Genomic DNA, 288,358 nt, shown 5'->3' with positions numbered 1-288,358 from the left:
GGATCCTTTAAATACCAAGCAAGGATAGGCAATACAGGGAGCTGGGAGTGAATTGCCTGGGACTTTAAATGTGAAAAGATTTACTGAAGGTAGCTTAATGGTGACCCAAAATAGAACATTTCAAACATGAAAATGGACCCTCCATCCTTCACAGAAACACTTCAGACACACCAGAGTGAAGTTCTGCAGCATGAGTCGGCTTCATGCTAAAGGGTAGGGGTCATTCTGTCTGTTAAATGCCCCCCTCTTCCCTGGGCACCCGTAGGTCAGAGCACAGACTTCGCTAAGCCTATCGTCGGACACCTGGATGCCAGAGGCATCCTGGAGAGCAGAAAAAAGGAGGTGAGGACCGTGCTCAGCAGTGGTCTGAGCAGGGGGGAGCTTCATGGAGGTGACATGGTGGCCCCTGAGAGGTGACTGTGGCATTTTCTGACCTTGGGACCTCCAGTACCCTGCCTATTACAATGCCTAAAGCAGAAGGCTTTTGTTTGGCTGGCTGGCTGGGCTGGCTGGCAGCGAGACATTCCTCACTGATCCTTTCCCCACAAGACTTTGATCCTGGGGCCTGGGGGCACTGCTGCTTTAGCAAAAATCATTCAAGCACGCCTGAGGGCGTCCATGCCCGGAGAAGGGAAGCTGAGCTTACACATCTTCCCTGCAGCAGCTGCAGCCACTGAGAAGCTGAGCTTTTAGACTTTTCGAAGAGTGCCTGAACTCACTGACTTGGAAGTTTTAATGCAGCGTCTTTCTCTTTTAATTCCATTTGGTAAATGTACTTAATTCTGTGATATAAATGGGTAGCATGGATCTGAGCTCCAGAGTGCCTCTGGCATCCGGGTGGCTGCTTTTGGAGGTTAGGAAAGAGAGAAGAGTTAAAGGAAAATGGAGGTGTTCAGCCAGGCACCTGTGCAAAGAGAGGGAGCTGGGGCGCCACCTGGTGGTTCACCCAGATATAGTGCTACTACCACACTGGACCCTGAGGCTCACTTGTCTATGCTAAAGTTTCATTCTGCCCCAGTTCCATAAAGTTGTTGTTCAGTTATTTCTGGGTTTTCTTGGCAGAGGTACTGGAGTGGTTTGCCATTTCCTTCTCCGTCTCGCTTTACAGATGAGGAAACTGAGGCAAACAGGGTTAAGTGGCTTGCCCAGGGTCATGCAGCTAGTAAGTGTCTGAGGCTGGATTTGAACTCAGTTCTTTCTGATTCCAGGCCCGGAGCTCTATTCACTGAGCCATCTAGCTGCCCTTTTCATGAAATATGGAGGTCTTATTTTCTTGTTTAAAATGTCCTACTGCAGTTCAGCATTAAACCATCTTAGACAGCTGTTTCAGGCCCCTCTAGTGCAAAGGTAAGCAGGGGTAGTCCTGTGGAGAGGAGAAACTCCTCCTGCAAAAATAAAGACACATATTCACACGTACATACATGCATTATATGTGTGCATACATTTCCACATATGAGTCTATACATTATATACTTGTACATCATATGTGTCTTATCTGTGTGCACATGTATAATACACGCATGCATATACATGCATATATACACACAGCATACAAATGTGTACATGTGTGTGAATAATCAAAGCCACACAAACTTGTGAAAGACTCTAAGATCTTAGGCAGGCAGCTAGATTGCCCAGCGGATAGAACACTGGGCCTGGAGTCAGGAAGACCTGAATTCAAATGTTGCCTCAGACATTTACTATCTGTGTGACTCTGGGCAAGTCACTTAACCTTGGTTTCCTCATTGGTAAAATGAGGATGATAATAGCACCTACATCCCAGGGTTGTTGGGAGGATCACATGTGAATAATTGTAAAACACTTAGTGCAGTGTCTGGCACAGAGTAAACACTATGTAAATGGAGATATTGTTATTATTATTGTGGTAGTGGTGGCTGGGTTCTATAGTGGATAGCACACTGGGCCTGGAGTTAGGAAGATTCACCTTCCTGAGTTCAAGTCACTTCACCCTGTTTGCCTCAGTTTCCTCATCTGTAAAAATGAGCTGGAAAAAATGGCAAAGCGCTCCAGCATCTTTGCCAAGAAAACCCCAAATGGGATCAAGAAGAGTCAGACACGGACACGACTGAAACGACTCAATAACGTTATTATTATTATTGGTACAAACCAAGTGGATTATAAATTGTGATGAGATTAAATCATGCCCCTGTATTAGACAAGAGGCCAGAGAGGGTTTGTAAGGGGGAAAAGATATTTTATTCATGCATGCTCAGAGGGATCTTCAAGGGCTCACATTCAGCTTGTATCTGCAGGGTTAGTTAAGCTAATAGCACGGGGTTTGAAAGGCCATCTGTTGGCACACTCAGATGGAGCACCTTGAATAGCTAGCCATCTACCCTCTTAGAGTCAATAAAAGCAAGTGCTTTTATAATCCGCGCACATACCCATTATGTATTGGCTTTTCCAGATGCTAGCAAGCCCTTTGTTTTATGTACTGATACCAGCTAAGAAGGCTTTGGGAGAGATTTTATGCCAGAAGAATAATGGCCATCAGGAGTCTGTGGCATTTGCCAGTAGAAAGCTCAGTAATAGTGAGACTTGCTATCCGTAACAAATTAGATTTTTTGGCTTTGGAATGAGCCGTAACTGACAAGTTCTGACACCATGTATATGACTTATCCTTCCAAGGATGGCTGGATGACAACTTACCAGCTTATAGTCTGACATATCATGACAAGTTAGATGCTATCAACCAGGAAAGGGTAGCAAAGCTAGCCAACTCTTGAGTGTCATAGGCTTTACCAGCCAGAGAAGACCAGTGTGGATGCTGCAGAATTCCTATTCCAAGGATCCACGGTGATACCCAAGGAGAGGAGAGGTGATCTGTGGGACAAAAGGGGCAGGTCATTTGCATAAGAAAGTGCAACAGAGAGCATGGGGCTTCTTCCAAAGTATCCCCTCTCTAGAAGCAAATTCGGCATCATGGGGCCAGTCTTCTCTGTTCCAGTGGTTTTTGTTTAATTGGTGGCAGGAGTAGCTTCAGGACAAGGATTTGTGAGAAGAGACATGACCCTCCAGAGCTTGAGAGATGGGAGATGGAATGTTGTATGCAGAGTCACTCGAGGCAGAATATGGGAGTGCATGAAAAGGAATAGAATAAATAAACCTGGAAACAGGCTAGGGGTGGATTGTGAATGCTAACCAGAGGAGTTTGTATTTTATCCTAAGTAGAAATTAGAGCTTTCTGGGGGGGAGTGAAATGGTCAGACCTGTACTTTAGTAATATTACTCTACTTTGACCGTTGTGTTCAGAAGGGGAGGGATGAGGGAGGGAACAAGCAGTTATTAAGCACTTACTATGTGTCAGCAATGTGGCAAATACAAATATTATCTCATTTGATCCTCATTGATTATTTCACTGGAATAGAGAGGGGAGATTGTTGTTTGTCCTTCATTCTCGAAGAAGACCGTGACATCAGGGAGGTGAAGCCACGACATGCAAGTGAATTGGATTTAAGTGAGGGAGGGCTGTGCAAAGTCACCAGCCTCACTTTCTCCTCTGGAGCCATCAGGGTCCAGTGACCAGATACACATCAGGATGACTGGAGATGGCCCCGAGAGAGGGGAGATACTTGAGAAAGGGAGACCAATCAGGGAGTGATTGCAATAATCTAATTCATCTGGAAGAGCAAAAGGTCAAGGATATCAAGGGAGTCAATGAAAAAAAAACAACAGGAAATGAAGGAACATAGTCTAGTCGTACCAGATCTCAATCTGTGTTATAAAGCAGTAATTGTCAAAACAATCTGTTACTGGCTAAGAAACAGAGTGGTGGATCAGTGGCATAGATTAGGTACAAATTACATAATATTAAAGGGCAATAGTAATCTAGAATATGATAAACCCCCAATCCAAGCTTTTGGAACAAACACTCATTATTTGACAAAAACTGCTAGGAAAACTAGAAAACAGTATGGCAGAAACTAGGTATAGACCAACATCTCACACCATATACCAAGAAAAGGTCAAAATGGGTACATGATTTATACACAAAGGGTGATACCATAAGCAAATTAGGAGAGCATAGAACGGTTTATTTGTCAGATCTATGGTTAAGGTAAGAATTTAGGACCAAAGAAAATATAGAGAGCACTACAAAATGTAATGTAGATAATTCCGATTATATAAAAAATTGCAATAGTCTAAGTGGTATTAGATGGAAGAAATACTGTGGTGGTAGAATCAATAATACTTGGTTACTCATTAAATATGTTTGGTTAGGGATGAATTTAAGGTTGTGAACCCGTGTAACTAGATGGATGCTGATACCTTTAATAGAAACAGAGAAATCAGGGGAAAAGAGTAAATTTGGGGAAAAGATAATGAGTTCTGTTTTGGATATATTGTGTTTGAGATGCCTACAGGGCATTCAGTTGGAAATGTCTGATAGGAGTTGGTGGTATGGGACTGGAGCTCAGGAAAGAGACTACAACTAGACAAATGGATCTGGGAATTGTCTGTATAGAGATGATTGTTGAATTCATGGCAGCTGATGAAGTTACCCTGGGAGAGTGTGTAGAGAAGAAAGAGAGCTCAGGACAGAGCTTTGGGGTACATACACAGTTAGAGACAGGACGGGACATAGATGGTCCGGCGAAGAAAAATGAGAAAGAGCAGCCAGAAGGGTAGGAAGAGAACCGGAAGAGTGGTGTCATGGAAATCCATGGAGTATAGGTTTGTCAACAGCGTCAAATGCTTCAAAAAATCAAGAAGGATGGGGATTGGGAAAAAGTCCTTAAATTGGGCAACTAAACAGTCATGGTCACCTGGGAGAGAGCAGCTTAGTTTGGAGTGATGAGGTTGGAAGCCTCGTCCATAGTATCATTCCCTTCCTACCTTGCCCTAGCACTTCTATTTGCTGTATTCTTGCTTCCTAACCAAGTAGCCAAAGCCCTAATGCTCCACATGGCAAGGGGAGAGAGAGGCAAGGAAGAAGACGAGAAGAAGCATGTATTGAGTACCTACTACACGCTAAGTACTGTGCTGGGTGCTTTTATAAAGCATCTCATTTGATCCTCAGAACAACCCTGAGAAGTGGGTGTTGATATGATCCTATTTTATAGTTGAGGCAACTGGGGCAGACAGTGGTTAGGTGAATTGTCCAGAGCTCCATGACTAGTAAGTGAATGAGGGTGGATTTGAATTCAGCTCTTCCTGACTGCAGGCCCAGACTGGCTTCCTCTAGAAAGAGAGATACTATACTTGAAGACAACTGTCATGATCTCTTCCCAAGCTAAATATCTCCAATTCCTCCAGCCAGTCCTCACATGGCACGATCTCTAAGGCATGCCGCCATCTTGGTTGTCTTCTTGTCAATACTCTCCAGTTTATCAATGTTTTTCCTAAATTGTTGCATACAGAACTGAGCGCAGTACTGCCAGTCATCTGACCAGAGCACAGAACAGCATGATTATCCGTTCCCTAGCTATGGTTCCCATGTTTCTCTTAGTGGAGCCTGAAATTGGCAGGCAGATCCCACTAGTGATCCATATTGAGTCTGTATTCCCTTAAAACCTTCACATCACTTTCAAATAAATGACTTCTGAGTCAAGTTAAGTCATGTCAATAAGTGTTTATTAAGTACTTATTATGTGCCAGGCACATTGCTGATATACTTTCTATCTTGAATTTGTGATTTTTTTTAACCCAACTGTAAGACTTAACATTGCTGTTACATTTTGTCATAGATTCAGCTCAACACTCATAGCTTCTGGGAGTATTTGGGGATCCTAGCTAGCAAACCTTCCTAGTTTTGGACCATCCTCAAATTTGGCATATCTTTAGTCAACTCATTGATAAAAATATTAAGCACCACAGGGCAATCACAGATCCCTAGATTGAGGATATGATCAAAGAGGGAATGGTCTAAGGGGAAAGCTATCAGGGGAGATGAGAATGGGGTCAAGGGTACAAGTAGAAGGGTTGACCTTGGCAAGGATAAAGACTACCAATGACACAGTCCTCCTTGCACAAGATACTCTATCTCTCAACTCTTTTTTTTTTTTTACTGGCTTTTCCCTATGCTTGGAATATTCTTCTTCCTCATCTCTGCCTCCTAACTTCCCTGGCTTCCTTCCAGTCCCAGCTAACACTCCACCTTCTATAAGAAGCCTTTCCTGATTTCCCTTAATGCTAGTGCCTTCCCTTTGTTGACTGTCTTCAACTTATCCTCTCATAGCTTGTTTGTACATATGTACATGTTTTCATGTTGTCTCTCCCATTAGATTGGAAGTTCTTTGAGAACAGGGATTGCTTTGCCTTTCCTGGTATCCCCAGCACTTAGCACTATGCCCAATATATCGTAGGTACTTAAAAATGCTTATCAACTGAATCACTGACTCTCTTAGAGAATGGAAGATGGGTGGAGATACTGGGGAATGGAATTGCAGGATGTGAAGGTGAAGAGTCAAGAAGAAGGAGCTCATGGTGGATGGCCTCAATTTTCTCAGTGAAACAGGAGGCTAGGTCTCTCACTGAGGAGGAACTGGTAGAATGGAGCATAGAGAGACAGAGGTAAGAGAAGAAGGAACAATTATTGCAGAGAGAGTGATAGAGGGCCCTTAGAGAAGAATAAGAGAAGTGTCATGCAATGATTACATATAATTGACCTTATGTGTAACAGGACATTTTAGGGGACCTGGTCAACAGTTGCATGATTTCATCCAATAGATTGAATGAGAGTAGGAATAGAGAAGTCTTATGGCTTGGAGGGGAATGCCCAAGCAGAGGTTTCAAAAGACATGAATGGTGATGGAGCAAGGGATTCAAGAACAGAGGATAGTATATAGTTGAACTGGTCAAGGGGTGAATGAAGTTGGACAACCACTTGCTGGTTGTTGGTGTACGTGGATTCATGCTTTGGGTAGGAGTTGCACTACTAGGTCATGGGATATTAGGATTGGAAGAGATCTTCAAGGTCCTCATTTTACAGCTGGGAAAACTAAGGCTCAAAGAGAGTTTCAGGAACTTGTGAAAGTCACAGAGTTGGCCAGGAGCCATGGGGCCAAGACTCCAACCTCAATCTTCAGTCAATACTCTTAGCTCTTATTCAATACTCCTTCCACTTGACCATCCTGGGTTCTCTCGCAGCTCTGAGATTCTAGAATTCCACGAATCCACAATGAGGGGAGACCCAAGTGACAGCAAACACAACCATTCCACTGTCTTTGCTCCTCAGGCTATAAGATCCCAAAGCCCAGATCTCTGCTTAGTATTTCGAAATGTTTTTGTTGATGTCTTGTTACTTATATCACCATAGTTTTCCCCAGCATCCTTCCCCCTCCCTCTCTCTCCTAGAGAGCCATCCTCTATAATAAATAGTATTTTCTAAAGACAAAGAAAGAAAAACAAGGTGGGGGGAAATCAATCTAATGGATATTTTTTAAAAATCAGCATAAAAAAGTTTAAATACATGAGCGATGGACAACACTGGAGGGCCTCCCACCTCTGGGAAGGATGAGAGCACCTTATTTTTGAATTGTTATTTGTGTGCATTTCTTACCTCCTACACTATGCTGTGAGGTTCTTGAAGGCAGAACCCTTGTTTATCTGTCTCCACCCTCCAACTTCATAGAGCTTGGTAAAGAGTAGGCATTTAGGAAATTTTTGTCAAATGAATTCTTTTTATCCCCCCTTAGGTGGGAAATAAAGTCCCTGCTCAAGGATCACTAGTGGTTCCCTGCATCTGCAGGAGAAAACACAACCTTCTCAGTTTGGTACCTAAAGATCCCCTGTAACTGGTACCATCTACATTTCTTTTTTTTTTAATTATTTTTTTATTTTTAGTTTACAACGCTCAGTTCCACAAGTTTTGGAGTTCCAAATTTTCTCCCCCTCCCTCTCTCCTCCCCTCCCCTGCCCCAGCTGGCATGTAATCTGATGTTGGTTCTACATATACCTTTGCATATGCATATACACAATAGTCAAGTTGTAGATCAGAATTATAGCAGCTATCTATATTTCCAGGCTTGTTTCACGTTTCGATCTTTTACACAGGCTGTATTCTGGCCAAACTGTTTCCCTGACATGCCATCTCTCCCCTCTGTGCATTTGCACAAGCTGTGCCCCAAGTCTGCAATTTGCACAGGCTGTGTCAAAAGCATGCAATTGTGGTTCGGTTGTTTTTCTGTTGTGAGCAACTCTTCTTGACTCCAACCAGAGGCGCACAGAACCTCAAGCATTGGCGCAGGGTCTATAGGGAACCTGCAAACCCAGCGTCCTCTGTAGAGGATGCACACAGCACCCCAAGCATTGGTGCAGTGTCTATGGGGAACCTGCAGACCCAGTGTCCTCTGTAGGGGATGCACACAGTACCCCAAGCATTGGTGCAGGGTCTACAGGGAACCTGGAGGGCAGGGTCGTTTGTGAGGGGTGTGCACAGCATCCCAAACATTGGTGCAGGGTCTATAGGGAAACTGCAGACCCATGGTTGTTTGTGGGGGGTATGCACTGCACCCCAACCAGAGGCACACAGCACCCCAAGCATTGGAGCAGGGTCTATAGGGAACCTCAAGATTCAGGGTCATGTATGGGGGTTGCACACAGCACCCCAAGCATTGGGGGCCTCTTCCCCTTCTCTTGGTATCCCTTCCCCCCATTTGCCAGTAAAAGTTGGCATTGAGCTAATTCACATGGTTTTACATGGTATTCTCAGCATTGGAACTCATGAGAGTTATTTGAAGTCTCTTGCTGCCCAGGGGCCTCTCCTTAGACATCAGCTGGGTACCTGGAAAAGACTTAGCTCATTGACAGCCACCTCTCCACTGGGGAGCAGCACTGTGACTTCACTCATAGAAAGCAAGGGTCAATAGGGGAATTCTTCCTCCTCCCAGGAAGGACTCCTTCATGCCCGAGGACTTTCCCAAAACAGAGATGCAGGGACCTAGTAAGAATATAGAGCTGGATCATATCTCTATCTTATCATGAAGTCTCTACCTTGACATGTAGAGAGGAATGTGCTCATTTTGGAGGGGGTGCGGAGGAAGAGCTCTGACCTGCTTCAGGATCAAGAAGTCTAGATTTTAGTTCCACATGGACATTAACATGGGCACAGACAAGCTAAGCTATGTCCCAAAGGGGGTGACCAGAATGGTGATAGGATCAGAAACCAGGCTCAGGAGAGGTGATCTTTAAGATGAAGAAGAGACCTGTGGAGACTGTGGTGGGGCAGGGTGACAGTGGTTGTGGTTTTCCAGTATTTTAAGGGGCTCTTATGGGAAAGGGGGGATTTCATATCCACAGCGGCTCCTGTCACTACTTAAAATGTGAGAACTTCAGAGCTGGAAGGGCCCTTAGAGATGAAACCAACTCTGTCATGCCTTAATGGGTAAACCAAGGCTCAAAGAAACAGCAAGATGATCCAGGAGTCAGAGACGTACATGGAATGATCAAGTCCCAGATGTTCCAGCTGGGAGGGCTGCAGAGATGTACACAGAATGATGGAGTCCCAGATGTTCCAGCTGGGAGGGCTGCAGAGATGTACACAGAATGATGGAGTCCCAGATGTTCCAGCTGGGAGGGCTGCAGAGAAGTACACGGAATGATGGAGTCCCAGATGTTCCAGCTGGGAGGGCTGCAGAGAAGTACACGGAATGATGGAGTCTCAAATGTTCCAGCTGGAAAGGGCTACATGCCACAAAAGCTATTAAATTGTGCACATTCTTTGATCCAGAGATACTATTACTGCTAGGTTTATGCCCTTTATGCAAAGAAAGAGGAAAAGAATGTACAAAATATTTATAGCTGTTCTTTTTGTGATGGTAAAGTATTAGAAACTAAGCATATGTGCTCATCAATTGGAGAATGAGTGAAAAAATTATGGTATATGAATGCAACAGGATATCGTTGTGTTGTAAGAAATGATGAAGGGGATGATATCAGAAAAACCTGAAAAGACCTGTATGAACTGATGTAGCATGAAATGAGCAGAACCAGCTGAACAATTTATATACTAGCAATATTGTAAAGATAACCAATTTTAAAGGACTTAGTAACTCTGATCAACACAATGACTAACCAGAATTCCAAGGGACTCATGATGAAACATTCTGTCTACCTCCAGAGGAGATCAAAGGATCTTTTCTTCTCTTTCTATTAGTTTTTTTTTGGCTATAGCTAATGAAGAAATTTGTTTTCCAGGACTATACATATTTGTAATGGATTTTGTTTTTCTCAGTGTGTAGGGAAAGGGGACAATGTGTGTGTGTGTGTGTGTGTGTGTGTGTGTGTGTGTGAGAGAGAGAGAGAGAGAGAGAGAGAGAGAGAGAGAGAGGAGAGATAATATTTAGAACTGAACTGAAATAAAAATTTAATTTTAAAAAGTTACTAGCTATCTCTTAGTTGCCAAATCTAATGGTATTTTCACAATCCTCATCCTTCTTGACTTCTTTGCAACCTTTGGCACTGTCAATCACCCTCACCCTCTTGATAATCCCTTCTCTTTATGTTTTCATGACATCACTGTCTCATTTCTGTGCCGACCTGTCTGACTGCTCCTTCTCAGTCTCCTTTGCTGAGTTTTCACCTAGGTCAGGCCTGCTAACTGTGAGTTTCCTCCAGGGGTCTGTCCTGGGCCTTCTTCTCTTCTCCCTCTATATTATTTCACTTGGTGATCTCATCAGCTCCCATGGATTCAATTCTCTTCTCTGTGCTGATGATTCTCCAATCTATTTGTCCAGCACTAACCTCTCTTCTGACCTACAGTCTCCCATCTCCAATTGCCTGTTGAACATCTGATGTCTTATAGACACCTTAAACTCCATGTGGCCAAAATGGAATTTGTTAGCTTTATCCCCAAACCCTTACCACTTCTGTAGCTCCCTGTCTAAGGCACCACCATTCTTGGTCCTCTAGCCTCCAAACCTAGATATCAAGGCTGGACTTTTTCTTCTTTCTCACCTCCTATATCCAATCTATTCCCAAGGTCTGTTGACTCTTCCTTTGTAAAATCTCTCACACATTTCCTCTTTCTCTCCTCTGATACTCTAGGCCATGTCACCACTCCTAAGAGATTACATTAGTCCGTGGTTGGTCAGCTGCCACAAGTTTCTTCTCATTTTGGTCCATCCTTCCCCTAGCTGTCTCTTAAGCATGTCCCTCCTCTATCCCATAAATTCCAGTGGCTATCTATCCCCTCCAGGATCAAATAGAAAAACATGTGGCTTCCAACCCTTCAGAACCCATCCTCAGCCCCCATTCTCCCATTCCTGCATTTTATTATACCCCACCACCCTGACCTTGCCACCTTGGATCCAGTGACATTGACCTGCTTGCTGTTCCTCCAAAGAAACCCTCCACCTCCCCTTTCCCTCAAGAATAGAATGCTCTGCCTCCTCATCTACATCTCCTGGTTTCCAGGAGAACAACCAAGGGAACTGAGAAACCATGTCAATAGCTCAAAACCTAGTTGCCTGGACGAACCAAAACTTAGGGACAATTTTCCTACCTTTTTTGGGGGGAAACCAGCCCATTCCACATGAAAGGGAACCCAAAAGACATTGCTCTGACCACGCTTGTGCACTTTGACCACCCATGTAGCTTGTGCGCAGGCTAGACTACAAATATCAGTCTCTTCCCCAGTACTGGGGCCTGACCCTTGGCAGGTGGAGCAAAAGGCCAGGATTCTCTGCTGTGTAGCAGCTGAGGTGGGATGGGGAGCTCATCTTCCAAAGGATCTTTCTTCCCATAATGAGTGTGGGTAGAGGGCTACTAGGAAGGAGAGGCATTGTCACGGGCTGTTTTCCTTCAGTGTCCCTATAAGCCTGGGCAATGATTTCAGGCAGTCAATAAACACTTCTTAAGCACCTACTACGTCCAGGTACTATGTTAAATGCTGGGGATAGAAATACAATTAAAAACAAAGACAGTTCCTCCCCTCACACAGTTTACGATCTAATGGGAGCAGAGAAAACAGAAAAGGAAGCCTAATGGGGAGAATGGTATGGAAGGAAGGGGCAGAGGAGGAGGTACCCAGTGAGGGGGTGGGATGGAGAGGTCCAAAGTGGGGTAGCTGGTGATAAACGGGGAGAAGACTGGACTGAGCCCCTGTCCTTTAACAGAGGCCCTGGAGCCTATAACCCTGCTCTCTAGTCAGAGGGTCCAATCAGAGGGACAGAGGGTACTGAGAAGATGTCAGCACTGATCAGACTTGCAGGATAATGAGATTTCCCAATGATGTGTCGTGGGGAAGGAAGGCCTGATGGAGAGGTCCAGAGAAGTCCAATAGCCATGTAGTTGGTGAGGAAATGTGAGAAGACTCTGCTGAGGCCTCTCCTGAAACAGAGGCCCTGCAGACTATGACCCTGTCTTCCAATCACAGCCCTTTTCCTCCAGCTTTTTTAGAGGTCCAGCCAGGAGAGGGAAAAGGCCCAGATCCTTCAGCTCAGGAGTTTGTAACCAAGGGTCTGTGGACTTGTTTTTTAAAAACTATTTTGATTAACTCCATATTTAATAGACTAAAATTGGTTCTAGAGGAGTTGACATTTCAGATATAACTGATGAGTCTAGACCACCAGAGCCACAGCTTCCACCTTCCTTTTGATTTTAACAGCTTCTCTAGGCAAGCTCCCTCTGCCAGATTCCAGATATGAATCAAATTGGTTAATGAGTCTGAGGCCCAGCCCATTTATAAGCAGTGAAGGCATTTTCCTCAGCTCTCTCTGAAAAATGGTTGGAATAAGGTGGTAACTGCATGGCATTGCACATTCTCCATCGTCACCATCGTCTCTGTGTGTGGTCCTAGCAGTCCATGTTGGATGTTAAGGGAGTCCCTGCCTTTGAGGGGGTCACAAACTGATGGGGGAGACAATACGTAAGCACACACACACACTCTTGCCTGTGGGTGCCCAGGTTTAGAGCATTTGAATTAAGCATCCTCATAGCTCCTTTTCTTGGTTGGGAAAAGCCTGAGGGATGATGAGATCCTTGAATTTGGTTTCCCCAGATCCTGATACACAAATGGGTTTCAGAATAGGAGCCCGCAGAATTAACCTGGTCACCCTCTCACCCCGAGGCCTGCATCTGCTCACCACCATCCTCTGGCACCAACATGACACCCTGTACATGTGGTTACTCTTAGGACAAAGCCCTATTGATCCTACCCTGGTTATGCCTCTGGTTGAGCATCTTCCAGGAAAAATGCCATCCCTTGGCGTCAAGGATGAGGAAAGTGGCTTACCACTTACCACAGAGATCAGTGGAGAAAGAAGAGTTCCAGGAGACCCCAGTAAGTGAGCCTAAGGTCCCCCAGTTTAGTGACTCTGCAGTTCATGGGTTAGAACCTGCATCAGAAATTAAGGTCCCTACTCACCTGGCCTGTTCACCAAACTGCTTGGCAATGCTCTGGAGAAAAACCAGTTCTGATCAAAGGAATGTGGCACCTGCTGCTTCAGTCTCCTCCTGTACAGGGGAGCATTTGGTGACCTCTACACTTTGACATTTCCAGGTTCTGAGGAAGACAGAAATCGGAGGTAAAAGACCCAGGAGTGTGATACAAGGCTTTCCCAGAAGTCAAACAGATTCCACTTGTCAACCTGGGGACACTTTTTAAAAAAAGGCAGAAGGCATTCTGTGTGTTTCAGCTTGGAATGGAGCTTGCCCCAAGTGCCTTTCAGGCCTTCTTCCTTCTCTTGGTGTGGGGAAGGAGGCAGGGGAAGGTGCTGCTGCCAGGAGAAAATGCCCAGAAGCCACCTGACCACATGGGGTAGGGCTGGAGGGGGAAGTCTGCAGGGACAGCATGTGATGTCAGGACTCACAAGGGGCTTCCCAGGAGTTTCACATAGTGATTTAAACATTAAAATGTAAGGTCCTTGAGAGCAGGAACAGTTTTGGTTATTCTTCATATCCCCAGGGCTTAGGACAGTTCCTGGCACATAGTAAGCAGTTTGTTGATCGACTGACAGCTAGGGAGCTGAAGATAATGTCAGTGAGATGATTACTCAATTCCCCAAGAGAATTTGAAACTCATCCTGAAGGACTAGACCAGGGCTGAGGAACTTGCAGTCTCAAGGCCACATGTGGTCCTCAAGGTCCTCAAGATTGGCCCTTTGACTGAATCCAAACTTCACAGAACAAATCCCCTTAATAAAAGGATTTGTTCTGTGAAGTGTGAAGTTTGAACTCCACCCTTCTTACTTGTACAGGTGAGGAACCCAAGGAACTCCCATGTAAAACAGATTACTAACCACGACTTAGTGGCTAAAAGGGAACTTTTTCCTTGAGGCTTGTCCATCTTTCAATGAATGTGCCATGGCCCTCCTTCTGGTTCCCTTAAACGTCTTGCTAATGTCCACCCATCTGTTGATGCTCCTAACCACAGGTCTGGCCATGTCCTTCTGGTCTATATATACACCTAATAATGGATTTCATGCCACTTCTCCTGGGCAAGTTGTTGGTAACCCACTGCAGGCTCTTGATGCCTAATTGTGCTGTTTTCTGTTGCTTTAATTGTAATTTTAGTTTTTGACTCATAGGCGTGCATGTTGTCAGTAGAAATAGACATTAATGGCATGCGCAGTTTGCAATTCCTGAGAACACCACACAATTTCTCCAATGAAATACAGTTTATTCTTCTTCTATTCAATTCTGGATCTAGCTCGTTGTCCATTTGGTGTTCCTATCCAAGACACTGACAGACAGCCTGAATGCACATACTGCCCATTGAGGCCCATGTCATTGAGAGTCCAGGCAATGTTGGGGCTTTCTCCACCTCGCTTTTTCATTGTATGTATGGATAGAGCAATCCTTTTCATGTTGCCATAGACACCTCTCCAAAGGCTCTGTAGTGTTCATCCAATTTGTGTGAACTCATATGGGAATGGGAGGAATTGGAGAATCCTGCCATCCTGGGAGGATTATTCTTTTGTTTGGATTCAAGGCACAACATGCTCCATGCTACTGACAGATTGGTGCAGTGGAACACAAATAACATGGGAAACCCAATGTTCTGGGTTCTGATCCTGGCATTCTTATTTACTACCTTACTGAGAGTCAATTTCCTTTCCTATAATAGGGTTGGTATAAATGATGTTTGAAACCTCCTTTATGTCTCCTTCATATGACTGTAGGTGAATAAATCTTTCTGTTTTAGATTTCATTTCATAGCATTAGTCTGCACTTCATAGAAAATTTCTTCATGGTGTCTACCAAAGAATTTTCTCTCTCTTTAACATATGGTGAAGGTTAACCTGTTTGATGAGAGCCTTCAAGGGCACATTTAGTTCTACTGAGTCAAATGCTTTAAAAAAAATATTCACAGTAGATATCATGGGATCTCATATGCCTCTACTTTTCAGTTAGTTAGTTACCTGATCCAAGATATGTGCTTTCAAACTATTTCACAATGTTCTACCCTTTCTCCATTTTTAATAGAATCTGTCCTCTAGGTGTGCAGAGACTATTTTCATAATGATTTTGCAAAGAGGAGACAACAGGCCAATGCGCGGCTGACGGTGACTTTTGTCTTCTTCATTTATTTATTTGGCATGGTGGTGGTAAAATACTATAGCAGAAAGGCAGGATTCATGACCCTGAAGATGACCATGAACATGCCTGAATGGTTTAGAATCCCAAAGTATAAGAAATTCTTCAGATAGAAGGCAGAGAAAGTAGAACATTTATTTAGACATGAGAGAATCCAATCCCAGGACCAGTAATTCCAATTCCACATAATAGCAATTATATTCCAAAACCAGTAAGCCCACCTCAGTGTAGCAACAAGGAAATTATAACAAAGTATTATAGCAAGGAGCCAAGCCACAGTGTAACCTCCCCCTCTCTCTCCTGCTGGGGCCTTCCTGTAAACAGTCACTCATGAATCCTAACTCCCTGCTCAGTACTCTTTCCTGCAGCTCTGCAGGAAACTCAGCAACTCTGTCTTGTTCCACATACTCTGCTCTGCAGTGTCTCTTGATGCTGGCTCTCTCTCAATGTCTTCTCGATGTCTGCTTCTGAATCTTGCCACTCTCCATTCTGCTGCTCCTGGTTCTGTGGCTCCCAGATCTGGGCTCTTTTTTTATACAATCCTAGCTGGCATCTGATTGGCTAGAACTCAGGACTCTGATTGGCTGAATTCATGATTGACTAGAACTCAGTGCCCATATCATTGGCTCTGGTCTTAGCAACTCCCCTAGGGCCCCGAGGGCTTCATGCCCACATCAGCTTAGCACCTAGTAAGTAGGGGATTTAGGTCTACTCACAAGCAAAGATATGATCAGGCTTTCCCACCTGTGTCTACCTGAGGCCTACTGAATGGGTGGGGAAGATCTTCGATCACATTAATACTACAAATACTCAGAACTTTCCAATTCTTTTGGAATCTTCCTCAATTTGAAGGAGCTTAATAATTGAGGCTTTCAGGAAAATGGCACAAGAGAGTCCATCCAATGCCACAACATGGTCATCAAAATAGCAATAAAAATGATACGAGAAGCAAAATCATCAGAAATTCTCAAGAGAGAAGTGTGAACCGAAAGAAGAGGTCTATCATAATGGGAAATCATTATTCTGGATTCAAAGGAGTTGGGATGCAAGGCTTGCTGGCCCAAGGCTGGAGTAGCAGCTACTAGAAGGCTAAAGCTGGCAGGAGTTCAGACAGGAGGAGGAGAAGAAGGAGGAGGAAGAGGAGGAGGAGGAGGAGGAGGAGCTGAGGCTCCCAGAGCAATGAGAAAAAAAAAGAAGTGGAAAAGCAGTGACAAAAGCTAGATATTTCCCAAGACACAATAACTTTATGAGAGAAATAAAATTTGGTAAAAAAAAAAAAAGAAGAAGAAGAAGAGAATCATTACAAGGCTATGGTGGGGGGTCAGGTTGGACTAAATTTTGGTGACTATCCAGGTGACTTCCAACTCTGATTCTGTGATGGATTCTTTGAATAAGGTAGTAATCGAGTCCTAGTAATAGCTGAGAAATCTGTGGAAATGAGGAAACTAAGTCATTTAGAAACTAAGGAGGAGGAATGAGTTGAAAATAGAAACACAGGTGTGACTGATGCCAAGTAGAGTGATGTTGCTGGAGGGCATCCTGGCAGGGGGAATGAGGAAAGCAGAACAAAATCATCATGAAATGGATAAAGATCCAGAGAAATACAAGGAAGACAAAGTGACAGATTATGAGAACAGATCAAGGCATCTAAGAATTAGTGTGGGTCCTTCAAGCTCACTTAAAAGTGAGCTGTTTGGGGCAAGTAGGTAGCACAGAGGATAGAGCACCAGCCCTGGAGTCAGGAGGACTCGACTTCAAATGCAGCCTCAGACACTTGACACTTGTTAGCTGTGTGACCCTAAGCAAGTCAAACAGTTAAGCCTAATTGCTTCCCACCCCCACCAAAGTAAGCTGTTTACAAGTCTGCATTGTTTCTACAGGATAATGTCCTCCCATTTTTTTCTACTGGGAAAGACTAGAGAGCTTCCCAGGTAAAGAAAATGCCACCAGGTAGCATTTGGCCCCCACATGCAGAGGAGTTAGTAAAATGCTCATTGGTGGTCCAGGGTGAAGAACCAGGGGTAGAGGTGCCCAGGCAATGCAACCATCCTTCCTATCTTATTGGTTCGCCATGTCCTTGTCTGCAGGGCTTGGGAAGATATGTGCTTCTCTCTCAAGGTGGAGAAGGTCTTCAGGGCTCTTGAGCTCTATGTATCTCTTTTTCTTAGAAAGCTCTGCCAATAGGTCCTAGTCAGCCACATAAAGCCTCCCAGGGTCTTTCTCTTCACATTCTGGAATTCTTGTGCCTCACAAGACCATGGTGTACCAGTCCTTGCAACCCCTTTCTTAATTAGTGATAGACTTTGTCTTTTAAAATTAAATTGTAAAAAAAATAAATAAAATTAAATTATATTTCAATTATTTTTAATTAAAAATTTAAAATAAAAATAAAACTTATTTTAATGATCAAGAATTTTTTTTTCTTCCTTCTACCTCCCTTCACTTACCACCCCCCAAATAAAAAAAGAAAACCAAAGGTCTTATAATAGACACAAGTCAAGCAAAAAAATTTCCCAAATTGGAGATGTCCAAAGATGTGTCTCATTCTGAATATTTAGTCCATCATCTGAAGTGGGTAGCATTCTCCATTGTTGGTCCTCTGGAATCAGAGGACCATTGTGTTGGACCATAGTCAGTCATTGTGTTTATCAGAATTAGGAAGGTTTTCAAAATTGTTTATTTTTTACAATGTTGTTCTTATACAAACTGTTCTCCTGGTTCTGCTTATTTCACTCTGTATCGATTCATACAAGGCTCCCCCCCCACCCATATCTCTCTATATCTCTCTCCCCTTCATATCTCTCCCTCTGTCTCTCCCCATCTCCTCAATCATAATTCACACCAAAATATATTTAGCCAGTCTGAAACGTGTGCACACTGCTTTAGTTTCCAATTCTTTGCCAATAAAAAGGAGTTATAATTAAAATGTATATATATGTGTGTATATATGTGTATGTGTGTATCTTTTCCTTTTTCTTTTCTCTCTTAGGGGTAAAGACCTAAAAGTGGTCCTGCTGGGTAAAAGGGCATCAGACACAACACAGTCTCAAACTGCTTTCCTGAATGACTGGGCCAATTCACAGCTCCACCCAAAGGGCACCAATGGGCCTGTCTCCCTGCAGCCCCTCAACATTGGTCATTTTCTTTTCTGGACAGTCTAGAATTCTTAACACATTAGCCTGGTCCTTCCCTCCCCTAAACCCTGTAGATGATACCAGAGAGCAGCCTTTCCTGCTAATGATCCTCATCTGGTAGAAGTCGGCAGAGTGATTTCTCTAGTCTCAGATGCCACTTTTAGGTGAGATTTTGACTCTTGTCCCTGCTCTCCTTTTCCTTAGAGTCAAAGGAATGATTAGCCCAGGCTTCCTTCCTTAGGCAGCTGCTTTCCAGCTGTTTCACTCTACGTAGGAAGGCTTTGGCTCTCCCTCTCTCCATATCTCTCCATATCTCTCTCCCTCTGTCTGTCTCTCCCCATCTCCATATCTCTCTCTCACTCATCTCTCTGTGTCCTCTCCCTCTCTGTCCCTCCCTCTGCCTCTCTCTGGCTCTCTCCTCCCCCCTCCTCTGACTGTCTCTTTCTCTGTCTGTCTCCCTCCTTCCCTCCCTCTATCCCCCGCCCCGGGTCTGTCTGTCTGTTTCTCCTTCCATCTCTCTCTCTTCTCTCTGTCTCTTTCCCTCCATCTCTCTCCCTCTCCCTCCCTCCCTGCCCCCCAGCGCTTGCTGGACTCTGCTTCTTAGTACTTTCTTTTGGGCAGGACCATCTCTAGCGTCTAGGGCCTATAATGCATAGGAGCCACTGCTCCCTGCAGCCCTGCGGTTAACATAGCTAAAGCCACTGAATTCCATACCCCCTGTACCCCGAAACTGGCAGCCTTAACACTATATTAAAACTCATATTAAGCAAGCGGAATACATATATTTTGGGTCCTAGACTATTTTCTCCTCTTTCCCTCTCCTATTTGAATGGCTGGGGAGAGAAAATGGCCTTTTCACTTGTAGGCACGGATGCTGATGGTTGGGGCTGATAACTCAGAATCAGAGACTAAGAGCTCCCAGGTACCTTAGGGGTCTACTCCAGTTCTTATCCGAACAGCAATCCCTTCTATATCTTAATCATGTGGTCACTGAGTCTCTGCCTGAGGACCTCCAAGGAGGAAGCTATGACTTCCAGAGGCGCCCCATTGCATTTATAGACAGACTGAATCCTTAGGTGAAATCAGTCTCATGGCAATGTTCCCTCAGGTCCTAGTTGTGCCCACTTGGACCCCTCTGAGTCTGTTTCCAAACAACGTCTCAAATACTTGAAGACAACCATCTTCTCCGCTCAGTATCTTCTCTTCTCCTAGGCAAACATCCCCAATTCTTTCTCCCAATCCTCCACAGCAGGTTCTCTGGTGCCCTCTCCATTCTGGTCCTTGTCTTCTGGACACATTCCTCTGGACGCACTGTCCACACCTTTTCTAAACTGTGGTGCCCCAAATCCAACATAATCCTCCAGATGGGGCCTGACCAAGGCAGGGTCTTGCAGAACTACTGTTTAGAGGAGTGGGGGGTGGGGAGGGGAAAGAGAACATGGAAGAATCTGAGAGAGGACAGTGTTAGCAGCTGAGGGAGAGAAGGGCTGAGGAGGCTGCATGCTAATCTTTTGCAGAAGAGATGTCACTGAAAGAACGGAAAAATCTCAGGACTTGTCGACATTTTTTCCCTAGAAAACTAATGCACCAGACAGCTGTACTGTGGCGAAAGGTAAGGTGAAAATTTTTTTTTTTAAGTTCCATTGAGATCACAAGAAGAAAGATGGGAGAGGACTTAGTCTGAACGGTCTGGTAGCTGGAAACGATAAGGAACGGAATCATCTAGCCCTTTCCTAGCCTTTCCCGGTAGCGCTGACCCCAACATGCTCTGAAGGGTCCTGGTCTCCTTCCCCAGAGGAGGCTCATTCAGGACTGTCTGGAGCCCAGCCTGGGCTTGGGGAAAGAGGATTGAATTTGCAATGAGAGGATGGACGCGCAAATCTCAGTTTTCCTATTTCCTGTTTTTATGACCTTGGAAAAATCTCTCGACATCGTTGGGCTTCAGTTTCCTACGCTGTAAAAGGGAGATTATCTCTGGATCCTTTCCAGGGGTAACTTTATGCTGATCTCAAAGGGCCATCGTCTGGAGAATTATCACTTCCCTGCGCAGTGCACAAGCAGTGTCGGGGGCGGAGTAGCTGGGAGGCCGGGGGAGAGGAGGCATCTCGGGATCCATTGGGTTGGGAGCCTGGGGTCACAACTCCGTCGGCATGGGGTCAAGGGTCACACCCCGGGTTTGGCCGCAGTCTACACGGTCCCTTCCCTAATTCCTGGCCCGGGTCCCCAAGTCTCAAGCTCTCGCTCCCTGAGGCATTACGAGGCCGCCGTGTCCGGATCCGAGCTCGAGGAGCCGCAGTTCATGTCCGTGGGCTACGTGGACGATCGGCAGTTTGTGCGCTTCCACAGCGACAGCCCGAGTGCCAGGCAGGAGCCGCGGACGCCGTGGACGGAGCAGGTGAGCCAGGAGGATCGGACTGCTGGGAGGGGTAGACGCGGATCTCCGGGGAGTACGCACAGGGTTACCGAGTGGACCTGCAGCCCCCGTGGGCTACTTTAACCAGAGCGTGGATGGTGCTTGACTTGGGCAGAGGGGAGGAGGGGAGGCCGGGTCGGAGCCGTCCCACGATCACCCGCGGTTCCCACTGAGGACACGGGGGCGGGAGCTCCTGAGGCTAAAGGAGCCACCTCGGGGCCATCCCGGGTGGGTGAGTCACAGAATCAGAGCCGGGTGGGGAAAGTCTGGCCGGGTTGACCCCAGGGCTGGGGGCGGCCGAGTTGGGGACGAGTCCCGGAATCAGCGTCCGGTGGGGAAAGTCTGGCCGGGCTGACCCTGGGGCTGGGGGCTGGACGCGGGTCCGCACCTTCCAGCGCCTGTTTGACTGCGAGATGGGTTTGACCAATATGCCTACGACATCTCCCTGGACATAAGGATCCTCACATGGGCTGCATTGGAGCCCCAGGCTCTGAACGCGAAGCGCAAGTTGGAGATGGAGAGGAGCTACGTAGAGGGGCATAAAGCCCATGTGGAGGAGATATGCCTGCCGAGGCTGAAGAAGTGCCTGGAGATGGGGAAGGAGACGCTGAAGAGGACAGGTACCGCACGGCCACCAGAGTGCTCGAGGCACTCCAGCCCCTCCTCCTCCCCCCCCACCCCCCGCCTCCCTGCAACCTCAGCCTCGGGCTCGGACCCCCAGGGACCCCTTGTACCTCAGGGCCTGCATTTAAGGTTCTTCCCCCTGGTCCCACCTGTCCTTGTGCCCCTGGAGGGGATGGGGGAAGGGGAGCCTGGAAATGCCTCTGACCTTTGCCTCCAGACCCGCCCTCTGCCCGAGTGACCCACCACACTGCCCCCGATGGGGAGGTGACCCTAAGGTGTCGGGCCCAGGACTTTTACCCTTCGGAAATCTCTCTGACTCGGCAGAGGGATGGGGAGGAACAGCTCCAAGACACGGAGTTCATTGAAACCAGGCCTGCTGCAGACCGGACCTTCCCAGAAGTGGGCAGCTGTGCAGATGACCTCGGACCAGGAAGGGAAATATACCTGCCGAGTTCAGCACGAAGGACTGTCTGAGCCCCGCACCCTGAAGTGGGGTAAAGCCAGTGAGGAGGGGCTGGGAAAAGGCCATCCCCCACACCCCCAAAAGACCAGAGGGATGTGGAGTTACTGAGGGGAGGTGAAGGAGGGTTTAGTGAATCTCAGGCCAGAGAGGGATCAGGGCCTCTTACTTCCCTTTTCCATTTTAGAGCCACAGTCCTCATCCACCTGGCTCACTGTGGGGGGAATTGCTGTTGGTCTCCTCATCACTGTAGTCATTGCTAGAGTTGGGATCTGGAGCAAGAAGAATTCAGGTAGGCAGGACTGGGAGGGGGTCATTAGGGAGCAGGCACCATGGAGATCCAGGCTTCCCCTGACCCAGCAGCTTGTCTTTCTCCTCTGTTTCACATCTAAAGGACTGTCAGATGGGCCCTAAGACTAGATGAACAAATCCACCTTCCCCTATTACACGGTAGAAGTTATATCTTTGAAAATACATGAACAAACTAGAAAAGGAGAGTAACTAAAAATATTGAGATCCTTCAAATGAATCTTTAATGAACATAAAATGTGAAATCTTGAAAATTAGTGTAGATACAATGGGAAACAAAAGGGTCTTCTCCCACTCCTCTTCTCTCTACTAAAATGACAAAGTCAATCAAGTGAAAAAGAGAGAGGAAAATGAAATGACCAGGATAAAAAGGTACACCAGTTGAACCAAATTCACGGTACCTGCTGTACACAATTATGTTCTAGAAAACCATGAATTTCAGGGAAATGGATGATTATCTACCAAAAATTAAAATATCCAAATTAACATACTATTGATTGGGTCATATATTGCTCTCTCCTACAACCTCTGGGAGTGGTGGTGGTTACTAACTTGTACATGTGTGTGTGGTGGGGAAGCAGGTGCCAAAGCTACTTCTGTGCCCACCTGAGGGCTATGACTAACCTCCACTCCTCCTACTCTGCCAATCAGAGATACCAGAACTCAGCCAAATATCCGAGCTGGGATTTCTTTTAACTCCTATCTCACCCTAGATTGCCAGTTTGCATACTCTCTGGACATTTCAGTCTCTCCATTCAACAAAACCATGAAGGGGATGGTGGTGGAAGGAAAGACACATTTAAAAACATTTTAATGGCATTTTATTTTTCCTAATTACATGTAAAGACAATTTTCAACATTTATTTTTTTGGAAGATTTTGAGTTCCAAATTTTATGCTCTTTCTCCTTCCCCTCCCCCTTTCCCTCCTGCCTCCCCAAGAAGGCAAACAATCCGATATACATTATTCATGTGCAGTTATATAAAGGATTTTCCACATCAGTCATGTTGTGAAAGAAGAAACAGAACAAAAGGAAGAAACCTGAAAAAAGTGACAAGAATATGCTCCAATCTGCATTCAGACTTCATCAATTCTTTCTCTGAATGTGGATAGCATTTTCCATCCTGAGACTTTTGGAATTGTCTTCCATCATTGCATTGCTGAGAAGAGCTAAGTCTATCAAAGTGGGTCATTGCGCAATGTTGAAGATTCTGTGTTCAATGTTCTCCTGGTTCTCCTCACTTCACTTAGCATCAGTTCGTATAAATCTTTGCAGGTTTTTCTGAAATCACCTGCTCATCATTTCTTATAGCACAGTAGCATTCCATTCCATTCATATACCACAGCATGTCCAGCCATTCCTCATTTGATGGGCATCCCCTCAATTTCCAATTCTTTGCCACCACAAAAAAGGCTGCTATAAATATTGTTGTACGTGTACATCCTTTCCCCTTTTTTATGATCACGTTGGGATACAGACCTAGTAATGATATTGCTGGGTCAAAGGGTAAGCACAATTTGATTTCCCTTTGGGTATAGTTCCAAATTACTCTCCAGAAAGGTAGGATCAGTTCACAATGCCACCAACAATGTATTACTGTCCCAGTTTTCCCACATCTTCTCCAACATTTATCGTTTTCCTTTTTTGTAATATTAGCCAATCTGACAGGTGTGAGGTAGGACCTCGGAGTTGTTTTAATAGGCATTTCTCTAATCAATAGGAAAGACACATTTATTAAGCTCCTACTGTGTGCCAGGCACTGTGCTAAGTGCTTTACAAATATTATCTCGTTTGATCTTCACATCAACACTGGGAGCTAATTGTTATTATTATCCACATTTTGCAGATAGGGAAACTTAGGCAGGCAGGTCAAGGTCATACAGCTAGTGACCTCTGTCTCCTAGGCAGCCTAGTGTCTGGGGCCACATTCATAATCTGGTCTTCCTGACTCCAGACCAAACATTCTATCCACTGAGTTCTAGGCTGGTTGGGGGTGGAGCTGCGACAGCTGGCCTCCCTTGTGCCCTCTGGATGCTTCAGGCCACCATGCAGATAAACAAAAGGCAGATCATAAATGGGTGGGAGAGGGGTGGCCCCTGGGTCGTTCTTTTACCTTTGCTTTGAATTCCTGTCTTTATTTGACAGGTGTGCTAGTGACCAGCTTCCAGGCTGGGGAAGGGAGGAGTTTGGCCACCTCTGGTATCTCTTTATTCAATAAGTGCATTTTTAATGGAATAAATTAAAATTATAATAATGGTAATGGGACCTCAGATCATAATGACAGTTAGCATCAACAATAGCAACAGCAATCCTGGGAGGTAGATACTATTTTTTTTTCCTAATTTACAGGTGAGGAAACTGAGACTGAGAGAAGGAAAAAGACTTGCCCAAGGTCACAAAGCTAGTAAGGTTGGGTTTGAACCATCAGAGTCTGGCTCCAATTCCAGCCAGGGCCCATCTCCAGCTGTCCTGGTCTATATCTATATCTTGACACTGAACCTAGATAGCTCCAGAGGAGAAACTGAGGCTGGTGACTTTGCACAGCCCTTCCTCACTTAAATCCAATTCATTTGTATGTCTCACCTCCTTGATGTCATGGTCCTGTTTGAGAATGAAGGACAACCAACAACCTCTGTGAGTAGTAGTAAGAGCTACCCCACTGGGGACCCAACTAGAAATGGCCAGTTGGGCAACACACAGCCTTTCTTTCTTTCTTTTTCTTTCTTTCTTTCTTTCTTTCTTTCTTTCTTTCTTTCTTTCTTTCTTTCTTTCTTTCTTTCTTTCTTTCTTTCTTTCTTCCTTCCTTCCTTCCTTCCTTCCTTCCTTTCTCTCTCTCTCTCTCTCTCTCTCTCTCTCTCTCTCTCCCCCCCCATCCCCTCCCTCCCTCCTTCCTTCCTTCCTTCCTTCTTGTTATCTCATAGGGTCATTGGCTTCTATTTGGTCCATTCTAATTTTTAGGAAGTGTTATTGCTTCTGTAAGATTTTACACCTTTTGTGCCAAGCTATTAATTCCCTTTTCAATTCTTTCTTCCATAGATCTCATTTCCTTTCCAATTTCCTCCTCAGGCACTCTCATTTTATGCATAAAAAAATTTAGACTTTAAAAAAAGTCTTGTTTCATCTCTTCTAAGAATTCTAGTTGAATTTTTACCCAGGCTGCATTTTTTTTTCCCTGAGGTATTACTTGTAGATGTTTAGTCATTCTACCCTTATGGCTTTGTATCTTCAGTATTCCTGCCACCATAAGAGCTCTTTATGGTGGGACTGTTTTCTAATGTTTGTTCATTTTTCCAACCTGCTTCTTCACATCAGACTTGATGTAGGCTGACTAAATATCTACAAGTAATATATCAAGGGGAAAAAAAATGTGGTGTCCTTGACTTCTCTGTCTCTGAGCCAATCTGATAGGTGTGACACACTATCTCAAAGTTGTTTTAATTTGCATTTCTTTAATCAATAATGATTCAGAACATTTTTTCATATGATTACATATATAGTTTTGATTTCTTCATCGATAACCTCTCTGCTCATAACCTTTGACCATTTATGTATCTTATAAATTTGACAAAGTTCTCAATACATTTGAGATACGAGACCTTCATCTGAGAGACTGCCTATAAAATTCCCCCCCTCAATTTTCTGCTTTCTTTCTTTAATTTTGGATACATTGATTTTATTTGTACAAAACCTTTTTTAATTTATTGGAGTCAAAATTATTCATTTTACATCTCACAATGATCTCTTGTTTATTCATAAAATTTTCTCGTAACCGTAAGTCTGATAGGTACTATATTCCAAGTTCTTCTAATTTTATTATGATATCTCCCTCTATATCTAGGGCATGTATCCATTTTGACCTTATTTTGGTAAATGGTGTAAGATACTGGTCTATACCCAATTTCTGCCAGATTGTTTTCCAGTTTTCCAACAGTGTTTTTACCAAACAGTAAAGTCTTACCTCAGAAGCTTAAATATTTACATTTGTCAAACACAAGGTGACTATAATCATTTACTACTGCATATTGTATGTCTACTCTGTTCTCCTGACCTACTTTTCTATTTCTTAGTGCCAGATAGTTTTCATAACAACTCCCTTATAATACAGTTTAAGATCTAATACTGCTAGGCCTCCTTCCTTTACATTTAAAAAAATTAATTCCTTTGATATTCTGGATCTTTGATTCTTCTAAATGAATTTTATTTTTTCCAGTTCAATAACATAATTTTTTGGTAATTTAATTGAGATGGCATTGAATAAGTAGATTAGTTTAGGTAGAATTGTCATTTTTATTATATTGGCTCTGCACACTGATGAGCAATTAATATTTTTTTAGTTATTTAAATGTGACTTCAGCTATATAAAAGTGTTTTATAAAATTATTTTCATGTAGTTCCTAGATTTGTCTTAGCAAATATACTCCCAGGTATTTTATACTGTCTTCAGCTATTTTAAGTGGGGTATTTCTTACTATCTCTTCTTGTAGGATTTTGTTGGTGATATATAGAAATACTGATCATTTATGTGGGTTTATTTTAAATCTTGCTACTTTGCTAAAATTAATAATTGTTTCAACTAACTCTTTAGTTGAATCTCTAGGATTTTCCAAATATGTCATCATACTGTCTGCAAAAAGAGATAGGTTTATTATCTCATTGTCCATTCTGATTCCTTCTTTTTCTTTTTCTTTTCTTACTGCTATTGCTATCATTTCTAGTGCAATATTGAATAATATTACTAACAATGGGCATCTGTGTTTCATTCCTGATCTTATTGGGAATGTTTCTAGACTATCCCCATTACAAGTAATGCTTCCTGATGGTTTTAGGTAGATACTTTTTATCATTTTAAGGAAAAATCCATCTATACCTGTGTTTGCAAGTGTTTTTTAATAGGAATGAGTGTTGTATTTTGTCAAAAGCCTTTTCTGTATCCATTGATATATAGTCATATGATTTTTGTTGCTTTTGTTATCGACATAATCAATTGTTATGAGTTTTGCTAATATTAAACCATCCTTGGTATAAATCCCACTTGGTCATAGTGTATACGCTTTTTCATATATTGTTGTGGTCTTCTGGCTAGTTTATTATTTAAGATTTTTGCATCCAAATTCATTAATGAAATTGGTCTATAATTTTCTTTCTCTGCTTTTATTCTTCATGGTTTAGGTACCAGTACCATATTTGTTTCCTGAAAGGAGTTTGCTAGAACTCCTTCTTTGACTGTTATTCCAAATAATTTATTTAATACTGGAATTAGTTGATCTTTAAATGTTTGGTAGAGTTCCTTGTAATTCTTTCTGGTCCTGATGCTTTTTTCTTGGAGAGCTCATTTATGGTCTGTTCAATTTATTTTTCTAAAGTAGGCTTATTTAGATATTCTATTTCCTCCTCTGTTAATTTGGACAGTTTACATTTTTGTAAGTATTCTTCCATTTTACTTAAATTGTTGAATATATTAGTATATAATTGGGCAAAAAAAGCCCACCTCCTAGTAATTTCTTTGAGTTCCTCTTCATTGGTGGTGTAGTCACCCTTTTCATTTTTTTACTAGTGATTTGATACTAATGATTCTTTTTTCAAAAATCATATTAACCAATGATTTATTTATTTTATTGGGGGTTTTTCCATAAAAACTAGGTCCTAGTATTATTTGTTAATTCAATAGTTTTCTTATATTTAATTTTATTCATTTCATCTTTAATTTTTTGAAATCCCTTTGATGTTTAATTGGGGATTTTAAACTTTTTTTTCTATTTTTTAATTTTAAAATTTTATTTATTTTTAGTTTTCAACATTCATTTTTTTTGGAGGGGGGAAGGCAGGGCAATTGGGGTTAGGTGACTTGCCCAAGGTCACACAGCTAGCAATCAACATTCACTTTTATAAGATTTTTATTTCTAAATTTCTCCCTTTCTTCCACTTCCCCCTCCCCAAAACAGCACGTAATCTGATATAGATTATATAAATACAATCATATGAAGCATATCTCCACGTTAGTCATGTTGTGAAAGAAAAATCAGAACAAAAGGGAAAACCCATGAGACAGGGGAGAGAGAGAGAGAGAGACAGAGAGACAGAGAGACAGAGAGAGAGACAGAGAGAGAAAATAGGCTGCTTCGATCTGTACCCAGACTCTATAGTTCTTTCTCTGGATGCAGATAGCATTTTCCATCATAAGTCACTTGGAATTGACTTAGATCATTGCACTGCTGAGAAGAGATAAGTCTATCAAAGTTGATCATCGCGCAATGCTGCTGCTACTGTGTACAGTGTTCTGCTGGTTCTGCTCACTTCACTCAGCATCAGTTCATGTAAGTCTTTCCAGGTTTTTTTTTTCTGAAATCAACCAACTCATCATTTCTTATAGCAGAGTAATATTCCATCACGAACATATACCACAACTTATACAGCCATTTCCCAATTGATAGGCATCCCCTCAGTTTCCAGTTCTTCACTGCCACAAAGAGAGCTGCTACAAATATTTTAGAACGTATAAATTCTTTCCCTTTTATCTTGATCACCTTGGGAAACAGACCTGGTAGTGGTATTGCTGGGTGAAAGAGTATACACTATTTTATAACTCTGGGCATAATTCCAGATTGCTCTCCAAAATGGGTGGATCAGTTCACAATTCCACCAATCGTATGTTAGAGTCTCAATTTTTTCCATATATGGAAGGCACTAGAATGAAGAGGGATTGGGAAAGACTTCCAGTAAAAGATGTGATTTTAGTTGGGACTTAAAGGAAACCAGGGAGGTCTGTAGTAGGAAGAGAAAGAACATTTCAGGCGTGGCGGACAGCCAGAGAGACCGCCTGGAGCCAAGAGGGCAGTGTCTTGTTTGAGGAACAGCCCGAAGGCCAGTATCCCCGTCTTAGAAGTGCTCTGAAGTTAGAGATGGCGGTAGAGTTGGGGTGGAGGAGCTCCATTCCACAACATTTACCAACACTTCCAGAAACAGGCTTATCAGAAATTCAGGGGGATCTTCTGGTCCTGTTCATAGGCCTGCGCTCTCATTTGTTGGTCTACTGCTACATTTGAATTCACTTCTTCATCTGTCCTTGGATGTATTTATGATTCTGCCTGGTGGACATATGGGGTGTTCAGGGAGGCCCAGCGCCTCTGGTGCGAGGGCTTGCCAAGCCATTTTCAGGGCTGCTCAACCACCTTTGTTGTCCACTTTTCACCCAATTCTCACGTTTGGCTCCAAGAAGCCGTAGCACGTGCAGTAGCCACGCACCAGGAAAAGCATCTTGCAGGTTGAGGCCTGACACCAATGGGTGACTCAGGGAGATGTCTACCCCAAACATGTGAAGAATTCCTTCTTCCATCAGCCATGAAGGCCGCTGAAGCACTTAGAGCATGGTCAGGCATTGAAGATTCCAAGGTCATACGCTGCATCCTCGACCATCAATAGTCATGCTGATTTTTGCCTTGCCACTGGACTTTGATGACAATGAAAGAGAGAGTGAGGCTGATGACTTTGTGCAACTCTGCCTCACTTAAATCCAATTTAGACAGGTCAGGATATCACCCCATGATGTCATTGGTCCTCTTTGATGATGAACGATTTTTCCTGTAAAATGTCTCCACCTTGTGGACAAAACGAACATTGCAACCTGTTTACCTTTGAAAATACTAGTATTTGAAAATTAAATTTTTATTGAATTTTCTGGCAGTCTCTGAGAATGTGCTGTATAATTGCCACATTTGGGGTATTGAGTCTCGCCCTGCATGAGCATTTTATATATGTTTTAAATCAAACGTTTTAGGGTTTTATGAGATTGTATCGATCCCAATTTTCCTCACTGCCTGGTATGGGGGTGGAGGACAGATAGAATTCAGGGGGATTCTGGACTCTCAACTCTTGACTGCTCTCTGCACTGGCCAAAAATTCTGCCACTCTGTGAAATAAATCTATGATGCGTCCCATCCTGTTTAAACAACATCAGAAAATTTTTAAAACAGCAATAAAATTCAAAATGTAAGAGCAACATTTGAGTCCTTCTGCCAAGAAACACAGATGACCTATATGAAGACAACTACTAAACATGATAAAGACAGATCTAAGTAATTGGAGAAATACTCATTGTTCATGGTAGGTTGGGCCACTATAATGAAGATGACAATATTAGCAATTTACTCGTTCAGTTTTATACCGTACTACCAATGGATTACTTTTACATGCTAAGTAAATAAATAAAATTTACCTGTTAGAACAAAAAGTCAAGAATCTCAAGGGAACTTTTTTTTTTCGAAAGAGGAAGAAAGGAGATCTATCAACTCTAGTTCTCAAACTATACTGCCATGTATTAAGCAAAATAATTCAGTACTGGTTTTAAGAAAATAGAGAAGTCTACTCATAACACAGATTGGGTACCCAACGTATAGAACTAAATGAACCCAGTAACCTGGTATTTGATAAAAGTCAAAGATCCCAACCCCTGGGCTCAGGGTGTTTCATTTGACAAAAAGTGTTCACAAAACTGGAAAGTAGTCTGGTAGAAGTTAGAGCTAGACCAGCATTTCACATTATATGCTAAGATAAGCTCCCAATGGACACACTTAGATATAAAAGATTATAACATAAGCAAATTAGAGGAGCAAACTAAAAACCATCTTTCTTGCCTATAGATAGGCTAGTCTGTCAATAAACATTTCCAAAGGGCCTACTATATTCCAGGCACTGCACCTCGCACTGAGGATTAAAAAAAAAAGTAAGAGACAGCCCTTGGCATCAAGGAGCTCACAAACTGGATGAATAGGAAGTAATCAGAATTAAGAAGGGTTGGGAAAAGTTTCCTCCTGTTGGAGGTAGTATTTGAAAGAAGCCAGGGAAGCCCGTAGTTGGAGATTGAGGAGAGAGAGTGTGTGGGACAACCAGAGAAAATGCCCAAAGGCAAGAAATGGAGCATCTTGTTAGTGGAAGAGCCAGGAAGAGGCCAGTATCCTTGGATGGAAGAGTATGTGGCAGGGGGTAAGGTGTGAGAAGACTAGAACAGTAGGAGGGGTCTGGGTTACGGAAGGCTTGGAATGCCAAATATAGGATTTTGTATTTGATCCTGGAGTTCATTGAGAATGGAGGTGACATGGTAGGACCTGTGCTTTAGGAAAATCACTCTAGTGGCTGAATGAAGGCTGGACTGGAGAGGGTAAAGAGCTGAGGCAGGCAAACCCCCTGGGAGACTATTGCAATGATGGAGGCAGAGATGACGAGGTTCTGTACCAGCATGTGAATAATGTCAGATGGGTAAAGGTTCAAGAGATGAGACAAAGGTGAAATCAACAGACTTTGGCAATACTGAGAGACAGTGAGGAGTCAAAGACAACATCTAGGGTGAGAGCCTGAGAGAATGGGAAGATGTTGTTACTCTCTACAGGAATAAGGAATGTAAAACTGGAGAGAATGTTGGGGGAGGGGAGATAAGGAATTTTGCTTTGGACATGTTGAGCTAAAGATCTGGTTTGAAATGTCTAAAAGAGAACTGGAGATATGAGATTAGAGGTCAGCAGGGAGGTGGGGGTGGGATAGTTTGATCTGGCTTTTTTAATCATTTAATCCATCGGAACTGATCAGATCACCAAGAGAAGTGGTATAGAAGGAGAAGACCAGAGGATCCAGGAGAGAACTTAGTGGAACACCTACAGTTAGAAGGCATGGTCTGGATGAGGATCCAGTGAAGGAGAATGAGAATGAGGGTCAAGAGAGGATGGTATCCCAAAGGCCTTGTGGGGAAGAGAGTATCAATGAGGATAGGGTAAGATCAAGGGCTGCAGAGTGGTTGAGGAGAATGAGCACTGAGAAAAAGCCATTGGATTTGTAAACTAAGAACTCATTAGTGACTTGGGAGAGAGTAGTTTTAATGGAACAATGAGGTCACAAGGCAAATTATAAGGGACCAAGAAGAGAGTGAGAGGAGAGAAAGTGGAGGCAGCTAGTGTATAAGGCTTTTTCAAGGCGTTTAGACACAAAGTGCAGAAAAGACATGGGATGATAACTTATCAGGGATAAGAAGATCAAATCAGCATTTTTTTAAGGATGGGGGAGACATGGGCTTGTTTGTAGGTAGAAGAGGCAAAGAAAGATTGAAGATAAGTGATAGAGTGGGGTTGACGAGGGGGCCAATCTATTGGAGGCGATGGGATGGAATGGGATCACTTGAGTTGGTAAGGGATTTGCCTTGGCAAAGAGTAAGGCCACCTCATCATGTGAGACAGGAGTGAAGAAGATAGTGGCAGAAGGTGTCCGAGTAATAGGATATGAGGGAAGAGGAGAGGAGAGGGAGCTCATGGTGAATAGCCACATTTTCCACCCTGTAAAATATGAGGCAAAGTTCTCAGCTGAGAGTCATGGAAGTCTTGAAGAGGGATGAAAAGTTTTGAAGAGAAGCTGTGGAAATTGGATAGTGAATTGATAGAGAAGTATAGAAGAATTGCCTTGCAGCAGTGTGAGCCTAGTTGACACTGCGTAACATTAATTTGTAGTGGATCCAGTCATAATGCTTGAGTGACTTTCTCTACCTTTATTCACCATCAGATGTGTAGGATCGAAGGTGCTCAATGGTTGGAGTGTCTTGGCAGGGCATAATCAATGAAATAAGGGGGCTACAGACTCAAGAGAAGAGGACAGTGTAGAGTTGGATTGTGATCACCAAAGGGTCAAGATGGGGGAAAAAGGAAAGTGGCTAGTGCAGGGGAGGTAGCCTGGAAAAGAATTGAGGGGTCAATGGATTGGAAGTCACAGTGTGGATGAGGACTAGGGTTTTGTAAGGGAGGGCAGAGAGAGAGAGAGGAGAAAAGCCAATAGATAATAGTCAGATAAAGGGATTTTAGAATGGAGGTGGTACATTTGTGGGTGATGGTAAGATCAAGAGTATGACCATCTTTGGGTGTGATTGAGGTGGGATGGAGAAGTAGGTTGAGGAACTAAGTGATTGGGGTGTTTGAGAGAGAGTCAATATGTATGTTGAAGTCCCCTAGTAGGAGAGCAGGCATTGGGGAGGAGAAGAAAATTGGGAGCCAAGTATTGAACTTATAAGAGGAAAGAAGGTGAGTGACTTAGAGAGGTCTCTAGACAACAGCTACCAGGATTTTGATAAGGTAGAGATGAATAGGGTGAGAAGAAAGGAAGAAGGAAGAGAGATTGCTGAGTGATCGAGGTAGAAGGAAGTGATAACAAGGATCGAGCAGTGAACCAAGAAGAACCAAGAAGAGTGAGTGAAGGGGAAGCTAGCAGTGGAAAGGGTGGCTAGGGAGGCTGAGTCATGTGGGGAGCCACATTTTAGTCACAGGAGATAGGAGCAGATGAGGGAAAGACTTAAGTATGAGGGCACAGTGGAAGGGGAGGGTGGTGTCTGGAAAATCAGACAGAACCCGGAGGCGAATGAAGGATGACCAATTTGAGCCCTTCCTTAAGATGGTGTTTCTAGGAGAAACTCACCAGTGGGAGAAGGGGGCCATCAAGGAAGCAGGAAGTTTTCTTTTCAGTAGTTTTTTGTTTTAATTTGCCATCTTTTGCACTTCTTCAAAAAGCATTTCTCTTTTTCCATTACCCATCTTCTCCTTCTGTTTACTCTAGACCTTCATTCTCTGAGTCATGACCCCTAAAATTAGCTGGCTTCTCTCTCTTTTCTCTGCATTTTTCATAACTTTCCAAGGTATTCATTTTAGGCTCTTCCATCTAGGCACTTTCTGCCCTTACCTTGTAGGGCTCACTTCACGGACTCCCCTTTCCCACTGTGCCTCATTCCCAGAAAAATGGCAGTTATTACAAGTGTCAGAAAGGACACTGCCCCATAGTAGCATCCTTCCCTGCAACACTGATCTGTACTCTTTCTCTTGTTGACCTTTATTCCTTATATTTTCCTGGAAATTTCCTCCCCATGTCCATGTTCTCCTGCTCTTGCAGGTACCAGTTGCCCCCAGAGGTTCCAACTCCCCCTTGCTCCCAGGACAAGTATTCAAACACCAAATCCTCCAGGCTATAGCCAATATAAGTTCCTTATCTCCCTTCATCCATAGGCACATTCATCAGTGGAATGCCCTCCCACCACCAAAATAAGGCATCCTTCCCTTCCTGACCCCTTTTCGTTCTTTTCTTCCCTCCTCCTCACTCTCTCCTTTATAGACTCTTCTTTTTCCAAGGCCACAGAGGTCACCTTCCCCTCATTGTTAGCCTTTGATTTGACCTTGATGCATCACACAATCCTATCTATCCCCCTGCTCCCCTCATTCCCTTTTTATGTACCCTCCCATGTTGTAAAGTAGTCCCACAAAAGACCTATTGATTCACCTGTAGAGAGGGGGTTGCCTGTTCTGTCCATAATGACCCCTGTCCACCTTTTCACTGTTACAGCTATCAGATTTCTGTCCTCACCCATCTATCTCGGTGTGAACATTCAGACATGTACTAGTCTTTCTGTTGTCACTCTGTTGCTCTCCTTGCCTGCTATATTTCTGTTGTTCGGAGTGTTTAAGAAGCAAATCTCTTCAGTTCTGATTTTCTTTTTGAACATGTTTCAAACTTTTCATTTTTGAACCTACTTTGCTCCATTGTTCTTCAGGGCACATTGTTCCATTCCCTCTTCTTTTTTTCTAGCAGGTTTGAAATAGTCTTGCATTATTAAAATGTTTTTTTCCTTTGTGTTTGACTATCTTTCTCCTCATGGCTTTAGAAACTAGCTGTTTCTAAATTCAATTGTTAAATTTAACCATTTTGTGTCTTAAAGTTTCCCTCAGGGCTGCATAGCCCCACACATACATGGTGTCCTGTCCAGCTGACCCATCTCGCTCTCTGTGTTCCTCAGTTCTCTGCCCTGGTACCAGCAATTCAGAATCTACTTTCTCTGGCACTAGCAGTTCAGAAGTCTGCAGCACTGAGGCTTAGTGATTGCATGGGCCTTGACAGTCAATTTGGCCATAGGTCTTCAGAAGTAAAAGCCTGATAGGAGCTGACAACTTCTGCATCCTGGAGGCAGGGTTTCTAGGACACTAGAAAGAAGGAAGGGGAATGGTGTGTAAGGGTTATTTTTAAAGGTACAAGTATATATTTATTTTTTTTTAATTTAAGATTTTTTATTTTTAGTTTACAACACTCAGTTCCACATGATTTTGAGTTCCAGATTTTCTTCCCTTCCCACTCCTTCCCAAGATGGCATGGCATCCGATATATCTTCTATATATAACCACATTAAACTTATTTTCACAATAGTCAAGTTGTAAAGAAGAATTATGACCAATGGAATGAATCATGAGAGAGAAGAAACAAAACAACAAAAAAAAGAGAGGAAAAAAAAGACAAAAAAAAGGAGAGCAAACAGTGTGCCTCAATCTGCATTCAGACTCCATGATTAGATATCTGGATGTAGATAGCTCTCTCCATCATGAGTCCTTTGGAATTGTCTTTGAACTTTGTACTGCTGAGAAGAGCCAAGTCTATCAGGGTTAGTCACCACAGAATCAATACATCCGTAGTTGTGTACAATGTTCTCCTGGTTCTGCTCCGCTCACTCAGCATTATATTGTGTAGGTTATTATGAAGTCTGTATCTTCCCCATTTCTTATAGCATAGTAGTATTCCATTACATTCATATACCACAGCTTGTTCAGCCATTCCCCAATTGATGGGCATGGGGGGGGGGTTAATGTAAGACTTTGTTGTATCCTTGGATCTGCTGGTGCAACCTTGTGCTAGTAGTATTGGAGGTGGAGTAGGGGTATTGAGTGAGCTCAGGGTCAGCGAGCATCAATGCCTGAGTTTGGGGTTTTTATCTTCTTCCGTACTCCGGGCACCCTAGACCACTGGAGACAACGAAATTGTTTTCTTTGGCACATAATTTCTATTTTGGAGAGGTTTGAGAACCTATGGGAAATCAGAGAAAATGTCTAGTCTGCCATCTTGTTGCTCATGTTCCCCCAAAGAAGGGAGTTTCAGGGCAAGAAATCAGATGAGACACAGTGACTAAGGGAGGAAGAGTCACAAAAGCAAATGATACAAAGCCATGTGTAATGAGGGCTTAGGAGAGCGCCTAATTGGGAAGACCTTGTAATGGCTTCCTCATTGGTCTCCCTTCCTTTTATCCATACAACTGTCAAGAGGATTTTCCTTGGACTGAATTTATGATTTAGCAATATTCAAATTACCAGAGAATCTGTTTTTCTAACAATGTTGATACTATGAAGTTTCACAATATACACGTCTTTAATTTTAAATAAAAAAAAACATATAAACTTTAGCAGTTTGAATTCACACCTGTGATTATTAGGTTAGATTAAATACTATTGGATTCTAGTTGGAGGACTGGTTTTTGGCCCAGGCAAAAAAGACCTAAGGAATTTGATCTGATGCTGGCAGGGTGTGGTCTATTTTCCCCAGGCAGAAACTTTTGAATGTTTTCTCAGAAGGAGTTAATTAAATAATTCTCAGTTTGAATGAACCAAAGAAACGTTTAAGGTCCTATATAATAAAATTTGGCGAACCAAAAGCATCTTACTAGGAGAGACACATTTTGCCTAAAATGTGACCAGATTGCACCTGGACCTATTTTCCAAATGGTATCATATGGATCTCAATTTAAAATTTCAATTGTTTAATATTATATTTTACACAAGGGCTATTTATTCCAAACATTTCACATTATGGGATTCACTATTGCCAGCTAATATACTGCCAAAGATTTTAAAAGTGACAGTAATTTACCCCAATTATCATACTCAGCAACACCTTGCTTATCAAATTTCTCTTTAACCCTCTATAACTTTTTCTATTGGCTTTCTTTCAATTTGTCTACGTACACAAGATTCTCTGAACATGCTTAAAAACTCTTCTCTTCTTAAAAAATACATCTTTCTTATGGTTTGAAAACCCAAACCTTCCTATATCTCCCATATTTACCCTGAAGCCCTTATATTTCTTTCCAAATCTCCCAAACCCATTACTCAGACTGCCCAACTTTCCTTTACATTTCAAACATATCCCAGACTCTATTTATTCTACTGAACATTTCCTGCATGACTTTAGCACATCCTGTTCTCAAACTTCCCACAGTGTATAGTTGATTTCCCCCTAGGTGATTTTCTTCATTAATCTATCACAATCATAACCTGTTGCTTGATTAGTTACAATTCAGTTGTTCTCTAGGAAATCAAAAAGCTGAAGTCTCTCTCATTCTCCCAAAAGGAGGTAGAAACCTGCACTGCCTATTCCTAGTCCCAACATAGAAAGAAATTTGTGGGACAAATACTTTTTAAAAAATCCATTAAGGGTTGTTTTTTTTTCCTAATTACAAAAACTTTTAGGAGGCATGCAGTGGCTCATGTCCTGTTAATACAGTAAAAAGAGTGAGGCGTTTGGCTTCTCCCAACTCAGTTAACAGCTTGTTCTTGCTGCTGTTTGTCCTTCCTTCTCAAAGAGGACCATGACATCAGGGATGTGATACTCGATGTTGTTGTTGGTCCTTCTTTCTCCAAGAGGACCATGACTTCAGGGAGGTGATGCCATGACACACAAGTGACTTGGATTTAAGTGAGGGAAGGCTGTGAAAAGTCATCAGCCTCACTTTCTCCTTCGGAGCCATCTGGGTCCAGTGGTCAGATAGAGATCACAAAAAGCTTGGCTGCCCAATTAACAATAGAGATCTGTTATGTTGCCTACAGAGATCAACTGAAAGCAGTTTTCCAAATTAAGAATACTTGCTTACTTTTCTGCCTACTTATTCTTCACTTTTCAGAATGTGGAGAGAGTTAATACTTTGTAATTTATAAATCAAGAGAGTGGTATTTTTCCATTCTTACCAAAATTCATATACAAACAGCTTTCACAACGGTAATATATATTTTAAACACTGATTGCTGAAATTCTAAGTGATTACAATTAAGGCCGTTATAGAGAAACCTTGATCAAAGTGTGTCTTAAAGAGCAAAAATTTATTTTTGCCATTTCAAACACATTTCCCTGATGTCAGTCATTGGGTGGGCAAAGACAGCTCCCTTGGATTTAAATTGAACATAAACATACAAACTTTAGCAATTGAACCTAGACTAATTATTCACTACTAAAATTGGTGAAAGGATCACCTGGAGAAAGGCTGGGGCTGGAATCTTGGATTCTGATCTTTCTCCAAGTCCTGCCCCTCCCTTCCTTTCTCTTCTCTCAATAGACGTACTGTACCACACAAGGAATCCATTATAGAAGTTGTTTTTTTAATAAACAGTAGGCTGAAGGGGTCTAGCCTTACATGTAGTTCAGTATTTTTGCCTGGCCCATAGTAAAAATGATGAAACTTCTCACCTCCTCTTGTATTATTTCTTACAACTTCCTTAATTCTCCAGGGGGAGAGATCAGAAGATGAGAAAGGTTTGTATCATCCAATCAAAATCACATTAGCCTTGTTAGACAAAGGGAAAAAGTTTCTTAGTAAATATTTCAGATTAATTTCAATTTAGCTGAAATTCCCTCTAGAGCAAGGGGAGGCTGTCAATTAATCTCAATTAAGACTAAACATTGAAAGAACGTGGCACAAGAGTAGGGGGCCTTCTTCTAGAGGTCTTTCTTCTTAGCTACAAAACATTAAAGCTGAAGATTATAAAAATGAGTATGAGTCTCATATAATTTACAGCAAAATTTCTAAGTTCAAAATACACACCAATTCAAAAGTTATTCTTAAATTGATTCCTACCTCACGTTAATTTACAAAACTCCCAAGTATAATTTTTAACACTTCCTTACAAGTTTATTTTTCTCTTGTCAATCCAATCCTTACATTTCCAAACTCGATCAGTTCAGGGAAGAAAAATGAAAGGAAAGATTTTTTGAAAGTTCCAAGCTTCCCAGAGTGGTTAACAGGGGTGTGTGCAATGACATTTATACAGGTTTGAAGAGCCAGACAGAGGATGGCTGAGCAGAATTAAGGGCCTTATTTTCTTGGACCTGGGGTGGATCAAGTCAGCCTGGACTTTGCAATTTCCTCCAACAGTCCTCAAAGATTTAGTAATTGCAAATCTAGTTGCAAATACAGTATTACCTCTCTCTCAAATTGAGACTCTGTGGATTTAACCCACTGTTTAAAACCTTTCATAAAGAAACTACTGGCAGTGAGAATTGCCCCTCTGCCCTTCATCCCGACATTCAACAATCTCCTTTCCTTCCTGTCCCTAGGACTTCTGCATCACTCCTCACCATGTCCCAGCCAGGCCTGCCAAGGAGTTTAGTGGGTGTCTGGCTGGATGGCTACATGTGCTGGGGCCATCCCTGCATAGATAGATTTTGGAAGCTGGGGAACAGCCAAGGCCCATCCCTGGCTTTTGGGGCTCCTTCTTCTCCTTCTGGTTTGATTCCCATCCAAAGGTCAGCAGCAGCAGCAACAGCAAGGCAGCTCTCTGTTGCCTGCCCTGGCCCTCTATCTTTCAGGCCTGTGTGTGTGTCTGTGTGTGTGTCTGTGTAGTTGTGTAGGTATCAGTGTGTCTGGTGGGTGGGAAAGACTTTTTTTCTTCTACTCTTTCTTTCCCTCCTTCTTGCTCCTCTCCTTCTGGAATCTCTTTCTCCTTTCCTTTCTCTTTCCTCCTCTCCTTTCCTGCCGGCCTGCCTATCAAAGGAAGGCCCTGGTTAGGTGGGGGCCATGAATTCATTAAATCCCCCAGGGATTTTCTTTACTTTCTGTTCTCCTGTGAATCGCAATTCTATTCCTTAAGCCCAGGCTAGGCCTGGGAATGTTGGGCTAAGCCACAGGGAGGGCAACGGAATGAATGGATAGAAGAGGGCTGGGTGAGTGATTTTCAGCTTGGAGAGATGGTGGCTGGCAGACCTCAGCTTTGCTTCTCTTGTGAGCTCTGCCTCAGCCCTCCGAAGAAAGGGAGCAGCAGGCTGGCTGGCTGAGGTGGGGGGGACTTTCTGCTGTTCCCCTGGCAGAACATGCTCAGGTGCTGGGAACTGCATGTTTCAGAGTGAAGGGCATCAGGCCGTCCTCCATAATCAAGCCTCACCCAAGTGTCCCTGAAGGAAAGGGGTATCCATACTTAGATCTGGTATGAGGTCCCCTTGCATAGCCCAGGGGAGTGGCCATAGTGGCTTTGCCGCCAGGGGACGGGATGGAGAGAAGGAATTTGGGAGCTAGGGAAATAATCAATTAAAAATAAAGAGGTGTGAGAATAAAGGAATTGTCTTTCGTGGGGTGGGGCTTGTCTGGAATGGGGCTCTCTTTGAAGGAAAGGATGCATTCCTCATGGAGTCCCTCTTCTCAATCAGAACAATCACTAGGATTCTGACCAAATGGGGGAGGGAACTGTATTGGCCTAGGGAGGGGAGGCCATAGTGGAAAGGAGGACTAGCTTCGAGGGGCATTAAAGCCTTTGGGGGTTTCCCTGAGGCTGGTGGTACTGGAGAGCTTCCAAGTGGGGGCCTCCATCCTCTTTTCTTCCCCCCTATAGCAGGAGTGACGAAATCATGAGCAATCTAGACACCAAGGTGGTGTCAATACCTGGTGAAGAGATGGTTATGCCTCTGCTTCCTCCCCCTTTTCTTTTTCCTCTCCCCCTCCAGTCTCGCAAATTGAAGATGGGATGTCTCTGCCTTGTGGACAAACTTGAGATCGAAGACCATCCACAGCCAAGTTCAACCTAATCCTGGAAATCCAGTTGGACGTTGAACGTCAAGGATCCCATGCCATCCCCAGACATGGGAAAGCTAAAAGAAAGGGACAGAAAAAAATGACCAAAGGACAAAGAAGACATGAATACATACAAGAAAAAGGAGTAGGGGAGGAGGGTATTCTTAGAACTCTTACCATTACTAAGGTAGTTGGAAAGAAAGGTTGAGGTTGAGTTGTGTAGCATGAGGTGATTCTAAAAAACAAAATTGGTTAAGAAAAACATGAAAGGGGAAACTATCTCAGGAACACAGGGCATGAAAGGAAGAACTAATACAGAGGAATCAGGTGGGGGTGGAGGGCTGCTAATATTGGAACCTCACTCTCCCCTGGGTTGAAGAGGAAACCACGCATACATCTAAAGAGGTTGAGAAAACTTTTGAACTTGTAGAGAGATGAGCAAACTGGGGGATAGGGCGAGGGAGCGACTTTTAGAAGTGTGTAGAGATTAAGATTGGGGGTGTGTGAATAGATAAGGGATGGACTTTTAGAGGCTTGGCTAAAATTAGAAATAAGAGGGTAAGGGGACAAGAGAAGATAACCCCAGAAGGTAAGATGAGAAGGAAAGTAGTGAGTCAAAATAAGATGGAGCACAATTCACAAATAGTAATTATAACTTTGAATGTAAATGAGAAAAACAATACAATTCATTTAAAAATGAAGAGTCAAGCATATGAAAGGAAGTAATGAACAAACATGTAGGGGAAGGAGGTTTAGCAGATCTTAAACTGTATAATGAGGCAGTTATTATGACATCTATCTGGTACTGGCTAACAGATAGAAAGGTGACTAATGGAGAATAAAGAAGACATACAATTGACATCAGCAAATCAGCATCATAAGCTGGTATTTGACAAGTGTTAAGACCTAAGATTTGGGGAGAAGAATTCACTATTTGGTTAAAAAAAGCTGTTGGGAAAACTGGAAAGCGATATGGCAGAGACTGGGCATAGACCTATATCTTACACCCTGTACCAAGATCAGGTCAAAATGGATACATGACCTAGATATAAAAGAGATTTTAGAAGAAAATTAGGAGAACATAGAACATATTACCTATCAGAATTACGGATAGGTGAACTATTTCTGAAGAAACAAGAGATAGAGACCAAAGTTAGGTGTAAAGAGGATAATTTTCATTGCATTAAATGAGAAAGATTTTGTTAAAAAAAAGTATAGCCAAGGTAAGGAGGAAAACAGAAAATGGAGAAAAAATTTTATAGACAGTTTATCAGATAAAGGTCTCGTATCTAAAATGTATACGGAACTTTGTGAAATCTCTAAGAATAGGAGGCATTCCCCTCTTGATGACGGCCAAAGGATATGAATGGGCGGTTTTATGATGAAGGTGTTTTCTTTTCTTTGACGCAATGTGGCTAAGGTGGAAATGTGTTTTGTGTGACCTCATGTGGAGAATGGGTATCCTATTCTTTGCATTCTGGAAAGGGAGAGAGAGGATGGCAAAAAAGAGAGCATTTGACCATTCTAAATTTCCTTTTTCCTCCTCTGATTTTATTTTTTCCTTAACCCCATGTAATATTTATTTCACATTTTGTTTTTCTAGGTGTGTGTAAAAGAAATTTTAACAGTCATTTGTTGGAAGTTCTAGCTTCATTCTCTCCCTCCCTCCCACCAAACCTTCCTTTCTTCTCCCTTCTCCGTGAAAGCCATAAGCAAGTTAGACGAGTGCATCAGAGACATGCCCCCCCACCCCCCACCCCCCAAAGCACAATATAAGAAACAGGAACAACAACCCAAAAACCCATGGGGGCCGGGCGGAGGGGAGAGAAGATTTAAGGAAATAATATGCTCCCATCTGCATTGGGCTCCTGTAAGGTCTTCCTCTGGAGGTGCGTGGCGCTTTTCATCATTTGCCCAGCATTTCTTCCTTAGTTAGTTTGTGTTCAGTTCCAGATTCTCTGCTTTCATGGCTCCGTCCTCCTCAGCCTTCAAGAATTGGGATGCTAGGCCATCGGTCGTGACTGCTATGCTGGTCTTTTTTGACTGCAGCTGAAGCAGAAGAGAATCTGCTCCAGCATCTTAGGCAATTGCTCCCAGAAGTCTAAGTCTCTGAACCAACACATCCTTGCCTTCTGCATTCCGTTTTCTTTCCGGTGCAGTGTTTCTCATTCACACATTGTCATATTCTCCCTCTGTCTCTTTCTGTCTCCTTGTTGGTTGCCTCCTCCAATTCTCCCTTGTAAAGTCTGTTTTGCTCATGACCACTGCCTGTCCTCAAGAGACCTTCACTCTTTTTTTTAATCTTTTTTTGGGGGGAGGGGGGAAAGCAGGGTAATTGGGTTAAGTGACTTGCCCAAAGTCATACAGCTAGTGAGTCAAGTGTCTGAGGGCAATTTGAACTCAGGTCCTCCTGACTCCAGGGCAAATGTTCCACTCACTGTGCCACCTAGCTGCCCCTGACCTTCACTCTTTCTCACAAGTTCTCTGTGCCCAGCTGCAATCGCCCCCGCCCCCCCCCCCCAACTCTTTTTCTCTTTGTCCATTCATCTCTACTTCACGCACACTGGGAGAAGTTCGAGTCTGTCCTTCTCTCCGGAGTCCCTCTTGTCCCCGCCCCCCTCCAGCCCCTTGGCATTCTCCGGCTTTGGTTTCCCCATTGCCTAGAGTGGCCAGAGCACTGCCCCCCACTATTCTTCAGGCAAAAAATGCCCTTTTTGACCAAAAAGATACGTGTGGCATCACCGGGCCAAACTGGGAAACTGTGCCGAGCTCAGGGTACTTGAGCTCTCGTGACCCCAGCAAGCTGAAAGCCACCCGACTTTCCCACTGCCAGCAGCTGAACGAAGAAGACACAGAGCCACCGGCTCAAGAGCAAGGGGGAAGCCAGAGACTGCCCCAACAAGCCCCTCTGAGAGAGGGCAAGCTGCTGGGAGCCCCACAAGGCGGCGTTGCTGGGTCGCTTTTTGCGAGTCTCTGCCGGAGACTAAATCCCACCTTTCGCCTCCCCTTCCAGAAGTCAGGGTCTTCCTGTTCCCAGGCACAGGGAATATCCCGTGCGGACTTCACGAGCCGCCAATTCACCCTAATCTGACGTCCTCTGATTTCCCCCTGGACGCTCATTGCTTTGGCTCGGGTAGAGCCCTCATCCCTGGCCCGCCCAGGCCCTCTGGGGTCCGCATACCTCCATCCCATCCCACTGATTGATTTCTTGATGAATTCTTTCAGAGGGATTAGGACAGGAAGGTGCAGAGTATTCACAAAGGATCCTTTTGCCATGGATACATTGTACTCGCCGGGCTGGAACCCGGGACCCCCCGGACCCGGGCCAGCCTGGGAGGCGTGCTAGCCAGAGAGGTAGAGCGGGTCTTGGTGTGGTTTGTCCTACGTTCTCGGTGTGAACCAGGACAGCAGGGACATGATGAAGTGACTCACAAGTGAAGGGGGTTTGAGTGAGGGAAGGCTGAGCAAAGCTAGACTCACTTTTTTCCCCTCAGAGCCACCTGGGTCAGGCGGCCAGATATCCATCAGGAGGACCGGAGATGGCCCAGGATGCTGTGGGAGACCATGACCTTTTTTAAGCCAAGGTCTTTTCAAGTTCTCCGTTTGAGTGAGGCAACACCCACGCACTGCATAGGCCTCTTTAAGAAGTGAGTCCAGGGATGGCCCCTTTCATTAAAAAAAAAAAAATTAAAAATCAAACTGGGAGGGGAAGACCCTTGAGTTTACTGGCCACCAAAGGAACAGTTACTGTTTCCTTTCACTCCTAGCCAGGAGAGGTCTTTTAAGGGCCGTCTAAGGGAATTTGGAAAAAGGCGCCTGTCAGACCTATGAATAAGGAAAGTGTTGATGACCAAACAACAGAAAGAGAGAATCAGGGGAGGTGATTCTTCCTCTTCCCTCCTGCCCCACCTGTCTGAAGTCCAGAAGGGACCCCTTGCTTTGGAGGTGGTTGACCCTGCCCAACAGCTGACTACCAAATTCCACCCCCTCCTCCTGCCCCCCTCCTCTCCTTTTCCTGAGCCATGTTGAGGCTCCCCACTTCTGTGGACCTCTCCGGTTTTTCTCCCCAAGATGCTTCCTCCTGGCACTCTCAGGTACAAGCATGCTGTAATGAACAAAGTCCCAACACAAACAAAAAAATCAAAATAAAAATCCTCTTGGGGGTGTGTCCTCCCCACACCGCTCCAACTCTGGCTTCCAAGTCCTGAGGGGCACTGGGCAACAAAGCCGACCGGGTGAGGTCCTCAGGGGTCCACTTCCTCCTATCCACCATAGACAACTCCATCCTCCCCCGGGGTCCCAAACCATTCCAGCAGAAAAGCCTTGCTGCAAAGCTTTTATCTTGCTCTGGGGCTGAATTCTGAGCTCCGAGGTCCTCCCCCACCCCCACCAAGGGGTCCCCAAAGGAACTCTTGGCTTCTGCCCCAGTCCCGATACAGGCATCACTCCCTTCTGCTCTCACTTTTCCAAAGGTTGAACACAGGCATCTCCACTCCTGCTCCAGGGCTCCATTCCAAGCTCTGCTGCTCAGGTCTGATTCTGAATACAAGACCCTTTCAGGGCATTTCCCTCTCTCCAGCACAGTCTGGAGCTGAGCTAATCCACTCAAGCCCTAGCTCTGGCCATCCCCACATCACATAGGTTAGTTTTATTCCCACAGCTGCTGCTCCCACCTCTCTCCTCCACAGTGCTAGTGGGATAGGGAGTGGGAAGCAGAGGTTATCTCCCAGGGGCCCTGCTCTGGGCACCTGGGAAACCACCCCCTCAGGCTGCTGCTGCTCCTAGGGCCCCATAGAACCATAGTCACCACAACTGGAAAACAATTATCCTGGTCCCCATGCTTTCCTTTTAGTTTGCAGATCCTGCCCACTACTTCATATGTAATGGTAACCAGACTGCCACACCTAGGATGGCTGCTAGCAGAGGTTCTGTTTTAGTAGGAAAGATAGCTGTGTAAGGGGTCAACAATCTTTTTAAATTACATTTACTAGTTTAGAGGAAAAGTCAAAGTCATCACCCTGAACTTCAGAGAGAATACAAACGAAAAATACAGAGAAAATATAAGCAGAGAAATAAGGACCAACAGACAAGGCTCTACTGCCTGAATCAAAGCAATATTGCTATATACTTCACATACATCCCTGGATGGAGAGAGCCTTTACCTCTGAGCAGTCCGGGAACTCTGAACATATAGCCACTCAGAATCTCCACCAGGAAATCACAAGGTTCTTCTCACAAGCAAGCCCCCAAAGTTAAACCTCACCTCAGAGTATTTATACCCTTCTCAGAGCCAGAAGGAATCACAAGCCTATTGACTCAGTGCCTAATTAGCAAAAGGTGTGCAAACTTTATGACAAGCAAGATTTCTTTAATGGGCTCTACCTGAGGCTTATTAATGGGCAGGGAAGATCTTATATCCCATTAACATTACAACACCCTCCCCCCCCAGAGGGCACTAGGTCAGCAGGGCCCCTGCAGCCCCTGGGCCTCTGGGTGGGGTTCTGGACACTGGGACCTGCAGCCTATGTCTCTGGTTAGGGTGCTGTGTGAGCCCCCCACTTAACCCTAACCCCAGCCAGTGGCACCAGAGGACTCTGTGTGTGTGTGCGTGCGTGTGTGTGTGTGTGTGTGTGTGTGTGTGTGTGTGCATGTATGGTCCCCTAACCAGATGGCCGGGGGTGCCCTGTACCCTGACTAGAGGCACAGGGGCTACAGGGAACCGGCAGACCCAGCGTCCTCTGTAGGGGGTGGGCAGTGTACCCCAACCAGAGGGTGGAGGGCCTGCAGAGCACCTGCAGACCCAGCATCCTCTGTGTGGGCTGGGCATTGCACCCCAAACCCAAGGGTGCCAGGGCTTGGAAGGTTAATGGGGAATAAGATCTTCCCTGCCCATCAATAGGCCTCACGTGTAGCCCATTAAGGGAAGCTTGCTTGCTTGTAGGAAGGCTTACACACCTTTTGTTAATTTCTAATTAGGCACTGAGTCAAGAGGGTTATGACTCTGAGTCTATCAGCTAAAAGAGTATTTATTCTGAGAGGTGAGCTTTTGCTTTGGAGGTTGGCTTACAAGAAGGATCTTTTGATTTCCTGGTTGAGACTCTGGGTGGCTGTATGTTCAGAGCTCCCTGACTGCTCAGAGGTAAAGGCTCTCTCCATCCAGTGGTGAATGTAAAGTATATATATAGAAGTTTTGCTTTGATTCAGGCAGTAGAGTCCTGTCTGTTGGTTTTTATTTCTCTTCTCTATATTTTTTTCTGTTTAATTAAAGATTGTTGACCCTTGAAACAGCTGTCTTTCCTAGTAAAGCAGATAAAAGAACCTGCACTAACAGCCATCCTGGGTATGCCACTGTGGTTACTATTACAGGGCTACAGGGCACCTGCAACCCCAGCATCCTCTGTCTGGAGTGTACACAGCACCCCAGCTATTGGTGCAGGGTCTTTAGGGAACCTGGAGACACAGGGTTGTTTGTGGGAGGTGTGCACAGCACCCCAACCATTGGGTACAGGGGCTGCAGGGAATCTGGAGACACAAGGTCCTGTGGGGGGTGCGCACTGCACTCCAACTGGAGGCGCAGGAGTTACAGGCAACTTACAGACCCAGCATGTGGGGGGTGTGCACAGCACTCCAACCAGAGGGGCAGAGGCTTCAGGGAACCTGCAGAGGCAGAGTCTTCTTTGGGGGGTATGCACAATACCCCAACCACAGATGTGAAGCCTGCAGGGAACCTGCAGACCCATCATCCTCTCTGGGAGGTATGCACAGCACCCCACCCAGAGGTGCACAACACCCCAACCATTGGTGCAGGGTCTGTATAGAACCTGCAGACCTAGAGTCCTTGGTGCAGGGGTGCGCTCAGCACACCACTCAGAGGCGCACAGCACCCCAGCCATTGGTACAGGTGTTGAGAGAGAAAAGAAACTCAGGGATGTAGGAATCCCAAACCAAAGTTCCCAGGGCAAGGTCGCCTGGAATGAATTCACGATCTCGAGCATTCTTTAAGTCAAGGTGGCAAAGATTTATTACGCTTTACAGCGGGCAAGAGTTCTTAGGGAACCTGCAACCTTAGAGGGGTGCAGGGAGAGCTTTTGTAAGAGATTTAGGGGTGAAACATGTCAATTAGGTGTTTTGGGGTGGGATTAGGGAGTGGTTAAGGGATGGTCAATTCTTAAAGGAACATGCACTTTTCGTATCTACTGTGTAGGCGTATTACCCAGAGTTCACTGGGAAATAGCCCAAGGTGGGGTAACGGGGGTATGGTTTTGACTGTGAAATGTCACTAAGTTAACTAGCGGTCATGGCTAACAAGCAATCTCTATGTAGCTTCTCATCTAATGTCTTGTTAGACAAAATACTATGTCTAGGATACAGATTAGAAAGGTCAGTAAGTAGCAAATATGGTCATGGCTCAGTATACAGTTAATTATCAGCATCCAGGAATCAATCTATAGATAGGCATAGCTGCTTACTGAGGAAGGAGCAGAGATAAGCTGGGGCATGCTGCCCTTTAGCTAGAGAGAAACTGCCTGGGACAGAATGTGTTTTAGAACTGGGGTTCAGGCACAGGCACCCAAGCAGAGGCTGTTAGAATTAGGGTTCAAGCACAAACACCCCATCACAGGGACTGTAGGGAACCTGCAGTTGCAACATCGTTTTGGGAGCTACACATATCACCTCAACCATTGGTGCAGGGTCTGTAGGGAACCTGCAGACCTAGCATCCTCTGTGTGGGGTGCACATAGCACCCCACCCATTGGCGCAGTGTCTGTGGGGAACTTGTGCCTGCTCCCCTCACCATGATGGGCCTTCAGGAGGTCCTGCATATCTGGCGGCCTGTGCCCTGAGTCTTTCAAGAGACACGGAGAGAGAGAGAGGAAGAGGGGAGAGAGAGAGAGAGAGAGAGAGAGAGAGAGAGAGAGAGAGGATAAGTATAGCAGCAAGCACCCTAGCATACCCAGGATGGCCTGCTTGCACAAGTTGTTTAATTTGCTTTTAAAGGAAAGCAACTTTAGAGGGGTGAACAATCTTCTAGTTCAGGGGAAAAGTCAGCCCCCTGAATGTTGGAGAAAATACAAGCAGAAAAATTAGCATAAAGACCAACAGACAGGGCTCTTAACTGCCTGAACCAAAGCAATATTGCTATACATTTTACATACACCACTGGATCAAGAGAGATCTTTTACATCTGCGAAGTCGGGGCGGGGTGCAGTGTGGTGGGGGGTGAATCTGAATATACGGCTACTCCCAGTCTTGACCAGGTAATCAAAAAGATCCTTCTCACAAGCAAACTCCCAAAGCGAAATACCAAATCAGAGTATATATACACTTCTCAGAGCCAGAAGGCATCACAACTCTCGTGACTCAGTGCCTTAGTACCAAAAGGTATGAAAGCCTCCCTACAAGCAAACCTCCCCTAAGCCAGCTTCCCTCCCCCAATGGGCTCTGTGACTAAGGATGTATCATAGCTGTGAGCTGTTCCAGAGCTCAAAGCAGGTCACATAGGCCTATTAATGGATGGGGAAGATCTTCCTATTCCATTAACATTACAGTGAGATAGAGAGGAAAGCAAGAGGCAGGAAAGGGGGTGGAAGGGAGAGAGACAAAGACAGAAAGAGAGGGGAGAGAGAGACAGAAAGACAGAGAGGAGAGGGAGAGATAGAAAGAGACAGAGTGGTATAGAGGAGAGAGAAATACAGAGAGAGACAAAGAGAGAGGGGAGAGATGGGGGGGGGAAGAGACAGAGACAGAGGAGAGAGAGAGGGGGGAGAGAGAGGGAGAGACACTGAGTCCTGATGTGGAAATACAGGGGGAAAAAGTTACAATGATTCCTTTTTTCTAGCCTAACTCAGTATAGGGAGGCAGACAGGGAGGTCTTCAGACACTGGGATGGGGCTTGGAGCACACCGTGCTGGGGAGCATTCCAGGGTTTAGGGAGAAGCTTTGAACGAGGGTCAGAGGAGGTCTCAACCACATCCCCAGGCATCTGTACCAGGGCACTGTGATGAGGACAGGTGCTGGTTGACAGCAAATGAAAGGATCACTTTTGCAGATGATATGATGAATAACTTAGAGAACTCCAAAGGGTGACCATTTAGGTCATTCAACAACTTTATTGAAAGTATTAGTTGTTTCAATTAAGAAACATCTAATAACTTCAGTCAAGTTGTAGAATATAAAATAACTCCACATAAATAACATAGCATTTCCATTTATTACCAAAAAAATTCCTTTAGATATTACTTTAGAATTAAATACAGAATACATTAAGTACCTGGGAGTCTACCAAGACATAAACTGGAACTGTATGAATATGACTTTTGAAACATTCTTTACAGAAATAGATACACTTTAAACATTGGATAAATAATTAATTGCTCATGGGTAGGTCAAGCCAATACAATAAAAATAAAATACTACCTAAATTAATTTACTTATTCTTAACCACACCAATCAAAATGCAAAAGCATTATTCTATAGAGCTAGATAAAAATAATAACAAAATTCATCTGGAGGAAGAAAATGTCAAGAATCTCATAGGAAATAATGAAAAATTGAGGATGGAAACTAGTAACGCCAGATCTCAAACTCTACTACAAAGCAGTAATCATCGCAGCTGTTTGGCACTGGTTAAAAATAGAGAAGTCTATCATTGGAAAAGATCAGGTACTCAACAAATAAAAGCAAACTATCTTAGTAGCTGAGAAAAACTCCAGTTACTGGAATAAGGTCTAATTTTTTCTCCAAAACTGTTGGGAAAACCAGACGTCAGTCTGACAGAAAGTGGGTTTATTATGGTAAGTTTCAAATGGACACATTATTTGTATAATAAAAAGGTCACATTTTGTAAAAGGTCACTTCATAAACAAATTAGAGGAGCAAGAAACAAACTAGCTTTAAAATCTATGACCAAACTAGGGATAAAGAGGAAAACAGAAGATAAAAGTGACAGCTTGGCTTATATAAAATTAAAAGTGTGTGCAGCGGGCATGTGGGGGGTGGCATTCAGGGGCTGAAGGAAGAATGAACTCTTTCCCAGGTGGGGCTAGGTATGGATTCAGAAGTCAGTTCTTCTATCGTGATACCTGTCTAACTGTCTCCTTCACCGGGTGGGGGAGAAGAGACAAAGAGAGAGAGAGAGAGAGAGAGAGAGAGAGAGAGAGAGAGAGAGAGAAAGGAAATAGATTTCCAGCAGTGAGCATACTTCTGTAATCATCACACATAAGATAAAAATACATCCTGCCAAAGATCTACTATATACTTACTGCTAGAAATCTATTCTCTCTCTCTTTCTCTTTCTCTCTCTCTCTCTCTCTGTCTCTGTCTCTCTCTCTCTCTCTCTCTCTCCCTCCCTCCTTCTTTCTTTTCTCTCCCTTTCTCCTCTCCCTCTCAAATTGTGGCTGGTCACTGCACTGATCAGAGTTTCCAAGCATTTCAAAATAGTTTGCCTTTCCATTATTGTTCTGATTGTAAATTGTTCTCCTATTTCCGATCACTTCACCGTACATCAGTTGATATGAGTCTTCTCAGATTTCTCTGAAAACATGAGAAGGAACTGGCTGCTGAGGTGGAAATCATGGCAACTTTGGAGAGAATTAGCAGTGCCTTAGAATTTATGAGAGAGAAGAAGGAGAAACTGAGGCAGATCTCTCCCAGATTCCTTGATGTGGCAGAGCAGATCTCCAAGCTGTTATTCATAGAAAGAGCAGGTAGAAATCCATGGCCTCCAATTCTACAGAAGCCATGTTCAATCTTTTCATTTGACAGAAGGGGAAAGACTGCCTAAATGTGCACAGCTAAGTAGTAGCTGAGCTGGGACTAGAACCCAGGTCTCCTGCCTCCTATTTCAGGTCTCCTTTTTCTAGAATTCTCTCAAGAACTTTTAATAAATAAGGCTATATTTTGTCATGTCTCTGCTTCTGAAACCAGGCCCTCAATGCTCAATGAATGGTTATTTTGAAATGAAAGTTAGCCACCATCTACTTGTCCTTCCCCCTCTCCAAAGGCCAAACCAAGCTAGTTTCAGTTGTTAAAAATTTCTCTGACATTTTAGTCCACATTAAGGAAGTGGGTGAGCCAAGTCACAAAGGAAACACTCATTTCTTTGAGGCATTTGGGGTTATATGACTTACCCAGGATCACACAGCTAGTAAGGGGTAAACTTCTGAGGTCAAATTTGAACTCGGTCCTCCTGACTTCCTGTTGGTGCTCTATCCACTTGGCCACCTAGCTGCCCCTAACTAGTTCCTTTCTTTACTGTGATTTTCACACTATGCTTCCACATGTAAAAGCTATTGGCCTGAGGCCTGACTTGCTCCAATTTCTTCCAGTCCTACTTACCTGCAGTAATCCTCCTTACTACTGATGTCTTCCCTCTACAGATTATTTGTAATTCATCCTGTCTAGAGCTTGTTCGTACATCACAGTTTCCATCTTGTTTCCCCCATTAGAACATGAGCTCCTTGAGAACAAGGACTGTCTTTTGCTTTTCTTTGTATCCCCAGCACTTAGCACGATGCCTGGCACATAGTAAGCACTTAATAAATGCTCACTGATTTGGAGTCGGGAGAACTGGGTGTGAATTCTGGCTAGGACATTTCCTAACTGTAGATACTTCAGTAAGTCACTTGACCTTTTCTGAGCTTCACTTTGCTCACCTCTGAAGTGGGGATGATATTTGTACCATCTCTCCCACGTGGGTACTGGAGGAAAGTGCTACTTTACATTATATGTAAGTGTGAGACATAGGAATTAGAGTCTCTAAAAAGCACATCCATGTCCCGCTTCAAAAAGGCTCTTGATCACAAATGACCACTTGCTGTAACATTAACTCCTCAGTATTGTTTTATATTTTTTTCACTTGGTTTTGCCCTATCATTTCAAAATAGCTGTTGGAAGCTGATGAGAAGTGGATGGTACTCTGCCTGCTCTGCCAACAGAAAATTCCCTGTATGTTTTTAGGAGTCCACCCTTGTCCCAAGGAAAAGAGGAAGCACCTGGTTTTCTCATGTCCACTTCATTGTGTGTTAAAAGTTTGTATTCTTCCCATACATACAAAAATATTTATAGCAGCTCTTTTTGTGGTAGCAAAGAATTGGAAATCAAGGGGATGCCCATCAATTGGGGAATGGCTAAACAAATTGTGATATATGAATGTAATGGAATACTATTGTGCTATAAGAAATGAGGAGCAGATGGACTTCATAAGAACCTGAAGGGTGTTATATGATCTGATGATGAGTGAAGGGAACAGAACCAGGAGAACATTGTACACAACCACAGATATATTCTGTGATGACTAACTTTGATAGACTTGGCTCTTCTCAGCAATACAAGATTCTAAGACAGCTCCAAAAGACTCATGATGGAAAAGGCTATCCACATCCTGAGAAAGAATTACGGAATCCGAATGCAGATTGAAGCAAACTATTTGCTCTCTCTCTCTCTTTTTTTTCCTTTTTTCTTTTCTTTTCTTTTTGGTTTTGTTACATTTTTCTCATGGTTCATTTCATTGGTTATAATTCTTTACAACTTGATTATTGGGAAAATAAGTTTAATGTGAAGGTATATGTAGAACTTATATCAGATTACATGCTGTCGTGGGGGGAGGGGGGAGGAGGCAGAGGGGGAGAAAATTTGGAACTCCAAAAGTTGTGGAACTGAGTGTTGTAAACTAAAAAATTAATTAATTAATTGATTTTTTTTTAAAAGTTTGTATTCTTGGGAACCAGGATGATTTCTTTCAGGAAGATTGTGTACTTTGACCATTTAGTTTCTTGTCTTGAGTGTCAAGCTCAGGCATTCCCTTTTTGTAGATGTCTTACTACACTCAGAAAGGATCCCTTAGGGAGGGCAGGCCATGGCAGAAGGCTCTGAGCCCAGAAGCAGCAGCTAGAAGAACACTGGGTGCTGAGGGGAAGGAGGATCAGGCTTCTATGCCTGGGCTGGTATGTGTTTGCAGAACTCAGTGATTTCTTCTTTCAGATTAGGTACATCCCGAAGACAATGGCATCTTACATTTTCATTCAGATGTTCTCTGCCACACTCCCAGGATCCCGGCATTTCCTTGTATGGCTGTATCTGCGTGCTAGACACTGTGTCCTTCCCCCCTTCCCCTCCCACTTCCTGCCACAAGCACATCTTCCCATGGACTTTTTAACCTATTTGGTTTTTTAAAAGAAGACCTATCCTTCCAGAGCCTTCCATATGCCAATTACAGGGTTCAATCCACTCAGTGATAACTGTGATATGAAGTAAAATTTACCTTTTTGTCTTAGGATCTCTGCTGTCTCTTTTTAAAAATGATTTTTATTAATTTAGTGTTTTTGTCACATCTAAAGCCTTGAGTCTTACTATCTGAATTCCATTACATTCCTGTACCACAATTTGTTTAGCCATTCCCCAGTCAATGGGCATCTACTTTGTTTCCAGTTCTTGTTATCACAAAAGGTGCTGCTACAAATATTTTGTGTATATGGAACTTTTCTTTTTCTCAGGGACATCTTTAGGCTATCCAGCCTTGGGCTGAAATTTCTGGGTCACATATTTTTCCTATACAAAGTACTTTGTAAGCCTTGACTTTTTTTTTTTGAAGGGGGAAGGCAGGGCAATTGGGATTAAGTGACTTGCCCAAGGTCACACAGCTAGGAAGTGTGTCAAGTGTCTGAGGCCGGATTTGAACTCAGGTCCTCCTGACTCCAGGGCTGGTACTCTACCCACTGCACCACCTAGCTGCCCCAAGCATTGATGTTCGACACAAATGCTAGCTATTATTATCACCCTCATTTTACAAATGTTGAAACTGAAACCCTAAAAGGTTAAGCAAGTGGTGAGGTCATACAAGTCATATCTGAACTGAGTTGCAAACCCCATACATCCTGACTCCAAGTCCCTCATTCTTTTCTTTGACCCCGGCTGACTCTCTGTGTGGAGGTCATAGACAGGATCATATAATTAGAGCCGGGACGGGCCTCAGAGGTTATCTGGTCTCAGTTTTTCATTTTGCAGATCAGGAAAGTATGGCTCAGGAAAGTCCCACGGTGGAGTGACCCGGGTCTGATCCCAACCCGGGTTCTCAGACTCCAAATGCAGCATTCTTTCTACTTGAAGCTTAATTCAGGGTAGCACAGATCTCAGTCCAGATAACTGATAGCAATCCCCACTTAGCCACTGTCAGTGGTGCTTGCCTTTTAGCAAGGTCACCGGGCCTTCGTGAAGAGAGAAAGTGGCAGGATAGAGAATCGTGTTATTTTTCTTGTTCAAATCATGTCCACCTCTTCACAACCCCAGTGATACTGTACTGGTTGCCATTTCCTTCGGCTCATTTTAGAGATGAGGAAACTGAGGCAAACGGGGTGAAGTAACTTGCCCAGGGTCACACAGTGAGTAAGTGTCTGAAGCTGGATTCGAACTCAGCGAGATGAGTCCTCTTGATTCCAAGCCCAGTGCTCTATCCGCTGTCCCGTGTAGCTGCCCTTGGGTTCAAATTCTACCTCTGACATTTGCTAGTTTGTGTGACCCCAGGGAAGTCACTGAATTGCCATGTGCCTCACTAAAATGTCAAACAAAGAAATGGATGTGAAATGGGTATGCCTTTTAAGGAGAACGGTCCCAGAGATGCTCTCGTTTACTGCCTCGACCAGCTCTTAGTACCTACCCTTGAAACATTATAGAAACATTCTCCAAGAGACTGATGCCATCTGGCCTCTAGCCAGGTGCAACTGCTGCTGTGTTGTTTTTTTTTTTTTTAACAGTTCACAGTGTTTACAGAATTAAGTCACCACTTTCCTTCAAGTTTATACAAATGTTCAGCAGGCGGCAGTAGTAGCATGTATATCGCAGTGCCCTGGCTTGGGGAGGCCTGGGGTTTCTATGGTGGAGTTGAGTTCAAACCACTAGGAAGGGCTGTTCTTGCCAAATAGACTCCAGGCTTAGTGCACTGCCTCAGCTCAGGGGAAGTGGCTTTAGCAGCTGAATAGAGGATGGGCTGGAGTGGGGAGAAAGGCAGGCAGACCCATCTGTAGGCGACTGTACTAGTCTAGGGTGAGGTGATGAGGGCCTTCAGCAGGGTGGTAGCAAAGTCAGATGAGAGAACGGGGTGGAGAGAAGAGATGCCACAAAAATCGACAGGGTGTGACGACAAATTCGATCTGGGCAGGTAGATGGAGTAAGGGATCTAGGAGGACTTGTAGGCTGGGGCTTGGGAGGATGACGGTGCTCTTGAGAGTAAGGGGAAAGTTAGGAAGGGGGCAGTATTTTCAGGGAAAGAGAGTTCGGTTTCTACACATTAAGATGCCTACGGGTCGTTGCTACGTCCAGTGGGCAGTTGCTGATTCAAGACTGGAGGTTAGGGCTGGATAAGTAAGCTGAGAATCATGGTGTAGAGATGATAGTTGAATCTGTGGTGGCTGTTTCCACTTTGGGATGGCCTTCACTGTTGAGGACTTTGTCTTTTCCTCAGTGTTAAATTTGCTCTCTCCCCACTTGCACCCATTGGTTGCTCCTAGTTCTGCCTTCTGGGGCCAAGCAGAACCAGACTGATCTGAGTGGCAGCCCTTCAGAAAGGCTAGCATGGGGGACTCTTATTTATTGAGATCTTTGAGGAAGTATGACAGATGTGGTTTGCTGAATGAGAAGAAGAGAAGATTAGGTCCAGAGAACATAGGGTGGGTCTAGGAGAGAGGATAGTCATCAACTGTGTGGAGAAGACGGCTGGGGATGAGGGGAGGGCAAGGGGCAGCATCAAAGATAAATCTTCTCACCTTGAGAATTTCCTCCCCTGTTTTAAAAAAAAATGATTACAAATTTAACATCAAGTTACCATTACAGTCAAAGAAGTTCTATATAGAACTTGTCAACCAATCCTGCTCATCTCCATCAGATTTCTTTGTCCGTTCATTGGGCTGAGTGTTCTGGTTCTGCCTTCACAGTGCCTGGCACATAGTAGGTGCTTAATAAATGCTTATTGATGGATTGATTTTGACTGGTATTGTTTCCCAAAGATCTCTTCCCAAAGTTCTTCCTCCAGGTGTATCTCAAGGACATCAAAGCATTCCATTAGCAGTTATGTTAAAGGAAATGGAAATGTACTGAAGAAAATGAAGATGGGAAAAACCAGTTCGATGAGACCAAGTCTACACAGAAGAGATCTGTGAGGACAGCAACACACTATTGAAGGTGGTGAGGCATAGCTGTTCAAGACATCTGGAGGCAGGGCAGATACCAAAGCGGGGGAGGGGGACTCTCAAACCCAATTAACCAAAAGAAAAAAATAAAAAAGGTGAAAGAGAAGACAGGTGACTGAATGAGAAGGAGACTACTTTCTTATCTAATTTCATTGGAATAATTTGTGCTCACATTGAGGGCATCTTTAATTAAGGTATTAACGAGGAACAGGCAGGTGCTGACAAGCCCTATTCCACAGAAGACTGAAATATGTATCTAGGTGGCACAGTGGGTAGAGCATGGGACTTGGTGTCAGGAAAATATGGATTCAAATCTTGCCTCTGACAGTAATAGCCGTATGACCCTTGGCAAGTCACTTAACTTGGTTGTATCTCAGTTTCCTCCTCTGTAAAATAGAGATAATAATAGTGCCTACCTCCAAGGGTTGTTGTGAGGATCCAATGAGTCAACATAGGGAAAGTGCTTTGCAACCTGAAGTGCTGTATAAATACCAGCTATTATCTTCATCATCGTCATCGTCATCGTCATTGTCGTCATCATCATCGTCATTGTCGTCATCATCTACATTAGCTCACACTGTGCTTATAAAAACACCTGCTTTGGTAGAGCAAAACACCAACAAGGTATGTCTTGCACATGTGAAAATGATATAAGGTAACCTTAACAACCCTGAAGTCATTAATATCAAGAGAGGGATAAAACAGAGACACATGCTCACTCCTCCCTGTCCTAGAATGCGCCTAGCCCAGGATTCAAGTCGAAAAGGAATTATCTAGAGACGGTTAGTGGTATCAAACTCAAATAAGAACTGAGGGGAGGTGTCACTAATTTGAACATAAGATCCCTTCAGGCCACAAATTCATTTTAAAAATGCAATATTACCTATGTTTCCTTATATTTTTATTTATTTTGTTAAATATTTCCTAATTAGATTTTAATTTGGTTTCAGTAGCTCTTGGGACTGTTGTGAGCTGTGCATTTGACACCTCAGCTCCAAGTGATCCTGTTTGCGGATGACATTAGACTTCTTACATGAAGTCCCAGAATATTGCAGAGTTTCCTAAATAAGAGCCATAACCAATTGATAGTAAAATGTTTGGGCTGCCCATCCATTTAGGAAACAAAAATTAGTGCTTGAAAAATGCTCAATGTCTAGATCATGCTATTTAGTTGAATCAGCAACCTAGAGAGCTATCTATCAGCACAATCATGTAGGGTCACTCCTCTCTGTCTCCAACCTTTGCTCTTACTCAGAGTGGGTTCCCAGAGAAACAACTGCTACCTTGGGTTCTAGGAGTAACTCTGTGGTAGGTTACTTATAATTGCAATTCCTGAGCCCCTACTGGTGATGCTCTTCATCAATAACCAGCCACTGGATGGTTTAGCTTTTAGCAAAAAACATTTTCTAAGGTGAAATAGCAGGAGCAGTCAGTATGGAACATTCCCCTCCAAGTCTGAGGCACACTCCCTCACAAATGCGTACAACATCCATGCGGATAGTGGGCTCAGATGGAAAGTATAGTGGTATTGAAGCACACATGGAAGGAAAACATCTGGCATACCTGCTGACATCAGAAGTTCTTTCCTTTCCTCATAAAGTCCCTATGGAGGTCTCTTGGGATCTTGTTCTCTCCTTGAATTCCCTGAATTCTGACTCACCAATCCATTACAAAATTCTTTGTCATTTCCCCCTGTCACCCCCAGCATCATTAATTCTTCCAGCTCTAACAACAAGCATTCATTAAGCTCTTACTATGTGTGTGCCAGGCACCATGCTAAGTGCTGAGAATACAAATACGTGCAAAAAAGGAAGATAGGATCTTATCTGGAGGAGCTTACATTCTAATGTGGAAGGGGAGCTGAAAAGGTTGAGGTGGGGGTGGGGAGAAGGTACCTGGCTTGGGGAGTGTGATGGAAAAGTCCAGGGGAGGAAATGAAGAGATGGCTGGTGCAGGAAGCCTTCTTCAATGGAGGTTCTGGGAGGAGCCATCCCAATGGGAGGGAGGGGCCCCAGAGCCAGAGGTACCACTGAGGTAAGAGTTCCAGAGCTGAAATAAACTTCCAGGGTGGAGTTTTCTGGAGCATGATGGGGTGGTCCGGAGTGGTGCAGCCAGGGGGCTGGAAACTCCTAAGATAATTAGAGGACTCTTTAGCAGGCATCTTTTCACCATTGAAATCCCTGAGTCATGAATGGCAGGAAGTGGCCTTCCACTTGCCACTTTCCATGTGGACAGACTCTGGCCTCCTTGCTTTTCCTCACAAGACACCCCATCTCCTGACTGTGTCACTTCATAGGCTGCTCCTATATCTCTATTTGTGTCTCTCCTCACCTCTGCATCTCGGCTTCTTCAAGCCTCAGACAGAAGCCTTTCCCAGCTCCCCTAAATGTGAGTGTCTTTCCACCGAGTTATCCCGGCTCCGTCTTGTCTCTTCACAGCCCTTGGCGCGTTGTCTCCTCCACTGGACTGGAAACTCCTTGTTGGCAAGTATGAGAGTGCTTTCTGGTTCTGGTAACCCCAGTGCTGGGCATAATGCCTGGCATAGAGTAAGCACCTTACAAACTTATCTCTCTCTCTCTCTCTCTCTCTCTCTCTCTCTCTCTCTCTCTTTTGACCTATCTATGTGTCTGTCTATCCATCCATCCATCCATCTGTCAATTCCTGTATTTCTGTTATTCAAGTCCTTTTGATCAAGGTATTCCTTCTCTAAAATGCCTGTGTACAATGCTCAATATCTAGCAGGGATGGACTTATATGGACTCCTATGTCAACAAATATTTATGAAGTGCCCACTATGTGCCAAGCTCCGGGGATACAAAGAAAAAGAAAAGATAGGTCTTGCCCTCAAGGAGCATATGTTCTAACAGGGGAATGGTATTCAACCACATAACCTTTCTGATGGTTTCAGGAGTTCTTCACCTTGTCTTTGTTGTTGACCCTTTCGGTGGTCAATCTGGGGAAGCCTATGGTACCCTGCTCTGAATGTTTTTAAACGTATAAAATAAACACTGTACGCAGTGTTGGGGCCTGGAGTCAGGAAGCTCTGAGTTCAAATCCAGCCTCGGACACTTACCAACTGTGTGACCCTGGGCAAGTCACTTAACCTCTGCTTACCTCAGTTTCCTCATCTGCAAAATGAAGATAATAATAGCACCTACCTTCCAGGGTTGTAGTGAGAATCAAATGAGTTAATAATTGCAAAGTACTTAGCACTTAGTAAGCTCTATATAAATGTCAGCTACTATTATTATCATTATAAAGGAAGCCAATTATGATTAAAATACAGCTAATGACATAGTTTTAAAAAAAAATTCATGTGGGGCAGCTAGGTGGCGAAGTGAATAGAGCACCAGCCTTGGAGTGAGGAGGACCTGAGTTAAAATCCTACCTCAGACACTTGACACATTTACTAGCTGTGTGACCTTGGGCAAGTCACTTAACCCCAATTGCCCTGCCTTCCCCCCTCCAAAAAAAAAAAAAAGAGAAAAAAATGCAGCGCAGCTGGCAGGTAATTTGGGTAGGATCAGAAAACTATCAGAAAATCCTCACTTTTAATCAGGGGTCTAAGGGCCAATAATAATTGCATGCCTCATAGCACTTCTCTACCTCAGTCCCTGAAACAGATGTTAGCATCTAAATTTCAAATATTCTCATCACGGTCTTTTTGCAGATAGTTACCACGAGCATTGCAATTTGAGATGACCAAACATCCTAAGAAATTATATTTCCGGTTGCCAACTAACTCCTTTATTTTATTTTCCAAGGAAAGTATGTGACCGTGCCTTTCATTTAGCTGTGAATTTCTTTAGTCTTCTGGTTTCATTTATAGCAAGAATGCCAACCATGGTTGACATGATTCAGTTTCCCCAGGACTATGTTCACTTGTTGGACATTGGAGAAGGAGCTCGCATTTAGAATGCCAATAGCTAAATCAATGTTTGTAGATGGGCTAAGAACCATGTACTTCTTAGATCCCTTTGCTTCCCTTTCTATCATTCTGTCAGCATAACCCTAGATGCACAAGGGGGCCCACACAGGACTGAGGGCAATTCTGTACTTTTTGGTGTTTTATGGGTTGCCAGGGCCAAAGAATTCATCATCAAATGGCCAGCCTACTGGGGATAAACCCCTCTGAAGCTAATGAGCTTGATCCTTGGGGAAATAGAAGTAAATGGTGGTTGGGACCACACTCAAAGTGTTTTCAGAGTGGTAGAAGCTGACAAATCTCGCTTTTGATGGGCATAACCCTTTGCAGCCCCTAGTTTAAACTTCTATTAAAATGCCCTCAGTTTAAAAATTCTCTGGTTTATTACTTGGAGTGCTTTAGTTTCTAACCCTTAAAACTTTAGTTTCTGGCTCATCTTGTTTCTCCAAAAGATCCCTCAGTCCCCCTGCAAGGCTAACAACACAGTAAATACGTGACAAGTTTGATTCATACAACAAAAAGATAGAAACTATTTATACCTGAGCCCGTAGTCTACCAATAAAACTCCCACTTTCACCAGAGGCTAACTTCGTACTTATAGTACTACCCTAAGTGGCTTCTTGAAAAAAAAAAACCAACAATCTGAAAAAAGTCTACACTCTTTACCTCTACAATTATCCCTTCCACATTGTGGAAGGTTTCTCGGTTTCAACATTTCATGGGTTGGCATAAGAAATTAAATGGGAATTTTGGGGGAGTTTTGTGGAAGCTGCAGACAAAATGCAAAGGATAGCAGATGACACAGAAAAGTTTAGAAACTCAGAAATGCATAAAATATATGTATAGTATTGTCTAACATCCATACCTCATAGAAGAAAAAGAAAAAATTCAGACTTTTTCTCTGCTATGAAGGAAGGGCCAAAAAATTTTACATGAATTTTTCAGATCATCAAGTGAGGAGTAGGGGATGGTACTGTGCCTCTAATCCACCACAACGTGGAAAGGATAACTGTACTTCCTTCCCTCTCACTTTCGTTTAAATTTTTTGCAAGCCAGCTTCCAACCTCATTGCTCAATCGGGATGTCTCTTTCCAAAGTTACAGATGCTCTCTTAATTCACCAAATCTCGGGATGTTGTATCAGTCTCCATCCTTCTTGACTGTCTTCTGCTTTTGACACTGTTACCCACCTTCTCTTCTTAGATACCCCCTTCTCTCTGGGTTTCTATAACACTGATATCGCTTGTTCTCTTCCTACCTGAATGACCTCTTATCAAAATCTCCTCCATTCTCATGCCCCCCCCAACCTAAGTCACTGTCCCAGGCTCTCTTCTAATTTCTCTCTATACTCTCTCACTTGGTGTCCTCATCAGTTCCCCTGAGCTCAGTTGTCATCTCTGAGCATGTGACTCTCAGATCTCTATATCCAGCTCTAATCTCTCTAACGAGCTACAGTCACAAATTGCATTTCGAACAGGATGTCCCACAGGCATCTCAAACTCAACATGTCCCAAACAGAATTCATTCTGCTACTGTTTCCCCAAACCCCTTTGTAGGGTTTGTAGGGCATTTGTAGGGTATTTTCATAATTCTTTGGAGGATGCCACCATCCTTCCAGTCACGTCCTTCCAGCGTCACCATTGATTCCTCATTCTCATTCTCAACCAGATCTTGTTATTTCTACCTCTCCAACATCTCTCATCCGTGTCTCCTTCTCTCCACTCACATGACCCCACCCCAGTTCAGGCCCTTCTCACCTCTTGCCTACTGCAAAAACTTCTTGTTGGTCTCTCAGTCTCAAATTTCTCTGTGTTCCAATCCATCCTCCACACACTCACTGAGGTGATTTTCCTAAGGCTCATTTTTTTTAAAAACCGTATCACTTTCCTACTTAATAAATTCCAGTGACTGTTTATCACCTGTAGGGTCATAAACAAATACTTCACAACCTGGCCCCTTCTGATTTCCATTTCCAGAATGATTATACCTTGGGCCCCTCTGTGATTCTAGGATTCAGTCTAACTGGACTTCTTGCTATTCCTCACAAATATCTTCATGTCCCATCTCCATCCGTGTCTTTGCCCTGGCAACCCACAGAACACCGTATCCAGAATTTCCTCCCTGCAGCTGAACTCTCTTTTATGTGGCATCCTCCTCCCATAGAGCATGAGTTCCTTGAGACCAGGAACTGATTTCTTCTTTAGTTTGTATCTTTAGTTAGTCAGCCAGTTAACAGTCAGGCAATAAACATTTATTAAGTGTCTGCTATGTGCCAGGCACTGTGTTAAGAGCTGGGGATATTAAAAAGAAAAAAAAGGAAAAGACAGTCCCTGAACTCACAATTTAATGGAGAAGAAAACAAACAAACAAGAATGAATACAAGCTATAAACAGGAGAAATAGGAAATTGTTAACAGAGGGAAAGCACTAGAATTAAGAAGCGTTGGAGAAAAGCTTTCAGTAGAAGATGGGATTTTAGTTGGGACTTAAAGGAAGCCAGGGAAGCCAGGAGGCAGAGATGAGGAGGGAGAGAAGTCCAGGCATGGGGGACAGCCAGAGAAAAGCCCTAGTCGGCTTTTTTTAAGCACAGTGCTTGGTACACAGTAAGTGCTTAATCAATCCTTTTCCATTTGTTCCTATTCCCCATCTTCACCTCTTAGAGGTCCTGGCTTCCTTTAAGACGTTGCTTCTGTAGCAGGCTTTTCTTTGCTCTCCCTGGGTCTACTGCCTTCCTCCAAGGATCACCCTGGTTTTGTTTGTGCTTTGCATATACATAGACATGTGAGGCTAGTTTTCCCTGTTGGAATGTAAGTTCCTTGGCAACGGGGTCTGTTTCACTTCTATCAGAATCCACAGCCCCCATGTTCCACAGTGTCTGGAACAAAGTAGGTATTGATAGACTGACTGGGTTCCCAGAGAGGCACCCTCCTCCCTTCCTCAGCAATATCCAGTCCATGTCATTCACCATTGAAGGGCAAAATCCAGGTATGACCCTCTACATTGACTCTATGCCTCCTGGCGTCTTGGTTCTGGGTCCTCAGCTTGAGGGTTCCTTGCTTTTCTCAGATCCTACTAGAGCATATTATTGTTATTATTATTATTAGTAATAGTAGTAGTAGGAATAGTAGAAGCAGTAGTAGTAGTAGTAGTAGTGGTAGTAGTAGTAGTAGTGGTAGTAGTAGTAGTAGTGGTAGTAGTAGTAGTGGTAGTAGCAGTAGTAGTAGTAGTAGTAGTGGTAGTAGTAGTAGTAGTAGTGGTAGTAGTAGTAGTGGTAGTAGCAGTAGTGGTAGTAGTAGCAGTAGTGGTAGTAGTAGTAGTAGTATTACATAAATGTTATTAATATACAAATTAATAACTTAATCACTTGAATATTAATACATAAATTAATATGCAGAATACATAATTAATACATAAATGCCATTATGATTCTAGAGACTTAACATTTTTATAAATGCCTTTCATATTACTAATAATAGCATTTATATAGCACTTTAAGGTTTGTAAAGTGCTTTATAAGTATTATCTCACTTTATTCTCATAACACCTTTGGAAGGTAGGTGCTATTCTTATCCCTATTTTACAGATGAGGAAACTGTGGCAGACAGCAATTAAGTGCCCAGGGTCTCAATATCTGAGACCAGATTCAAATCCAGGTCTTCTTGACTTTTAGGCCAGGACTCTTTCCTTCTTACCTGACAGTACCATATTCTGCACTGGAGTAGGGTAAGTGAATAAGGTGCTGTGAGATCCCACGAGGAAGAGGTCAAAGGGATCAAAGCTTTTATATAATTTTGTTTCAGGGTCCAGAAAGTTAGTTCCAAGCCATTCAATACTTACTTGAGAAAGCATGAATGTGTATGTGTATGTAAATATATGTATATATGCATACATATAATATGTTAAATATATACTGTATAATAAAATATATGTGAAAGAATGCTTTGCAAACTTTAAAGTGCTCTATAAATGTGATTAACAATAATATGATAATATATACATGTTATTAATAATGATGTAATAATAATAAACATATTGCTTCTCTCTTTGTAAAGTACTTTGGGGGAAAAAAGAACTCATTCTTTGCTGTTCAGCTTTCAGGTGGTGAGTCTTGATAGTTGAGTCTTCAAGTCAATTAAGCATCTACTATAGGCAAAGCACTGTGCTCAATGCTTGGGATGTGTAATAGCAATTTATATCTGAAGATCTTTCCCACCCATTAATAGACCATGTGATCTGCTTATGTCACAGGAAGCCTAAGTCACATATGGTGGGAGGAGCTTACTGAGAGGAAAAGAAAGTTGTGTCACAGGAAATGCTGAGAGAGAGCCTTTATGGCTGTTATGATAGAACTGAGGTAAAGACAGCCAACCTGTGATAGCTGTACTGTGAGTTTTTGGGAAGACCCCAGCAGGGGGTCAGAGAGCTTTTGGGACAGTGAGGCTCCATGCTGTGATATTGTGTTTTAAGTTCCTTGCTGTTATGATAAAGTGGGCTGACTGGTTGTGGGAGCAGATTGCCTGGTTATGGGATATGGTTATCTGGTGTCCGAATAAATGTTTTATTTCTTCTACCTTCTATATGGAGAGTCTTTCATACTTTGCAATACAGAACTACATAGGCATATTCACAACTATCATTGATGTTGTGTTTATTGCCTTGCTGTTACAGGATACAAGGAAAGGCCAAAACAACATCTCTCCTCAAGAAGCTCGTAACCCAAGCTACACTTGACTAGGCTGGTCCTTACCACACAAGCATGCCATCTGTCACTAAGGGAACAAGCATTTATTAAGTATCTAGTATGTGCCGAGCACTGTACTAAGTGCTTTACAAATATTATCTCATTTGATCCTCACAAATGGGATGTAGGTGTTATTACTATCCTCTTTTTACATTTGGGGAAACTGAAGCAGAAAAAGGTTAAATGAGTTGCCCAGGGTCACACAGCTAATGTCTGAAGCTGGATTTGAACTCAAGTCTTTCTGAGTCCAGGTCCAGCACTCTATCCACTTCACCCCCAAGCTGCCACCAGACCCATATGTACACTCTCCAGCTTGGTAAGAACTTGTGATCTGTTAGTGTAGCCACAGTTCTGTTGCAATGTTGCAGCAGAGGAAGATCTTAGTGCAGAAGGCTCAGGCAAATAAATAATCAGTACTGAAACATATTTTAAATCAGTAGTGGGGAGTCTCGTGGCCTTGAGGCCACAGGTTCCCCACCTCTGTTAAACAGATAAACTCCGTCTATAGTAGAAGGACTGGGAAAGATTTTACTAAGCACTTATTATGTGCCAAGTGCTGTGGATATAAAGAGAAAAGCAAGATGGAACAGTAGCAATGTAGATGGAAAGGCCTAGCAGTTGTTGCAATACACTCCCAGTGTGGATGACAAAACCCTGAGGAGTCCTAAGGGTGAAAGGGAAAGTCAGATGGCAATATCTGAGGCTCTGGAGGGTTTAGAGACAGGACATATGGGAAGGACCAGCGGTCCTCCATGTTATCAGATTATAGCTGGGTACTCCCTTGTTTGTCCAAGTGATATGAGTGCCCAATTCTGACCAATGACTGTTGGGAAGAGGTAGTGAGAATGGTGCTGGGTTACCTCCAGTGGGAGGTCAGCATCCAATAGGGAGGAGACATCTGGCACTTTGTGGGGACTGGGTAATGAGAGGGAGCAGGGGCAGAAGGAAGAGAAGGGTCCCCCCCATCCCAGGCCTATCTTTCTGAACCTGAAAAAGCCCATTGAGATTTGGGTAAATGCAGTAGTTAGGATAGGGCAGAGGAGGGCAAGGTCCTGAGGAGGTTGCCCATGGGGATCACATCAAAGAGAAGTCAGAGTAAGTCCAATAAGAGAGGAAACTTAGAATATAGAAGGCCAGCTCAGGTGTTCCTGTCTTCATTAAATCTTCCAAGATTCTACCAGTGGAAGTCACTGTCCCCCCTCAAATTTCCTTAGAGCATTTTGTCCCCACAGCTATACTGGTCTTATCCTTTTCATTTGCATCTTATCAGTGATGGACAAAGAACATGGCCTAGAGCTGAACAGGAGAAATAGCAATGGGCTAGCTTACCTCTGGGAAGTGACCCAGCACTCCAAGGCTGTCGGTTACCACAAGCCTCTCTCTCTCACAAAAGTTCATCTTTTAAAAACAAAATAAATAAACCAAAACATCAGGATCCTCCTGATGACACCAGAGGGCCGCGAGCTATGGAATCCCAGGACTTCTGAAGCATTGAAATTGTAGGTCACTGGAAATACCACCAGAAGGTGCATAGGGGTGCAGATGGGGAGTGGGGGTGGGGTGAATAGCCTGTTGTGTATTACCAACGAAGAACTGCACAGAAGGGACGAATAGCCATCATAAGAGGAAGGTACGGCTGGAAGAGGAGGTTGGCTAGTCACACATCAACCAACAAGTAAAATAACAATTACAAAGTGCCTACTATGTGCCAGGCACAGTACTAAGGGGTACAAAGACAAAAGTAAAATGAACTGAACCCTCAGCCTACATGTGTAACAGGGCACAGAACGTGCATAAGTATGTGCAAAATAAATACAAAGGCATATAATGTAGTTCTGAAGGCAGTTAGGTGGTGCAGTGGATGGAACCCTGGACTTGGAGTCAGGAAGACCTGAGTTCAAGAGTGGCTTTAGACACTTATTAGCTGTGTGACCTTGGGCAAATCCCATAACATCTATTTTCCTTAGTTTCCTCGTGTGTAAGATGGACGCAATAATAGCACCTATCTCCTGGGGTTGTAGTGAAGATTAAATGAAACAATTATTATTTTGGAAGGAAAGGGAATAGTCGCTTTGGGGGTGGGTAGGTGGGGGATGCAGTCAAGAAAGGCTTCCTGTAGAAGCTGAAGCTCAAGCCGAGTTTGGAAGGAAACTAGAGAGTAAGGTAAGAGGGGGGAACACTGAGGACAGTCAGTGCAAAACCCCAGGGAGAGGAGACCGATCATTGGTAGGCCAGTAAGGCTAGACCAGGAGCGTTAGTCCCTACAACGACTCCAGAGAATAATCCTGTATGGCCAGTACGAGAGTCAGATGGCCTGGAGAGTGACAGTGGATTACAGACAATTGAATACAGCGACTCCACCCTCGTATGCTGCTGCTCCAGATACGTACCTTAGTGGAAAGGATCCAGAAATAGGATGGGACTTGGTACGCACTTATTGATTTGGCCAATGCTATCTTTACGATCCCAATAGACTCCAAACAATGGAACCAGTTTGCTTTTACGTGGCAGGGCCGACAGTGTACTTTTACCCGATTGCCACAAGGATATTTGCACAGCCCAACTATTTGTCATAGGACTGTGGCTGAACATTTGGACGAATTGAAGTTACCTGGTGTACAGCTTACCCACCACATAGATGATATTTTGACACAGGGAGAAAAGGTAAAAGAAGTGGAGAAGAGTTTGACGCTTTTCAGTTGGGCATATGAAAAGCAAAGGATAGGAAATTCACCCTGCAAAGATTCAAGGGCCAGCTCAAACTGTAAAATTTTGGGGGATACAATGGAATAAAGGACTGCGAGAAATTCCCCCACAAGCCCGACAAAAGATTCAAGATTTTGCTATCCCCACTAATAAGAAAGAGGCTTGGGGTAGCTAGGTGGCACAGTGAGCAGAGCACTGGCCCTGGAGTTAGGAGGACCTGAGTTCAAATCTGACCTCAGACACCTGATACATGTACCAGCTGTGTGACCTTGGGCAAATCACTTAACCGCAATTGCTGTCTTCCCCCCTCCAAAAAAAAAAGAGGCCCAAAAGTTCATAGGACTGTTTGGATATTGGAGGCACCACATCCCACATTTAGGACAATTTTGAAACCCATATATAAAGTTACTAGGAAAAAATATGAATTTGACTGGGGACTTGAGCAGAGTAAAGCTTTTGAAGAAGCCAAGGCTGCTATACAATTGGCTCTGGACTTATGGCCTATGCAAAGTAGCCTGGTGGAATAAAAAGTGACTATGCAAGATGACCATGTGAACTGGAGTTTATGGCAGAAACAACAAAGCCGAAATGTACCCTTAGGATTTTGGTCTAGGAAACTTCCTTCATCTGGAATATAATATACAGCTTTTGAAAAGCAGTTGTTAGCTGCATATTGGGCTTTGGTAGAGACTGAACAACTGACTCTGGGCCATAAAGTGACATTAAGGCCTGGAATCCCAATTACGACCTGAGAAATGAGTACCCCAGCATCTCACAGAATTGGACATGCACAAAAGGCTAGCATAATTAAATGGAGATGGTATGTTAAAAATAGATTGAAAACAGGCAAAAGTGGAGTTTCTGCTCTACGTGAATCTATAGCAAATATAGACACTGATGGAAGTGACAAAACCCCTGAACCAAAGCAACAGTTGGTACAGTCCTTGGTAAAATGGAATGACGAATATGATGGATTAACTGAAGAACAGAAGAAATATGCATGGTTTACTGATGGAACAGCAAAATATTTGGTCCATAAAAGACACTGGAAAGCAGTAGCCTATAATCCATGTACTAAGAAAACTTTGGAAAGTACTGGGATATGTGGAAGTAGTCAATATGCTGAACTTATGGCAGTACATCAAGCTATTAAAGCAGAACAAGGAGGACAGTGTCATATATTCGCTGATTCATGGACAATAGCTAATGGGTTAGCTACACAGATGTCCATGTGGAAAAATCAAAATTGGGAAATTCATGGTAAACAAGTTTGGGGTAAAGAATTATGGGAAGATGATATATGCGACATATCTTTGGTTACTAATTTTTCAGTTTTTCATGCAGACACTCATGTGGCCCTCACTATGCCAGAATGTGAGTACAATGCACATGCTGACTGACTAGCAAAGATTGCTACTGAACATATTGTTCCTACTCTGACACCAACTGATGATCCAGCACTAGCAAAATGGGTCCACCAAACAGCCGGCCATTTAGGGGTCCAGGCCACACACTGGTGGGCACAAGATTGAGGTATGAGTGTATCTTATTCATTGTTAAAACAAGTATCAGAGGAATGTTATATATGTCAATTAGAAAAAGAACAAACTGTTCCTAGGGTAGTAACTGGAGAAAAAGCAAGGTGAAAAGTTCCAGCCCAGATCTGGCAGATAGATTATATTGGTCCCATACCCCAAGATAAAGGATGAAAACTTATATGTACCTGTGTTGACACCTATTCAGGTATACTAGTGGCTTGTCCTTATAAGACTGCAACTCAGAAAAACACCTGTAAAACTCTAGATATAATATCTATATTATGGAACCCCAATGCAGATTCAAACTGACAATGGGTCACATTTCAAAGGTAATAAAATGAAGAGATAATGTGTATCGAACAACATAGAGTGGACATATCATATTCTATATTATCCACAAGCAGCTGGGTTAATTGAAAGAATGAAAGAACAATTTAAAAAGTTAAGTTATAATAATTCGTATCAACATTGGAGGGATAATTTGTTCACTGCTTTATGTAATTTGAATAATAGGCCATTAGGAGGAAGTACACCTCTAGCCAGAATGATGACCCCAAATCTGAAAATTAGAAAACAACAAACACATAAGATCTCATATATTGAGTATTGGACTATGAGGGATGATGTCCCACCACTGTATCCAGGAATACCTGGTTTGGCAAGATATGATTTATACTGTTTAGAGGACTTTTGGTTGGATGGAAAAGAGATAAAAAAAATCTCTACTGGAATATGTATGGGAATCCCTGAGAATCATTTTAGACCGATATTAACTAAATCAGGATCAGCAGCTCAAGGAATACATGTATTGTCTGGAGTGATAGATTCTAATTATCAAGGAGAAATTATTGTGACATTCCAGAATTTGGGTAAAGAACTTACACAGTTTTGTAAAAATGATAGACTAGCTCAATTGATTATCATTCCTTGTGAAACCATATGCCTTGTGAAGACTGACCCTCCTTCCAAAATAACTAGTGGAGGAATGGAAGGGTTTGGTTCTACTGATAGAATAAAATTGTGAGCTAAAATATGGGTAAAATGGAAGCTGGAAGATGCTCTAAAGGCTGCAGAAATTATAGCACATGGGAAAGATAATACTGTAACTGTTGTTTATCCAGGAGAAAATGATTATCATGTTGTATCCTTGACTCACATGTTCTATCGTGAATGAGGCTATGATTGTTTCCTTGTTTCTTTTTGGCTTTTGTCTGTTAAATTTGCTTGTGAGATTTGTTTCCTGCAGGCTTAGTACCATCCACCTGCAGATGCCTGATCGCTTAAGCCACATGTCACCTTCTGATGTGTTCGGATGTCACCTCTGGAACTGTCCACAATCGTGATGTGTCATCCCTGGACCTGGCATCAGCCAAGCTCCAGACACCAACTAAAGAACTGACCTCTCTAATAAGACTCTTGACCTCTCGGGGCAGGCACAGCTCTACGTCCAATTTCAGCAGGAAGAAGCTGTGGAAGATGAGACCTTCATCTCTTACACCAAGATTTTGAGCCACATTCGTTTGACTTATTTTGTGTTATCTCTGTTATATTGTTGTAAAGTTCTGTTGATACCAGTCATCCCCAAACTCCTATTGATTGCCCCATTGACCTATGTAATGGATAAGAAAGATCTTGGGGCTGAATGTAATAACAATTTAGATTTGAAGATCTTTCCCACCCATTAATAGGCCATATGACCTGCTTAAGTCACATGTGGTGGGAGGAGCTAGCTGAGAGGAAAAGGAAAGTGTGTCATAGGAAATGCTCAGAGAGAGAGAAGTTAGAGATGAGGGAAAGAGCAGACCTGCTGGCTGTGAATTTGGTGGCAAAGCCCCAGCAGGAGGCTGGAAGGTTATGGAATGGAGTGGTTCTTTCTTGTGATATTGTGCATTGAGTTCTTTGCTGCTGTGATGGATTGGACTTATTGGTTATGGGACTCAGTCCTCTGGCATCTGAATAAATGGTTTACTTCTACCTTCTATGTGGAGAGTCTCTTATATTTTGCTATACAGAACCACATAGGCAGATTGACAATTATCATCTATATTGTGATTTTTGCCTTGCTAATGCAGGAACCTGTGGCCTCAAGGACACATGTGGTCCTCTAGGTCCTCAAGTGCAGCTCTTTGACGGAATCCAAACTTCACAGAACAAATCCCCTTAATAAAAAGATTTGTTCTGTAAAACTTGGACTCAGTCAAAAAGGCCACACCCGAGGACCTAGAAAGTCACATGTGGCCTGGAGGCCCCAGGTTCCCCACCCCTGGGCTAGACCATAGAGTAAGTGTAAGGGAGTGACATGTAATAAGGCTGGGAAGGTAGGGTGTGGCCAGCCTGTAAAGAGCTTTAAATGCCAAACTGGATACATAGTTTATTGTTGAATCATTTTTTCAGTCATGTCTGACTCTTCATGACCGCATTTGAAGTTTTCTTAGCAAAGATACTGGAATGGTTTGCCATTTCCTTCTCCAACTCATTTTACAGATGAGGAAAGTGAGGCATATGGGGTGAAGTGATTTGCCCACAAGGCTAGTAAGTGTCTGAGGCTAGATTTGAACTCAGGGGGATGAGTCTTCCGGACTCCAGGCATGGCACTCTATCGACTTTGCCACCTAGCTGCCCACATAATTTATATTTGACCCTTGAAATCATAACAAACTCTTGGAATTTATTGGTAGAGGGGATGTCATGATCAGAGCTACTACAACTTAGGAAAACCACCTCAGCAGCTGTGTGGAAGATGGATTCCAATTGGGGAGATTGGAGGCAGTGAGGCCAATTAGGAAGCAATTACGGTAGTGTAAGGCAGAATTGATGAGAAGGAACTGAATGAGGGTAGTGGCTATGTTAGCAGGGAGAAGGGACAGATGTAACAGATATGGGGGAAATGGGATGATTTGGCAACTGATCAGATACATGGAGTAAGGGGTGGGGGAGGAGTCCAGGAGGATACCAAGGTTGTGAATCTGAGTGATTGGAAGGATGGTGGTGGCCTTGATGGTAATAGGGAAGTATAAGAGAAAGGTGAGTTTTGGGGGAAGAAGAAGCAGAAGAAGCAGAAACAGAAGAAGGAGGAGGAGAAGAAGAAGGAGGAGGAGGAGGAGGAGGAGCTGGAGGAGGAGGAGGAGGAGAAGGAGAAGAAGGAGGAGAAGGAGAAGGAGGAGAAGAAGAAGGAGAAGGAGAAGGAGGAGAGGAGGAGAAGAGGAGGAGGAGGAGGGGGAGGAGGAGGAGGAGAAGGAGGAGGAGGAAGAAGAGATAATGACAGTAATGACAGGCAATATTTATATAGCTTTGTATATACTATCTCATTTTATCCTCATAACACCTCGTGAGGGAGGTGCTATTATCTCTTTTAAAGCTAAGGAAACTGAGACTGAGGGAAATTAAGTGATTTGCCCAGGATCATACAAGTATTGAGAAGCTCTGTTTTGTACATGCTGAGTTTGAGATGTTTATAGGACACCCAGTTTGAAAAGTCAAAAAGGCAATTTGTGATTTAGAATTGGAACTTGAGGGAGACTGTCAATGGATGTATAGATCAGGGAGTCATCTGTATGGAGGTGGTAATTGAACCCATGGATATTGATGAGGTCATGAGGTGAGAAGGTATAAAGAGAAAAGGGCTCTGGACAGAGCGTTGGGGGATACCCACAGTTAGTGGGTGTGACAAGGATGATGAATCAGCGAAAGGAACTAAGCAGTAGTCAAGCAAGTAGGAAGAGAAAGATAAACCGTGTCAATAAAACCCAGACAGGAGAGAGTATATGGAAGGAGAGGGCGGTCAACGGTGTCAAAAGTTGGTGCTCATCAACTGGGGAATGGCTAAAGAAATTGCGGTATGTGAATGTAATGGAATACTACTGTGTGATAAGAAATGAGGAGCAGACGGACTTCATTATAACCTGGAATGACTTATATGAACTGATGCTGGGTGAGGGGAGCAGAGCCAGGAGATCATTATACACGATTACAGACACACGGTATCTATAAGGACTAACTTTAACAGACTTGACTCCTCTCATCAATGCAAGGTTCAAAGACAGCTCCAAAAGACTCATGATGGAGAGAGCTATGCACATCCAGAGAAAGAATTGTGGAGTCTGAATGCAGATGGAGGCAAACTTTTTGCCCTTTTTTTTTTTTTTGGTTTGGTTTCTCCTTTGGCACAATTCATTTCATTGGTGATAATTCTTCATTACAACCGGACTATTATGTAAATAAGTTCAATGTGAAGGTATATGTAGAACCTACATTGGATTACATGTTGTCTTGGGGGGAAGGGGGGAGGAGGGGGAGGGACAGAAAATTTGGAACCCAAGAACTTGTGGAACTGAGTGTTATAAACTAGAAATAAAAAATAAAAACAAAACCTGGCAAGGGCTTTCAATGCCGGACAGAAGATTTTATATTTGATCCTGGAGGGCATAGGGAGCCACAGAAGCTTATTGAATGGGGGTGGCGGTGGTATGTGTATGTGACATGGTTAGATCTACACTTTAGAAAGATTAATTAGGGGGCAGCTAGGTGGCACAGTGAGTAGAGCACCAGCCCTGGAGTCAGGAGGACCTGAGTTCAAATTTGGCCTCAGACACCTGACAAATTTTCTAGCTGTGTGACCTTGGGCAAGTCACTTAACCTGAATTGCCTTTCCTTCCTCCCTCCAAAAAAAAAAAAAGATTAATTTGTTAGCTGAGAGGATTGCAATAGTCCAGAAGGGAGGGGATGAAGGCTCGAACAAGAGTAGCAGCAATGTCAGAAGAAAGGGCCATATATGAAAAATGTTACAGAAGTAAAACCAATAGTTTGTCACAGATTAGTTATGGGGCCGGGGGAGGGAGGGGGGTATGAGATATGAGAGTGAGGAGATAAGGATGCCAACTAACTTGTGAACCTGGGTACCTAGAGGGATGGTGGTGCCCTAGATAGTAAAAGGGAATTTTGGAAGTGGTGAGGAGGACTTTGGGGGAAAGATAATGAGTTCAGTTTTGGACATTTTGAGCCAAAGATGTCTAGGGGATATCCACTTTGAGATGTAAGTATGGCGGTTAGGGCCGGATAAGCAGATCTAAGAATCTTCAACATATAGATAATAATAGATAAAAACCATGGGAACTTATGAGAGCACCAAGGGACATAGTATAGAGGGGGAAGAGAAGACGGCCCTGGGAGACACCCATCTTTAATAGATGTGTCCCAGACTAAGATCCAGCAAAGGAGAGACCAGAGAGGTAGGAGGAGAGCCAGGATAGAACAGTGTCACAGAAACCCAGAGAGAAAAGGGTATGAAGGAGAAAAGAGTGATTGATAGTGTCAAAGGCGGCAGAGAGTTAAAGAAAGATGAGGAGTGAAAAAAGGCCATTTCAGAAATGGTTAGTAATTTTGGAGACAGCACTTGTGGTTGAATGATGTAAGCTGAAGCCAGATTGTAGAGACAAAAAGAGAGTGAGAAGAAAGAAAATGGAGTTGCCTACTGGAAATGGTGTGGGGTCTTTCCCCGAGGAGGTTAACCATAAGGGAGAGAAGAGATATGGGATAGCTGGCAGGGATGGATGGATCAAGTGAGTTTTTTGTTTTTGTTTTTTTGGATGGAGGAGACATTTGTAGGCAGTAGGGAAGGAGCCAGTAGCTAGGAAGAGATTGAAGTTAAGGGACAAGATGAAGATGGTGGAGAGGGCAATCTGTTGGAAAAGATAGAATGGAATGGTGCTTAGCACCATTAGCACCATTACTATGTGCCTGGCACATAGTAAGTGCTTAGTAAATGTTGATCGATTGAATGGGAATGCTTACACATGTGGAAAGGTTTGCCTTGGCATGAAGAAGGACCATCTCTTTATGCGACACAGGGCTGAAGGGGGAGATAGTGGCACAAGGCATCTGGGCAATAAGAGACAGGAGGGGAGAAGAGGGAGCTTTCAGCAAATCTCTCCATTTTTTTTTCAGGAAAATATGAGGCAAAGTTCTCAGCTGAGAGGGGCGGGGAAGGGGGGAGGGGGGAGCCAGGGGAGGTTTGAAGAGGAATGAAAAGGTTTGGATGAATGGGATGGTGAGTTAATTAGAGAATTGTGAAAGGATTGTCTAGCAGCAGTGAGATTGTGTAAAATACATTTGTAATGCAGTTTCATGATTTTCCCCACCTTCATTCAGCAGCATATGTGTAAGATCTAAAGCAGTGGATGGTGGGAGTGATCCAAGGCTGAGTCTTGGCAAGGCAAGATGGGCAGTAAGATATGGGAGACAGTGTGGAATTGAACTGGTGAACAGGGTTTACCAAGGGCTCAAGAGGAGGAAGGAGTGCATAGTTAGCACAGGTGTGATGCCTGGGAAAGCATGAGAGGATTGGAGGCTTGGAGGTCACAACGAGTGAAACCAAAGAACAGGGTTTGAGGCGGCTCCATTAGTATCAATAACAAGTCACGAAATATACAGAAAGGCATCCACCTAGATGGAGCCCCTGGTGAGGATTTATGAGATTTGGGGTGGCTGCCGAGCATGAGAAGATAAGAGATGCATTGTAATAGGCTTCACTAGAGGAAGTTCCCTCATCAATGAGATCAGACATCCCTTTACATATCCAAGTGTCTCTGTGCTCACAGCTTCTTTGTGGCATACAATATATAATGTAGCATACAATAATACAATGGTATTATAGAAGCTTCTTAGGGGCAAGAATTGTGTTTGTTTTTGGTTCAAACTGCCATCTCTGGGCACAGTATCTTATAAAGGGTAAGTGCTAATTAATGTTTCTTGAATTAAAGCAGAGCAGGGAGGGTTAAATTACAATGGCCCTTGAATAAAGGGCATAGAATACCAGAGAAGAGGTCATCTAGGCCAGCCTCCTCAAATTATAGGTGAGGAGACAAAGGCCCAGAGAAGGTTTGAAGACTCATACTCAGGACCGGAAGCTTGACAGGTCATGTTTACAGCTGGAAAGGATTTTAGTAAGTCATCTAATTCAATCGCTTCATTTTACAGATGGGGAAACTAGGGCTCAGTGAAGGTATGTGAGTTGCCCAAAGTCAAATGTTGTTGTTGTTTGTTCTTCTTTCTCGAAGAGGACCATGACCTCAGGAAGATGATGCCATGGCTTGCAAGTGAATTGGATTTAAGTGAGGCAGAGCTGTGCAAAGTCACCAGCCTCACTCACTCCTCCAGAGCCATCAAGACATAGATCAGGATGACTAGAGATGGCCCTGATGCAGCAGGAGGTCTTTTCCAGTTCTCACTTTGACTGTGGCAAGGCCCATTCGGTGGTTAAGGCTAGACAAGAAGGAGGCAAGGAATGGCCTCTATCAGGGGCCAAACAATGATGGCTAACTGGTGCTTGGGCTGGGATCTATTGTTGGCCAATCAATGAGAGCCAGAGTGAATTGGATTTAAGGCATGATCTTAAGAGAGGAATCTAGCCAGTAAACCCCAAGATATTTTGCTAGGTTTTAGTAATTAAAATTTATATTCCTTTGCACAGAGCACCCAAAAGTGAGGGTGTGATACCCTATGTGGACAGAGAGAAGGGAAGGGAAGGGAAGGGAAATGAGGAAGGAAGGAAGGAAGGAAGGAAGGAAGGAGGGAGGGAGGGAGGGAAGGAAGGAAGGAAGGAAGGAAGGAAAGAAGGAAGGAAGGAAGGAGGGAGGGAAGGAAGGAAGGAGGAAAGGAAGGAAAGGAAATGAGAGGAGAGGAAAAAAGAGGAGAGGAGAGGAGAGGAGAGGAGAGGAGAGGAGAGGAGAGGAGAGGACAGTATAGTATAGGGGAGGGGAGGAGCTGAGTTGCTCAATTGGAAATGGCCAGTTGAGTCCCCAGTGGGGCAGCTCGAACTACTCACAGGTTGTTTGTCCTTTGTTCTCAAAGAGGATCATGACATCTGGGGACTTCCACATGAATTGGATTTAAGTGAGGGAGGTACGTGCAGAGTTACCAGCCTCACTTTCTCCTCCAGAGTCATCTGGGTCCAGTGGCAAGATAGAGATCAGGATGACTGGAGGTCACATAGGCAGTAACAACACCAGCTAGCATTTACATAGCACCTACTGTATGCCAGACACTGTGCTTTACAAATATGATCTCAATTGATCCTCACAAAAACCCTGGGAGGCAGGTGCTGTTGTTATCTCCATTTTACAGATGAGGAAACTGAGGCAGGCCGAGATTAAGTGAATTGCCCAGGGCCACATGGCTAGTAAGAGTCAGAGGCCAAGTTTGAACTCAGGTTTTCCTAATTCCCAGCCCAGTGCTCTAACCATTGTACCACCTAGCTAAAATTTAAACTCAGTTTCTTTGACTGTAAATCTAGCTCTCTTTACACCAGAGAATACTGGGTACCCAAGATCACATGAGAGCCTAGTCTAAGCCCAGTCAGTCAGTCAAGAAACATTTTTTTATTTAAGCACCTACAATGTCCCAGGCACTGTGCTCTATGCATTGGGCATACAAGGAAAAGAAAAAAACAAAACAAAAACAAAACATCCCAACATTCTTTTTTTTTTTATTTATTTTTCCAATTACAAGTAAAATCAATTTTTAATATTAACTTAAAAGTTTTTTGAGTTCTAAATTCTCTCTCTCCCTCTCCTCCCCCTTCCTTGAGAAGGAAAACAATTTGATATAGACTATACATGTGCAGTCATGCAAAATGTATTTCCATATTAGCCATGTTGCAGAAGAGAACACAGACCAAAAACCACCCCCAAAATCAAGAAAAATTAAAAAAAAAAAGGATGCTTTGATCTGCATTCAGACCCAGTCAGTTCTTTCCATGGAGGTGTTGAGGGTTGAGGGAATTCAGGTCCAGGAACACCAAGACTGGAGTTCCCAGATGGGGTCATTGAGAGGGAGTGCCCCTCAAAGTACTGAATGCTGGAGAGGGTTGGGGCTGTCTGGAATGAATGCATGATCTCAAACATTCAAGTCAAGGTGGCAAAGATTTATTATGCTTTACAGAGGGCAAGAGTTCTTAGGGAACCTGCAACCTTACATGGCTACAGGGAAAGTTTAAATAAGAGATTTGGGGGTGAAACCTGTTAATTAGGTGTTTTGGGGTGGGATTAGGGAGTGGTTAAGGAGTGGTCAGTTTTTAAAGGAACATGCACTTTTTGTATCTACTGCACAGGTATCTTACCCAGATTTCACTGGGAAATAGCCCAAGGTGGGGGGGCTACCTGGGGGTGTGGTTTTGACTATTGGTTACCGCTGACTGGGAATATCCAGGTGGCTTCTATCAAATGTCTTGTTAGACAAGATGACTGTAAGGGAGTATACATTTGACTCCGTCTAGGATACATATCAGGAAGGTCAGTAAGTAGTAAATATCATGTCCCAGTGTACAGCCAATTAGCACGTACACAAGGAGTCAGACCAATAAATTCTATATGTGCATCTGGCCACAGTATCAGGAGGAGAGATAAGTGTTTTGCTAAGGAATGCTGGCCTTCAAATGGAGAGAAACTGCTAGGGCCAATGCTTTGAAGCTAGGGAGAGATGTGATTTTAGAACTGGGGTCCAGGCATAGGCACCCAAGCAGAGTCTAAGGAGAAATGTAATGTTAGAATTAGGGTCCAAGCACAAGCACCCCAGCATCCCATCAGAGGTAGATACCATTTTTCACTGTAACTCCTTTGGAACTGTCTTGCATCATTGTGTTGCTGAGAATAGCTAAGTCATTCACAGTTAATTATCATACAATATTGCTGCTTCTCTGTACAATGTTCTCCTCCTTCTGCTCACTTCACTCAGCATCAGTTTATGCAGGTCTTCCCAATTTTTTCTGAAATCCGCCTGCTCATCATTGCTTATACCACAATAGTATTCTGTCACAATCATATACCAGAACTCCGTTCAGCCATCCCCTCAATTTCCAATTCTTTGCCACCACCAAAAGAGCTACTATAAATATTTTTGTACATATAAGTCCTTTCCCTTTTTCTTTGATCTTTCTGGATTACAGACCTAGTAGTGGTATTTCTAGGTCAAACAGTCCAACATTTTTTCTGAACATTTCTGTATTGGCAGTTGTCACCTCCCTTTGACAAAGGTGGAGTGAAGGGTATCTGATGACCAAGAGCAGTGGTCTCCAGAGTGAGGTGTATGCCCTCGCCTCTACAGAGCCTGTTAAGCCAAACCATTGGGATGGAGGAAGAAAATCTTAGAATTAAGATGAGCAGCCTAGCTGCTTACAGCCCTGTCCTGCTGCTGTTCCCTGGGTCTTCCCCCAGGCTGTACTAGACACTCTATACAATAAACATTGTTCAGGTACCTGCTGTGGGGCCAGGCATTGTACTAAGCACCAGGAATCCAAATAAGATAGACAGTTTCTGCCCTCAACATGCGTACAATCTAATGGGAGAAGACAACACACAAAAGGAAGCAGAAAAGGAAGACAAGATAGCAGAGGGAACCCAGCTGGGCATGCAGATGGATGGTGGAGTCAAAACCTAGCGCTGGCTGGGCTTCTGGGCCCTCTTTAAATGGAGGTTCAGCTGGGCTCACTCCTCCCCAGCTTAACATGCGAGCAGGTGGTGAGCACTCCATCTCTGGGTCTCCCTGGCCCCCACTGCAATAGAAGTGCTAACTCCTTACAGCCCGCAGGAGCTCCCAACCCCGGTCAACAACAAAAGAGGCTTACACGGTCCTAGTAGGATTTGGCCAAGGCAAGCCCAGAGCAGCGAGCACAGGCTTGGGAGCAGCGGTGCTCAAGCAGGAGCAGAGAGCTCTCCTCCAGTTCAGTGTCATCCCCATTTCCACAAAAGAGGCTGGTATAATGGAAGAAAGCTGGATGAGTGTGGGGACCTGGGTTCAAATCCCTTCGAGGGATTATTAGCGATGTGACCTTGCGCATGTCATATTACCTTCTCTGGATTTCAGTTCCTCATCTGCATAATTCAGGGCTGTACTGGTCTGCCCCTAGGGTCTGTGATGTTTGCTGTTCATCTGATTATAGGCCAGTCGATTAGCCTTTCTGGATTTAAAAAGAGGTTTTTGAGAAGTAGCCTAGGAGTTGGTGGCTGTAAAGAACATACATTTGGAGTCGGAGGACTTGAGTTCATGCCCTATCTCTGATAATGACTTCTCTTCCCCTTTCTGGGCTTCAGTTTCCCCATCTATAAAATAAGTCTTAGACAAAATCGTCTCCAGGATTGTCCGCTCTCCAGCTGTAAATCCTATGAACTGGTTTTTAGCTACCTGCCCTCTGATCTGGGCTTTCTGGCCCCGCCCCCAATTCCACTTAACCTCACCCCTCCCCTTCCCCCTTTCGAGTGTCCATCCCGCATCCTCCCCCTCCGTGGGCCGCTGCCCGCCCTCTCCTCAGAATGGGTCCCTCCCCTGACCAATCAGAGATCGCGCTCCACCCTCCAGGGCGGTTCCCTTTGGGAACCAATCCCTGCTTCGGAGCCCGCTCTGGTCCAAACCGTCCAATCGCCCAGGGCAGCAGGGTGGGGGCCCCTCGGCGCCAGCCAACGGCCGTTCACGCCGGCGGCCGGGCGCGCGCGGGGGGCGGGGCCTACGGCGGCGGCGGCAGCAGCAGCGGCGGCGCCAAGGAGGGCCGGGGGGAGGGAGGTAAACAAGATGGCGGCGGCGTGTCGGGTGCGGAAGGGGGAGGCGGCCGTCCGGAGCTCTCTGAAGTGAGGCGGGGACGCCGGGGGAACCGAGCCCGGGCGCCGGCCGCTCCCCTCTGCCTCCTTCGTTGCCTGCGTGCGTAGCGGGCCCGGTGCCGACTGGGCCGCGTTGGATGGGCCCGGGGCCGCCCGGCCTCCTCAGAGCTGCCCCGCGCGGGGCCCGGCTGTGGGGGAGCGGCGGCGGCGGCGGCGGCCTGCGGTGCGGGACCCGCCTTCACCGAACCCGGTCCGGAGAGGCAGCCGAGCCCCGGCCCGACCCGGCCCGGTCCCGGGCTGCCCGGGACTCGGAGGGTTGGGGGGAGGGGGCAGGTCTCCCGGGGCCCCAGAGGCCCCAGCCCCTTCCCCCCAGCCCCCCGCCCGCTACCTTGGGAAGGAGCGAGGGAGCAGCGGCGACCCCCGCAGCCCCAGCCGCCGGGAGTCTTTCCGGGACGGGCGGAGGGGAGCTGGCAAGAGACAGCGCTTGGAGATCTCCTCGAGAGCAAAGGGAAGGGAGGGCGGGGGAGGGGGGGCGTGAGAACCCTCCTTTTAAGTTTACTTCTCTTCCCCTCCCCAGCCCCGCGCCCCCAACTTGTTCTTTGTTTTTGTTTTTAAAGGGGTTGTGGGGTCCGTAGGTCGCCTGTAGCACCGTGGGGGTTTAGTTTGCCCCTCTCCTTCCTCCTTACCCTTTTTTTTTCCTTTGGGAGGAGTGGGGTACTCATCTCTACCTGTCACTTTTTTGGGGAGGGGAACCGAGAAAATTGGGATTGGGTTAGTTTGTTCCCATCCCATTCCCCCCAGGTTTATTTATTGAAGGGAGGGATTTCCCCAGGGTCGGGGTGAGTGGGAAGGAAAACTTCTCTGATCTCTTTCCAGGAGCTCTTTGGTGGAGGCTCCCCAGGATCAGGGTCTTCACATTGACCTTTGGGGGCTGGCAGTAGGGGACCTTTGGGGAGGGAAGCAGCGGGAGGAATTGGAAGACTGAGTGAAGGGATGTCCCCTGTGAAACCTTGATAAGTGTTGAGGGCTTTGAACTTTTGGCAGATAGAGGGGAGGAGCCTGTGTGTGTGTGTGTGTGTGTGTGTGTGTGTGTGTTGGGGGGCACCGGAGTGGGACAAGAGATTGATATTCAATAGAGGAAATTCGTTCAAGCAATCAAATTTCCACTACCAGTTTATTTTCAAAGGGGGTCAAGTTTGGGATTCAAAGTGCAAAAAACCTGTGAGCACGTTCTGACTGCTGATCCCAGTTTGTATTTGGGAGCCATGACACAATGGTAATGGAAAGTCCTGAAAAGACTTCACTTTCCTTCTGTATTTGTCCAAGGGTCTAAAGTCCTAGAGAATGACCTAGCACTTAAGAACCCAACCTGGGCCTTTTTAGGGGCAACAGTGAGTGAGGAGACCTGGCTGAGCCAAAGCAGTGAGACCGGGTCAAAAACAAGCCAGGTGCCTGAGCAAAAGTTCTTGATGTTTTTTTTTTGTTTGTTTGTTTGTTTTTTGCTTGAGAGCCAGGCACTTGGGGTGCATTAGACCCTTTTCAGGGACTACTGAATTACGTTAGTACAATCTTTGGAAGAGTTGGGTTTTTTTTTTTCTCTTCTATTTTTGTTTTGTTTTGAGAAGAAAAGTTGGGAAAACCAAGAACTCAAGATTGGATTAAGGGATCCTAGTGTGTCTAAAGAAACCTGGTTAAGGAGTTTAATCCAGGATGGATTTGGCAGAACCACAGCAGTTGGGTATGTTTACAGAAAGTGAACTGATGTCTGTGGGTATGGACACATTTATCCACCGAATAGACTCCACCGAGGTCATCTACCAGCCAAGACGAAAAAGAGCCAAACTCATTGGCAAATACCTGATGGGGGATTTACTGGGAGAAGGATCTTATGGGAAAGTGAAGGAGATGCTGGACTCTGAAACCTTATGCCGGAGAGCTGTGAAAATCCTCAAAAAGAAAAAGTTGCGAAGGATCCCCAATGGGGAGGCTAATGTTAAAAAGTAAGTATAATCTTCTTGCTCATTGAAAACAATGTAACTAGATCTCAACTTTTAAAATCTTTGAACTGGCAAGCAAATGAATGCCACATTTTAAAGAAAATGTTAGAAACCTCTCAGATGGTGGTCATAACTCACTGAGTGTTAAACTGGTGAATGTAATATTAGCAAAATACTTAAGTAGCCTAACCTATAAATCGCTAACACCCTCTCCCATACTCATATCTGTTTGCTTTATCATAGAACTACTTGCTCTGTTGTCATGTGTCTGTCTACTCAATTTAAGTTTACATTTCCACAGAATGTCCTTCTAAGCCACTAGTAGATATTTTGCATGACATGCTGCCAATTACTGGGCCCAAACAAGATTTGATTTGTTTATCCTGTTCAGAGGGGTTCCTGCTGTTGCCAAAATGAATTATTTGCACCAGCTTATCAGTCAGCAGGAAGGAAAACTTAGACCTAACTTGCTTATGATGTAACATAAGAAACATCAGTGACTGTCTAGTGAGGGAGGTTGCCTGGAGTAAGAGTTGTTCTCAACTGGAAGTCAGAAGACTTAGGTTGTAGTTCTTCTGGCTCTGAGGTGCTCGGTGGGGAAGTGACCTTGGGCAAGTCACGGTCCTCCTCTGGGCCTGTTTCCCCTGTAAAATGAAGGAGTTGAACTGGATTAATTCTTAGGCCCTTTTTCTCTCTGACATTGTGAATTGCTGATTTCTGGTGGTTTTATATTTTGCTGCCTCTGCTGTTTTTGTACTCTGTACTGACCTCTTTCTGGAGATAACTTTATGAATCAGGCCCTGTCCATTAGCTCTAAGGGTACCTTCCAACCTTAACAAAGTGGGTGATTAGGGTTAGATATATAGTAGGATGGCAGAAATCAAGTTAAGGGAGTTGGCTGGGTTGAGTTGAATTCATTATGAAAGTAAACTACTTGTTAATACAAAATAGCCATTCATGTCATCTTAGCTACCCAGTGTCATTCTGTGATTGGGATTTAGTACTTTCCACTTTGCAGTGAAACTTGACACCAAAGAAAGGAAGACTTAGACTTAGGTTATGCCTTCTTAATGGAAACTCGTTTTGAAAACAGAAAATATCTTCTCATTAGAAAGTATCGTAAATGAACCTCTATAGCTCTTTGGGGACAGTGTTTGGAAGGTAGGACTACAGTGGGGTAGTGTGCATGGTCTGGTGATAAGAGCACTGAATAAGGACTTGGGAGACTTGAGTTCTGGTTCTGACCCTTCCACAGACCAGTAATGTGACCTTGACCGAGTTTCCTTGATATGGGCTTCAGTTTCCTCACCTATAAAAGGAGGGTGTGGATTAGATAATTTCCAGCAGCCCTTACAGCTCTTAGCCTATGATATGACATGATGGAACAGACCATGTACTTTGTGTATTCCTTTCCCCATAGTTTGCCTAGGAAGGGTGCTCTGAAACTCGGTCTGTTTTTACTTTACTCTCTTTTACTTTGGGTTAGGTGGGACAGGCCCGGAGTCTGTATCCAGGCTCATGCCACTTGTGCGTCCGTTCACTTCTCATTTTAGCTTCCTGTGTCACTAATGTGAGCTGTAAGCCTGGACATGTTGCTTGTTGTGATTTGGGCATTTCCATCTCACCACTGCTAAATAGACAGTGTTTCCATTGGGTAGCATCACAGGTTAATCCTTTGCCTAACCAGAACATCTAGGTTTAAAATTTACTCAGTTGGGTAATTTAACAATTCCTTGATGAGACCTTTAAATGTCTTAGTGCTCTTGGGCATTAGGTGGATACAGTCGTTTTTGAAAGAACTGGAGAGGCAGTGGGGTGTAGCAGAGAGAACACTGACCCTGGGAGTTAGGAGCTTGAGCTTCAAGTCCTAGCCTTGCCATTTATCACAAAATTTCAGTGCTCTGATTCAGCCTGTTGCCCCTGAATGGTTTCCATCACCCCATCCCCAACAAAAGGACTCTGTGGGCTTTACTATTGACATTTGACAAATATTTACTGAGTACTTAGGGGTAGGCTGGTATAGAGGAGACAACCCTGGACCTTGTGGTCAGAAGACTTGGGTTAGAGTACCAGCTTAGCCAGGCCCTGTAGCTGTGTGCCTTTGGGTTAAATAACCTTTCTGAATCTCCACTTGCTCACTTAAAATGTAAATAACCCTTGCCCTGCCTATCTCATAGGGTTGTAAAGCCATATATAAAAACCCTGTCCAAATATGAGCTAATATTACTTGGGTTTGGTATTACTAGTAGACAGTTTTCCCCTTTGTCCTTGGGACTGCCTGGTCTAGTTAGAAGCATTATAGATATCCTGTAAAGTTGCATAGTTATGCATTTAGAGTCTTCCTGAGAATAATCTTTTAAGGTCTATTAACTTTTATCAACAGAGTTGACTCAGATCCTGAGATATCAACAAGCATCAGAAACAACTCTCAATACTTTCTCTCCATTACCAAAGGAGTACCTTCCATTAACTTGGAAAGCTCTTTTTCAGTGAAGAAAAGGGAGCTGGTTAGGATCAACTATTCTTTTGTTGAAGGGTTGCAGTAACTTTATATTTAGAGATCTCCATTATATCTTTGTGAATGTTTTCCTTTCAGAAACACTACCCAAGACAATAGACATTTTATGATCTACACAGGATACAGGTGTGGAATTAAGTATGATTTCTGAACTTTGTGGTCCTTTTGGACATCGATTACCTCTACTAAAGAGCTGGTTAGTACTGATGATTTTAGTACAGTGGAGAGAGATTGTTTTGGAATTGTAGCACCTGGATTCCAGCCGTAGGAGGCAGCTAGGTGGCTCAGTGGGTAGAGAATTAGGGCTGGAGTCAGGAAGACCTGAGTTCAAATCCATCCTCAAACACTTACTAGCTGTAATGATCCTAGCTTAAATCCACCGGAGAAGGAAATGGCAAACCTCCTCAGTATCTTTGTCAAGGAAAGTATGGTCCGTGGGGTCATGAAGAGTGACACATGACTGAATGACTGAATGACAACAAAATACAGCCATGGCTCTCTTTACTCATGGTGACCTTGGACAAGCCACAGAATCTCTCAGCCTTAGTTTCCTCATCTGATAGATGAAGTTGTTGGACTAGATAACCTTGAAGTTCCTGATTAGTTTGAAATCTAAGATCCTATGATCTTCCACCACTACTATAGGATTTCAGAGCTGAAAAAGGCAGCATGACATTCTGGGATGGGAGTTAAGAGACCTAGCTAGGTTCCAGTCCTAACTGTACCATTGGTTATCTCTGTGACCTTGGGTAAATAGGCCTCTTCTCCTCTGTTTCTTCATCTATCAGAAGAGAGTACTGCACTAGATGGTTGCTAAATCTGTTCCACTTCTTTGGCCTAGGACATATCCTGTCCAGCTTCCTTGTTTTAAAGATGAGGAAGCTGAGACCCCTGAAGGAAAAATGATCTGTCTTAGATCACATAGAGCAGCAGAGCCAGGGTTTGAGAACCAAGAACTCCTGACTCCTATCCAGTGCTCTTTCTATTAAACTATTGCTTCTCACTTCATCGGTGTACTATGCATTGTTCTATGCATTCAGGTTTACAAACCAGGTTCCTGGGTGTCATGAATTTTCCCTAACCTTTGGCCTATACCATCTGCATAGTGTCTGATTAAGAGCCCTAAATTTGTTAGAAATATGAGAAACTGCCACCTCCTTCTTCCTCTAACCAGCTGCTTGGCAGGCTGTGACTCATGCGCTCAGATCTCAGTCCCCTTGTTGCCCCACCCAACTGATGCTCTGAAGGAATCTACTACTGAAAATGATTTTTCTCTTTGGTTCATTTTGAGAAGGCACTGATTTTATATTTTTAAACCAGTGTCTGTGGCTTCATGTAAAAATTTGAAGTTGGAGTCCAGTTGTATGTAGATAACAGCTTTGTATACTTCAGAGGGTTTTGTGATTTCATTGGCTTGGGTACTTACTTCACACCTTAGATGGTTTCCATGAGTTGCTGTGGCCAACAAAATTCCAGCCAACTGGTGATAGGTCTTAAGATTGAGCCTCTCTGGGGCAGCTAGGTGGTCCAGTGAAACCAGCCCTGGAGTCAGGAGGACCTGAGTTCAAATTTGGCCTCAGACACTTGACACACTTACTAGCTGTGACCTTAGACAAGTCACTTAATCCCAATTGCCTTGCCTTCCCCCCTCCAAAAAAAAAAAAAGAGATTGAGGCTCTCTGCACTTTGCCAGGCTGGGTGGTTGGATGACAGTTTGTTGCTGAACTGATACTGGTTGCCTTTGAGACTGGATGCTGCTGTCATGGACGTAGAGAATTCAGGGTTACCTCCATTCCCTGAGGAGGTCTTGAGTGGGAAAGAAGTTGGGTGTGATTCTTTAAGCTATGAGTTTCTGGGTGAACTCATTCTTTTAGTTTATGTCTAACGTGAACTAGCTGTAAGGAGAAAAGATCCTTTGTCTATCAGAAGCTTAATAAAGTAAACACTAATAGTCTTTCTTTTAATTAAGTATCAGGGACCTTTGGTGCAAGCCTCAAGAGTATCGTTCAACATTTCTGTTTTACTTGAATGTTTTGTCTTTAAAATACTTCAAAAATTATGTTCTCTAAAAAAGGTAATACAGGAGTTAACTTTATTTAGCTAATCAAGACACCCCTGTGACAAAATTTAGCTGTTCAGCACTTCTCTTTCTTGCTGAGTAATTTGCTCCTCCCTGAAGCTGGCAATGGCTTCCTGAATAAGTATGGTGTTAAATTCATTATCAAATTTTTAGGAGTCTTTATTTGACTGAATGTGGAGAAATTGTAGAGGTTTCGACTTCCTATTCTTTTCTGTGTGAAGCCAGGTACTATATTTGGATTGATTGGCAGATGCCTGGATTTGCATGTTAAAAGTCAGGATTTCAGCAAGTTGAAAACAAGGGGCTTGGACTTTGTGAGCTGTGGTTTTTGTGAGGTGAGGTGTATCAAGTTCAGGCTGTTGCTTGAGAATCTTACTCTTCTTTCTCCCTGGGTGAGATAAGTATTGGGAAAATTTTGCTTTGGGAATATGGTTTGCATCCCTTCTGTTATTAACCTATTGCTGCCTTAGGAGTGTAGCTAGAACAAGGGTCTTGGATGTCTCTGGTTATTTCACTGTTTGTCTTGTCACTTCATTTGGCAGAAAGAAGGAATGATTTTGAAATAAAGATGTGACCTTAATGGACAGTGTGAGCTGGAGGAACGCAGGGAAGTAATTCATTAGTTTGTTCCAGCACTTTAAGACTGGAAGAATTATTCTTGTAAGTAAACTGGAACAAGAATTCAAGTGTTTTCCACACTATATGCTAAGCTTTGAAGAGGGCTTTTCTTGAGGTCCAAGAGAGGAAGAAGAATGGGAAGGAGAAACTGCCCTTAGAAGAAATGTTTGGGGGAAAAGTATCAGGGACTTTGAATAACCGGGAAAAATGAATGTTGATTCAAAGACTGTTAAAGTGAGATAGTTAAGACAAGTCTAGAAATTCTCTGTAGGGTCCCACTCTTCTGGTTCCTCTCCCTCCCCCCAGTCATATTATAGATGAGGAAACAGATTAGGTGACTTTCCCAAGGTCCCATAGCTCCTTAGTGGCAGGACCAGGCTTTAGTCAGTTAATAAACAAGACAAGAGTGATCAAAAAATTGGAGGGGAAAAATAGGAATCTTCAATAAGGGGAGAGGGTCTTGTAGAAGAATAGAGTGATTTCTCCCTCTCAGTTGCTCTTTCCCCTTGTGACTTGACTGTAAGATTATCTCCTAGCAAAACCTTTACTCTTTTGTGTGTGTGTGTGTGTGTGTGTGTGTGTGTGTGTGTGTGTGGAGGGGGGGAGAGTTGTTTTTTTTTTTTAATGAACATAGCCATCAACAAACATGAACGTTTCAGTAACAAACAAAAAAAAACAGCAAAGAGAATGGCTTATGAAACTTCAACTTTTGTTATGTACAGGTTTTTAAAACTATGTTAAATTTAACAGAGTGGTAACAAAATTGCCCTGATTGTGTCCCATTTCGAATTTTTTTCTTTTGTGTATTTTTAAAAAGTGTTCTATTGTTGCCCTTTTATTTCCTTTTTTTTTCCATATCTTTCACTACTGTCCAGCTTCCCCCCCACCCCTCCACAAATGCCTTCTCTCGTAACAAATATAGTCAAGTAAAATGAATCCACATTTTACTCTTGCATTGCCTAGTCCCCTGTCAGCGAATCTTCCATTTTTCAGAAATAAAGCATATGTAGATAAACTGTTTATAGTGACTGATCAGGCGATGATATATGGACTGTGCAGTAGCAAGTTGGTGTTGCTCTAAGTGCTCTAGACTGACAGCCTTCCACCTCTGCTTTCCCTCTCCCTCCCCCAGGTCCTTGGACTTGAGTTATTTTAGGAGAGAGTTTGAGACATTCGGGCTACATCTGTCTTCTAGCACCTGGCAAAATACTTTAAGCACTTGGGTACTTAAATGTTTGAGCAAATGAGTAGTTGATTTTTGCTATACGCAGTTACATAGGTCCTGCATGTGGCTTCCTGCCCACCTGATTGTTGGATGACTTGAGCTCCAGTCCTGGCTCTCAGACTAGTTTGCTGTGTGATTTTGGACACGTCATTTTTGCCTCATCAGGGCTATTTCCTTGTCTGTAAAAAGGTGGAGGGTGGGGGTGGGGAATTGTAATACAGGGAAGGAAATAAGCATTTAAAAAATGCCTACTATGTGCCAAGCACTGTGCTAAGCACTTTACAGATATTACCTCATTTGATCATTGATTTAGAGAACCTGTAAGATCTCTTTTGGCTCTAAGGTCTTATGTTTCTAAATTTTAGTGTTTGGAGAACGCAAGGCATTGAGGTGATAAGAGCAGTCTAAGCGTCAGTATTGCAGACTGCTATTCGTGGGGTATGATTCAAGGCTTGTTCTCAGACGTACCAAGCTAGAATTTCCTCCAGGGCAATGTCATTGAGTCTTAGCCTAAATTCTTTTAGTTTTTCTCTGTTTTAGTTTGACAAGCTAATTATTCATGCAACTATTTTCCACTCTTTTGCAAAGCATGAACAACTTTTATGACCCTAATTTTCTGGGTTTTTTTGGTTAGTCAGCCAATGATTCCATAGTCAACCAAACAGGCATTCTGCTTTTTTCTGAGCTTCTGAAGGAGCCAAAATGAATGTTGCCATTACCAATCTCCAGAGAAAAAATGAAATAGGCAAGAAGTCTAATTTAGATCTTCAGTGTGGAGTAAATTTGTTTAGACTTGATGCTGTTCAGCCACCCCCTTCTGTCAAGTTTTACATATAGACTCTTGAGTACTGTTTCCTCCAATTTAAGAATCACTTCCTGTATTTCGGCATAATCCAGATGGTCTGAGTCCTCAGCCCTGGGCTTTCTCTTCATAGATGTTTATTGATTTTCTTCTCTAATAAACCAAAAAAGCCACATGTAGTAAATCATTACTGGGCCAATCCGATTATAGAAAATGTCCTTATATAAAAAAAGAGGGGTATTAGGAGCTTAACTTTAAGGGAAGAGTTAGGTGCTTTTTTGTTGTATTTAGATGAATTCTTTTGGAAGAAAAACTCTAAAAATTGACCATTATTGTTATTCCTGGTAACTAATTTGTTCAGTCAGTCCTTTTGTAATGTATTTATATATTTGTTGTGTCTCCTCTGCTGGATTGTAAGCTAGCTCTGAGAGGACAGGGTCTAAGGCTTATCCAGCAGAGGAGATATGACACGTAAACAAATATGCAATATTCTATAACTAATAATAACTTTGAAATAATTAGAGTGCAATATAGGAAGTGATAACTGGAGAAGGACAGAGAACTATCTGAAGTTAGAATCAATCAATAAACATTTATTAAGTGTCTTCTATGTGCCAGGCACTATGCTAACTGCTGGGGATAAAAAAGGAGGCAAAAGAGGGCCCCTATCCTCAAGGAGCTTACTGCAAACAACTATATACACAGCAAGCTATATACGGGATAAAAAGAAGATAATTAACAGGAGGAAGGCCTTGGAATTAAGAAGGCTTAGGGAGTGCTTCCTGTAGAAGATGGGATTTTAGTTGGGACTTAAAAGGAAGCCAGGAAGGTTAGTAGTCTGAGGGGAGGAGGGAGGGCATTCCAGGCATGAGGAACAGCTGGAGAAAATGCCTGGTGCCAAGAGATGTAGTGTCACTTCATCGGAAGAAGAGTAGTGTAGAGGAGTGAAGTATAAGTAAACTGGAAAGGTAGGAGGGGGCTAGGTTATGAAGGACTTTGAATGCTGAACAGAGCATTTTGTATTTAATACTGGTGGCAGTAGGGAATCACTGGAGTTTATTGAGTTAGAGGGGTGACGTGATCAGACCTGCACTTTAAGAAAATTACTTGAGTGACTGAATAGAGGATGGACTGGAGTAGGGAGAGACTTGAGGCCTGCAGACCCAGACCCACCTGCAGCCTATTGCAATAGTCTAGGTACGATGTGATGAGAATCTGCACTAGAGGGGTGACAGGGTCAGAGGCAAGAATGGGGTATATTGGAGAGATGTTACGAAGATGAAATCTTGGACAACAGCTTGGTCATGGAGGGTGAGAGAGTGTGAGGAGTCCAGGATGATGCCTAGGTTGTGAGCCTGAGGGCCTGGGAGGATAGTTTTGCCCTTTACAGTAATAGGGAAGGGATGAGGTGGTGGTGGGGTGGGGGAAAGAGATTAAGTTCTGTTTGGGGCACATGGAGTTGAAGAGGTCTACTGGACATCCAGTTTGAGATGTGTGAAAGGGTCTTGGAAATGCAAGATTGGAGAGTAGCCAGAGTTTGGGACAGTATAGGTGGATTTGAGAATCGTCAACATAGAGATGGTAATCAAATTAGAGAAAGAAAAAATCATTTACAGCTGAGGTGGGGAATCACAGAAGGTGGCATTTGAACTGGCTTTTAAAGGATGAGTAGGATTTCAAAAGCATCAAGCATTTATTAAACATTTCTAATGTGCCAGGCAAAAGGGATACAGAGACGTAAGGAACTAACATTCCACCGTGCAGATACAGTCTATGCACATGTAAGTAATTACAAAATATAGAATAAGTAATGCCAGGTAATTTATGGGGTGGGAGGAGAATCAGGAATGTTTTCATTTGGAGGTGATACTTAAACTAGCTTTGAAGGAAGCTAGGGATTTAAAATGTTTTTCTCTTTGTTATCATTTGAGTTTACATAATCTTCATTTCCAAATACATTTTCTACTAATCTGCCCATAGAGCCATCACTTATCACAAGGAATAAAAAAGTGGAAGAAAAAAGGAGTTTAGCAAAAATAACTAACATCATTTGTATTTAGTGTTTCATCGCTTTAGTCTCCCACCTCTGCGAAGAAAGGAAGGAGGCACATTCTTCTTCTTCTTTGTTTGGACGGGGGAAGGCATTGCAGTTGGGGTTACGTAACTTGCCCAAGGTCACACAGCTAGCAAGTGTGTCAAGTGTCTGAGGCCGCATTTGAACTCCGGTCCTCCTGATTCCAGGGCCTGTGCTGTACTCACTGTGCCACCTAGCTGCCCTGAGGCAATTCTTATATCTGTTCTTTGGGGCTAAGTTTGATCATTACATTTACTGTTTCTTATGGCACAGTAATATTCTATTATATTCCTGAACTCCAGTTTGCTTAGGCATTCCCTAGTTGTCAGGCATCTATTCTGTTTCTAGTTGTTCACAACCATAAAAAAGTGTTACTCTTAAGTAATTAATAGTATATTGGACCCTTCTGTCTAACTTTGACCTTCTTGGTGTGTATACCTAGAGTCAAAAGGTATTACAATTTTAGTAACTTTTTTAGTATAATTCCAGATTGAAGTTTAACGGCCAAAGTTGTAGAGGTAATACATCTCAGGCATGGAAGGCATGGAGATGGGAAAAGAATGCTACATGTGAAGAACAGCAAGAAGGCCAGTGAAGACAAGTAATATGTAATAAGCTGAAAAATGTAGGTTGGAACCATGGCTTTAAATGCCAAACAGAAGAGATTGTGTTTGATCTCAGAGATAAGAGGCATTTATTGATAATGGCTAATATTTATATATTGTTTTGAGATTTTCAAAGTACTTTACAAATGTTCTCTCATTGTATCCTCACAACAACCCTGTAGTACTATTACTGTCATCTTCATTTTTATACATCAGGAAACTGAGGTAGACAAGTTAAGTGAAATACCCAAAGTCATACAACTAAGTAAGTGTCTGAACTCAGGTCCTCTTGACTTTGCGTCTGGTGCCCTATCTACTTCAGCACTTAGCTGCCTGTAGTTTCTTCAGTCATTCACCAGGCAGGGAAGTGACATGGTCAGGCCTGTGCTGTGTATAAGGTGAGAGAAGACCACTGCATACGTAGGGAAACTTTGAGCAAAGGAATGTTGAGTATTTCAGCATTTCTACAAACTTTGATTAAGCATCTCTTGTGGGTAGAGTACTAGACCAGGTACTCAAATTCTTGTCCTCAAGGCATTTATAGTTTAGTAGAAGGAAGTGCAGGAAGAGAACAGTACCATAATAACACAGACAACTAGGCTACACTAACTCTTGACTCTTGGAATTTTCACTGGTCTAGTGGCTTTGAGTATCAGGTAAAAGGGATTTAAACTTTATTTAGTGAGTAGGTAGTCACTAAAGATTTTTGATTAGAGGCATGACATGTTCTCATCTGTGTCTTAGATCATTTAAAACTTTTACTTAAGTTAATGTTTTATTGATACTTTTTGTTTGACATCAGTATCGCTCCCCAGTGATTAACACACCTATTCCCTAACCTCCTTTAGAACCCGCCTGTAACAAAAAAACACAATTCATTGGATCATTTATTTAGAGCTAGAAGGAACATCAGAGAACATTTAGCCCAACCTCCATGTTTTGTAGGTGAGGAAATGGGTTCAGAAGAGTGAGGGAACTTTCTCCAAGTAGTAAGGGGAAATTAGGGTTTGAACTCAGTTTTATGATGCTAGATTTCAGTAGCCCTTCTTTCCACAGTTCTGTGCCTCCTTACTTAGCAAAGTAAAACAAACCAACATGTTGCCTGGGTGTGACAATATATGTCATTCTGCACCTATAGTCTACCACCACCTCTCTGCATAGAGGAGGGATTGATATTTCTCTATCAGTACTCTGAAGTGTAGCTGAGGGTTAGAGTTCTTTTGCTTTCTATTTACCTTATGGTCATCCTAACATTATTTAATCTTTCTCTATTGTTTACTCTTTTGCTTTTCAAAATTTTGTGTCATTTTATAAGTTTTTTATAGCTCTTTTTATTCCTTATAATTGTCCATTTTAATTACATTATAGTATTTCATTAATGCATCTTCATTTTAAAAAAATATTGGCATAGAACAACCATGAGCAATGGATATCTCTCTGGTTATTCATCTTCCCTTTTTTGTGTTAGATGTTTTGCAGTTGTGTTTATGTAAATCCTGACCGAATTTGTAGGTTAACTTCCAGATATTTTATACATTTTGTACTTATTTTAAATGAAATTTCTTTGTCTCCATCTGCTGGATTTTAGTAGTAACGCAAAGAAAGGCTGATGAATTTTATGAGTTAATTTCATATCTATTTTACAGAAGTTACTCTTTTGATTCATTTTTTAGTTGAAAATCTGGAATTCTTTAAACCGTGTCATCTGTAAACAATAATTCTGCTTCTTCGTGTATGTTTATTCCTTCAATTAATTTTTCTTGCCTTATTGTTATAACTAGCATTTTTAGGATTGTATTAAGTAATAGCAGTGACATTGGGCTTACTGCTTTACTTCTGATCTTATTGGAAAAGCTTATAGCATAGTTCTATTATAAGTAATGCTAACTTTCGGTTTTAGATAGTTTACCAGAGTAAGCAAAGGTTTATATTTATGCTTTTTAGTAGTGTTCCAAAAAAATGAATGCTGTGTCAATTTGGACTTTTTCTGCATCTTTTGATATTTGTGATTTTGGTATTAATAGGGTGTCTTATGCTGATAGTTTTCATTTAGGTAGGTTTATTCTGGTAGCTGAGTAGTGGTTGGATTAGTGAGGGAATAGACTGGAATTAGGGAGAACAATTTAGGAAGTTCTTGCAATAGGCCTATTGAGAGTTGAAATTGAGCAGTAGCTATATGTGAAGGGGATGGAAGTGAGCTGTTATGGAGGTGGAACTTTCATCACTTGGAAGCCGATATACTGTGTGAGATGAGAAGGAAGGAAGGGTAAATATGACTGTGAAATTGTGGACCTGAGTGATTGGGATGGTGGCAGTGCACATAAAAAATAAATTTGGAGGAGGAGTGTGTTTAGGAGAGGAGATATGAATCACATTTTGGACATATTAAATTTAAAATGTTGATAGGCTATCCAAATGGAGAAGGTTAGTGATATAGGAATAATTAGAATGTAAGTTTCTTCAGGACAAGGAATATTTTCACTTTTTATTTGTATCTCCTGTTCTTAGGAGAATGAATGCTTAAGAAATGTTTTTGGTTGATGGGATTGGAGTTCATAAGAGGTTTTCCATCTGTATATATAGATTTGTGAATCATCTATGCAGATATAATAATTAAATTGAATGGCCTCTGAGATCCCTTCTAGATTTAAATCTGTGGTCTTAAATTCCATAGGACCGTTGATGAGATCACCAAATAAGATAGAATAGAGAAAAAACGAAAAGAGGGCCCAGGACAGGGCCTTAGGGTGGGAGGTAGAGGAATCTTCTAGCCAAGAAGATTGAAAAGGAATTGTCTTTCTGGTGGGAAGAGAACTCAGAAAGAGGAGGATCATGGAAACTAGTAGAAGAGAGAGTATTCAGGAAGGGGTTTTTTATTGGTGTTATACTACATAAATCATTCCCTGCTTATTTTTCATTTCATTAACACTCAGACAAAAGAAGCAGCAGAACTGTTATTAGTCACATTTTCAAAAATGAGGCCCTTGTAATTAGGCCAAATGGATTACTTTGTACATAACTAAATCTATATACACATATCTCCCATGATAGAACATAAGCTCCTTGGAGGCAGGTACTGTTTCATTTTTTTGTCTTTGTATCTCTATTGTGCTTAGCCCAATGCTTGACATATAGTAAGTTCATAATAAACACTGGCCAATTGATTAGAAAAAATGGAGACGACACTAGACAGTAATACAATTGAGTAGATTCAGAAATGGTTAGATCGATGTACCCAAAGGCTAGGGGTTCAGTGTCATTGTGGCAGGTCTCCATGCAGGTATCGTAAAGATCTGTGCTTGACCTTGTCCTATTTAGGAAGAATAATTAATACACTGGATGACAGGATTCAAAAAGATCTTAATAGGTTAGAGCAGGGCTGTCCAACCTTAGGTTTTATTGAAACAATAGACAGTATATTTTGATTTACCATCTTAGTGAGAGCTTTGCAGTAGCTGGGCTTCCTTTACTAAAGCGTTTATGTAAACTTCTGTGCTTGTAGGTGGGCTGCATAAATTGCCCTGTGGGCTGGCATGAGCCCTTAGGCGGCATTTTGGACAGCCCTGGGTTAGAGCACTGGGCCTAATCTAACAAGATGAAATTCAGTAGGCATAAATGTAATCTTGCACTTGGGTACAAAGAAATCCATTTTATAGATAACTGGAAAGGAGAGGCATGGTTCAATAACAGTTTGCCTGGAAAAGAGCTGGGGATTTTGCTGAACTGCAAGTTCAGTGTGAATCTGTAGTGTGCTGTGGGATCCAAGATAGCATAGGCTTCATTAAGAGAAGTAGAGTGCCCAGAACTAGTAAGGTGATAGTCATGCTGTACACATCACTTCTGGCTGCCACAGTTTGAGTAAAATATTGATAAACTACAGAGTGTCTAGAAGAGGCCGGCTAGGATGGTGGAGGACTTTTTGTCCATGTCAAATGACAATTGGTTGAAGGAATTGAGGATGTTTGCATTGGAGAAGGGATGCTTAAAGTTACGTGATAACTGTGGGAGGGGAGATTAGTCTGTTTGGCTCCCAAGGGCAGAACCAGTTACAATTGGTAAATGTTTCAAAAAAGCAAATTTAAGTTTAAAATCTGGGAAAATCCTCCTAACAATCAGACTTATCCAAAAGTAGAGGGCTTTCTCAAGAGTGGTGGATTCCCCATCTTTGAAGGTGTACGAGTAGGACTTGCTTATGATCATAACCTCCTGTCATTCCCTTTCTCCCTTACTCTCCTAAACCTGTTCTTTATTCTCGGCATGATCTCCAATCACCCTACCACTTAATCCTTCTCCAAGCCATAACCCCTCCTTTGGCTTCTCTTCCTTCCCTTCTCAGTCTTGCCCATACTGTAGTTACTGATTCAACTCCACATGGCCCTCTGTTCTCAAAACCCCTTTGTCTTTTCTACATTCATATTTTAGCAAACCCCAATGCTGGGTTACTTACACCATTTCTTTCTCCTCCTACTCATTTGCTACTGAATAGAGCCCAAGAAAATCACACCAGGATGACTAGGTCCACTTCAGATTTGTTATTTAACCTTAACTGGGCCCACAGTGCAGCAAAATAATCCTTTTACTCTTCCTTCTCCCATAGACTGTTCCAACCCTTTTCTTCTTACCTCCTTGGCTGTGAACTTCTTCCTTGCCCTTTCGCCAGCTCTCAAGACCCTTTCACGATGCCCCTCCTTTTCTTTCTCTGGAGAGGTGACCCTTTTCACCAAGTCCAACTCCTATCCATGTGCTCATGAGCTCATCCCCTCCTGTCTTTCTTATCCAACCAATTGTCCTGTCCCCACAATCATTTCCCCTCTGTTTTTTCTTCTGTCATTTTCTATCCCCGGCTCCTTCCCTGGGCCTACAAATATGTTTCTTCCATCTTAAAAAACCCCTTATAACCCCATCACCCCTTCAAGATGTTGTTCTATACCCCATTTTACAACCAAACTCCTTGAAAAAGTTATCTACACCCATTGCCTCTATTTACCTTATTCTCTCTCATTTCTCAACCTTTGCTTCTGACACCTCAACTGACATTGTTTTCTCCAAAGGTACCAGGTAACTCTTAATTGCCAAGTCTAATGAATGTTTCTCAGGCCTAATCCTTCATGATCCTTACAGCATCTTACATGGTTGACCACCTTCTCTTCCTAGATATTTCTTTCTTTCTGGGTCTTGGGACGTTGCCCTCTTTTGGAATAGCACCTACCCGTCTGATTACTCTTATTTATTTTCCTTTGTTGGAGCATCGTCTGTAATGTGCTCCTTGACTGTGAGTGTTAACTAAGACTCCATCCTAGTCTTTATCCTCTTCTCTCTATACCCTCTCTTAATGATCTTTCATCAGCTTCCATAGGTTCAGTTATTATTTCTGTGCTGGTGAGCCCCGTAGTTATATATCTAGCATTAGTTTCTTTCTCACAAGGTCCTTAGGCACATTTCCAACAGTATTGGATATTTCAAATTGCATGTCCTATAGGCATCTAAAATTTAACCTATTCAAGATAAAATTCATTACTTTTCCTTCCTAAATCCACCCATGTTCTGAATTTCTTTATTTCTTTCCATTGTTCACAACCTAGTTGTTAGACTTGAGGCATCACTCTCCTTCACCCCACAGAGCCAGTTAGTTACCATATCTTGTCATTTGTATCTTCTGCATCTTTTTTCTGGTCACAGAGCTGCCACCCTGCTAAAGGCTTTCTTTCACTTAGACTACTGTAATAGCTTCTTAATTTGTCTCTCTTCCACTAGTCTTTCCCTTCTCTAGTCCATCCTACACAGAGTTGCCAAAGTGATTTTCCTGAAGTTCAGGTCTGTTCCTGTCACTCTCCTATTCAGTAAACTCCAGTGACTCCCTATTGCCCTTAAACTCAAATATAATCCACTCTGGCTTTTAAAATGCTTTACAGCCTGGCCTGGGAATACCTCCCCAGTCTTATTACCCATTTCTTCCCTTTCTGCATTGTGTGGTCCAGCCAGACCTCCTTACTAGTCCTCACATATGACACACCATGTCTGATGTCCTTGTCTTTGCGCAAACTGTACTCCATACCTGCAATCTACTCCTTCCTTGCCTCTACCTTTTAACATACTATTTCCTTCAAATCATTATTTATTTATTTGATATTTTTAGTTTTCAGCATTAATTTTCACAAGAGTTTGAATTACAAATTTTCTACCCATTTCTACCCTCCCCTGCACTCCAAGATGGTATATATTCTGATTCCCCTGTTCCCCAGTCAGCCCTCCCTTCTGTCACCCCACTTCCCCCCATCACCTTTTCCCTTACTTCCTTATAGGGCAAGATAGATGTTTATACCCCGTTGCCTGTATATCTTATTTCCTAGTTGCATGCAAAAACTTTTTTTTTTGAACATCTTCTTTTAAAACTTTGAGTTCCAAATTCTCTCCTCTTCCCTCCCCACCCACCCTCGCTAAGAAGGCAAGCAATTCAACATAGTCCACATGTGTATCATTATGCAAAACCCTTCAACAATACTCCTGTTGTGAAAGACTAACTATATTTTGCTCCTTCCTATCCTGATCTGTGTATCCAATTTTCTCCATTGCCCCTGTCCCTTTTGAAAAGCGTTTGCTTTTGGTTACCTCCTCCCCCTATCTTCCCTCCCTTCTATTGTCCCCCTTTTTTTAATCTACTTCCTCCTTCTTTCCTGTTGGGTAAGATACCCAATTGAGTGTGTATGTTATTCCCTCCTCAAGTGAAATCCGATGAGAGCAAGATTCACTCATTCCCCCTCACTTGCCCCCTCTTCCCTCCCAACAGAACTACTTTTTCTTGACACTTTTTTGTGAGATAATTTACCCCATTCTATCTCTCCCTTTCTCCCTCTCTCAATATATTCCTCTCTCATCCCTTGATTTGATTTTTTTAGATATCATCCCTTCATATTCAACTCACCCTGTGCCCTCTGTCAACATATATATATATATATATATATATGTATATATATATGTATGTATGTATGTATGTATATGTATATTCCCTTCAGCTACCCTAATACTGAGATCTCATGAATTATACACATCATCTTTCCATGTAGGAATGTAAACAAAACAGTTCAACTTTAGTAAGGCCCTCATGATTTCTCTTTCTTGTTTACCTTTTTGTGCTTCTCTTCATTCTTATGTTTGAAAGTCACATTTTCTATTGAGCTCTGGTCTTTTCACTGAGAAAGCTTGAAAGTCCTCTATTTGATTGAAAATCCATATTTTGCCTTGGAGCATGATACTCAGTTTTGCTGGGTAGGTGATTCTTGGTTTTAATCCTAGCTCCATTGACCTCCAGAATATCATATTCCAAGCCCTTCAATACCTCAATGTAGAAGCTGCTAGATCTTGTGTTATTCTGATTGTGTCTCCAATACTCATGTTTCTTTCTGGCTGCTTGCAGTATTTTCTCCTTGATCTGGGAGCTCTGGAATTTGGCAACAATATTCCTAGGAGTTTTCTTTTTGGGATCTTTTTGAGGAGGTGATCTGTGGATTCTTTCAATTTCTGTTTTACCCTCTGGCTCTAGAACATCAGGGCAGTTCTCCTTGATTATTTCTTGAAAGATGATATCTAGGCTCTTTTTTTGATCTTGGCTTTCAGGTAGTCCAATAATTTTTAAATTATCTCTCCTGGATCTATTTTCCAGGTCAGTGGTTTTTCCAATGAGATATTTTACATTGTCCTCCATTTTTTCATTCCTTTGGTTCTGTTTTATACTATCTTGATTTCTCATAAAGTCACTGGCTTCCACTTGCTCCAATCTAATTTTTAAGGTAGTATTTTCTTCAGTGGTCTTTTGGACCTCCTTTTCCATTTGGCTAATTCTGCCTTTCAAGGCATTCTTCTCCTCATTGGCTTTTTGGAGCTCTTTTGCCATTTGAGTTAGTCTATTTTTTAAGGTGTTGTTTTCTTCAGTATTTTTTTGGGTCTCCTTTAGCAAGTCATTGACTTGTTTTTCATGGTTTTCTCGCATCATTCTCATTTCTGTTCCCAATTTTTCCTCTACTTCTCTCACTTGCTTTTCCAAATCCTTTTTGAGCTCTTCCCTGGCCTGAGACCAGTTCTTGTTTTCCTTGGAGGTTTTTGATGTAGGCTCTTTGACTTTGTTGACTTCTTCTGGCTGTATGTTTTGGTGTTCTTTGTCATCAAAGAAAGATTCCAAAGTCTGAGTCTGATTCTGAGTCCGTTTTTGCTGCCTGGCCATGTTCCCAGCCAACTACTTGACCCTTGAGTTTTTTGTTGGGGTATGACTACTTGTAGAGTAGAGAGTACTTTTTCCCAAGCTTGAGGGGCTGCGCTGTTGTTTTCAGAGCTATTTCTACACAGCAAGCTCTGCCACACCAGCGCTCCTCCTCCCCCAAGAACTGCCAACCTTGACTGGACTCATATCTGAGCAGGCTCTGCACTCCTGCTCAGATCTGCCACTTAATTCCTCCCACCAGGTGGGCCTACCTCCCACCAGGTGGGCCTGGGGCCAGAAGCAGCTGCAGCTGTAGTTCTCTAGCTGCACTCCCTCAGCTGCCCCCTGGGTGGTGGCCAAACTGAGAACTCCTTTCACTCTGTCCCTGCAGCTTTTTTCACTAACCTTCTCTGTTGTCTTTGGTGTTTGTGGGTGAGATGTCTGGTAATTGCCACAGCTCACTGATTCAGGGCGCTAGGGCCTGTTCCACCTGGCTCCTGGTCTGGTTGGTCGGGGCACAGCCCACACTGGGCTCTGCTCTGCTCCCAGCTCCATGTGATAGACCTTACCCAGTGACCATCCAGGCTGTCCTGGGCTGGAGCCCTGCTTCCCTCTGCTATTTCGCGGGTTCTGTAGTTCTAGTCAGAGCCATTTTCATGGGTGTTTGGAGGGTCCTGGGGGATATCCCCAGGCAAGTCCCTGCTTTCCACCTGCCATCTTGGCTCTTCCCCCTATACTCCATAGTATTTCCTTCAAACCTCTACCTTCTACATGAAGGCCTTCTTTGTCAGCAGCTAGTGCCCTCTTGCCCCCCAATTTTGCCTGTATTTATTTTGTATACTTTCTTGTATACATGTTCTCTCCTGACAGAAAGAAAGCTCTTTGAGTGCAGGAACGATTTCATTTTTCTCTATCCTCAGTGCCCAGAACAGTGCTTGGCACATAATAGGGACTTAATAATGTTTGTTGATTGTACCTCAAGAAGAAGAAATAGGACCAAAGGATGGCAAATTTTACCTTTCTATATGAGGAGAATTTCATAATAGAACTGTTCAGAGGAGTGAGCAGCCTCTGAATGGAGTGAATTCCACATAATCTTAGAAACAGGGTGACCACTTTTCTGATGCAATGGAGGAAATTTATGCTCAATTTTTTCTAGATGTCTTATAAGCCCCCTTTCAACTTGGAGGTTCTATGAAAAGTTGTTTTTTTTTCATTTGCCTAGAATCAGTGATTGAACATACCCAATAAAGAGTGACAATCATTTGTTTTTGGCCTATTTCAGGGCAGAAAAATAATTGTTAAGACAATGGTTGCCAATTTCTATTTCACTGTTGTGTGTTTGTCAGTTTGGTCACTTCCTCTGCCCACAGGATTGTAACTCCAGTAGAACTCAGGTTGTTCTTGAAGTTCTGTGGCTAACCTAGTAATGATTTACACCTCTCAATGTGGTTAGCCATCCATTGGTCCTATTTCTTCTCCTTGAGGTACAAGTCCTGGAATGGTAGATAGATAGAATTATATTTTGGTGGGACAGTAGGTAAAACCCTGCATACCGCAGTATGTCATCAAAGGAGACTTTTTGTAAAGGACCTATGTATAGTCTTAGATTTATTTAGCTATAATTTTTTTGTGCTAATAGCCATTATGGATAATTGCATAACATTAAGCTTAAAGAGATGAAATGATGGAAGAAAAGACTGATGAAAAGGACATCCCTTTCTTTAGCACTCTATAGTTTCTCACAATGGAAGCACTTTCCACGAGTGCTTGAATCTTTTGCCTCTGTTTCATAATCTTTAATAACTTAGTAATAGACAGACTTTTATGCCAATGTTTAGAAAGACTTTTTTAGTTCCAGTTTTCATGCTAGAGCAGAAAGAGCACTTTGGGAGTCAAGAATCCTTGGGTTTTAGTCCTAGTTTTGCTCCCATCACTTTTGTGACTTTATGGGACTCATTACTTAGCTTTGGACCTCAGTTTCCCCAGCTATAAAATTACAAGCTTGGATTAGATTAACATTAAGATATTTTCTAGCTTTAAAATTCTGTGACTCACTGAAGGTACCAAGTGGGATTAAAAGGAAAGTTGAGGTTTTATAGAAATTACATGCTGTATTTGTCATTCTCTGGATATTGTATCTCTAATTTTTTTTCACCCTTTTTATCTTAAAAATGTAGGGAGGAACAGTTAGCACTTGGTGAACTGGTTTTTGTTTACACTTCTCTTTTTTTGCCTTTTGATTACAATTTATTGTCAATAAAATATCATAATTTTCACTTTGTAAAACATACACAATACCCTTCAGTAACGCACATTCCAGAGCTCTCTTTTTTTTTTTTTGAGGTAAGAATTATTATCATTTTTTAATTAAGATTTTTTATTTTTGGTTTACAACACTCAGTTCCACATGATTTTGAGTTCCAGATTTTCTTCCCCCCCCCCAAAATGTCATGGAATCCGATATATCTTCTACATATAACTTCACATTAAACTTACTTACACAGTATTCAAGTTGTAAAGAAGAATTATGACCAATGGAATGACTCATGAGAAAAAAGAAACAAAAACAAAAGAGAAAAAAAAGCAAAAGAAAAAAAAAGGAGAGCAACCTGCGTGCCTCAATCTGCATCCCGACTCCATAGCTCTTTCTCTGGATGTAGATAGCTCTCTCCATACGAGTCCTTTGGAGTTGTCTTTGAACCTTGTATTGCTGAGAAGAGCCAAGCCTATCAAGGTTAGTCATCACAGAATCAATATGTCTGTGGTGTTTACACTTCTTTTTGAAGAATAATTGGATAGTTTCTAAGCCAAATCTTATTCCTTGAATCCAGGTGTTATTCTAGAATTGAGAGTGTTGTAAAATTGCTGGCAGAAAATGGGACACTGAATGTTTTTAAGAACAGATGCTAGATAAATGACTACTTGCTCCAGATATTGTAGAAGGAACTCCATGATGTAGGTTCATTGGAGACATTTTATTTTTGTCTTTATAATCCCAGTGTCTAATACAATGCCTTGCATATAGTAGGTGCTTAATATATGTTGGGGCAGCTTGCAGTCAGGAAGACTCATCCTCCTAAGTTAAAATCTGACCTCAGACACTTGCCAGCTGTGTGACCCTGGACCAGTCACTTAACTCTGTCTCAGTTACCTTCTCTATAAAATGAGCTGGAGAAGGAAATGGCAAACCACTCCAATATCTTTGCCAAGAAAACCCCAAATGGAGTCACAGAGTTAGACACGACTGAAATGAGTGAAGAATAACAACAGCAATGAAATATATGTTGACCTGAATTGAATCCGGCAAGACTAGATGAACTCTGACATCCCTTTTAAATAGAAGATTAAATAATTGTAAGACCTGGCTTCTAGACCCTATTGCTGTCATTTATGTGACTTTGGGAAGTCACTTTGCCTGTGTAGGCCCCAAGTTCTCCATCTATAAAATGTGACAGGATTGGATTAGATGGTCTGAGTTCCTTTCAAGCTCCAAAATTCAAAATTCTTATACTCACTAGGAAGGTTAAGCTTATCTATTATCCGCTTAATAGAGTATAAGCTCCTCAAGGGGGCAGGGGACTGTTTTATGTGCTTAACACAGGGGCTGGCAAGCAGTAGGTGCTTAATAAATGCTTGTTTATGAGTTGACCCATACTTTTGTGTTCTGTGTATTCTGCTTATTATATTTGCTGGTGACAGATACCATGATGAGAAGTTGAGTTGATCAGAGCTAGTTGGGAGTTACAGGGAGTTAGATTTCAACTCATTAATAAGAAGAGCTTCCTCACTCACACCTAGAACACCTATAATGTTTGCCTGGAAGGGGCTTGGGCCCATGTCCATGGAAGTAGGTGGGCAGATACAGGATGAAAGTGGATTTTCAGGACAGCTGTGGGAGGGATTTCAGATTTTGTGTGAGGCTGAACTAGATCATCCATGGGTTCCATCCAGCTCTAATTCATTTAAATAGAAGTAGTATGGAAGTTCAAGCACATTTTATGCATGGGCGGTGGTGATTTTATGAAAGCAAGCCATTTTACTAAAATAACCTCTTAGCTCTCACAATAGCCAACTCTAGGCACGAATTTATTTGTTCTTTCTGTAGACATGAGACTCAGTAAGCACCTCTTTATATAAAGGCACTGTGCTTGGGTCAAAATAAAAAACAGATCCCTACCCTCAAGGAATGTTGTAGTGCTAATGTGATGCTCACAGCGTCTGCAGCTGCTGTCAATATGCCGGCATAGTTCTGAATCGCAAGACTCTCTTCGTGGAAGACAGAACCAAAACATCTATTCCAAAGCCAGAAAGCCAGATCCATCATAGCAACAAAGAAATCTATACACATTATCAATGTAGAGAGCACCGATATCCTCAAGCCTTCCCACAAATGAACTCTTTAAGGAGTTCCCACTCCTCTCATTCATGCTAGTTCCTTTCCCTGCTCTCTCTTTCCCATCTCTAACTGCTCTGTCTCATTTCCTGCTCCACCTATTCAGCAAGCTCCTCCCTCCTCAGGCTCCATGTGACTGGGACCCTATTAATGGATGGGAAAGATCTTCCCATTGCATTAACAATACAAATATGTATCCATTCTCTGAGGAAGAGATACAGCGTTTATATAGAAGAGCTGGTACAAGACAATTTGAGCCTGGAGATAGGGAGATCATCAGATGCTTCCCTGGGAACTGGTGATTCATGTGAAGCTTAAAGGAAGCTAAGATGGAAGGAGTGCACTTCAGGGATGGGTCACAGCCTGAGCAAAGGCAAAGGAGGTGGGAGATGGAATGGAGATTTGGGGAGTAGCAAGTAGACCAGTTTGCTATAAGTTGGCTTGATAGAAAGTCAATCTGTAAAACTAGGCTGGAGCTAGACTTTGAAGAGCTTTAAATGCCAAGTGGAGGCATTTGTATTTTGTTCTTTCAGCCATAGGGAGTCACTAATGATTTCTGAGCCTGGGAGTAGCATAGTTAGACCTGCGTTTTATCAGTATTATTTTGGCAACTGTATGGTAGATGGGGAAGGCAGTTAGGTTTGGATAGAAGTAAGGAGGGCCTGAATGATGATGTGTGAGTAGAAAGGAGAGGAGAAGGTGCCTGTGAGAGCTGTGGCTGTAGACTCAGCAAGGCTTGGGCATTGATTAGACAGAAAGGTGTGAAGGGGAGCCAAGCATTAAGGAATTTGCTCCCAGAAATAGAGGATGATTGGGGGCAAGGGCCCCAGCTGACTAGGCTAGGCTAGAAATACAGAATGAAAGAACTTGCAAGGAGCTCATGCTCTATCAGGAGACAATGAGGACTTAATATAAGTACATGAAGAACAACTAGAAAGAGAATGAGGACTACGGAATGAAATACTAGGTAGTTGATGAAGAAGGGCACTAGTAGTTAAAGGGGTGTTTATGTGAGGAGTGTTTAGGTGGAACCTAGAGGTAGTAGGGGAGGTATGAAGTGAAATGGAGCTGGAAAGACCTGTTGGGGCAGAGTTGTGAAGGGCTTGGGCCAAGGAGCTTATATTTTATGCTAGAGACAGGTTTGTTGAGTATTACATGTTCATTTTTATACAAGTTGAGTTTGAATTGATGATATAGCTTAGGGGAGTGAAGTTGGATATATAATTTGATAATTTTTTGCATAAGGGCAGTTGAAGCTGGGGAGCTAATGAGACCACTAAGTGGATATTGAGAGAGAAGTTGGCGCAGGAACAACCATGGTTTAGGAGCAAACTATAATAGTGTGGTTTCTGATCCCTTAAGGTAATCTTGGATTTCTTAAGAATTTTTAGCGCCTCAGAGTAGGAAGGGACCGTAGAGGTCATGTAGTTGAATTAACTATTTTATATCCTAGTCGACCTGATAGGATCAGTGGTCTGAACTAACTCAAGACAAGTAGTTTTCCAGAGTAACATGTCAGACGGAGTAGATACTAAATGCAATGGTTGTGAACAAGAGGAAGTGTGTTTTCCCCACCCTGTCTGTTTTTTATAGCTCAGTGACAGTACTTGGAAAGTTTCTTGCTATTTCTCAGATATGGCTTAGATGGCCAGGGTTTGGTATTGATTGAGGCCTTGGATATTGCATCCATAAGTGCTGCCCTAAGGCTCCAGTGAAACCCAGAGTGAAGCCCAATGAAAACTCAAGATGCAGTCACAACAGGAAGCCTGTGACTTTTGGATCCAGACTAGAAATGACAATCCTAGCCCAGATAAGTAGACATTTTAAACACTTTGTAATGCCTTAACACTGACTTTATTGATTTTTCTTTCTTCTATATCACTTACATTTCCAAATATCTCCTTCCTCACTCCCTATAATGAGTTGTCTCTATAACAAAGACTTAAAAAAAAAGGAAAAAAGTACATTATCATAATCAGCATTTTCACTGACTCTCCCTCAACTTTGGTTAACTAAAAAAAGGTTTGTTTAAATTTTAACTGCATTGATTTTGTTTGTGGAGAAACTTTTCAATTTTATGTCTTCAGAATTGTCCACCCTATCTTTTATGAGGTAAGGGGCAGCTAGGGGACATGGTAGATAGAGTGCTGGCCCTGGAATCAGGAGGACCTGAGTTCAGATCTAGCCTCAGACACTAGCTGTGTGACTCTGGGCAAGTCACTTAGCCATTTTTGCCTCAGTTTCCTCATTAGTAAAATGAGCTAGAGAAGGAAATGACAAATCCCAAATGGAGTCACAAAGAGTTGGATATGACTAATCAACTAAACAAATCTTTTATGATCATCTCTATCCCTTGTCTGGTCATAAACTCATCCATTATCCATAGTTGCTAATGGTATTGTCATCCTTGTTCCTCTGATTTGTTTGTGCTGTGTGGCACCTTTTATCTAGGTCATGTACCTAATTAAAGCTTATTGTGGTAAGATGTGAGATTTTGGTCTAAATCTAATTTCCGCTGGATTGCTTTGCAGTCTTCTCAATGGTTTTTGTCTCACAATGACATTTAATTGTTTAGTTCTTCTTTTCTTTGCCATTTACCTTTCTAGAGAACAGATTTCCCCAAATGACCCTATTATTTTGTTCCTATCTTGTAAGCTACCAGCCTTGTCTCCTTTCATCAACTGGGAACCTATTAAACTTACACTAATGCCTCTTCAGTTGCTTTAGTCATTTAATCCACTTTAGCCTTTTGGTAATGATGACTATAATTAGAGCTGTTTGCACCGCTCTCCAAATCTGTCTTCCTGCAAACTAAATAGACCCTTCCCTTCATTATCTGGAGGTCACTAGAGCTTTGCATCCCTTGAAAAGGGTACTATTAAAGACTTAAGTTTTCCCGTGCTATCGTGGCCATTACCATTTCTTGCCTATTCAGAAATCAAAAACTTCCTTTAGATGAATTTATGTATAGCTGGCTTCTAGAGTCTCTGTTAGCTAGCTCTTCTTGGTATAAACTAATCAAATGTGATATGGACTAGGAAGCCTGGGCTCTTTGAAGTGGGTGCTTGTTCATCTGTTACTGTAGCTTAGTAATTTTAAGTGAAAATGGGTACCCAAGCTATATTGGAGGGAAGAAACTGGGCAGGATCTTGCTTCTCTTGTTTTGTAGTTTCTTTGTTGGTGAAGAGATCTAGGCTAATGGGCTATCAGGGGTTCACTTTTGGAAGAGGTGGTAGAGATCATCTAGCCAGTCTTCTCCATTCATCATACAGGTAATGATGTTCAACAAACATTTTGCTCGTTAATCAATCAATAAACATTTATTAAGTCCCTATTATGTGAAGTCCTTCTAAGGGACTTGGATAGAACTTTGACTATCAAAGGAGCAGTGTAGTATAGTAGAAAACTCTGGAACTGGACTCAGAAGACCTAGGTCAGAGTCATGGCTCTGCCTTGTGACTTAGAGCAGTTCCTATAATCTTTCATATAACAGCTATCAGCCATCTTTGCTCCTACACATACCCTCCTGAATGAAGGTGGAGAAAATCACACAACAGTTCTGACTGGGTCCACTACAATTTATGTTACACAACCTCAGCTGAGCCCTCACTGCTGCTAGATAGTCCTACTTGACCTCCTTTATCAACTCACTCTCCATAATGGCTCAAACATTTTCATCCCTCCTCAAGCCTCCCATGGCTCCTCCTTCCACCAGACTCTCATCTGAGAACTCTGACTTATATTTTTAAAACTGAGGCCATTCTCTGTGAGTTCCCTCTTCTCCCCTAATCTTCATCTCATTATCACTGAGATGCCTTCTGCCCCTATTTCCTCTTTAACCCCTGTTTTACATGAAGAGATGGCCTTACTCCTTACCAAGATAGACCCCTTTGTTGACGTAAGCAATCCCATTCCATCTCATCTCTTTTAACAGATTGTCCTCTCTGTTATATCCTCGCTCTCACTTTTCTTCAGTCTCTCCCAGATTGCTGGCTCCTTCCAAATGCCTACAAACATGTCTCCTTCATCCTCAAAAAACTCTCATTTGGTCATTCCATGCCTGGTAACTATCATCCTATATCTCTTCTGCCTTTTGTGGCTAAACTCCTTGAAAAAATCATTTACAATAGGTCTCTTTACTTTTTTTCCTCTCACTTTCTTAACCCCTTACAATCCATCTTCATCATTCCACTGAAATTGCTCTCTCCAAAGTTACTGATGATCTCTTAGTTGCCAGGTCCAGTGACCTCTTCTCAGTTTGCATGCTCCTTGACCTCTCTCCAGCCTTTGACACTGTTGATCACCATTTTCTCCTTGATACTCTCTTTTCTCTAGGTTTTTCAGGACATCACTCTCTCCTGGTTCTCCTGACCTATTTTACTGTTCCTTTTCAGTCTCTCATTCTGGATCCTCATTCAGATCATGCCCTCTAACCATAGGAGTCTCACAAGGTTCTTCTGTTCTGGGCCTTCTTTTTTCCCTTCTGTATTCACTTGGTGATCTCTTCAGCTTCCATGGACTTAACCATCTCTATGCTGATGATTCTCAAATCTACCTATCCTGCCCTAACCTCTCTGTTGACCTCTAATCTTACGTCTCCAACTGCTTTCAGATAGCTCAACATCTTGATGTTGAGTAGACATTTAAACTCAGCATGTTCAGAACGGTACTTATTATCTTTCTCTCAATCTCCCCTCCCTCCTAACTTACCTATTACTATAGAGGGCAATCTCTCAGGCTTGAAACCTAGGTATCATCCTTGGCTTCTCACTTTTTCTCCCCCACCCCCATTTCCAGTCTGTTATGAAGGCCTATTGATTTCACCTTTGTGACATTTCCCTCATGTGCTCCCTTCTCTTCTCCAACATCGCCACTGCTCTAGTGTAGGCCCTTATCACCTCACCCCTGTACTGAAATAACCTGCAAGTGGATGTTCCTGCCTCAAGTCTCTCCTGGCTCTAGTCCATCCTTCATTCAGCCACCATAGCTATTTTCCTATTGTTTCAACAATCTGGCTAGCAGCTTCTGTGGGGGTGTAAGATCCACCCACAGCCAGCACCCAGAAAGCTGCCAACAGCACAGGTTCTTTTGATCTGCTTAACTAAGGAATGCAAGGTGAAGGGGTTGACAGGCTTACTTTAATTCAGCATACAAATATCATTCACTTAGTTCAGGGGAAAAAGCCAGCACACTGAACTTCAGAGCAAAATACAAACAAATCACAAACATCAACAGACAGACCCGATACAATTCATAGTTACCAACATCTAGGTTCAGCCCGGGAGCTCAGAACAAGGGCTGGCCCGGAGTCACACGTGCCACTACTGCGCCACCACTGCTGTGGCAGAGAGCTCCAAGGAACAGACAGCCAACCCCTGGTTTTTATATCTTTTTCAGTGTCAGGAGTGAGTCACACATTCGACTCACCCACGTGACCTAGAATTGTCACAAAGAGGTGACTTAAACTGATGTGGTCTAAGCGCCTCTGCTCTCCCAGACGTGTAAACTAGGCCCTCCCTGGAGTTAGCCCTACCTTGGGCCCCACCTTAGTTGCCAATCTTCACCCACTAAGGTTTTACACCTAATAGGGGTTTGGGCCCTGGGGCTTAGCACTTAGTAAGACTCAATGAAATGCACTGAATTAAAGCAAACAAAAGCCAAACTCTTCAAGGGCACTTGTTGAACTAAGTGCTAAGTAGCCCATTTTACTTACCAACACACCTATATTCACAGGTCTAGCCATATGACTCCTTTACTCAGTAAATTTCAGTAGCTTCTTATCATCATGTTCAAGATCAAATACAAAATTCTCTGGTGTTCAAAAGCCTTTCATAACGTAGTCCTCTCCTATCTTTCCAGTCTTATACATTACTCCCTGCCACATACTCTTTAATACAGTGATACTAGCTTCCTTTCTGTTTCTTGATCAAGACATTCCATTTCTCAGTTACTGGCATTTTCTCTGGCTGTCCTCTCTATGCTTGGAATGCTCTTTCTCCTCATCTCTGCCTACTGTCTTCCTTGGTTTCCTTTTAAGTCACACCTAAAATCCCATCTTCTACAGGAAACCTTCCTCACTTCTTAATTCTAATGCATTTCCTCTTGTAATTATTTCCTATTTATCCTCTTTAGTTTGTTTGTACTTAGTCTTTTCTTGATGTTTCCCCCATTAAACTATTAGCTTCTTGAGAATGGGGACTGTTTGTTATTTGCCTTTCCTTGTATTCTCAAAGCTTAGCAGAGTGCCTGGAACATAGTAGGCACTTAGTAATTGTTAAATGATTGGACCTGAGTTCTTCATCTGTAAAGTGGGAATGATGTTGTATGTCAGGCAGTACATTAATGAGCTGTTATTAGATACTCAAGTAATTATCTTAGCTTGGTGCTGTGGGTAGATCCCAGGGGAAATAGAGCAAAAGACCCTAGGAGTAAGAAGACCTGGGTTCTTCTAATGCTGTGTTTTGTCAATAACCAGCTAATAGGCTCCTTTTAAGTACTGGGTTAATAAATAGGCTCCCAATATTGAGTTGCTCTTAGTGTGCCTATTTTTTAAATTAGTGATTTATTATTAATTTAATAGTAAACAGTAAAACTGATTAAACATGATTTTCAACATTTAAATAAATTTTAGTACTTAAAATTCCATAATTTTTATAGTTACTTCCCCCTAAGTTTTCATCAGAATTTTTTCTCTACTTTTTTGTGGACATTATTGGTCATTATTAGGATGTACCCTGTTCTTTTGGTTCTGTTTTTTTCACTTTGCATAATTTCATAAAGTTTTTTACAGATTTATTTTCTTCATATCTGTTATTCTTAATTTCAGTTGCTTCTATCCTTTGCATTTATAAGTAGCGTTGCTTTTGAAATTTTTGAGCACACATATAAAACTATCTGGTACTGGACAAAAAAAAATTAGACAAATCATTGAAAGAGGAAAGATGCTCTGGACATAATAAATTTCTATTTAAATAACACTTTTAGGGTATATTCCCAATAAGGAATTAATGGGTTAGAGCTTATAATTATTTTTGTAACTTTTACTGTGTATTGGCAGTTTTCATGCCAAAAAGTTTGCAATTCCAACAGATATGAATGATTAGAACTATTTCTTTAAAACACTTCCAGTATTGTTTCATTTTTTAAATTAGTTTTTGCTATTTTGATGGATTTGAAATCAAAGCTCAATATCCATTAATTTGCATTTCTTTGATTATTAATGAGATTATTTTTCAAACAATTATCAACTTTGTTCAATTAAAAAGTTTTCCCATTACATGTAATAATTTTTAATGTTTGTTTTTTAAAATACTGAGTTCCAAATTCTTTCATTCCTTCCCTCCTCTCCCCCTTCATTGAGAAAGTAAGCAGTTTGATGTAGGTTATGCGTGTGTAGTCATGTAAAACATTTCCATAATAGTCATGTTGTGAGAGAAAATACAGGCCAAAAAAAGAAAAGTAAAGAAAGTTTAAAAAATATATGGTCTAATCTGCATTCAAACAAACTCCATCAGTTCTTTTTCTGGAGGTAGATAGCATTTTTCATCATAAGTCCTTTGGAATTGTCTTGGATCATTGCTGAGAAGAGCTAATTCATTTACAGTCAATCGTTGTACAGTATTGCTGTTACTGTGTACAATGTTCTCTTGGTTTTGCTTACTTCACTTTGCATCAGTTCATGTCTTTCCAGGTTTTTCTGAAAACATCCTGCTTGTTATTTCTTATAGCACAACAGTATTCCATCACCATGTACCACACTTGTTTCCTTCTTTGAAAATTATTCATAGCCTTTGACCATTTGTTCATTTTGTACTTTGTAAATTTTTAATAGTTCCGTATATAGTCTAGGAGTTAATTTGTGTTTGTTGTAATTACTATAAATATTTCCCATATTTCTTATTTTTCTTTTAAATTTTTCTATAAAATTTTTCACTTTAGTGTAGTCAGGCATACTTTTCAAGTTCATAATAACTTATGTTTGTTGAATTGGAAAAAAAAAGTCATTTCCATTCCAGTTGAGATAAATACATTACTCAGTTTTCTTCCATTTTTATAGGGTTAAAAAAATTTCTCTTATCCATTTGGAATTCACTGAGATATATGCTATGATGCAGGTCTAAACGTCGAAATCTGTATCTAGTGTCATCAAGTACGTTTGTTTAAAAAAAAAAAAAGAATTCTTTCTCAAGTTTTATTTTCTATTGATTTATTAATGACTGATCTGTATATATTTGTATGTCTGCAGTATCTGTTCTCCTTCATTGATCTATTTCTCTTTCTTTGTCTCAAAATCGATTAGTTTTTTATAATAATAACTTTGTATTTTGTGTTAAAGTCTTGAGTGTACAAAATGGTCATCACCAGTTTGGGGTTTTTTTTAGTATTCTACTTTTCTATATCCCTCTTCCCTTTCCTGGTTGAACTCCTTGAGAAGACCATATACGATTAGTGCCTCTACTTCCTTTCCTCTCATTAGTTTCTTAACTCTCTGCAGCCTTGCTTCCTGTTCTCTCCATAGTAATCAATGATTTCTTAATTGTTAAATCTAAGGCTTTTTTTTCCCCAGTCTTCGTCCTTCTTGACCCCTCTGCAGCGTTTGACATTGTTGATCAGTCAGTGCTTGATATTCTCTTCTCTTTAGGTTTTTGTAACGTTGCTCTTTTTTGATTCTCCTCCTTCTTGTCTGACCACTCTTTCTCAAGCTTCTTTGCTGGGTTTTCATCCAAGACATATTCACTAACCATGGATGCCCCTGTCCCTCCAATAAGGCTCTGTCCCATTCCCTTTTTCACTCTGTACTATTTCACTTGGTGATCTCATCAGCTCCCATAGATTTAGTTATCTTCTCTTTGCAGATGATTCTCAGATCTACATATCTCCTGGGCAGCTAGGTGATGCAGTGGATAGAGTGCTGGTCCTAGAAATAGGACGACCTGAGTTCAAATGTGGCCTCAGATACTTACTAGCTGTCTGACCCTGGGCAAGTCACTTAACCTAGTTTACCTCACTTTTTTCATTTGTAAAATGAGCTGGAGAAGGAAATGACAAAAAAAAACCAAAACAAAACCCAAATGGAGTCACAAAGAGTCAGATATGACTAAAACAACTGAACAACAATAATGACTCCTTTCTCTTGACCTTTAATCTCACATTTTCAACTACTGCTACTTGAAGGTTTCCAGTGAAGGGAAACATTCTACCTAGAGAAACAGCCTGTTCTGATTTGGACTCCAGTTTTAGAAAGTTTTTCCATCTGTCAAGCTGATATGTGCCATTTCCTACTGTCATTTATGAAAGCTTCCATGATCCACTTTCCTACCCCCTGTCCTGTTCCTTGCCCTTCCTTAAAACTCTCACAACTCTCTGATCTTCCCTGGGGGCTTCATCATATTCTAACTTATATTTTAGGTACATACTTTATCTCTCCTTGCAATATCATAAACTCCTTAAGGGGTACAACTGACATTTCAACTTTAGGTGCCTATAGTCTTACAGGGGTGGGGAACCTGTGGCCACATGTGATCACAGGTTCCCTACACCTGGCATTAGCATAGGGCCTTGTATATAGGTGTTTCATGTATTTTTTTAGTTGAATTGTACAGAATTTTTTGCTAAGGTTTGAGGGAGATAAAAGATAAATACATAGCCCTGTCCTCTAATTTATAATCTCTTAGGCAAGACAGAACAGACAAATATATGGGTTTTTTTGTTGCTATTCAGTTGTTTTAATTATGTTTGACTCTTTGTGACTGCATTGGGGGTTTTCTTGGCAAAGATAGTTGGTTGAAAGTTACCCAGGATTGGGGTGGGGGAAAGTGGGTATACTTCATCCAGGAACAAGGTCAGAGTTGATTTGATAGTGGTTCCACAACTAAGGTGGGGAAGAATGGAGGGAAAGAATATGTGCATAGGCCCTGGGATGGCCAGGAAACTGGGGGTAATGGTTAGAGAGGAGGAAGTGAAGTGAAACATGACTGAGAGGATTTCCTGAAATAGTGGTCCAAGAAAAGCTATGAACTAGCTGGTGAACAGGGCCCCAGGGCAGAAATTCTTCCTGGGGACTGTGATGTGGTCCGCTGTGGTGGAAATAGCCAAAAAAGGAGGGGGAGGTTGGGAGTAACTATAGGGAGGGTGTTGGGCATTTTTCAGCACAGGGAGCAGGATGCACAAGAAAGAACAGTGTGTTTAGGGGATGGAGTAGCCTAGTGTGAAGAGGAGTGTAGTTGTAAGATAAGACTGGAAAAGGAGGTTGTGGCCAGATAACAGAGCACCATGAAGTCTGAGGAACTTGAAGTTTGGTCTTGTAGGCAATTGTATTTCACCCCGGGGTTTTGATCAGTAAGATGACAATCAGATGGATTTGGTAGCAGTGAGGAATGGACTTGGGAGGGATGAGGAATTCAAGACCAGGACACTTGTTAGAACGATAATGTAATACTATTCTTTTTTTTTCCCTGCTTCTGGGTATACTTTTTGTTTTATTTCTTATTGATAAATTCTGTTTTGACTTATTGATAACTTCCTAAGAAACTTGATAATACCTTACAATAAAAAACAGCTTTTGCAAAACCATCATCTGTTGTGATTCACAGCAAATATAACTTTGCTATCTTATAGGTTGTAGGGGATTTTGGAAGAGCATAAGAGTAGTTAACAGTTATGTAGGGCTTTGAAGATTTACAACAGTCCTGTGAAGTAAATATTGAAAGTAGTAGTACCCTCACTTTATAGATGAGCAAGCATGCTCAAAGTGAGCAAGTAACCCAGACCTTGGAATTGGCAGAGTCCCATTCAGGCCCACTTTATCTGCTGTCAAGGCTGATTTTCTTTCAGACTGGTTCAAGGAGAAACCATCATTGCTGTTTCCTTCTCTTCTTTCCTTTCCACATAGAAAAGACTCACATTTGCACATTTACATCATTGGATCTCTTGAGAGGTTAATGCAGTGGATCCTTTCTTTAAAGGACACATGTACTTGGAGGATGGGGAGGGGCACAACCTACAGGGAAGATCGTAGTCACAGGATTTTAGAGCTCCCTTCATCTAGTCCCACCCCTTTGTTTTACAGATGAAACCAAGGCCAAGGGAGGTTCAGTGATTTGCTAACGGTCATACTCATAGTGACAGAACTGAAACTTAACCCAGGTCTTTTGACTTCATATTCAATATTCATTCTGTTATACTTCATGGAAGCTTCCCCTCCATGTTCTTTTTTTTTTTTTTATATTTTACACACTTTAATAAACTCTTAGTTTTTACAATTAGCTTCAATACCTACAATGAGCACAATAACAGGTAATATTGTATTACTGTGCCCATTTGACAGGAGAAACTGAAGACAAGTGAGGTGATTCATCCATCATTAAATGAAATTATTAGTGCTAGAGTCTAGAATGGAAGGGAGGGAGTGCGTGTGGATGAGGCTGTGTGGGGGTGTGATGGTGGCATGGGACAGACATTCCTCTAGATAGAATTTTCTAATCACCCTAAATCAGGAGATGAGTCTGTAGCATACAGTGGAAAGAGCCCTGGATTTGGAGTAAAAATACCTGGGTTTTCATTGTGATCTTATGCAATGCTATACAAATCCCTCAGCTTCCCTTAGATAGGATGGAGGTGGCACAGTGAGGCCTAGAGTCAGGAAGACTCATCTTCATGAGTTCAAATCTGGCTTCAGACACTTACTAGCTATATCACTTAACCCTGTTTGCTTCATCTGTAAAATGAGCTGGAGAAAGAAATGACAAATCACTCCAGTATCTTTGCCAAGGAAACCCCAAATGGGGTCACGAATAGTTAGACATGACTGAAATAATTGAACAACAACAAAAACACATACAAAAGAGAACCCCAAATGGGTCACAGAGAGTTGGGTACAACGTGACTGAAACATGTTGGTCAGATTCTGAGGGATTCCTGGGCGTGGCCATGGAGGGCAGGGGCTGTCTTTTTTCTGAATTGAATCCCCAGTGCTTTGCATTGTGCCTGGCAGTCATAGAGGTATTTAGATTGGATTAGGTGGATTTTGAGATGGGCTTTGGTGGAAGGGTTGGATTTATAGAGAGGTAGAGAGAGCTTGGTGGGTTGGCCCTCAGTCACCAAGCTTTTATGAAGCCCTTACTATGTGCTAGGCACTGTGCTAAGCAAAAAAGACAGTCTCTGCCCTCAAGGAGCCTGTATTCCAACACAGCAAGAAAGAAGATAACACAAGGGAGCTGAAAAGGAGGAGGGGAAGCACTGTGACTTGGTCTGGAGGATGGGTCTGTGCCCTTCCCCAAAATGGAGATTGTGGGAAAGACTCAGCAGTGAGAGAAGGGGTGGTACTATTGTGGTATAGCCTGTTGTGGTATATGTGTGGTGTGAGTGTGTGTGGCATTCTGTGTAGTGGTGCTGTAGTGTGGCATCATGGGAAGTCCATTAGGCTTGGATTCAGAGCACATGGTGAATCTCAGCTCTGCCCATTAACTCCAGCAGATGAGTTTTGCCCTCTTCTGTACGGTTCAGATTCTGATTACTTGCATTACCTGCATCTTGGGATTGTGGTGGGGCAGGTGCTTTGCAAGCCTTAAAATGCTACACAAATGTAAGTTACTGAGATATTGCTCTTCTTTGGGAGACCTCTAGCTGCTGGAGCCTTCTCCTCTAAGGTACTTCCATTTACTTGTATGGAGTACATTAGAATGTCAGCTTCTTGAGGGCAGGGGCTATTTTTGTCTTACTTTGTATTTTTAGCACTTGGAACATAGTAAGCACTGCTTGTTGATTTATATTTATTTAGTATATACTTATGTCTGCCATCTCTCTCCTGGCTACAGTAGGCCCTTTAATAAATGCTGGTTGACTGATCATTACCTCGCATGAGTACAGTGCTAAGGGAGCCTTACTGACTTTCTGTCAGCAGCTTACCGCTTAGTAGGTGGATAAATGTAATAAAGTTTAGATTACAAATGCTATGAGGTCAAATTCAAGAGAGATCTCTTTTCAGTAGGGGTAAGGACAGAGAAGGCTTCATGGAGAAAGGTGGTGTGTGAACAGAACCATAGAGGGATGAGTAAGATGGGGAGAGGTTGAGCTGTGAGAGGGAAGAGAAATAGTTTTGTGAACTTGGTAAAGTCTTTTCTTCTTTCTGGGCCTCAGTTGCCTCATCTGTAAAGTTAGGAGGTTTGGCAGAGGTGAGAGCCACCGTGGTGGTAGATAGCTCCCTGTCTAGCCTTGTTCAGGAGCATCAGCACCAGGTGTTGGAGTAGGAGTGGGACTGAGCACTTTCCTTTTAACTTACACTGCAGGGTGTGGGACACAGCTGATAAACCCACAGGACTGTTTTGAAGCCTTAGAAATTTAAGCCAATGACAGAGTTGGAATAATCCTTAAAATATAGAATAGTCTATTTAGAAGGTACCTTCTTAGCACATAGAATTGCAGAGCTGGGAGTGTTCCCAGCCAATGTCATGGTTCTGCAAATCCTTGCCAGGAATTCAGGGCCCCCAAGCCATCTCTTAATGAGCATGACAATGAACAGTGACAGCTGAGGAACTCTCCTTGATAGCCATAGAAAAACCTTTTCATGCTTCTCTTGATTCTTGTGTTCGAAAGTCACATTTTGTATTCAGCTCTGGTCTTTTCACTGGGAAAGCTTGAAGGTCCTCTATTTGATTGAAAATCCATATTTTGCTTTGGAGCATGATACTCAGTTTGCTGGGTAGGTGATTCTTGGTTTTAATCCTAGCTCCATTGACCTCCAGAATATTATATTCTAAGCCCTTCAATACCTCAATGTAGAAGCTGCTAGATCTTGTGTTATTCTGATTGTGTCTCCAATACTCATGTTTCTTTCTGGCTGCTTGCAGTATTTTCTCCTTGATCTGGGAGCTCTGGAATTTGGCAACAATATTCCTAGGAGTTTTCTTTTTGGGATCTTTTTGAGGAGGTGATCTGTGGATTCTTTCAATTTCTGTTTTACCCTCTGGCTCTAGAATATCAGGGCAGTTCTCCTTGATTATTTCTTGAAAGATGATATCTAGTCTTTTTTTTTTGATCTTGGCTTTCAGGTAGTCCAATAATTTTTAAATTATCTCTCCTGGATCTATTTTCCAGGTCAGTGGTTTTTCCAATGAGATATTTTACATTGTCCTCCATTTTTTCATTCCTTTGGTTCTGTTTTATACTATATTGATTTCTCATAAAGTCGCTGGCTTCCACTTGCTCCAATCTAATTTTTAAGGTAGTATTTTCTTCAGTGGTCTTTTGGACCTCCTTTTCCATTTGGCTAATTCTGCCTTCCAAGGCATTCTTCTCCTCATTGGCTTTTTGGAGCTCTTTTGCCATTTGAGTTAGTCTATTTTTTAAGGTGTTGTTTTCTTCAGTATTTTTTTGGGTCTCCTTTAGCAAGTCATTGACTTGTTTTTCATGGTTTTCTCGCATCATTCTCATTTCTGTTCCCAATTTTTCCTCTACTTCTCTCACTTGCTTTTCCAAATCCTTTTTGAGCTCTTCCCTGGCCTGAGACCAGTTCTTGTTTTCCTTGGAGGTTTTTGATGTAGGCTCTTTGACTTTGTTGACTTCTTCTGGCTGTATGTTTTGGTGTTCTTTGTCATCAAAGAAAGATTCCAAAGTCTGAGTCTGATTCTGAGTCCGTTTTTGCTGCCTGGCCATGTTCCCAGCCAACTACTTGACCCTTGAGTTTTTTGTTGGGGTATGACTACTTGTAGAGTAGAGAGTACTTTTTCCCAAGCTTGAGGGGCTGCGCTGTTGTTTTCAGAGCTATTTCTACACAGCAAGCTCTGCCACACCAGCGCTCCTCCTCCCCCAAGAACTGCCAACCTTGACTGGACTCATATCTGAGCAGGCTCTGCACTCCTGCTCAGATCTGCCACTTATTTCCTCCCACCAGGTGGGCCTGGGGCCAGAAGCAACTGCAGCTGTAGTTCTCTACCAACTCCTTTAACTCTGTCCCTGCAGCTTTTCCCATTAACCCTCTCTGTTGTCTTTGGTGTTTGTGGGTTGAGAAGTCTGGTAACTGCCACAGCTCACTGATTCAGGGCGCTAAGCTCCCTGTCTGGTTGGTCTGGGCAGCCCACGCTGGTCTCTGCTCCGTTCCCAGTTCCATTCGGGATAAACTTTACCCAGCGACCATCCAGGCTGTCCTGGGCTGGAGCCCTGCTTCCCTCTGCTATTTCGTGGGTTCTGCAATTCTAGAATTTGTTCAGAGACATTTTTTGTGGGTGTTTAGAGGGTCCTGGAGGAGAGCCCTAGGCAAATCCCTGCTTTCCAGCTGCCATATTCTCCCCCCTCCATATTCTTGAAATAAAAAAGTGTGTTGTAAATTCTAAATATGACTCAGTAACCTGTATAACCAAATTCGTTTTTTGGCCAAGGATTAACTAAGCTGGGACTGGTAGCCTTTTGCTCTTTACTTTGGGATGTAAAATAACCTGGGTTTTTTTTTTTTCTTTTAAGACCTAAATTTTAATCTTTACCTTAGATACTTTGTAGTTTCTTAAAGAGCCAAAAAATTTGCCTCAGACATGTTAACAGAAATTAATCCCTAATATTTCCCTTAGGCAGATCCCTAATCCCCTGTCTGCATACTACTTGGAAGGTACTTAGAAAATTAGACCACATCTGGATTTCTGTGGATTTCTTTGGACACCACATTTTATGAAGGATGTTGACAAATTGGATTGGGTGGAGCAGCCATTCACACTTGGGGTGGGGATTTAGATTAATTATCAGTTAGTCAATCAGCTAGCATTCATCAAGTACTTACTATGTATTAGACACTGTGTTAAGTGTTGGAGATCAAAGGATAAAAACATGGTCCCTTTAGTAAATCTATCCTGATTTCCTAGTTGGCATTAATCTCTCCCACAATTGGTCTTGTAAGACCTTTATTACTCTTATACATTTGCATATAAGTATATTATTTATCTGTAAACAATACTAATTTAAGCTCCTCTAGGACAGGGACTATATTTTATTTTCTTAAATAGATAATCCACTTACTAAAGCTTGCTAAGTGCCAGGTACAGTGATACAATTCCAGTGTAAGCAAAGAAGACCATCCCTACTCTCCAAGAGTTTATAATCTAAAGCAAGAAGACAGCACATAAAGCTAAAGAGGGTATCTACACATCTGGGGGGCAGGCCTGTTGGTAAAGAGGTAGAGAAATCCATAGAGGAATGGGGAGTGAAGTGAGCATGGCCTGGGCACCTCATGAAATAGTGGTCTGGGCCAGGACCCTCCAAATGCCTAATCCTGGATTCTTCTAGACACTAAATAGGTTTGTTGGTTTTTTGTTGTTGTCGTTGTTGTTGTTGTTGTTGTTGTTTTGAGATACCTAAGCAAAGAGAGTCCAACTGAGTAAATGCCAGAGCAAAGCACTTTTGGTGGATGTGGTCTTTGGAGCTGGCAGAGTTTTCAAGTGGAGAAAATACAAGGCAGTGAGCAACTTACTAGGTGCAGGAGCTTCAAGGGAAAGTTGTGCCATGAATTTGAAGTATGTCAAATCGTTGGCTGAATAGATGAAATGTGAAAAGTTTTTTGAGCTATTAGAAATTAGTCCACTAATATTTAATAGGGCTTGTCATCTCTGTTGTTGATAAAGAGAATGTATCTACAGGTGTAAAGTCAGGAGTCATTGAAGTATTGAGGCAAGAAGTAGAGCTGTTGGACCTCTCTGAGCCTTCTCTTCCTGATCTTTAAAATGAGGGTTCTGTTACCCATCTTGCCCACTCCCAAGAAATGGGGTGAGGATCCACTGGGAATCACTGTCTTGCTTTGTGATTTTGGGCAAGTCATTTTCCTTCTCTCAGCTATAGTTTTGTTATCTGTGAAATAAGAGGTTCTTCTAAATCTGATGTTCCATGATTCAGAAGTGTGAAAGAACTCTGTACATTTCTATGCAAGTTTGCAGGAACTAGAGCAAACAGAATGTTCTGTAGGTGTTCATGGCCAAAGATTAAAGCAAAAAAATGTGTCTTAAGTGGTGGCATATGTGAGCTGGATAGATTGAAGATGTCAGAGGTAAGGGATAACAAGTTAGTAGCTGGCAAATGGAAGGCTGGAGCCTGTTGAGAATGTTTGCTTTTATAACTGTGGGCACAGGTGCATTTCTTTCTTGTAAAACACTGGAGTTAATTGTCCCAGAAATGAAAATGGCAGATAGGTTGAAATTCTGTCCTCGCAGTTCTGCAAGTTGGTAGGGTTGTGAACAACTTTCTTGCAAATGAGTCAACAGATCTTAAACGATGCCGGGGAGCAGAGCAACAGTTTCATTAAGTTAAACATGTTATGTGACAATTGAATGAACAGTGAGAATTGGGAGCTGGAAAACCCATTTGTAGAAATGGGTTGCCCTTCTGACATCCCCTTAGAGCAGGGAAAGACGTTACAACTTTCGTCTTAGCTCATCCTTATTACCCTCTCAACAGAATTCTAGAACACTCAAGCCAGAAGCATCATCTAGTCCAGAACCTTCAGTAATTAAAGTTAGATGGTGTGACTTTAGAATTTAGAGCACGTGTGTTTGAATCTTTTCTTTGCACTTGATACCTCTTTGACCTGAGGCTGGCAGCATAAACTTTCTAGATACCTCCGTAAAGCTGGTGCTTCAGGTTATGGTTTCTGAGACTCTCTCAGATCTAAATCTTGTGAATGTACTTGGAGGAATTAAAGCTCACAGAGGGCTGGCTGGTAACTGGACCAAAAGTCACATAGGAGATTAGGGGCATAACCAGAGCTAAAACCCCCAGATCACCTGAATCTTTTATAAGCCTTCTTTATAGAGCAGACTTTAGTGTAAGAATTCAAGTTACATGTAATTTAGCTTATTACTTGAATGTATTTATCTTGAATATCAGAATTTATAGGTATATTATCTTCTAGGGGTTAAGGAAAATCCCCTGAGCACCATTCTGTGGATTTTCCCCCCAACTACTCCTGATTGTTGTCTTGATCTTACCTGACCTGACTGAGAAGTTCAAAAGAGTGGGTAAAATGGCTTTAGTTCCATAACTGCTGACAGTGTTAATTCTGTTCCCTATATACCATGTAATAAACAGTGTGGTGTGGATGAGGCAGGTAAAGAAAGAGCCCTTGTTCCCAAAGGTGATACAGTATAGTCGGTGAGGGGATGGGACATATCCACAAATAACTACAACATAAATCATACCATAAATGCATGGCATGGATAGAAACAAGTATTTTGAAAGATCTGAGGAGGGAGCAAGATTGTCAGTTGGACCATTCAGTCCTAGAATTTAACTTGAATGAGTAAATGATTTGACTTGTTCAGAAAATACAGTGAACTTACTTCCAAAGATGGGTTATGGTAAATAATGGATATCTTGATTATGAAATGTTAATTTCACCTTTAAGATTCTTTCCAGCTCTAGACCTGTAATCCAAGAAAGCTAAATTACAGTATTTAATTTCACTAACCTTACTGAGAACTTTCTATAGGAACATCTTTGTGTTTTAAAAGTATGAGACAGCTTCCTCTTTGAGGATCTTGCAGTGATGTCTAGGAGGTGAGACTTAAGCCATAAAATAATTAGAATGGTTTTGATTGATATTTAATCAGATGCTAGATTTTGTGGTTTACAAGCTCCTCAAGGAAGGAAAGACCAGTATGTGTTGGAGTAGAAATAGTATTTTTGAGTTAAAAAGGACCCTAGAAATCTAGCCCAACCTGCTTATTTAGTGATGAGAAAATTGATACACAGGGAAGGTAAATGATTTGCCAGTCACCATGCATTTATTTCATGGCAGAGGAGACCTATTTCATTTAATTACCTTGCCAGTTGCTAAGGAAACTTCTAGGCAAGGTTGGACTGTTAAATACATGGAATGATACCCAAGACTTTTTATGGTGGTGTTTTTGTCATTTGTTTTGACCTTATGGCGGAAAAGTTTGTTGGGAGATTTTGTTGTTGTTTTTGTTTTTTGGTGAGGTAGTCAGGGTTAAGTGACTTACCCAGGGTCACACAACTAGTAAGTGTCAAGTGTCTGAAACACGGTTTGAACTCAGGTCCTCTGGACTCCAGGGCCAGTGCTCTATCCACTGTGCCACCTAGCTGCCCCAGATAGGTTCGTCCAAAGACAACACTTCCTGTTGCTTTCCTAAGCAAAGGGATGACCTTATTTTAAAAGGTCGTATTAAAGCACAGGTTTGAAAACGGTTGGCTTGGAATAAAAATTGTCTTAGTGTCGTTGTGATTTTCTTTTAGAGTTATTGATTGTCTTCATATTTTGGGACTCTAGGGCTGTATCCTCTTCATGATTTATCTGAAGCTCCTTAAGGAGCTTGCCAAGCGCATTGGGGAATAATGCTGTCATTGTGTCAGTTCTCTCTAGCTTTGGGCTATGAGGAGTGTCCATCCGGAAAGTGGGGCTGGCCCACCCTGCAAGCTGTGCATCACACAACCTAAAAGGAGAAACTACTCTTGTGTGACTTGAATTAGTTCAAAATGCTTCACATACCTACCTATTCCTAGAGAATCACAGAACTAGCATTCTTTGGAAGAGACTATTGCTCCATGAACTGAATCTTCTATAAACAGCTGCTTGATAAATGTGTGAATGTCCAAGGTCAGAGCAGGAAAGTATTTAGAACTCTCAACACGCAGCTGGAAGGGCCATGGTGACTACCTAACCTTTTTGATGTTTTGGGCCCCTGGAACAGGCAGTCTAGGGAACCCTTCTCCAAATCATATAAAACAAAATTCATAGGATTACAAAGGGACCAATTATATTGAAATACAGTTATCAAAATACTTTTAAAAATAAATTCACAGATCCTTAATCCAACTTCCTCATTTTATAGCTAAGAAATAGGCCCAGAGGGGGAAAATGACTTGTCTAAGACTATCTGGTGAGTTAGTGAGCCATAATTTTTTTGTTTTTTGCAGGGGGGAAAGGCAGGGCAATTGAGGTTAAGTTGCCCAAGGTCACATAGCTAGTAAGTGTGTCAAGTGTCTGAGGTAGGATTTGAACTCAGGTCCTCCTGACTCCAGGGCCGTGCTCTCCTCACTATGCCACCTACCTGCCCCTCCACGTCACCCATAATTCTTGACTTGAAAGCCAGAATTCTTTCTCCCCTACACATGGAAACCATTTGTTCTTCCTTTTGGACTTCCCAGTGGTGTTTGGAAGAAAAGGCCCATCTTAAAGCAGTTCAGAATTGGTAGAGACTTTAGAGGCTATCCACGACAACTTGCACTTGAATAAGAGCCCCTTTAGTTAGGGGGAGAGCCCATGCTTTCACAAGGTGGCTCATTGCACTTTTGAATAGTTCTAATTATTGAATTTTGCCTTTATATTAAGCCTGTTTTTTAACTTGCCAAGGCCCTACATGTGAAAATCTGGTTGTGAGCCTGCCAGTCAAGTGAAAGGAGTGTTCAATACCCCAGTTTAATCTAAAAATATCCCTGGCTTTGGCAAAATGAAAGGCCTTGAGAGTTGCCAGATGCTAGCTGGGAAAAGTGAGATTTCAGTGAATAGACCCCTGTATCCTGGAGCATGACCGTGTCACAGTCAACTTAGAATGACACTCCTTCATGTTGGTACTTCACTGATAAGAGGTGGTCCCCTGGACATGCTGTACATTCGTATATCTTAAGTATCTGAGTTAATGAGTGAGGGAGTGTAAGTTGCTCTTACTTGGTTGGGTTGTCATAATAATGCATTGAATTTTTATGATCCTTTATGATTTTTAAAATGCTTTCACCATCTCATTTTATTCTAACTATAACTGTTTGTGATAGATCAAGTCAGTGGCATAATCTTTCTAATATGAGTGAGAGTCAGTGGTCTAGAAAAAGATGTGAGACCTAGGTTCTTGTCAGTTCAATTCTGAAAAATTATTAACCATTTATTGTATGCAAGACACTGGGAATAAAAAGGAAAAAGATAAAACCTTGCCTCTCCTCAGGGATTTTATAATGTAATGGGTGAATGGGGATGAGACATGTCCAAGCAAATGTGCTATGAAAACTTGAGGAAGGAGAGATAACTTTCATTGGGGAGTGGGGGGATGTGAATATGAAAATAGGGAAGAGTGAGCAATACCTCATGGAAAACCTTGAAGGAAGGAAATTGACTTCAGTAGGTTTCCTTCTCCCCTGGAGAAGGAAATGGCAAACCACTTCAGTATCTCTGCTAAGAAAACTCCATGGTCCCCGGGGTCATGAGAGTCGAACGTGACTGAACAACAACAACGTTTATGATAAGCATGGAAGACAGGTAAATGAGGCAAGGATGTGGGAATAAGCAGTACAGTGAATGAATTCAATGAACGAACATTTATCAGGCACTTACTGTGCCCTAAGAACTGTGCTAACCACTGGAGATACAGGTAGAAGAGGCTAGACAGTCTCTGCCCTCAAGGAATTCACAACATTTAAAAGAAAATTTAGCTGCTGAGTGGATGGAAAAGCCTAAAAATCCCAAGGGTGCAGCAATCAGGACAGATGGCAAGGAGTCCTCAGGTTATACATTAGTTCAGATGATGTCAGAGTCTACAAGTTATAGAGACAGGGCAGATAGTAAGGCCTGGAAGTCTTTCGTCTAATTCAAAAGAATACAGTTTTAGTGATTCCTGTCTCATCTGAGCTATGTAAGTGAATAGGTTCTTGGGGTCTAGCCTTGGAAGGAGATTAAGAAAGAAGAGAGAGTTGCTTCCATGGGTTCTGATGGATTCTGATGTGGCTAGAACCAGAATAGAAGGTGAGAAGGGAAGGATGAACCTGATGGTGACAGAGATGGAGGGGGACAAAGAGTGGGTTACTTTGGCTAGACTGTGTAAATGATAAATTAGGTATAAACAGTCATGTCAGGGCTAGATTGTGGGGGTCTTTCAATGCCAGGATAAGGAGTTTAAACTTAAGTAACTGAACACTTTTTAAGAGATGAGTGATATGTTGATACGATATCGGTTTGGAAGATTATTTGGGCATCAGTGTGAATAGGAGAAGGGAGTAGACTGGAGGTAAGAAGGCCAGTTAAGGGCATCTGTAGGCATCCTGAGAGGAGATGGGGCATAAAATATATTGGGTGGGGGGAGTAGGCAGTCATCTAGCATTTTTTAAGTGACTTCTATGTGCCAGGTATGGTGCTAAGCTTTGGGGATACAGAGAAAGACAAACAACCATCCCTGCCCTCAAGGTGCTCACAGTCTAACAGGGGAGAGTAAACAAATATATATATATGAACTACATATAGGATTAAATAGGAAATAATTAAAAGAGGGAAGGCATTAGAATTAAGAGGGGTTGGGAAAGTCTTCCAGTAAAAGATGACGTTTTTGTTGAGACAGAAAGCTAAAGAAGTCATTAGGTAGAGTTGAGGAGGGAGAGCATTCCTGACATGGGGGACAGCCAGAGAAAATGTCTGGAGCTGAGAGATGGAGTGACTTGTTTGTGGAGTAACCAAATGTTAATGTCACTGGATATAGACAGGATAAAGTAGGGGTAGTTTTGGAAGGCGTTGAAGAGGATTGGGAAGTGCTTCTTACAGAAGGCGAGGTTTTAGCTGAGACTTGAAGGAAGTCAGGGAAGCCAGGAGGCAGAGATAAGGAGGAAGAGAATGAAAATGTACCAAATAGGGAGATGGAGTGTTTTGTTTGGGGAATAGCAAGGATGCCAGTATCACTGGATCAAAGAGTATGTAGAAGGAGAGTAACGTATCAGAAGACTGGAAAGGTAGTAAAGGGCTATGTTATAAAGGGCTTTGAATGCCAAACAGGATTTTATATTGATCTGGCAGGTGATAGGGAGCTATTAGAGTTTCTCAGATAGTGGGGAGTGATAAGGTAAGACCTGTACTTTTAGGAACATAGGTTTGACAGTTGAGTGGAGGACAGGCTGGAGTGGGGAGAGACTTGTGTAGGTAGACCAACTAGCAGGCTCTTGCAGTAATCCAGATGTGAGGTGAGGAGGACCAGTATCAGAGAGATGGCAGTGTCAGAAGAGAGAAGGGGGCAACTGAGTGGATGGGGGGGAGGGGAGGAGGGGCAAAAGAGAATGAAGAGTTCAGGATGACACCTAGGTTGGGAGCCTGGATGACTGGGAAGATGGTGGTACTCTCCATGGTAATAGGGAAATAAGGAAGAAGGGAGGGTTTAGGAGGACAGATGTGACAAGACTTGGCATGGAAATGTGAGGTAGAGGACAGAGAAGAATTGAAGATAATTCCTAGGTTATTAGTGTCTAGTTATCTGGGAGGATGGTGGTACCAAAATAGCTGTAGAGGAATGAGGTCAGATTTAGGGAAGAAAATGGCAAACCATGGAAACATAGAATTTTACAGCTAGAAGTAACTTTAGATCTAACCTCACCTGTTCCATGACCTTGGGCAGGTAATTTTCCCTCTTAGTCTTAATTTTTTCATTTGTAGAATAAGTAGATTGAATTAGGATGATCTCAGAGGTGCTTCTACACCAAAGTTCTGTGTGGGACTTACCTTTTGTCACATGGCAGTCTTCCAAACAGCTGGAACTCTTGCTGAGCCTTCCATTCCAGTGAGAATTCCAATACCATATGTCCTTTCTTTCAGTTTGCCCCTTGTCGGTTGCCACCTGACCAACCAGACTGCCTCCTAGGTTCAGTCAGTCAAAATATTAAGTGCTTATTCTGTGTCTGGCATTGTGCTAAAAACTAGAGATATAAAGAAGGGCAAAAGATATTCTTTGCTCTCAAGCTCAGTCTTGCGAGGGAAACAATAGGCAAATAACAAACTATGTACATACAAATAGTAGACTTGATAAATTGGAGATAAGCGATAGGGAAGGCACTGCATTAATCAGGATCGGGATAGGCTTCTTTTAGAAGATGAGAATTTAGGGGAAGCTAGGAAGGGAGATGAGGAGGCGTAAGAGAAGCATTTCAGGTATAGGGGCAGCCAGTGAAAATGCACATAATGGACCAACATCCAGGTGGCCCATGTCACTGGATCGCAAAGTAAATGGGAGTGAATAAGGTACAAGAAGACTGGAGAGGTGCTTTTGTTGGGGTGAGTTCAGAGCTTTCTCCTTTCCTCCCTTTACCCTCCTCCCTACCTGTCTCCGCAGAGAGAAAAATCAACATCTCAGGGTCCTCCTTAATCTTCATGCCGGTGCTCTGAGATGATCTATAATTTATGTCTTGTTTGTGCATAGTTGTTTGTGTATTGCTTCCTTCATTAGACTGGGAGCTCCTTGAGACAAGGGACTGGCTTTTTTCCCTTCATTCTTTTGTATCTTCAAGACTTAGCACAGTGCCTGGAACACTTAATAAGTCTGTTATTGCTGGCTAGGGCACACCTCCCTCTGTTGCTGGGAATAGTGTGACAATTTCCTGTCCTGCAGCTAGCAAATTCTCTCCTCTCCAAATTCCCGTGATTCATGTTTGAAGCTGCTTGGGGAAAAACAAAAACAACTCCCTTTCCTTGCTATCACTTCTATCTCCCTCATGCCCATCTACTTCACTCCTACCCTTCTTGTGTCCTTATCCGATAGTGCTCTCTGGAACTCCCTTTTTTCTGTCGACAAATAGCCCTTTGTGTTAGACCTCTAATTAGTTCATTAACCTCCTCAACTCCCATGACCTGCACCTTTATTCTACCTTGATAACATACTTACCTAGCCCTAGACTCTGAAATTCTTCCTACCACTTTCCATGCTTCTATCTCAGTTTTTTCCCCCTTGCTTTAGCCTTGCTTTCTTGCCTTCGTAATCTTGATTTTATTAAGAAAGGGGGAGGGGAACAAGCATTTATTAAGCATCTGCTATATGCCAGGCACTGTGCCAAGTGCTTTACAAATATGTCATTTAATCCTCACAACCACCCTGGGAGACAGGTTCTATTACTTTCCCCATTTTACAGATGAAGAAACTGAGGCAGATTAAGTGACTTGTCCAGAGTCATCATCTAGTAAGTATCTGAGGCTGGATTTGAACTCAGGTTTTCCTGAATCCAGGCCCAGCATTCTCTCTTTTGTACCACCTAGTTAACTCTAAATCCCAACTTCAGAGTACTTCTTTCTGTCTACAGATCCAGTTGCTGTATTGTGGAATGCTTCTTGGGGATGCTTCCTGGCTCCACTATAGGTGTGTTATCCACTTAGTCAGATGCAAGACAAAGAAAGGCAAAAGAAAAGGTCTGCCCTCAGGGAGCTCACAATCTAGCAGGAGAGACAACATAAAAAATATTATGTACAAGCAAGATGCAGAGAGGATAGATTGGAGATAATCAACAGAGAGAAGGCTCTAGCATCAAGGGGGATCAGGAAAGGCTTCTTGTAGGAGGTGGAATTTTAGCTGGGACTTGAAGGATTTCAGGGAAGTTCAGAGACAGAGATGAGGAGGAAAAGCATTCTCAACATTGGGAACAGCCAGCCAGTGGATATGCCCGGAGTTGAGAGATAAGAGTGTCTTGTTTGAGGAACAGCAAGGAGGGCAGTGTCACTGGATTCTAGAGTAAGGAATGAAGAAGACTGGAAAGATAGTAAGGTGAAGGACATTGAATGCCAAACAGAATTTTCCACATTTGATCTAGGAAATAATAGGGAGCCACTGGAGTTTATTAAAAACGAAGGGTGTTGTGGTCAGACATGTGCTTTTTATGAAGATCAGTTTGACAGTGGAGGATGGTTTGGAGTGGGGTGAGTTGTAGCAAGGAGACCAACCAGCAGCCTATTTTAGTAGTCCAGTAATGAGGTAATGAAGGCCTTTATTAGGGTGGTGGCAGTGGCAGTGGAGAGAACGGGGTGTATACGAGAGATGTCACGTAGGTAAAATTGATAGGCTATGGCAACAGATCGGATATGTGGAGACGAGAGATTGAGAAAGACAGGAATGACAAGGTTTCGAGTCTGGGTGATTGGTCGTGCCCTCTACAGTAATAGAAATATTAGGAAGCAGAGAGGATTTGAGAGGAAAAGTTCTTTTTATCTTCTCTGATTAATTCCCTTTTCCATTCCTTTACAGTGTCTATTTCAAATCCTCTTGTCCTGTAACATAACATTCCCTCTTCCTATCAGCAGAAGAAGGACAGCAAGGTGGCAGAGTGGATAGAGAGCTGGGCCTGGAGTCAGGGAGACCTGAGTTCAAATCTGGCCTCAGACACTAGCTGTGTGACCCTGGGCATGTCACTTAACCCTGTTTGCCTCAGTTTCCTCATCTGTAAAATGAGATACCTCACACTTTCTTCAATTTTTTTAGCCTTGTGACTTTGTTTTAATATTTCTTGTCTCATGGAGTTATTAGCTTCAATTTGGTCCATTCTAATTATTAGAAAGTTTTTTCCTTGGATAAGTATAAGTTCTGGAATTCCCCTGGCTGGGGAACCTTGTACCTCCCCCACAACTGTGGGGTGTTCTTTTGATACCAAAGGAAGAGGCCAAGTATTTCCATATTGATTATAGATAGTAGTTTAATCAATCATTATGAATACTTACAGAACAGGGGCAATCTGGGGTGGTTGCCAGATAGTTCAGTGGATTCCTGCTAAGAAACTATTGCAACAGTCTGCTAGCAGCTGCTGAAGGGGTGTAAGACCCACCAACAACCAGCACACAGAAAGCTGCCAACACAGGTTCTTTTGATCTGCTTTATTAAGGAAAGCAACGTTAAGGGGTTAACAGTCTTACTTTAATCCAGTATACAAATACCATTCACTTAGTTCAGGGGAAAAAACCAGCATCCTGAACTTCAGAGCAAATACAAACAAATTACAAACATCAACAGAGAGACCTTGTCTTATTCAAATCTCAGTGCATAGTTACCAGAATTTAACAAAGTCTGAACATCCGGGTTTACAAGCTGGAGGGCTCTTTAACTACAGCTGTCCAGAGTCTCCACATCAGCACTCTGCCAAGAGTGAGAGCCCTAAGCAAATAACTCTTTTCTCTCTTTTTATACAGTTTCAATCGTTGTCATCAAACGTCATCTGAGTGACCAGAACTTAGGCTCCTACGATTGATAACTCCCCTTAGGACCCTGAGGGCTTCATGCCCACACAGGTTTAGCACCTAATAAGACTCAATCAAAGACACCCAACTTAATTGATATTACAGAACCCCAAAAATCTTTGTGGTAATTAGAGAAAACAGACAAAGGCAGGAGGAACTAGAGAGTGCATCACTACTGATTGGTGGATATTTTTGGTTTTCTGCTTAGTAGTGAGCTTGGGAGTTTAGCCAGTGTTATGCCCAAACATAAATATGTGTATGGATCATGTACTAGTCACATATGGGTCATAATATTCTTGTTTTGGCTTTCATAGGTCATAGCATCTTAACTTTTGACTCTGTTTAAAATATGAATTTGTATCTAAGTTAGGATAACAGGTCACCATGTTCGGGCTTTCGGCTTTTGCAGAGTTTAAGTTTTTATGGCTTTTCATTTATTGCTGTATTTTATGGCCTTTTCCCAATCAGTATTCCACAGTAAGATTTTGTATCTCTTGTGCCCAGCTATTAATTCCCTTTCTAATTCTTTTTTTTCCTTTGGCTCTCATTTCTTTCCAGTTTTTTCCTCAGGTGCTCTCATTTCATTTATAAAATATTTTTAACTCTTTTTTAAATTCTTGTTTATATCTTACAGAAATTCTCAAGCTATATTTTTTTCTGAGGCTCTGCTTTTAGATGTTTTGGAATCATTCTCTTCTAGGTTTGTGTTTTGAGTGTACCTGACATCATAATATCTCTTTATGGTAAGATTTTTTTTTTTAATTTGCGTCTTCTTCCTGTCCACTTCCTGAATTCAGACTTTATGTCAGGGCTGGGTTCTTCATACTTCTGGAGGAAAGTTTTAGGCTGGTTCTGTTGCTGTGTTCTTGAGGTAATGGATATTATGTTGTTCTAGGGTCTCAGGGACACCTTAGCCTGGGGACCTATAAGCTTTCAGTACTCCCAAAGTGATCTGATCCAGGCAAAGTCTAATTGCTGCCCCCATGGTCTGAGTTCTGTGAGTTACTGACCTGGGATTGGGTCTGAGCAACAGAAGAATGCTGCTGGATTAATCACCTACCAGCCAGCTGGAAAATTCTGCTGGTCCAAAGTGACAGAATTATAGGCTTTTTTTTTGGTTTGAGATTCCTACCCTGAATATTCCTCTGCAGGATGGGCTAGAAGCTGGACTTGAGACCCCTCTCACTCCTGGGATCTGAGCCACCCAACTGCAACTGCTTGCTTCAGAACTTCCTCTTTTCTCTGTTCACTGAAGAAGACTTCCCTACCCATAATTCTCCCTCCCCTACATTCACCTTTCTCATCCTGGTACAGGTCCCCTTTTCAATCTTCCTTGGATCTGTGACCTGAAACTGGGTAGTGTGTGACAGTTGGCCACCATTCCCATCATGATATCCACCAGTGTGTCTAAAGGTACCGCAATTTGAGTTTGAGCACTTCTCTGGCCACTGCAGTCTTCTTCCTGGTGTGTTCCTGGCTAGACTCTGTCCCGTTGTCCACAGACTTCTCTGCCTTATCTTTCTATTACTATCTGGGATGGACAAATTAACTTTGTCTTGTACTTCCCCATCAGGATTTGGTCTGGTGCGTTTTCTAGGTTTGTTTGAAGAGAGATGGAGATGGCTTGGTTGTGCTGTTTCCCACTACTCTTCCATCTTGGCTCTGCATTGTCGTCCAGTCTCTTTCCTGAGGAATTTTATATTACTCTCCTTCATTCTTTATTTCAGCCAAAGAGCCTTCCCATCAATAACATTCTACCTCCTGCCTCAGTGCCTTTCCATAGCCTGCCCCTCATGATGGGAACACTCTCCTTCTTAACTTCTACATCTGAGCATCCTTAGTGCCCTTGCAAGATTCAAGTCAAATGCCATGTTCAACAGATGACCCTTTCTGACTTCCCCATTTGTTCATGCTCCACAAAATTGCTTTATATTTACTTTCTATACATTTGTATTTACTTATCGACATATATATTGCATCTGTCCCCATCTTCTCCATGTCTCCCCCACACTCACCCCCAGGAAAATGTAAGTTCTTTGAGGGCAGAGACTCTTGCCTTTCTTTTACTCCCCATTACCCGTTACATATTAGAAGCTTAAAAAGTATTTGCTGAATGGAATTGACCTAAAATATGGTTCTCAATATCCAGGCTTTTTCTACCATACCTCTCTACTTTCTGTACTTTTCTCCCATGCTCTGGGGCTCTACCTAGAATTGTTTATCGGACATTCTTTTGTTAAGTGCCTCCTATGTGCACAGTAGGATGCTTGAACACTAGGTGAGAGACAAAGAGAGGACGTCCCCTTTTCTCATAGAGTTCGTAGCCTGGTAGGGAGATAGCTGGAAGCCTTGATAAGAATCCAGCATTATTAAATTGTAGGTTGTGTTTCTCCCAAGCAGTTTGTTTTCAATTTTGAGAACTCAGAACTTCACAAGAAATATGATGATGATTTTCATTTGCATAGTAGAACAGAAGAGGAGGAGTACATCTGACCCTGTTATTCATAGCTTGCTTTTCTTTTAAAATATGTAATTTAACATTTACAATCCTAGACTTAATGCAAGAGCTTAAAGCAGTTTCTCATTGGCTTTCTTTATCATTTCTCCTCATTCATTTTTAGAGCTTTACTGAGGTGTTTGTGGAGAATCTGGGCCCTTCCTGGTTCTAACACACTGCCATCTTCCCATAATTACCTCCAGATAACCTTTTAAGAACAAGAAAGAAACCTGAGATTAGCCCACAATGTAGATTCATATCTTTTGACCATTTCTCAATTGGGGAATGACTTGTATTCCTATAAATCTAGGGAATTTACTTGTCCCTGCTGTTGAGGTTATTTTTTGTAATTTTTAAGCCTTGTATTTGCATTAGTTCTTCCTTCCTTCCTTCCTTCCTGTTTCTTATTTTATTATAAATTTGACAAACATCAACAAACAAGAATGTCCATATACAAAGAATGGAAAAAGAGGATTATATGTGAAATTGTGAATTTCCATTATGTTCAGCTTGTTTTTTAAAGAATGTTTAAAATTTAATAGTACCAACATTGCCCTGCTTTTATCCATTTCTCCTCTGTTTTTTCTTCTTTTCTTGCTTTGTATAGTTTAATATTTCATTATTCTTTAATTTTCTATTTTGGCCACTATCACTATTCTCTTGTGTATGTGTGTGTATACACAATTGTATTTTTTAAAATAATATGTTTTTCCCCAATTACATGTCAAGACAACTTTTAGCATTCATTTTCCCAAGATTTTGAGTTCCAAATTTTTCTCCTTCCCTCCCTCCTCTCTCTTACTAAAATGGTAGGCAGTTTGATATAGGTTATACATGTGCTGTCATGTAAAACATTATCCTGTTAGTCACAGTTGTGAACAAAGAAACAGATCAAAAGGAAAAAGCCACAAAAAAGAATAAAGTAAGTGAAAAAAGTTTGCTTTTTTTGTCTGGATGTGGATAACATTTTCCTTCCTGAGTCCTTTGTACCTATCTTGAATCATTTTGTTGTTGAGAAGAGCTGAGTCATTCATAGTTGATCATCACACAGTGTTGAAGATACTGCATACAGTGTTTCCCTGGTTCTGCTCATTTCACTTTACATCAGTTTGTACAAATCTTTGCGGATTTTTCTGAAATCTGACTGTTCATTTCTTATTGCACATTAGTATTTCATTATATTCATATACCATAGCTTGTTCAGCCATTCCCCAATTAATGGGTATACCCTCAATTTCCAATATTTTGCCACCACAGAAAGGGCTGCTATAAATATTTTTGTACATGTAGGTCCTTTTCCCTTTTTTATGATCTCTTTGGGATACAGACCTAGTAGTGGTATTGCTGAATCAAAGAGTATACACAGTTTTATAGCTCTTTGGGCATAGTTCCAAATGGCTCTCCAGGATAGTTGGACTAATTCACAACTTCACCAATAATGCATGTGTCCCAGTTTTCTCACGTTCTCTCCAACATTTATCATTTTCCTTTTTCGACATATTAGCCAATCTGATAGGTGTGAGGTGGTACCTCAAAGTTATTTAATTTGCATTTCTCCAATCAAAAGGGATTTAGACTGTAGATATTTTTAATTTCTTCCTCTGAAAACTGCCTGTTCATATCTTTTGACCATTTCTCAATTGGGGAATGACTTGTATTCCTATAAATTTGACTCAGTTTCCTGTATATTTTAGGTATGAGGCCTTTATCAGAGACACTGGTTGTAAAGATTTTCTCTCAATTTTCTGCTTTCCTTCTAAGCTTGATTGCATTCGATTTCTTTGTGCAAAAGCCTTTTGATTTAACATAATCAGAATTATCTATTTTACATTTTGTAATGCTCTCTCCTCTTGTTTGGTCATGAATTCTTCCCTTCTCCATAGATCTGACAGATAGACTATGTCACTATCCTTTTATTCCATCCCACCTCCCTGCAAAAAAAGTAAAAAAACTTCCCTTAAAACAACAGATATGGTCAAATGAAACATTCGTACCTTGATTGTGTCTGAAAATGTCTCTTTCTGTACCTGAAGTCCAGCATATGCTTGTTTTTGAGCTTAGTGAAAATTCCTGATTGCTTAAAAAAACAGAATATCTTAGGATAGCAGAATGGTGCATGGTTTCAACGTGGTCTCTGACTTGTTTCGATCTTACTGCTCTTTAGCAAAAGATATAGAATATTATAGTTGGAAAGACTATTAGAACATAGAATATTGAATGTCTAAGCTGAACAGGGCCTTGATTATGGAACATTATAACGTTAAGCTACTATCCTTAAATGAGAAGCGGGGTCGTAATAGTCAAAAGAAAGATGTGTTTGGAGCTGAGAGAACCGTGTGTGGATCCTGGCACCAGGACAGATGAGGCTTTGTGATTTGGGCCAATAGCTTCACCTCTCAGAACCTCAGTCCACTCACTCCAACTGTTATGGCTAGAGCCCTTTTGCCTCTTTAACCACTATATAAACCTGAGCTGGTGTTACTGGCTACCTTCTAGTCTAGTCCTTGCCAAATACAAGGTGATGCTGAAGCCCATAGAAGTGAAGTGACTGACCAAGGGCTGCACCACTCTCTAGCGACCGGATTGCCTCAGGAGCCAGAAAATTTGTGTGTGCTGTACCATTCGATAGGGAGTTCTTAGTGCACACCTGCTTGATGATGGAGCAGTTAGTCTTGCACTGGTTGCCACTTGGCTGTAAAATACCAGGCATATCTCCAGCATTCTATAAATAATCACACTGTTCCTTGCTGGGAAACCGAGACATGAGTATATATTTAACCCACTGAGTATTGAAATGGAGAACTTTCTTCTTGCAAGAATTAGCCCTAAAATACCTTTATCTAGGCAGTGGATACAGTAAGTTATTTCATAAGCAGAGAGGTTGGAAGGTGTTGGGGGAAAGGAGGCCCTGAGAGAGGAGATTGTGGCAATGTTTAGGGGAAATAGTGTGGTTTTAGTTAAAAAACCAAACCAACATAAGACTAGGAATTAGGATATAATGGTTCTAGTCCCCATTTTGTAACTGAACAAGTCACTTCCTTTCTCTCTCTGTTTCCATTTTCTCCTCTGCCTAGTGAGAAAGTTTGGCCTAGGTTGTATGTACCTATTACAAGCCCTGACATTCTGTGATTGTTAAACAAAATTCTAATTTCTGAGAAAGGTAATTGTGCATACACCTCTTAACATGTGCAGTGTTTGCATATAATTTAACAGGAAGTGCCCAATATTATCCTGAGCAGACAGCCCTTTGGGGTGGAGATGTACATGGGTGTTGTAGTGGTGATGTGCCTATCAGCTGTAGGCAGGCTCTATAAACACTGTACTTCCTCCTTTCCTTTTATGGAGATGGTTTAGTGCAATGTATTTTTCTTGTTTAGAAGCCTCACACTATGCTTTCACTGAGGATGACTTTCTGTTATAATAACCCACTTTTTCTGTTTTTTTCTTGTCAGTTTTCCATTACCTTCCATATAGTACTCACAGAATATATTTATTTAAGCCAGCTTTTCAGTCACTTGACAAACATTAAGTTTATGAGACTTATGAGTTCCTGTTCTAGGCACTGGGGGAGGTACAAAGAGGAGCTCTTTCTGCTTGGAGCTCCCAGTCTAGCCAGAAATGAAAAAACATATAGAAATATTTGTCATATAAAGTATGATGAGTACATTAGAGTAGCAGTGAGAGTTTGGAGGAGGAGAGTTTGCAGATACCTTCTACCTGGGGGGATTAGAGAGGCTTTGTGGAATAGGTGGCTTTGAAAGATGGGTAGATATCTTTTGAAGCTATGATTTTTATAGGTCCTTCCTCAGCAGTATAGATCATAACCTATACATGCTTTCTTATCTCATAGGCTTCTTGTCCATTTATTTCTTTAAATCTACCCTGTAGCATGTAGACTGTCATTGATGATACGCTGTGGCTTCCTTAGATGTTATTCCATTGCCCTTTTGGTCACCTGCGTTTGGGATTCTTCTGAGATGGTAAGATTTGACTAATTACTCCCCAGGCTATGGCAGGCTGTTTCCCTGCTCTTTCCCCTTATCTGTGTGGTTTAGTCAAAAATTCTCTCCCTATTCTGTCTTTCCTTGTAGTCTTAACTTTAGTGTATCTACCATAATCATATTCCTCCACCAGACATATCCTTCTTTGCCTGTTCATTTTATTGAGCTCTCTGGAACTCTCTTCAGATTGGCTAACATGGCATTGATTGAAACCTGGCTCACCATAGAAGACACTGACCTCCCTTTTTAGTACTGAGTGCCTCTCTCATGCCTCCCAAAGTTCTGAGTGAGGATAAGAAGTTAGGCGTACTTTTATTTTATTTTTTTAAGTTAATTTATTTATTTTTAGTTTTCAACATTTACTTCCATAAGTTTTCAGTTTCCTCCCCCCCTCCCCTTTCCCTCCCCAAGATGGTCTGCAATCTTCTATAGGCTCTACATATACATTCCTATTAAACATTTTTTCACATTAGTAATGTGTAGAAGAATTATAACGAATGGGAGAAACCATGAGAAAGAAGAAACAAAACGAACAAAAAAAAGAAAATAGTCTGCTTCTCTCTGCATTCAGACTCCATAGTTCTCTCTCTGGATGTGGATGGCATTTTCCATCATGAGTCCTTTGGAATTGTTTTAGGTCTTTGCATTGCTGAGAATGAAGACCGTGGCTGTTACTGTGTACATTGTTCTCTTGATTCTGCTCACTTCATTCAGCACCAGTTCATATAAATCTTTCCAGGTTTTTCTGAAGTCCTCTTGTTCATCATTTCTTATAGCACAATAGTATTCCATTACATTCATATACAACGACTTGTTCAGCCATTCCCCAGTTGATGGGCATCTCCTCAATTTCCAATTCTTGGCCACCACAAAGAGAACTGCTATAAATATTTTTGTATATGTGAGTCATTTTCCCATTTTTATGATTTCTTTGGGATTCAGCCCTAGAAGTGGGATTGCTGGGCAAAAGGGTATGCACATTTTTAGACCCTTTGGGCATAATTCCAAATTGCTCTCCAGAATGGCTGGATCAGCTTACAGCTTCACCAACAATGAATTAGTGTTCAGCTTTCCCACATCTTCTCCAACATTTATCATTTTCCTGTTTTGTAATGTTAGCCAATCTGATAGGTATGATGTAGTACCTCAGAGTTGTTTCAATTTGCATCTCTCTAATTAATATAATGATTTAGAGCATTTTTTCATATGACCACAGATAGCTTTAATTTCTTCCTCTGAAAACTGCCTGTTCATATCCTTTGACCATTTATCAATTGAGAAATGACTTGTATTCTTATACATTTGACTCAGTTCTCTATGTATTTTAGAAATGAGGCTTTTATCAGAGACAGTGGTTGTAAAAATTCTTTCTCAGTTTTCTGCTTCCCTCCTAATCTTGGTTGCATTGGCTTTGTTTGTGTAAAAACTTTTCAATTTAAGGTAATGAAAATTATCCATTTTACGTTTCATAATGTTCTCTATCTCTCATTGGGTCATAGATTCCTCCGTTGTCCATAAATCTGACAGATATAAACTATTCCTTGCTCCCCAACTTGTTTATAGTATTAGCCTTTATATCTAAATCTTGTACCCATTTGGACTTTATTTTGGTATATGGTGTCAGATGTTGATCTATGCCCAGTTTCTGCCATCCCATTTTCCAATTTTCCCAGCAGTTTTTCTCAAATAGTGAGCTCTTTTCCCAGAAGCTGGAGTCTTTGGGTTTATCAAACAGTAGATTGCTGTAATCATTGACTACTATGTCTTGTATACCTAGCCTCTTCCACTGATCTACCCCTCTATTTCTTAGCCAGTACCAAGTGGTTTTGATGATTGCTGCTTTATAATATAATTTAAGATCTGGCATGGCTAGACCACCTTCCCTAGCATTTCTTTTCATTTAATTCCCTTGATATTCTGGACCTTTTGTTCTTCCAGATGTATTTTGTTATTATTTTTTCTAGCTCTATAAAATAATTTTTGGTAATTTGATTGGTATGGCACTGAATAAGTAAATTCATTTAGGTAGAATTGTCATTTTTATTATATTAGCTCAGCCTACCCATGAGCACTTGATGTTTTTCCAATTATTTAGATCTGACTTTATTTGTGTGAAAAGTATTTTATAATTGTGTTCATATAGTCCCTGGGTTTGTTTTGGAAGGTAGACTCCCAAATATTTTATAATGTCTTTAAATGGAACTTCTCTTTCTATCTCTTGCTATTGGGCTTTGTTAGTAATATGTAGAAATGCTGAAGATTTATGTGGGTTTATTTTATATCCTGCAACTTTGCTAAAGTTGTTTATTTTTTCATGTAGTTTTTTAGTTGATTCCCCAGGATTCTCTAAGTCTATCATCATATCATCTGTAAAGAGTACTAACTTAGTTTCTTCTTGCCTATTCTAATTCCTTCCATTTCTTTTTCTTATTGCTAAAGCCAACATTTCTAGTACCATATTGAATAACAGTGGTGATAATAGACATCCTTGTTTCACCCCAGTCTTATTGGAAATGCCTCTAGCTTATTGCCATTACATAAAACATTTGCTGATGGTTGTAAGTAGATGCTACTTATCATTTTAAGGAAGACTCCATTTATTCCTGTGCTCTCTAGTGCTTTTTTTAAATAGGAATGGGTGTTGTATTTTGTCAGAAAATTTTTCTGCACCTATTGAGATAATCGTATGGTTTCTGTTAGTTTTGTTGTTGATGTGATCAGTTATGCTGATAATTTTCCTAATATTGAACCAACCCTGCATTGTTGGTATAAATCCTACCTCATCAAAGTGTATTATTCTTGTGATAAGTTGCTGTATAGGCATATTTTTAAAATTTAATTTTTTTCTAATGGACAAAAATCTATTTCCTCTTCTTCACACCCCACTCCCTCCCTCCCCCTGGAAAAGAAAAAAAATCCTTGTAATAAATATTAATAAATAGTCAATAAAAACAAGTTCCATGTCTCATTCTGTACCCTCACTTCTTTGTCAGGAGGTAGGTATCTTGTCTTGTCATCAGTCCTCTGGAATCATGGTTGGTCATTATGTTGATCAGAGTTCTTCAGTCTTTCAGAAGTGGTTTTTTCTTTTAATTTTTTTTTCATTTAACAAATATTTTTCCCCTTCCTTCCTCCCCCACTCAAAGAAAAAGGAAATCAGAATTCTTATAACAAATATGCATAGACAAGCAAAATTGGTGCTTAATGACCCCATATTATTCATTGTTCAAAAATGCATTTTTAGTTCACCTCTCTGTCAGGCAGAGGCTGGTAGAATCTTGAATGATCACTATGTTGATCAGAATTCCTCTAAAGTCTTTAAGAATTGTTAGTTTACACAGGGTTGTTATAAATTGTTCTCTAAGTTCTGCTCACTTCACTCTGCATCAGTTCATACAAATCTGAGAAAATCAAATTGATTCTATTCTGTACCAGCCTCCAGCATTTTCTATGACTGCTTAAATTAGGTTTCTTTGAGTTAAGTTCAGAAATTCATAGGTTCAGAAGTTGTTTCCCTCTTTGAGTTAAGTTTAAAAGTTTAATTTCTCTATAAATCACTCTAATTAAAAGAAATCTTTTATATCTATACCACTAGCTATCCTTGTACAGTTAGAAGAAAGCTGTTATCTACATACCATTAGTTATTCTTGCAGGTGGAATAAAACAATCAGAATTTCCTAGCAAAATGGAAGGAGGAGTTGTTGCTAGCCCCACATTCCTGATTTCTAGCACCTGTGATGCTTCTGATTTTGTAACCAATTGTATTGTTTTCTCCGTCTATGATTTTTTTTGGATGCTTCTCTTTTTGTCTTTATGAAAATTATCTCTCAGCCCTTGATTGGGGTCTTAGCTTGCTGTGGAGGTGGAGACCCGATCTATTGGCAGATTTGTGCTTTGTTAATAAATTGATCATATCCAGAGCTTTGTGCCATAGTTTACCTTAATTTCAGTCATAATAGATCTTTCCCATAAAAATGTAAGAATCCATCCCGTTTGCAATTTCTTACATCACAATAACATTCAGCCTCTTGATGAGGGTGAAAGAGGAGTGTGTGTGTAAAAGCTGGCCTGAAGCTTAACATAAAAAAAAAATACAAAAAAACCCTGAGATCTTGGTTACTGGTCCCGTCATTTCCTGGCAAATAGAAGGAGGAGAAATGAAAACAGTGTCAGATTTTATATTCTTGGACTCAAAGATCACTGTAGACAGTGACTATAGCTGTGAAATTAAAAGATGCTTGATCCTTGGAAGGAAAGCTATGGCAAATCTAGATAGCATACTAGAAAGCAGAGTCATTGCCATGCTTACAAAGGTCCATGTAACCAAAGCTTTTTTTTTTTTTTTTTCCAGTAGCAGTGTATGGTTGTGAGAGTTGAAGTATAAGGAAAGCTGAGCACTGCAGAATCAACACTTTCTAATCATGATATTAGAGAAGGGTTTTGAGAGTCCCTTTGATAGCATGGAGATCAAGTTAGTCAATACTTAGAGGAATTAATTTAGACTATTCACGAGAAGTCAAATGCTGAAGCTGAAGCTTAAATACTTTGGCCACATAATGAGAAGAAAGGACTCAATGGAAAAGATCCTGATGTTGGGAAAGATTGAAGGCAAAAGGAAAAGGGGACGGCAGAATATGAGAGGGATAGTGTCATGGAAGCAAATGAGCATGAGTTTGACAGACTTTGAGAGACAGCGAAGGCTGAGAAGGGTCTGGCTTGCTATAATCCATGAGTTCAAAAAGAGTTGAGGGTGACTGAATGACTGAACAACAACAACAAAAACATTTATATACCACATCTTTTTTTTTTTTTTTTTTTTTTTTTTTTGCAGGGGGGAAGGCAGGGCAGTTGGGGTTAAGTGACTTGCCCAATGTCACACAGCTAGTAAGTGTGTCAAGTGTCTGAGGCCAAATTTGAACTCAGGTACTCCTGACTCCAGGGCCAGTGCTCTACTCACTGCGCCACCTAGCTGCCCCTATATACCATATCTTTTACCATTCTCCAATTGATTCTCCACTGTCTTAGTTTCTGTGCCATTACCAAAAAAACAAAAACAAAAAAAACTGTTATAAGTATTTTTGTACATATGGGTCCTTTTCCTTTATCTTTGATATCTTTGGGGTACAGACCTGGCCATGGTTTTGCTGGGCCGCAGTTAAGGAACTTTGAGGCCATAGTTCCAAATTGTTTTCTAGCCTTACTGAAACAATTCACAGCTCCTCTGGTAGTGGAATCATGTTCCTGTTTCTTCATAGCCCCTCAAATATTTGCCTTTTTCTTTTCTTGTCAGCTTTGGTTAGGCACACTTCTTGTTTGTTACATCCAGTTTATTGCCTTGCCACCATCATTCAGCCACCTTCTTTTGAAATTTGCTCTATCCATTTTTATCATTTAGTTGAGCTCTTTGTTTTAGTCCTTTACTAGCCTACAGGTCATTCTTCTATCTTCTCAAAGAAGTCAGTCCTGCTTTAGACTTATACTTAGGAACTTCAAAATATACATCAGTGCACCCTTGAGCACCCTGGTCTGTGAGTTCATCAACTTAAACTCCCACAAAACAAAGATATCTCAAACTCAACACATTGAAAATAGATCTTTCCTTTCAATCCCACCCTTCATCTAAATTTCTCTATTTCTGCTGAGAGTACCACTATCCTTTTATTCAGCCAGATTCACAACCTTAGGGTCATTATCAAATTCTCTATCTCACTACACATACCCAAATCTTGTGTCTAATTCTGCATTTCACATCTGTCTTTCCATTCCAATGGGCCCTATACTTTGCAGGCTCTCCTGTTGTTATTCCTAATTCTTTTCTCTTTTCAGACCATCCATTCCATTTTCTACATACCTGCCAAAGGGACTTTTATAAAGGTCAGGCCAGATCATATCATTCCCCTCAATAAACACCTGTAGGATAAAGTATAAACTCCTTTGGCATTTAAAGTCCTTTATGACCTGGCCCCAGTGTACTTTTCCAGTCTAATTTCATATTATTTCCCTTCATTCATATTGTGCTCTGGTCATAATGAGATTCTTACTGTTTTTCCCTTAATTTTCTTTTTTTTATTATCGTTGGTTGTTGACCTTTGTTCTCAGAGAGGACCAGAATGACATCGCTATGTTAGAGTCAAGTTACGATGCATCTGAGTGTGGCTGATCAGACCAGTATGAGCTTGGAATGCTCTACCACAGGTTGGGCACAAATGATCCATGTGAACATTTGGGGTGGCTTCTCTAAATTTGCATATCTTGTGTTTCTTGTGAGCTACTTCAATTTTGCTGTGCTCATAGAGAATAGTACCTTCTCTAATGAGAGATTGCTCAGTTCTGTGCCAGTGTCTCCCATGACACACAATCAATTCCAGAGTTCTTAAGGAACACCTTGAGAGTGTTCTTGTATAGCTTCTTCTGACCACCATGTGAATGTTTGCCCTGTGTGAGTTCTCCATAAAATGATCTTTTAGACAAGTGTACATTTGGCATTTGAGCAATGTGGCCACTGCATCATAGTTGTGCTCTTGGCAGTGGAGTTTGAATGCTTGGCAGTTTAGTTCAAGAAAGGATCTCAGTGTCCAATACCTTACCCTGCCAGGTAAGCTTCAGAATCTTCCTAAGACAATTCAGATGGAAGCAATTCAGTTTCCTGGCATGGTGCTGGTATACTGTCCAGGTTTCACAGGCATACGGTGAGGTCAGCACAACAGCTTTGTTAGACACTTCTCTCCCATGCTTTCCTTCAGAGTCTCCCAAACACTAAGCACGTGTGAGTGTTTTAATAAACAAAGACATACAAAATAGAGGGTTATATGTGAAACTGAATCTCTGTTAACATACAGATTTTTTAGAAATCTGTATTAAAGTAAACTTTTATGTTCCTTATAGATGTCATTATATTTCCTATCTCTGTGCCTGTTCCCTGGCTGACTCTGTGTTCTCTACTCACCTCTGCCTCTTGGAATCCCTGGTCTCCTTTAACATTCAGCTCAGTTGTTATCTTCTACATGAGGTCTTTACTGATCTCCCATCTCTTAGTATCCTCCCACTACACACACACACACACACACACACACACACACACACACACACACGTTTTCCCTGACTAAATATAAGCCAGTTAATAAACACTGTTTGAAGCTCGAGGTCAGGGACTGTTTGACTTCTGTCTTTGTATTCCTGGCACGTAGTAGATACTTAAGGAATGATTGTAGATTGCTTCCTTGATTGACCAACATCTTCATTCTGCTGTAGTTGTACATCTCATGGATGGTAACGTTCTTGGCCAATTCCCTGTACAGTACTCTCTGTGATCCATGACTGAGGAGAGATGTCTGTGTCAAGGTTGGGAACATAGGTCGGGCCACCATGTGGAACGTTTTGAATGCTGAGATAAGGAGTTTTGTGTGCCATAAAGCTTTTGATTCAAGGGGGTGATATGGTCAGAGTTGAACCCTGGGGAGATTAATATGGCAGTGTGTGCATAATGCATTGTAGTGGGAGACTAGAGCTAGGAAACCAATTAGGAGGTTACTAGGTTCCTGAAACTAGGATCACTGGCTCCAGAAAAAAAATCGGAGGGAGTGATTCATGAGATAATAGGGAGAGTGAATCTCTAAGATTTGATAACTGGATGTTGGGTTGGGGGTGGGTAGATTGAGAAGAAGTCAGAAGATAACTCCTGAGCATGAGTACCTGAGAGAATGGTGGCCAAATTTTAGAGAAAAAGTAAGGATTTCAATTTTAGACATGGAATTACATGGCATTGGTATTGTTGCTCTGCTGTTGCTGGCTGGGATTGGTGTTGAATTAGCTTTTTCCCTTCTGCTTTCTATCTAGCCAGTGCTTTCATTCTTACCCCAGAGGAAGTAAGCACTGCTAATGAGGTGATAAAAGTAAGAATAGCCAACATTTTCATCATGCTTTATGCTTCATAGATTATTTTCCTCAAAAAAGAAACTGTTTATTTCTGTTAATGACATTCTTTTTTCATGTTTCCTATATTTTATTTTTTGCGATAAGGTTTCTTTACAAATTTTGTTTGTACAAAGCTCTTGCTTACTCATAGTTGAATCCCCTACTGTATATAATCCTCCAAACTAGTTAAGTCAGAACAGCTTAAAAGGGATTGTGACTGATAATATATGTAGAACCTTATACTCTGGTAGTTTTCTGCTTGTTAAAACACTTTGTAAGTTAAGACCAATTTTCTAATCTTTGCTGCCCTTTTAAATTGTCTTCATTTGTATAGTTGTAGTAATTATGAATATTGTCCATTTGGTTCATGTTATATCACTTAATTCAGGTCTTTAAATATTAATTTGAATTCATCTTTATTATAGTTCAATAATGCATTAAATTAATATACAACAATTTTGTTTGCTCTAACAAGTAGTACTGCTTTGGATATTTTCATACAGTTAGTCCTTTTTTTATTGGTGTTCATAACTTCTTTTGGAAGTAAACCCAGTGGGACTACTGAATCAAGATAGATACAATTTTATAATTTCATTTGCCAATTGCAAGTTGTTTTCCATTTTGTTCATTCTGTTCATTTTCAGTTCTTTTCTGTCTTTGCCAGTTTAATTGGTCTGGGTTTGAGATACTTTAATTTGCAATGATTCAGATGATTAGTGGTTTTGAACACATTTTTAGGTAGTCTTTGGTTGTTTCTCTTGAGAACTGTTCTTTTTTTTTTTTTTAATATCCTTTGACCATACTAGGAATGACTATCAGCTAAGGAATGAAGAAGCTGCGATCTCTGTCAGTGGAGTGGAGTGAGCACACTAGTAGATGCAATCAACTTATTTAGTGAGAAGGATGTGATAGCTATCAATAAATATTTTATAAATTGGAAACTATTGGATTAGCTAGCTCCCTTTTGTAAGACAGTGCTTCATAGAAATTTTTATTTTCTTCTCCACTTAATTCAGTTCTTTTGGATATTTTGATTAACCACAGTTTCATTTTAAAAATGAGAATGTTTTAAAATTTGCTTTGTTTTGTTAATAAAATATGTTTGGTAAATACACAATGATTTTGTGGAAAACATTGCAATTTAAAGAGAAATTTTGATAACATGAGTTTCACAAAAGAATCACTAAAAGTAAGTCCCAGTGAGGATTAGCTGTCACCCTTCCTTTCATTTCTGCTAGCTTTGGTACTTAAAATGAGGTTTGTGAATGCTTGCTTCAGTAGGAGAGTTTTGATCATTAATGATTTTGCAATTTTGTCTCCTCAAACTTGCAAGTTTTACCCAATTATCCAGAATTTACATTGGTACTAAAAATAATTTATTGAGGACCAAAAACCTGGCATTGATTGTAGGTCTGCCAAGACAGACCATGTAGAATCTCAAAGCTGGCCTGGACTTAGAAGCTGCTCTAATCCAACTCATCCCTTAACAGAATTTTTTTTTTCAGGATCCCTAAGTCACATGGGACTGTCTAGCTCTTGTTTGAAGACTTCTGTCAACTCCTATGGTTTCCCATTCCATTTCACTTTCCAGTAGCTCTTTTGTGGGGAAACTTTCTTACTGCATTAATGTAAGATCTGCCTCTTTTCCAAAAAAAAAAATCTGCCTCTCAGCAACTTGTTTCTACTGCTACTCATTCTTTCATCTTGGATCCAAGAGAACAAGCCTAATCAGTTCTACATGACAGTCTTTCCAGTGCTTCAGTTTCCCTTACATCTTCTCTTCTCCAGACTAAACCTCCCCAATTCATTCTCTATTCTCTAGCTTATCAATATCCTCCTTAAAATGTGGCATTAAGAACTGAACATAATATTCCACATGTAGTCTTATGGTGGTAGAATACAGTGGCACTCCCATATCTCTAGTTCATGAAGAATGAGAAGGGTGCCACAGAACCAGAAGGAGAAATGGTCTGATTGTGTAAGAAAAACAAAAGAGAAAAGAGTCTATAAACTATATATCATGTCTCTCTTAAGAACACATTAGCTTTTTTCTCTGCCATATAGTAATGTTGACTCGTATTGGGTTTTAGTCAGGGGAGTGCTGGCAAATGTTTAACAACTGACTCTGGAAAAAAAAAAGTACGCATTTAAAAAGCACACTTTTGACTTTAATCTTCCTTATTAACATTTTTCCATCACTTTCATAAGTCTAAACAACTAACAAAACAATAACACAAACCCTGATTTGCAATATTTGCTGGTTTCTGAGGAATAATTGCTCACACTGAAAATTTAACAGTTGGCTCTCAGGAGCCAAACTCAAGTTGGCTTTAAAAGCATATCCTTGATTTCAGTCCACTAAAACTATCTGCAAGTTAGTGCAATTTTTCCTTATCTAAGTCATTATAAAAATGTTAAAAAGCATAATAAGACCTAGAACAAGTCCATGAGGCACTCCACTAGTGACCTCTTTCTTAGTTGACATTGAATCATTAGTGACTGATTTTTATACTTTCTTTTTTGTTCCAAGTTGCTAATGACTGGTGAACTGGAAGAAAGACTTCCCCAGAAGTCAACCTAACATTTGCTCAGTGAGTAGAGCACTGGGCTTGGAATTGGAAAGACCCGAGTTGAAATCCAACTCAGATACTTACCAACTATATAAAACCCTGGACAAATCTGTTAATCTTTGCCTCAGTTTTTTCAACTGTAAAATGGGGTAATAACAGCACCTCCCTCCCAGGGTTGTTTGTGAAGCTCAAATGAATTATTTGTAAAGCACTTAGTACAGTGCCTGGCACATAGTGAATGCTATATAAATGCTTATTCCCTCCCTTCATCCCCATTTATTAAGCACCTACTATGTGCTAAGCACTAGGGTTAGAAAGAAAGATAAATGACAGTCCCTGCTTTCAGAGAACTTACAGTCTAATGGGGGAGACAGTATGCATATAACAAGCTTTATATAAGATAAGTTGGAGATAATTGACATTCCGAGGAAAGCCAGTAACATTTAGGAGGATTAGGACAGGCTTCTTGCACTAGGTAGTACTTCGAATGAGAATGTGAAGCCAGAGAAGTTAGGAGGTAGAGATGAGGAGAGAAAGAATTCCAGGCATGAGGGACAGCCAGTGAAAATGCCAGGCATCAGAACATGGAGTATCTTGTTCGAGGAACAGCTTGGAGGCTAGCCAGTTTGACTGGATGGCAGATTACATAGAGATAAGGTATAGGAAGACTGGGACAGTAGAAGGCAGTCAGGCTGGGAAGAGCCTAAAAGATCTTGGAGGCAGTGGGAATTGCCTGAATGGGGGTAGGGAATAGGGGGTGAATAATATAGTCAAGACAGTGTGTCAGACTTGTAGAGGATGTACTGGAGCAGACAATTGAAGAATGTCTTTTCAGCATAGAGGGTTGCTTCTCTGACTTCTTTTCTAGAAAACATGCAACTGTGTTTCCTGGCTAAGGGGACAGTTAAATCTGCCCACATTGAAGTGAGAAATTAGAAGTTAGGGGAAAATTGTTCTGTTTCTTCTTTCAGGGTAGCTGGTTTCACAAATCCCTTCATGAAACTTAGATTGAAATAGATAGAAATGATCCTTGCATTCCCATCCCCCATTGCTCCCCCCGCCACCCCCGGCAAGCAGAAGCAGCCTGGGATGAATTTCATCAGTCTGTTTTGCTTATTTGAAATTAGAGGAGAGATGTATACACAAAAATTATTATAGTAAAAGTGAGTCTAGCTTGTAAACCAGTTTTCATTTTTAGTCATCTAGCTTCATAGTGATACTACCTAGAGTTTAACTTTTAGGTTGGATCAGCATGGCTGAATTTCCCCTGATGCTCAGGCCCTGTTATCATTTTTTCAGAACTTGGGTAGCAGTGAAATAATGAATAAAGCTTTACTTCTCTTATTGAGAATATTTTACCACATTTCTACAACTAGATCTTGAACATAAACTGTCAGAGCTGGAAGGCATCTTAGGACTGTAATTCACATTTCTCTGTTATTTTGATAGTTTCCAAAGTGCTTTTCTCGTGGCAATCCTGCTAAGGTCAGTGTTGTTTTGTTTTGTTGCATTTAATTTTTTTTTCTCGATTACATGTAAACAAAAATTTTTAACATTCGTTTTTTTAAAATTGTGGGTTCCAAATTCTCTCTTGTCCTTCCCCTTCCCCCTTTCTTCTTACTTGAGAATGCAAACAATTTGATATAGATTATACATTTTGTTGTCGTTAAGTCATTTCAATTGTATCTGACTCTTCATGACCCAATTTTGGAGTATTCTTTGCAGAGATACTTGAGGGGTTTGCTATTTCCTTCTCCAGTTCATTTGGCAGATGAAGGAACTGAGACAAATAGGGTTAAGTGACTTGCCTAGGGTCACTCATCTAGTGTCCAAGGCTGGATTTGAATTTAGGAAGATGAGACTTCCTGACTCCAGGCCCAGCACTCTATCCACTGTACCCACCTAGCCCCCCCCCCCCCACATGATACATGAGCAGTCATGCAAAACATTCCCATATTAGCCATGTTGCAAAAGAAAACACAGAACAAAAAATAAAAACTAAGAAAAATAAAGTAAAAAAATATGCTTCAATCTGTATTTAGAATCCATAAGTTCTCTCTCTGGAGGTAGATAGCATTTTTTTCATGTCATTTGGAATTGTCTTGGATCATTGTAATTGCTGAGAATATAAGTCATTCACAGTTACTCATTGCACAGTATTGCTGTTACTGTGTCCAATGTTCTTCTGGTTCTGCCTACTTCACTTTGCATCAGTTCATGCAAGTCTTCCCAGGTTTTTCTGAAACCATCCTGCTCATTATTTTTTATAGCATAATAGTATCCTCTCACAAACATTATCATAGCTTCTTCAACTGTTCCCCAATTGATGAATGTCCCCTCAATTTCCACTTCTTTGTCACCACTAGAAGAGCCGCTATAAATATTTTTGTAGAGATAGGTCCTTTTCCTTGTTCTTTGTTCTCTTTGGGATACAGACCTAAGCCGTGGTATTTCTGAGTCAGAGGGTATGCCTGGTTTTATAGCCCTTTGGGCATAGTTCTAAATTGCTCTCCAGAATGGTTGGGTCAGTTTACAACTCCACCAGTATAATTAGTCTTCCAATTTTTTCACATCCCCTCCAGCATTTGTCATTTTCCTTTTCTGTCTGATTAGCCAGTATGATAGGTGTGAGGTGGTACCTCAGAATTGTTTTAGTTTGCATTTCTCTAATCAGTAGTGATTTAGAGCATTTTTTCATTATGACTATAGAAAGCTTTGATTTCTTCTTCTGAAAACTGTCTGTTCATATCTTTTGATGATTTATCAATTGGGGGAATGACTTGTATTCTTTTAGATTTGACTCAATAACAGAGAAATTTGCTGTAAAATCCCCCCAACCCCCGGTTTTCTGCTTTCCTTCTAATCTTGGCTGCATTGATCTTGTTTGTAGAAAACCTTTTTAATTTGTTATAATCAAAAGTATCCATTTTACATCCTATAATGCTCTCCATCTCTTATTTCATGATAAATTCTTTCCTTATCTATAAATCTGACAGGTAAAATTTTTCATGTTCTCCTAATTTGCTTATAACATCACCTTTTTTGTCCAAACCATGTATCCATTTTGACCTTATCTTAATAAATGGTGTGAGATTTTGGTCTACATCTAGTTTCTGCCAAACTGCTTTCTAATTTTCACAGCAGTTTTTGTCAGATAGTAATTTCTTGTCCCAAATCTTGGGTCTTAGCATTTATCAAACACTAGATTACCATAGTCATTTATTACTGAAGACAGTACGCAAGAGCGTACCTATCTATTCCACTGATCCACCATTCTATTTCTTAGCCAGTACCAGATTGTTTTGATGATTACTGCTTTGTAATACATTTTGCGATTTGGTACTGCTAAGCCACCTTCTTTTACGTTTTTTTCCCCAGTGATTCCTTGATATTTTTTTTTTTTGAGGGGAGAAGGCAGGGCAGTTGGTTAAGTGACTTGCCCAAGGTCACATAGCTAGTAAGTGTGTCAAGTGTCTGAGACCGGATTTGAACTGAGGTCTTCCTGATTGCAGGGTCAGTAATCTACTCACTGCGCCACCTAGCTGCCCCATTCCTTGATATTCTTGACCTTTTGCTTTTCCAGATGATTTTTGTTTTTATTTTTTATAACTCTACAAAATGACTTTTTGGTAATTTGATTGGTAAGGCAGTGAATAAGTAAATTATTTTAGGTAGAATTGTCATTTTTATTATATTAGCTTAGCCTACCCATGAACAATTAATATTTCTCTCTGTTTAGATCTGACTTTATATGTGTGAAAAGTGCTTTGTAATTATGTTCATATAATTCCTGGATTTGTCTTGGCAGATAGACTCCCAAATTTTTATGTTGTCTCTTATTATTTTAAATGGAATTTCTATTTCTATTTCTTCCTGCTCGACCTTGTCGGTAATATATAGAAATGCTGATGGCTTATAGGAGTAGGTTGTTGTTAACCCCATTCTACAGAGGATAAAACTGGGATTTAAAGTGACTCTTAACAATCACCTAGAGTTAGGAAGTAGAGACTATAGAACAGAGAATGTCAGTTGGAAGGAAACTTAGAGGTCATTGGAGAAGATCTTGAGAAGACAAGTGATTTGCCCAGTGTTCTCTTGTTTGTGGCAGAAATAGCACTTGAGCCTGGGCCCCTTAAGCCCTAAATCAAGTCTCTTTCCACTATTCACGTTGGCTACCGTCCTTATGCTGTCCTGTCTAGTGCTCTCTAGTGCTGGCCTTTGCTCTATCTAAAATGAGAAATTAATGTATCTTTGTAAGTAATGATGATTGGTTTATGGGACAGATTTTAGTTCATTTTCAGTTAAAAATAAAACCTGTTAACTGGTATTTTATTCCCTCTGCCCTTTATCATTATTAATTTTTAACTTCTTTTTTCCCTGGTAGTAGGAGGGGCTAAGAGAAGCATGTTGATGGTTGTTCGTGTATATATGAAGACATAGGTAGTATCACATTTAAGCTTGTAGTCAAGTAAATGTCTCCCCTTGCAAAGCCTATATTTGGCAGTTCTGAGCTCACCCCACCAGGGGCAAGAACAGCTCCCTCATCAGGGTCACAACACTATGGTTGTTGGTGGGCCAACAATAGCCTTGGCTTTTTTCTCTTCCTCTGCCTGTAGTTTTTCTCTTCTAGTCTTGCACCAGTGCCTTGGAATACAAATCTTAGAAGGATTAAATTACTGAGCAGCATTATTTGAGGAGGTAAACCTTGTGTGCCAGTGATCTTGGTAAGTATTTGGAGGTTATAATCTTTGGCTAGATGATCAAAATCACACCACAGGTGTTGGCACGCTGGTCAGATTTAGAGCCATCATAGGGGACAGAGCAGATGTTGGCCTTGATTCAAAAATATATTAATAAATAAATAACTTTTTGAAAAAGCAACTTGAAAATGCAGTCACAACTTTAGCAAATTATCTCTCTTGTTCAGCAATATGGGACCTTATATTTCTGCAGAGAGATGCACTAACAGCTTCTTTTCACCCCCATTTTTCTTCTAGGGAAATTCAGCTACTGAGGAGGTTACGGCACAAAAACGTCATACAGCTGGTGGATGTATTATATAACGAAGAGAAGCAGAAAATATATCCTTTGGGGCCTCTGTTGTACCATGGTGTTCTTTGGCAGTGAAGGTTGGCATATTTCTTAAATATCTTTCATCATACACATAGTACTTCAAAGTCCACAAAACTAGGATTGGCATATGTGGCCAGAAAGCCATTCGCATGAAAGGCATCTGGGGACTCTAGTGTCTCAAGACCAGTCAGTTGGGTGTCATAGCTGCCACATTTCCTGCAGCGCTTTCAGGTTTCCAAGGCAGATATTATCTCTATTTGAGGAAACTGAGGTACCAAAAAGTCAAATGACTTAGTGTCATGCAGCTACCAGTCATGGGCCATGAATAGACTGCCTGAGTCCAGGCTAGTGTTCTTTCTACTACATCATACTGCCATGGGATCACAATCCTAGTATGCTCTCTACTCTGTTCCTGTCTGCAGTGTTGGGCTTCCTTCATCATACTACATCTTGTCATGGACATCAATAAGCTGGAATGCATCCAGATAGGGCAGATAGGATTGTGTGGGGACTTTAAAGTAGTTACTATGAAGACGGAAGGAATTTGGGATTTGTTTTAGCTTGAGGAATAGAAGATCTAGATGTGTGTGAATGTAGTAGTGGTGACATGGTGATACCTGTCTTCATTTGAAAAGCTATCATCTAGAAGGAGCAGACATCTCAATGGATAAAAGATAAAAGGTGGCAGATTTTGTTTCAGTATAAGTAATTTTATAATTTTGAAGGTGCTGAACAATGAACTGGAGTGAGTTTTTTGAGTTTTCCTTCACTAAAAGTGTCCAAGCAGAAACTGGATGAGCACAGTTCAGAGATTCTGAAGAGGGAATTTTAAATGGAGCAGACTGTTGGACTAGAACAAAGGTTCTTAACCTGGGATCCACAAACTTGTATTTAAAAAATATTTTGATAACTATTTCAAAATAATTGGTTACTTTTGTATGTATATTTTATTTTATGCATTTAAAAACATTATTCTGAGAAGAGCTCCATAGGGCTTCATTAGACATGATGCAAAAAAGGTTAAGAACCTCTGGTCTAGAGATTTTCCAGAAGACCTTTTTCATCTTAAAGTCATGTAATTCTTGTTTCCAAATTCCTGTTACATGAATTTGTTGGCTTTGAGAATTCTTTAATGGGCCGAGCTACCTTGCAAAGCAAGTATATTGACTTGACATTGGAGGTATGATTTGCCTGTATCCAGATTTCTGCTGATTTCAAAACTTAGTTTATTTAGAACCATTTGTGAAAAGTACTGTTTTCAGACATTATTTTTAATGGTTTGCAGTAGTAGTGTCAAACTCAAAAAGGAAGGGGGGGGGCACTAAACCATGGACCCCATAATGACTTAGAAAACCACATTAGCATTATCTATGTTCTCTTTAATTCATTTTGTTCGTTATTTCCCAATTACATTTGAATCTACTGACCTGTTTTATACCTCTGGTTTACAATACTACCTTTGTTAAAAAAAAAAAAAGCTGTAAAAGATTCGGTTGCTATGGCCCTACTTGGTATAAACAACCACTGCCATCAGTTTTCTCTCCTCTAATTATTGGACTATTCCATTCTGGACTGTTTATAAGTCAAAACATGCCCTGAGAATCTCTTCCTTCTCTCTAAACCAGTTATCATCCAGTGGCTCAGCGAGGACCTTGTTTTTGTTTGTAATTCACAAGAATGTCCCCTGTGATGTTGCTTTCAATGGCCTCTGGCCCAGAAAAGACCTTGGCAATTGGAAGCGTGTCATTCCTCTGGAATGTACAACCTTGCTTTTCAAGTTTAAGTTGTTTCCTTTCAGAAAGGGAGTCTGGGTATTTCTTGAAATTCTGCCTTCCCATAAGCAAATAGCCCTTTCTTTAATCATTGATTTTTGTTCTCTAATCATTCCTTCATTTTTCAACGAATTGTGTCATTTTCTAGATGGCTACACCATCCCAAATATTTGAAAACATATTTTAGTGCAATGGCTTATGTACAGTGGTAGCACTTGACTCTTTTTACCTAATTCTTTTGAATCTCTGGACCCAATGCTTGACCAGGCCATTCAGTAATGCTGGGCTCTCTGGAGTGTGAGCTTTGACTTCCTTTCCTTTGTTCCTGCTTGGCTGCCAAGGGCTCGTTCTTTGCCGCTGGTTGGCAGGGAAGCTATGATTTTTAAGCTGAATTGGTCATTGCATCCAGATTTAGCCTTAGGAGGGGAGCAGTGGTAAGTAAGGAGAGGGGCAAATGGCATTTTTCTGGATAACACTTAGCTTGAGTTGTTAATAGTACTTAGGGGACATCTGAGTCACAGTGGTGCAATGTTTGGGCATCAGGTTAAGTTTACTTGGCTTTATGACACTTTTCATTTTTGAGACTTAGGGTTTTTAGTTAGAGAATTCTAGAAATTGAGCTGGAAGGCAACCTTGAGGTTTTCTGAGCCAAGCCTATGACTGAAGCCTGAATGCCTTCTAGATTTTCCCCCCTCTATCCAGAATCAGAGTTTTAGAGCTAGAAAGGAATCTTAGAGCTAATCAAATTCAACTCCCTGTTTTACAGATGAGAAAACAGAACCAGAGAAGGTTCTAAAAAAAACCCCAATTACTTCACAGGTTTTCTTCATCTTGAACTAGATTTCCTGACTTCGTGTTTTGCTCATTTGATTCCATATGATGCCTCCAGTCAATTTCTGATTAGCCACATGTAGATTCTTCATTTTGCAGCAAACTTCCTGTCTTCTAGATTCTGCTCTCTGCCTTTCCTCCCAGCACTAGGCCTTGTACTCCTTCATCTTCCCCCTACTCATGTGTGCCAAGAAAATACAAATTAAATTTTTAAATTTATTTTTAGTTTTCAATATTCACTTTTATAAGATTTGGAGTTCTAAATTTTTCCCCCTCCCTCCTCTTGCCCCTCCCCAAGATGTCATGCAATCTGATATAGGCTATACATGTACAATCATGTTAAACGTATTTCCTGTTGTGAAAGAAGAATCAGAACAAAAAGGGGAAACCACAAGAAAGAAAAAAAATGAAAAAAAAAATAGTGTGCTTCAGTCTGCATTCAGACTCCATATTTTTTCCTCTGGATGTGGATAGCATTTTCCATCATGAGTCTTTTGGAATTTTCTTAGAAAGATCATTGCATTGTTGAGAAGAGCTAAATCTAACAAAGTTGGTTATTATACAATGTTCCTGTTACTATGTACAGTGTCCTCCTAGTTCTGCTCACTTCACTCAACATCAGTTCATGCAAGTCTTTCAAGGTTTTTCTGAAATCTGCCTGTTCACCATTTCTTATAGAACACTAATATTCCATTACATTAATATACCACAACTTGCTCAGCCATTCCCCACTTGATGGGCATCCCCTCAATTTCCAATTCTTTACCACCACAAAAAGAGCTGCTGTAAATATTATTCTACATTTTCCCTTTTTTATGGTCTTTTTGGGATATAGACTAGTAGTAGTATTGCTGGATTAAAGGGTATGCACCAATTATAACCCTTTGGACGTAGTTCCAAATTGCTCTCCAGAATGGTTGGATCAGTTCATAACTTCACCAACAATGCATTAGTGTTCCAATTTTCCCATATTTTCTCCAACATTTATCATTTTCCTGTTTTGGCATGGTAGCCAATCTGATAGGCATGATATGGTACCTCAGTGTTGTTTTAATTTGCATTTCTCTAATCAGTAGTGATTTAGAGCATTTTTTTATATGACTATATGTAACTTTAATTTCTTCATAAGAAAACTGCCTGTTCATATCCTTTGACCATGTATCAATTGGGAAATGGCTTGTATTCTTATAAATTTTGACTCAGTTCTCTCTATATTTTAGAAATGAGGCTTTATCAGAGACACTGGTTGTAAAAATTGTTTCCCAGCTTACTGCTTCCTTTCTAATCTTGGTTTCATTGGCTTTGTTTGTGCAAAACCTTTTTAATTGAATGTAATCAAAATTATCCATTTTGCATTTCATAGTGCTCTCTCTCTCTCGTTTGTTGATAAATTCTTCTGTTCTCCATAGATCTGACAGGTAGACTTTTCCTTGTTCTCCTAATTTGCTTATGGCATCACCCCTTAGTCTAAATCATGTACACATTTTGACCTTATCTTGGTACACAGTGTAAGATGTTGGTCTTTGCCTTCCATACTATTGGTCTGTTTCTTCCATACTATTTTCCATATATATTCCATACTATTTTCCAATTTTCCCAGCAGTTTTTGTCAAATAGTGAGTTCTTATCCCAGAAGCTAAAATCTTTGGGTTTATCGAACAATAGATTACTGGAGTCACTGGCTACTGTGTCTTCTGTACCTAACCTATTCACTTATCCACCACTCTATTTCTTAGCCAGTACTACGTAATTTTGATGATTGCTGCTTTATAATACAGTTTTAGGCCTGTCATGGCTAGGTCACCTTCCTTTGCATTTCTTTTCATTAATTCCCTTGATATTCTGGACCTTTTGTTCTTCCAGATGAATTTTGATATTATTTTTTCTAGCTCTGTAAAATAATTTTTTGGTAGTTTGATTGGTATGGCACTAAATAAGTAAATTAAGTTAGGTGGAATTGTCATTTTTATTATATTAGCTCAGCCTACCCATGAATAACTGATATTTTTCCAGTTATTTAGGTCTGACTTTATTTGTGTGAAAAGTATTTTGTAATTGTGTTCATATAGTTCCTGGGATTGTCTTGGCATGTAGACTCCCAAATATTTTATATAATACAAACTTTTAATATTCCTTTAAGTCAGAACAGCAACAAAAATTAATGACATCTACTAGCAAGAATTATAAAATTATTTTCAAAGCTAAATATAAACATTTTAAAATTATTTACTGTTTTGTATTATCCATTCTGTTTGTCTTCTCCACAAGAATGGATTATTGAGATCTGACTTTAAATATGGCCTTCCTTGGCCTCCCATTACTCTAAGTCAGCATAAATAATCTGCCATTCTAGATCTCTTTATCTTGCAATTTTAGAGTACAAAAACTCTGAACTATTATCAGATTCTGTCTTGGGAATTTTATTTCTAAGTGTTCTGTTGATGCCACCCTGTGCATGTTTTCTCCTATTATAGAGAAGACATCTTCTCAACTCAGATGGTTTCTAAGTTAAGGGAATATGTCTCTTAGAAAGAACAAATAGTGATGCTTTCCAGTAACCTGGAGGTCAGAGGAGTAGATGATGCTGTTGAATTAGTTACTCTTGGTGGTTCATTTTAAACATGACATCATATACAGCAGCTGTCCATTGTAATAGGTGCTAGGGGTTCAAAGGCAATATGAAAAACAGGCCTTGTTCTCAAGGAACTGACGTTCTACTGGGGGAAGGGATAAAAAATGTAAACACGTAAGCATATATATGATCATGTATAGTAGTAATCACCACTAACAGCTGGGTGAGAAAATATGAAGGGATTCCTAGAGGAGGAGGCCCGTGAGCTTATCCTTAATGGAAGGAAGGAATTTTGAAATGAGCTGCTTTTGTTCTTATATTTGAGCCAGTAGGAGAATTTTTGTGATCAGTGGCGGGAAGACCAAATTATGGAAGCATATGCATTTTTCAGTCTCCTCTTTGGAGAAACCAACCTTTGTTTTTTTCTTCATGGACCAGGACCAATCCAATTCAATAAATCAATTAAACATTTATGAAGCACCTACCAGGGATATAATTAATAAAAAAGAAAGAAGGTCCCTGCCTTTAATGAGCTTACAATGTAAAGCAGGAGATAACATACAAAATGAGGCAGGAAAGGGGGGGGGTGGAAATGGGACTCTGGGGATACCCAGCATGGGGGCATCTTGTTCTGTGGAGTTGAAAACAGGCAGGGCATCAGATGCCATGTGGAATGAACTGAATCCAGTTTCTGCTTTCTATAAAGAAGGCATTGGGGGGAGTTTGGTACTCTACCCTCTATCCCTCCAGCCAGAAGGGAAAGGAGGCTGAGGGAAGTAGAGTCAGGCAGGGGTTGAATTAGCAGCCTGGTGGTAAGCGTAAAAGTGATAAGCTGAGAGGGACATCTTGTTCTGTGGAGTTGAAACCACATAGAAAAGCAGACTTAGAGTGGAAGGATCAACTCTTGTTTAAAGACCTTGCTGTTGTAAAGGCCTCAGACTTTCTCTAGGAGGAAATGTTGGTGTACTTTGTGTTTAAATAGAACAATTACATTTATGTAACACTTTGAAATTTCACATAGCACTTTCCTTGTGAAGCATGTAGTACCAGTATAATCCTCATTTGCACTTGAAGAAATTAAGGCTTAGAGAAATTTAAATACCTTGACCATTCCCATATAGGTTCCAAGATTCAAATGCAAGCTTCCTGACTTCAGATTTTTTTTTTTAGGTGTCTCCATTTCTTGTGGAGAAGATGGAAAGATATAGACTAGATGGTAATATAATCAGATGGATTCAGAATTGGCTGGATGGCCAGTCTCAGAGGGGTTGTTAATAGTTCATTGTCAGTGTGGCAGATGTGGAAGGACCCCAGGGAAGGGCAGTTGGCCCTATGCTGTTGATTATTATCACTACTTTGGATAAAGCACAGATGGTGTACTCATCACATTTGAAGATGACATAAAACTGAGAGGAATAGCTAACACACTGAATGACAAAATCAAGGTCCCATAAGATCTGTACAGGAGTTCGTTGGGATAAATCTGGTAATTTGTTAAGAATAAAGTCTGGCATTTGGGTGAAAAAGAAACCCAACACAAATATAATTTGAGGACAGCATGAATTGGGAAAAGATCTGGGGGTTTTAGCGGACCCACACGTTCAGCATGAGTGAGCAATGTGATGTGGTGGCCACTTAAAAAAGCTAATGCAATCTTGGGCTGCATTAGGAGAGACATGGCTTCCAGGAACATGGAACTAATACTCCTTCACTCTGCCCTGTTCAGATCTCATTTGTAGTGTTGTGTTCAGTTCTGGGCACCACATTTTAAGAATCAAATTGATAAGCTAGAGAGTGTCCTGAGAAGAACATTCAGGATGGTGGAGAACCTTCAGTTCGTGCCATATGAGGATCAGATGAAGGAAATGGGCATGTCTGGCATGAAGAGAAGGAAATTCAAGGGGAGAGTACCTGATAGCTGTGTTCAAGTATTTAGAGGGCTGACATCTGGAGGAGCAGTAGCTTTGTTCTGTTTCGTTCTGAAGAGCTGACCGAGGAGCATTGGGGTGGAGGGGGAGGTGGAAGGAAAAGGAAGGATTTGCAAGTAGGCCAATTTCGGCTTGATACCAGGAAAAACTTCTCCGCAATTAGAGGTCTCCCAAAGTGGGATGGGCTCCCTTGAGATGTGATGGATCACCTAGCCTTGAAGTTCTTTAGGCAGAGACTGGATGACCACATGCTATAGTGAGGGTTCCTTAATATATGGGTTGGATAAGATAGCCACTGAGGACTCTGCCAGATTTTCCAATTCTGTAACTCAGTGAGTGTTGGGGTCAGTCATTCAGCAAATAGGAAGTACTACCTGATGCAAGTGACGATTTGGCAGGGTGGATGAGAGTGCTGCGCTTGGAGTCAAGAAGACTGACTTCTGTTTCTTGATAGCTGTGTGACCCTGGACAAGGGTAAAAGGCCACTTTGTCTCTACCACTTTCCTGGGACTTCTTGCCACAAAGTCATAGACAAATGGAGGGAGTTCCCACACTAGGAGTTCCTCCTATGCTGATGAAATGTGATCCTTTGAGCATGAGTAGTATGGTCTATTACTATGTGCAAAGCAATGTGCCAGGAACACAAAGATTAGGTAAATTGTGGTCCCTATTCTCAAGGTGTGGATGGCACAGAATGACTGGGGCTCGTTGCCAGTTTACTTTTAGCCAGTGACATTCTCTAATAATTCTCTCTTCAGAGAACCTTCTAGTAGATTGGGCCTTCTTTACCTGTAATTGTAGTAAAGTGTTGAACCCTTTTATCAAGTTAGTGTCATAATCTCACCTGGCCCTCTTGTTCCTTTGCTAAAAACTAATGAGGATTTCTGTGAGGAAGGCTCTTTGATAGCAGCTACAGTCTTGTTTATGCATCTTATTTAGGAAAAATCAATATTCAAAGCAGTACATTGGTAAACTGTGAGCTCTGATATTATATTGCTATAGAGGGGACACAGAATTCCACCAAAGCACCTTCTATTCCTGTATTTCAGAGACAGATCCTCTGTCATTAAAGAGTGGACCAGATAACAATTTGTTCTTACTCTGATTTCTGTGGATTAAAATAGGAACATGCTGTTCAGTTTAGAAGAACATTTGGGGAACTTGGCTCTTCACCATTTCCTTGAGTGCAGTTTGGCCCAAGTGGTTCTTCACTAGTTCTTCAGCCTTTTCCTTGGGAGTAAACTGACTTTGGGCATGCTCAAGGTTCAGATTCAAAAGAACTGGTCATAGGAGCAGTGGTCAAGCCACCCTGTCTTGTCTGTCATGGCCTGTTTCTTATGAACACTTGGTGTTGCCTAATGATGACTGCTTTTTTCCGTGACCACCTGAGCAAAAACCACCCTTGACAGTCTCACCACAGGTTAGAGTCTCACCTCAGGGTTAGAGGGCCATAGTTTATGAAAACAACCTTTTTGTCCCCTTTGGAAAACAGAATGCTTGGCCTATCTTTTATTCTTTTCCATTGCCCATGAGTGCTTTTCTTGTTCATTTTTGCCAGTTTACTCAATAAGTGAGATGGAAGTCATCTGTACCTGGAAACTCAAATTCATTTGAAGTAGCTGAGTGCTCTTTTATTTAACCCTTTACCTAGTAAAGGTTTTAATTCCAGTGCATAGTATTTGTTCTTTTTCAGTGGAGAAGGTGAATTAATATGTATTTGTACAAATTTCTGGATTGTATAGTCATCTTTAATTTTTAAGTTAAACCAGTATGTATTGGGATCTATGCCTTACTTTTTGAGGATGACATAGAAGAGAGTGATGCCCTGCCCATATTGTGCCCTTATTACCTAATTCAGAAGCAGGACCCTAGGGGCTTCCTCAGCAACATAGAATCTCAAAATTGGAAGGGACCTTAAAAGTCATCCATTATACCTGAAGTTTACCATGTCCTTACCACATCCTTTACTATGATATCCTTACAGTGGTTGTTGAAGCATCTCTGGGAGCTTACTTCCTTGGTTATTCTCCTTCATTTCTTTCTCTCGTCTTCATTCTCTCCTTATTCGCTGGCTCCGTCCTCAGCTCCTTATGTGTCCTGGTTTTCACCATGCTTAAACTTCACTTGACCGTGCCGTGCCTGTTGTCCTATAACCCCTTATTTTCAGTCATACTCCTAGAAAGAGTTGTGTGTGTTTATTGTCTCTGTTTGTTCACCTCTCTCACCTCTGAATCCCATGTAATCTGGCTTCCAACCCCATCAGTCTCTATGAAACTTCTTCCAAAGTTACCAATTATATTTCTTAATTTCTAAATCCAGTGATCTTTTAAAAAAGGTTTTGTTAAAGATTGATTTTTTTTTAATTAGGAAACATTTATTTTCTCTTCCACCTCCCCCCTTGGGGAAAATAAAAAGAATAAAAATCTTTGTAGCAAATATGCATAGTCAAAAAAAAAAACATTCTCACATTGTACAGGTCCAAAAATATACTCCTCATTTTGCTTCTTGAGTTGTCATGGCCTTTTCTCGTTCTTCATCCTCCTTGACCTTTCTGTAGCTTTTGACGTTGTTGACCTGCCCCCTATCCTCCTCCACTATGGACACTCTCTTCCCATTGTCTTCTGCAGCGCTACTCTTTGTGGGATCATTGCCTTCATTCTTCTGTCCGCTTTGTGATCATAATTCCCAAGGCTCTATGCTGGATCTTTGTTTCTCTCTTCACTTGGTGATCTTACCAGCTCCCAATGTATTCAGTGATCTTTATTCTTATGATTCCCAAATCTGTATATTCAGCCCCTTTGTCTCTCCGCTGAGCTTCAGTTACTTATCAGGAACTACTTACTATATATCTTTACCTGGATGTCTCATAGGCATCTCACACTCATCCTGTCCAAAACAGAACTCAGTATATTTCCTCCTAAACCCATCCTTCCTCCAGACTTATTGCTTTCTCTTGGTTATACCATCATCCTTCCCAGTCACGCAGGCTTGAGCTTTGGAGTCATCTTTGGTTCTTTTCTTTCCCTCAAATACCATAATGCATTTGCCAAGTCTTGTCAGTCCTTCCTTGACAATATTTCTTATATCTATCTCTTTTTATCCATTCATATAGTGTCTATCCTCATTCAGACCCCTACTCTAGGTATATAAATTCCTGATGACCTATTATATCCTTCTCTCCAAACTGTATATACTCCCTGGTTTACCCAGTGGACACTACTGAATTTAGACTACAACAGCTCTGCAATAGAACATGAAGAAATCCTTGATTTTTTTTTTTATGTTGTCACTAGGGAATTTTGGGTGCCTCTCAAGTATGATACCAGCCAGTGTGCATGATCAAAGAATCCTGTTAAAAAAATAGTAGGCTTTACCCACACTAAAAGATCCCTGGGCAGCTATGATGTGGATACCCTTCTCCCAAAGATAGTTTCCCATCCTGATAGGTGTAGATACCCTAAACGAAATGTTCCATGTCATTACTTGACCTGTCTCTACCCCTGTGGCTGAAACTACACTCCTTTCTCAGATCTCCTAGTCGTATATTTTCCTTTCTTACTTGACTTGGGATAGAATCCCTGAGTTTGTATGTCCCTTTAGAATCTGCTTTAGTATTTGTCTGCCTGATTCAGTTCAACACATATTTCTTACTTAACTCTGCTAGGTTCTATGCTAGATATTTTAAAAATATAAAGATGAAAAATGGCAGTCTTTGTCCTTAAGGAGCCTACAGTCTATCAAGAGTAATATGACACATACACAGAAAAGTGTAATATAAACTAAAATTTGATAAAGTAAAAGAAAGAGCCTTACAGAATGCTCCAGCCAAATGGAATGGGTGGGGGGAGGTCTGTTTTCCTGGAGAGATGAGAGATTTCATATAAGAGGTAGCACCAGAATTGTTGGAGAGAAGGATTTTAACAAAATTTATGAGGTAAAGTGCTTAATGACTGAATGAATGAATAAGCATTTATTAAGCGATGCCATACATTCTGGATGTGAAGAATAGTGTGCTTGAATCCACAAAAGCTGGTGAGCACTGCATGGGGACTTGGGGGTGGGAGAGGGGCCAAAAGTTGGGTTTAGCACAAAGGTGATGAGTGTAAGTTAAGACTAGAAAGGTAAGTCAGGGATGAATTATGGAGGTTGCCTCGAATGCCAGGCTGAGAGTTGGTATTTTATTTTGTGGGCAGTAGGGAGCCGTGATCAACTTTTGAGCATTGGTGTGATATGGATTTACCCTTGAGGGAGATTATTTTATGACCACATCAAGAGTGGAATGGAGAGGAGAAAGACAGGACGAAGGTCAGTTAGTGAGGGAATTATTTTCTACCGCCTGGATCCGTGTTGTCTGGGACATCTAAAACTTGTAGGAGAATCCTCATGAAGAAACTTCATACCAATAAGACAGCTGGTTTTCCTTAGGCACAGCCTGGTTTTGTTTTTTTTTTAAACAATTTATATCTGTCCACATAAAGTGGACTCTGTTCCTTCTTGGTAATGACTTTCATACATGGTTTTATCCTTTGTGTCCATCCCCAACCAATGCCCAGGCTCACTGACCTCTAGGAGGTGACTGCAGGCCAATCATTCAGTTCACTTCAGCATACCCTTGTTTTAGGCAGAGCACTGAGCTCGCCTAGGGGACAGCCTTGGATTGGGAGGATTGGGGCTCAAATTCTGACACTCCTACTGCCTGAATGACCCTAGGCAAGTTACTCAACAATTCTGGGCCTTTGATCACACCAAAGTTTCTTTATCTTTAAAATGAGTGAGTGGAATTAGATGGTCTGAGGTTCTTTCTATTTTCATATCTCTGAAACATAACAACCCATGAATTTGATGTTTGAATACCATTTATCTTGATCCTAAGAGCAAAAGGAATACTGAAGTTCTGAGTTGAGAGGAAAATAATATCTGGCATATAGCCTTCACATGGGTAATTCTCATTAAAAAAGCTTAATGCAAGGGAATGTAGTGTTTTGTGCATTTTGTCAGTAGATATTTCCCAGTGACAGGCAGGCTTGGGCGCAGGGGATGTTACTTACTGCTTGATAACTATGAGGCAAGCACTTTTTGGCTGGTGTGCTATCTATCTGCGAGGCATCCTGAGCTGGATTATGTAATTCTGATCTGGCATTTTACCAGGATGTAGGTCTAAACCCTGAAGTCTTTAATAACAAGTAAATAGGACCTGTGTTTTTTGTGTTTTTTTTTCTGTTTTTTCATTTTATTTTTTCTCTGTTGCTTTGTAAAAACAATTTTAACATTAATTTTTTTTAATTTTGAATTCCAAATTCTCTTCTTCCCTTCCTCCCCAACTCCTCCTTGATAAGGCAAGCAATTTGCTAAAAATTATACATGTGCAGTCATGCAAAACGTGTTTACATATTATCCATGTTGCAAAAGAAAACAGACCAAAAAAAAAACCAAGAAAAATAAATAAAATTTTAAAAGTATGCTTTGATCTTCATTCAGACTCCATCAGTTCTTTGGAGGTGGATAGCATTTTTCAACATAAGTCCTTTGGAATTGTCTTGGATCATTGTATTTCTGGGAATAGCTAAGTCATTCACAGGTGATCATCACACAGTATCGCTGTTACTGTGGTTCTACTCACTTTGCTTTGCTTGAGTTCATGTAAGTCTTCCCAGATTTTTCACACAGAACCTTTGTAAAGACATGTGCCACTCCTGCTTGGATCTGCTAACAGTTGGTTTTCCTACAAGGAAGAAATTGGGACTGTATGTGTTTTACTTCTTATCCAAGGAAAACAGTTCTGATTTTTGGCTTTTCCTCTCATTGAAGCTGCCTATTTTTGGCTCCTTGAGTCCTCACCTGTGTTGAATTGAAATAGAAGGAATGTGTGCTTTTTTTCAGCATGGCTGCCAAAAGAAGCATATGCTCTCTTTAGTCCAGAACACTGTCTTCTGCTTGTCATGGTCAGACTCCATCTGGAATATGGTGTTCAGTTTGGGGCACCACATTTTATTTTTTAAAAATTGTAATTGATTCAAATTTAGTTCCCCCCCCCCGACCACCCTTCTTTGTTTCCATGTGTTTTATTGATGCTTTATGTCTCATCTCTCCAGATTGAAGCTATACTTTTGACAAAGAAAAATAATTTTCTTCATGCCCTTCACAAACTGCCTTTCTAGGTTTGTTATGCATTCCTCTCCTTCATATGCTATATTACAGTCAAATTTGAAAGCCTTCTTGCTGTTTCTCAAAGAAAATATTTCATCTCCCATTTCTATACCTTTGCACAGAACTAGCATGGATAGATGGAAATTGCAGGGAGGTAGATTTTAGCCCAGTGTAAGCAAGAATTTTCTAACCAAGCTGCTCAACAACAGAATTGTCTACTTTGTGGAGAAAGAAAGTATGTCCTCGTCATTAGACATATCTTGAGGAGGGATTGGATACCCGTCCTACAAGAATGCCATAGAGATGGTTCCAGGATGTAGTTATTTTACTACTGAACTGATTGGAGCAGAAGAAGCAGGTATATAGAAGATAAGCTTGGTTTCATACATAAAGAATTTGAGGTGCTAATGGGACATCTAGGTGGAAACGTCCTATAGTCATTTGGAAATGAAAGTCTAGAATTCAAAAGAAAAGATAAGGACGAGCATGGGAACTATACATCAGAAATCCCTTGCTTTCCTATGTAATTAGCCCTTATTTTTTTTTCCAGTCTTACTTTTTTGTTTTGCATTTGTTATGCCATTTCTGCAAAATAACCTGTTTGTGATATGTGGTAACCTGCTCACACTCATCACAGACTTCTCTGTGGCTCTTTGGTTGATCCTCACTCTTAGTTCTTTGGAATCTATCACAGTGATTCTCAAACTTTTGGAGCTCAGGATGCAGGTGACGCAGTAGCACTGGGCCAGGAGCCAGGAAGACCAGAGTTCCAGTGTGTCCTCAGACACTTAATAGCTGTGTCTGAGCACAGCTGGGCAAGTTGCTTCTCCTTTGTCTGCTACCTCTTTATTATAAAATGTAAGTAACAATAGTACCCACCTCCCAGGGTTATTGTGAAGTTCAAATGAGATAATATTTGCGAAATACTTAGCATAGTGCTTGGCAGATAGTAAGTGCTTACTAAATGCTTGTTTTCTTCCTTCCTTTACACTCTTAAAATGTATTGAGGACCCTCCAAAGATCTTTGTGTCAATATTGGTATTATCTACTGATACTTTCTAAATTAAAAATTAAAGCATCTTAGTATTGTTATGAAAATGTCTTTAACCTTGTGGGCCCCCTTGAAATGCTCTCACAAGTCTCCGGAGTTCCCTGAGCTGCGCTTTGAGAACCACTGGATTATAGTATTATATGATTTACAGCTGTCATCAGCAGAAAAATATTAGTATTAAAAATATGGGCCTTTGTTTCAAGTTGCAGCTTATGATCATTGAAAGAACTGCATTTAACCAAAGGCAATCCAACATACTTTTCTTTTCCTGTGCATTTCTGGGCTCAGGCCTTTATCTATTTGTGGTGTCTGTCTCAGGTATCTGTTAATTTGTGCATCCACTGGCATTTCTTACATCTGAGAAATAGGCATCCTTCAGTCAACTGTTTTTTTCTGGTGTAGATGGAGCAACCTCTCCTGAATGACTGTGAATCTTGTTTATGTATCTTTGCAATGTTTTGGGCTTGATGCAGCAAGTAAAATGCCATCTGCATTTGGGGGAACTTCCCACATATGGGAAACCCTCTTCAACTTGAATTCTCTGTACTGTTATCAACCCATGAGGGAGTCCCAGATAGCTCTGGTAAGCATATATTCCTCTCTTATGCCATACTTGATCTTACCAGTGTGTTAGCCAACAAGGTTCTTTCTATTACATCCGTCAACATATTTTACCTACATTTTTTTAAAATTTATTTATTTTTTTTTAGTTTACCACGGTTCTACATAATTTTGAGTTCCAGATTTTCTCCCCTCCCTCCCCCCTCCCTTCCCAAGACGGCACGGAATCTCATATAACTACCATGTATAACTTCGCATTGAATTAATTTATACACTAGTCAAGTTGTGGAGAAGAATTATGACCAATGGAATGAATCATGAGAAAGAAGAAACAGAACCAAAAAAAACCAAACCCAAAAACAAAAGAGAAGCAAAAAAGGCGAGCATGTAGTGCGCCTCAATCTGTATTCAAACTTCACAGTTCTTTCTGTGGATGAGGATAGCATTCTCCATCGTGAGTCCCCTGGAGTTGTCCTTGCACCTTATTTTACCTACATTTTATGTTCTTGGGAGAAACCTTGTTGGAAAAGAGCCTTTTCTCTCCCAGTTAAGATGGTTTAAAAAAAAAAAAAAGCAAAACCCATTAAACAGTAAGCATGAAGGGGATCATGTATTTTCTATATTTATCAGTCAATTATATCATTGTAAAGGTATTGTCAACTAAGGAATATCACTTGTAAAAGCCTACCCCTTCCTCTCTGAATGACCTCTCTGCATTGGTAGATTAGTCTCATGAAAATTTTGTAAAGCTGGGAAAGTAAGCCAAAGGGTCCAGAGCTATTGATCTTTCCTGTTGCCCCTTCTCCCAATCCCCCACCCCCTTTTTAAAAAAGTAATGTTTACATCAGTTTTTTGGTTTGTTGGTTTGTTGCTACTTTTTCCTCTTTAATTTTAATGTACCTTGTGAATTGATTCCTTGGTTCATGGAAAGTTGTGTGATGCCCAGAATGGACTTTCTCTGTATATATGTGGTCTAAGTTAGCTGCTTTCTCCATGTTTGTTTTATTCATTATTATTTCCATCATTAGAGTCTAAACGTGGTGGTTCTTCTGTCCTTCATGATGAAAAGGTTACATTTTTCATCCTCCCAATTTCATCCTTAAATGCCCTTAGGATGACTACTTATTTGGATCTCTTACAATGCTTTCTTTAAATTTGTTTTTCCTTCAGCATCTTTTCAGGATTTTATGAGGCATTACAGCTTATAATCTTCCACAATTCTCCAGTGAAATTTTGCAAGTGACTTTATATTCCAAACTGGTGCTGCTCTTGATTGCCATATCTCTCACTTGATAAAGAAATAGTTATTTCTGGCCAATGTAGTTTCTCAGCTCTTTGGGTCTTCTCATTATGGCAGCTGATTTTGATCAGTAAAACTAATGTAAGAAATTATTTTAATGGATGCTTTGCTATATCCTTTTCCCATATTTTTTTTTAGCATCAATGATATTTTTAAATGGGTCAAGTTAAAATTGTTAGAATTACATGACCTATCTTTTTTGCTGGTTGATTTACTTGGTGATGAATTCTTTGGCCATGGCAGCCCATGAAACGAAGACTAATACAAAGTGGCTTTCAGTCTAATGATGCTCAACTCTGCTTCTGCTGTGGCGGTGGCAGAGTGGTGAGAAAGGTATTAAAAAGTGCTAAAATCACTAAGTTTTTAAAGACAGTTAACAGCCTTAGCTCTTAGAGTTAATAATTGAGTTAATACTGTAATCTTAAACTTAGCTCTGGGAGTGAGCTTTCCTCTCACTCTAAATGTGAGATTCGTGTCTAGGGACAGCTGAATAGACATACTATTGGAGAAACTGATTCATAACAATCTTGACATTCTCACTATAAACAGAAACAGAGGAAAGAAGGAAATGTTATTTAATGAAAGGCTGGTTCATGGGTTTTCTTCAGAGAGGTAAAGAAGTGAGCCGAGTAGGTTTCCTACTGGAAAACAGGAAAGGCGTTTGTATAGCACAACAGCCCTGTAAGGTAGGTGCTCTTATTATTCCCGTTTTACAGTAGAGGAAATGATGCAAACAGGTTAAGTGACTTGCCAGGTATTGCACAGCAAGCAAGTATCTGAGGTTAGATTTGAATTCAGGTCTTTCTGACTCCAGGTTCACTGCTCTATCTACTGCACCACTAGCAGCCTCCATGTGATGTATCTAAAGACAGTAAGAAACATCCTTTCATCAGACATTTCATCATCTTGTCTTGTGCTTGTGATAAATATTTGCAAAAAGACCACTGTGAAAATATTTAAACTTATGTACCAATATTTTTTGTAGAGGTAAAGAATCTTTAATGAAGAATGTGATGAGACCTTCCAGATAAAAATAAAGATAAACTTTGATACTCTGTGACTTCAGTATGAAGGTAGGAATAGTAAGGATGGTGAGGAATAGAATAAAAATATAATAGAAAACGTAGATCAGGGGTAAAGATTGTATAAGACCAAACACCTTAAAAGTTTCCTTCCTCCAAGTCATGAATACTTTCATGATTTATATTTTCAAGATGCAGAAGGTGCTGAACATAGTGAGCATCAGTCAGCATCACAAAAAGTGAAATTGATTTTATTTAATGGATAGAAAACTTACTTGTTACTCATTTGGTAATCATTCTTGAATCAGCTGTCTGTAGTCAGATTTCTGACTTCTTAAAGCAAAGATCAAAATTAGTACAGAGCTAAGAGAAATAATAAAAATGAAAAAAAATTATTGCATGCAGTTGTTCAGCTAGGCTGACCTATTTTAATAAGTTATTGATCAAATATAGCAGAGAAGAAGGATATGGACACCAACCACAGTTATTTCATGCAGAATTTTAACTGATGTAAATTAGTTGCCATAATGAGGAAGCTAAAAAAGCCTAAAATTTTCTTAGCAATCTTTTGATTGATTTATAAACATGTTAGTAAATTCTTATGGGGAAATGTAATCTAAGATGATTGAGCAGAATATCCTCATGAAATAGAAGCAGTGGAGGATAAAATTATTTTAAAGCACGTTTAATGAGAGATCTGACTAAGCAAAGTTCTTATAATGGAATTTAAGGATGAAAATAGAAGGATAATAAAGAAAAGAAAGTTGCAAAAGTTCCACACAGACTGTTACAAACAACCGTTTTCACCATTAAGGATAATAAAGTCAAACATCACAATCCTAGATATGTTTATAGAGGAGATATATGCTTGAGGTGGCATAGTTGTAAGGACATCAAGGGATCAATTCACAAGAAGGAGACGATAACAAAGGCATGGAAAAAATCTGGCACCCTATTAATACCAAAGAATGGCAACTTAAAGAACATCACTTACCACTCATCTATATGGCTACCTTTGTTAAATTTCTGTGAGGACAGTCTATAAACATATTGAGGACATTCCCAGAGAGGATATTAAAAGGAAACAGGCTTTCAGAAGCAGTATTTCCCAGTAGACTACATATTTATCATTAAATAGAGAACTGAAAGATATAGGAAATACAAGATTTCATTGTGCCTTTTTGTTTATTGATTGTAAATAAGCATTTGATTGAGTAGAACAAAGTACCATTTTAAGATTCCCTCCTGAGGTATAGATAGGACAGATAATGTTATTGACAACTCTCTAAACATTAATATCTAGGGAGGATTAAGGTAGGGAGATTATGTGAACACTAAGGTTTTTCACCACTATCATAAAGGAGATCCAGCATGAACTCCAAATTAAAGAGGGATTCCCTGTGGATAGAGAGGTCTTCCAGAACTCTTCTTTGCAGATGACACTTTGTTGATTGAATTAAGCCCTTGAGGAGACTTAATAATAACTCAAGAGTTTGGTTTAACCATTGACACAGGAAAAACCAAATAGATGGAAGATCTGTAAACCTTTTTCATTGGTATATATCCCTGAGATAGTGTAAATAGACCATAAGTCAGGCCTACAATTAAACTGAAGGAGAGTGGGCTGGATTGCCTTTGCCATTCACAGTTCTCCTTTAATAACCCCAGAGAGCAAACAGTCCACTGTCTATCTCATTCTCTTGTCATGTGTTCCACCTATCATCCTTGTCTATCATGTTCTTCTCTGACACCCTTTCAATCAGTGCATTAAGCCTGTTTAAATCTATTGTGTGTGTCTCCATTTTCCTTTGAGTAATACTAATTTTCTTTTTCACTTGGTGGGAAATGGAGAGGTATAAGGTGGGTATGAGTAAGTTGTGTGATCAACAATGAAAATGAGTATCTTCACAGTGTTAGTAGAAAATGAGGACTGTCCCAGCAGGTTGGATAGATCTGCTATGCTGGACTTACGGAAGGAGATGGAACAGAGTCACATAGGATGGGCAGATTTGGATGTGTTGTCATCTGCATCATTGTAGCAAACATTAGTGAAATCACAAATCTGTTGGAATAATTACCTTTCTCCTGCTTCCCCCCAACTCCCCCATTTAAAAAAATTCTAGCTCTGTTTTTTCATTTTGACATTTTCTCTAACAAGTTTGATCAGTGGTCAGATTGTGCATAGATAGATGATTAGGAATGACTTCCAGATGAGTAAAGGAATTGTTTTTTATCTTAAAATTTAAATCCATTTAATTCCAAAAGTTGTTTGCTGTTTACCATTTGCATTGCCCCTAAATACTTTTCTTGAAGAGAGTATTCATGACATATAGGTAGCAGGCTTATGTGTGATCAGCAAGCTTTCAAATTCATTTTCTTATTCCTGATCCATACTTTCCAATTTAATTTTGCTTTCCTCCTCTTTGTCCAGCTTTACATTGAAGTCACATGTAAAATCTTATGTTAATTTAACTTAGGGGGACTTATCAAGTTCTTTGTAGAATTTCTTTATTTCTTCATCCTCTTCAACAGATGTTGAACTTTTTGCAAATGCTTCTGATTGTGGCAAGACAAGATGGCCAGATGTCTGTCTGGTAAAGTGACAATTCTATTACCCTCGTATGCACTATAAAACTGTTTTTTGAGGAGTATCGAGAACCATGTTTCCATGTAGGTGTATGAACTTCCTTTTGTCTTATTTCTTTTATACAGAGAACATCAAGATTGACATAATTCAGTTCCTGCTGTAGTATTATTATTTCTAAAAATATTAGAAAAAACTAAAAACCCTGGTTCTCTTTTCTGCTATTGTCACTGCAGAAGCAGAAGTGACTTGCATAGGACTTTGTATTTTTCTTTCTTCCATAGGTTGCATTGTCCAAAGAATTCATCTCCAACTGGCCAACTTATTGGTGATGAGCCTCTCTGGACTTAACTAGGCTTCTTCTTGCAAAGCAGGCAGTCTGTGGAAAAGTTTCTAGCATGGTAGAGAAATCTTTGTACTACACTGCTGCAATGAGGCATTGGCATCTAATTTGGTAGAGAGGGACAGAGTATGGAGACAAAGGCACCAAGGGCAAGTTCTTTAGAGAATAACAACATTAAGGGGTTGAGAAGATGAGCCAATGAAAGAGACAGAGATGGCTCTTAAGTTGAAGAAGGAAGAAAGTATCTGGTAGGAGGGAGTAAACAGAAGTTGCAGAGATAATGCCAGAAGATAGCAGGTTTTGGTTTTTATGTTCCCAGCACTTAGCAACACATATGAAGTACTTAGTAAATGCTGGTTGATTGGATTTGGCACTTAGGAGGTCACTGGTGACCTTGGAGCAGATTCCTTAGAGTGCAATGTGGTTGAGAGGTTCAGTAGAGAGAACATGGAGGTATTGGATATTGAACAGCTTTCTGAAGCTTAGCAGTGAAGGCGAGCTACTGGGACAGTAGCTGGATGAGTTGGTGAGGTTAAGGGAAGGTTTTTTCAGTGTTAGAGAAACTCAGTTCAGTTGAAGATGCATGAGAGAAGAAGGCATTACTTGGGAGGGAGGGATCCTTGGAAGAATCTATAGAGGATGGGAACACTTAATGTTTTCTTTAATTGGATTAGGGAAATTTTGAATAAGGATTTCTAAGAGGTTAGTGAAAGAACAAAAATTCAGTGCTCCTTAGGAGTCCTTGGAGTTGAAACATACCACCATCCCCTCCAGGGGCTTACAGCCTAGGGTTTGTACCAGTCACAAGCTGCCTGGGGTTGGTTTGATCTTTGCCCCTTTGTTTTCTTTAACCATGTCCCCACGTATATGGTGATGGAGTACTGTGTGTGTGGGATGCAGGAGATGCTGGACAGCGTTCCAGAGAAAAGATTTCCAGTCTTTCAGGCTCACGGGTAAGTCTGATTTCAGTCCCTCTATCCCCTCCCACCTGCATACATTTAGTTGATACCATTTTCCTGAATTAGCTTGATTTTGGCGCATGTTAGTGAGGCTTCTTGAAGACCAAATTCCCAAGAAGCACATCCTGATCTGGCTAGGGAGAGAGAGTTCCTTCAAGCAAGACCATCTCTCCATTACTGTCCTGGGACTAGGGCTCCATATATATAAAATGTGTGTGTGTGTATATATATATATATATATTCCTTGTCAGTGTCATTTAACCCTGTATATATCTTGGCAGGGTGCATTTTCCATGGTTTTGTAAGTAGTGAAGTCTTTAGGTTCCAAGGTTCTAATCCATTACTGTAAATTCTCCCAAGGCCTCTATTTGTGTCTATTTGTCCTGGAATCCTGGCTATGTTGCTTTTTATGTGATGTAGTGGAAAGAGCACTGGGATTCTGGACTACTTAGAACCAAAGGACCCAAATTTGAGTCTTAATGCTGCCCCAAATAGCTGTGTCTTAGGCAAGTCAACTAAGTCTCAGTTTCCACATCTGTAAAATGAAGTAATGATTTCAAATGATTTCAGGTATTCTGCTCCTCACTGTATATGTGTTCTATCCCCATCAGGAGACAGGGATAGAAATTGTTGGCTTACTGTGAAGCCACCTCCCCTGCCAAGTTCACCCCATGTACTAGTCTTTCCTGGTAGGGCAAAGAAAAACTTCATCCTGACACCGAATGGAACTTTCCTTCTCTGATATTTTCTCATGTAGCTACAGTAATCCAGAATAAAATGAAACTGTTCCCATCAAGACCTTCAGTTCAGGCAGCAGCTATTTGGGATTTAAGAGTCTTGCTTATGAAATGCTGACCTTTTGACTGGAGGAGAGACACCAGAAGAATTAAACTTGGATGAAAGATTATAGCATACACAGTTCCCTTGGTCTCCCCAACTTTGTTCTAGAGCTGAATGGATTGCACTATGTGTGTGCCCTTTTCCTCCTAACAGCCTTCTACAGCCGTGATCCTTGGTATCCTTAGCCTTTGGCAGAGCAGTTCTAAGGGGAGAAACACCAGTTTCCTTTAATTTTGTGTAAAAGCAAAGGCAAGTCATCATAGGCACATGCCTGAGAGAAAGGGCAGTTGTGTGGGAAATATTAAAAGAAAGGAGATATTTCCTTTTCTCTTTTTGGGAAATAGAGGACTGTTTACTTTTAGTCCTACTTCTATATTTTCTGGGGCTATCAACAAAGCCCTCTTCCAGTATTCTGATTCTAGTACATGAAATCCTGAAAGAGTCGAAGAAAATACAGCCTTTAACATGACCATTCCTACCCATTTTCATCTTTGTTCAAGAAGTTGATGGTCGATAGAAGATTCCTGCTCTCCAGGAATGCCTCCTGTTCTCTAGTTTACAGCAGCATCCCCAAGACTGGCCCCTTCCTGATACCCATCCTCTTCCTCTGACAAAGAGTTGGTGAACTTTCTAGGGAACTTGCCGTGACTCACTGTGGGAAGCTGGACTAGAGCCACCTGAGCTTCTTCAAAGCCCCTTGGCAGGGTACTTGTGGCCTTAGGCTTTGCCAGTGAAGTCCTTGAGCTTAGGGACTCTCTGAGCTGTGGAGAAAACTTGGACGTCTAGTTAGAGTACCCAAGGAGAAAATGGTCAATGATGGAATTTGCATTCCCAACAAATTCTCAGCTGTAGAACCTAGGCCAGTTTCGTTCAGTACAGCCCTTTTTTGTTCTTTTTGTTTGCTATGACCCTACTTGATTTATTGTGTGTCTTTAGAACCCTGAGTGACCACACACACACACACACATACATACACCATGGGGTTTGAGGTTAGAGAGAATCCCTTGAGCATATTTGGCATAGGAGAGAGGGAGTGGAGGTGCTTAGATATTTAGATGATTTTATTTTCCTCTGTACTTATCAGGCCCAAAGTAGAAAGTGGCAAAATGGGTATGTACCATTTAAAATTTTTTTAATGAACAAAGAAGTGTTCCCTTACCCCCCTACTACCACTCATTTTATACTCATCAGGTGGAAAGGACTATGGGCACTAGAAAGGACTATAGGACATAGGACATAGAACATTAGAGCTTGGAAGGATCTTCAGATCCTCAGGGTCAACCCACTTGTTCAGAGGGAGCTCATAGTTTTGTAGAATTTGGAACTGAAAGAAACCTTAAAGTTCCTTTAGTCCAAGCATTTCATTTTACAGGTGAAGAAACCGAGGGGCTTACCTAAGGTCACACAGAGAATTAGTTGCAGAAATAGGACTAAAACCCAAGTCTCTTTAACTCTCAGTCCAAAATCTGAGACATGAGCATTTGCTCTCTGAAGGTGGCCCAGCTGATTAGCATCAAAGCCAGGCTTGGAACCCCAGTTTTCATTAACTTTCGTTCAATGTTCCATAATGTAAGTGTGTACACTTGGGGACCAGATGGGTCTCTTTGACCTTGATCTAAATGTAGTTCTTTTCCCTGATGCCCTTGTATTCTTTCTGTGCTTTTCATTCTCTGCAGGTACTTTTGCCAGCTTATAGATGGGTTAGAATACTTGCATAGCCAAGGAATTGTCCACAAAGATATAAAACCAGGGAACCTGCTACTTACAACCAATGGGACGCTAAAAATATCTGACTTAGGCGTAGCAGAGGTAAGTTTGTGTGTTGTGTTTCTTTTTGACCTGCTGCCCCCAGACCTATCCTCATAGAAAGTTTTGCCTTTCCCATCACAGTTGTAAAGGTGGTATGGCAGAGCCACATTAATTTGTAAGGAGCTGATTTCTTCTTCTTCTTCTTCTTCTTTTTTTTTTTTGTTTTTTGTTTTTTTGTTTTCTGGTATAGGCATTGCATCCTTTTGCAGAAGATGATACATGCAGAACAAGCCAAGGGTCACCAGCATTCCAGCCACCAGAAATAGCCAATGGCTTAGATACCTTTTCAGGCTTTAAAGTGGACATTTGGTCAGCTGGGGTCACGCTGTAAGTGACTAAGTTCCCATCACCCAGATAGCAGAAGTGTTCAAACAGACCTAGATGACAGCTGGTCGGGAATGTTGTAGAGGGGCTCCCTGCACTGAGTGAGAGGGTAGATCACATGCCCTTGGAGGGTCCTTTCAGCTCAGAGGTTGAGTCCATGAACCTATCATGCTGTTTCTGATAGGAAAATAGGAGGGAGAATTGAGAAAAAGCTGGGAGGACAATTGATAAGCAAGGAGCTCTGCAACTTTTGACCTCAGAGGATGTAGGGCTGGATGGAACACCTTTCAGAGTTCATTCAGGGAGACCTTCTGGACTGTGAGGAGCTAGAGATTCGGAATGTTAAGTTAAAAGTACCTTTCAAATATAGAGAAAAAGGACCTTAGAAATCAAGTTCAACCCTCTTATTTAGGAGAAGGCCAGATTGAGGCCCAGAAGAGGTGAAGGCACTTACTTGCCCAAGGTAACCTAGCAAACTTGTGGGAAAAGGTGGGATACAGCCATAAAGGGACAGGGTCCTCTTTGTGAGGTGTTCAATTCAAAGGGCAGCTATATTGTATCAGACGTGTATATATATCAGCTGTCCCCACCTCCTCACCAGGCACTTGATCCCCAGGCCCAGCTAGTCTAATTTAAAGGCGTCCAGTTTACTGACTTGTTTATAGAGTGCTGCCTATGCAATTGGTCCTTGAAGCCTGAGACAGTCTATTGAGAGTGCCCTAATTTGCCTTCTTCATCCCTAGCCAGTACAAGTAAAATGATGAAAGCAGCCTTATCAATATGTTTCAGACACAGCTAAGAAATAAACCAGCTCCTACTTATGCTTATCAAGACAACACACACCACATGTCTCTTGTTATTTAATATGTCTATAGCCCCAAATATGTCTATAGCTGCTTTTTTCACTAACTCAGATGGTGAGTGACAGTTGGATAACCAAGACGCAACTTGTTAAACTGTAATCACTGGGAACTTAGGTTCATTCATACAAGGACTGGATTAAGGAATCAAATAAGGTGGTAAGATGTGAAACAAGGGATCTTAGGAACCAGAAGAAACCTTAGAAATCATCCCTCATTCTACACAGAAGGGAAGAACTTCCTTAGGGTCATATCTATGTCCTTTGTAAATTTTGTTCCCTTTCCACTGTACCCAAGGGGATTAACCACACTTGTGTGTTACCCTCTGAATTGTCCTTTTGAAGGCCTCAGACTGTCATTCAGCCATATCTAGTTATTGTGGCTTCTTGTGTGTATGATGAGAGAACCTGCTGACATTTGCTGTTGTTCAGTCATGTCGAACTCTTAATGACTCCATGGACCATAGCATGCCAGCACTGTCTGTTGAGTTTTCTTGGCAAAGATATGGGAACGGTGTGCCATTTCCTTCTGCAGTGGATTAAGGCAAACAGAGGTTAAGTGACTTGCCCAGGATCACACAGCTAGTTAGTGTCTGCGGCCAGATTTGAACTCAGATCTTCCTGATTCCAGGTCTAGTGTTCTATCTACTGAGTCACCTAGCCACCTCTGACTTTTCTAGAAACTACTTGTAACTGTCTCCCAAGAGAGTACTGTGATAGAAACGAAGTTATGATGAACAAACATAGATTAAATTTAGAGAATGGCAACCATATCCTCATCAACTCCCCTTGCATTATCTGCATATTCCCTGGGACTTAAAGACATCAAGGTATTCCTTTGCAGTCATTAGTATTTACTTGTTTGCAAAGCACAGTGGGAAATCAGTATAGTAAGACATGCTACTTGCCCTCTTAGAGGTTATAATCTAACACACACACACACACACACACACACACACACACACACACAATACATATACATTATATATTTATATATAAAACATCTCTGTGTATGTATAATTTATATTTAAGTGCACAGGGGAATACAAATGCTGTGAGACTAGATTAGGGAGAAATTTAATTCTATCTAGGGTAAATCAGGGAATGCTTCATAGAAGAGCTGGTGTTTGAACAGAGTTTTGATGAATGGTTAGATTTTAGCAGGTAGTTGGGGATAGCATCCAGGACATGAGAAGTAAATGTGCAATCCAACAAGCATTTATTAAGCACCCACAGTATGCAAGGAATTGTTCTAGATGCCTGAAATACAAAAACACAAATAACCTGGGGCTCAAATTCAACTTGAAGGAGTAGTATATAAACAGATAATGGGATATATGATCATTTAAGCAAGGAGAGAGTACTAATAACCAGGTTGCCCATAGGAGATGATTCAGAAGCTCAGCCTTGAAGGAAAGTAGGGGATTTAAAGCTGCAGGTGAGGAGGAAGTGCTTCCCTAGACTCCACATGCAAAGGCACAGAGCTAGGAAGTTGAATTACAGATTTCATGGGGTGGCCAGTGGGCTCATTTGACTGAAACTTAGAATGAGTAAAGTGTTCAAATGAAGTCTTGAAAGGTAGGCTTGACCCATATTGTAAAGGGCTCTATATGCCAAGCAAAGTAGTTTGCTTTTTATTTTAGAGGTCATAGGGAACTGTTGAAGGTTCTTGAGCATGAGAGTGACATCACACCTGTGCTTTTTAATGTAACGACTATTTTGGAAGCTCTGTGGTGAATGGATTGGAGAGGGCAGAGACTCCTAGCAGCCTATTGTAATAGTGTAATGGTAGTAGGAGATAAGGACTTGAGCTGAGGCTTGGTAACCATGTGAGTGGAGAAAAGGTGATGAATGTGAATGTGTTTTAAAGTTGGAAAATAGGAGACATAGTTTGATGGCAGCTGCTTAGTTTTCACATAATGAGGGGAGAAGTAATATGTGAGATGAGACTGGAAAGGTAGGTTTATGGTTAGTTATCGAGGACCTTGAATGTGGGGCTAAAGTATTTCTCAACTTTATTTGATAGCTATTGGGGAGCCTTTGAAGGTCTGTGCAGTAGCATTATTCCCTTAGAACTATGTAAGGTTGTATTAGCAAGATTCATGTGTCAGGGCAGCATAAGGTGCGTTGGGTTGGGAGAAGAAGAACCAAGACGGAGAACAGTTAAAGAGGTAATGTAACAAAATAGGTGAGAATATGCACCATAGGAGGCTGTGGCCGAGAGCAGCACAGGATGAGCAGGAAGAAGAATGGGTTTTGTTTGGGTTCATTGAGAGGAATATCCACATAAATGGGACCATGACTCATACCTCAGAAGTAATGAGGGCCTGAATTAGAGTAAAGAGGGGACTGACGATGAGGATGATAAAAATAAAGCCTCGAGCGTTTACAGAGCACTTTAAGGTTTGCAAAGTGCTGTACAATATCTCTACAGATATTTTATCCTTAATAGTAACTCTGGGACATAGTTGTGATTACTAGCCTCATTTTACCGATTAGGAAACTAAGGCTGAGGGAAATTGACTTGCCCAGGATCACACAGCTAGTAAGTAGCTGAGGCTAGATTTGCATGAAGGTCTTCCTGATTGTACCACCTAGCCACTCCTGTAAACAATATTGAAGCAGTGAGGTAGAGGCTTGGCTGGAAAAAGTACCAGAGAGGCAAGTGGGGACAAGAGTGCTTAACCTGAGGTCTGTGAATTTATTCAATAACTGTATTTCTCTATATTTAATTTCATTTGTAGCCCTTTGTGTTTTGTTGTGCATTTAAAAACATTATTCCAAGAAAGGGTTCATAGTCTTCACAGAACTACCAGAGGGAGTCCAAGGACACAGAAAATATTAAGAACCTTTGGAAAATCCTAGGGTAGTGAAAGGATTGTACTTGGGGATTTCACCAGCAAACTCAAGGTTTTCTCCCTGTCTTTCTTTCCTTCCATCTCAAGATACAACATTACAACAGGTCTTTACCCCTTTGAAGGAGACAACATCTATAAATTATTTGAAAACATCGGGAAAGGAGACTACACGATTCCAGGGGATTGTGGTCCTCCACTCTCTGACCTGCTGAAAGGTAAGGAGGCCTGAGATAATGGTGGTTTGGGGGAATCCTCTGGGATTATTCTTATCACATTGGCCTTTGACTGTACTTTGAGTGAAGTAACTCTGGGAGTGGAGAAACCAAACTTTTCCACTTGGGAACTTTATTCCAAAGCTCTCTTCCAGGGCCTCATTGTGATATGGGAGTGAGCCAGGAGTCTCAAAGGCTAGGCTAAGGGGAGTTCAAATTCTGGCTTTGTATTTGAGCCTTGAAATGTATTGTGGGTTTATGGTCTTAAGACCAAGGTAGTAAGATTGGAGGGACACATCACCAGAATGTTGGCTGCTAGATAGGCTGTTCACTATAGTAACTGGGGAAGACTGCTTACTGAGGCATAGTGTGGGTACTAACCAACAAAGCCAGGAATCCTTGAAATAAGTAGTGCTTGTCACTGTTGCTGAGACATTGAAAAAATGGCCTAACTACCCTTGAAACTTGAGAAGAACAAACTGGCAGGGAACTTGAATAGTTCTTTAAAAATTCCTCCACTTTTCCGGGGCTTGTACCTGAAATAGTGCCAAGAGTTACCAATCCAGTTCATTCAGTTTCTGCCACCTTCTTGCTGTGACAGGACTTTATATTTCAGCTTGCACTAAGCTCAGCACACCCAACTGTTTTTAGTCCTTTGTCCTCTTCTTATCATAAATACTCACTGTATTTTAGGCTCAAACGATAGGTGCCCCTTTACCAAATCCCAGAAATCACCAGTGCTTTCTTTGGTTACCTCAGAAATTACTAAAGGTCTCTAGAGATGAATCTATTCAGAGGATTAGTTTAGAGTCATCTAGAAATTTTTCTGGAAACATTGCATTCCACTGGCTGGCATTCTCTAGGTCATCTTCTTTGAGACTGGAGGAAATTTTCTGGCTTTAAGTATCACTTACATCATGCTGGCAACTAGACTTAAGCTTGGGGGTTTCATTGGCCTCTTAGGGGGAGAAAGTATAAGGCAAAAATAAGGGCCTTTCAAATTGGCCTGGTCAGGATAAGAAGAATTGGGGAGGAAGGAATTGGGAAAGAGCAGCAAAGGCTCTGCTACACATTCACTGAATGACCTTGGACAAGTCTGGACATTTAGTTTCCTTTTCTGAAATATTGCAGTTTTGGTTATGCTGTATTTGAGAAAGGGCATTGACAAACTGGAACATGTCTGAAAGGGTGACTGAATTGGAGAGAAGACTGAAAACCATGTCTTACAAGGACCAGTTGAAGTACCATGAATGCTTAACCTGAAAAAGAGAGGATTGCCACCTTCAGGTGTTTGAAGGTCTATGTTCTATAAGAAGATTGATTCAGCCTTGTTCCTCTTAACTCTAGAGCAGAGGAGTCAGACATGCAGCCTGCTAATATAATTACATTTGAAATGAAGAGTGAAAATGTGGTAGAATCTAGATGATGATAATGTGTGGTTTTCTATTTGAGTTTGACACCCCTGCTCTAGAGGACAAAACCAGAAGCAGAGAGTAGAAGTCATAGAAAAGAAGATTTGGGGTTGATATAAAGAAAAACTTCATTTAACCATCAAAACTCTCCATGATCCTGCGATTTAGAATTCTGCAGAAGTGAAATGGGCACCTTCAGGAAGGAGGAGGAGAGGAAGGACAAGCATTTATTAAGTGCCCTGTGTCAGACACTGTGCTAAGTGCTTTACAAATATCATTTCCTTTGATCCTCACAACAACCTGTGAGACAGGTGTTATTGTTATTTGACACTTGAGGAAACAGAGGCTGCTGGAATTTAAGGGACTTGCCCAAGGTCACTCAGCCTGTAAGTGTCTGTAGCAAAATTTGAATTCAAGCCTTTCTTACTCCAGCCCCACTACACCACCTAGCTGGTGTAGTGCCTTCTTCATAACAAAGTTTCAAAGGAAGGCTGGTTGACTACATGTTGAGACTGCTTCAGAGGGAGCTACTTTTCCAGGATGAGTTGGTTTAGCTATCCTCTGGGATCCCTGACCACTCTGTGACTCCTTGCCACATCTGCTTTTCTTATCTCAAAGCCCCGCTTGGGGAAACAGGAGCAGAATTGCTGGTTCCTTAAAGAGTAGTGACTTTCCTTCTGCCTAGACCACCACTTTGATTGTAATGTTCAGTCTTCACTTTGATTTATTTTTTAACTTGTTGTAAACTGTTTATTTGAATTCTGTGACTTAATGTAGTAAGCATTGCGTGTGGCCTATCAGGGTAATGCATGTACCATACCAGGCCTCAGTTGAACAAGAATTGTTGCTTTTTTTTGGCCTTAATATTCATCACCAACCTCAGATCATTCTGAGCTTTCATGCTTCTGACCCTAATCTTATAGGTCTGTACTAGTCTTTTAGTACTTAGTGTTCCTTACCTGTCTTTAATATCATCATCTGTGCCCATCTTTTGAAAATCTAAATTGATTGACAAGTTAATGTGTCTCTGTCAGTCTTCTTAGGTAGCTCCCCCTTTTGTTCTTCACTGGAGTCGTTTGTATCTTCATAATATCATTCTTGAGAACTTCTGTTCCTTTTGGCCTGATTTCCCATGTAGACATTGGAAAGAAGAAGGTTCCACTTAGCCTTTTTCTAGACTCTTTGAAAACCACTCTCCCCAAATCTAGGATTCTTTCCAATTAAACTCAGTTTTTCTCCTCTTCTCTATCAAGAGGCCCTCTTACGGTGGGATGGTCAATTCTGCCCAGACACCCAGTATTTTAACTTCAGCAGACAATTCCTGCTTTTTTTGGCAAAAGCAGGTTCAGAGAAGCATCTCTCTCAGTGATTTCTCTTCCTGAAAAAATGGCATTCCATTATCCTCTCGTGTAGCTTAACTTTATCTGAGAAGTTTGCACACTATTGAGAAGACAAATGAGGAGTAGCCAGACTTAGTTCTTAGGGAGGGATTAGGGATTTGTTTGTTTGTGAGGAAGGGGTTCTTTTACACATGATACTTCACACTCTTTCTCTGAAAATCAAGGAAAAATTCTTTTTTTTAGTTTGGTACCTGTTAAGCAAAGACAATTCATATACATTAAGGCTGGTTTTTTTTTACAGGGCACTCCCAACAGTTTTTTTAAGACTTTGGCTGGATATCACAAGATGCATCGGGGGTGTTTGGGTGGGAAAACTGGACTACTTGAGTCAATCTTAGTTAAGGAAAACTTAAACACTCTGGTGTTCTTTCCACTATAGAGCAGAGCCTAGGCATTAGACTTAGATCCGATCTTCCTGACTTCAAGTCTAATGCCTCTCATTGTGCTGCGAAGTCAAATGAGAAAGCTTGGAGGAGGGGGTACATTTATTTTAAAAGGGACTTTAAGGATGTCAATAGCAACCATTGGCAGTGGGGGAGAGGATGTTGAGGTAAGAGAACAGCCTAGGCTCTGCTCTATAGTGGAAAGAACACCAGAGAATTAAAGGGACTGACTTTGCCTCCTTGCTCTTCTATTTATACCTGGGTAATTGGGCAAGTCAGTTAACTTCCCTGAGGGGTATGTTCTCATTCTCAATCCTATGAGCTGTAGAGGCAGCAAATAATTTAGTATGGCTGGAATTAGAACATATTGCTGTGGGGAGAATAGTGGGAGATCCAAGTCTGAATTTCTAAACTAGCACCAGGTTGTGGAGGAAGACTACTTTTTCCTAGAGAAAGGATAGTTTGCTTTTCAGGCCTTAAAATCTAGTATTGAGCAAGGAATCAGGATCCCATCCAACTAAACTAAATCAAGGGCTTATGTGCTCCTGGGCTTAGTAGCTCTGAGGAGAGCAGAGTTGGTCCTGCAGGTGTTTTGACTTAATCCTTTCTCTGTTGCATGTCCAGAGTGGTGCAGTAGGTGGTGCTCTCTGCACTTACTTTCGATTCCCCAGGATTTCCCAAAGGGATATTCTAGGGAGGTTTGGCCTATGGCAGATGGTACTTTTACTCCCATGGCTTAGCTGTGCTTTTATAAACTGACCTCCCTCATCCCCAACATGCCTAGCCACCAAGTGGTTAATTCACCCTTTCAGGTTCTTTGGCAAAAGTTTCTAGTTTTCCTTTGGCAAGCTAGAACTATTTCATCAATAGTTGCATGAGCCTGTGCCAGAAATAGCTCTGTGCTGGGTTATCGACCAAAACATTGCTGGTAGAGAAAAGAATATCATTTAAGTCTCTAAGATAATGGCCAGTTTCATAGTCTGTATAGCATCAGTGATGAGTGTGCAGAACTTGTGGGAGCAATTTTCCTGAACATGGAAATTGTTTATATTCTCTTGAATATATGTCAATTGATAGATATTCAAAAGCAAAAATTTGTTGATTTTTGTACTTAGCACTGAGGAGATATAAAATTAAAGCTCCCTGGCTACGAGCTCACTTCCACGTGGTTTTTGAATTTCATGGAGTTGTTTAAACTCTTGCCAGGTTGTTAAAATATTGTGCTCAATTCGTCCCTGTAACTTTCCCTTTTAATCCCAAATCTCTGTGTAGTAGTGGAGATATGTTATATGATACACGTTGTCAGTGCTTAAAGGGACTAGAAAATTCTCTGAGATCAAATGAAGAAGAGAACATTTCTGACTTGAAGGATCTAGGAAGTTTTCCTGGAAGGAAAGGTATTTGATATGACCCTTGACAAAAGGACAAATTGGGGAAAAGTGAATTCCAAGCCTTGGAAACAGTTTGAACAAATGTAAATAAAGTTCAGGATGTGGTCAGGAGAAGGTGTGGAATGTAGTTTTGCTTCAGTATGGAGTAGGTGAAGAGCAGTAGTAAAAACTAAAGCTAGAAATATAGATTGGACCTAGGTTATACAGAAACTAAGGAGTTTGGACTTGATTTGGTAAGCTGTAGGGAACTATTGAGGGTCCTGGAGCTATAGAGTCATAGAATTAGATCTGTGCATTAGGAGGATCAATACAAAAGTGGTGTGTAGGGTGGAATGACGGCTAGGAGACCACTTAGGCTATTTGGCTGAGTGGGGTTAGGGGCTGAATTAAGGTGGTAGTACTACAAATGATAAGAAAGGGATGGATTCAGATGAAGAGGAGCCAAAGATGACTGAGCTTATAGGAAGAACCTGCCAAACTGACTAGGACAGTGTAAGTGTTGCTTCCATAGATGCAGAATACCATTGCCTGTTTGCCTATTTTTATGGGAAAACTAGTAAATGGTGCTGAATTGTTTAATACTTAAGGACAGAGAAGAGTATTAAATTGAATTGAGTAAGATCTTCCTCCCCTATAAGGTGGGTTTCAAAAGAAATCCTTAAGAGTTACAAGATAAATGATGACTTTGTCACCCTTAACTGATATTTCAACACTCTCAGTAACAGCTATTAACTATAAACTAATCATTCATTAGAGAATAAACATGTCAGCCTAGAAATTTGTGCTGGGCCTTTGTAGCATATGGAGCCATGTCCATGCAAGGGATTGTTTGTCCTTGACCCCAAACTTAGAATTAGGAGTGTTTGTATTTTGCTTGTTTTGACCCGTTTTCTTATCAATTCTTTATTCCAAAGATTACGTAGTGTTTAGCTGCTGCTCCTTACAGCTAGAGGAAATGGCAGGATTTTCTCTTTTCTTCTTTGTGCTCTTGTTGCCTCTTTTGACCTTTCCCACTTTAATGATCCCCCCTCCTTGTTGGGTTATTACTCCAGAACACTTGATAGGCCCCTGCAAAATTAAAGACCTATTACCAAGATACTTTAGAAACAATCTAGTATGTTCTCTGCATGCTAATAGATTGTGCTCAACCCCCACCTCAGTAGACAGAGCTGGCTTCTGGCCTCAGTGCTAAAGAATCAACTTGACTTAGCAAATTAAACTTAGGTTTCCAATATTCTTGCCCACAGTTCTACTGGTCAGTGAAGTTGAACTCAGTAAATCTCTAGCCCTTAATGGTTGTACCCCTTTCCTAAGCCCCTCGCTTCTGCTTTGTACCAGAACCAGTACTGAAATATGGAGGGGCCCCCTTCCCTGCCAGCTGCGTGGAGCTTACTCTTTGCTAGGATCTTTGCTTGAAGTTCCCTGGCATGACAAAGGAAGCTTGGTTCCCCTCTTCTGGCAGTGCTGTGGGCACTAAGGCCCCAGACCAATTTCTGAGAAAATTTTTCAGTGATACTTTTCAAAACTTTTTGTTACTGATTTCTTTCTTTGTACTCTTTACCTCTCTCCCTGTTCCCCCTCCACATTTCCTTTAATCTCATTCTAGACTTTTCGTTATTTTAAACATGGTCTCTTTTCTCCCCCTGCCCCCTTTTCTATAAAGCCCTACTGCCCTCGTTTTCTTGAGGAGGTGAGCTGTAGGTGTGGATTTATAGGAAAAGGTTAAATGTTCTGTGGTGAAAGGGACTGAGTAGGTTAGTAATTGATCTTACTCCTGTTGAGAGGGGAGAGGAAAAACACTTCCTCCCCGCACCCCTTTTTAAAGAGGTGGTAGCAATAGGAACCTCAGAAGAGATGGCCTGATGAAGTTAGATAAACTTGGAATTGTTCTTGGAACCTGATAAAAGGGTATGGTATTGGGGTGGAGCAGAGAACTGCATTCGTCAACATTTCTGTTACCTAACTTGGGGAGCATGTCTATAGGTGCCCATTTATTAATGTATTTTTCCTTCAGGAACTCACTGTTAAGTCAAATTCCTTTAGAAGCACCTCAGACTAGGAGGCGTATTTGTCTTCTGTTAGGGAAGAACTCTGAAATAGTAATCTTTACACCAAAAAATACTTTATCTCCTTAAGTCCTTATAGCCCTTCCAGAATTCCTTGGGGTATAAAGGGATAAAATACTAAATACTAAAGGTTTAGTTGATTATATTGTCATGGTGAAGTTCAGGGACACTTGTTTTTGAAAGGTCACGACAGTGGAACTCAAGTGGTGCCTGGGCCTCTGGAGTTGGAAAGACTTTGAATACGGGTCCAGTGATGGACTCTGTGTTGTCCAAGGACCAACCGAGCACGTTCAGAGAGGCTTATCACAAATTGGTAACAGAGCAATGAATTTTTGAGCCATAACAACTCTTATACTGTCTGGTGAGTTGTAGAAGGTTGATGAGCTACATCACTGGAAACAATAACACCCTGAAAAAACCACAGATCCTTAAATAGACAGACCTCAGAAAGTATAGAGGAAAGAATCCTGGATCTGGAATCAAAACGTGGGTTTGAGTATTGGCTTTGCTATTATCTAGTTATGTGATGTGGGCAAGTCACTTTGATTCATTCAAAAAGCATTGTTCAAGCATGTAGCAAATACTATATTTATTATGTATTTATATGTATGCATGTTGTTCATCTGGTCCCTCCCACCCTCTAGAACACAAGCCCCTGAAGGCAGGGGTGGTTTTATTTCTGTCTGATTCCCTAACTCCTGGACAGTGCCCAGTAACTCAGGGCTCTTTAGTGCTTTAAAGAGTACAGAGTATTTTCTTTTAACAGTTCTCCAAAGTCTGTCACACAAGTATTATCTCCCATCTGACAGATGAGGCTTCTGAATCTCAGAGAACAGATACTTGCTCACAGTTAGTTGCACAAGAGAAATCAGAGTCAGCCTACGGACTTGGGTTTCCCACTGTTTCTCTGGGGCACTTACCACCAGACTCCCCTTCCTTCTCATCTCTATCTGTGCTCCCTGGCTACGAGCTGACTTCCACGTGGTTTTTGAATTTCATGGAGTTGTTTAAACTCTTGCCAGGTTGTTAAAATATTGTGCTCAATTCGTCCCTGCAACTTTCCCTTTTAATCCCAAATGCCACTAAAAAACTTCAACTTTGGAGACTGCATCTCCTTGTTTTGCTTCCAAAATTGTTTTACATTGTCTGAGAACAATGCCTCCCTTCTGTGTACCAGAGCTATATACGTATACATATATGTAGAGCTATATATATATACATAGCTGGTGCTATTAATCTCACTCTCATAAAATTCAGAATTGCTTCCTTCTCTTTACCCAGCTCCTCAGCCTCATGTCCCAGTATTGTCTTCAGTAATTGCTTTGTAGGCACAACTGATTTTTAAGCCCACCCTCCCTCTCAGGTGGTCAAACAAATGCAGGGTGGGAGGAGGTTGTGAGTATTCCCTTTGATTTAGAGGCCTGAGAGAGGGTCAGGGTCTGAGAGGGGCCCAGAAAGCACCTGAGGGCATTCTGGCTTCAGACTTCTATTGCTGGTGCTCTCTGGGACTAAGTGCAAGTCCTCCCTCTTCTTTTTACATTTAATTTGCTAAAGTTTATAAACATACCCAAAATGAACATTTCCAGAGATAGAAGGTAGATGAGAAAAAAGGATTTTTATGTCATCTAAAGAGGACTTTAAAAATCGTTATTATGTAGAGCTCACTTTAAAACAAAAAGTATTTATAATAAATTCAACACTGTATTCCTTTCCCAGTTGTCCTGCTTGTCTTTGTGTCCTTTGGAGTGTCCTTTGGTACATTTAAGTCCCTTCACTTCCCTAGGGTTCACTTTCCCCACCCTTAGAATAAGGGCCATTATCTCTCCAGTTTCTGCCTTTCCATTTCTCTAGCCTTCTCTGGCCTTCTCTGGCTTTCAGGATTGGGTGGGTGAGGCAGGCCAGATGGGCCAAGGGTTGTCTCCTGCCCTGCAGGCATTTCTGCTTCCTTGTAGTCTGTTAAAAACCAGCTCTATTCTTTCAGTCACTTACTTTTGCTGTCAGTGAGAATTGTTAAAGAATGAGGCAGATTTTTTTTTTCTCCTTGGTTTCTAAAGCCCTTCAACCCACCTCTGACCCTATTTTGCTGTTGGTTTTGTCAGTCCTTGAAGGAGGCAACAGTGATGGCAGGCAAATGCTTCATTTAGGCTGGTGGGAAAGAGGACCACCTTCCTTCTCTCTGTGTTGCTCCCTGAAATACTGAGAAATCTGGCCAAGACGATGGCCAGATACTGCCTCAAGGCTACGTGTGCAGGATATCATCCTGTTTCCCTTCCTGAGATGCCTTAGAGCAGCTGGGTTTGCTTTTTGGGGGGGGGGGGGAAGAAGATGTGGGGAGTGAGGGTGGGATAAATAATTATTTTCTAAAAATATCATAGTTTTCTCCCCTAAATAGTTACCTGCCTATATCAGTCAATAAATCAGCTTTTATTAAGCACCTGCCACATACCAGATATTGTGCTGGGTTCTAGGAATACAAAGTTCAAAACAAACTACCCTTGCCTTCAAGGAAATTAGATTCTTTTGGTGGGAAATGACATGTAAGTAGAAAATATGTACAAAGTAAATAAAAGATAATTGGTTCAGAGGGAGGCCCTGAAGCTTCCTGAGGGTTTCAAGAAAGGCCTCATGCAGAAAGTGGGGCTGGAAGGAAGACCAAGATTCTGAGATCCAGGGGCGAGAGGACAGTAGAGCTTGTGCAGAGGTGTCCAGATGGAAATGGGATATTGAATATGAAGGGGAATAATGGGTTAGTCTGAAGCTATCTTATTAGACGCCAGTGGGGAGCGCCACAGTGCACAGCATGCTGAATCTGGAGTCAGGATGACCTGAGCCCAAATCCAGTCTCAGATTCTTAGTACCCATGTGACCCTTGGCAAGTAACTCAACCTCTGTCTCAGTTTCCTCACCTGAAAATGGGGCTAATGGTAGCCTCTAGTTATTGTGAGGATTCAATGAGATAATATTTTGGAAAGCATTTAGCACAGTACCTGGCTGCCACATAGTGGGAGTTTAATAAATACTTATTTTCTTCCCCTATTATGAAGCATTTTAAAAGCCAAAGGAGTTTGTATTTTATTCCAAAGGGAAAAGAGAGGCACTGGAGTTTTTTGAGTAGAGAAGTGGTACAGTCAGATGTATGCTTTAGGAATATTCCTCTATTTGAAGGATAGATTGGATTGCAGGGACGCTGATTTAGGAGGTGGTTGTTGTCTGAGTGAAAAGTGAGGAGAGCTGTGTGAGTGGGATGTGAGAAATGTCGTGCAGAGAGAATCAACAAAACTTGGCAACTTGGTGGATCTGTAGTGTGAGGATAAGTGAAGGGTTTTTGAAGATTGCTCCAAAGTTGTGAACCTGAGTGATGAGAAGGATGGTGGTGCCCTTATTAGAAATAGAGAAGCTCAAAAGGTGGTGGGCTGGGGAGGGGAGGGAGATAAGGAGTTCTGCTTTGAACTTGTTCAGTTTGAGTTGCCTATAGAGTGCATCTAGTTCAGAATGCCCAAGAGGTGGTGGGTCTTGTGGGCCTGGTGTTCAGGAGAGAGACTAGGGCTGGATCTGTACATCTGGGAGTTCTCGCATAGAGATGATAATGAAACATGGGAGCTGAAAATGTATACAAAGAAAAAAAGAAGTGAGCCTAGGACAGAATTTTGCAGTATATACACAACCAGAGAGTGCAGGACATGAGGAAAGACAGGCCCTCTCCTTTAACTAGTTTATGGGAGAGGGGTTTGTACTTTGGCTATATTTGGGGTACAATATGCTTTAATAATAATGAGAATGCGAACAAGAATATAGCAACTTTAAGATTTTGTTGGTCATTTTTCAGTTATGTCCAACTCTTTGTGACCCTATTTGGGGTTTTCTTGGAAAAGATACCGGAGTGGTTTGCCATTTCTTTTTCCAGCTCATTTTACAGATGAGGAACTAAGGCAGATGGGGTTAAGTGACTTGCCCAGGGTCACACAGCTAATATATGTCTGAGGACAGATTTGAACTCAGGAAGACTTCAGGCCTTCTATCCACTGCGCCATCCAGGTGCCCCTAGAAACTTTAAGGTTTACAAAGTGCATTTCTTGCAGTGAATGAATGAATAAATGAAAACATTTATTAGTCAGCAAGCATTTATTAAAATATGTGCTGAGCCCTGGGGATAAAAATATTAAAAAGAGAAGACAACATATAAGAGGTTGTTGGTCTAGGGAATCAGTTGGTGAGTTGATGTGAAGTTTAGTCAGTTGTCTCTACTTGCAGAAGTGGAAAGTAGGGAGAGAGATGAACTCATAGCAGACCAGATGGCAAGATGGCCTAAGTGGACAACTGGATGAGATGTTGAAGTAAAACCTGGTCTGGTGTCTAGAACCAGCTAGTAAATACAGTGGGACAAGTAGCATAGATTGCCCTCAACTCAATTAAGAATAAATAGGTTGGATGTCCATGGCAAGTACTCCAGAGATGAGTAGATTAGCTTTCCAGGGACAAGAGGCAGAGTTTTTCTTGAGGCATGTGTATAGAGATGTTCATGTAGGGAGAATCATGGCAGCCATGGCCTAGATGGAGGACTTGATAGCTAACTGTTATGTAGTGGTGAAACATGTGACCGCAAGGGGTTAGTATTATCCTTGACGGACAGAAGAGAAAACTCAGGCCCAGAGAGGGAGTCATAACAACTATTTAATGACATTAATAATAATAATAATAATAAACGAGGGTTCCTGACATCAGATAAAATGTTCAGCTCAAACATCACCTTCTCCATCAGGGATCCAACCATGGCCCACAAATCCAGCCTGCCCCTCTTGTTGAATAGCCTAGGAACTAATAATGACTGGATTGGGCCCATAGGCCATGGTTTGCCAGTCTCTTTTCTACTTGAAGCCTTCTGTAGTCTTTTTCCCCTTCCCACTCCCTATTGTAAAGTGACTTCCACTACAAATTATCTTGTTGTCTGTTTTGTCTATACATGTTGTCTCCCCAGTAGACTGTGAGCTCCATGAGGGCAGGGGCTGTTTTACTTTTGCCTTTGTATACCCAGCATCTGGCAGAGTATCTGACACAAAGCAGATGTTTAATCAACATTGTTGATTCATTCTTTCCGTTAAATTTTAGTTAATCAATAAAGGACTATCTCAGCAGATCCTTGAATTTTATGCCAACTTAAGACATATCTGGACCTTTGAATACTGATTTAACAAAGAATTGGAAATTTAGACCTGGCAGAGACCCTAGAGGCCATTAGATTCACCCCACCACAGACACACACACACACACTCTCACACTCTCTCTCTCTCTCTCTCTCTCTCTCTCTCTCTCTCTCTCTCTCTTTCTCTCTCTCTCTCTCTCTCTCAACAGAAGAGGAAGTTAAGGCAGACATTTGTTAAATGATTTGCCCAGAGTCACACAGTGTCTGAAACAAGATTCAGTCTGGGTCTTCCTCACTCCCAAGTCCAGAATGCGGCTTGTGGGCCTGGGTGCCATGAGGGCTGCGGTGTGATTTATGCAGCCCGCCTACAAGCATAGAAATTTACATAAATGCTTTGGTAAAAGAAGCCGAGCTACCGCAGAGCTCTCACTAAAATGGCAAGTCAAAATACATTGTCTATAGTTTCAATAAAGACCTAAGGTTAGACAGCCCAGCTTTAAGGAACGCGAAGCACTTCACATATATCATTTGAGTCTCACAAAAAGCCTCTGAGGTAAGTGTTATTATTGTTCTCATTTTCAGGTGAGCATACTGAGGCTGACAGATTACCTAGTCATTTACCTAGAGATATAAAGCTAGTAAATGTCTGAAGCAGAAGTTGGGCTCCGGTTTTCCTGACTAGCCCTCCTTAATAACTCCCCAAAACACAGACAGCAGGAATTATGTGGAACCTTGGAACGTCCCCTTTAGATGTTAGAACTGCAAGGGATCTTAGAGATCCTCTAGAGTCCAGACTTTCAGGGGTGGTTGTATGGACCCCTTTATGGATCCTTGCGCAGAATCATGTTGGCAGATTCATCAGATAAAATCCAGACAGTTCTAGCTTCATGGAAATTTGCATTATGCGTATTTGAGGGCTGCGGCAGAGGTGCAAGTGCAACCTGGGGCTGGGATCCTCTTTCCAGGCACTGAAGCCACTAAGCTGGCAGGGCCCAAGGAAACCCCTTGAGTGTAGGGGGAGGTCCAAGAAAGGAGAACTGACTGTACATAGGATTACAAAGAAAGCCTTATATTAAATATAGTTATGAAAATATTCAAAGTTTCAAGTTAGCCCTCCAATCTCTCCAGAGAGCTCAGGTTAAGATCTTGTAATCTAGTTCAAGCTTCTTGTTTTTCAGGGGAGGAAACTGAGGCTGAGAGAACTTAAGCCACATACACACAGTCATACTGGCAGTAAGTGGTAGAGCCTATAGTGGAGCCTAGAGCTCTGATTCCAGATTCTAAGTTCCTTTATCACAGTGGAGCTGTAACTCCTACATGTAGACAAGTCTCTTAACCTCCCTCAGACCCAGCCTTTCCATGGGTACCATGGAGATAATACTAGGGTTCCATTCCTCACAGAATTGTTATTTGGAAAACATTTTATAAACCTTAAAGCACCATATAGGGTGTCTCAAAAGTTTTAGTGTACTAAAATTAAGACTTTTGGGACACCCTGTTTAAATGGTAGTTGCTATATGAGTCCCCCCTCCACTGGTGCAGTTCACTGTACCCAAATCCAGTCTCGTACTGTACAATTCTCATCAGCAATCTTTCTGTAAATTCTCCAAATTGGATCCACTCAACATCTTGGAGAACTTTTATCTATGGATGCAATTATTATTATCAAGTTTGGGGGAAAGGGTATAGTTTTTAGCCTAGAATCCTAGCCTAGTGAAAGTGTCCTTTCCTCAAGGGCCCCATAGGAATCCAAATTCAAAACTATCTTGAGTAGTAACAACTACATTTGTGATATTAAGTCAGACTTGACGTGCCACTGCCTGGAAAATTGCACCCTTCTTGAAAGCAACTGTATGTGAAATTGATTCCCTGATAAATGATCTTTCTGGTTTGCTCTGAAGTGTACAGTCAAGAAACAAATATGTTTACCTCTCTTATTGGGTCATTATTATATCTCTGTGTAGTACTTTTCCCTGGTCATTATCTAACATGCATCTGGCCAATCAGATGTAGTGAGGGACTTTGGGGGAGAAATCTTACAATACTGTGGTGGCATTTTCCTTTATCACCTGGCCTTTCAGGAGGATAGGTCAAGATGGAAGTTATAGAACAGAAACGGTAAACCCTGCTTGCTTACTGTTGGGCTATAGCTGATTGTTTGTCTATTGTAAAGGGAGGAGATGAAGTTGAATGGAGCTTTAGTTTAAATAAACTTGTTATTGTCTTGAGAACCACAAAATGGTATGGAGGAAACCTACTTCCCCCTCCCCCACCATAATTTAAAGTAAGTTGCTTTGGATCCACTTGTCTTCCAGTCCCAGATTTCTGGGGCAACTTCCTGCTTGACAAAGCCAGCTGTATGGGGTACCTTGATTATTAAATAAACTCCATGAGGGTTGGAAAGAATATGTGTTTAGTCTTATTTGGGTTCTTTACAATAGAGCCCTGCACATAGTAGACATCAATAAATGGTTGGTGAACTGAAGTGAGTTTAATTCACATGTTACATAAGGTGTCCAGCAGGTGGCAAGAGGGCCCATGGATCTGAGCTTCTGCATACTTCAGCTATAGTGTTGCTTCTTACCTGTGAGCTTGAGAGCCAGAAAGATGGGAATTCTTGAGATATAAAACTGCATTATGATGATAACGATAATGTAAGCTTCAAAAGTTCTATGAGCTCATCCACTTTGAATCCTCCCTCCACCTTTTCAAATCTTAGTAGACAATTCCTGAGTCACTATGGCCAACCTTCTGGTGATGAGCCTTTCTGAACAAATCAATCCATCAATTAATGAAGCATTTATTAAGCACCTTCTATGGGCCAGATATTATACTAGCCCCTAGCACAGAATCTAGCACACAGATTTAAAAAATTAAAAAAAAATATATCAAACTCCTTGCCCTCAAGGAACTTATATTCTATTAATGGAAAGCAAGACTATCCATTTGGGAGGAAGCATTAGTGTGATGGGAAAAGCCTAGGTTTTGGAGTTGGAGGAGCCATAGGTCCTCAGACTCTGTCTCTGCCACACACAGCTTATTTGACTTTGGGGGAAGTCCTTTATCCCCTCTGAGCTTCAAGTTCCTCATCCATAAAATGAACTAGATGACCTCTAAGGTCCTTTCTGCTTCTAAATCTATTTGAGGGAGACATGAAGTTCCCAGAGGATTACAGGAAAGATTAAAAATAAAATGCACCGTTATTAGGAAGAGGACTATAAACTAGGAAAATCAGAATAGCTTCTTGGAAGGAGATAGACAGTAGCATTTGCCATGAACAGAGGTACTCAAGGTGGAATATAGAATGCGAGGCACATCCAGGGACTCCTTAGTCATCCAAAAGGCAGAGTTTGTCTTTGGGTTTGTACCTTGGGCTTTTCCAGTTTGTAGAACCCGCCAGCACAGGTGCTCCCCTGGCATAGCCTTCAGGAACTCTCTAGGCCACAATAAAGTATGAGAACGGGACCAGCGGAAGAACCATGACAGTAGCTTAGATTTATAGAGCATGTCACAGTTTTTGAGCATTTTAAGTAAATTATGTCATTTGATCCTCACAAGAACCCTGTGAAGTTGTTAATGAAGCTCCTTGATAGATGATGACATTGGGCCTTTAAGGGGTTAAATAATCTGCCCAGGATCACGTAGGGTAACCTTGGCTGAACCAGAGCCCAGTTCTCCTGGTGTCTTGCCCAGGGCCCTTTCACTACAGAATGCTGCTTTTTTGAATTGCTGGGGTGCCTCATCAGGACAGGAGGAGCAACACTTTGGGGGTTGAGAAGGGAAGAAACTAGGATAGCATATTTGGGATTCTTTTTTCTTCACCTCAGACTCAAAACTTAACGGTTTTTTCCCCCCATTTCCAGGCATGCTTGAATATGAACCATCCAAGAGATTTTCAATACAGCAGATACGGCAGCACAAGTGAGTGTTCCTGCAAATTTGAGCTTTCTCCCAGGCTCCTCTGCTCGGTAATTGACCATGAACATGGAGAAGTTCCTCAGTCAGCTTTCTCTTTCTCTCAATAGTACCTTCAGATGAGATGTCTGTGTCATTCCAACTCTTACCCTTCGTTCTCCTTCCCATTTTTTATTTTATCTATTTATATGGGGCTTTCTACTGGGTATTTTAAATTTCTAACCAGAAAATGTCAAATGGAATGATGGTAGCTGACATCTATATGGCATTTGATGTTTAAAAAGTACTTTACAAAATACATTATCCATATCTCACTTGTTCCTTACATCAGCCTTGTAAAGGAACTGACATAAGTAGTAGCCCAATTTTACTGATGTGGAAACAGGCTCAGGGTGGGGGTGGGAACATAAAGTGACTTGCCCAAGGTCATACAGCTGAGTGATAGATTTGGGACTTGAAGCCAGGTCATAATTCACACAGTGTTATAGCTGAAAGGGAATGCAGAACATAGAGCAATAGCTAGATGTTGCAGAGAGACGGCTTTTAGCTTGACATAACAAAAATTTCCTAAGAAAGAGAGAAGGCCCAGAGTGGAATGGTCTGGCCCAGGAGGTAGTGGATTCTGAGTCATGGAAGAATTTCAAATGGAAGCAAAATAAGCCTACCACTTGTCAGGGGTGTTTTAGAGTGGATACCTTTAGAGGGACCTGTCCCTTCCAGACCTTGAAGTGTGAAATATCTTGAGTTGGAAGAGATTCTGGACAAGGACCATCCAAGTCAGAAGAATCCCTAGTGATCATCTTACCAGCCTCCGTAGTTGACAGATCAGGGCCCAGGCTGAGAGGAGCTATGTGACTTATCTAAAGCCACATAGCTAACCCATAACATGGCAAAGAATTGAATCAAGCCAAGACATCAGGGCTCTCAAGTCCAGTGCTGTTTTCCTGTGGGATAGAAATGATAAGTTTTTATACATATATTGGATATGGAGCATGATAGGGGAAAGAGGGTATGAGAGAGAAGAAAATAAGGCTTACAGATTTAATGTTACCAAGTGCTTAGATTTGTCTGTCATTTCCCGTCCCTTCTTTAGTGTTCATGAGGGAAAGAGCGTTTTAATTTCAAAACAAAATCAGGAAAGGATTGTTTTAGTAGCAAGGGAAACTTCTGTCAAGAAGATGCTGAATTTTACCACTTGCCCTCTTTAATAAGAAGTCAGTCGAAATGAACAGATAGTTAGGGAGAAGTAGACTAGGGTAGGATATTTCATATGTTCCAACATTGATCTTTACTTAATCCCATCCCACTTGTCCAACTGTTTCTTAGCTTTCTTGGTTGGATCCCCATCCACGTTTTCCTCCTGACCTTAGATGTTCCCTAAATTCCTCTCCTAGAACACATTTCTGTTCTATCTCTCAGTGATCTCCTCGGCTCCAGTGATTTCAGTTATCATCTTTTTGCAGATGACTTCAGGATCTATATAGCTGACCCTAATACCATGAGCTCCTTTTTTCTACTTGGGTTTTCCATTAGCATCTCAAATTCAGTAGGCTCCCACTGTATTCAAACTATAACAACACAATCCCTGGCCTTCCTCCAGAGTTCCCTATTTCTGTTGCAGCCACCATCATCTTTCTGGTCAGCAAGGTTCACAACTTATGAAGAACCATCCATCTTCCTTCTCCATCCCCCAGATCAGATCGTTGCCAAGTTTTGTCAGTTCTGCTTGCATGCCATCTCTCTTCTTTTCTTCATTTGAGTGGCTAGTGCACTAGTTCAGACCTGCAATATTTCTCTTTCTTGCAAGTTATTGCAACAGCTTCCTAATTTGTTTCTTCACTTCTGACTTCTCCTCTCTCCAGTCCATCTTCCACACAGCTTCTAAGATTGCTGTCTTTCTAAAATCACCATATCACACTCCTCTTCAAAAATCTTTACTTGCTACCTACTACCTCTAGCATAAACTAAAAACTGCCCAACTTGGCATCTAAAGCCTTTCATCAACTGGCTCCAGTCTACCTTTCTAGACATCTCATTTTACCCATCTTCACTAACTTTATGTTCTAAACAGATTGACCGATTTCTTATTTCCGGGACTTAGCATTCCACCTTATGCTTCTGGGCCTTGGCTTGTATCCCTGGAATGCCGTCCTTCTTCATCTCTACCTCTTAGGATCCTAGCTTCCTTCAAGGCTTCCTTGCAGCTCCAAGGATTTTCAATTAGCTGCTTCCCCTGCCTGAAATGCCCTCCCGCTTCATCTCTACCTGCTGCCTTTCTTAACCCTCCTTCAAGTCTCAGCAAAAATCCCACCTTCTTATAGGAAGCCTTTCCCAACCCCTCTAAGTTCTAGTGCCTTTCACTGTTAATTATTTCTTTGCTATTCTCTATATAGCTTGTTCATATATAGTTGTTTGCTTGTCTCCGTCATTAGATTGTGAGTTCCTTGAGGACAGTGACTGTCTTTTGCCTTTCTTTGTATCCCCAGAACTTAGCCCAATGCCTGGCACCTAGTAGGTGCTCCATAAATGCTTATTAACTCACTGAATGGCCCAGCTCACACACTGCCACCTTCTGTAATAAACTCTGATCCTCCCTACTGCCTCCTTAAGATTATCTTGCATTTCTTTACCTGTAAATTAGTAGAATGAAATCTCTTTGTATCCCCAGCACCCAGAACCATGCCATCTTCATTCAAGGTGCTTAATAAATGTTTGTCAAATTGAATCACAGGCTCAAATTCATTAGATGGACATTAAAGATCATCTAGACTCTAACCAGAAATCCAGGACCTTTTTTTAAATACTTTGATAACTGCATTTCAATATAGTTGGTGTCCTTTGTAATCTTTTTTATTTTATGCATTTCAAAACAATATTCTAAGAAACGGGTCCATAGGCTTCACCAGATTGCTGAAAGAACCCATAACAAAAAAAGTTTAGAAGCTTGATTTAACCCTTTTATAGATAAGGAAATCAATGCAAGTATTAAGCACCTACTATATATAAAGTAGTTAAACATCTGGTAGTTTAGAGGTCAGGCACCAGCAATTGGGGGTGGGGGATATAAGAAAGACTTCATTCAGAAGATGATCTTCGGTTGCGTCTTAAAGAAAGAGAGGGTCTCTGAGGTGGACCTATGAAGGAAGTGAATTTCCAGCCCCTTAGTTCAAAGGCAGAGGTGGGAAAAGATGATGTGCTATGAGGGAGGAGCAGAGCTGAGGCTGGATGGGCCGGATTCCTGACTGCTGGAGGGGAAGTAATATCAATTGAAGCTGCAGAGACCAGCCAGGGCCAGGTTGTGTGTGGCAGTAGGGAAAGGGAGCAGGGGAGAATTTGAAAGCTACACAGAAGAATTTCTGTTTGATCCTAGAAGCCAAAGGAAGCCCCTAGTGTTGAGTGAGATGGGGAGATCCCTGATCAGATCTTCCCTTAAGGAAAATGGAGGCCTGGAGAATTAAAATGCCCTGACCAAGGTCTATCAGGCTGCAGGCAGCCCAACCTGGGGTGGAAGCCAGGCCTAATGACTCCTCTTAGAAGTCGGTTCAGTGAGCTGCCATGCCCCACAGCAGGGTTTCTTTTCATGACCCACCTTCTTATAAAGCATGGAGACACACTTAACTAGTCTGGTCTGGGTGTGACAAACAGAAAGAACTTGTCAGATCTGTACCCCAGAGCTTCTTTAGCCTGGTAGAACTGCCTGAATTTGTGTTCTTCTAGCCTTCTCAACATGTGAGGCATAGGAGAGGAGAGAAAACTGAGGCACAGGATAGGGACTGACTTTGCCAAAGAGTCATTGGTTGAATCAAGATCTTAGAGAACTTAATTTCTGACTCAACATTTTGGTTAGCTCTGGAGCAGCATGAAGCAGGCAAGGTCATGGACAACATAGGGTGGAAAGCCCCACTTTAGCAACTAAGTAAGCCACTGGTCTGTAGTTCAGCCATACTGCCTGTTTGGGGAAAAGGCTTACCAAAAGTTCAGCCTTGTCCCTTGTCACACATGTATTTGCCTCTAGAGGTTTGAGTTCTCCCTTGAGGAATTCAGCCTCATAATCTCTTTGGAAGTCATCCCTCCTGGCACTCATCTCCTGTTGACCCAGCCTCTTCTCTCCTTCCCCTTTTTTGGTCTGGCTTCAGTTTTAAGTAGGTTACACAATTTCAGTGTGTCACTGTTAAAACCAGTGGCTGTGGTCCAGCCCGAGGGTATTGTCTTGTTTGAAGATCCCCTCCCCCAGTGTTCTCAGTTTTGCCACTCCTCCCATTTTCTTTTGCCCTTTGCATCCCGTAGGCCAGTGATTGTCTTCAGGGGAGCAGGCACAACCTGGTGAGGGGCGATAGAGTGGTGATAAGACAGTGCAGTACTCTAGAAGAAGTGGAGTAGATTTTGGAAGCTCGAGGCCTGGATTCAAATCCTAACTCTGCCATTTACTAGTTAGAAAAACAACTTCATTTCTGTGCAGCTTGTTTTTTTGTATATAAAATGAGGGGTTTGGACTGAATCACCCAGGTGTCTTTTTTAGCTCTTCTGTGAACCCAAGAGCCTATGAACAAAGGAAATAAGTATTTGCTGCCTCCTCCCTTCCCTTTCATTTTCTCCATCAAGGTAAATAGATCATTTTAAATCATGATACAGTGCTAAAAAGGATCTTGGAGGCCATCTAGTCCAACACCTGAGGAAACTGAGACTGAGAGAGAGGGGTGACTTGCCCTGGATCATGTAGGCAATACGGAACTGGACTCTCGAGCCGAGATCGAACTGAAGCCTGAGTCTTCTTGTTCCAATTGTAGTATTCTTTCCACTCCACAAAAAGGAGTCATCCAGCTTCTGCTTGAAGATTTCCAGGGATGGGGAGCTCACTTCCCTTCCAGGCAGCCCATTTCACTGTTGTAGACTTCTGATTGTTTTTCCATATATTGAGCTGAAATCTGACTCCTTGTAACAATTGCTCCACTGAGGCTGAGCAGAGTGAGTTTAATCCCTTCCATATGGCAGCTCTTCACATCTTTGAAGACAGTGATTGGGACGCTCCCTCCCCACCAGTTTTCTCTTCAGATTAAATCCTCAGTTCTTTCACCGGATCCGGTGTGTAGGACACGGCTCCAGGTTCCTTTTAGAACATTACTCTGGGGCTCACTGAGTTTGGAGCAAGTGGTTGGGGAGATAGGCTACGGATCTGGCAACTGGGATGGAAATTACTCAGCTCAAATTTTAAAGTATTAGAGTTTGTCATCCAGCTTATTTACCAGGAAAAGAAAAGTCTATTAATTTGATTCCAGCATCTCTTTTCTCCTCCTGCCTAATGGCAGAAAAATTTTTGCATCAACATTTCGCAGCCGGGGCTCCAGAGACTCTATGGGTAGGCAGAGCATGAAACAGAGATGCTGGCCCTGGGGACTGGAAAGCTCACATGTTTGGAAGGACAGGATCTCTTTCTTCTTCATTGGGCATAGCTGCTGCTGCAGCAGAAACTGCTTTTCCTACCAGAACATCTCCTTACGAGGCTGAGGTGCCCAGGGAAGTGGCCTGTGCCTCCTGGATTGGCAGGAATGGGCTTCAGGGCATCTCTCTCCTCCCTCAGTCTCATGTTTGATTTGGCCACGGTGAACGGCAAAGGTTTCTTGCATTGGCCCTGCCCCCTTCACTAAGCTTCTCTGTTCTCTTTTGTGCTAGCTCACAAGGAGAGATGTGAGAACTCGACATTTGTCTTGGAAATAGGATGGGCTTCCCCATACATCAGATGCAGATCTGGGACCCTCTCCTTGGTCACAGTCCCCAGATCCTCTGCTGCCTCTTTGTGCTTTAGATTGTCCACTTTGGAGAGTGAATTCCCCAGGGATGCAGTTGGGGCAAGCTGGCTCGAAGACAGAGAACAAACATTGGCCAGCTTGCTCCTTTTAAGGAAAAGGTAAATCTACCCACGATCCTATAGTGAGTGATCACTTGAGAGTCCTCCTTTTTTAGCTTTTAGTGTGTTTTGATTAGGAAAGTTTAGCTGCTCTAGACAATGCTGCTTTAGATCTCAAAGCATCAGTTAATGGTTTTGTTTGAAAGGGGCTGCATGAGAAAAAGGCTCAGATTCCTGGCTTTCATTTACCAAATAAAATCCAATCCTTTATTTAATTTTAAGAATTCACAGCACCAGAAGGCCCACATGCAGGCATGTAAATCCCTTATCTGACCTGCCTTCTATCCATGAGCTGTTAAGCTTCCTGCCAGCAGAAGAGCTAGAGAGTTGTCTAACTTTGCAGCAGCCTAAACTGGGCCCCTCATGCTGGAAATATTGTTACTTCCCTGAGGTCAGACACCTCTCTAGGGTCTCCCAGTGAAAAGAAGGTGACAAAGAGATACCGTGCGGCTCCACCACAGCATTGACAACCCCTCTTCCCTCTGCTGGGCTTTGTTAACCAAGGAGCAGCTGCTGCCTTGGGGATCTTTGCTTCCATGACTCTCCTGGAGCATTTGAAAGAAAATTGAAAGTGATGAGGGTGAGGCTGGATCCACCATCAGTCCCTGTTTCCAAGACAACGATCCTGCCTTTGTCTCCTTCATTTTCTCAGTCACAGACAGGCCCGATTGTGCTACTTGCTTACTGTGGAGCTGGGGGAGGGGGTGACCCAGTGGTCCTCAGGCTCCTAATTGTAATTGTTGGACTCTTAAGTCTTAAATGGACTTTGTGAACCCATGCCCCAACCACACACTAGATAAGGCCAGGGCTCACCTGAAATCAAAGATGCACCCCTACCCCTCCCTAGCAGTTGCTTTTGCTTGTCTATGATTGAATGCCAGGTGTTCTTGGAACAAACTGTACATCTGTTGAGGAACCTGACCTTCAGCTCTTCATTCATTAAATAAGAAAGGAAGTGTAATGGTCTCTAAGGTCACTTTCAGTTCCAAATCTATCATTCCTTCACCCATGGGGGTGTGCGCTCGCGTGTGTGTGTGTGTGTGTGTGTGTGTGTGTGTGTGTGTGTGTGTGTGTGAGAGAGAGAGAGAGAGAGAGAGATCTTTGAATGCCTGACCCTTTTACCTTCTCACATACTGTGTCCTTTGGTAAATGAATTCTGTCTATGACCTTGGGGTAGATCCTGCTGAGGGAGCAGCTGGAAAGCAGTTGCTGAAGTTTTGGTGATGGAGGATTTATTTCCTAACAGCTGAGGCTAGGGGTGGGGGTGGCAAAGGGCAGGAGGAGGGATGAACTGTAGCCTTTGTTTGATGTTAATATAACCCAGTGACTCAGAGGCTTTACTTAGGAAAACTATGAAGGAAGCAGGTCGGGGGTGATGAGGCCTAGGTAAAAGTAAAACAATCCATGGACTGTGGGTGTAGCCAAGTTAGTTTGGTCAGCTTGAGGCTGAAGACAAGCCCTTACGTGGCTTACAGAAGGCTAGGAACCGCCCCTATTTAGAAGGGGTACGGTCTTGCATACAGCTAAAGGTCTGCTTTCTGTAGGATTGCCAGATTAATAGTCCCTCCCCCACTTGGAAGTAACAACAGCCCCAAACACTCTGTAGCTGCTTCTCTAGTGACTTTTTTTTTCTGTTGAGGAGGAGCAAGTGTGACTTAAGAGGAATAAGGAAGTTCTGATGTTAAAAAGAATAAGGATTTGATTTATAATAATTGTATGAGCTGCCAGATGAAAAGTGCTCATTAAATACTGATTTCTCTTGCCATTCCTGCCCCCCTGGCAGGATTTCATTTCTTGTTACCTAGAAGGTTTTTCAGGTCCTATGACTCTTTGAACAAAGGTACCCCATGGTTTTGTTGAGCCACCAGTCTGACTGTGTGCCATTTCATTTAATTGGCTTTGTGGAGTGGTAAGAGTTACTGGGTTTGTGTGTAACACCTTCCTGCCAATCCCTGCGGTCTCTTTTTCCATTTCTTTCTGCCTACCCAACCATGTGGCTAAAGGGTTAATTTTAGTAAAAATCACTTTATTGAATACTTTATGGATAGTATTCTATGGATAGATTCTAGTCTGTCAACTAAATATGTGGAAGTCATTTTCCAATCTGAGCTTCAGTTTCTTCTTCTGTAAAATAAGAGACTCGGTCTATTTAGGGAATACAAGAGCCCTTCCAGCTATGACGTTCTATGTTCTAATGGCCCTTTGAGCTCTGACCCTGTTTTAAGGAGCTTTCTACTAATGGCATTCTGTGATTTCTCCCTAACACTTAGTTGCCTCTTCATCTTGCTGTAAGGCTTTGTGATAGGTGAGGTTTGGGGGGTTAAAAGAGATCTCTTTCCTGTATAATTTGAATCCACCTTTTTCAAGAGTGAGACTCACCTGAGTGTCCTGTGGACTGCCCCCTCCCCTTTTCGTTCTCCCTCACCTGCTCAAGTCCTTTGACAGCTACTCTTCAAATCCCACCAGCTCTGCCTGCAATGAATTCTGTGTAAGCTTTGACTTCAGCAGTGTTCACAATTGAAAACTTGGAGATAGGAGATTATAATTTTGCAGTGTGTGGGTTCTTTAAGCCTCTTCTGACAAGATAACAAATTCAGGCTTTGGGGCAGAAAATTGCCTTCTGGAGACTGATGTAAAAATCTTCTTCCTTCTTATGACCCACTACAATTACCCTGGTAGAAAAAGGCTCTGATTTGACTATAAACTTTGGAATCTGGCTGACCTGATGGAAGTCACCTAAGGGAACTCTGCCTGCCCCAGAGCTCAGCTTTTCTATTGAACCACTAAGGGCCTGTATCCAGTCTCCAAGAAGCTAATGACCTTTGGAGGCAAAAAAATAAACCACTTGAAATAACCACCCTGGGCCGCTAAGAGGCTGCTCTCAGTTGAGGATTGGCAGTGGGAAACAGGCAAATTTTTCCAATTGGTCACTTTCTTTTGATTCACTTGAGTGAATGCTAATGGACCATTTTGAATGAACCAAGGGCCTTGTTTCTATGGTACCTGTCACCATGGTATCCAGCAAGGTACCATGGTATCTAGGTGAGCTGATAAGATAAGCCTGTTAAGCAGAAAGGCAAATACGGAAGGAAACAGGCTATGCTCACTTTCTTCTCTGCAGAGGCCTGACTGGGATGTTGGGGGATGGTGGGGAGGAAAGGAGGGTTGACTTGTCAGAGAGGACTCTCTGAGGATAGCTTTAGGGCATGCAGGGTATATCTTCCCCAAAATCCTAAGGCCTCAGGAAGCTTTTCCCTGACACTGAGTCCACAGCTTGCTTTAGGTCACTGGTGCTTTAGGCCAACACACAGCTTCCCAGTAAATACCACTATAGATGCCAGGTGTTTAAATCTCCTCATTTAGTCTTGAGAACATCCCTCCTACTGGCCTCTTTGTAGTTAATTAAATCCCCCTCTTGGTCAGTGCTGTCTTCATTAACATAAATACATATGGAAATATTTGAGCTCTCCCAGAAGAGGACATGAATGAATGGTTTCAGCAGCCCAGATGGCTCTGTACAGGCCGATGATTAACTGGCCTGCTTAAATCAGACGGGAGGGTAAGCCAGAGAAATGGGGTCAGCTCCCATATCCTAGGATCCCTGCCCTTTACTAGTTCCCCGGCTAATCCCCTGGGAGTCTCTTTCCAGCAGCCCTCTCCACTGCTGTAGTCAGCTTCACTCATTATTTCTTAAGGAAGAAATGACATGCAGTTTTTAAAAGGAAAAAAAAAATCCTACTTTTCCTCTTTTCAGGGCTTTAGGACCAGGAAATAATAATTGAAATTCCTGTTTTCAAAGAATTTTCAGCAACTTTATGAAGTCAGTATTGTAGATATTATCCCCTTTTTGTCAGGGTTTTGTTTTTTTTTTCCAGTCATGTCTGATTCTTCATAACCCCATTTGGGGTTTTCTTGGAGTGGTTTTCCATTCCTTCTCCAGCTCATTTTACAGAAGAAGAAACTGAGGCAAACAGGGTTGAATGACTTGGCCAAAGTCACATACAACTACTATGTGTCTGAGGCTGGATTTGAATTCAGGAAGACTCATCTTCCTGATTGCAGGCTCAGTGCTCTATCCACTGCACCACCTAGCTTACTGAATGGGTCTACTGTAATGTTGAATAGCTTCAACTGGGCTCTTACCTCTACAAGGCAATCCTTTTACATTTTCCTAATTAGCTCACTACTCCCTCACCACAATTATACCAAACTTATTATCCCCCCCCCCCCGAAAACCTCCCATGCTTCTCCTCCCCCATCCCCTTAGTCGAGAATCTTGCCTCATATTTTCCTGAAAAAATTGCGGCCATTTTCCAAGAGGGCCCCCTTTGTCCACTGACCCTCATGTCATATTACCTAGATGCCTTCTGCCACCATCTCCTTTCCCCCCACCCCCTCATCAAGGGAAATTCTGTCATCCCCATATAACTGGTCTTTAATCTCTCCCTATCTATTAGCTGTTTCCCTATTGCCTACAAACCTGCTCGTGTCTACCTTAGCCTCAAAAAACCACTTACTTGATCTGTTGCCTCTAGCTGATGTCTCATATCTTTCTTCCCTTTTGTGGCTAAACTCCTTCCCAAGGTCATCTAAAAGAGGTGCCTCTACCTCCTTTCATTCGCTTCTTAACATTCTGCAGTCTGGCTTCTGACATCATCCCACTGAAATTGCTCTGTCCAAAGTTAATAATAATCTCCTAATTGCCAAATTTCAATGGCCTCTTCTCAGTCCTCTTCTTTCTTGACCACTTACTCGACAGTCTTTGACATTGTCAGTGATGCTCTTCTCCTTGATACTCTCTTTTCTCTATATTTTCCTGTGATACTGGTCCTTCCCAGTCTCCTCGTACTTATCTTACTTCTCCTACTCAGCCTCCTCTGCTGGATCTTCATCCAGCAAAAGGCATATCCACTAATCAAAGGAGTCCCACAGGGCTTTGTTCTGGGTCCTCTTCTCTTTTCCCTCTATGAAAACTTAGGGGTAGCTAGGTGGTGCAGTGGATAGAATACATGTTCTGGAACCAAGAAGACTCATTTTCCTGAGTTCAAATGTGGCCTCAGACACGTATTGACTGTTTGACCCTGGACAAGTCACGTAATCCTGTTTGTTTCAGTTTCCGCATCTATAAAATGAATTGGAAAAGGAGAGGGCAAACCACTCTAGTGTCTTTGCCGAGAAGACCCCAAATGGTGTCACAAAGAGTCAGCAACTGAAAATGACTGAACAACTGTTTCCTTTGATGATCTCATTAGCCCTCATGGATTCAGTATTATCTCTATATAGACATTCTCAAATCTACTTATCCAGCCCTCACCTCTCTGCTCACCTCCAGTCTCATCTCTCCAGTTACCTTTTAGACACCTTTAGACATACAGATGTCCTATAGACATCTCAAACTCAACATGTCCAAAACGGAACTCATTATCTTTTCCCCAAAACCCTACCTCTCCAGTAACTTCCCAATTACTGTCAAGGCCTCACCACCTTCCCAGTCCCACAAGTTCACATTCTAGGTGTCATCCTCAACTACACACTCTCACCCCCACCCTCCCCCAATATCTAATCTGTTGCCAAGACCTGTTGATTTTATCTTTGTAACGTTTCTTTCCTTTGACGCTGACACCATCCTGATCCAGGCCCTTATCAGCTTGTGCCTGAAATACTGCAATAGCCTACTGGCTAATCAATCTGCCTGCCACAAGACTCTTCCCTTTCCAGTCCATCTTCCACTCAGCTGGCAAAGTGATCTTAAATCGTAGATCTGCTAGAGCGTGATCTCTCTTTTTTCCCCTTCCTCCCACCTTTTCCCCCCTCCTCTCCTTCCCTCTCTCTTTATCTCTCTCTCTCCCCCTCTCTCCCTCTTATTCTCCCTTTCCCTCTCCTTCTTCTTCTCAGTACACTCCAGAGGCTCCTTATCACCTCCAGGATGAAATATGAAATTCTCTGTATGGTGTCCAAGGTCCTCCCACCCCCAGTGTTCTTACATTCTCCCCTACCCCCATATTCTACCATCCAGTGACACGGGCCTCCTTGCTGTTCCTTGAACAAAATACTATCTCCTGTCTCTGGGCATTTTCATTGGCTGTCCCCTAAACCTGGACTTCCCTCCCTCCTATACCCAACTCCTGGCTTCCCTGGTTTCCTTCAAATACCAACTAAAATCTCACCTTCTACATGAAACTCTTCCTAGTCCCTCTTGATTCTGTTGCCTTCCCTCTGTTGATCATCTCCAGTTTATCCTGTACATATCTTGTTTGGACATAGTTATTAGCATATTGTCTCCTCTATTAGATTGTGACCTCCTTGAGAACAGGGGCTGTCTTTTGTATTTCCAGTACTTACCACTGTGCCTGGCACATGGTAGATGCTTAATAGATGTTTATTGACTAACTGATCATCCATTCAGAATGCTTATTAAGGTAGAAGTTGAGTTAGGTGAACTCTGAAGTCCCTTAAAGCTCTGAAATTCTCACTTTTGACTTTCTACTTTTCATTGTTTCATATTGCAACTCTTTAACATATCACTCTGTACAGTATCTTTTTATTCCCTGGAAAGTAACAGGTCTGGACAGGCAGGTAGAACAGATGTTGCCATATTATTCTCATTTTGTAGATTAAGGGAACAGAACAGAACAATTTGCCCAAATTCACATGCTAGGCAGAGCCTAGTAGTGGAAACCTTCCCTCCCAAACTCACAGTTCAGTGTTTTTTTGAATATTTTAGACAATTCTAGGACTCCTCAAGTTAGATCCTACATGCTGGAGGTTGTGCTTTGAGCCTTTTGTTCACCAATAGCTAAACCTAGAGGAACAGGTGGAGCAAACATTGAATATTGTAAAGTGATACTACTCTTTGGCCTCTGGGAGTAACTGACATGATCGAAGATCAGCAGAGTCTTGATCAGATGAAAACCCATATTGTTCATATCCATGACTGGACAGATGAGAAGTTAGAATCATATAACTTATGATGTATTAAATAGTAGTGGAACTCCAGGGAGATCAGGGAGGAGAGAGAACAAAGAATAAAATGGCTACCACTATCCAGCCAAGTATGGCTATGCAAGGAGAAGAAACCTTTCCACTTAATGGACAGTCAAACATTACTCCCCTCAGAGGCTCAGTTAAAATTCAGAAAATTACAACTCTCATTTCTCTAGTGCTTCTCTCACAATGATCTTGTGAGGTCGGTAGTAGTACATGTATTATTAGGCATATCTTACATATTAAATACCTCAACCTTATGGAGGGTTAATGACTTAAATACTGGAGCTAGGATTGAAATCTTAGGTCTCCTGACCCTGAATCTTTTCACTGTTCTACAGTGTCCATACAAACAGAGATGTTTTGACTCAGTGGGGGCCTGCTATTCTGTCCTCATTTGTCAGTCTCTCAGTAAACATTTATTAAGCACGTACTATATTAAAAACTGGGGATAAAAAAGAGGCAAAAGACAGTCCGTACCCTCAAGGAGCTCACAATCTAATGGGGAAGACCACAAGCAAACAAATATGTATGAACAAGCTACATATGGGATAAATAGGAATTAATTAACAAAGGGAAAAGATTAATTAAGAGGGATTGGAAAAGACTTCATGTAAAAGGTAGGATTTTAGCTGGCACTCAAAGCAAGCCAGGAAAGTCAAGGAGCAGAGATAAGGAGGGAGAGTATTCCAGGTGTGGAGACAGCCAGAGAAAACCCCTGGGGCCGAGAGATGGAGTGTCTTATACATTGAAGAACCAGGAGCCCTGTGTCACTGGATCAAAGGATACATAGCAGAAAGAAAGGTGTAAGAAGTCTGGAAAGGTAGGAGGGGCCTCGGTTATGGAGGACTTTGAATGCTAAACAGAGAATTTTGTATTTGATCTTGGAGATGATGAGAGCCACTGGAATTTATTGAGTACAGAATTGACAAAGTCAGACCTGCACTTTAGGGAAAACCACTTTGGTGAGTGAATGGACTAGAGTGGAGAGAGACTTGAGGCAGGCCAACCCATCAGCAGGCTATTACAGTATGCCAGGCCTTAAGTAAGGAGAGACCTGCATCAGGGTGGTTGCAGCAGCAGAAGAGAGAAGGGAGCATATTGGAGAAATGTTTCTAAGGTGAAATCTGCAGGCATTGGTAACAGCTTGAATATGGGGCATGAGAGACAGGAGTCCAGAAGTCCTCAAGCCTGAGGGAGAATGGTATTGCCTTCTACAGTAATGGAGAAGGGGGGCTGGGGAGAAAGAAGGGTTAGGGGGAAAGTAGTGAGTTCAGTTTTGGACATGTTGAGTTTAAGATGTCCACTGGACATCCAGTTTGAGATATCTGAAAGCAGATGGAGATTCAAGATCGGAGGGCAGCAGAGTTTGAGGCAGGCTAGGTAGATTTGAGAATGGTCAGCATAGAGACAGTCATTAAATCATCCTTTCAACTGCTGTCATAGTCATACCTCTCACATCTAAATGTTATAAGTGTCCACTGGAGTTGTCAGAGGCGGTGCTTACAAAAGAATGCAAGTATATACTAAAATAAAGAAATTACTCCTCATAATTTTGGGAGTCAAGCAGGACCTGTGATTTCCTTGGTATAGGCAACTCCCTCATCAATGCAAATTGGCACTGGCTCTGCATCTTACACTTTTGGAGAGTTGCTTTGGGCATTCACCATAATAATAGCTCCCATTTCTAAAAACCTTTAAGGTTTACAAGAGGCTTACCATACAACCCAAGAAATAGATAGTGCCAGTATTTTATCTGCTTTACTGTTGAAACTACTCAGTTTCCAAGAGTCTTGCTTATGGCCACACAGCTGGGAAGTATTGGTGCTGGGGCTCTGTCCCAGGTCTCCTGTTGGCTGATCTCCCTTGTACCTCATTCCAGGGTGACCTGATGCCTCTTTATCAACTGCTTATTAGTAAGAGCTTTCTGTCTTACCAAGACCCAGCTGTTGCAGAATGGGGCAGCGGCGGGGCGGGGGGAGCCTTGAAGTAAAGTCCCTCATTCACTGACCCCTTCCCTTCTATTGATCTGTTCCTAATGAAGTGTTGAGTTTAACTCACCAAGTTCTACTTTGCTTCAGGGGAGCTCACTAGGAATTAGGGTGTTTTAAGAGTGACTAATGTTAACTAACACTAGAACCTCAGTATAGGATCATACATTTGTAGCTGGAAGGACTCTTAGAGATCCCCCACATATCTCCCCCATCCCAGACTCCCTGCCACTTATTTGAGGATGAAGAGCCTGGGGCCCACAAGGTTCAGTGACTTTAGAGTCTCACAGCTAAGCCCTTCTGATTTAGAACTTTTTAAAAAAGCTAAACTAACAGAAACCTGATTCTTTCCCTACAGTGGCCTCTTCCCCTCTACCTGATCCCTGACCACCACAGTAGAGTGGGCACCTGATTCCCAGACCCCAGGGCATCAGGTCTATAAAATGTGCAGAATGGATTTGTTCTGATTTTTCAGGATGGGCTTAGAGAACTTTGGCTTTTCAGTGTTCACACATCAAGCTGTTGGGGGAGAGAGGAGGGCAAGAACTCCTTTCCCCTGCCTGAAAGCCTTCATTTCTAAAAGCAAGCATGGTAGGAGGAGACAGGACAGTTTAAAACCAGCTCCTTTCTCAAAGCATACAGAAACTGTCTCCACCAGCAACTCTAGAAATGGCATCAAGTATTAGATGGGGGGAATGGCCACCCCACCGATATTGCCAGAATTGATCATTTCTTGGGCTCTTGCAGCTGGTTTCGTAAGAAACACCCCCAGGCAGAGGCCTTGGTCCCCATTCCTCCCAGCCCGGAAACCAAGGACAGGTGGCGAAGTATGACAGTGGTGCCTTATCTGGAGGATCTGCATGGCTACAATGAGGAAGAGGACGATGACCTCTTTGACATTGAGGACGACATCATCTACACTCAGGATTTCACAGTACCAGGTAAGCTGGGGATTGGGAAGAAGGCTCAAAAATCATTCCAGGAAGAGCATTGGGAAATATTTCAGACTGGAAATTGTGCTGGAGCAGAAAGAGTGCTTGATTTGGAGTCAGACAACTAACTGGATTCCAGTCCTCACTGCTACTTTCCAGCTGTGTGACCTTGGGTGAGATGCTTAACCTCTCTCTGTGCTTCAGTTTCCTATTCTACAAAATTGGGATAACAGTGTCTGCACTGCCTTCCTAGCAAGACTCTTACGAGGCACAAATGAGACTGGTTGTAAAGTATTTTGTAAACAGTAAGCACAATGTAAGTATCCCCAGCTGTTCATTATTGGTAATACTCATCATATTTAAGGGTGGTTCCTCTTAGCTGGCATAGTGGGTTTCCATCCCCATGCTTTTGCAGTTGCCCAGGATAAGGCAGCTTTGATGAACAGCTCTTCTGGTTAGTAGCTGGCAGATTGTATAGTCTTCAGGCCCTCAGTCACATGGACTTTCCTGTTTAAGGCACAGGGAACCTGCCGGCCCCTCTTGGTTCCCATAACAGCCCATGAAGTCAGAGAAGACCTTTGTCCAAGAGGAGTTTGCCAGGCATTGCTGACTCCTAAGGGACTCAGTCGTTTTGTACACTTCAGTCCTCAGCAATTTTGCCAGCCTGATTCAGGGGCATGAAGCCAAGCTTGTCTTCACTATGCAGAGCACCCCCACCCACCCTCACCCCCACCATTTATGAGGACTTGGTAGTTATCTTTTGAGTCATCTTGGTAGTTTTCTGTTTGGCTTTTTAGTCAAGCCATGCTTTAATTTCTGAACACTTTCCTCTCTCTCAGGACATTTTCTCACCACTTTTCATAAAAACACACACATGCCTGCACACAAGCAATTCTTCCCCCTTCCCCATTTGAACTCTCTGATAGGCAAAGAAGAATCATAAGATTATGGGGGGAATGGGAATAAATTAATATTTCAGAAGATTGCTAACCCATTAGCTGCTTTAGCCCAGAAGTGATCATTCATGGGTCACCATACTGACTCCAGAACTGCTTCCCAACCAGTCACCTGCCTGCCCTCAGTGATAAACAGTGAAGAATTTGCAGCTGCAGAGAAACTGTCCCTACAGTTTCTTTTTGGAATTACCAGACTCAGACAAATAGAAGCCATAGTGTGAATTTCTAGATGCTTCCCACCCAGGAAGCCCCTGTGACCCAAGGGAAGGGAGAGGGAGGGGTCATGTACATTGTCACATTTCCTGGTTAATGGGAATTTATCAGTTGGGACCCACTTTCATTACTTGGAAGGGTAATAGACAAATGACCAGTCTCAGAGCCCCTTCTGATGCCTTCCGGGTTAATGTGGGGAGTTACATTGTATTCTGGAAAGAGTCCTGGGATTTGAGTTGGATGACCTAGATGCTTACTTTCTCTGTGACTCTGGGCAAGTCCCTTTGGCTCTCTGAGCATCAGTTGAGTCAGATGTGAAAAGAGTCCTGGGATCGTAGATTTAGAGTTAGGCCATTCCTTGGAGACCAAGATATTTCCTTAGAGATCGTCCAACCCTTTCATTTTGTCAGTGAGGAAGCCCAGGCCCAGGGAGGTTAAGTGACTTACCTGAGGTCACTCAGCTAGTGTGCCTCATGGGTAGGATTTGAAATCAGGTCCTCTGACTCCTTCCACTCCCCTTTTCACAAAGTGGTTATGCAAAAAGTGCTTAATAAACCTTGAAAAACAGTAAGTACGTTTGCTATCACTTCAGGGATTTGGAATTGTTGTCTGCAAGGTCCTCCTTTTGCCACTACAGACCATAGCACTCCTGAAGCCAATGACCCTCAAGAGTTGCTGGGATCAAAGAATTCGGCACCTTTTGACCAATGTGTAGTCATGAACCTCTTTGACTTTTCTTGGCAATCACACTGCCCATCCCTGGGCTAGACTCAGAGCCTTGCATTTCTCCTACCAAAGCTTGTGCTTCACTGACTTGGCCTAGGAGTCCCTAGGGCCACTTCATAGGCATTAGTAATTATCAATAATATTTCAGGGATCTCTGTTTATCACAAATAATCCATGTGTTACCAACATGGATTATAACTCTCTATAATTTAGGGATGGGTTTTGGAGAGCTGTAGTTAAAAATTACCCTTGCTGATGTGCTTCTGTCTTTAGGCTGTTCCTTGGAAGACATCTATCAGATTAATAGTGGTCATAATAACTGTGCCCTGAATCTCCTAGAGGTTTAACTAAAGTCCTCTGATGTTTCACGGCAGTATGGAAGTGAACCTGGATTCTAGAAGAACGCATAAGCTTTTGTCAGGTCCTACCCATTTTGAAACGGGCGATAGACTGTGCTGGTCGTTTGTGAAGCAGCCTGAATGGGTTTGGGAGGCTGATCACAAGAAGGTTGGCCTCCAGACAGTGGCTGGTCGTAGGGATTCATGGAAATCAGTTCACTTGAGGCATAGAGGTGTCAGGCTCTGCCTCAGCAAGGAGAACCCCAACGCTGATGAAATACATTATGGATCTTTTGAAGTATTCTCAGAAGATTTTAATTAGACTACATTCTTGCTCTGCAGCAACTCAATTCTTTTCTCTCCAATTGCTCTCTGGATAGCTAGCAGAGTAAAATCTGGCATGCTTGGGTAAGAACCTGGGGCCTGTGTGGATCATTGATGGGGACGCTGACATACTTTTACCTTGAAGGCTAGAATTCTGCCTTTCTCAAAAGCGCAGTGGTTTTCATGGTTTCCAAAGAGTGCTTTGCTATTAATGAAGGCAGTGCATCAAGTTTTAAGCTGGTAGCTGGGGAAATGGGCATAGAATTAATTTTTTTAATAGAGGAAAGATAGGGAAATCCTTCGTAATAGATAAAAGTTTTTAAAGGAGCATAACCATTTGAAGTTTGGCTAAGATGAATACAAACTGATTCCTATTTTAAGGTACCTCATTATAATTGGTAGAGACTCAGCATTGAGAAATAAGTTTAAACTTTCCCAAAGGGTCATTCAAATCCGTTTAATGCCCTTCTCTGGATAAAAGCTGGATTATTCAAACTACTATCTTCCCCCTTCTCCCCCTGCTTCTGCAGGAGTATATTCTCCCTGAAATAGGAGAAAGGAGTACTGTAAACAGGTGGATTGGAGCCAAGCCCATATGATCCTGGGGAACTCGGTGTAGGAGTACAAAGATTTGAAAGGGTCATTGATTGTCATCTTTACCTCTTTGCCTCGTGATCACCAGAGGCCACAAGTGTTCAAAGCCCATCATGCCACTGTCTGGGAAAACCATTTCCTTCCTAACCAACCTGTCCTTTTTGCTTCCCTGTGCATTTTCTAGGTGACGAGGAGACCTCTGAGACAGGGCTTAGAGAGGAGAGAGCAGAACAGAAGAGTGAACATTCAGAATTTTCTGGAGAGGAAGTTCAGCCACCAGACGACAGTCTAATGAGAGAGGAGGCAGAGGCTTAGAATAGTTGCACAAGCTACCATGGAAGCCCAGTAGTGGGGGAGAGCAGCTTGTGCTGTGTGGTCAGCCCAGAGTTCGAGTGTCACCAAGCGAGCAGAGCATCTAAGGGTGGGGAAGGGTCTTCTGTTCAGTCAACCCCCACCTGCCCACCAACATAAGGGTTTCTTTCCATAGTGACACCACTTTTTCTTTTCAAATTTTGTTGAGTATTTTTTTTGTTTTTGTTTTAAATAGACCAGTCACTCGAATAAGCATGCTGGCCAGGTTGTTTGACAGGATGCCAGGAGCTTTCTGAAACAGTACTTCAAGCAACAAGTTGAAAGACATACAGTTTTTTTTTCTTTTCTTATTATTCCTAGCCCCTCTTTAAGATATATTCATGGTTGCTACAGTCTGAAGAAAGTTATTTTTGTTGACAGTGTTTTAGGTATTTGAGGAATGGACTAGAAACAGCATTCCCTGTAATGCCAGGGAGGAGGGCAAATGAGGGCTTCATTTTGGGATGCTTGGATTATGTTCTTTTTATAAGGAAGAAATTGCTTTTGTGAGGTGCCTCTTGCCTGGGTGGCACCACTCCAGTCAGAGCCAAATATTCCAAAACTGGCTAATTCCTCACAATGCTGGCATCCACTCTGAGTCTGGCTTCCCATCCCCCTGCCCACCTTACCATGAGTCCCTATGATATGGGCTATCTACCATGTCATTATACTTTCCAGGTACCAGGAAAGCCTTCCTCTATTTCAATGTTAATAATTAATGGGGTTTTTTTTTTCCTGTAATGGTATTCCTTCAATTCAGTATTATAAAAAGGTATAGACCATTCTGTGTGTGGAGATGAATGATTGGCACATCCACTCTCAAGACCCCAGAGATCAAGCTTATAAGCTAGACAGGTACCATATTGCCCCCTGGGAGTTTAAATTACAACGAAGCCATTCAGAAACAGACAAAAATGGGGACAACATCCATGGCCCCAATCACTGTTCTTGGTATTTTATCACTCTCTAATAGTCTTTTAGGTTGATGGCCCTTCTCCATTTCTGCAACTGTTGTGACTCTAGACCCTGGACTGCTACTATTTTCTCATCTGTGGGCCTGGGTCTAGAAAGAGACCTTTGCTTTACCTCACCTGAGACAGAGGTGACTCTTTTCACAAACCATTTCACAAGTGACCTGAGTTTGAATCCTGGCCGTGTTGCTCCATGGCCCTGCAACCTTGGGCCAGTCCCTTCCTTGTTCTGGGACTCTGTTTCCTGTGTTTTTTTTTTCCCTTCTCATTCTCAATGCTGTAATTTAGTAGTGAATTGAAGGAACACAGATAAAATACAACTTCAAAGTACAGAAGTCTTAAGATACAGTCCGTTCTGCTATAACATGTGTTTCAAAAATGTGAATTTGTTCAAACATGATTGATTTATTAAGGAACATTTTGAGCATAGCACAAATTTCAAGTTCATTTCTGCGTGATTTCTTCCATAAGAAACAGTGAAAATACAGAAAATGGCACCATTTCATAATAACTCTCAAGCTGCAGTCCTTCCCCAGTGTCCCCAAGTAGACTTTAGTTCTTTGTCAAGGTATAAAGTGACATCTTACATCTTACATAAAGTACAGTTGGAGCTGTGCACAGAGAGAGCTGGTCCACACCACCCTTACCCCTTTCCACTGTGGAGGCGCATCATAGCCCTAGGCTGCACACTGGGCTATTGTCTGTTGGAGGATTCATGTATTTCTGGCCCATTTAACATGGATAAAACTGTGCCACTGCATTTTTATTAGGTTCCCACCTTTTATTTTAACGTGTTCCTGAAGAAGTTTTTAAGCATTTTGTCCCAATCCCATTTCCCCCATAAGTTCTGTGGTTTTATTGCTTGGTTTTGCCTAGTACAGTGTTAGAACAGAACTGACTGTATATCTGTGAGCTAGCAGCAGATGGCCAACATCACTTCTTGGTCTAACTTGGGCCCTGCCCCCTTTCCATCCAAATACCATCTAGCCGTAGCATTTGTCTATAGATAGTGTCATGTTCCGTTGGGTCATAGAATCTCAAAGCTGAAAGGGTCTTCAGTGATATAGTCCAGCTAGTACTTAGACAAGAGTCCCCTCAATAGCATCCCTGACTTAAAGACAAGGTCGTTCCCCTCCGCCCCCCAACCAATAACTTCTGATGTATTTTGTATGCCATCCTATGGAGAAGCAGTAAGGTTGAATCCACAGACTATATGAGGGTGTGATCCTTTCTCAGAAAGTTGACATCTCAGGAAAGGTGAAGGATGAGGCCAATGGCACAAAGAATCTACTCAGGCTTTTTTTCTTTTCCCTATCCCCACAAAAGAGGGCGTTTTCTTAATATGTGATTTTTCTCCCCTCTCAATTTTTGAAAAACAAGACTGAGGACAAGGGAATTGACTGAAAGAGCAAAACAAATTCCACATGAAAGATTGATGGGCATATATATATAGGAAATGGAAGGGATGTTCAGAATCCGTAAGTATCATTTTCATGCTACCTCTTCCCCCTCTTACCATAGGGAGGAGAAGAGAAAGAAATTGAGGCAATTTTTAGCTTTCATACCCTCCTGCAAACCTGATAAAACCAAGAGACACCATGTTATAAGGGAAGAATTTGGAGTCAGAACCTAGGTTCAACTCCCAGGACCTGGAACCAAGTTCCTTTTATCTGGTCTCCATTTCCCTAATACACAGAATTAAGGAATTAGATATTTCAGCACTAAATCCTATGATCTCTTAAAATTAGAGTAAAAATCTGTCTTCTCTGTACCTATTCTTTCTTCTCCTGATCCCTTCCTGAGCTTTAAGTGGGTAGGGTGGGGTGGGGAGAGAAACCAAAACTAAATTCTTTAGTCTGTATGTTAGTCCTTCCTCTGCCCACCAGTTTCTGCTGCTCAGAGATGAATGAAGGGGATAAACCGATTGAGGCATCAAGGTTGTAAGTCTATAGGTATTTATTAAGTACTTACTATGTGCCTGACACTGTGCTAAGTGCTGGGGACACAAAAGCCAAAACACAGTGACTGCTTTCAAGGAACTCCCATTCTGGTGGAGGAGAGAGTATGTAAACAGCCAAGTTCTCCCTGGCTCCACCTAGATAAGTCACTTTTCTGCCCTGGCCTTAACATGAGGTACAAAGATGGTCTCAATGACCCCTTTCTGAATCTAATTCCTGTGATCCCATGCAGTCATGCTGCTTTCCCTAGCAGTTATGTTTGCTTCGTTCTCCAAGTTTCGATGGTTGCCAGACTAGTCATTTGGTGAGCACTCATCAGCCTCTCGTCTGTACATCATCATCCCTCCTCTTCCCACACACTTACTCCCCTCACATTACCCCTCCCCGAAAACCTCCAAAATGCCAATCTTGCTTGATAATGAGGTTAGTATGGAAACTATCTGGTTAATTTGAGCCTCCTACTTTGGCTTCAGGGTCTCATCCTCAGCTTTCTAGGGTTGGAAACTCAATTTTGTCTTTTCATATGGTAAAAAAAAACCAAAACAACAAAAAAACCCCTCCAGTAAGCTTATTCACCCTGAGCCACTTGGAGAGGCTGATTTGTAAAGCATGATACCTCTGTGCTGATTTTGGAGATGAACCTGGCTAAAAGGTCTCCCTGGAGATAATGTTCATGAGCTACTCTTAGACAGATGTCAACTTGGGGAACCAAGTAGCAGATCCAAGAATGGCTTGATTACAAAATGAGAGCAATGAGTTTGAGCCCATGTCAGAGACTTGGGATCAAATTGGAGGAGGCCCTAGCCTAGCATGAGCCTTGAATTTGATGTCAGGGAGCTGCTACTTAGAATCTGTGGGAATTTGAGCAAATCGTTTCTATTTTCCTCATCTGTAAAGAAGGCTTTGATTCGATCCCTTCTGGTTTTCAGTGTTATGATCAGTTACATCCGTCCACAGCATATTGTAGGATGAGTTCTTTGGAAGAAGATTTCCTTTAGATAGTTTACCTTTCACTGGAATAGAGGCTTTTGGCTTCTATTAAATACTCTTCTTTTCTCAGTTTCATACCTTTCCCCTGATTTCTGCTGGCCGTTCTGGAGTCCATGTTGCTTTGGGGTTTGGAACCCTCTGTCCACTGACCCCATTAGACACTCTAACTAGATCCCATCTAAAACAGCCACTACAGGCAGTTTGGGCACCACCGGCTTTCTGGTTGGCTTGGTGGCAGTGATGACTCCCAAGTCCCCGTGCTCCCCAGCTGCAGTACATATTAGAGCTCTTTGGCTGCCAGTTAGAAGGGCAGAAAGTGAGACACAGGGAGGAGGAAACCCTTAATACTATCATACTCATAAAAGGAGGCAGTGTGCTACCAAGGAAGTCATTCCAACTGGAAGTCAGGAAACCTCAGTTTTAATTAGGCAGTATCCAATTAAAGCAACTCTAAGGTTTTACTTCACACCTAGCAAATTGGCAAAAATGACAAAAAACAGAAATAGTGTTGGAGGGTTGTAGGAAGACAGACACTAATACATGGTTGGTGGAGTTAGGAATTGGTCCAATGATTTTGAATCATGAGCAAGGTCACCCTTTCCCAGTTATACCTTTCTCCCGATTTTTGATAGCCTTCCTATAATGCCATGTTGCTTTGGGATTTGGAGCTCTTTATCCACTGACTGTAAGTTCTAACCCTTTGACCCAGAGATGGGAATATACTCCAAGAGGTCAAAGAAAGAAGTCTTAATTATGACAAAATCATGCCAGCAAACTGTGAAAAGAGGAGGTGCCTTTCTTTTGAGGAATGGCTGAGCAAATTCTGGTGTTTTAATGTAGAAGAATTTTATCACACCATAAAAAATCAACTAGCATTTGTTCAGCACCTACTATGTGCCAGACATTGTTTTAAGTCCTAGGACTACAAAGAATGGCAAAAAACAATGTCTGCTCTCAAGTAGCTCATAGTCCAACAGAAATGCTGAATATTAAGAGTTAGAGAAACATGGGATGACGTCTCTCAACTAATACGAAGTGAAGCTAGAACCAGGAAAATAACACACCAGTGACTCAAACAGTGTAAATGGAAAAATCACCGAAAGCTGAGCGCTATATTTAATGACCACTTTTGGCCCTGGAGAAGACAAGAAAATACACCTACCTTTACCTGCAGAGGTGGGGAGGGGGCTGTGGAGCATCATGTTGCAAATGCTGTGATGATGTGTCACTTTTAACAGTCTCTGTCTTTTTAAGGGAAAAGCTGTCTGGATGGTTTGGTATAGAGAAAATCCAGGAACCAATGTGATGTGAAAATAAAAAAAAAAAAACATTAAGAAAATTTAGTTTAAAAATAGTAGTCTAATAGTGGAAAGAACACTGGATTTGAAGCTCCAGATCTACACTGTGTATCTCTTGTGTGACTTTGGTCAGATCACTACTTCTCATGGCCTTACTTCCCTTAGCTGTAAAATGAGAGGGTTGGCCTATGATCTAAGGTTCTGTCAAGTTATAAGTCCATTAATTTGCTCCTCGTTCCCCTCACCTCTCTTTCTCATACCAAAAAAAAAAAAAAAACACAGTTCCTGTCTTCAAGGAGCTTACCTTCTAAGCTCTTATCTCACTTTTCTCATTTAATGTGGGGTAAATAAATAATGCCTGCCTCATAAAGATTAAATGAAGTACATGTGAAGGAGCTTTGTAAAATTTGTACCATGAGAACCTGAAATATGAATTGGCCAGGGAGAAACACATATGACAATACCTTTTTTACTTCACTCACAGAAGCCCTCAGCTTTCTCTTTATGTATTACATCTGTAACAGATTTTTAATCCCATACTGGCTTCCCCTGCTTCCACCCAGAATTCTTGGGAAATACTTAGGAAATATAAAATAATCATATCAGCCTAAGTGAAATACAATTAGGAATGTAAATTCACTTCCTAGCAGCAACTAGTGTATCCCACAGCCAGGCAGACATCATTTGCAGAATATATCACTCCTCTCTTGCCTGAGTGCAGGTAGTTGAGAATTGATTATGGGGGGTGGGGAGGGCGGCGTTGGCATAAAAACACAGTTGAAGAGTTGAAAAGGATCTAAGAGCTGCTTAGATTCAATTCCTGACTGTATCTTACACTTTCCAACCTCTGCATGAGCCAGCCATTCTGGTAATGACATTCCCTTTAAGGCATGGATGATGAGAGCTGGCATGGCACATGGGATGCCAAAGCTATGCGACCCTAACCTCTCTGGTCTCATTTACCTCATCTGTAAAATGAGGGGGATGGATCCACTATGTGGCCTCTCCTCTCCCTCTCTGAATCTGATTTTTCTGATCCTAAGGTAACTGATCCTATTTTTAGAGAGCTCTTAATTATATTAACCCAGCCTCTGCCTCCCTATCCCTTCTGTCCATTGCTCCTCCTCCTTTACTCTGTGAACAAGCAGATGGAGTGCTGAGCAAGACATCTAGGATTGTATAAGTACTCAGAATTTTCTAAGGCTCATTTGAAGGAGCTCAGAATATTTAACATGGAGGAGAGGGAAGGTTCAATGATTGCTGTCTAAAGATATTTGAAGAACTGTCATGATAAAAAGTGATTAGAGTTATTTTGATAGCACCTAGAAGGCAGAACAAGAAAAAAAAAAAAGATAAGTTGCAGGGAGGTAGATTTAGAATCAGTGAAAGGAGAGAACACCTAACCGTTACAGCTATTCTATTCAGCAAGCATTAAATACCTACTATGTGAATACACCATGCTAGGCACTGGAGATACAAAGAAAAATGTAAAAAATAGTCCCTGTCCTCAAGGAGCTTACGTTCTCTTGGGAGGCTTATATGTACATAAGTAAATACAAATTTTAAAAGTAAATTTAACAGCTAGAGGCTTCAGGAGAACCTTGATGCAGGAAGTGGCACATGACATGTTAAGAAGGAAGATCCAGGAGTCTAAAAGGAGGAGATTAAGAAGTGCATTCTATACTTAGAGGAGACCCAACCCAAAATTGTAGAGGCCAGCCTGATGGAAATAGAGTATGCATGAAAGGGAGTAGTATAAACACTGGAAAGGGTGGGAGCAATATATGCCCAAAGCAACTAGGTGGTACAGTGGACAGAGTACTAGCCCTAGAGTCCTCAGACTCTTACTAGCTGTGTGAGTCACTTGCCTCAGTTTCCTCATCTGTCAGATGAGCTAGAGAAGGAAATGGAAAACCACTCCAGTATCTTTGCCAAGAAAACCCCAAATGGAATCACAACTGAAAAATGACTGAATAACAAAATACTTGAGCAGGTTTGTAGGCAGTAGGGAAGCAGCCAATAGACGGGGAGAGATTGAAGATTAGCTGTGGCGGGGATGACAGAGGGGACATTCTGCTGGAGAAGACAGGCTGGAATAGAATCAGTTGTGCATATAGCAGAACCACCTCTTCATGTGACTTAGGAGTAAAGGAGGTGATGGTGACAGGGTTTCTGGGTGATATGAGAGGAAAAGAGGGAGCTTTAAGCAGAATGCCCTCAGGGGTTATTTTTGTTTTTCTGGAAAGTATGAGGTGAAGTTCTCACCTGAGAAGGTTGAGGAAGGAGGAGCCAAGGGAGGTTTGAGAGTGGATGAAAAGGTTTGGAAGAGCCACTGTGGAGAGCAAGATAGTTAATTAGGAAGGTATAAAAGGATTGCTGCAGTGAGGGCACAGTTGCGGTTACGCAACATAAATTTATTGTGGACCCAGTCAAAAGAGTTGTGTGATTTTTCTCCATTTTTCTTCAGTAGCATGTGTGTAGGAGTAAAAGCAACAGATGATAGGAGTGATCCAAGGCTGGGGCATGGCCATGCAAGATGGACAACACAGAGACGGGGACAAGGGACTCGAGGACAGCATTGTGAGCTGGTTCACCAAGGGGTCAAGACGGGGAAAGGAGGAAAGTGAAGCCAATGCTGAGGTGGTGGCCTGGGCAAGGACTCGGGGGTGGAGGGATGGGAGGTCATGGTGAGATTGAAGAACAGGGTATGGTATTGCAAGGCAGAGGGAGAAGTTGAATGACAATAGATTGTGATCCAATACAGGAATTTTAGAATTCATGAATATGGAAGTAGTACATGTGAGTTATGGCAAATCAAGAATAGGACCATCTTTGTGTGTGGCTGAGTTGGGGTGGAGAAATAGGTCATGTGAGGATAAAGTATTTGAGGGAGTATCAGTATGTATGTTAGCATGACAGATAACAGAAGGAGCTGGCTTTGCAGTAGACAAAGCCCTGGGCCTAGTCAGGAAGGCCTGAGTTCGAAACTGACCTCAGACACGTACTAGCTGTGTGACCTTGGACAAGCCATTTGTTTCTTCAGCTATAAAACAGGACTGATAATAGCATCTACTTGACAAGGTTGTTGTGAGGATCAAATGAAGGAGCATTTATAAAAAGCATTTGGCATATACCTAGCACAGAGTAGGCACTGTATAACTGCTTATTCCCTTCCTGGATGAGAGCAGGAGTAGGGGAGGAGAGAAAGTCTGTGGGCAGGGCACTGAACTCATCAAAGGAAGGAGAGGAGTGGCCTGGAGGTTTGTAGACAACAGCTATCAGAATTTCAGTGAGTTAGCCAATAAGCATTTATTAGTGAATGCTCTATGCCAGGCAGTGTGCTAAGTGCCAAGACATTCCCTGCCTTCAAGGAGCTCACAATATAATCGAAGAGATAGCAAGCAAACAAATAGGTACAAAAAAGCTATATACTAGTGAAATAGGAAATCGTTAATAGAGGGAGGGTACTAGAATTAAGAGAGATTGGGTAAGGCTTCCTAAGGATGGTGGGATTTTAGCTGGGACTTGAAGGAAGCCAGAGAAGACAGTAGGCAGAGATAAGGAGGGAGAACATTCCAGGCTTGAGGGACAGCCTGGGAAAATGGCCAGAGCTCAGAGATGGAGTGTTCCGTTTGTGGAAAAGCATAGCAGCCAATGACACTGAACCAAAGAATATGTGGTGTTCATAAGATCTAAGAAGATTTGGGGGGTGGCGATTGTGTAACAGGTTATGAAGGGCTTTGAATGCCAAACAGAGGGTTTTGTATTCGCGAGATGATGGGGAACCACTGGAGTTCATCCTCGTCATAGAAGGAAGACATAGACCACTTTAAGAAAGTAACTTTGGTAGCTGAATGGAGGATGGACTGCAGTGGGGAGAGACTTGAGGCAGGCCAACTAGGCAGTACACTTGTCGTAGACCAGCTGTGGGGTGATGAGGGCCTGCACCAGAGAGGTAGCAGTGTCAGAAGGACGAGGCGGGGCATATTGCAAAGGTGAAGTTGATAGGCCTTGGCAATAGATTGGGTATGAGCAGTGGGACATAGAGTGGAGTCAAGGATGGTACCCATCTAGGTTGGGAGCCTGAGAAACTTTGAGGTTGGTGTTGCCCTGGACAGTAATAGGGAAGTTTGGGAGGGAGGGGGGCTTAGAGGGAAAGTTGAGTTCAGTTTGGGTTATGCTAAGCTGAAGATGTCTCTGGGACATCCAGTTCAAGATGTCCGTTAGACAAGAGATGCAAAACTGGAGGTCAGCAGAGAGGTTAGATCTGAGAATCATCAGCATAGAGATGGTCATTAAATCCTTGGGTGTTGATAGCACCAAAGAAAGTAGTCTGGAGGGTGAAGAGAAGAGGGCCCAGGATAGAGTCCTGTGGGACTGCCAGTTTGTGGGCATGACCTGGATGTAGAACTGGCAAAGAAACCTGAGGTGAGGTCACGTAAGAGAACAAGGAGTCAGTGGTGGTCCCAAAACCCAGAGAGATGAGACTATCAGGGACAAGAGGATGATTGAGAGACATGTGGGTTGAATGAACCTCAAAGGAGGAGTGAAGGTGGTTTGGGAGGAAAACCTGGGAGTCAGAGTGGGGCACAAGGAGTATTCCAATTCCCCCAATCTCTACCACAGTTGGGGAGAGTAAGTGAAAGTGCAGCCTGGGAGGGAGCCTGTGTCATCAGTGAGACTCAGAAAATGGGAGAAGTGGGAAAGGGGAAAAAAAAATTAAAGATGAAAGCAAGGTTGTTGCTTCTGGAGCCAGCATTCCCGAAAACATAGTGAAACAGGTGGGCAGGTTTAGCAGGAGCAAGTTTGGTGGGGCAATGGCATTTGTATGATGGGGGAAGGGGCTGGGAAGGCCCAGAATCACTAGGAGAGGGAGGGCATGACCAGGTTTGTTAATCTGTGAGGAAAGAATTTAGATTGATTTTCAGTGCCCATATGGATTTGGCCTCAAGGTGGACAGTCTTAGACAGTGGACCCTAGGCAGTTCTAGTCTGGGAAGCATTACTCGATTCTGTAGGAATGGTGTTTTTACTCCCCCTCCCCCTAAGTCAAGAAACCCCAACTCCAATAGGATGACTCCTGTCCTCTTCCAGTGGAAGACTCCAGACCAGGCAGAAGATTCAGTGCCCTCTCCGCTCACTACAAAGGCAGGAAACAGCCCAGTGGACTGGCACCTTCTCCCCTTACCTTAAAGGCAGGAGATGCTGGTCAAGGTGGAATGGGGTCCTCGTGCCTCACTACAGAGGTGTTTCCTTCCCCCTCCTATGTTGCTCTCATTGTTTCCACAGCTTTACCAGCTGCCCAAGCATCCTCTTAAGGAGTTTGTTAGACTTTTTTGTTCTGTCACTTCCAGTGCAGAAGCCATTCTCCTTTGCAGAGAAAACAGAACTAAACTAAGAACCGAGCCGTTGTCCCATCCACCCCAAGCAAAGGTCCCATCCTTTCTTTGAGCCTCCTTTCCTCCCAGTACAGCTTTAAGAAAGTTCTTTTTGTTACGTTTACCTTTCCTGGCCTTGCTCAGCTCATTTTGAGCTTTAGCATTCCTGACACTACTACACACCCTTCTACTCATCTTCTGTTACTTCAACTTGCTTCCATATTCCTTACATTGTTTTTAATCTGTTACATGGTGAGAGTTCCCTTTATATTCACGTTGATCTCTTCAGACTAATTCCATTTTTCACCATTACTGGAATTATTTTCTTTGTATCTTCCATTAAAAATTTATTCCTTGAGCTTTTCTCATCCTGCTTGATCTGACTTCCCCAGAAATAGTTTACCACGTGAGAGCCTACCTATCCTTTCCCCTGAACCCACTGAAATATTTTTTTCCCAAAATATTTTTTCCCCAGATGTACCTAGGGCACATTTCAGACTATGTCCAAATTTCCTCTCTTTCTTTATCATAAACTCTAGGATAGAGTGATCACATCCTTCCCAAGGTTCCCATCATTTCCATTTTATCAAGGAGAATGAAATCCAATGTCAGATACCCCAGTAGTTCAGCAGGTAGTCATCAGCTGCTCTGCTTTGGTGGAGAGAAGATTCTATCGTATGTGTGTGGATAGAGCCCTGGGCCTAGAGTCAGGAAGACCTGAGTTCAAATCCAGCTGCAGACACTAGCAGTGTCAAGTCACTTCATGCTCTTTGCCTCAGTTTCCTCATCTGTAAAATGAGCTGGAGCAGGAGATGGAAAATCACTCCATTATCTTTACCAAGAAAACCCCAGATGGAGTCACAAAGACTCAGACCTACGACTGAAAATGACAACAACAACATCCCTATCATGCCTCGTGCCTCAGGGCCACAGTTACGTGATTTTATAACCTTGGCTCCCCTGCTCATTCTGTGACTTTGGGCAAATCCCTTCACACCTCCGAACCCAATTTATCCATCTATAAAATGAGGAATTTGGATCAGATGGTCTGGAAGGCCTCTTCCAACTCTAATGGATGATCCCAGGCTTGAAGAACCCACTGCTTCCTGACATGTACCATTTCACTTTGGGATAGTTCTGAGAGTTGGAAAGTTTTCCTTATATCAATTTTTGCCTGTCACCCCTGCTTCTTTTATCTCAGGTCCAACAGAACAAGCCCTGTCCCCCTTCCATATGACACCTCCTTAAATGCAGGTTGGTGGCTTTTCCCATCTCTCATTCCTCTAGCCAGTATTCCTAAGGGCACCATCTTAAAGTCCTTCACCTTTCTGGTTGCCTTCCTCTGGTTGGGAGGTGTTGCCCAATTTATCGGTGGCCCCCAGAACTGAATATGTTATTCCAAATGGGATCTGACTAAAGCAGGATACTTTTTCTAGTCCTGTACACTGTGTTTTTCTTAATACAGCCTAAGATTGCATTTGCTTTCTTGGCTCGTATATCATACTGTTGGATCATTGAACTTGCAGTCCACTAAAACCCCCCAGTTCTTTCTCAGACTACTGCTGTGTCATCATGCCTCTCCCATCTTGAGCTTAGTTGAGAAGCCAATTTTTTTAACCAAAGGATAAACTTTCAATTTATTCCCATCATATGTCGTCTTTTTAGATAAAGCCTAACATTCTAGTCTAAGATTGTTTTTCATCTTCTTTATCATTATCTTCATTTTTATCTTCATTTCCTTCACTTTCTTTCCTTAATTCAACAATATATCCCTCCCCCAGTGGAGGAGCCATTGCTTAGAGCAAACACTAAAAGTGAAAGTGGGAAAATGGCTTATTAAAGTGAATGAACATATCAACCAGTGTTCTCCCCCTTCTGCAAAGAGAGGAAATATGTTTTCTCTTCTTCAGGTTCAAGCTCACCCATTATAATTAGACTGTTGTGTTCCATTGTGGGGTTGGGGAGTTGCTTTTTCTGTATACATTGTTGGCATTGTGTTTATTGTTTTCCTGGTTTTGCTTCACTTTGTATCAATTCATATAAGTTGTCCCATGCTTATAGGTATTCATTATATTCATCTTTTCTTAGAGTGAAGAAATATTCCATTATAATCAGGTACTACATGAATTTGTTGGCTATTGTCCAGTCAGTGGTCATCTACTTTGTTTCTGGTTCCTTGCTACTAGAAAAAGTGCTGCTATAAATATGTTAGTGTAAAGGGAACATTACTATCTTTAAAAAGGAAAGAAGATATGTATCTAGTATTGGATTTCTGGATCAAGGAGTATAGACATTTTGATTACTCTCAATATAATTCCCTAATGCCTTCTAGAATGGTTAGACATCTTAAGACTTTTGAATCTTTTGAATCTGGACATTGTCATTCAGTATATTGGCTATCCCAACCATTTTGTTTCATCTGAAAATTTAATAGGCATTCTGTTTACGAATTAATCCAAGTCATTGATAAAAATGTAAACAACCAATGGGCTCAGCATGGATCCTTGGCTGGGGTACCCTACTGAAGACTTTCCCAAGTAGACATTAAAGAATTGATGATAACTCTTTGGTTCTAGCCATACAGCTGGTTCCTGTGTGACCTCATTGTACAGTTGTTGAGTCCTAATCTCTGTCCTTTCTCCAAGTATACCATAAGATATTTTCTCTGTAGATACATCTCCCTTTTCTTCTTGACTGATATAATCTGTTTTTCCCTCATTTGGATTTCATTGTTGAGAACTTCTATCACCCCTTGCTCACTTTGCCCTATAAATTTTTTAGCCAGATGATCCAGTTAAAATTGTAAAGAACAGGAGAAGGGAGTCAGGACTGTTGAAAGACAAAGGTTCATTTTTTTTTCAAACTTTTTTTCTTATATCCTAAGATATAAATGTCAGACTGTGCTTGTTTTTCCTCTTTTCTATAATGAATCTTATGATGGTGTGGTTGTTTCCTCCCAGAGTTCCCAATCATTTCTCTTTCGCCATTAGTTTCTCCTTCTTGTGTGGCATAGCTAGACTTGGAATTGGGATTCACCTGGGCTTAAATACTGACACCGGCACTTCTGATAACGCCGTAGGCAAGCCTGTTTCCTCGTGTTTTCTTTCATGATACCTGTAGTACTTAGCTCGAATGGATCAAATGAGATCATGTGGAGCCCTCCTGTGTGCCTGGGCACAGTGCTACATCCTGAGGCTCCAGTGATAAAAACAAAATAGAAAGAGTGCTTGCCCTCATGGTTATGAGCTTATGGTTCCCAACAGCAGAATTGTTGAATTCCACTGCCCCTATGCCATCCTAGCTCTGTGCCAGGGTTCTGTCCTATGGCCGGAATGCCTCCTTGTCTTCTGGCCACAGCATCTGGAGTCTACTCCCCTGTGTCATCGAGGATTCTTGTCTTTATGGGACTTGGACTGGCTGGTCTTTGAGGCCTCTTCCAGCACCAAGAGTCTGTGGTTCCCTACGTGTAATTCTCCTTCCCCAAGACATCCTTCACATATTTGAAGGAAGTGCTCATGTGCCCCCTGAGGGTTAGGGTCTCCATTCTAAACATCCCCAGCACTTTCATCTGCGATCCTCACATGTCACGGCTTCAGGTCTCCCTTGTTGGAGTCTGCTTCCTTCCCAAAATGTTGGGCCCCAAATTCAACATAATAGTTATCACAGAGGAGATACCCGGAGTGGGGAGACAGAATCCTGGACGTAGAGTCAGGAAGATAGAACTCCAAATCTGGCCTCAAACATTTACGAGCTGTGTGACCCTGGGCACGTTCACTTAACCTCTGTCTGCCTCAGTTTCCTCATCTGTAACAAACAGATATAGTAATTGGCACCCACCTCCCAGGAATGTTCAGTAAGGATAACAGGAGATATTTTTAAAGCTCTTTGCAAACCTTAACTCACTACCATAAATGCTATTTATAGCATTTAATTTTATATTTTTGGATTAATTTAATTTGTAGCATTTAAATACCTATTATAGTATTATTAGCTATTATATAGCAAAATTATTATTGAGCTTTCTGCGTCTATGAATTGCTATTGCTCAATCATGTCTGATTCTTCGTGACCCCATTTGGATTTTTCTTGGCCAAAATATTTGAGTGGTTTGTTATTTCCCTCTCCAGCTCGTTTTACAGATAAGGAAAATGAGGCAAACATGTTAAGTGATGTGCCGGGGGGCACACAGCTAGTAAGTGCCTAGGATTGGATTTGAACTCAGGTCCTCCTGACTCTGGGCCCAGCGCTCTAACCATTGGGCTGCCTCGCTGCCTGCCCTTATGAATACAACCTAAGGTTAGGAAGCATAGAAACATGGCCTAGTGGATAGAGGAACAGCCTCAAGTCTTGCCTTTGACACATAATGGTTGGAGGATCCTGGACAAGTGATTTCCCTCTCTGTGCCCTTGGCAACTCTTTCAAAGTATAAATTGCAAACCAATTGCTAATCTGTGTTTCCTCCCCAGGAGTTTCCTAATTCAATGAAATCACGGGTCCATCCGAGCAAAATGAGTAAATAAATATACTGAATTAATTTTTTTACCTCCTTGTCCATCCACATTGCTCCCTGAGGGCCTCCCCTTCAGAATCTAAGCTCCTACTCACTGGGATCCTTCTTTCATCCTCTGATCCAGCAGGTGCTACCTGCCCTTCACTGCCTGAGCAGCAGGAATTGGGGCGGGGGCCAGTCAAGAACCCTGAACTTGAAGTGAGGAGACCTGACTTTTACATTATTTTTTTTTGGTCCTGATTTTGCTTCTTATTCACCGTGTAGCCTGAGGCCGACCTCTTACTTCCTCTGGACCTTAGTCTTCTCACTTATAGAATCAAAGCCTGAATTTCTCTGGTGCTTGTCAGTTTCCAGAGGCCTTTCCATACCACGAAACTCACAAGAAATTTGTGTTTTTTTCTATTTTACATTGAGGAAACTGAGGTCCAGAGAGGTTGTGATTTGCCCAAGGTCACACAGCTAGGAGGTGACGGGACTCAGTGGCCTGCGAGATGCTTCATAGCACTAACACTCTAGGATTGCAGGGGTGCTCTCTCAGTGAGAGGGCCCAGAAGCTTCGTGTGCTAAGGTGGCCTGTCAGCCTGACCAGCTTCCTGGGGCCTCCCTAGGGTTGTGCTTCCTGGCTGTGTGGACTTGGATAAAACCTCCAGTGCTAATATTTGTGCATGTTATATTCCCCAGTCGAGTGTGTACTCCTTGCGGGCAGGGACTGTTTGATTTTTGTTTCATCTTTATATCCCCTGCCTCTCCAAGAGTCCATGCCACATTATAGTTGCCTAATCAGTGTTGACCGATTGACTAACTAATGTACCCCTTCCACCTATTTTACCAGCACCAAAGTCAAGGCCAGAGAAAGGGCAGTGATTTGTCAAGTCCTGTAGCAAACCACGGGGAGAGAGTAACAGCACCCAGACCTAATGTTTTATCAATCAAGCAACAATTATTAAGCACCTACCATGCACCAGGCCCTGAGCTAAGCACTGGGTATACAAAAAGCAATAAATGCCCTCCAGGAGCTCACAACATACTGGTACAGACGTGGGCGATGGATTCCCCGAGAGTTAGGAGACTTGAATTCAAACCACAGGTGTAGCTCCAGCTGTGTGACCCTTGGGAAGTGATTTAATCTCTCTGGGCCTCAGACCCATCACTTATTTTTTTCAATGAGGGCATTGGCCTGAATGCTTTTGAAGGACGCTTCTGACTTTAAATCATAACCTTATGGGTCTGGAGCTGGATGTACCTTGGAGGCTGTCGAGCTGAACCCTCTCATTTTACAAATGAGAAATCTGAGACCAAGGAAGGTCAAGTGAGTCACATAGATAGTGGGCATCAAAAGGGGCAAAATGTGTACCTATGGCCATTGACCTTAAGTCGTTGAACCTTACCTGAGTCTTCATTTTATCTCCTGGTAAATTGGAAAAATAATACTTGTCCCTGCTGCTTTGTAAGAATGATCTTTGTAAAATATAAAGAGCTGGGGAAACTGAGGAACTGTGATTTACATCATAAATGCAGCACCTGGCACAGTGGATAGAATGCTGGGAAGACCTGAGTTCAAATGTGGCCTCAGACACTTACTGGCTGTGTAGACCCCGAGCAGATCACTTAACCCTTGCTCCCTCAGTTTCCTCATTTGTAAAATGGGGATGATGACAATGCCTGACTCCAGGGTTGTTGTGAGGGTCAAATGAGGTATTTATAAAGTGCTTTGCAAAACTTAAGGTGCTCTATAAAGAGCAGCTGTTAGTGATAGTAGCAATAGTATTAAAATAATACAGGCTCCCCGGGATTGGGGCTGGAGTGCAGGGCTGGCCAAAGATGAAATCATCGGTACCCAAACCGGTAATTGAGCTGACCGAAGAAGGCTCTGGCCTCCTTTTAAAAGAGAAGCTGCTGCCATGCCACCCATTTGTCAGAGGGCTAGGGAGAGCCCATGTGGGGAGGAGAATATTAATGATGAAGCCTCCCCTCCCAGGGAAGAAGAACAAACCGTCAGGGGTGCCTCGCGATTTGGTGAATAAACCAAAATTAAGGGGCACCTTGCTGTGGGAATCGTTTATCCTCGCTCCTCAGCCAGCCCCCGGCGGTGCTGGAGCTGCTTGGCTCTGCAGGCCTCCAGCAGGAAAAGATTCCATTAAAATAACTTGCAAATGGTTTTGATCAATTGAGCAGGGAGAATAGGGAATGAGTCACAGGCAGAGGTGGGAGCTCAGTGTGTGTGTGTATTTAATATTTCAAGCCTTCATGATTTCTTCTGTGTGGATATGGCGTCAACAGCACAGAATACAGCCCCCACGCACACACCTCAGTAAGGGGGCAGGGCTGGGGCTTCGTGAGTTGCTCCAGATGAATTTCACGGAAGAGGCACTGGGGGTCACTGTGTGAGGAGACCCTGGGATCAAACCTGGGCTCTTTTGTTTAATTACTGTGTGACCTTGGAAAGCATGCCATTCCGTATGAACCTCGCTACCCACGGTTGGAGAAGGGGATAGTAATTCTGGACCTCCGTGTGGCACAGGGTTTTGGGTATGGAGCAAAAGCATTTGGTAAACTTAAAGCACCCGTGATTATTTTTAGCTGGGCTGATCCCTATAAGGAGACAGGTAGGACGGGCTTGTGTCTCTCCAGCATGTGCCTTTGAGGCCCCCAGGTTATCTCCACACCATAGTGAAGAGTGGGTCATTAGCATGGGGGAAGGATCATATGTATGGATGTGCATAGATATGTACTTTGTATTCATCTTGACCCTTTTTTAAAATTCTACGTAACTTGTTTTCTATTACCTTCATTTCCAAATACATCCCTCTTCCTTCCCCTACCCAGAAGGAAAGAGGTAAAAATATTTTCAGCAGTTCCACAACCCTGACTGATAGATCAGCTGCCCCTGGTGGCACACACCTGTTCTGACAGCGTATGTAGTATTCTGTACCCATAGTCCATCACCTCACCAAAGAAGGGGACAAGCACATCTTCTCATCTCTTCTTCAGGGCCATGCTTGATCATTATAATTAGGCACTGTCCAGTTTCAGTTTGTTGTTCTTTTCATTTAGATTGTAGTCAGTGAATCTCAAATCTTATATTAATCAGAGGTATAAAGTCCTCAGATTGAGACATTTAAAGAGGGAGTGAGTTCTCTGATACTGGAAGTATTTGTACAGAGTTCATTTGTCATTAATGCTGTATTAGGGAGTCATGCTTCAGGAAGGCCTGGACTAGAGGATTTGCCTCTTGGAAAGAAGAGATGGTGGGCCTGACTTGCCTCGGCTGAAGGAGTGGTGGGTGGTCCCACGGCAGGAGCCCACATCATCTGGGAAGAGGAAGCAAAGAGCTCGGTCTATCTGGGACAGTGCAGGGAAGCCCTCCAGAAATTGGAGGGGACAGGGAGAAATGCTTACTGGCCATTGGGAGACGAGTTCCAGCTTTGGCCATGTCTCTGTGGGGCTTAGATTGCTCATCTCTAACGTAAGGAGCTTGAACATTACACCCTCCGAGGTCCTTTAAGGCCCAGCATCCTGTGATTCCATCTAGACCTGGGTGAGAGCCCCAGTTCTTGTAGTGATTTGACCTATGCCTCAGGCAAGTGACTTCTCTTTAAAAGTTGGCCTTGGAGCCAGGAGAGCTGGGGAAGCTTGACTCTGTGTCTGCCACAAGGTCCCGGACTTGCTCCTCCTGGTCACTTCCTACCCTGCAAATGAAAAATGGACATAGCCCTGTGCTTGGCACTGAGTCCAAGAGGTCACTGACCAGGGAACAAGGAATCCCTGGGTTCAGGCCTGGCTCCTCTGCACTCTCCTCTTTCCTCTCTAGGTTTCTATTCCCTCTAACTACAGAATAGACAGTCTCTAAAGCCCTCTTCTCACCCCACAGTTCCCTGAATCTGTGGAAGCCAGCAGCTGCAGGGGCTGGGGGAGAGTCCCCTCATAAATTAGCACTGTGAACTAATCCGTAGCCCTTTTCCTCAAGCAGGCAGACTGCCCCACCACACTTCAAAGCAGAACAAAAGCCTCCAGGTTTTGCGTCTTTTCCTTCTCTTTCCCTGACGCGTGTTTGGGAGGGGAGCCAGGAGAGAGCAGGAAGATTGGGAGCATTAAAAAGCCTGAAACTAAAAATAAAGGGTGTCGAGTATTTACTAAGGTGGCTTTTTATAGCCAACGATCCCTTACGTGCAAGCAGACGTGCGCTTTGAAGCTGGTGAATCAGGCCATCTTGAAGCCCTTTATGTAAGAAGAGGTCCTATTTTGAACAGCTTTTGTGTTGAGAGGAGATGGAATCTTCAAGCGGGGTGACTGGGGAGAAAGCGAGGGGCGGTGGGGGCCAGCTGACGTCCGTCCCCGAGCAGCAGCGAGGCCGCAGGCAGCCGCAGCAGGGACAGGTGTGGGCTGCTGGTCTTTAGCAATGTGCAGCCCTTAATGGAGAGGCAGGATAGTGGCAGTTTTAATAGATGAGACACAACAGGTCACAGGCTCCAGTGTGGGCTGCAGTGACGGGTGCAGAAAGCCTATTTTCAGTGTTAAATTCTTTGTTTTCATTAATTGAGCCTGGGCCGCTCTCACCGGGGAGGGCTGAGCTGATGAAACTGGCTCCTCTTGCTTCTCTCTCCTTGTTTCCTTTCCCAGAAAGGGTTTTTGGCATCAGCAGCATCATAAAAGCCCCTATTTCTGGAGCCCTTTGCAATAAAAGGACTTGGCTCATAATGATAACCTTGCGGGGTAGGTAATGGATGGTGTCTATATGGATCTGTATCACTCTATAGTTTTTTTTTTCCTTAAGAATGACGGCTTACATGATCAGAGGAGTTAATTACTCTGGCTAAAAGGTAGTTTAAAGATTTTAGGCATGACCTTGGGCAAGTCACTTCCCCCATAAGCCTCAGTTTCCTCACCTACAAAATGGGGATAGTGAAGACTCATAAAAGCATAGACGAGAACCCAAAGGTCATCGGTTTGAACCCCCTCACTTTACAGATGAGGAAGTTAAACCCCAGAGAGGTAAATCACCCAAGATCATACAGGCAGTATTTGAACCCAGGTTCCTCTGACTGCCAATCTGCCCATCTCTCTGCTGTGCCTCACGTAGGTCATGCTTTCATTAATTGTATAGTGGGAAGAGAAGAGGACTTTGCAAACCTTAAACTGCTATAAAAGGTGTGATTTATAATCATCTGAAAAACCTCAGCATGTCACAGAGGGGTCACCGTGTAGTAAGCTGCCAAGAACAACTGGGAACCCACTTGACTGGAGTATAGCAAGCGTCCTGAGGAATGTAGCATTGGTTCTACCCCTTTCATAGATAAGACAAATGAAGCTAGGAGACCAGCAGACTTGCTCAGAGTCCCTTGGCCTGGCAAATTATGGATGCGGGAGCTGGGATGTGTGATCTGGGATGTGTGATCAAGTCTTCGATGGCCTGTTTAGGGCCGCTCCTACCACACCAGTACTCTGCTGCCTCGATGGTGTCCAGGATGACCGTTCATGCTACAGAAGAGCGGACTGCAAGGGACTCTGATCTTGGGGCCTCTCACTCCCTGCCTTCCCCACTCCCCACCGCCAGCTGTGTCTCCGTGACAGCTCCCTTGCTTTTGAGGCAGGTCACATTGTAAAAGATGAATTGTCCCACCCCAAGACCTCTTGGGATTTTCAGGCAGTAAAACCTGGGGTTACAGACAATAGAAAGAGTATGAAACATTCGTTTTCATGGGCTTTTGCTGAAACTGGGGAATAAGTGCAGGTGCAGGAAACTTAGGTGCTAGTGAAAGAAGCTCCCTCCAGCATAATTACATGGAAAGGACAGGAAGTATGGCAGTTGTGATAATTAAAGGCAGAGCTGTAAGTCGTGGAGCTGGGAGGGCCCTTAGAGCACAGAATGTCGAGGCTCAGAGAGACCTTAGTACACAGGATGTTGGAGCTGGGAGGGCCCTTAGAACATAGTATGGTAGAGCTGGGAGGGCCCCTAGAACACAAGGTGGCAGAGCTGGGAGAGACCTTAGAACTCAGAATAGCAGAGCTGGGAGGGCCCTTAGGACATTGTTTGGCAGAGCTGGGAGAGACTTTAGAACACAAGATGGCAGAGCTGGGAGGGCCCCTAGAACACTGCATGTCAGAGCTAGTAAAAACCTTTCAGATTTTACTCTTATTGGCCATCTACCATTGCAGACTTTTTCCCTTCTCAACCCAGACACCATCCCCCATATTTAGTCCTGTGAGCGTTGAGACCACCCAAAAAGAGCTCCCTTTGATCCCATCCACTTCAGCCTTGAGGGTCTTACTCTACTCTCTCAAATGTATCTTCCGGCCCTTCCAGCCTTTTCTCTCCTCCATCTTCTTTGACCTGGTGTGCTAGACTTATCATCAGAAAGACTTGAGTTTGAAGCCTACTTCAGATACCTAGCAACTCTGTGGCCCCAGACCTCATTCAGCTTCTCAGACCCTCAGTTTTCTCACCTGTCAAATCGGGATGATGATAATGACCCCCTCCCTCACAGGCTTATTCTTAGGAGACCGTATGTAAAGAGCACCATAGAAATGGCAGGCTGTTACTCTTACCAAAATGATCAGGATGCCATAATTCAGCAGATTCACTGTATTGTTCCAGCTAATACCAGTTCAGTTCTGCTCAGCTGTCACTGATTAAGCAGTTGTCATGTATGAGCCACTTTGCCATCTCTGGCTTCTCCTGCACTGCCAGACAGCTGGAAGCAGCTGTCTGCTTGCCACTTCCCTAATATCCACTTATGTTCCAACCCATTACATTCATAGGATCATAGATTTAGAGCTGGTAGGGGCCTCAGAGGCCATATGGGCTAATCCATTCATTTTACAGATGAGAAAACTGAGGTTGTAACTTCCCAAGGTGACCCAGGTAGTTTGGGTGTGTGACTCCTGATGGACCAGTCAAGCAGCAAGCATTTGTTATGCACCTACTAGGTACCAGGCAATGTACTAAGCACTAAGAATGCAAAGAAAGGCAGGTTTACATTCTAATTGGCTTACGTTCTAATGGAGGAGACAACATGCTTATAAATAAGTAAAGTACTAGAGACTTACAGAGTCGATGAAACCACTGTAAAGAGGAAATCTCTAGTAGGACGGTGACCTGGAAAGGGCCTTGAAAAGGCTTTGAGCAGAGGCTTAAAAGAAGCCAGGGATTCTAAGAAATGGAGGTGAGGAATCAGAGCAGGCAGGCAGGCATGGAGGACAGATGATGCAGAACATAGAGACGGGAGAGAGAGTGTTGTGAATGAGTGAGTGCGGAACGTCAAATTGGCCGATGTGACCGAATTTTAGAATTCTTTGGAAGAGAATCAAGTATAAGAATCCTGAAAAGGCTGGAAGAGGCCAAGTTGTAGTTTTAAATGCCAAATCAAGGACTCTGTATTTTATCCTGGAGGTAATATAGAGTAGGACTATGACATTATCACCCCTGTGTTTTCTTTAGCAAGATCACTTGGAGGGGCAGCTAGATGGTACAATGGATAAATCCCCTGGTCTGGATTTGGGAGGACCTGAGTTCAAATTTGGCCTCAGACACTTAATAGCCTTGTGACCCTGGACAAGTTACTTAACCCCTGATTGCCTCAAAAAAAAAAATCACTTTGAGAGCTAGGTGGGAATGGGGGGTGGGGAGATTAGATTGCAGAAAGATTTAAGACAGGAAGACCCTAGTGTAGACAAGAGGTGGTAAGGGCCTGAATTAGGCTGGTAGTTGTATGAGTTGACAGGACAGGTACTAGAGAGGTGTTGGGAAGGTAGAAATAACAAGCTTAAGCAACTGATTGGCCACACGGGGGATTGCACATGAGGAGTTCAAGATGATACCAAGATTGTGACACCGAGTAACTGGAAGGATGATGGTACATCCCACTGTAATAGGGAAGTTCAAAAGGGGAAAAAGACAACAAGTTCTGTTTTGCACTTAGTAAGTTTGTGGTGACTACAGCAGTGAGGACTGACAACCAGGAGAGATGCAGGGCTGGATATATAGATCTGGCGATCATTGGCCTCACAGGGAGCTGATGAGAGCACTAAGATAGTATAGAGGACAAAGAAGAGAGCCCAGGGCACCCACCCTTGGGGACACTCCCACTTATTAGGGGTGCCATGGACAGAGATCTAGCCCCAGAGACAGGAGTGAGCAGACAAGGGGGGTGGGGGTGGGGCCCACCCAGGAGAGAGCAGAGTCATGAAAACCCAGCGAGAGCAGGGCAATCAGCAGTGCAGAAAAGATGAAGATTGAGAAAAGACTGACAGATTTGGCAATTAAGAGATCACTGGCAAATTGGGAAAGACCAATTTCAGTTCAGAAGAGTATGAGAAGAGAAGTATAGACGCTGACTCTCAGCAGTTTTTTCAAGGAGTTGGGGGCGGGAGGTGTCTTTTCCACTGAGCCGTGCTGCCTCTCTACAAACTCCACCATTCTACTGGAACTGCTTTCTCCAAGGTCACCAATCTCCTCTACCAAATCTATAAAGCAACTGGTTTTTAAGATCACCTCGATAACTGTATTTCAACACAATTGATTTGCTTTGTAATCCTGTATATTCTCCACCTTTAAAAACATCATTCTGAGCAGGAGTCTGCATGCTTCTCCAAAAAAATAGGGTGCCTTGGGTTAGAGGGAACAAGAGGTTAAATGGCTGTGGCCTTGGTCTCACAGCTAGCATGTAACAGAAGTCGGACTTCGAACCCAGACCTTCCTGACTTCAAGGCCGGCTCACTCTGCTGTGGCTTGTCTCTGAGACATACTCAGCTTTGCACAGGTTGGGTCTCAGCCTCGGAATTTCATAGGCTGGTAACCTCTTGAGCAGCTTCATTGGACTATAAAGGATCTAAATTCTTATGTTCTGTTTAGTCGTTTTTCAGTTGTGTCTGACTCTTCGTGACCTCATTTGGGGTTTTCTTGACAGAAATACTGGAGTGGTTTGCCATTTCCTTTTCCAGCTTATTTTACAGATGAGGAAACTGAGGCAAACAAGGTGAAGTGACTTCCCGGGGTCACATTCTTCTAGTAAGTGTATGAGGCCGGATTTGAACTCAGGAAGATGAGCCTGCTGACTCCGGGCCCAGCACTTTGTGCGTTATGGCGCCATCTAGCTGCCCCATGATCTGTCCCTACCCAGTTAGGCATTTCAGACCTTGTACTTCACCCATTTGTTCACATAGTTCATACCATGATTGTGAAATATCCCATTAGAAGCCTCAGGCCAGGCAGCAAAGAGAATTGCTGGTAGTGTAGACCCTGGTCAATCAGGCGGGCCTGGGTGGAATTCCCCTTGGCCAAATTTAATATATGAATGTTAGGCGTGGCAGCCGCAGAATGTATTGGTTACAGTATTGCTGGTGTCTCTACCAAAAAAACTAGCACCGCTGTGCAAACAACTGGATTGTCTCATTACACATGTCACCAAAGGGGCTATTTATTAGCCCAGAAGGATTCCATCCATCCAGAGCTCAGTGGGGCAGGGGCATAGTGGATTGATTGTACTCTCTGTTGTCTTGCTAACCATTTCTTGCCTTCTTAGTCTGACCTAGACCCAATGCTAAACATTGATGGTGGATGGGCAAGGGTTGAAAAGAATCTAAGGGCACCTTCCCAGGCCTATAGAATGGAGAGGTTTGGGGCTCTCAACTTTTTTTGTGTCCTAGCCCCCTTTGGTGGCCTGGTGAAGGCTGTGGACCGATTCTCCCAGCAAAGCGATACAGTGGCTGTTCCCCATGTCTGGAGCCTCTCCTCCTTTCCACCTACTTACCTCCCAGGCTTCCTTTAAGGCCAGCTAAAATCCCATCTTTCACCGGAAACCTTTCCCAACCCCTCCTCATTCTGGTGCCTTTCCTGTTACTGATGTCCTATTTATCCGGCATAGAGCTTGTTTGTCTATATTTGTTTGCTTGTGGTGTCCCCCATTAGTTTGTAAGCTTCCTTAGGGCAGGGACTGCCTCCTTTTGTATCTCCATCCCTTATCACAGTGCCTGTGAATAGTAGCTGCTTAATGGATATTTATTAATTGCAGTGGATAGAGTACTGGGCCTGGGGTCAGAAAATTCTGAGTTCAAATCCTGCCTCAGGACCTTAGTAGCTGTGTGACCCTGTTTGCCTCAGCTTCTTCACCTGTAAAATGGAGTTGTTGGCAGAGTTGTTACAAGGATCAGATGAGATAATATTTATAAGTTGCTTAGCACAATGGTGCTTAATAAATGCTTCCTTCCCTCTCAAAATCATGTTCTTAAATGCCTAAAATACATAGGATTACAAAGGAAACCAATTATAGTGAAATAAATAGTTATCAAAATACTTACAATAACCAATTTCCTGGGACCCCAGCGTAGAGGGTTCCATTCTACGCCCATGGAAAGAAGGACAACGGTCCACAGCCTCATCTAGATCACTACATCCCAGGCAGAGCTATCATCCCGACTGAAGAAATCCTGATGATGGTGACAGGGTCAGATAACTTCTAGCTCCATGTGGCTGCCCAGGGTGAATTAGGCCCAAAAGAGCCCATTGGTGAGCCTGTGTCCTTGTGAGGGCACCAAGATAGAGACCCAGAGGTGTACAGTGACAGAGGAGTATATTCAGGAGCGGGAAGGCACCTTCACAGCCTGATAGTCACCAGAAAGCAACACCTTCCAACAGCCTCTGAGTTCTGACTTTACCAACTAAGTCCAGTCCCTTAGGTCAGGGGCTTCGGAGCGACTGGAGTTTCCCTCAAAAGGGAGTCCCTCACTCAGCACCCACCATATAATGGGGGCTTTTTAAGTGCTTGGTTATTGATTCATGGGCTATCCTATGCCTAGAGCTCTTCATGCTTTATAAAGCAATCAACAGGAAAAAGGCAGTCCACCTCCCGAGAAAGAACTGATGAGCTCTGAGAGCCAATTACTCTCACTTTCTTGATTTTTCTTGCTTTTTTTTATGATGTGGCTAACATGGAAATATATTTTTGCATGATTTCACATGTATTTTTGATATATTGCTTGCCTTCTCACTGGGGAGGGAGGGAGAGAATTTGGACCTCAAGTGTTTACTATAGGCCAGGCATTGCACTAAGCCCTGGGGATACAAAGAAAAAGCAGAAACAGCCCCTGCCCTCAAGGAGCTTCCATTCTAATGAGGGCAATGACACGTGTGAATCGGTACACACAAGATAAATCCAGAGTAGGAGGAAGGCAGCCACCGAGCAAAAGGGACACTCTCTTCTCTTAAGTCTTGTAGTAGCCTGGAAGGCAGGCAGGGGGCTCCAGCAGTTATTATACCAATTAACTAGGAGTGCTGAGAGTCCCCAGGAGGAGACCCTGCTGTGAGGTACAGTGATCAGGGAACGCCTGGCTTATTTTGTTTTTAATTCTGAACTAAACACACACCAAATAAAATGAGTGTTTCCCTATATAGAGTAGAATAAAGAAAAGGGATTGTGTGCAAAAACAGAAACCTCTTACTGTTGAGCTCCCTTTTGCTTTTAAGTACAGGCTGTCCCAAAAGTCATAGTGCAGTTTAAACTATTAAAGCTTGAAACTCCACTAAGACTTTTGGGACAGCTCATGTATATCACAAATTCATCAGGTGACTTTCAGAACTCCTGCTTGTCCGTGGTTCTTTCTGATCTTCGTTCTGTTCTTTTTTGTTTTTTTTTTTAAATGCTTCAGTGACCCTCTCTTCTTTCTTTTCTTTCTTTTTTTTCCAAACCTGTCTCTGCCCCCTTCTCTCTCTTAGCTCTGCCTCCCCCCAAAAAACCACTACATATGTGTGTGTACATAGATACACATACATAAACACACACACACGTATGTAAAACCCTTGTAGGCAGCTAGGTGACACAGTGGATAGAGAGATGGGCCTGAGGTCAAGAAGACCTGAATTCAGATCCTGCCTCTGGCATTTATTAGCTGTGTGACCCTGGGCAAATCATTTAACCTCTGCCTCAGTTTCCTCATCTGTAAAATGGTGATGGTAATAATCGTAGCCATCTCCCAGGGTTGTTGTGAGAATCAGATGAGCTAATACATGTACACTGTTTTGTGAACCTCAAAGCAATATATGAATGCTAGCCATGTGCATACATATGTAATTGTATATTATATGGATCTATACACGTGTGTGTGCGCATGTGCATGCACACACACATACATGAGACAGAGAACGCATAGTCAAGCAAAGGGGCAGCTAAGTGGCTCTGGATAGAGCAGTGGGCCTGAAGTCAGGAAGACCTGAGTTCAAATGTGGCCTCAGACACTTACTATCTGCGTGACCCAGGGCAAGCCACTTAATCTTTTTTGCCTCAGTTTCCTCATCTGTAAAATGAGCTGGAGAAGGAAATGGCAAACCACTCCGGTATCTCCGCCAAGAAAACCCCAAATGGGGTCACGATGAGTCGGACACGACTGAAAAACAGATTAACAATGACAAGTCAAGCAAAACAAATTTCCCCATTGGCCATGTCCAAAAATATATCCCCTATCCTTCATCACATTCGTCAGGAGGTGAATAGCCTGCTTCATCGCTGGTTCTCTGAAGTCATGACTGACCACTGGGTTCTTAAGTCTGTCTTTCAAAGGTCTTTTTCCCCATTGTTATTGGGTAAATGGGTCTCTCTTTTTGCTTCTTTCACTCTCAATATCTAACCAGTCACAAATTATTGTGACTTAACATATGTGCTCTAACTCGGTCCCATTATACAGAGTCCAAGTGTATATTTTCCCACTGGGCTAGAATCCGTGGCCATATTTCCCATGGTTGTAGCTTCAGATAGCTCCAGTTTGAGTGCATGGGGCCACTTCAGGGATTCATTGTTCACACAAAAATAGACCTAACTCTATGTCAATCTTCCCAGGTTTCTCGGAATCCATCCCTTTCATGATTTTTCAGGGTGTTTCACCATTCCACATTTGATGGCAATTTCTTCAGTTTTCAAGATTTTTTTGTGATATCCAGAAGCATTGAATAATTGTATGTATATGGTTTCTTTTTCTCTTTTCTTTGATATCTTTGAGACCTAGTAATGACACTACCGGGTTAAAAAGTACCCCAATTTCAGGACTTCTTGGACACAGTTAAATAGCTTTCCAGAATTGTCGGACCAATCCGCAGCACCCTTAATGGTACAATAATGTGCCTCTCCTCCCACAGCCCCTCCAACAATTGTCATTTCCCTTTTTGTCATCTTTGCCAGTCTGATGGGTGTGAAGCAGAACCTCAAAATTATTTTAATTTGCATTTCTCTAATTATTAGCTATTTGGAACGTTTCTTTATAGAAATGATGAACTCTTGGATTTTTTTTTTCTTTGAGAACCGCTTGTTCATGTCTTTTGAGTGATCAGGGAAATTGAGGGTAGCAGAAATAGAGCCAGGCCTCGAAGGGTTGGTAGCTTTGGTCTGGACTGAGAGAAGGAAATGATGTGGGCAGGGTCTCCAGGATAGGGATGATAGTAGCATGTGTTCATATGGAGCAGCACCATCTGTATAATCGTGGCTCCACATGCCTGGGAAGAAGGTGGTGCCGGTGTTATAGTCCACATTTTATAGGTGAGGAAAGGAAGGCCTAGAGAATCAAAGTGGCTCAGCCAAGGTCAGACAGCTAATTAGCAGCAGAATTTAGTATAGTAGAAAGAGCACTCCTTTAAGAGACAGAAGACTTGGGTTCAAATTCTGCATCTAGTCCTATCTGTGTCTCCTTGGACAAGTAAATGACTTCATGTCCCTGGGCCTTAGTTTCCCTATCTGTAAAGCAGTAGGCATAAACTGTTTGACTTCCAAGGTTCCATCCTCCACTATACTCAGGCTCCTATGATCCCAGGTCTGACTTGCAGAGTCTCTCTTTTTTTTTTTAATACTGTGACACGAGTGCGATAAGGCTCTGGAAGTGGTAAACCCAGCCTGGCTGAAATTCAGAGGGTGGGGAAGGTGGTCTGGTTGGGTTCCTGTCCATTCATCAGGTTCTAAAACCCTCTTCTTAGAACCTCCTGAGGTGAGAGTGTACTGTTACTTGCCTCGATTTTACCAAGCTGGGCAATGTGTCTGCATGGACTGAGCAGCCCTGACCTCACTCTCTTATCCTATGGGCCCTGGAGAAAGGGGCGCCAAGCCCTGAGCAGCAGGTCTGACAGACAGGCTTCTGACGACCCCCCTTCTCCAACCAAAGCTCTGCCGTGACTAATGTAAGTTTGTCATGTGACTGGAGGTGGGTGCTGAGCTCACTTCAGTGGGGGCGAGCTCTCCCTCCCTCTCGGCACGTGTGTGAGTGACAGTCACGGGGAGCTGGGGGTGGGGGGTCCTTGTCTTGTGTGACAGAATCCCAATCAGGCTGCTCCCCAGAATCCCCCAGCTTCCTTAGCCAGCTCCAGGTCTCCGTGTGAGTGTTCTAAAGACAAACTATGTTACTTTTCTCCCCATCGGATCCTCCCACCCCCAGCTCAGCTGAGCATGGTTGGTAGCAGGTATCTTGGAAAGGGCACTGGATTTTGAGACAGGTGGGAGAATCTGAATGCCAGCTTGGCCATTCAGCTTCTCTGTGGCCTGGGGCAAGCCTCTTCCCTCTTTATCTCTGACCTGGCCTTGATCTGAGTCTAGGGTCATGAATCTCCCTCATCCCCAATCCCACACCCATTCATCTGTGGCTACATGGTTTGTTTCCTGGGCAGACAGCACATAGTAGATGTTTGATGATTGCATAAATGCCTGGGGAAGTTGGGTAATGTCAAAAAAAAAAAAAGCATTGGAGGCGGACTAGATCTCAGAAGCACCTCTTATCTTTTAATCCCACAAGACAGTCAGGCAGCTAGACAGTGCAGGAAGGCCTGAGTTCAAATCTGCCCTCGGATACTTAGAGCCCTGTGACCCTGGCTGGGTAAGCCATTTAATCGAAGTCTGCCTCGGTTTCCTCACCTGCAAAATGAGCTGAAGAAGGCAATAGCAAACCACTTGAGTATCTTTGCCAAGAAAACCCCAAATGGGGTCACAAAGAGTCGGACGTGACTGAATGACAACACCAAGACAGTAGGCCTCCCAGCATCCCCGTGTGTGGTTTAGTGGCCTCCCCTCTTTTATTTGAATTTGACACCACTGATGTAGGGGACCCCTAGGTGAGGAATTTCCTGCTAATGCAGATCAGCGGCTTCTCTGAAACTTAGTTTTAGAGTTGCCTCGACACTGAGAGGTTAAAAGACTTAAAAGACTTAAAAGTTAAAAGACTTACCCAGGGTCATCCTGCCAGTATGTATTAGAAGCATGACTTGAACCCAGGTCTTCCTGCCTTTGAGAATAACCTTCTAGGGGCAGCTAGGTGGTACAGTGGCTAGAGCACCTGCCCCTTTAGTTAGGAGGATCTGGGTTCAAATCTAGCCTCACACACTTCCTAGCTGTGTGACCCCGGGCAAGTCACTTAACCCTGATTGCCTCCCCCAGAAAGGAGAGAATAAACTTCTAGCCAGTCTGCTGCAGTACCTCTCCAATGGCCACATAAGTGGGGATAATAATGTTTATTTACATAGTAGAGTCTGAATTCTTGAGGGCAGGGATTGTCTCGCTTTTGGCTTGTAGCATTTAGTGCAAGGCCTTGGCACATAGCCTCATTTAATAAATACTGATTGCTTGTTTCATGCACAAAGCATTGTTTTGTACGCACAACCTTGTAAGGCAGGTCTGATCAGTATGATTCGTCCCCTTTTACAAACCAAGGCCCAGAGTGGTTAACTGAGAAGTGAAGAATGATCGTTACTCTTTGCACTTCAGACTTAGAGCTGGAAAGGGGCTTGCTGAGGGTCACATCTTGTCTAAGGAGGGATTCGAACTCATCTTCCCAATCGTCAAGCCCATCCATAGCCGTAATGGCTAGAGTCACCACCTAGACTCCTCACATCTTGTCTTTCTCCCCAGAGGTGTAGCCAGGCCCAAGGAAAACTTGTATGTCTGGTAGATTCTCCCCAGATCTGGGGGCTTAGAGCAAAGAAACTGGTCCTGTCCTGTAATGTATAAACTGCACCACTGGGCTCCAGAGAATCCACAGACTCCTGGCCTGGGTGGGCTTTGGGAGGTTAGTCCCAGCAGGCAGTCCATAACATAACCCCTTCTCTGCCTGCCTTTGCCACACTCTCTGAACAGATTGGTGCCAGGCAGGGGAGCCACTGTTCCTCAGCGGGAGGGTCCCAGGGACAGTGATCGACACTGAAGATCCCAGGATAATACAGATGGACTCGCCCTGCAGCCCTGAGCTTCCAGGGCTCTTGGTGACTCATCCATCAAGGACCTGGGGAGCATGACGTGCTTCTAAAATTTAAAATTACCTGGGGGCAGAGTCCCAGGATTTGAGGCCGCCAGCAAAGAGAAATCTTCTCTTCCTGTCCCTCATCATGTCCAAAACTCCAGCCTGCCTTCCCTTCCCCTTGTATTCCCTGATCAGCGGCTTCAAACTGGAAACAGAGACCCCTATCCCAGGCCCTGGGTGAGGCCTGGAATCAGGAAGTTGTTAGAGCATTGTTCAGTTGTGTCTGATTCTTTGAGACCCCATTTGGGGTTCGCCATTTCCTTTTCCAGCTCATTTTACAGAAGAGGAAACTGAGGCAAACAGGATTAAGTGACTTGCCCAGGGTCACACAGCTAGGAAGTATCTGGGGCTAGATTTGAATTGGTCTTCCTGACTCCAAGCCCAGCGCTCTACCCGCTGTGCCACCTCGCTGCCCTGAATCAGGGAGACCTGATTTCAAGGTCTGCTTCAGATGCCGCTAGCTGTGTGACCTTTTGCAAGTCACTTCACCTCTGCCTCAGTTTCCTCACCTGTAAAACAGGAAGGATAAGAGCACCTCCCAAGGTTGTTGAGAGAATCAAATGAGATATTTGTCAAGTGCCTACCACCCAGTGGGTGCTTCTTTCTTTCTTCCTTCCTCTTTTTCCAAAGTCCTCAGCTCTTCTGTGTCCACTCTGTGACTTTTATCCCCTCCTGAGTCTCATTCTTTCCTGGTCTCCATCTGTCTGGGTCTAGGCGCACTCACCCCAGCGCCAAGGTCAGTCATGGCTAATTGCTTTGCTTTCTGGGTTGTTGGATGGACGAAGGAACAAATGAGTGAGGTCTGAGCTGGGGAAGTAACCAGGGGGAAAGCTCATGCGGGTGCCAAAAGAGCATTAAATTAGGGGTCAGGAGACACGCATTCAAGGTTCTCTTACTTACTGTGTGACCTCAGAGTTGCTGAATCCCTCTGGGCCTCACCCTCCCCCATGATTCTGCCCTCCGCCTGCTGCCACGGGGGAGTGACCCTGCAGTGGAGAGGAGAAGAGGGAAGGACTTTGGGAATGAGCAGTGAGGGTCATAACCCACGGCTGGTATTTGTGTGCTTGTTTTCACCCAGGGGCTGCATCCCTGATGATTCAGAAAGCGGTGGCTAGGGAAACGGAGAAATAGGGGTCACAGATTTAGAACCGGCAGAAGTCCTGGGGGCCATTCTCCTCATGTTATAGATGAGCGAACTGAGGCACAGGATTTAAGGGCTGTAGGGGAACAGAAGTATTGCGCTAAGCTCCGGGAAGAAAAGAAAAGCAAAAGACAGGCCCTGCCCGCAAGGAGCTTACAGTCTAGTGGGGGAGAAAGCATGCAGACAACTAGGTACAAGCAAGTTATAGACAAGGAACGTTGGAAATAATCAAGAGAGGAAAGGCGTTAGGTTTAAGAGGGGCTGGGAAAGGCTTCCTGTAGAAGGTGAGATTTTAGTTGGGACTTGAAGGAGGCCAGGGAAGCAGGAATGTGGAGGGGGAAAGAGGTTCAGGCCTGGGAAGCAGCCAGTAAAAATGTCTGGAGCCCAGAGATGGAGGGTCTTCTGAGAGGAACAACCAGGAGGCCAGAGTCACTGGATCAAAAGAGATGGTACCTGGTGGGGTAGAAGGTGGAAGAAGGCTAGGAAGGTAGGAGGGGGTCAGGTTTTGAAGAGCTTTGAGCCCCCAGCAGAGGACTTTGTGTTTGATCTTGGAGGCACCAGGGAACCTTTGGAGTTTATTGAGGTGGGAGGGAGGGAGGGTTGTAAGGCGTAAGAAGCCTGGAAAGATGCTGGGAAGGGCAGGTTATGAAGAACTTCAAAAGCCAAAAAGAAGCTTTGACAATTGATCCTCACACTAATTCGAATAGGGCAGCTAGGCACCGAAGTGGGTACAGCACTGGGCCTGGAGTCAAAACTCACCTTCCAAATCTGGCCCAGACACTTACTAGCTGTGTAACCCTGGGCAAGTCACTTCACTCTGTTTGCCTCAGTTTCTTTATCGGTAAAATGATCTGGAGAAGGAAATGGTAAACCGCTCCAGTATCTTTGCCAAGAAAACCCCAAATAGAGTCACGGAGAGTTGGACAGGTTTGAAAATCACTGAACTTTTGTCATGGTGACAGGGAGACACCAGTATTTATTGAATAGGGGAGAAGCATTCCGTCTGTCAGTCAGTGAACATTTATAAAGCGCCCACTATGTGTAAGATACTGACATGGTCAGATGTGCACTTTAGGAAAATCACTTCGATAGCTGAGTGAAGGATAGACCCGATTAGGGAGGGACAAGTCACGGCAGGTGGGAGGTGATGAGGGCCTGCATCAGGGAGGTGGCATTGTCATTGTCAATGGAGAGAAGGTGGTGTAAAGATAAAATTGACAGGCCTTGGCGACCTCTTGTATATGGGGGGCGGGGGGAGGAGATAATGAGGAATCCAGGATGAGTCCTGCATAACCGGGAGGATGCTCGTGCCCTCTACGGAGGTGGAGGGAGGGTTTGAACAGCGAATTCAGGCTATGACGATGAATTCCGGTTTGGACACGTTGAGTTTAAGATGTCCAATAGACAGCTGGAGACGGAGGAAGAGGTGGGGGCTGGAGGTCAGGAGAGAGGTTAGGAGAATCATCTGCCCAGGGAAGATAATTGAATCCAAGGGAGCCGATGAGATCAGAGCTGCACTTTGTGATAGGAAAAAAACTGGAAGCAAAACCAGTGCCCATTGATTGGGGGAGTGACTGGGCAAACCAGGTACATGAATGTTATAGAGTATTACTGGGCTGTAAGAAAGGAAGAAAACATGAGGAGTGGTGATAATAACCACCAGCGTTGATATAGCACTTAAGGTTTGCAAAGCACTTTGCCCAGGTTATCTCCTTGGATCCTCAGAATAAGCCGGGGGGGGGGGGGGGGGGGCTGGCTGGCTGAGATCAGTGATCAGTATTCCCATTTCGCAGATCAGAAAAGCAGTTGAACTAGAAAGAATCATCCTAATCATCTGTCTTGATCCTGGAGAGCTAATGAGGGAAATCGTCTTCCCCCTCTCCCTGGAGATGAGGGACCCACAGATGTGGGACCCGCAGTATACTTGTGGGGAGGATCGGTGTGTTTGTTAGCTTTGCCCGAAGTCACAGGATCAGAAACCTGGAGTTGGGTGGGACCTGGAAGACCATCAGATGAGCCTCCTCATCTTACAGATGACGTTTTTCTTTGGCAGCCTTGGACCCAAATGAGGAAGATCTGAATTCAGATCTAGCTTCATTTTTAGCTGTGGGATCCTGGGCAAGTTACTCAATCCCAGTCAACTTCAGTTTCCTCTACGATAAAATGCAGATCATAATAGTGCCTATCTCTCAGTAGGGCAGCTAGGTGGCACAACAGATAGATTGCCAAGCCTGGAGTTAGAAAACTCATTTTCCTGAGTTTAAATCTGGCCTCAGACACTTACTAGCTGTGTGACCCTGGGCAAGTCACTTAACCCTGTTTGCCTCAGTTTCCTCATCTGCCAAATGAGGTGGAGAAGGAAATTGCAAATATCTCTGGTATTTTTGCCAAGAAAACCCCAAAAAGGACACACCAAGAGTCAGAAAACAAACATTTCTCAGTGTTGTTGTCAGGTTCATATGAGACATTTGTAAAGAGCTTACCACAGTGCCTGGCACATAGTAGATGCTTGTTTTCTTCCTCCTCCTTTCCTTTGTCAGGAAGAGGGGTTGAGTGTAGGCTGGATATTAAGGGACTGATGTAAAATATCAAAAAATAAATACAATCCAGACAGAAATAAAACCTACGTGGAGATTGATTTTTGAGGCCCAGAAACAGTGACCCACTCGGGGTGATACGGCTATTTCATGTCTGAGCTACAGTTGGATCGCAAGGCTCCTCAACCTTAAATCTCCTGGTGGACCACCCTTGCTGCCAGGTCCCCTCTCTGCTAGTAGGTGATGTTACGTTTTCATCAGCTTGCATTCTTGTTATCCCTTCTCCTCTTCAGCCCCAGTTGCTGCCTCCTTGGTTAGGTAACACCGAGGTTTACAAAGGACCTCAGACACATGATCTCATTAGCTTCTCACAGCAGCCCAGTCAGATCATCTAGGTAGGATTATCCCCATTTTATAGGTGAGGTAACTCAGCGTCACTGGAGGCTTGCCCCTGGTCACGCTACTTGTTGAACATGCTAGGTGGTAGGAGAGGTCTGACCATTCTCCTCCCTCTGCTCTGTTCCCGCTTCCAGGACAGGTCCCCGAGGAGGAGGCTGGACAAAATGGACAGAACCGTGGGAACCGGGGTCCCCCCAAGATGGTGTGCATGAATGGCACCGAGACGGCGCAGCTGAGCACCAAAGCCAAAGCTGAGCGGAGGGTCAGCGCCTCCTCCAACCCCTCCCGCAAGGCCTCCTCTGCCAGCAGCAAGATCCGACGGCTGTCAGCTTGCAAGCAGCAGTGACCTTCCTCCACCCCAGGGCTGGGGCCCGGAAAGGTGAGCAAGATGGCCACACACACACACACAAACACACACACACACACACTCCTCCTGGGAGGGCATGGCTCTGCAGAGACCTTTCCCAAACTGACCCTGACATGTCGGCCATCTTCCCTTCTCCTCCCTCAGCGAGAGTCCTGACCCTCTGTCAGTAGGTAGGGTTTGCCACACAGAGCCACATCCCAGGCCGTGCAGGCATCCCTTTGGAGAGGGGACACAAGTAGACATTTGCAGAAGAGGGATGTTAGTTAGAAGGAAAGGCCAGGAGATGCCAGAGGGGCTAGCTTCGGGCAGAGCCTGGAGAGGAATGGAGGTGAATCTCTTGTTCATCAGTGCCCAGGGTAGATCCTACCAGGAGGGACCCTTTGGAGGCAGACAAGCTCAGCTGCCTGTTGGCTTACCCCTGCCCTCCTTGCTTGGGGCTAGCCGTCAGCTCCCAGCAGGGAAACCAGGACTGGAAGACTCTATTCTTCCCCTTCCTTCCCCATTCCATGGCCCCTGCCCCCAGTGCCCACCCCCGCTCCAGTCCAGGAGCTGTTTTTGTACCCATTGACGATGACTGTGCCTTGCTGTGTGGGTGGGAGACTGGAGGGGGGAGGGGACTGGGAAGGAGGCTGGGGGTGGATGACAGAGTACCAGCCGTCTAATCACAGCCTGAGTGTTTATCACTGCTTCTGCCTGCTCTCCTGCGTCCCTGCAGCAGGGGCCAGGCTGACTCATCCTGGACAATGGCACCAACTGCCCAGCTTCCCCCACCCCTCAGGGTTTTGAAGTGATGTTGACCCAACCCCAGAAAGGAGGCAGTTGGTGGAGGAAACGGCCCCAGACTAGCACTCTGACATTCTGGATTCTAAGGGCCCTCCTGGCTCTGGAGTGCTGGCTTCTCCATCTCATCTCCTGTGACACTCCATGTTGTGGTTCTTAACGTCACCCGAATGCTCCCTGTGCCCCCCATAAATGGTCAGTAACCCCTCTCCAGGTCAGAGTTGGAGGCCTTTGCTTGGAGGAGACTTGCAGAAGGGCCCCACCCGGTCTGGATTTTGCCTCTCTCCTAAGTCCCTGGGAGTGGGTTTTTCTGGCTAGGCAGTATAGCTAGAGGCTGCCCAGAAAACCCTGCGTGTCTGTGACCAAAGCTCCAGCAGCCATTGAGGGGGAATCTTCTGTACCCAATTCCGGGGATAGGGACTCAACCACACTCTCCAAGAAGCTGGCAGCCCAGGGGCTTCTTGGGAATCTGCCCCATCCCCACCCCTTGCCAGTTTCCCAGAAAGCGCTAGATTCTGTTCCTCCAGAGATACTTCTGGTCACATCCCTGGCTGATTGTTCCACTAGAACCCCCAGCCCCCTTTTTGTCCCTTCCTGGGCTGGAAGGCACAGCACTTATGCTTCCAGAGCACGTCCTCCATCCGTGGATCGGTGACTCATCCCTCCTCCTCCTCCCCTGGCCCCCTGGCCTCTCTCTCCCAACATCCGCCTCCTCCCTGCTCAGCAGCCTCCCAGAGCTTAGCGGCTCTTCTCTTCTGGAATCAGAACCAGCTAGGTAGGATGGGAAAGTGCCGTAGCACCCACCTACCCCCACCCCCATTGCGTCTCCCACTCCACTTCAGCGAGCTGAAGGATTTCATGTTTAATTCATAGATCTGCAGTGAGTCACCCCCTAAGGCAATCAGAGATGTCAGCAGGAACCTGGGACCACATCACCCCATCTCCATCACCACCCTGCTCTTTTGTCTCCCACCCTTGATCCTGGAGGGAGAGCCAGGGCTGGGCTGGGCTGCTCATGGAGGGAGCTGATGTTTTGGGGGGAGCTCTCCGTGCTCCGGCCTGAAGTCTCGAGCCAGGGGCTTTTAGAATCACAGAATTTGGAAGTCAGAAGGTCCTTCACTGGCCTTCCAGTTGGAATCATACACCTGAAAAGGAATCCCCGCTATAAGACACGGACCAGGAGTCTTCCAACCTCAACTTGAGGCCCTCCGAGGAGGGGGACCCCTATCCCTTTGAGACACTCCATGGAACTTTGGGAGAGCTCTAAATTGTTTTAACTTTCTCCCCTTAGGTATAAAACACTTCCTCATTCTCTGAGCCTCAATTTCCTAAGATGAAAATGAAAGGTTGGACTAAATAATTTTCTAGGGTCCCTTTCTGAAGCTCAGAGAAGCTCCTGTGGTCACCCCAAAAAATTTTTTAAGATTCAGAACAAAGGACCTTCTCCCAAACAGTGAGGGGGGTCCAAATAAGTCTATTTAAGAGATGCTTTTTCTGTGCAGAGGCCCTGATTATCAAGATCTTGGCCTTATAGAAATGACAGCTGCCAAGGGACCCTGGTTCTACCTCCATGCAAAGGGGAGGGGGCTGGCTGCTGAATCTGCAGTTGGGATTACCAGGGCTGGAGTGGGAGTCGGAAGGAAGACTTAGGTCAGATTCAAAGAGAACTGGGAAATATCTAACAAAATAAATATAAATAAAATGAAACATTGATAATAATACATTTTAAAACTGAGTCAATATGAAGTCTGCAGGGATCCTTATGTACACATTAGCAGCACCTACCTTGGCCCTTTTTCTGGGTTTCTGTTTCCTCCAACTGTGTCAAAGATAATGCTAACACTGTCTCAGGCTCCTGAAGGTAGGTTTACTGAGTGTGATGCAGGCCGATGTAAAACAGTGGAAACTGAGGCAGTGCTGCTGGGCCTCCATTGTAGAGGATTTGTGAAGCTTGAGGCTGGGGCTGTGAGTTGAAGTGGCGGCCCCTGGTAAGGGGGGCCGATTTTGCGACTAGGGCTTCTCCAAGGGCCCGTTTTAACTTCTCCATTCATCTCTTCCTCAGCATCCTGTCTTGGGGGCTCCGTGGGCCAGCAAAGCATCCCAGGCCATCAGTTCTCTGCGTCTACTCTTCTCGCCATGGACACATCCCATACCCTTCCCCAGGCAAATGAAGCCTCCGCTCAGACCCCAGTCAGTTCTCAGACTTGAGGAGAGGACAAGCTGCAGGTTGCTCAGCCCAGGAGGAGGGCAGATGGGGCCTGGACACAGGCCTTTCCAGATGTTCCCCTCTCCCAGCTGCAACCCCCACACACACCCACTGGAACAGCGCCTTTTGCCAATCACCCCACCCCCAATTCAGCATCTCCAACCTGCACTGCTCCCCCTTCCCCAAGGTGACGGGAGGAGAAGTGCCAGGAGGGAACTCTGGGAAGGAAGCAGAGATGGCTCTTCTCTCTGCTCCTGTCCATCCGTCCTGCCTGATTGTCCATCCATCCTACTTTTCTACCAGCCAAGTCCAGCTGTCCAGTGAGATCGTGCCCTGCCCTGCCCTTCCAAAGGTGGACAACTTCTGTGCAAAGCCATCATAATGCACTTTATGTTTTAAACTACTGGTATCTATTTTTCCCCCCTTATTTTTGTTTTTACTTTGCGATATATTAGAGATTCTCCCACACATTGTGATGTTTAAACAAATCACAAAACAACAGAAACAGGTATTAAAGAAACGAACCTCTCCTATTAAAAAAAAACTGCATTGCATGCTGTACAGGGCTAAGAGAGGGAGACTTTGAGTGGCTAAATTTTTTTTTTTTAAGAAAAAATAAAACAAAGAGGTGGATTTGAGCTGCGGTCATCAGAGCTGTCTGGAAATTCTTGACGGGTTTGTGGGACAGACCCATCATCAGTCTCTCGCCTCCTGAGGTCTTATGGAGCAAAAGAGCCTCCAAATCACAAAACCAGGTTTGAAGCCTTGCTTTGTTGCTGCCTTGCAGTGTGACCTTGGACCAGTCCCTCCCCTTCCCTGGGCTTTGGTTTTCTTATCTGTATAATTGGCTTGGGCTAGTTTCATTCCAGCCTTATTAACATTCAGTTGTATTCTAAGATTCCTTCCAACTCTCCAAGGCTGTGAACCTCGCCAGAACGATACTTTTTCCTGGTGTAGCCCTCACAATGTAGCTTTGGGAGAACAGATTTCCTCTTAATCTAGTCGTGGGAACTCCCTCGTCTCAATAATCCTTAGGGCGTACAGGGACCGGGTGAATGTTGGAGACCCAGAGGCCCTCCCACCACCTCCAGTTCTGCTGAAGGCCTATGTGAAAAGGATGCCCCCATGCCTCATGAGGATTGGCTGAATAAATGGGAGAACTATGGGGGTGGGGTAATGAGATGCTGGTCTTTGAGGAGATCTTAGGGTTCCTCCAGAGAACAAGCCAGCTCTATGTGGCCCTGAAGAAAAGAACTGGACCCAATGGAGTGTCCGGGAAGCTTGGTTTCATTTCAAGTAAGGAAGGACTGGGATAGAAGGAGGGGCTTAAGGGAGGAAGTGAGCTCCCTGTCACTAGAAGGGATCCCAAGACTTAGGGGGTTTCCTCTAGGCCTCAGACGCACTGGCTTAGAATACCTAATGCCCTAGTTCTCCAAGCAGGGTTCTTGCTCACAGCAACTGAGCGCTAGAACTTCTTACCCCCTTAGTGGGGGAAGGAAATCTTTCACACCATGTAAGCTAACTGCCGACCTCATCATAAGCTCCTTCCGTGGAGTCAGAAGATAGGGGTTCAGACCCCTGCGTGGGACAAGTCGCTTTCCCCTCTGTAAATGAGTCTTTGGGTGGTGCTGAGGGGAAGGCCTTTTCTCCCAGTTTCCTGCAGCCGTTTCTAGACAATCCTCTTTGGGTGTAATGTACAAAAATGCCACCCCTGACAGCCAGGTAATGCTGTCTGTGACTCCCCCACTCTCCTTTTACCTTCTCCCCCAGTTACCTGTACAGCACAGAAGCGACAACCCTGAGGATCGGTGTATAGTGATCTTTTTAATAAACTCAATTGAAAAAAATTCCAGCATTTGACTCGAGCGCACAAACTAGGCCCAAAGCACTTCGGGGGGGAGGGGTGGTGGTGAATGGAACTTCAGGCAGCCAGATGATAGGCCGCCAGGCACTAAAGCTTAGAAAAACTCAACCTCAGTGTGTTTACTTAGGTTTCTTTTTTTAAAAAAACGAACCGGGATTATTTCTCAAGTGCTTTGGACAACAGAGACTCACAAACGGTTAAAGAGGAAGAAGAAACAAAACGGGACCCTGCAGAATGTCTGTTCACATGCAGAAATTGAAGCAGGAGAAGGAAGGGGGTGGGGGGCCCCCGGGCAGAGTGAGCGGAGGACATCCCCGGGGGAGGGGGGGGTAGACGGGACTCCAGTCCCTCCTGGCCCCCCAAAGCAGGAGTCTTACAGATAACAGGTTTACGGTTTGGTTTTCGGTTTTCTTTCCATGAAAAACACAACCCTGGCCGGCCAGACCAGAGAAGGGAGAGAGGGTGATTAGGGCGCAATAATAAATAATTTAACACAGCGACGACGACAAAAACTGCGTTCATTCGATTGGGGGCGGGAGGTCGAGGTTTAAGAGACCCTCCAACAGGCCACTGGGACCCAGGATTGGCACTGGCGGTCAGGCAGTGACCCCGCCCCCACCCGAAGCCCCTAAGGATGGGCTACGAGGGCAGACCCCTCCGACCAATTTGGTGAGCAAAGAGCAGCAGCAGCATATCCGTCCCACGGGAGGACCTTTTTCCTTGGACTTTTGGGAGGGGGCTAGTGAAGGAGAAGGAAGCAGTGGTTCTCAACGGGGCCGCACATCTCTCAGGACAGGATGGGGCAGGCGGAGCTGGAGCCCCCTTAGTTTCTTCTCGCGGGGCTAGGACCCAGGTCCCAGGCAGTGATCCTCTAGCGAAAGGCCAGGGGGCCCCTTAGCCAGGGCAGAGGGAGGTTTCCACCTCTATCCACACCAGGCCACGGGGTCTTTTGGACCGCGGGTCCTGGCTCTGCCCCTGGCTAGCTGTGTTTGCTCCAAAGTACTGCGAGGGGGTGGCGGGGCCACACTCGGGGTCTCCGAAGCCCCTTCCAGCTCTGGCGTTCTAACATGGCGTTTTGGCAAAGGGGGCAGAATTGGCACCGCGGCTGGGGGCGGGGTGGTCTGCGTGGAAGGGGGTAGGGGGATGGAACGTTCTGCTTGAAGAGGGGCCAGTGGGGGGGGAGCCCTAGGCCTGGCTGGGGAGTCGGCTCAGGGAGGGGGCTTCAGAATTGAGTGGGGGCGCTTGGGGGAGGGGGAGGGGTTAGCAGCAACAAGCAGCTCCAGGACCAGGCCCCACGGTGGGGCCCCAGGGGGCAGGTTCTGGGCTGGGGTTGGTGAGTCTGGGGTCGGTCCCAGCAGCAGTAGAGCAGCGACAGGGGGCGGGGGGCTGCCCCGAACCCCGCTGCACCAAGGGGGGGCCACAGGACGGTCGGGGGAGGGATGTTATTGCTTGTCCCAAAAAATAATAAAGCGAATGGAGCGGGCGGGGGAGTGGACGGGGCGGCTACACCGGGAACACGCCGTGAGGTAAACGTTTGGCCTCGGCTAGCTCGCCCGGGGCCGGGTCGGTCCAATTCCTCCGGGCCTCTGGGCCGGGCCGCGCCCTGAGCGCCGGCCTCCGCGGGCCCCGTGCCCGTCCCGCTTCGCCTGCCGGCCAGCCTGCGCCTTCCCCCTTTGCGGCCGGCACCGCGGCCACCGCGGGGGGGGCTCCCAGGCCGCTGGGATCCTGTGCCCCGGCAGGCGCGGCCCCGAGGGGGCGGACGCCCCTGGTCCGTCCTCGCACTCCCTACACCGGGCTGGGGTCCGGGGACGTGGGCGCGGCCGCCGCCACCACCGGGGCGGGGCCGTGGGCAGGGGGCTCGGCGCCGTCCCCGGGCCTCCGCCGCCAGCCCGGGAAGAGGCGGTCCTCGAGCCCCGCGGCCACCTTGTCCGCCAGCAGCATCTCGGGGCCTCCCGGGGCGTCGGGCTCCTCCTCGGCGATGGCCTGGATCGGCGCGGGCGGGGAGCGCGAACGCGCGCGGCCCGGGGCCGGGCCGGGGCCCGGGACCGGCTCGTCTGCAGCGTCCTCGTCGCCCGAGCTCACGATGCGGGGCAGCGGGCCGTGAAAGCCGCGGGCGTCCGGGGGGCCGCTGTCTCCGCGCCGCAAGGGGGCGCGCGGACGCTCGGGCGCGCCGGCCACGTGGGGCGCGGACGGCGGCGGCGGCGGCTGCAGCGGGGACGGGGGCCCAGGCGGCGGGGCGTGCGGGGGCGCGGCTCGGGCGCCGGGGTCGCTGTGCTGCCGCGTCCTCTGCCACTGCTTGCGCGCGTGAGCCCGGGAGCGGTGGCGAGGCCGCGGGCCCTCGTCGAACTGCGGGTCATGGCGCACGAACTCGTGGAAGAGCGCGTCGGTCTTCTCGTCGATGCTGTAGTCGCGCCGGGGCAGCGGGACGGGGGCCAAGCCGGGGCCGGGAGCCAGGCCGGGAACGGGAGCCAGGCCGGGGACGGGGCCGACGGCGGCGGCGGCGACGGCGGCGGAGGGGCCGGCGGGGGTCGCGAGGCCGACGGCGGGGGCCGGGAGGAGCAGCTGCCCGTGCGGGGGCCAGGCCCGCAGCAGCAGCCGCCCGTGCGCGCCCCGCGGCTCCTCCTCGGGCTCCGGCTCGGCCTCCGCCTCCGCCTCCGCCTCCGCCTCCGGCTCCGGCTCGGCCTCGGCCGCCGCCAGCGCGGCCTCGAAGCTGTCGAACACGGTGCCCGTGCGCCCGGCGCTCGTGAAGCAGAAGCGCTTCTCGGACGCCGTGGCTGGGGCGGCCTCGTCGCCGGCGCGCCCGGGGCCCTCTATGGACGCGTAGCCGCTGTCCATTTGCAGCAGTTTGCGGGGCCCCGCTTCGCCCCCTTCCCCGGGGCCGGGGCCGGAGCCGGAGCCGGAGCCGGAGCCGGAGCCGGAGCCGGTCCCGGGCCCGGCCCGATCCGCCTGCGCCTCTTCCTGCGCCTCCCGCTCCGCTTCCGCGTCGCCCAGCTCGTGAGACTGCACGAGGGGCCCCCCGGGGCCGGCCCCAGCCGAGCCCGCGCTGTCCCCGCTCCGGACCGAGTCCTGGTCGTTGCCGCTGCTCTGGTCCGACGCCGCGGCGCACAGCTCCAGAGAGGCCCGCAGGCTCCAGATGTCCCGATACATGGCCTGCTGCTGCTGCTGGTGCTGCTGCTGCTGCTGCTCAACCCCGTTACTGCTGCTGCTGCTGCTGCTTCTCTCCTGGGGGGACTCGGGGACCCCGCCGGCGGCACCCACCGCTGCTGCTGCCGCTGCTGTCCCCGACACCTCCGGCGGCTCTAGCCTGCAATATAGCCCAGGCTGTTAGACGGCCGCTAGCCAGGTAGGGTCCTCTCGCTCCGCCCCGCCCCCTCGGAAGCGCCTTACCTGGCCACTCGCTCCACTTACCGCGCCTTCCACGTAGGACGGTGGGCAAACATCTGCAGATGGGCCCCGGTCCATCTACGGACCCACCGTGTGGGAAGCGCTCTAAAGGACTACGGAAACTGCCTTTACTGGGCCCAGGGAACCTTAGAGATTGCCCTGTGCCCGCCCTCGCTCTTACAGAGAAACGGGGCTGTGCAGTCATCCACTAAGGCCGGGAAGGAGCCTCAGCAATCCCGGTGCTGGGAGAGACCCCTTTTACACAGAGGCAAGCGTGGGAGGGAGGGAGAGCGAGCATCGCCCCCTCCCCCCCACGGCTTCCAGGCCGGCCCCCCCAAGGAACCCTCGATTAACCGAGACCTTAGAGACGTCTAGGCCACCCCCTTCATCTTACAGGTGGAGAGGCCGAGGCCCGAGTTTAAGTGAGTGGCCCAAGGCCACATCAGTATGGAGCGGCCCAGTCTGACTCCAGATCCATCGTTCTCTTTACCCTAAGCTGTCCCCACAGAACTGAAGCTTCCTTGGACTTTTCTCCCCCCCCCCCACTTCCCCTCCCCCCCTCTCTCTCTCTCATACACACACACAAACAAGCTAGCTAGTAATCATATAGCACTTTTAAGGTTTGCAAAACACTTCACATTTGTATCTCATGGATTCCCCCTGAACAACCCTGGGAGCTAGGCACTATCACTATGCCTTGTTTACTGGCCAACAGACTGAGGTAGAGTGAGGTGGAGCTTGCTTATCCACCCAGCTGGCTAGTGTCTGAGGCTGCATTTGAACTCAGGTCTTCCTGACTCCCGAGTCCAACACCCACACCACCTGGTTGTTGCATCAAACAACAAGAAAGCAAAGCCCACCTCCCCTACTGCTCCCTGAAATTCCACCATCACAGTCCTTTTTTGAGGGAAAAAAAATCCTCCTGTGGTCTTTTTAAAAGGCAGGGCCCCATTTCTGATTGCTCTCCTGGAAGGACAGGAAGCAGCAGAAGCAGAGAGGAGAGGGCTGAAGTGGCACATCAGAGGCCAGCTTCATCTGCCAAGTGACCCTGGGCTAGTCTCTTCCCCTGCATGGCCTCTGCTTTCTTAAATGTAGCAGGAGACAAGAGTGGTTTAAAAAAAAAAACAAAGCAAAACCAAGGTCTGGGGCTGGAAGGAACGTAGAGTTCATCTCCCCCAGCGCCTGTCATTCTACAGATGGGGAAACCAAGACCCCCTAGGGGACTTCAGCCCAGGTCCCCCACATCCACCTCTGGCATATGCCTTTCTCTGCTGTTCTCTTTTACCAGCAAGCAAGAACAGGGCTTTAGGGAGCCTTCTTTGTGTGACTTGGCCACCCTGGGCAAGCTGGCAAAGCCTATGAAGCCCTCCTCAAAATACTAGCTTTAATGCCTAAAATAAAACTCATAGGATTACAAAGGAAACCAGTTATATTGAAATACAGTTAGCAGCATTCTAAGAGTTCCAAGTTCACAGACACCCGCTGGGCCAGGAAGTCTTGGGGATCCTTCTAGCTCCAGTCTGTCCAGGGTTCTCCACTGTCTTGCTAAGGGCCAGCCCTAAAGCCAGGCTTCTCCTTCACATCCAGCCACCCAGGAAGGGCCCCCAGGCACCCAGAAGCGCAGCCAGCTCCGCAGCTTCCTTGTGCTCATTCTATATTCTTGGTCCTGCTCCCTTTCTCCAGCTCTGCCTACACCTCCTTCACTGAGCGATGTCCTAGGGCCTGAGTGAATGGCACAGGACAGGCTGGGAGGTGAGGCCGACCGGGTGGAGGGTGCCCAGAGCCACCTAGTGCCAGAGGTCTCCTTAGTGATGCCTCTCAGCCCATCTCCCGTCTCAGCAGCTCACTCTGGGAGTGCACTTAGTAAGCAGTTATTAGGCACCTACTGTGTGCCAAGCACCGATAGGAAGACCAGAGTGAAATACTCCCAGTGCTCAAGGAGCTTACCCTCAGTCTGGGGGAGACAACCCATGCACTTGTCTACAGAATTAATACAAGGTACTTTAGGCAGGGGGAGGGAATGGAGGAAGGGAAGGTGCTGCATGAGCTGAATTTTGAAGAAATTGAGAGATTTCGAGGGAAAGAGGGAGTGCATTCCAGGCATGGGATACAGCCAGGACAAAAGCATAGAGGTGGGAAATAGAGGGCCACATGGGAAGCAGTTTGTCCATTCTGGCTTCACAGAGTGCAGGAAGGAGGGAAGGAATGACCAGGCTGGAAAGACGGGGTGTGGTGGTGAAGGGCTGACCCTGGGAGCCACTGGGGGCCATATTGGCTCCTTGAGAAAATTACTTTCCCAATTTTGTGAAAGATGAATTTAAGTGGAAAGAAACTTGAAGAAAGGAGCCCAGTGAGGAGGCCATTGCCATGGGCTGGGAGAAAGAGAAGTGCCCCAAGATGGTGGCTGGAGAGGAGGGTGGCATCCCAGGTGGGGAATGTGGCGGAGAGAGAAATGCCAGGCAAGGGTTAGCACCGACCAGATACAAGGGGGAGGAACATGGTGGGAGGATGGGGTTACCCCCAGGAGGAAGGTGGGGCCGGATGGGGTAGAAGGACAATGAGTCAGGTCCCTCCCTCACCTCCTTCCTCATCTGTAATTCGAATGAGTTGAACTGAATGGTGTCCAAGGGCCCTTCCAGCTAGATCCTACATGCCCATCCAAGGACCCAGTCACTGTGCCTTTGGTGTGAAGAACAGCCTAGTTAAAGGGCCACAAAGCTATCAGCAGAGACAGCCTGGCACTGCCAATTTTAGAGGCCAGATTAAATGGCCTCTCACTCCCAGCCCTGACATTCTGAAATTCCCGGCAGGCTCCTACTAGGATCCTGCTAGGGGGCAGCCACCCCTTTAAAAGGGGAAGGGGACAGGAAGGACCACGGAAAAGAGTGAGTAGGTAATAGAGCCATGAGATTCCCAGCGTCCCAGGTGATCCAGGCAAGGCTTCTCTTCCTTCTTGCTTCTTGCCCCAAAGCACAGCCAGCTTAGCACAGCGGTGGGACAGAACCAAGGAGGCTGAGATGGTGGTGGGAGGGAAGCTGGGGCAGAGTCCCCATAAGTGTTGCTTTGGGGGGGCTGCTCCACTGACCCCCACCCTGGAAGTTGGGAGATAATGAATAGGATGTCCCCCAAGCTCAGGGGAGGACAATGCCTGCCCCACATCCACACTGGCCCAGACCAGTCACAGAGGATCTGGATGGGAAGGGACCTCTTGATATCTAGTTTAGGAGTTCTTTACCATTTTGGGGTCCTGAACCCCTTTGGTAAGTTTGGGGAAGCCTACGGATGGACCTTTTCGCAAAATAAGGTTTTTAAATGCATAAAATAAAATACACAGGGTTACAAAAGAAAATAATGTCGAAGTACAGTTATCAGTATATTTTCAAAAACACAGACTGAAGGTTAAGAGCCCTTGGGCTAGCCCAACATGCTTATTTTGCAGACAGGGAGGCAAACGCAGGGAAGGGAAGGGTTACCTAATTAGCCACTTAGTGGCAGAACCAAGCCATGAACCCTGACCCTTCCACTGGACCATTCTATAGTCCATCTTCTCTGGCCCAACGGTCCCTGAGTCAGTTACTGAGAAACAGCCCATGTGTCAGTGATGTGGGGAACACCCCTCCTTTCCTCCATGTGGAAGCCAGGGGTTTCATAGGGGTCCCCCCACATCCACCAACCATCACCTCTTATCTACTGAAGAATACCTGCCGAGAGTGGGTGGAGGGCTGGCGGGGCCAGCCAGAGGTTGGAATGCCACGTCGTCCGTGTGGGCGATGTACTGAATGATATCAGTCTGGTGGGGGTCTCGGTCCTCCTGCTCCATGCTCTCACTGGCCGCCCTCTGCCGCTGAAACTGATGGCGCTTGGGAGAGCCTGCAGATAGAAAGGGGGCACGGCAGTGTAAATGCCCTGCCCCAGGTGGGCTTCCATCCGGGCAGAAAGACAAAGTGGCTGAGAGGCAGCAGCCTGGCTTAGGAGAGATAGCCCAGCCAGCGGCCAGGACGAGGGCACTCCGGGGCGGGAGGCCCAGCTCTGAGTCCCCACCCGATGTTGACTAGCTGTGGGACCCCAGGCAAATATCTCACCTCTCTCGGCCTCAGTTTCCTCATATGAAAAATAATACTGAATCATCTCCCTGCTTGTTTCACAGAAAGGGCTTCGTCCAGCTCTGCCTGTGCGATGCCACCCTCCTCGTAATGGGGATCTGTGTGACTAAAAGCATTTTCTAAACCCTCAGTTTCCTCATTTGCAAAAGGAGGGTGTTGGACTACACAGCCTCCTTCTGGCTCTAAATCCATAGAGAGACAGAGTTGGGGTGTCAGGTCAGCACCTGCCTTCCAAGACCTTACACTCTAGCTGGAAAGACCCGTGCGCTTGAGAAGCCATGAAATAACTGAGACGGCAGCACAAGCGAAGTGGCTGGCTGAAGAGATCGGAGGAGCCGAGAGGGAACGAGCCACTTCGGGCAGTAGGGGCGGACTTGGAGAGGAGATGGGGCATCCCAGGCAGGAGGTCAGAACAAGAGGATCTGAGGATCCCAGCCATAGAGCTGGGAGATACCAAAGAGGCTATCTCCCACAACCTCCTCTTTTGGAAAGGAAAACGGGCCCAGAGAAGTGGTCTGTCCGAGGTAGCAATTGGCAGAGATAGGTTTTGAACCCAGGTCCTGGAAGGAGACAGCATGAGCCAGCTGTCCCAGCTTCAGAGGAGGGTGTGGGGGTTTCAGATCCGGCCTCTGACACATACTGGCCTGACCTCTCAGGCAGCCCAGCAGTGACTTGCAGAGAAATTACAGATCTGCATTAGTAGAGACTGTTTTCCCCTGGGAGTTCCCCAGACCAATAGAGTCAAAGGTCCAGACTTCCCCCTAAAGCATGTGCCCGGAGGGAAAAGGGAAGAGACTTGAGAGAAAGGCCAAGGGGAGACAATGGGGATGGAGAGAGCCGGAGAAACCTCTGCCCCCCCCCCCCCCCCCCCCCCCCCCCCGCCACCGTCAGTGTCTCCGGTAAAGCCAGAGAACTTGGGATGTCTGGGATGATGCCAAGAGGGATACAGATGGCCAGGATAGCAAGAGGGGGAGGGCTGGGCCCAGCACTAATGCAAACTGGTTCTCTCGCTGTGGGGCCAGAAAGGAGGGGGGAGGAAGGTGCAATTACCAGGCAAACAGGTTCTGTGCAGTTTATACAACTATATTTGGCTCTAATCGCTTCCAGGAATCAAACGAGTGCTTATGTGAGCTCTGGAGTGCGCTCTCGCTCCGGCCCCTCCCCCTCTCTGCTCTGAACCGAGACAGGCTAGCCCCTGAGGACGGGAGGGCAGGGGAGGAGGGGATTAAGCCCCTCCCAAAAAACAGGAGCAGTGAGGACCCTCCCGACTATCCCTGTGCAATGGGCAGTTTCCCTGGCCCTAGCTCCTCTTTCTCATCCTTCGATGACACGGGATGGAATGAAGTCATCAGCTATGGGGCCACAGGCACCAGTACAGAACAGTGACACCTTAGCACTTCGGGCCCCAGGAGCCTGACACTTAGATTGTCTGTTAGGGTGTTTGAGCACAAGCGCACAGACACACACACACACACACACACACACTCTCTCTCTCTCTCTCTCCCCCCCCCCTCTCTCTCTCTCCCCCCCCCCACCCCTCCCTCTCCCCACATCCCTCCCCGCCCTCTCCTGTTCTCTGCCCTTATATTGCTTCTGCATTTTCAAGCCTAAATCCCCCGGAAATTAAACCCTGCTGCAGCTCACCAGCCACCCTGGCCTTCTCCCTCCCCTCTTTGTTTTGACAGTTGGTCCAGAACAGCTTTGTTTTCAAGGCCACTATCTTCAGCAGCATCACCCAAGGCTGAGGATCCAGAGGCCCAGCACCACATCAAACCAGACACCACTCAGGACCTCCCCCCTGCCCGGCTCATTGAAGAAAAGTTCAGCAGAGTTTCAGCTACCATTATGGCTTTAAGAGTTCCATTTAATTAAATAATCCCAGCCATTGGTGACCTTAAAAAAAATCACTCTGATGTTTTCCTGATTTGGGCCAGAGATGGGGAGGGAAGGTTGCAGAGAATCTGGAGAAGGTGAGACTGGCCAGGGTATTCCAGCCTACTAGAATAAGTCAGACTCCTTAGGAATAAATAATCAGGTGGCTTTGAATAGAATGTCAGAGCTGAGGGGGTGTCCCTTAGTGCACAGAATGTCAGAGCTGGGGCAGGGGTGGGGGGGTGCTTAGAACACAGAATGTCAGAGCTAGGAGGGACCTTAGAACATAGAAGGTCAGAGCTGAGGGGCTTTAGAGCGCAGAATGTCAGGGCTAAGAGGGAGGGTGCCTAGGAACAGAAAATGTTCGAGCTGGGGATGGGGTTGGGGTGCTTACAGCACAGAATGTCAGCCCCTCGAGGGCCCTCAGACAATGTCAGGAATGGGAAGGCTGTTAGAACCCCCAGTGTCACAGTTGGGGATGGGGGGGGAGGCCTTCATGGTCCAGCTACCTCCCTTGCAAATCAAACTGAGGCCCAGAGGAATGAAGAAACTTGCCCAGAGTCACCCTGTTGGTTGGTGTGGAGGCCAGAGAACAGCTGACCTCTGGCTCTCCACAGGAGGTCGAGGAGTTGGGCCCAGGACATGAATGAGGCTTGTCTTTTTAACCTGTAGAAGGCAGCTTTTTGCTTTCTTGGACTATGGAGCCTTGTCAGAAGAGAAGCCCCTCTGTGTGTGCTGGGCTCTGTTAGAGTCTCTCCTAGCTCCTGGTGGATGGGGCAGGGCTGCTTTAAGGCGCACAAAGGCACTTTGCAAACATTCCCTCGTTCTTATCCTTGAAGATAAACCACTACAAGACAGTATTACACTCTCTCACCCCTAAATCCGGCACATCATTGGGCCTCACTGAGGATGACAGGCTGAGGTCTTCCCTGGGCCAGGGGGGCTGAGGGGCCGAGGTCACTTCTAATATACATTCAACTGGTTGGTGTACTGAAACCACCCTTTAGGAAACTGAGGCCAAGAGAAGGGAACTGACTCAACCACAGTCCCACAGCGAGTTAGAAAGCCAGAGAGTGGTCACCCACCTGAGCATGCACACCCCCACACATATAGACACCTGGACAGGGCCGGAATGTGGAGTCCATTTTACATTTGGGGAACTTGAAACGGAGCAGGGTGAGTCGGGAACAGAGGTGAGACTGCCACCAGTCCAGTTCAGTTCCCCCCCAGTGTTGGGCCTCTCCTAACGGTGTCCACGTGCTCCTCAGAATGGCTCACGAGTGGTCCCTGAGCTGCTCCCAGATACCAGGGATTGACGTACGAGAGGTGGCCAGCCAACAAAGGGAAGAGACGGTGGTTTTTACTGCAGGAAGCACCAAAGCATCGGGCCAGTTCTGCTCCCTTCCCCACCCGGCCAGTCCTCAGCCCACCCCCGTGGTACCACGCAGGGCCAGGCCCTTCCCCTCTTTGTTCCAGGTGTGCTCAGTTTGGATTCTGTCTGAATGCAGGCCCTGACACTAGCTGCGTGGCTTCTGAGCAAGTCACATAACCTCTCCAGGTCTCGGTTTCCTTATACATAAAATGGGAAAAACTACATCTGTACAATCCACCTTATGGGGCTGCTGGGAGGAAAATGCCCCACAGCGCCTTAAACCTTGAAGCACAATTGGAAATATAATTACCAACAACTCCAGAGGGCCATGTAATGTGGGTCAGCTGACCAAGGCTGGAATGAACCAGAACCTAGAAACGTCAGCCACCTCTGCTCACGGTCCACAGTGCCCCGGATTCTGTTCTTCCTCAAGGACCCCTCCAAGGCCAACCTCTAGCCTCCAGACCCTTCCTAGTAATAATGGTAGTAGCAGCAGAAATTCATCTAGGGACCTAATATATTCACGAAGCACTTAACTTTACACACGTTATCTCATCTGACCCTCACAACTACCATAGAAGATGGGTACAATGGATATCAGCTTCATTTTACAGATGGGGAAACCAAGGCTCAAAAAGATTAAGGGACTGGCAAATCACAAATTAGTAAGTATAGGAGGCAGGAATCTAGTCCAGCTCTCACAGGACACTTTCCACCGGGCCATCCAAGTCATTTAACTTCTGCCTCAGTTTCCCCATCTGTAAAATTGGGATAATGAAACTGTCCACAGGAGATAGAAATACTTTGCAAATATTGAAGTGTTGTTATCCCTTAGTAACCAGTCAGGGATCTGCATTCTAGGAAGTGGTCTCTGGACGCCATTAGGACTTCCCACCCCACAGAGGAACGAGCTCTGTCTGTATTTACGCTTCCTACACAAGGCATCAGAATTGTCTGGAATTCAGAGCCAGGCCAGTGCCCTCTGACCAAGAACAGGTCACTGGAGGGATTCAGACAGGCTGCTGAGGCAGAGCTCCAACCAACCCTGACAGGCCTGTTTCTGAGATGCTCCAGTTCAGTTGAACAAGTGTCGATTGTGTGCCTACTGCATGCAGACCCTTTGGGCAAATGTCTCCCAGCCCCTGCACAGAGAAGGAAAGCATCTTCCCCAGTAACTCAGCAGCAGAAAAAGAGGGAGAACTGTCTGAGCCCCAGCATTCCTGCTCATGGCCTGTCCTCCACTGCCAAACCTCAAAGCTTCCTGAGACTTCTTAAAAGCTTTATCATCTACATCATTACACTGGGTTTTCACAGTAGCCCAGTAGACGGGGCATTAGTCTTTCCATTGCATAAATGAAGAAACAATCCCAGAAAGATTAAATTACTTGCACAGGGTTACCCAACAAGCTAGCAACAGAGATGGGATGCCCTCTTAATTCACCGATGCTCTTTTTCCCCTGAAGCTGTTGTTTTGGGGTCTGACCCCTGTAAGCCAGAGCCCAAGTATCGGAGAACTCAGGTGGGCATGGTACCAAACCTAGGACCCACTTATCAATCCAAGCAAAATAAGGTCTTGGTAGGGATAGAGGGGTTTCCTGCCACTTACCCCTGGTGTCCAAACTGGAAGCTCGGTGACTGGCCTCAAGTTTCCACTTCTTCATCTTGAAGTAGGGACTGGCCCCCTCGAGGCTGGCATGTCGCCGGAGTCGAGTGAAGAACTGCAGGACGGTGCCCGAGCCTGCAGCTGGCCCGGCCTCCCCCGTCCTGCCCCCCACCGCACCTGCCACGGAGCTCCTGGCACCGGCATCGAGCTGTGAGAGGTTGGAGAGGCAGGCAGAGGTCAGGGAAAGCAGAGCGGAGGGACAGGTTGCCAGTGCCCCAAGTAACCCAGTCCATCTGAACTCCATTTCCCCCGACTTTTCTCCCCCAGCTGCGCACACCATACACCCGGATGGGCATCAGCATGAACACACCTCACACCTGGACATGCAGGTGGAGGCCTGGATGCCTGGACAGGCATTCATGCAGCTCTTCCCCTATACACACAAGCCTGGAGAGATAAATACACACCTCACTGTCTGGACACCCAGGCACACACCTGCACAGATACCTGGAAAGGCACACACACACGCACGCACGCACGCACTTGCACACACACGTGCATACACACGCACACACGCTACACAGGTGCATTGGGGCTGGGGCAGAAGGCACTGGGGTAGAGATCTCGATGGAAAGGCAATAACCTAGGGACCACATATGTTCTTACCCTCTTGTTCCTAACACATTCTCTCCCTAATTCCCCTCAGCTCAAGGAAAAGGTGACACCTCTAGGTCCCTGTCTGACCCTAAGCCTACATTAGATCTACTGGGGGTGGAGATGAAGGGGAACGGTGATATTAAAAAAAAAAAACAACTCCAGAGAACTGGTAAAATCCCTGAATGAGGCATCCAGACACCTTGCTTCTGGTCCAGGCTCTGTGTGATCTCGAGTGCGTTTACCTCCCTACCTTGGGCCTCAGTTTAGGCTTCTGCTAAATGAAGATAACTATACCTGCCTCATCCCCCTCTCTCCAAGCCCTAAATTCCCCCGGCTGATTTCATGATTAATCCTAATGGCCTGATTTTTATTATTATTTTTTAAAGCAGATCTGGCCTCATGGAAATCTCTGGGTAGTGTGGTTGGGTGAAGTGATGGCCAAACCTGGGCTCTCAACCTTGAAATCTCAAGTCCGGTCCCTAGGCCGATTCCTGACTAACTAACTAATGGCTAAAAGGGAGAAATCTTCCCCATCTTTCCAATACTCTGGCTTCTCTCTCTATGCCCCCACCACCACCGACGCCTGTCCAGGTTCAGGTGTGGAGGGAGGGGCACAGGTGATAACCACCACCACAGGCTACCATATTTTCTCCACAACAATCCCAGGTGGTAGAGATAACAGGTGCTGTCTCCAGTTAACAGATAGAGAAACTGACCACAAGAGGGGTGATCAAAGATCTGTGGCCCTCAAATCAGTCACAGAGCTAGAGTCAAGATTCAAACTTAGGTCTCTCCTGGATGCCAGGTTCATCTCTATTTCTGCTATACCACACTGATGCTAAAGGGTCATTTCTCAGCTAAATCTAAGCCAGGTTGAGGGGTCAGGATCCTGTAGGTGCAGATAGAGAAACTGAGGCACAGAGAAGAAAAGAGACTTTCCCAAGATCACACAGAAAGCCAGTGAGATTTAAGCCCAGGTGTCCTACTTCCCAGGCTGCTTTCCACTCTAGGAAGAGAATTACATTAATTATCCTTAGATTAGTTATCTTTATCAGGAGGGAAAGGGAGGGCAATGGAAAGGGATGAGATTTTTTTTTAACACTTTCCCTCCCCCTTGCCGGTTCTGAAGTCATTGCAGGGTTGGGCCTCTGTTCTTCCAGCCTGGGGCCTTCCGGGCCGCTTACCGAGGTGCCCTCCCCAGAGTCGGTGGACGAGGACGGGCTGGCCTCCACGAAGCTGGCTGTGTCCACGGTGGAGTTGTAGGGGTCCCCTGGCAGGGCGGAGCTGGGGCACATGGAGTGGCCGGTGAGGGCCTTCGGGGCCGGGGCGCTGACCCGGGGCTGCAGGACAGAGCCGGGATGGGGGTGGGGGTGGGGTGGGGAGGGGGGAGTGACAAGGTCAAAGGGCAAAGGAGAGGTGGGGTGGATGTGATGGAGGGAATGGGCACTTACTCTCCTGCCTCTCTCTCTCTCTCTCTCTCTCTCTCTGAGTTCTGGCAAACTGAACCTCCTGGCCCTGTTTTGAGGGACTTTATCTTCTTTCTATCCCATGTTGATTTCCTGATAAGTTCCCCACCCTTACCCTCCTCCCCAGTGCCCAGGCTTTGTGCCCATGGGCCCAAAGCAGCCAAGGGAAGCCCTGCAGAGATGGGGAAACCCTGTCCAGGGGAGACTGTGTAGCAGAGAGCTCACCTGGAAGATAGAGAGACTGGTCTTGGAGCCAGAGACCAGGCGGGGAGTCATGGCGACACTGTTCTCGCTCGAGTCACACTCGTGGATGGTGACAATCTTCAGTGGGGGCAGGTGGAGGTGGGTGAGACGGGCATTCTTGAGGTGGTGAAAGTCACCCTCTGTCAAGGTGTACCTGTAAGGGGCATAGGAGCCTGTGGCCTGCATGCCCACGATGGGCCTCAGTTTGACCCCCCCAACAGACCTAGCCAGGGACTCTGCCACTGACTAAGGGCATGAGTGACTTCCCCAGGTGGTTTACAAAAGAAGATTCCAAGCTATCGATATCCACATTAAGGAATGCTCCAAATCACAAATCATAAGAAAAGAAAATTAAAACAACTGACGTTTCAGGTTGTACCCATCAAACTGGCAAAGACAACTAGGGCCAACAATGGTGTATTTTGGAGGGGCTGTGGAAAGGCAGGGGGATTCAACGTCCTGCCTTTTGCTGGAGCAGTGAATTGATCCAACCATTCTGGAAAACATTTGCATTTATACTAAAAATAAAAGTCCTCAAACTTCGTGTGTATGTATGGGTACACACACACACACACACACACACACACACACCCCTTCTGACCCACTGATACTACCAGGAATACTACTACCATGGAGGTCAAAGACAGGGGTAAAGCTTCCTATTTATACAAAAATATTTATAGAAACACTTTTTGTAGTAATAAAAAACTGGAAGGAAACATTCCCCACTGACTAGGGAATAGCTGGGGAAAAAAACAACTGTGGTATATGAATAAAAGAAAATATTATTTTGCAGTAAGAAGCAATGAATATGAAGAATTCAGAGAAGCATGGGAAGATTTGTATGAACTGATACATTGCAAAGTAAACAGAACCAGGAATGCTATTTATACAATGTCCACAATACTCTCAAACCAGGGGTTCTTCATCTCCAGATCCTAAGCCTCTTGGGCAGTCAGTCTGGTGAAGCCTATGGATCCTTTGTCAGAATAGGGCCTTTAAATGCATAATATAAAATACAACTCTCAAAATATATTAAAAAAAAAAAAGGTTGAGGACCCCAGGTTAAGAACCCATGCTGTAAAGAAAAAATAACACGGAAGGATTTAAGCACTCCAATCCAGGCACTGACATCCTACATCACGACATCGCAGCAGGGAAGTATGCCTCCTTCTTCTTGATAGAAAAGCGGTGGACTACAGGTGCAGAATGGGGCATGTGTTTTCACACATGACCAATGTGTTGATCTGTTTTGCCTAACTATATTTGTTATAAGGGAGGTTCTCAGTGGGTGGGAAATGATAGTACTATTTAAAAAAACACACACAACAGAGCATGTAAAAAAGTAAAATGAAAGGAGTGCTCGAGAGGCTCTAAGGGCCCTTGTAGCTCTGACACTCTATGAGTCTGAAAGTACAGCAGGGTTATTGGCCCTGTTTGACAGATGACAAAACTGAGTTGCAGAGAAGCAAGAGGCCGTGCAGCAAGATCTACCAATGGGTTTAAAGTGAGAGGGCTTGTGTTCGAATTTCGGCTCTTCCGTTGATAACCCGTGTGACTTTGTGGAGTCTCCTCTCAGGGCCTCAGCTGCCTCATAGGTAACATGACAGGGACAAGACTCCCTAGACTCCCTGTGGTTGTTTAGCCATTTTTCAGTCATGTCCGACTTTCTGTGACCCCATTTTGGGGGTTCTCTTGGCAAAGATACTGGAGTGGTTTCCCTTTTTCTTCCCCAGCCCATTTTACAGATCAGGAAACTGAAGCAAACAGGGTTAAGTGACTCACCCAAGGTCACACTGCTCGTAAGTAGCTGAGGCTGGATTTGAACCAGGAAGATGAGCCTTCCTGACTCCAGACCTGGCGCTCTATTCACTGCTGTGATAGTTAAGTTTGGCTAAAACCTTGAAGTCAACTAGCAGGAAGGAATACCAGAACTAGATTCTAGGACTCTCGGCCATGCACGGCCCACCCTCTTCCAGAAGCTGACCTCCCTCTCCCCACGGTCCAGTGGAAGTTATCATTGCCCCAAGATCTGGGGTTCCATCCATAGCTAAAAATATAAAGAAGTTCTCCTGGGATCTTCGAAATAGATAAATGACCAGGCCATGGTCTTGGTGGTGAGAGAGGGGCAACAGGATGGAGGCCGTCCACCCCAAGTACATGAGAGTTACAATGAGAAGAGATTTTTGGTCTCCTTTAGACCAGCCCCCTCTTTTTAAGAAGCAAATGGTCCCAGAGATGGGGTGAGCCTATCCCAAGACACACAGGTAGGTCCTAAGCAACAGAGTCTGGTTCTCTTGACTCCAAATCCCATATTTATCAACTATCTCATTTCCTCCGTTCCCTTCTCCCTCTTCGGTCCCCATCAGCCCCCTGTGGCATGAAGGGAGGAGGGGGCATGTAGTCTGACCCCCCTGTGCCCGGGAGATGGGCACAGACTTGCAGTCAGAATGTCTGCTCTGCGGCCAACTGGGAGCCAGCCACTCACTCTCAGAGACTCAGTTTCGTCATCTGTAAAGTGGGGACCATACCCGTTTCCCCCCACAGGGCCCTGAGTAAATGGAAGCTGTCCTGACCATTACCTCCGCCCTTTCTCTTGGGCCTTCCTGCTCTGCTCAAACAGGGCTGCCTCATTGAAGGAGACCCTGCGGCCAGTGGAGCTGGTGGCCAGGAAGCGCTCGGTGTCCACATCGCGATAACTGGAGGATGACAGGCATTCTGGGTCATCCACTTTGATGGTGATGTCTGCAGGGACAGGACATGATCAGGCAGGAGCTCCAGGGAAGACCCCTGACCCTCATCATGCTGAAAACATCCCTTCTCTTTCATTCCTCCCCTGCACTAGGCCTGACCACCCCAAATCATCGCCATGGTAACCTCGGAGAGAGGACTCTCAGGAGGCTGCACACACAGACGCCTGCCTGCCGGGGACACGTGGGCTGGGGGAAGCAAGGGGGCTGGGGGGCGGCCCCTGGGTAAGCCTGGAAAGGCAGCTCTTACCTTGAGCAGGCTGGGAGTCATCCAGGTAGGTGGTGGTTGTCTTCTCTGGGTCATCGCTGGCTCTGGAGTCGGGGATGAGACATTGAGCAGCAAAGGGGGAGACAGGAGCAGATGCTGAAAGCCCTAATGACGGCCACTGGGCTCCATTAGCACCCTCCCCCACCCTCCGGCTTCTGCAGAGCTGCTTCCCTGCCCCCCAACCCCTTCCCAGGATGGGGGAAGGCAAAGGAGACAACTGGCTGAGCTGGAAAGGAGAAATGACCACAGCAGGAGGAAGACCCAGCATGCCCCTCTCAGGTGGACAAAGGGCTTCCCCCGTGACTGTCCTGCAGGGGAAGTAAGTCATATCATCCCCAGTTTTACAGGTGAGGAAACTGAGGGCAGGAGGAAGGGAGCCCATTTATCTAACAGGACCACGAAGGCATGAGGACGTTGGTCCAGCCTGAACCACTATGGCCCATCTCTGGGGGAGGCCCCAGGACCCCCGCAGGGCCCTCCTACCTGGAGTACCTGCGGTGGGCATCCCAGCAGCGCCGGCAGAGGATCAGGGCTCCTGACAACACCACCAGCGTCCCCCCAATGAAGACAGAAAGCAAGACAAGCAGCAACCCAGAGCCATCCTGGGGGCTGACCGATCCGGACACTGTCTGCAGGCAGATAAGAAGCAGGGAGGGCATCAGCAAGGCCCGGGAGGGGGGGGTGTCTCCCTCCATGCTCCTGGGGAAGGCAGCTCGGCGCCAGGATCCTCCTCCCCTCCGCCACTCGCTCACTCACCGTGGGACTGGCAGTGATGTTGTCCCATGGACTTAAGTCATCGCTCATGGTCTAGCCCGGCTGGAGAGAACTCCTGGAAGGGAAGGCGGGGATGAGGGCCACAGTGGAGGGAGGGAGAGAGAGAGGGGGCGGGCGCTCAGTCACAGTCCCCTCCCTGGGAGCTGACTCCCCCTGACTCCCCCCGCCCCCACACCCCAGCCTCTTCCCTCCAGCTCCCAGGAGGCTCTATGCTCATTCCCACAGCCCTGAATGGGATAAGAACCATCTCAAAGGAGAATGGAGAGGCGGCCACAAGGGTAAGTCCAGGCCCCAGAGCTGATCTTCCATGCCCCCTTGATTGCAACTCCCTCCCCTTCCAGCTTTGGCTGAGGAAGCAGCAGCTCCCAGCCAGGCTCTTTCCCCTGCCCCTCTCCCTCCCCTGGCTGCAGGTTCTTGGGTGGGGGGAGGGAAATGAGATGTCGGGGCCCCACTGAGCTGTCACAGGGTGGGTGCATGTGTGGTCCATGTGGGGAGGGGGCAACCTGAAGAGACAATATCTCGGAAACCAGACCTGGGCTCCTCCCTGCACAACCAGATAATAACCATAATGAAGGGCCCTCATGACTACCACGCTTCCAGGTTCCCAGGGGTGTGGTGAGGAAAAAAAAAAAAGACCCATCTCACAGATGGAGAAAATGAGACTCATTAAAATGAAGCAACTTGCCCGAGGTCACAAAGCAAGGCTTAGAGCCAGGATTCCATTTTCAAGATATGAAAAAACTGAGTCTCAGAGAGATGGAAAGAACTTGATGAGACCCTAAGTTTAGAGCTAGAAAGGACCTTAGAGGCCACTGAATCCAGCCCCCTCATCTTACAGATGAGGAAACAGGTGCAGAGAGGTTAAGTGACTCCCCCACAGTCGCTCAACTAGCACATGTCTGAGGCCATATTCGAACCCAGGACTCGCTGCCTCCAAGTCGAATGCCCTATCCCTGGGGCTACACCATTATGCCTCAAAGTGACACAGTTAATATCACATCTGGCACACAATCTTGGGGCCCCTCATTCTTTCCCAGATGGGGGTTGAAGAAGGGGATCCCCACAGAGGGGATCCCCAGAGAATTTTCCTGTTGGGTGAGAGGGGGAGAGGACAAGTCCAATTCCTGGGCCAGGGTGAGGTAGTGGTTTGCAGGGATCTCTTAGGGTGGGAACTTAGAGGTCATTTAGTCTGACCCCCTCATTCCATGGACAAGGAAACTGAGGCCCAGTGGGGGTAAAGGCCTTGCCCAAAGTCACCTGGGTAGCAAATGACAATGGCAGGTTTCGAATCCAGGTCCTCTGACTCTAAATTCAGGGCTTTTTTCATTCCAGCACTTAGCTCTTAATAAATGTTTATTGAATTAAATTGAGCTCCTCCCCTTCAACTTCTATCTGCTCATAAAAACTACTTCCCCTTCATTAAAAAAAAATATTAATTTTAAAAATCCACTTTCCCCCACCATTTCCTCCTAAAAGGTAAGGTTTAGCCCATGAGGAATAAGAAGCAAAAACATTTTAATTCAATCATTTAAATTCCAGTCCCCCCTCCACTCCCCGGCCCTGGCCCCCCAGGTAGCCCACTTCATTTGACAAGGGAAAGGAAGCTCAGAGAGGAAGGAGGGACTTTCCCAAAGTCACAAAGCAAGTCTGGGGTGACTCCAGGGAGGGCTATGAGTGCCTGGGCCTGAGCTGCCACCTCACCACACCCACTAAGAAGAAGGGAAAAGCCCTCCTCCCCACCCCCTCCACAAGGGAGCCCCAGGGATTCAAGGCTCTGGCATTGGGCCCCAGAGAGGGAGTCCTGGCTGAGCAAGGCTTGTGTAGGCTTATCTCAGTGAACAAAGGGGGGGGGGGCGCTGGAGGCCCTGGGCAAGTCCCCAGAAACAGCTGCCTCTTCCAGGTGGGCCTCCCCCCTCCACCAGGAGTACTTCTATTAGAGATGTCCACCTGGGGCAGGGTGGGGGGAGCCAGGAGATGCCCTGTGCCCCCGAGAATCCCAGGATGGGGGGTCCAAGGGGCTCTGCAAAGGTTGGAGTGGGGAGAGACAGGAAGGACTGGGACTCCTAGGGTCAGGGGCCTCAAGCACCCACCCACCCCGGGGGTGGGAAAGGAAGAAGAATGCAGCCACTGTTCCAGCCCTGAAGAATCCAGTTCCCATGGCAACAGGACCAGGGGAACAAGACTGCTCCTGCTGAGGGTGGGGGAGGGCGGAGGAGGGGGGGTTGCCAGGGAGGCTGGGGTTTGTTGTGATGCCTCCTGGGACCCGGGCACCAGGCAAAGCGGATGGCCCCGGGGATCTGGGGAAGCAGGCTAGGTTGGAAGATGGGCTGGTCACAGCCTCTCCAGGATGGGGGCGGGTAACAGAGCCCAGCAGAGGAGAAAAGGCACTGAATTTGTACTCAGACTTTACCAGTGGCTCCCTTCAAAATCTTGGGCTCTTCTCTGAACCTCAGTTTCCTCATCTGTTAAATGGAGGTGCAGGGGGAGGGGTAAGGAGAGACAGAACCAGGTGTTCTCCAAGGTCCTATTAGCTCTCAAGCCTCTGCTCCTATAAAGATGGGGCTGGAGGGATCAGTGGCCTAAGGAATAGTCCTAGGTCCCCCTAAAAGAAGCTGGATTTCCATCTACAGGTAAGACCAGTCCTGGGCTTCAAAAGGAGAGGCCCTAAAAAAAAGGGACCGGGGTACAAAAAGTCCCTTCTCTGGACCCAAAGTCATCAGGCAAGCCCTGGCTAAGGGATGGAAACAGTGTCTTTCTTCTTCAGGATCCACGTCTGGCAGATTTTTTGCCCCCCTTCCTCAGGCCTGGGACCCAAGACTCTGCCACTATAACTGTGGGCAGGGAGACTTCCCCTTTCCAAACCGAGGTTCCTTCCTCTGGGTTTTTCTGTACTCTGGAAGGCGCCTAGAAGACTCAAAGGAATACCCCTGAAGGAGATTTGTATCTGTAAAGGGTTGTCAAAATGTGCCTCAAAATCCTACTATAGATTGGGCAGAGATGGAAAGAAGGCCCTCACTGTCTCACCCACTAGTATCCTGGAGCCGCTTCTTCCTCATATCCTGGGGTGGGGGTGGGGGTGGGGGTGGGGGTAGGGACAGGCAAAAAAGAATCAGACCACAGGAAAGTCCTGATGTGATGTCCAGAGGAGCCCTGGACAGCTCAAGGAACTTTAAGTGCTGGTTCCTGGCTCAGCCACCAACTAGTTGTGTGACCTTGGTCAAGTCCCTTCTCTCTGAGCCCCAGTTTACTTATCTATAAAATGAGAGAATTTGGCAAGGTGCACTCTAAGCTCCTCAGCTTTGGGAGCCAATGTTCTAAGGGCCCTTCCAGCTCTGACATCCTGGGTTCTAAGGGCCCTCCCAGCTCTGACAATCTATGTTCTGGGGGCCCTCCCAGCTTTGAGATCCTACTATCTAAGGTCCCTCCCAGCTCTGATATCACGTGTTCTGAGGGCCCTCCCAGCTCTGACAATCTATGTTCTAAGGTCCCTCCCAGCTCTGATATTCCACATTCTGAGGGCCCTCCTTCCTCTGATATTCTAAGAGAACAAGTTAACTCTTAAGGCCTTGTCCTTCCCTTCCTACTCATCTCTAGTTTAGGGAATGGCCTTCAGTATATGACATCACCCCTTCACCTCCTTCCATGTGCCCCTAGCACCCTGGGAGAGAGGCATGAATTTAACATAAGTGCTTTAAGATTTTTAGATGTCCAGGAAACTGAGGAAAGCTAACTGATATACCAGGGGAGTAAAACCTGTAACTCCACCCTCCTCAGTTGTACCTGCTGAGAGGAGGTCAAACCTGTATCTGAAGAGGGATGAGAAGAGATCCAGAGGTAGGGAGGGGGTGAGTTTATGTGAGTACACACACACACACACACACACACACACACACACACACACACACACCCCACAGTAATCTCAGGCACAACAACTGCCAACCTGGATCAGAGGATCATCCACTAAGGGTTGGGGGACAGATAGACAAGCAGGGCCAGGTCTTAAAATGCCTGGGACAACCCCATTCCTCTACAAGCCTGACATTTTGTCTCCAGCCCTGATATATTAGAAGCCTCTTCCTCTAATCCTGGGGGACTTGGAAGAGATCCCTAACAACATCTGAAAAGTCCAGCTCTGGGATGAAAGTCTAGCCCTACCCCCACCTCTCAAAAAGCCAAGATATGAAACATTTAGAGTTTCAGGGGTTCCAACTGCTGCTGCTGCTACCAGCCCAACCTGGCTCTCAAAAGGCCAAATCCTGCAACCCCTTACAGTCCTCTGAGCTCCCCAAAATGAACCTGCCTCTCTATGAGCCCAGGTTTCCTCTCCCTCTTTGCTGGGGCTGATCCTTATTCCTTTTCACTGAAGAAGGATCTCCCTACACCCAAAGGAGAAGCTCACAACAAGGCTGTGATATGCCACCCAGGAAAGGCAGAGCTGGGTTTGTGAGTTCATCCAATCATATCACAGACAATTTCAGAGTTGAAAGAGATCTCCATGGCCATCTAGACCAACCCATATCATCTCCTGGCCTAGAAAAAAAAATGCTGGGTGTATTCCCTCACCCCTTGCCCCTTAGGAGCCCAGAAGGCAAGTACTTAGCCCTGCCTTTCTATGCCCACCTCAGATGTCCAGCACCTTCCCTTCACCTCAGGACAGGACCAGCCATAGCGCCTCCAGTTTCAACCAGCCACTCTGCATCAGGAGCTTTGGCTTCCCAGTGCCCAGAAGGGGCATGGAGGGAGAATGCCATCTGGAAACAGTTTGGAATCCTTGGGAGGGCCTTCTTTGGGAAGTGCCATGCTCCCTCCCCACTACCGTGGGAACAGCAAATGCTAGATGGGGTGGGATCTGCAAGGTCTAGGCCCACCTCCTAGACTATGAACTGCAAGATACGGGTGCCTCCCCATCACACCAAGTTCTGGGGGCCTCCCTGCCCCATTTCTACCAAGTGACTCCCAAAGAAAATGCTCCCGCTTTAAGAAAGTTTACTCCTAAAATTAATGTTAGACGTGGAGGGACATTAAAATATAAGTCAAAATTAGGAGGGATCCTAGGGATTACCTATTCCAAACCCCTCATTGTACAGTTGGGGAAACTGAGTCCAAGACACAAGAAGAGATTTCTCCAAGGTCACAGAGCTGTCAGTAACTGGACAGGGGCTAAAACCCAGGTCTCCCGACTCAACTCAAGGTTGGTTCTGTCTACACCATGGAGAGCTCCTGAAGGCCAGCCCTGGGAATTTCTTAGTCTCTTGCTTCCGAGCCCCCTTCTCACTGATGCTTAAGGAAGGAGGCCAAGCTGGGGTGAAATCACCCAGTTTCTCTCCTGGAAACAAGTGGGTCAATGCGCTGAAGTGGATGTAGGTTAGGAAATGAGTTCAGGTTGCCACACACGCGTACACACACACACATACACAAACCCCACACGCACACGGAGCCCTCGGAGACAGACGGGAAGCAGGGAGAAGAGAGCCGAGTGGTCCCCGGGTTCGGGTTCTCTTCCCCCTGCTCCGCTCAGGCCTCAGCCTGGATTCCCTCTGCACACCCCGACAGCGGGCAGGAAAGGGAGGGCCGGCAATCCTGAATCGTCCCCGGGGTGGGGGCCCCAGCCCCAGCCCGAGCCCGACATCCCGAAGTCCCGGGTGCTCTGGGGGAGCCGGCGTCCCTCGGAGTGCCGGGGTGCGGGGCTGGGCCAGCCGGACCCGCCCGGCCGTCTGCTCGCGAGCTCCCTGGGCCGAGCTTACGTACGCCTTCCCAGGGGCCGGGGCCGGGGCTGGGCCGGGGCCGGGGCCGGGCTGGGCTGGGGCCGGCAGGCCGGGCGCACTCACCTCCTCGGTCGCGGGGCGCGCGGGCCATGGACTGGGCGCAGCCGCGGCGCTCACTCCCTGCTTGGCTCCGCTGGGCTCAGCTCGCTCCGCTGCCCGGCGCCTGGGTAGCGATTTAAAAGGCGGAGAATTTATGAATGAAACCTTTGAGTCTCAGTCCCACCCACCCCCGCACCCGAGGGGAGGGGACGGGAAGGGGGAGGAGGTGGGGGGGCCCTCCGGAGGGAGCAGCACGTGACCAGAATCCCGCGCTCGCGCGCGCCCTCCCCGCGCACCCCCACGCTCCCTCCTTCTTTCTGGCGCACCGGGAGGGGCGGAGCATCAGGAATCTGGGAGCAGATGAGGAGAGACCACCTCCCCACGCCCCTACGCCTGCCCCTGGTGTCCTGGAGCCCGGGGCAGGCTGTGTACCTAAGGGTCTGACCTTAGCGCAGACGCCCACCCCCACCCCCATACCTTGCCGAAAGCCTGCAGGCTCAACCCACTTGCCCGAGACTCCCCACGCCCAGGTTAACACCTTCTAGGCCAAACTTTCTGGAGGGCAGAATCCTGCTCCCTCCCTCCCCAGACACACCCGTCTCCTCCCTCCACCTCAGAGATGCCAGGGGATCGAGGGGTCGGCGTGGTGAAGTGGGTCGGGGAGTCCTGGAAGCCTCAAGACCCGGAGCCTAGCTCTGGGCCTGTCACCAAATTAGCTGTATGACCTTGGTCAAGTCGTGTCCCTCCTCATACCCACAACTCCCTCATCTGGAAAATGAAAGAATGAGGCTTAATGATTTCTCTAAGAGCTCTTCCAGTTCTTACTTTTTTTTTATTTTTTAATAATGGTCTTTCCTCCAGGATCCATCCACACATCTACCGAAATGATCTTCCTAAAATGGAGTCTGACTATATCACTCTCCTTCTCAAGAAGGTTCAGGGGATCTCTAGTGCCTTCAGGTTAGAATACAGCTTGGCATTTAGAGACCTTCCCTATCTGGCCTCAATGTGCCTTTCCATAGTTACTTCATTTCATTCCCATTCATGTGCTCCTGTGTTGCAGACAAATGGGGCTAAATACAAACCATGGGCTCCACGAACTAGGCCTTCATTTCCCACCTCCCATATCTTTGCACAGGCAGTCATCCAGTCCTGAAAATGTGCCCTCTCCCCTGAAGAATCTCCTTGAAAACCAAGGCTGGGCTCCGATGCTATCTCCTACTGGAAGCTTTTCCTGATCCTCCCAGATTACCTTGTCTTTATCCATGCACAGTGTTTGACCAATCTAAGCTTTTTGAAGGCAGGGACATTTTTCTGTCTGGGTTTGTTTGTTTTGGTCTTTGCAAACCCCCCACCCTACTCCACTCCCAACACACACCTAGCACAGTGCCTCGAAAATAGCAGGAACTTAATAAACTCTCTCCGAATTGAATTCTATGAGTGATATGATGCTATATCCATGGAAGCCACCTTCTTGTGGAAGAGGGACTGACATTTGATAGGAACATAGTTCTAGAGCAGGGTCGCTGCTCAGGGGCCAGATAGTAAACTCCCTCATTTTACTGATAACTAGCACTGATATAGGGTGTCCCAAAAGCCTTAGCGTAGCTTTAAGCTATCAAAGCTTGATGGATAGAGGCTTTATATACATATCCACACATATATATATTTACATATATATACATCTATAGTAAACAAGGTGTCCCAAAAGTCTTAGCGCATTTTTAAGCTATTAAATTTCTATACAAAGCCATATATATGTATATGTGTATGTATATACCCACCCACACACATACATACACAATACAGTTCTATGAGGTGTTCCTAAAGTCTTAGTGTGGTTTTAAGCTATTAAAGCTTCCATATGAAGCCTACTATGTAATATATCGCTATACACAAGATGTCCCAGAAGTTTTAGTGCAGTTTTAAGCTTTAATAGCTTGAAACTTAACAAAGTTTTAAACTTAAATAACAAACATTTTAAATTTTAAAACTTTAGTAGCTTAAAACCTCACTTCTGGGACACCCTATATAATAATTATATATGTGTGTGTTCGTGTATATATAAGCCTTAATAGCTTAAAACTGCACTGACTTTTGGACAACCTGTAGATCACCTTAAAAAAAAAACCTGCCACGATTTCATAGAATTTCATTCAGTCCTCACAACCACCTCTCTCTGATGTAGGTACTATTATCCCCATTTTACAGGTGAGGACACTGAGCTTGAGTGACAGCTAATAAACGTCTGAGGAAGGACTGAAGCCAGGTCTGCCTGCCTTCAAGGCCGTTCACTGCCTCCTTTCTGCCACTCAGGATGAAGGAACTAAGGCTCAGAAGGTTAAGTGACTTTCCCAACATCACACAGGTAGTAAGAGGGCAGAAGTCAGAGAGAGGGGGGTTTTGCCTAGATTTCAGGAAAAGCTTCCTGCCAATGACAGCTGTCCCAAAGCGGAACCAGCCGCCTGGGGAGTCAGTCAGTGAGTTCCCCTGCACTAGAGGCTGAAGGGGCCCCAGGTGGGGACGCTGCCTGCCGGGTAGAGATCGCCCTAAGGGACCTTTGAGGTTGCTCACTAAGAGGATCTGCCCCTCTCCAAGGGATTCCAGCTCTGCCATAGAAGTTCTGGCCTTGGAATCGTAAACACTTGGAGGGCCGAGACTGAGAGAGGTGGCAGAGAGGGTCCGGGCTCAATCACCCCTGGTTGATTAACTGAGATGCTTCCTAGAGAGCTGGTAAAGGGTGAAGGAAATCTGCCTTCTCCCATTCCCACCCCAAGCCTCTCAGAAGGCGTGGTCCCAGTACAAAGGTGATAAACAGCCTCGTAACCTATTAGCCTGGGAGTACCTTGAGGGCCAGGACATAGCCTTATTCCTGGCTAGCTTCACTCCCCCCGCCTCCCCATCAGTGCAGAACTGCAAGTTGCACAACTGCACGCCTGGGAAAGGGGCTTCCAGGTCATCGATCTCATTGCAGAGAAACGCAGGGAATGGGGGCGGGGACGGGGGGGTGTCAAACTGGCTAAGGGACAGGTGGTGACAGACGCCGGGTGCCACAAACCCAGCTGCTTCCCAATCCATGGTTTGGCTCAGCAAGCACCTGGGTCTTCAGTACCAGTCCAGGAGGCCAGCGGATTATCCGCGCGTGGAGCAGGAAGCCTGGAGTGCAGGGGCGGGGTTGTGACGTCTAGCACCGGACCGCAGGGGATGGAGATAAGTGGGGGCGGAGCCCCTAGTCAATGACGTCAGCGGATCCTCCCCGGCTGTCCGCGCTCAACCCTGCGTCAGCAGGCACCCGCGGGGGTCCGGGGGCGCTCTCCCGTGTGCGCAGGGCTGTGGGGCCAGGTTTGCTGGCGGGGGCGTGTGTGCGTGAGTGAGTGAGTGTGTGTATGTGTGTGTGTGCGCGCGCGCGCGTGCTTTTTCTCCTTCCTTTCTCTCCATCTTCCCCTCCCTCTCCCTTTTCTTCTCTCTCCTCTCCCTCTTTTTCCCTATCTCCCTCACGCTCACTCTCTCTCTCTTCCCCTCTCTCCCTTCCCCTCTCTCTCCATTTCCCTCACCCTCCCTGGGAAAGAGGTGGGCTTCGGGGGCAGGGAGGCCCGGAGTTTAGCTGGGTACTGGGAGCGGGGTACCTTGGACGCGATAGCACACTAGTACCCCGGGTTTCCCTGGACTCTCTTTGCAGTTGCGTGGGAGAGCAGGAGAAGCTGCAAATGTGCTAAGTGTGTTGATTTGAACCGTCACCACCCAGGGACGTTCTGCCCACGACTTGCTCTAGACTAGAGGCTGAAGCGGACCTTGGGTCGTCCAACCCAGTCTCATTTGACATATGGGGAAACTGAGCCTTAAAGGAAGGAGAGGCAAATGCCCAAGAACACTCGAGAGTCGATGGCAGAATGGCACCCGGGGCTCCTATTTGCTTTTTCAGAGTTCGGGGAGGGATGGTGTCTCTGCATGACCAAGCCACTTATTTTCCCACCTTTCATTGGATCGTAGACCTAGAGTTGGCAAACACTTTAGGGGCCATCGTATCTAAGCCCCTAATTCGACGGTTGAAGAACTGAGGCTAAGTGACTTGCCCAAGGCCACAGGGGTAGTCAAAGCAGAGCTGGGATTTAAACTTCGGGTGCTTTCCTAATTTTCCTCTAGGTGATATGGGGTAAAAATACCCGGTAATGAGCTCCCCACTCCAGGGCCTATTGTCCCACACAGTCACGACCCGGTCTTCATCTTCGGCTCTTACCTTTGGCATTTCTCTGCCTCATTTGCAGAGATAATAGCCCAGACGACCTTCTGGATTTACTCACCTCGGCAAGTCATTCCTCCCTAAACCTCACTTTTCGCCTTTATTTTCCCCTGAAAAGGTTGTTGCTAAGTAATGGCCCTTCCAGCTTTTAATATCAAATGTTCTAAGGTTTGCAGTTTTTTTCCCCAACTCTGACACTCTTACCATAAGATCTTTCCCAGCTCTGACATTCCATGTTCTAAGGGCACTGCCAGCTCTGACACTGTTCTAAGGATCTCCCCCATCTCTGACAGTCTGTGTTCTAAGGATCTCCCCCCAGCTCTGACAGTCTGTGTTCTAAGGATCTCCCCCATCTCTGACAGTCTGTGTTCTAAGGATCCCCCCCAGCTCTGATAGTCTGTGTTCTAAGGATCCCCCCATCTCTGACAGTCTGTGTTCTAAGGGCATCCTCTGTTCTAAATGGTACCTTAGCCATTTCCCCGGAGCCCCATCTTTGATAGGGTGGTGCCCTCTGCTGGTGCCAGAGAATTTTCCACCTCTGAAGTGAAAAAGCCTGACTTCCCGACTTCTGCTTTGAAGCACCAGAAGAGAAACTAGGCTATCAGGCACATCTATGAAGACTTTTCTGCCCCTGAATATTCCAGCAGACCAGTACCTAAGACCCCACCATGAGAAATTTTCACCCTCAGGTTCAACCTTGTCCATTCCCAGGATCTAGGTCATGTCACCATAAAGTGTCAGATGTTATTTATAAAGAACCTTGGGCTTGAAGCAAGGATGTACAAATTCCAATGCCACATCTTCCCTTTACTATTTGTGAGGCTTTAGGTAAATGACTCCCCCATTCTGAGCCTCAGTTTCCTCATCTGAAAAATTATGGAATTAAACTAGATAAATCTCAAACTCTGACATTCACTGTCCTAAGCCCTCTCCCCCCAGCTCTGAGATTT

General features: G+C 43.7%; 2 protein-coding genes across 2 annotated transcripts; one reads left to right on the top strand and one right to left on the bottom strand.

Moving 5' to 3' along the window:
- Positions 1 to 82,255: 82,255 nt before the first annotated feature.
- On the top strand, positions 82,256 to 257,659 carry STK11 (serine/threonine kinase 11). Its single transcript, XM_036767136.1, has 10 exons — positions 82,256 to 83,716; positions 155,149 to 155,232; positions 176,199 to 176,288; positions 178,811 to 178,943; positions 179,134 to 179,270; positions 183,072 to 183,199; positions 198,852 to 198,909; positions 214,531 to 214,724; positions 253,790 to 254,034; positions 256,865 to 257,659. Exons 1-9 carry the CDS (start codon positions 83,427 to 83,429, stop codon positions 253,999 to 254,001), a joined length of 1,326 nt encoding a protein of 441 aa, XP_036623031.1. The 5' UTR covers positions 82,256 to 83,426; the 3' UTR covers positions 254,002 to 254,034; positions 256,865 to 257,659.
- A 2,998-nt stretch (positions 257,660 to 260,657) lies between these two features.
- On the bottom strand, positions 260,658 to 283,218 carry LOC118834845 (CACN subunit beta associated regulatory protein). The gene is made up of 10 exons (XM_036742285.1): positions 283,193 to 283,218; positions 277,347 to 277,419; positions 277,074 to 277,219; positions 276,573 to 276,634; positions 276,155 to 276,317; positions 273,555 to 273,726; positions 273,048 to 273,203; positions 271,210 to 271,414; positions 265,958 to 266,126; positions 260,658 to 262,176 (listed from the first exon to the last, which is right to left on the bottom strand). Exons 2-10 carry the CDS (start codon positions 277,392 to 277,394, stop codon positions 260,658 to 260,660), a joined length of 2,640 nt encoding a protein of 879 aa, XP_036598180.1. The 5' UTR covers positions 277,395 to 277,419; positions 283,193 to 283,218.
- Between the last annotated feature and the right edge of the window lie 5,140 nt (positions 283,219 to 288,358).

Source organism: Trichosurus vulpecula, chromosome 1 (assembly GCF_011100635.1).
Source record: "Trichosurus vulpecula isolate mTriVul1 chromosome 1, mTriVul1.pri, whole genome shotgun sequence".
Taxonomy (NCBI): domain Eukaryota; kingdom Metazoa; phylum Chordata; class Mammalia; order Diprotodontia; family Phalangeridae; genus Trichosurus; species Trichosurus vulpecula.
The sequence above is the reverse complement of the archived record's forward strand: the minus strand, read 5'-3'. Positions and strand labels throughout refer to the sequence as shown.

Excerpts from the sequence above, each read along its gene's own strand:
- STK11 (XM_036767136.1), top strand. The coding sequence starts at position 83,427 with ATGGATTTGGCAGAACCACAGCAGTTGGGTATGTTTACAGAAAGTGAA. Across the intron at positions 155,233-176,198 it reads AACGAAGAGAAGCAGAAAAT|GTATATGGTGATGGAGTACT; the intron begins ATATCCTTTGGG and ends CCATGTCCCCAC. Across the intron at positions 178,944-179,133 it reads CTGACTTAGGCGTAGCAGAG|GCATTGCATCCTTTTGCAGA; the intron begins GTAAGTTTGTGT and ends TTTCTGGTATAG.
- LOC118834845 (XM_036742285.1), bottom strand. The coding sequence starts at position 277,394 with ATGAGCGATGACTTAAGTCCATGGGACAACATCACTGCCAGTCCCACG. Across the intron at positions 273,727-276,154 it reads GCCCAAGAGAAAGGGCGGAG|GTACACCTTGACAGAGGGTG; the intron begins GTAATGGTCAGG and ends TGCCCCTTACAG. Across the intron at positions 273,204-273,554 it reads CCAGTCTCTCTATCTTCCAG|CCCCGGGTCAGCGCCCCGGC; the intron begins GTGAGCTCTCTG and ends TCTGTCCTGCAG.